The sequence below is a fragment of the Lemur catta genome, chromosome 12, assembly GCF_020740605.2.
Source record: "Lemur catta isolate mLemCat1 chromosome 12, mLemCat1.pri, whole genome shotgun sequence".
Lineage (NCBI taxonomy): Eukaryota > Metazoa > Chordata > Mammalia > Primates > Lemuridae > Lemur > Lemur catta.
Genome location: NC_059139.1, coordinates 8,787,565 through 9,075,922, shown reverse-complemented (window position 1 = coordinate 9,075,922; position 288,358 = coordinate 8,787,565). Strand labels below are relative to the sequence as shown.

General features: G+C 39.8%; 1 protein-coding gene and 1 non-coding gene across 2 annotated transcripts; one reads left to right on the top strand and one right to left on the bottom strand.

The window, feature by feature from the left end:
• Positions 1 to 24,188: 24,188 nt before the first annotated feature.
• Positions 24,189 to 24,376, bottom strand: LOC123648771. Its single transcript, XR_006738778.1, has one exon. It is a non-coding gene; the product is annotated as a U2 spliceosomal RNA (small nuclear RNA).
• A 47,216-nt stretch (positions 24,377 to 71,592) lies between these two features.
• DNAH5 (dynein axonemal heavy chain 5) lies at positions 71,593 to 265,383 on the top strand. The gene is made up of 79 exons (XM_045565937.1): positions 71,593 to 71,700; positions 81,133 to 81,267; positions 84,230 to 84,314; positions 87,634 to 87,794; positions 88,428 to 88,649; positions 89,923 to 90,060; positions 91,119 to 91,295; positions 92,943 to 93,056; positions 93,783 to 93,890; positions 96,001 to 96,123; positions 96,676 to 96,891; positions 99,980 to 100,087; positions 101,124 to 101,209; positions 101,675 to 101,996; positions 102,842 to 103,048; positions 107,926 to 108,097; positions 111,360 to 111,505; positions 116,246 to 116,411; positions 117,152 to 117,388; positions 118,943 to 119,133; positions 119,222 to 119,309; positions 123,375 to 123,508; positions 127,817 to 128,018; positions 128,581 to 128,816; positions 130,919 to 131,137; positions 132,230 to 132,292; positions 132,596 to 132,834; positions 133,565 to 133,805; positions 135,464 to 135,663; positions 138,069 to 138,222; positions 139,717 to 139,880; positions 141,758 to 141,914; positions 144,848 to 145,060; positions 145,740 to 145,964; positions 147,353 to 147,525; positions 153,992 to 154,170; positions 154,561 to 154,748; positions 155,082 to 155,276; positions 158,453 to 158,587; positions 159,428 to 159,535; positions 161,311 to 161,464; positions 165,670 to 165,816; positions 168,821 to 169,062; positions 171,529 to 171,705; positions 172,131 to 172,329; positions 173,202 to 173,344; positions 174,066 to 174,200; positions 181,679 to 181,801; positions 181,988 to 182,201; positions 183,461 to 183,684; positions 185,508 to 185,706; positions 187,852 to 188,024; positions 191,118 to 191,248; positions 194,481 to 194,634; positions 195,091 to 195,358; positions 200,877 to 201,108; positions 202,261 to 202,375; positions 202,630 to 202,806; positions 204,663 to 204,866; positions 207,989 to 208,168; positions 214,094 to 214,231; positions 217,536 to 217,671; positions 218,246 to 218,562; positions 219,513 to 219,668; positions 220,552 to 220,734; positions 227,130 to 227,373; positions 228,150 to 228,264; positions 228,762 to 228,952; positions 234,975 to 235,096; positions 237,292 to 237,441; positions 242,926 to 243,171; positions 245,554 to 245,773; positions 247,185 to 247,390; positions 248,014 to 248,217; positions 250,075 to 250,290; positions 252,236 to 252,448; positions 256,282 to 256,434; positions 256,851 to 257,082; positions 264,985 to 265,383. The coding sequence occupies exons 1-79, from the start codon at positions 71,644 to 71,646 to the stop codon at positions 265,134 to 265,136; spliced, it is 13,869 nt and encodes a 4,622-aa protein (XP_045421893.1). The 5' UTR covers positions 71,593 to 71,643; the 3' UTR covers positions 265,137 to 265,383.
• Positions 265,384 to 288,358: the final 22,975 nt, after the last annotated feature.

Here is a 288,358-nt window from a genome sequence, read left to right as displayed (position 1 = left end):
TCCTCCTTCATAAGAAGTCTCTGAGAAATCCACCTCCTCCTGGAGAAAGTCCTGGGACAGGAAGAAGCTTCTGGAACATTGAGGCTCAGGTGGCTCGTTCTCTGAGCTGGCCTGGGAGGAGATGTGCGTCTTCCTGCTTGGTCTTTGGGCGAGACCCCATCTTACTTTCTCTGCACGCTGCTTGCTCCAGCTCTGGGCTGTCATCCCTGGCCTAAACGTCCCCTCACTCCGGGCTAGGTGACCCCCGGCAGGCACCCTGATGGAATTCTCAGTCATCACCTGGCCTCCAGGGCTACGGGCTTGCCCCTGGATCTCCACGGTGCCAGGTGGGGCGTGGGTGGCTCTCTCTTGCCCTTCTCTCTCCAGATCTGCAGTTCGTCCCCTCCCACCCCACGTCCTGAGGCCGCCTCCTGCCTGGGGTCCAGGAGGGAAGTGTGGCATAGGCCACATGCCTGCAGCCACAATCTTACAGTTGCAAATCTGGGGAGAAATGGCAGTAGGTGTTTTGGTATTTATCTATTCTCTTTCTTTATATCTTTATTCTGTAAGTATTTTTCTATTTTAAAAATTTTTAATTATTTTTTTACTTTTTAAACTTTTTTGTTACAAATGAAGACACAAACACGCACATTAGCCTAGGCCTATGCAGGGTCAGGATCACCGCTGTCTTCCACCTCCACACCTCGTCCCACTGGAGGGTCGTCAGAGGCAGTAACATGCATGGCTAGTTGGGAAGTGTTTACAATTGACTTTATGACCCCCTGCAACGTCCCACTGCGACACTCCCGCAAGCCCTCGGTGATCACAGTCCACGGAACTTCCCCCAGTGAGTTACCTCCTCCCCCTCAAGCCCTCGATTTCCTCCTCATCCAGCTGAAGTGGCCCCCTCAGCCGGTTGTACACACCTCTGTCCCTTCTCCTCTCCCACTTCATTGCACTTGGTTGAGGTATCATCTCCCCAGGACAATGGGCAGATTTTCTTTTTCCTTAGGCTACCCAGAGGCCTCAGTTCTAATTCTCCACCTGGAACGGATCCAAGGCCTTCTCTCCTGTCCATGTGTGGCCACCAACACAAATCTCTGGTTACCAAAACTGGCCACCTCTCCAGCTCACACAGAGCGACTCCGGCATCAGTTCACATTTGCCATGCTAACTTTCTGTTCTGTTTTTGTTTTGGGCCCTGGGGCTATCCCTTGCTTGCTTAGGAGCTTGGCTATGAATTAAAAAGGCATTTGTCATATTTTATTCCACACTTCTTAGTGCTTGGTAGTGAGAGAGTAGTTTGGTTATTTTGTTTGCCACGTTTCCAGAAGCAGAGACCTGTCCCTGTGTCTGCACCCAGGGTCTGACGTTTGGCCTAAGGCCCTTCTTGCTCTGGTGATGCATCTGGCCCATTCTCCAACCAGAATTTTTGTCCCTATCTCAGGCACAGATCTGTACTCACCTTTTATCTCTCCTACAATGAACAGAAAGAAGTATTTTGCCATTTTACTTTCAGCCCTTTGGAACTCAATTTTGCACATGAGCCTCTAGCCTGCCAATTAGGGTGCGGTAGGCTGAATAAATGCCTGCTTCCCCCAGGATGCCCATGGGACCTGCACATCCCTGGAACCTGTGACTATGTTCCCCCACACAGCAAAGGGAATTTATAGATGTGATTAAATCAAGAGTCTTGAGACGAGGAGATTATCCTGGATTTTCTGCAGCCTTGGCATAATCACAAGGGTCCTTGCAAGAGAGACGAATGCAGGAGTTGTCAGAGTGGGAGAGAGAGGCCATGTGACAATGGAAACAGGTTGGAGTGATGTGCTTTAAAGGTGGCTGCAAGCCAGGGAATACAAGTGGCCTCTAGAAGCTGGAAGTGGCAAGTAAACTGATTCTCGTCTAGGGTCTCCAGAAAGAACTGAGAACTGCCAACACCCTGATTTTAGTCTGGTGAAACTGGTTTTGGACTTCTCACTGTCTGAACTGTAAGATAATATATTTATGTTGTTTTAAGCCACTAAATTTGTAGTAATTGGAAATAAAGATTTAAAGTTGAGGTCAGAGATGTAATGCAGCATAAAATTCATTAAGGAAAGTTAAGCAGAATTTAAGTTATGGTATTTAAATAAGATGGGTGGGAGATCATGAGAAAATATATTTGTTTTGGATTTATTTGTCTACTTATTTTTGAGACAGTCTCACTCTGTCAGTGGGGCTGAAGTGCAGTGGCACGATCGTAGCTCACTGCTGCCTCAAACTCCTTGGCCCAAGCAATCCTCCCACCTCCCACATCGAGTAGCTGGAACTACAGGTGCACACCACCACACCTGGCTAATTTTTCTTATTTTTTATGAGACAGGGTCTTGCTATGTTGCCCAGGCTGGTCTTGAACCCCTGGCCTCAAGTGATCCTCCTGCCTCGGCTTCCTAAAGAGTTGGGATTACGGGCATGAGCCACAGTGCTCAGCCTTGTTTTGGATTTAATCACATAATTAGGGTGGTTTTACCATTTTAGAGTCATTATTCTGTGTGAAGCTTTGTGCTGCATTTGTGTTTAAGTATATTTAATCTTCATAAAACTCTGCATAGGCTATGTAATTTGTGGGGCTCAGTGAAAAAGGAAAATGCGAGACCGCTTGTTCTTAATTATTAAGACTTTCAAGATGGCAACAGAAGAGCATTAAGCCAAGCGCAAGGCCCTTCCGAGTGTGGGCTCTGCACGATGGCAGAGGCTGGGCACCAGGAAGCCGGATGTTACTGTTGGCGTTTTTCACAGGAGGACACTGAGACACAGAGGAGCAGTGTCTTAGTCCAAGTCAGACAGCTCGGATGCTGAAGGCCAGAAGACAAGGCCAGTCCTATGGGTCATCACATCTTGGGTTCTGCTCAGGGTAGATGCGCAGTGAGTACTGTGGGACGGCCAGTCAAGGCAATTCAGCAAGTGTTAAAAAGTGCCTAGAAATTTTGTAGGTATTGCCGGGAGCACAATAGAAAGCATGCTAAAATATGACAACACGCACAGATAGTTCCAGTAAATCCCTACAAATATGTAGAAGGCCCTCCTGGCTCCCCCCACCAGGCTTTGTGGGGTCTTTTTGTTAATTCCTCTGGGAGGGTATCGTGAGCTGTCTAGCTTGCGAAGGTTGCTCATTAAACAACTATTTTGCCTAATTGAGGTAAATCAAACTAAATGCTAATTAGTATCTTCCAAAGAGTAAAAATAGATCTCTAATCACTCATATTCTTACAGAGCAGAGAGCACTGGGGAGCTGGGTTTTCGGAACTCATGTCTTATTCCACAGTTTACATATTTCATGCAAAACCTCACATGTCAGTTGCATGACAGCAGCTGACACGCCACCAAGATGCCTGAATGTGGCTGATTCACACAGGCTGTTGTTATGAGAAACTCTGTCGTTAGTGGCTATAATTGTGCTTGTGCAACTATCACAAAGAATTCCGCCCCCCCCAATTCTGTGGCTAGAATTATGCTAGTGAAATTCAGGTGACAGCTGAAGACAACAAGTTGGAATGAGAATGGCCAGAGATGTGACAAATCGTTACACTCCTCACATAATGTGACTTGGGTTTGGCTTTGGCAGATGGTGGCACATTCAGACTTCTGTATTCACCCCCTGCAGGATTCCAGTGAGAGGGCATGACCACAACAGCTGACACTTGCAGCTGACCTTTTATCTGAGACTCCTGACATTGCTGGTCTGAAATGAGAATGCTTTTTCTGCCTCCTACTGGCATGGAGGTTGTGGAACACCACTGGGAACACTTAGGGTGCTCTGATCAAAGTGTCCCCCTGATGGCAGGGAGGTCTGTCATCTCCCTCCAACAAGCATGGAGGAAGGAGTGGGTGTGGATTCAGCATCTCAGGGATGTCACTAAGGGGCGTGAACCCTTCTCATGCTTCCACTCCACCATCCTCAGCGCATTGCATTTCATCCTCAGCTGTGTCCTTGCAAAGTCACAAGGCATTATTTTCTCATAAAACTGTGTCCAAGTACAGGAAGAGCATCTTATTTTGTGTTCCCCCAAAAGCAGAGCCTGATATATTACTTGGGAGGTGACCCAGAAGCAGGGGTGAGAACTGGGGAGCATGGAACAGGGAAGGAGGAAAAGCCAATACAAGGGAGTGTCGTTGAGGCTACTGCTGGGGGAGCCAGGGGCTGGATCTTGCCAGGATCTATCACGAAGGTGCTTGTGACCACAGAAGGTGGCCAGCAGTGTCCACCCGGAAGGTGAGGCTCCTGGAGCCTTCATCCTCTGCCCCTGTTCCCCAGTGGCTTGGAGGGCTGGGAATGCAGGTGTGTGAGGTGGCAGTGGGGCAGTGCAGGAGAAAACTTGAAGGCAAAAGTGGAAAATGCTCAGGGCGTGGGTTGGAGGTGGTATGTGGTCAAGAAGATGCTCACCATTGTGGTATAAGTCCTGAAATTAAAATTCAGTGTTATGTGCTGCCTTGACATCTGAAACTCTGCTCCCACAGATAAGATCCCCTGGCCAAACAGCCCTTATCACCGGGACCAGGCACAATTCCTCCTTCTTCTTACCCTGAGAATAGGCTTCAGGTGCTGCCAGACCAGGGAATTATTTAAAAACCCAATCGCATCCTCCCATAGGATCCAGGGGGCACCGCCTGCTTGATTACAAAAAGTGCCTCCTGCAGCCTCTGCGTGTTCACTCTGGCCCCGAGGAGCAGCCCCAAGTGCCTTGCTTAGCGTGCGGCCTCCTCTTCCCCGGGCTGTGAGTATGTGACTAACAAACTGCAGTGGATCTCACCTGGCCAGTGCTGAGTGTCCAGTGTTCAGCTATCCCCTAGCCCTAGCTCAGGAGTCCCTCCCTCCCCAAAGGGGCGAAGAGGAAATGATCAAAACAACTGTAACGAAGGACGTGCATCACAGCTGCAGCTGCAATTCCGGCAGGCTACGGGCTGTGACGCAGGGACCCAGAGGCAGACACTGCAGTGGGGAAGGTGGGGACATTTTCCTTTCTTGTCTTTTTTATCAGGGAGGAGGACCTTTCTCAGAAGCCGCCAGCAGGTGCCCCTCATGCCCCATTGGACAAAACTGGGTCACCTGCCCACATCGGAACCAATCGCTGGCAAATGACAATGGCATTATGGAGACTGACTTGGGACCGATCACAGTTGGTTGTCTGTGGCAGGGGCAGGGCCTCCCTTCCAGAAGCACAGTTTTCCTCAACGCCTGAACGAAATCAAGTTTCTATTAGTACAAAATAAAGGAGGAACAGCTGTTGAGTAGGCAACCAACAACGTCTGTTCTCTAGATAATGAAGAAACCATTCAAGGGTTTAGATGACAGAAATAGTGCCATCCCTGTTTTAAATCTGGTGACAGTAGGAAAAACAGAATAGAAAGGCAAGGAATTGGGGCAGGCCAACCAATTAGCTGCCTGTGCTGAGGACATGACCATAGCAAATAGCAAATAGCGTGGGACGTTTGCCACAATCGAGGAGGGGAAGAATGCTACAGTCACTATTGTAACAGACTGCATTTCATCGGTCTCCACGTTAGTGTTCTCAGCAATCAATGCCACGGCTTCTGGTTTGGAAGCTCTGGGCTGAGGCTCAAGAGTGTGCATCTCTAAATCCCATTCCCCAGGTGATTCTGAAGCAGGGGATTGGCTCATACCTTGCGTCTCGCTCTCCCAGTGAGGTAAGAACCTGGGCTGAGACTGTGGCAAACACAGCGGCAGCCCCAGGAGGGATAGAAGGAAGGTGTAACCCTTCCTGAAGTGTCTTCGTCCAGCCCCACTCAGTGCAGAAGCCAACACGACTGCAGACCAGCTTCCACGGCCCTGAGCAGTCACCGCAGGCATCTCCATCAGCTCAGACTCTGCAGTGTCAATGACAAACTTCTTGCTCAGGCTGGACCTATTCCTCATTTTACCCCAGTGTCTCCTTGTGTGGTCGTGGACCTTTAGCCCTGGGGCCACCTGATAGTCATCCCTGCCTTGCACGTACTGGATTTGCTGTTGTTGCGCTTCCTACAGAACCTGTTATCAGCTGAGCCAAACATCATCCACACACGTGCTTCCTCATGCCTTCGTTCCGTGTTTATCGAGTCCCCTCGTGCCAGGCATCCTCCTAGGCTGGGGGATCCCACATGAAAACAAATGGGCAAAGTCTGGACTCCCATGACACATGACATGAGCCACACAGTAAACAAACAGATACATAGTATTATATAATGGGTTGAACTGTGTCCCATCCCCCCACCAATATGTCTAAGTCCTAACTCGTGGTACCCGTGACTGTGTTCTTATTTGGAAATAGGGTCTTTCTGTGCAGATGTAACTAAATTAAGTATCTCAAGATGAAATCATCCTGGATTGGGGCAGGGGGCCTAAGTGCGATGACGGGTGTCCTTATGAGAGAAAGGAGAGGGAGGTTTGAGACAGAGAGACAGGCGGAAGAAGACAGAGGCAGAGACTGGGGTGTCAAGGAACACCTGGACCCACCAAAAGCTGGAAGAGGCCAGGAAGGACTCTCCCCCGGGGCCTTTGGAGGGAGCAGGATGCCACTGGCACTTTAATCTTGAACTTCCAGTCTCCAGAGTGGTGAGACAGGAAATTTATGCTGTGTAAGCCACCCAGTTTGTGGCGATTTGGTACCCAAGCCCTAGGAAACTAATACACATAGTAAGTCCGTAGTAAGGGCTGGGAAGGAAAATAAGGCAGGGAGAGAGGAAGGAGAGGGCTGGAGGGGGAGGTGCTCCCCTGGCAGCAGGTTAGGAACACGACGGTCCTCATCCTGTGTCTCTGCCTCCCCTGTCACAGCCTCCTGGCCTCTTCGCCCCGGCTGTGTTTTCAGACCTTGACCTACGTCCTCGCCTCCCAGTCATCTGAAGAGGGCAGCTCGGTGGGGACTCTGTTTACTCTGGAGAAAGTGAGTGGCTCCCTGGTGGGCAGGAGCAGGGGTCACACCTCAGAGGAGGCCGTGGTGAAAGGCACCTGCATGAGCGGATGCCCCTTCCTCCGACACGCAGCCGTGGCTCCGCACCCACCAGCGGCTGCTGCCACATCGCGGGGTCGGGTTAGCACGGCTAGAGCTTCAAGAGAAGCCAGAAATCTGGTAGGAGGGGTCTTCAGATCTTTTTTTTTTTATTGCTTGTACTTAAGAAAAATTGAGATGAAATTAACATAATATAAAACATAATATAAAATTCACTGGCATCTAGTACGTTCACAAAGCTGTGCACCTGTCACCACTCTCCAGTTCCGAAACATTTCTGTCACCCCAAAGGGAAACCCCACACCCATTATGTAGTCACATCCCGTTCTCTCTAAACCCCAGCCATGGTAACCACCAATCTGCCTCTGTTTCTATGGATTTGTCTATTCTGGATATTTCACATAAATGGAATCATACAATTAAATGTTAACAACTAACAACAACAGCAAAAACAAAAGACACCATGTGGACCAAATAAACGGGCCCTCGGACTTTCAGTTTCTACCTCTCGCTTGGCCTCTCATATCCAAGTGGTGGTGGGGTCCCTGGGCAGCTGCCTCTGGCCTGGTAGGATGCTGAGATTGCCGGGCTGGGGACAGGCTGGGGACAGGCTGGGAAAATCTGCCCGGGTTAGGGGTTCTGGCGGTTGTGCTGTGAATCTAATCTTCTCCCCAGGAGGAAATGGGGCTGTCCCCACGAGCACTGAAAAGGCAGCCTCTTCCCTGAGCGTGAGACGGCTCCGAGGGGTTAGGAAGGATGCCCCTCTTCAGGATGGTCAGTCTGACATGCCACTCGGTGGGGGAGAATGCTTCCGAAAGGCATCCGTGCAGGAGGCAAGTTCAAGGGTGACAGCACCAGCCCAGGATTCAGATCTCGCAGCCACAAAAGCCCGTGTGTTCAAGAAGGTCCCTTTCCTACCTGGAATTCTGCTCTGGAGAGCAACGTGTCTACTGCTCTGCTCTTTCCCCCAGGGGAGCTGAGGTCACACTCTTCCAGTCTGAAGCGAGGATGACATTAGGTGTTACTGTTCCAGGGCTGTGTTCATCCTCCCCAGGAGTTATTCATTCTTTTTGTGAATGGTTATTGAGCACCTGCCAGGTACCAGTGGGATAAAGGTACATTAACTGCCAGCCCACAAGTTTATTAGTAGAGGGTGACAGATTTGAAAAAAAAAATCAGTATTACCAAGTGTTAGCAATAAGGAACAAGGTCAAATGTAGGGAAGAAAATATTTTACTAGGAAGAGGAGGAGAGGGAGTCATAAAAAATTCCATTTCCTTCTTCTCAGCCCCCTGCATATGGTCCTGGAATTCGTTCTCTGCACAACAGTGGGGGTGGGGTGGCAGGGGCAGGTCGTGCGGCAGGGCAGGAGGAGGCCTGGGGACCCAGCCCATCGGCTCCCTCACCAGGCCCCCCGCACTGGCTCTGGGCAGCTGCTGCCCCAAGGGGTGCTTTTTCCTAATACCTTCTCTTTGAGGGGCCACCTTTTTCTAATTTGCACGAAAACACTGGCATTGTATGAGCTAGACTCTAGGCTTCGCATATTTTTGCTCTTTAGTTTGTACTTTGGGTTCAATTTTGCAATGCCTTTGTTGTTGTTTTTGGAATATAGGTATATATAGGCATGTGATTTATTATTGTTGTAAGTGATCCTCCTCCAACCTGCTTATTAAAAATATGATTACCTCTCCTCTGGCTGGAGCGATCTAGGTGTGGTGCTGCCTCAAGGCAGAGCAAAGGATACAGTGACTCACTTAGGTTCTTTTCCAACATCTAATTCAATGAATTAGGTTTTCTTTAGAGCCCATGAGTCATTCTCCCTGCTCAGTGACTTGCATGACAGAGCGGTGAGATAACTAGGAACTCGGGAGCCAACTGGTAGGTTTAGTGAAAAATTGTAAAGGAATGCAGACCTTCAAAGACCTGGGGAAAACCCAGAACCGTGGACAAGTCATTTACGAATGCAGTCCCCAAACAAGGAAAAACATCTTCCAACAGTCATCTATTTTTCACCTTCTCACATTTCACTTTTGTTTAAGAAAAGAGTCTGACATCACCAGCATGATTTGCCATGTCAGAAATACTGCGGGTGCCTTTGCAAACAGCTGCAGCGTTTGTGCTCTGCTAATTGTGCAGTTTGGGTAACTGTTTTGTCCACTGAGGTTAGAGTAATCGACTCCCTGCTTAGCTACTTTGCATTCCTGGCCTACCCTGTGAGACAGATCTATAGAAAATGCCGTTTCCATTTTAGAGTCATCAGAAGGTGAACTTGAATAATGGGAACCACGTGAGCAAAGCCCTTGTCTACATGGGTGCTATTCAATGTGAGGAAGGACAGTGGGGAAAACAGATGTTATCTCGATTCCTTTCCAAATTCGAGTTAATAGTGAAAAAGCTGTTGTGTGTCAAAAATGGAAATGGTAAAATGATCAAAAGAATGTCTCTCCCATTTGTTCGGGCTGTGCTTTCACAGACATTTCCTTTTTATCAGCGTTTATAACTGGCAAAGGAAAAATTGTTGTATGGGTGACATTTCACATCAGTCCATTGATAGGCTATTTGTTTCAAATACAAAACTGCTATAGTTGTGTGCAGGAATTGCCGTACGCAAGAGAGGAGAGCTTGCTTTAATTATGATCAGTGGTTAGCCCGGCCCTTGGCTATTGATTTGTTTGGCAGAGAAGGAAACTGTAAGATGAACTTGTGGCATATTCTGGTTGTCTATTGCTGTGTACCAAACCACCCCAAAACTTATTGGCTTAAAAACAACTGTTTTTGTTGTGTCTTGTGATTTTGTGGGTGAGGGATTTCGGCAGAGCTCAGCTGCTCAATCACTCTGCTCTGATCTTGACTGAGGTCGATTGGCGGGATTCAGCTGGCAGCTTCACTCGTCAGTCTAGCACCACGGTGGGGATGGTTGGAAGGCCAGGCTCAGCTGGGACTGCTGACACTTGAGTGCCAACACACCAACACTTGGCCCTCCAGCACGGCAGCTCAAGGAGAGAGCTCCAGGACACTGGGTGCAAACGTTAGGCTTCCATAACTAACCCTTAGAGGACCTCAAAAGCAACTGTTTGAAATCCTTCCTACTTCCTTCCCTCGAGCTTTCAGCCCTTGTTCCTCCTGATTAGATGTCTTCATTTCCACTTTCCTGATACAACACGGGCCACTAGGCAAAAACTAAGTGACATGGAAAAACACATGGGTTCCTGAGCCAAAAGACCCATGTCCAAAAGTCATCATCTAACCATTCTTGAGATCTTGAGCAAATTCCTCAACCCCTCTGACCCTCAGTTGCCTTGTCTGCAAAAAGCGGATAACACCACCAAAACCACTAGAGTGTGATCGAATGGGATGTGTGTGAAGAACACTTTCTGCAAACATTAGTAAGTGTAATTTCAAATGTAGTTGACTTTGAGCCCCATTCCACCAAAACACATCTTACCGTGTGGAGTTCAGTGGCATGTGGGCCATCCAAGAGGAAGTGCCTTGCGGGCCATTGGTACGTGGATCTGAATCTGTGCTGTCCAATATGGGAGCCACTGGTTATGTTGTCATTTATTAGAACAAATCACCAGAACTACGAGAATTGTAATTACTTACAGACCTAAGAGATGATTAAATAAGTTAATGCCAGTGAAATCCTCCGTGGCTGTCAAGTGCATTATAATGATAAACAACAAATCCACAGTATCAGAACCACAGCTGGCTCGTAACTGCTTTGTACACGGTGAGAAGTGTTCATCCATGTCTTTGCCTGTCGCTTGTCTTCACGGTGTTCTTGATGTTGGAGATGTCATGGAATGAGAAGGAGACGTCTAAGAGACGTGCCCTTCATAGAATTATGAGGATGGTACCCAGGTAACAGGGGTAAGAATAGATCCTGGGGCAGGGACAAGAGGCTGGACCACAGGCCTCTAAAGGAGTTTGGTGAGCAAGAGCAGGTGAGGAGGAAGGCACTGATTTTGGGGCAGGTGTGCAGCAGAACACTGCTCTGGGCAAGTGTTAGTAGGTGCTCTGGGTAACAGGATTTTTGCAGCAGCTATATGACATTCTCTTTTTGAAGATTTGCAAACCATAATGAACTATTATTGATATTAATACATATTAGTAATGACTACACATTAACATACATAATATGATGCACATCACTATCAGTACTCCACTACAACAATAATACTGAACACTTCCATAGGTTTTATATTGTGCCAGGCACTGTGATAAAGTTTTTACCCAGATAAATGAATGAAATTGTTACGACTGCCCTACTAGGTAGGCACTCTCCCATTACCCCCATTTCATCAGTGATGAAACTCAGAAGTTCCTGCTGGCCCAAGGCTGCTGAGCTGGTGGTGGTGGTGCCAGGATCCGAGTCTCCATCTTTGCATTAACCTCTTTACGCTCTAAGGGGTGGAGGGCTGATCCTTAGTGACGTTCAGGACCTCTCCCTAAGAGAGACCAGAAGGAGAAAGGGGACCCAAGTCAGAGTGGAAGGAAGGGGCTCTGAGCTGAAGGGAAGGGTGGGATGGTGACGGACGCTGCAGTCAGAGAGTCTCCTTCCCAGGAAGGTGAACCCCCCCCCCCCCCCCCCCCGCGAGCAGAGAGCAGGGGGGGTGGGGGCGGGGGGGCGGAGAGAAGCGGGGAAGGTTGGTGACAGCTGCGGAGAGGAGTGGAAAGGAAATCACGAAGTGATTAGGAAAATGATTGTCAAGAAGCATTCAGAACCCAGCTGTGAGATGGAAAACTTGAATTTGTAGTGGAACCACTCAGCTCAGTTAAAATTTTTTGCCATCAGCACTTAGGGACTTACGAAGCAGAGTATGCCGTCCTGGCCCCGCTTTCTGCTCCCTCTGTGCTCTGGGGGGTGCTACGTATATCATTGCCCTGCTGGGGCCTGGGGCTCGCTCTCCCTCCCCTTCCTTCGGACTAATAAGACTGTGTCCAGCTCTCTGTTTGGGAGACACGAGGCAAAAGAGAAACCTGCGCTGTCAGGATGTGAATTCCCTACTTAGGGCTCCTCTCCTGGGAGCCCAGGCGAACGTGGTGGCTCTGGAGGACCCAGAGCCCGGTGTGGCCTCAGGGAGAAACACGGGTGGGTGAAGGAGGAAAGGGGGCTCCTACAGCACCCAATTGTCCCCTCTATGCCGGGTACCAGAGGGCTCCTCATGCTATTACCCCCCAGGGTCAACCTCCGTGCTAGTGTTTTTTGCAGGGCTAAGGGGACGCTCCAGTCACTGACTGGGAGGCAATTTGAGCTGAATCATTCTTCCTGCCCTGAATAGAGAAGTACTACAGGGTTCCGCATGGGGCAAGAATGCAGGACCTAAGGGGACAGAAGGGAAGCCTGTGGCCAGCCGAGGTCCCAGTAGGAGGCAGTAAGCCATGTTAGGGGCAGTAAGAAATTAATAGTAGATCTTTTGGGGGTCCCTATTGTTTTAGACATGCTGCTGACCAAATCCTAAGGGATAAATAAGGTTAAAGCCGAGGAAGAGAAATTTCAGCAAATAATAAGGGCTCTGCAACGAGAAAGGGACATCGAGGGCCGAGCAGACTGAGGCGAGAGCCCTGTTGGGCTGCACAGGAAGGCCCGGGAGAACCAGGGGGAATCAGGGCGGGAGAAACCCGGCTGGACCAGGACAGAAACCATCCTCGGACCTCACGGTGCTCCTCGTGGGGAAGGCAGAAATTACTAACGCTAAGTTCGTTTCCTCCTACTCTGTATCATTATCGTTTGGGGTGTATAATTATGTTTAAGTCAACCACATTGTAAACTGCATTTAGTTTTCATTCTGTGGTGTGAATGCAGTCATTCTTACCAGATCCATAAGTATTGTTATGGATAATTTTCTGAACTGGGTGACTCCCTCCCATCTATCAATTCAAAATTTTAATTCCCAGAGGGGGTGAAACAAGGAAATTTGCCGCCTTTAGAAAATGCAGCTCTTATCAGTTTTATTTCTGTTGGGGAGTGTTATTCATGACATTAGCATTTACATTTAAGATTGTGTCTAATTTAACCTTAAGTCATATGAAACATTTCCTTCTTTCTCTCTTTTACAGCTTCATTGATATTTATATTTCACGTACCATAAAGTGCACAGTTCCAGGATTTTGAATCTATTCACAGAGTTGTGCAGCCATCACAAAAATCTGATTTTACAATATTTTGAACACCCCAAAAAGGAACCTGTTCTCATTTAAGAGTCGCTCTCTAGTTCCAATCCCCAGCCCTAGGCAACCATCAATCTACTTTCTGTCTCTATGGATTTGTCTCTCCCGGGCATTTCACATAAGTTGAATCCTATAATATGTGGTCTCTTGAGACTGGCGTCTTTCACTCAGTATTATAGTTTCAAGATCCATCCACATTGTAGCAGGTATCGGTACTTCATTCCTTTTTACTGCTGAATGATATTCTATCGTGTGGATCGACCATATTTTGTTTATCCATTCATCAGTTGGGTTGATAATGCGGTATTTCCATATGATGGGATATTATTCAGCAATTTCAGTTATTTTCACATTTGGCCATTATGAATAATGCTGCTATGAACATTTGTGTATAAGTTTTTGCTTAAACATATATTTTAATTTCTCTTGAGTCTATACTTAAGAGTAGAATAGCTGTGTCATGTGATAATGCTATGTTAGCATTTTGAGGAACTATTGATAACAGACTGTTTGCCAAATGGGCTGCCCCAATTTTACATTTTCACCAGCAATGAACGAGAGTCCTAATTTCTCCACATCTTTACCCCACACTTGTTGTCTGTCTTTTTTATTTTAGCCAGCCTGGTGGGTGTAAAGTGTTGTTTCCGCATGGGCATTTTTCATGCATCCTCTCCTCTCTCTTCACCTTCCCTCCCCCTACACATGTTTCTGGAGAGACTTCAGTGTACAAAGCATGGGGACAAAAGAGCATGTCCTGCATGATTTACAATCTTGTTAATGAGACAAAGAATGGCCAAATGAGAGTGCCAGGCAGTAAGGGCGTTATAAGTTCAGAAAGAGTGGCAAGCACAGGAAGTGAAGGGTGATGGGAGGATGTCTGCTCCATGGGCCCAAAGAAATGGGGAGGACCAGAAGAGACAGAGAATGAAACTATTGCCCTGATTTTGCTTCAAAAGTAGTATTTTTCTTTCTTTCTTTTTTCAAAAGTAGTACTATAGGTGACACTGGAATCCAAATCCACATGCTTTGGTCATGGGAAAAGAACTCAGAGTGGGATGTTACCCAGCAAGTGACCTTAAAATGGAGGAGAGCTGCCCATGGTCTTACAAAATAGAAAGCTTGATTCCCTTGTTTATATATTTATTCATTCATTCCATAATTATTTGATGCCATATGATTTTTGGTTTTTTTCTTGAGGCAAGGTCTCCCTCTGTCACCTGGGCTAAGGTGCAGTGGTGTCAACATAGCTCACTGCAACCTCCAGCTCCTGGGCTCAAGTGATCCTCCTGCCTCAGCCTCCCGAGTAGCTGGGACTACAGGCATTTGCCTCCACACCCAGCTAATTTTTGTATTTTTTGTAGAGATGGGGTCTTGCTCTTGCTCAGGCTGGGCTTGAACTCCTAACCTCAAGAGATCTTCCCACTTCTGCCTCCCAGAGTGCTAGGATTACAGGCATGAGCCACCGTGCCTGGCCTTATGCCATATGATTAAGGTCACTTTAGGAAGAAGTTGGGTTAGAGACCATCAGACCCACTGATTCAGTTGTACACACGGTGTACTCCCACCTGTCTAAACTAATACAACCCCCACCCACTGATACACATGTCCAAACGTCTTTACCTGCAGTTACATAGATGAGAAGTTTACATCTGTTACCATTTGCAAATGTTCTTCTCTTTTCACTTTCTTTGATCCCTGTAACTTGTACATCTGTACTTCTGTTATTTCAGAGTTGCACTGTATTATTAACATATTTATTGGTAAACTGTTGGGTATTTGAAGATCAGAGGCCATATTTGTCTTACCTGCCTTGTAGCCATTGCCTACTGAAACGTTTCAAAGTTGAAAATGCCAAACTATGTCAGAGAGTAGCCAGGAATGCAAGATGTTCTTCTGTTCAGAAGTTAAGGTAGAATAAATGTCTTCTTTGGAAAGATATCTCTTAGGAACCAGGAAACAGAAGAAAAAATTTTGACGGAAAAATTTTGACACACACACAAGCCCATGTGTCACTCCAAGGTTCTTCTGTGTAGACATTTAAGGGTCCAGGTGCTGAAATACCTGAGGTGAGGGAGCCAGAGGGCATCCTACCAGGGCAAGGCACACCCTGGAGCAGAGAAAAATCCCAGTACCTAGAGCAAGACAGCCAAGGCCAAGCAGGGCCAAGACTAAGAGCTTTTGGTCTGGGACTCTTGTGATTTGCCTTCTAGTGAATTCAAGGCCTGGAAAGAGGCAGAACCTGCAGGTGGGCTGTATCCACAGGAAGGGAGTGTAACAGGCTAGACATAGAAAGGAGGCAGGACTCCAGAAAGGAGAGATGGTAACTAGGGAAACTAAAACTGCAAGGGGCTGGCCATGGCTTTTATAGTTGACTAATTATCATATTGCCAGACTTAAATGTGGAAGGATCTTGAAAAGATCCCCTAGAATGAGCGGGGAGATGCTACTGAACTTCTCATACTCTATACTCTTAAACACTGCCCAAAGGAGGAAAGAAAGTAGAATGAGTCTCTCACAAAACTGATTGCTGTCTTGTTGAACTGTAATGTCATTTGTCATTAACTTCTTGCTGCAGAATGACCAAAGCAACAACATAGTGAATGCTAACCCAAGTGGTATTTGGCATTGGTAATTAGGCTCAGCACTCATATATGATCTTCCCTCCCTCACAGTTCTCACACTTGATCAACTCTGTGTGATTCTCAGAGTTTTAAATTACATCTTGTCAAAATATGCACACCCAAAGTAGCTTGAACATTACCCCTCTTCCTTACATCCTCTATTGTGGCACAGCTCTAAGCAAACTGAAATAACATTGCAGCAAATTGAGAACCCAGGACCTTCTCGTACATTCTAGTTCCTTGTGCCCATGGAATGTGGAAAGTACATAGTGCTACATTCGAGAGGAAAAGTGTCATTGGTATTAAAGAAATTGTTACTGGTGGACATAGAGTCATGTTTCTTAGAACTAAAAACTCCTTAAAAATCCATTTAATGAAAACTCGTTTTGAAAGAGTAAAATAATCACCGTGTTTCCATAATGAATCTAAGAATGGAGATGCCCTTGTTTAACTTGAACCAGGTCTGTAACCTTCCGAGGAGTTTGACTTTCGCTATTGATTATTCACGTTGTAAAATATGCACATCCACCTTTGCAATGATTTAGAGGAAAAATCAATGAATGTTTTGGGAAAGTGAAGACTAAAAAGAGCATGGCATGCTTGACTGCAGGCAATGAGTTTTCCTAACCACTGGCTTCACTCAATAAATGGTAGTTTTGAAAATTTTAAAGGGGGCTATCTTCACTTATGACACCGAGGAATAAAAATTAAATAAATAATAAAAAGTAAAACAAAAAGACGTGGTTAGGGTGAAACGGATCAAGTTGAATGTATTACTTAGGGTTTGCACAACCTGCTCCCCCTTTCCAAGCAGCTTAGACTGAGAGGGCAATCTGCGTGACTGCACCTCCTGGAGGAACAAACAAGGTCTTGCCTGCTTGAGTTGAACTTTCTCAAAACTGTCCCCAAGCTAAGCTAGGGGTCACCTGGACTGGTCAGCCGTGGGGGGCACCCCACCCTCACTCCCATCAAATTGCAGGGGAGAGGGGAGGGCAATTCACATAGGGAAAACTGAGAGGGATTTTCAAATATTTACACACACATACGTATATATCTGCATTTCTCAGTAATTCAGACAAATAAATGAAATTCAGCATGTTAAAAAAAAAAAAGTACAGTGTTCATTACTTTTAAATATCCACAGCAATTAGATCCAGGATAGCAAAGCATTGCTTAGCAGGAGTCCTTGAGGAATCAGATTTGATGAATACATAAGAATGCTTTCCAATTAACTTATCAATGATTTATGAATACATAGTTCTCTGGAGTGCCTACAAATATTTGAAAAAGGTAATTACTTACAGGAGGATTCAAAAGGCTAAATTTTTTCCCTTCAAATAAATTTTGTATATACCATTCATTTACTTAGCAAATTCCTTCCTTATAAACAGCAAAAAGACACACTGAGCCCAGTTTTTGTTTGTGTTATCACAAATGGGCAGTTTTGTGGAGTCTAAATTATGGGACTTTGTACATCTAGAGTCTTGAGGTGGGCTGTCCCAGTGTTCACCTGAAAACAGGGGATTTGTAGGATCACCCCAGAAAGAAAGGGTTTCCCTAAAGCCTTGTCACACCATTCTTGCCTGGTGAGCAAAACCCAAGAGAATGAACAGCAGTTGTTCAATAGCAATAATGACAAGCGGCACAAGTTGAGATTCATTTAAGTTTTAAAAATTATATTAAAGTAATGTATTAATTTTATTTAAGTCTTTATATACTGCTTAAGTCTCTGTCCCAAAAATCTAACTTTGTAATTAAATTACTTAAAAAAAAATTTCTATCCAGACTGACCTTGATTATCTTAATGTGAGAATAGTGTGGATAAGGAAGGTGATGGCAGTTTGATTGTCTATCAGTCCCGAGTTGACAGACCCATTAAGGAACTGGTTTGGCAGAAAATGGAAGATTTAGTATGTTTGGCCATTAAGGAGACCAAATATATTCCTTGAACAGAAAATTTCTTTACTCGTTCAAGGAATTTAGTAGACTTTACAAATGTTCTTTGTTGACAGTAAAAGGCTTTAAGGAGTATAGATTTCAAGCAGAAATCACCTCTGTTTTAACAACCCTGGAAAGAGAGGTTTCATAATTTACCTGAAATCTCATGATAACAAGAAAGTATCAAGGAGGCTAAACAGGTGTAAAGCGAGAGGTAGGTCTCACTCAGGGCTAGGACCCACGCAAAGGCTGCCTGGGTCAGGTCTTCCTTGAGTCCCTGGCACATTCAGTGTCCTCGTTCTCTACGCATTCAGACAACTTTGCACATACCTCCTCTAAATGCATATAGTGGTGCACCGTTTCTTTGGTATTTATAGATCTCACCATCTCTCTAGCCAAGGAGATTCATAAGGGCAGGGAGTGTTCCATTCAGCTTTTTCCCCTAGCATAGTGTCTGGCACTGTTCAACTGATGAATGAATGAAGAAACGAAAGAAAAATTATGGCATGAAGTGGAGGTTGAAAGAGTGGGAAGAAAATTTCTGCATCCTCGAAGTGATTCCTTTTAGCTTGAAGGAGACACCTGCTACGGACCGAATTATGTGCCCCCAGATTCATCTGTTGAAGCCCTAACCCCCAATGTGACTGTGTTCAGAGATAGGGCTTTTAGGAGGTAATTAAGCTTAAATGAGGTTATAAGGGTAGGGCCCTAATTTCATGGGAATGGTGACCTCGTAAGAAGAGGATGGCAGGGAGTGAGAGAGAGAGAGAGAGAGAGAGAGAGAGATTCCTTTACATGCACTTGCACCGAGCAAGGCCATGTGAAGACACAGTGAGAAGGTGGCCTTCTGGAAGCCAGGAAGAGAGCCCTCAACAGGAACTGACCATGTTGGCACCCTGATCTTGGACTTCCAGCCTACAATTAAGCCACCCAGTCTATGGTCTTTTGTTGTAGCAGATTGAGAGGACCAAGGTCTCGCCTTATTGGGTGTCTGCCTATTTCATGCCCTTCCTTCTCTGATAGTTTCCTCCCTCCTGCACTGGTGGGTCCCTCTGTGCTGTGGGCTTCACTGGTCAGAGCTGACTGGACCAAGGTGAATGCTGGATCCAAGATGCTCCCTCCAGGAACTGGAGTTAAGACACACTTGCCTGTCCATCTCTTCTGGGTGCTGAATGAAGGATTTGTGAACTTGGATGTCACTGGGCAGCAACCTTCTGCTGTGCGCATGGGGAAGCTGAGGCTCGCAGAGAGAGTTACGCAGAGAGAGGCAGGTGTAGGAGCAGGTCATGTGGGGATGTGGGGGGAGGGACCGAGAAGTGCTAGCTGGAAGCTTCTGTCCCACCTTCAGGCCATTCCTCTTTCCCTTCCTTGCTATACTCCTGCATCTTCCCTGTACCTTGTCCTCTTTCCTCCAGCCAGTTTGAATGGGTTTCTGTTACTTTTCATCAAAGTAGCTTCACAAAGATGAGGCGTTTTGAAATTCACTTTCCCTTTCTGGCTTGCATTTTCAGAAAGGAGAATATAGACCACAAAGCATGTAGAGGCATGTGACAAAGTTTCCTCTTTATTGGCAGGAGACATTTTTTTAAGTGCCCAATTTTAGGAATTCTCTGGCATATTTTCTTCCTGATGTACCTCCCCCAGTATAATCCTGTGAGAGAGCGTAATTCCATGGTTATTTCTGTCAATTGATGGTAGACGGTGCACATAATGTTTTCCAAATTCAAAATGGCAACTGAGAAAGAAAACTGTCCCAAACAAGATCTGGTACAGCAATTTTTTGCAGTTATAATTTATAACTCTTTTTTGGAAGTAATTAGCATTTCTGAGCAGTTTTCTGATACACTTGAAGGAGTTTAAGAAATCCTTCTGGAAAACTTACCTACCCGCTCAACTGATCATGTACCTTTTGAGCAATCTGATGTACCAGGCATATTTTATACTGTCTAATGTCAAAGTATATTTTAAAAATTTGAAATCATGATTGCTATATAACTATAAAACAGCCCGTGTCAAAGACTTTTTAACTCATTAATTAGAGATCCATCTGGTTTAAGACTTACAGGAAATTTTGCATAATTTGTCATCAATGAAAGAATGCAAAGTTAGACATCAAACTAGCTACTGCCCTTCATGACATTAAAATGGTAACTTCCGTGTTTATCTTTTCTCTCATACACAAATAATTTTCATTTTTACTGAACAGAAATCTATGAATTAACCTGTAACTTCCCAGAGTTTGCACCCTAATCAACAACACTCAAAGAGAGCTGCATTCTCCTAAAGAGTTTAATACTCCTTGGGTGAGCTAGTTATTGATGCTCCACTCTAAGACTAAAAAGTCACACAAGCTTCTTTCTTTCTTATTTCCAAGTTTGGAAAATTTTTCTCAACAGCAGCTTGTTTTTTTCTATAAATACCTCTAACAGAAGGGACGTCTTTGAATTGGCTGCTGCTTCTCTTGTGGAGGATTTGGAACAAAACTTTGACACATGCTCTTTTCAATTTGGCTGAGAACTTGCTTTAACATTTCAATATTAAAAATTATTAGTAAGGTCATTCAAGTGCCAGAAAGCAACTGTTTCTTGGACAGATTGTTTCATTTGTTTTTGATAATCTGAAGCCATACCTCAAAGACTCAAACTAAAATATACAATGTAAAGGCAATTTATAGTACAAGGAACTCTTCCTACATGTATACCATTTTTATTTTTCATTATTAGTTGTTTCCAACCATTTAAATAATGAATTGACTATATTCAAATATAGGTGGAAAATATTGTTTTGATAAAATAGTAAATCCATTTTAGGAAGCTTTATTATTTTTACTAGAACATTGCACCTTGGCAAAAAATAAATGTAATTTTACTATGTATATTTCATGCTAGCATTTAACACTGTAATTGTACACCCAAAATTGCTGGTTAAATTTTACTATTAGATATTGAGGTTTGGACACCTCAGTAAGTTTTGTTGGCAATACTGTCTCTATTTTAGATAGAAATATTCTGGTAAATCATGATTCTACAAATATAAAGTACAGTAGAAAAGCCTTTTGGGTTTTCACTTTGGTAGGTTCCTTTTTTGTTTAATCCTTCTGTGGCACTTTTATATTTTCTCAGATAAAAAAGGATTCATCCTGTGTGCTTAGCTTTCTAGGTCGTAAGATTTTATTTTTGGTGGAGGCTAAGTTTTCATTTTAGAAGTATTTTTACCACTAAAATTTTGCAAATAATGGCACTTCAAAATATATCTGTCTTATATTCATTTTGTATCCAATTGTTGCGAGCAGTTAGTGATTATTGAAAGGCCTTAAGAACAAGGCTGAGGTTTCCCTGAGGAAGAAGAAATTTTGCCCGTGGGCTGCAGCTTCAGCTTCTGCCCAAGTTTCCAGCCTGCTTTACAGATTTCGAACTTGCCAACCTCCACAATCATGTAAGCCAATTCCTTGAAATAGATCTTTATATACATAACATATACAGTTTGCATATGTATGTGTATGTGTGTATGCATGCCCACATATATGTATACATACATACATCCTACAGTTTCTATTTCTCTGGTAGAACCCTGAGTAATAATGTACATTCGCAACTGAAAAACAAGGCTAGGAATTAGCAAACCATCCTCCTCCTCCCTACCAACAAAGTCCCTTTGAAGAGTTTATACTTTCAAAAATTTGCTCCCCAAATCTGAGAAGGTTATGTTTACTATGTTACTTTACATTTCTCCTTCTCTACTTCCATAATTCCTTCCATTAATTAATATTCCCAAACCTTTATGATGTACATTATATACACACCAGCCTCGTGTTAGTGTTGTTAAGCAAACTTAAAGGATGGAGTAGTATCAAATGTGAGGCTGCATTAATCAGGATTCATAATTGCAAGCAATGGAGATTGAGCACTGCTGGCTGAAGCACAAACAACAAAATAAAGAATGTATTAAAAGGATATTGTGGAGCTCAGAATAGCTGAGAAAATTGAACAGTGAGGCTGGGAAAATGGTGGCCAGGAGGATATTTCAGATGCAACCAGGAGCCCAGTCAAACATCCTGCCACGAAACCAGTCTGGTGAGGACATTATTACACCCAAGTGGCTCCTGGATACCATTTTGGAGGCTACCGTTGCCATGACTGCTCTTGGAAACTCAATGCCATTGTTGCTACTGCCATCCTCTGCCAGAATGTACTCTATACTGTCCCACGTTTTTGGACTGCTAGCTCCTGATTCAAGTCCAAGGTGCGTGCATTTGATTGGTCATGCCTGGGTCACACAACGATGCCCTAGGTGTAAGGGTACCTGGGAAAACATCTGGTACTTTTACTTTCCATAGGGGTTAGAGGACTCTGCTTGGTGGGAAATTCTCCAAATATAGGAAGGCGATTTGGATGGTGGTCAGCCAAAGAGGACAAATGTATACTACCATGCTTTTTGGTACTACTTGTCCACATAAGCCAGCATGGCAGTGGCAGCGTAGATGCCATGGAGCACCGTCACGGAGCATCTGGTTGTTAGCAGCCAAGTGCCAGGAAGGACCTCAGGATGGGGCCCAGGGGCCCCATGGACCACAATGACCAGCAGGAAAAAGGGCGCCTGCAAGGAGTGAGTTCTGTCCACAGTCAACCCCACAGATCCTTCGGGGAGCATCCGTGAACGAGAGGAGCTGTGCCTGCCGCCTCTCTCAGCGCCATCAGGCAAAAGCATCCCAGGAAGACCTACTGCTGGGCATTTGCTCATCTCCCACAGCACTGACACCTGCCTATGCCTGGAGCCTTTGCCCAGCTCATCTTACTGATACAGGGTAGACATCCTGCTTCAACATCCAGGGCCACCTGTAATCCCTCTTATCCCTTACCTCCAAAACAGACAGTGGGATTCCGGACACCCAGGGAGCTGGGGGCAGCCATGGAGGGGAAGAGATGCCACCCATTCAGCATCTGTACTTGGGTGGACCTGAGCAAAACCCATTTGAGATTTTATTCACTGATTGTTTAACATGCACCAACCCTCCTCCCCTGAGGTTGGGACTGTGGTGAAACTTAATGCTAGTTATACAACTTATAACTCTTACATTTGTAAAATAAAATCGATCCACAGAAATATCTAAGAATGATTGTCAGTTGCTGTATCACTTAGGAATGCTTTCAGTTTTGAGTAACAGGAAACATAATTGACAATGCTTTAAACAAGCAGAGGTTTAATTTCTCCATATAACAAGGAGAGGCACTTGGCTATTGTTGGTTCAGAGACACAAAGATATTAAAGTTATCATTTCAGTAATTTAAATGGCTTTGCCCTCATGGTTATAATGTGGCTGACTGCAACAGTTCCACACACCGTGGCCACATTCCAGCTGGAAAAAGGGACAGCTGGGTCTGTCTCTTTCATCAGAAAAGCAAAAGTATTCCCAGGGGCCCTAGCAGACTGCCATTTATGGTTCATTAGCCAGAACTAAGGCACAAGGCCACTCATAGCTGCAAGGGAGGCTGGGAAATATTTAGAATTTCCTGTCTCTGTGGCAGAGGCAGAGGAGAATGAGATTGAAATGCAGGTATGTTAGCTAACCAACAGTGAATTCTACCATTGTCACGTTTTATAATATGAATTTTGATTCGTGAGCCAATAATTCCTTCATTTTATGTTGGTGCTTGCTAGCTCACAGTTTATGACAGGCAATAAAAATTTCCCCTCCGAATTATGGAAGTTAAACAGTTAATAAAATTCTATCCAGTAATCCTTCTCTCTCTCTCCATTTTCTGGGAAAATGGGAAGAAGTTACTATTATTTGATGGTGGTGAGGGTCAAAAATGATGAATCATGGAATACCACGGAGGTGACAGAGCACTGTAAAGCTTTGTGATCCTGAAAATCAGACCTAGGGAAGAACAGTATGCACAGCACAAAAAGGCACCTTGGTTTCCAGTCCTGCTTCAGTCAATAAATAGCTATGTTGCCCCCAGTGAGTCTGTCTTTGTTTTCCCTTCCATAAATTAATCATTGTTTCTATGAAATGAAATCATAACCTAAATTAGTTATTCTCAGATCTGAAATTTTACAACTGTCTGTCATTTGTCTTGATGCCTTATGATACTATGTGGATGGACAAGAATAAATCACCATGTGTTCATTCACTTAGTCTTAGATTCAAGAGCTGGTTCTTGAGCACCTACTGTGTGCTGGGCAATGGAGGGACCAAGGGTAAATCTCTTGTTAATAGACCAGTTTGGCTGGGGGTTTTAGACTGAGGTTTACTTTAAAATTTTTAGGAAAAGAAAGAAATTGAATTATTTCCGGAAGCAGGTTAGTCAATTCCATCAATGGTGACATCACTTCTGGCCATGGTCAGAGCAGACAAGATCTAAGGAAATTACAAGCTCCTCCAGGTCAAGTGTCTTCCCCACCAGCCCGTCATCTCACTCAAGGGTCCTATCACAGAGCTCACTGCATCCTCAGAAGGTTAAGTTTAGGAGTATGGCCGTGTGAAGGATGTGAGAGCTGGCTGAGCCAGCTATCTTGTTCTGCCCAACAATTTCTCACTGCAGAAATTAATCCATAATATTAATAGGGAAGCCAAAAAGAGGTCTTTTGTGAGTAGTCCCAGGGCACGGGTGATGTTAGGTATTAAACTAACAAGAACAGATACTACACTTGATCTTAGCCAAAAGGCAAAGAAGCCATGAGACATTAAGTATTGATGGTAGACCAGGGTGGCTGGGAAGCTCTGACCCAGGCCAGACCCAAGGAAGTCTGCTTTAGCTTTGGGAGCCTGAACAACATACACCCCTCTGGGAACAAAGGATTTTTAGCAGGAAGGGAACATCAAAGAAAAAATGTCTAGGTCACAATTTTGCCTAAGATGGCACAGATCCGGGAACTACAAAAGACTATATTAGCCCAGGCGTAGCCCTGGTCTCTGAAATCAGCCAGATCTGTGTCGTTTGCCATCATCCCTGAAAGTGCCTCTCCCTAGAACCACCTCCTCCTCTCAGAACCTTCTATCATCTCAACAGAGCCTAGAGGCCAGGCACCAGGTGCAGCCACATTGCCAGGGCTCACAAGCTCGTTCTACTCTTCTGCTTACGTAGTCTTGGGTAAGCCATTTCATCTCTCTCTGTGTCTCCTCCTCTGCAGTAGGAACAATAATGATAATGGCCAAGTTTAGAGGGTGTTTTAAGACAAAATCACCTAGAAAAGTGTAGGCTTTCATCTCCCTTTCTCAGACCCACCCTGTATGGCAATCTTTCCTTCGGGAGCTGCTTTCCGTGACCAAGCTGAATTTTTGCCTCTCTCTACTAAAACAATAACTTTTTTTTTGAGGGCCTGGTTCTAAAATCTTCTAAGGTGATTATTAGGGTATACCAGTAACTCTGATGATATTCTAAAGAGGGAGGCAGGATGATGACACTGCTCGGTCCCCGACACAGCAGGGATGTATGGAACCCAGCTACCTTGAGTCCCAGGACAGGATTCTCTTTGGGTTGACATGGGAGGTATCATGTGGCAAAAATACCCTTTGTAGGCAAAGTTACACAAATTACCTACAAAGGCTGACAGTTAAAATAACATTTCTAATTTTCTTAGTTTCTGAAGAGTGTTTTTGCTACTTAAGGATTTTTAACTCCCTCTGGTAAGAATTGGAATAATTGTTCGTGAGTTATAGCAGGCCTTAAGGGCAGATGAAACCTCTCCTCCTTATGGAGATTTGGGGCTGGTCTCCCAGGGTGTATAGTCTAGTAGACCTGCTCTATCCCATAGGGTAGCCAACAGTCACATTGCCTACTGAGCTCTTGAAAGGTGGCTAGTCCAAATTGAGATGTGCTGTAAGTGTAAAATACACATCCAGATTTCCAGGACTGAGTATGATCAAAGAATGTAAAATATCTGCTGAATAATTTTTTATATTGGTAGCATATTGAAATAATACTTTGGATGAAACTTGTTAATGAATTTATTCATTAACAAATTCATAAGTCGAAACATTATTAAAATTACTGTTTCTTTTACTTTTTAAAACATGTCTCCTAGAAAATATAAACTTTCACATGTGCGGCACGTTCTAGTTCTACTGGACAGTGCTGGCCCAGATGAGAGGAGATCTTGCAGATCTGAAATATTTCTATTCAAACTTCTTTGGAAAGTCCTGTAAGGCACAGTTCCTTGGAATTCACACATGCTAATGCAGGTATTATTCTGATGGGCATACAATATTTAGGAAATTACCTCTATCACCTTTAGGTTAAAACTCAAGGCTAAAAATTTCCATTGAGGTTTAAGAAACAGCTGTGAAGGTAACTGACATGGAAGCAGTGATAAGAATCTAAGATTTATAATCTGAGACTAATAATTCAAGACTGTGGGGAAGATGTGCGAATTGAAGTTGAAACCTTCTCAATTTCATTTTGAATTATTTTTTTTCTCCTAAAGCTCGAAACCGTCAAAATTCCGCATTCAAGCAAATTCCAAATAGGTGGACTTGGCTACAGGGGATGCTGCAAATAACTAACATTCAGCTGAGACCTAACAGAAACTTGATGACAAACAGTCAGGAAATGGCGCCTGGGGCTCGGAGGCGGGCTGAGAGCTCAGGACGTCCCCCGTCCCGGGGCCTGCCGGAGCGCGCTGCCCGCAGGTGGCCGGAGCGCGGAGCCCGGAGCGCCCCGCAGCGCGAGGGGCGGGAGCCGGGTCCGGGCGGAGCGTCGCCCGTCGTCATGGCAACCACAGGAGCCGCAAACAACCCGACCGGCCGGACAGCTGGCGCGGCCGGATCCGACTCCCGGGAGCAGCCGCGGTCAGGGGGCGGCACAGGCGTCGGCAGTGAGGTCCCTGCACCGGCCCCGCCGCGGCCACCGTGCGGCGAGTCCCCGCGGAACGCCATGGACAAGCTGGTACCGTGTGCTCCGCCCGCGCGGCCCCCGGCCCAGCCCGGCCCTCCGCGGCGCATGCGCGGCCGAGCCCCCGGGGCACTGGGTTCCTGGGTTCCGCGGGGTGTGGGCCGCGGCCAGGGAGGCGCTGACTTGTGTTCTGGGGTACAGCTTCAGAGCTGGGGCCTGAAAGCGCTTTCTTGACCTTTTGGGGCTAGGATTGCTGTTTCTTGGGCTTTGCTGGTTTTTTCTCAGGTGGTCCATCACGCCCACGAGGGCACCTATAAAAATGCAAAAAGCAGTAAGTCCGGGGACTGCTGCTCCCCGTCTTCCTCTTGCTGCCAAAGGACCATTGGTCGTCGGCAACGTGGACCCAAGCAACCCGCGGTCCCACATGGGGCCCAAAGATGTGCAGGAGTGGCAACAATTTTTGTTTCAACTTTGTCGGCTGTTGTTAGCTCTCCTTGGCGCTTGGGTTCGGACAAAAGCAAATGTTTAGTTCCCTTGGAGAGAGGGAGAAGGACGGTGTGCAGAGAAGGCCCCACTGGGTGGTTTCTGTCTGTCTTTTACATTTCCCTCGGCCTGCAGCGGGTGAGATGCAGCCGGACACGGACTTGGTGCATTTAAGTCAGCTTTCATTTTATTCAGTCTTGCTTTTTTTTAAATGAATATTGTGGAATGAAAAATAGTCCAAGTACAGTACTTGTTTTTGCACTTTATCTTCCAGGGAGATTGTATTTATATACATTTCCATTTAGCTACACTATAGCCATGTAACTATTAGGCTTTATTATGCTAATCGACAAAGTATGCACTTTGTCATGCTTTAATAAACATAAATTCATACTTACTGAATTAAGAGCAATGTATATGTCTATAGATTATGCAAATAATACTTCAACATTTTCCTCCTCTCTATAAATATTTATGCTCAAAATTGGCTTTTATTCTTGTGAGCATTCTTTTATAGTAGACACATTAATATTCTTATTTTCATATGATTTATGTCATAAATACTTGGAATTTCCAATATATCTTTTTTCTTCACTGAAGAAAAATGCTCATTAATTCTTTTTAGTCTTTTAAGTAACTTTTTTTCTCATATTCTGTCAAAGAAAATAGTGACCCTGAAATGACAGATGGCAGTGCTACTTCTGATACCAGTAAACCAACAGCTTTTTTGTATGTCCTAATTTAACATCCATATATTATATAATCTTACATGGAGTTTATCAGTTTTTATCCTGTAAGGATATAGAGCATGGCTGTTTGCTTTATGCCATGTTTTTAGGTTTTATTAATTATGTTTGCTTTAAGATTTCAGGGCTATAGTCTTTGCCTCTAATTTTTTCTTGGTCTGTTCAAGTTGAAATTAAAGAATTTGAAAATTACCAAAATCTCTTATTTAACTTAAGTAGTAATCTAGGAAATTAAATTGATATACCTCTTTGTATCTATTAAATTTGCAAAGATTCCCCCAGAATGTTTAATAACATGGGAAAATGTTTACAATGAATGAGTGAAAAAAGCATGTTACTAAAGCAATAGGTTCCAATTTTATGAAAATAAAAAGGTATGTAAATATGTATAGAAAACAGAATAAAAGGATATACACCAAAATATTGATACTGACTATCTTTGGCTAGTGGTAATTAAAGAGGATTTTAATTTTATTTGTTTTTTTCTTCATTTTAAAATTTTCTACAATGAATATACATATTATATATATATTCGTTGTTAGAAAAAATTATAAAGAATAATGACCCCAAAAATGTTTGCACAACTTTTTCTCCCAAGATGAATTTAGCATCCTTTGATAAATATTTTCTGTTTTCTGTGCACATGGGTTACATCTTTATGAACACTATTTTGTAACTGGTGCTCTCCCCAGTGAAGTCAACAGCCCCTATTTTGCATAAATTGGAAGTACTGTAGAAGGTGGTCAGTGAGCACGCATAGCTTGATGTGAAGAACAGCAACAATGAAACAAAGGGATGGCTAAGTTCTCCTGTTTCCTAAACGGCATCATTTTCTTAACCCTCATCAATGGCAGGTTATTGCCCCTTATCCGAGATTGATTTGGAAAGGATTTTGGCAGCCCTAATAATTTATTATCCACGCTGCAAAAATGGATTTCTGTGGTTATCTTATTTAGAAAAAATAGAAACAAATAGACACTCAAGCAAAGTATAAGGTGTACAAATTGTTGCATCCCTGAAATATGCCCTCCATAGAAGTTTAAATTCCCCTGGGAAGGTGTGGGGGGGTGTCTCCTGTGTTTCCCGCAGGTGCAGGTAATGGTATAGCTGAGGCTATCATCAGTGTTTGAAAAAGGATGCTGTGAGTATGGATATTTCGAGGAATTGATTCCCACTGCATAAGAAATGCTAGGAGGAAGTTTACCTGTTACATTTTCTCCTTTAGTCACGCTAAGCTCTTTCCTGGCACTCAGCACAGTGGCTGTTTATTTTTACCTAGTACTGTTTGCATTCGGCTTTGCTTCTTGTGGCCTTACTTTTAACAAACAGACAAAAAAAGAATTGAACAACTGCTAGCTCATTACTTTGTTTATGAATAAAAAGCAGTAGCTTCAACTCAAGAGTAAATCGCCTACCAGCGATATTTGTATTTCCCAGACTGTTAAGTTACAATCCTTCGAGGAAACCAGCTTCAAGACAGTGCGTGGATCAGTCTGTCCTGTCATCTCAGGGCACACCTGGCCCACTGCCAGGCCCCATGTGTGGTGTGAAAGGCGTGGAATTGGTGGAACGAATGCTTTCTCTTTGTATTTACCTCTCTAGAGGAAATGCTTAGAAAGTGAGGCTGGAGTAGGAAAAATGGTATTAAAGATACTTGAGCAGTTCGGTTTAATTCAATAAATACTTATTAAGTACCTCCTATGTTTCAAGTACTGTGCAAAAATCCGGAGAGTTTTTCCTTTCTTCTTCTCTTCCTATATTTTTCCTTCCTTCCCCCGTCTCTCTTTCTTCCTTCATTCATCTCTTTTCTTTCCCTCCCTTCCTTCCTCTTCCTTCCTCTTCCTTCTTCTCTTCTTTCATCCCCACTTCCTTTCTCATTTCTTCTTCTTTCCCTCTTCCTCCCTCATCCCTCTTTCCTTCTTTTCTTCCTTCCTGCTAAAATATGTATTGCATGGTTTCTGCCAGACCCTTTTCTCAAATTCCCCTTTACAGCTCTGAAGCTCCCCTAACGCTCATTATACAATTCATAATGTTTTTCACCTTTTCTTGTGGGGACCAAACAAGATGAACAAATTGTGACTACAGCCCACTGTTTCTTGAGTAACTTACATTAAGATCCATGGAAGGCAGAGGATGCAGTCTAAATATTGAGAAAGGAAAGTGCACGTGTGATAATTTTCAAATTCTTGTGAGACTCATTCTCTGCCTTTCCCATGCTAGAAAATTCTCTGTGAGCTTCAATTCACAGGTCTTGCCTTTTAAGACACAGATCTGATTCTGGATGTGAATTTAAAATGCAAACTCCAGAATACAGGGAAGAAAAGGAAAATATAGGATTTTCAGTCTCCTAAAAGGTCTTTTACCAAAACCAATTGGTTGTGCAGTGATGATTCAAAAGGAACACAGTCATATACTACATTTTGAAGATTTTTCTCACCAGTTGGTGCAAGCTTAGAGGATCCAAAGCCCAGTAAACCCAAAAGAGCTCAAGTGGTGTGAATTTATGATCAGAGGTACAGTGATATTCATGTTTGTCATTTGGTCATCATTCTGTGTCCAACAAACATCTAATGAGCTCCTGTGATATTGGGGATAATGAGATGAAAAATGGACAAGTCTTTGCTCTTGGGGAGTTTAAAATTGAGCTGGAAGAAAGAGAGAGGCCATTTCAATGAGTATGGTAAGTTCTAGGTTAGGGATATTCACTAGACTGTTTTTGGCATGGAAAGCTGGAGAACAAACTCCTGCCTAGGAGAGTCAAAAAGGGCTTTCCAGAAAGATGATACTTGAGTTGAGGCAGCAGTATGGTGAAAGAGAAGGCTGGCCAAGACATGGAGGGCTTGCCACTGGGGGACAATGAGTGATTTGGTGCAGCTGGGGTTGAGGATCATAGAGGGATGTTGAGGCTGAGGCTGCAGAGGGAGTCCCAAGTCACGAAAAGGCTCATGAGCCGAGTTTTGGATTTATCTTTGAAAACAGGGGTGGGAGAGGGCAGGAATGCACAGCTGCATTGCCTAGTGCAAAGGTGGCCCTGGAAGCATGTGCAGGATGGTTTGGGACAGGATGGGATCAGAGAGGGAGAGGCAAGTTAGGAGGTGATTGAAGAAATCTAGGAAGAAAATGATGAAGGAGATTGAGTGACCATTTAGAACAGTCCACTATTTCACAGATTAAACCAAAGCTCAGCAAGGTTAAGTCAGTTTCCTAAAGTCACACAGCTAACGAGCAGCAGAACCAATATTAGAAAAGAAAGTTGGAAAGACAGTCATTATTTCTGAAGGCCTGCTCTGTGCTAGCCATGCTATACACATATGCAATCTACTTTCATCCACACAGCTCTACCAAATGGAACAAATGTGGTCGTTCCATTTCATCAATGAAAATGCAGACTTGAAGTTATGTGACTTACCCAAGGTCAAACAGATTGCAGGTGCAGTGATGGAACCCAGACCTCTCCACTTTAACATGCTGCTGCCAATGGGCATTGATAACTTTTGCAATAAAAGCTATCTTTTAAAGAGGAAAATGGGAGTAAAAACAACTTGTTGATAGACTCAGCTGGAGGTCAAATGTTGCTATTCAGGGTTAAAGAACCCCTGGGCCATGTTGACTCCACGTTGCTTGGATTTCAGAACAACTTAGTGGTTTGGTACTCATGCCTTTAACCTTCTCCCCTGCCCTCTCTGGCTTAGGTGACAAAGGCCTTTAATTAAGGAGCCCACAGCTCATTGGAGAAAGGTAGCTGTGACTAATTTCTCCTTTGCTCTCCATGTGGCCTGGCATTTCACAGGATTCTCCTTCCTCCCTTTTTTCTTTCGGATAAGGAACAGCTGGGCCAGGGGACTCTTGACCTAGATTTGATGTCCCTATTTCACAATAAAAGATATTTAAACAGACACGAAGCAGCAATATTAGAAGCATTAAAAGAGGATTCTTCAGAAAGTTGGAGATTGTTCTGGTTGTCACTGCTGCACATCAGATTGCCTCCAAACTTAGTGGCTTGAAACAGCAACAATCATTGTATTATCTCTTCCTATTTTTGTGAGTCAGAAACCAGGGAAGGGTTGAGTTGGGTGGGCCTGTCTTAGGGGTCTTTCACACTGCTCTTGGGAGCTGGAATAGCTAGGGCTGGCCCAGCATCTCTCTCTCTTCTGTCTTCTCAGACAGCTCCAGGTGGTGTCTTCACCTGGGTTACTTTGGGCTCCCTCCCAGCAAGGCAGCCGCAGGGCAGGAGGCTGCTTTCCTGGTGGCTGAAAGCTTCAAAGAAAGAGTATTTCAGAGAGCAAGGCGGTGGCTCCATCACTTTTATGATCTAACATTGAAAGTCACTTCTGCTATAATCTCTTGGTCAAAGCAGTGACAGCCTCCCCTTCCCCCATTTTAAGGGAGGAGACCCCACTGCTCAATGGGAAGACTGTCAAGCTCACACTGAATGAAGAACACGTGGGATGGCATACTTTTGTGGCCATCTTTGGAAACTACTACCTGCCCCCAAAGTCATGAATGAAGTTTTAGAGACAGATGAGAAGGGTGGAAGGACTAGTATATTTTCTTTGTGACCAGGGCTAACGGTGATCTCTTAAGTGGCTTTTTACTTGCTAGTGAGTCTTACCAACCAAAGAAATCAAAGTATTGCTCACGGTATAGGTGAATCTCTATCATTCAAATCAATATAGGATGAAAAGCATAAATGCATTTTGCTCCAGAATCAAACAAGAAATGAAATTCTCCCAGACCTTACCTTTTTTGGTGAGGGAATATTTATGATCAAGTGAAAACATTTTTTTAGAATGTTCTATGTAACTCTGATATTTTCTTCTCCAGATTTATAATTAATAATAAAAATGCAACTTATATAAATATAAAGATCAGTCAGATTAATTTATTGCTATTAAGACAAAATAAAAAATAACAATGATAATAATACATTCCTATTATTAGATTACTATTAGAAATGTAAAAATGCTAGTCATTAAAAACAAAAAAAAATTTTTCATTTGAAAGCACTCAGATATTCTACTAACTGCAACTTTAATTTTTAAATTCTGTTATTTATCAAAAAAGACATCTATTGCTCAGTTTTCAATTACTATGATGGCTGTGTTTTGTTCTTTAATTTTATTCTTATAAGCAAAACTTACGGCTGTTCTTTGAAGAGAAAGTGGCCTGTTGTCAACAAATACAAAAATATATTTTTTCATTTCTAAAATATAAGTACATTTTGAAAGATTACATTAAGAAAGAGATCCTAAAATTAATTAAGCAAATAAGGAAAAGCTTGTTTTAAAAAAGTAAATTCTAATCTCCTATTAGATGTTGTAATTTCTAGCTATAGTGACACATTTTGATCTGCTAAACAAAAATATCTGCAGTTTTTTAAGCTACCCTTTGTGTATGTGTATATATTTGTTAAATGTAGATATATATTTATAATGATAATATCTTGACAATAAAACATTATTCACAAAATACTAGTTAAGCACATAAGCGTTTTGTCAGCTAAACCAAATAAATAAACTTGATTTTTTCCTCTTTGAGGTAACTAAATTTAGTCAAGTTGATCTAGTTTTAAAATTGCATAAAACCAGCCTCAAAATTTTTCCAACTTTTTATATTGTCAACCTTAAAACTACACTCATATATTTTATTTTTAACTTTAGAAAAACATACAAAAAATCACGTGGCCAAAAAAATCCCCCCAATCCATAGTGATCTTTTAAAATGTGTACCTGTGAAAAGATACATGTATGCACTCTATTAGAAATACGCATCTGAATTTTCTTTCTAAAGTAATTATTTTTCTAATTGATTTTTTTAGTACTACACTAATGGACAAAGAAATTAAAATTGACACCAGTAAAGGGTTGGTAAGCAGCTGGGCTCATGGCTTGCTGTTGGCGTTGCGGGTGCGTGAACTCTCGAACGGGCCAAGTGGTAGGCAGCCTCGGCTTCACACAGCACACTCGGTGGTCTGTGTAGGGTGCGATCGGGGCCCCAACTTCTCTTTTGCGTCAAATTTTACTATGCTGTAAGTCATCCCTTTGAGTTATAAAGTTCCGTTAAAAATTAAATATCTCAAGGGAAGGTAATTGTATTGGTTTTCTAGGACTGCAATAATAAAGTGGCACAGACTGGGTGGCTTAGAAGAATAGAATCTTACTCTCACAGTTCTGGAGTCCAGAAGTACAAGATCAAGGTGTCGGCAAGGGCCATGCGTGCTCTGAAGGCTTATTCCAGGCCTTTCTCGTGGCTTCTGGTAGCCCCAGCTGTTCCTTGGCTTGTAGCTGCATCTCCAGTCACAGGGCTGTTTTCTCCCTGTGTATCTTCGCATTGTCTTCCCTCTGTGCCTGTCACTTTTTTATAAGGACATCAGTCAGATTAGAATCTTCCCTAATGACCCCATCTTAACTTGGCTAAATCTGCAAAGACTCCATTTCCAAATAAGGTCACATCCTGAAGTACTGGGGTTGGGGGTTAGGGCTTCAACATATTTTTATGAGAGAACACAATTCCACCCGTAATAGCAATATAATTCATGAAGCTATTGTCAATACTTTCCCTTTAGTATGAATTCTTTTTATTTTCTTTAAAATATGTTATAAATTGTTTTTTAATTTTAAAATCAAAACCACAATGAGATATCGCCTCACCCTTGTCAGGATGGCTATAATTAAAAAAAAAATAAACAACAACAAAGGACAATAGATGTTGGCAGGGATGTAGAAAAATTGGAACCTTGGCACACCGTTAGTGGAAATGCAAAATGGTGTAGCTGCAGTGGGAAGAAGTATGGAGGTTACTTCAAAAATCAAAAACAGAGCTGCCACATGATGCATTTCTGGGGATTTATCCAAAAGAATTGAAATTCGGGATCCTAAAGGGATATTGGCCTTCCTGTAATTATTGCAGCACTATTCACCGTACCTAAGATGTGGAAAAACCTAAATGTCCATCAACAGATGAATGGATAAAGAAAACGTGTTATATACATACAACAGACTACTATTCAGTCTGAAAAAGAAAGAAACCCTGCAGAATGCCACAACATGGATGAATCTTGAGGACATTGGGTTAAGAGAAATAAGCCAGTCACAGAAAGATAAATGCTGCACGATTCCACTTATATGGGGTATCTAAAATAGTCAAATTCATAGATTCAAAGTGTGGACCAGTGGTGGCCAGGAGCTTGGGGGGATGGAGTGTCGGGAGTTGCTAATGAATGGATGTGAAGTTTCAGCGAGGAAAGATGAGTAAGCCACAGAGATCTGCTGTGCGAGGTTGTACCTACCTACAGTCAGCAATAACGTGCTACACACTTGAAAATTTATTGAGAGGGTAGATCTCATGTTATGTGTTCTTACCACAGTAAATTAAAATTATTTTATTTTATTCTTAATTTTTTTAATTTCAGCATATTACAGGGGTACAAATGTTGGAAAAAAGAAAAGAAACTCTAAAGTAATATGGAAGTGTGTGCAATTCAAAGCACACCTTTACCCCAGCCCTGTCCACTAGCTCCCTCAACTAGAAATAAGCATTTCAACAGTTTTTGGACTATTCTCTCAGAAACTTGCTAGGAACCCACATTTTTTGTTTATGAAATGGAACTGCTACCTTCCTCATAAGATAATGTTTAGAGTGAAATGAGTTAGTGAATGTCAGAGATAAGGTGCTTAATAAATGTTACTTGCTTTCCCAACTCAGAATAGGTAGCCTAGAGTTGACTTTACCATCAAGCTACTGAGGCTTGGGTGTCAGGGCCCCTCACTTGTACGCGAAGGGCCAACCAGTGTGTTCAATGGGCATATGTGTTTGTAAAATTTGCAGACATTTCTATGGATTGAATGTGTCCCTCCAAAATTCATGCTGAAACTTAATCCCCAATGCAATAGTATTAAGAGGTGGGGCCTTTAGGAGGTGATTAGATGATGAGGGTTCAGTGCTTATAAATGGGATTAGTGTCCTTATAAAAGGACTTGAGGGAGTCTGTTAGTTCCTTCTGCCCTTCCACCGTGTGAGGACACAGCAACAGGGTGGCACGTGGAGAGCAGAGGGTGAGCCTCACTAGACACCGAATTTGCCAGCGCCTTGATCTTTGACTTCCCGGCCTCTAGACCTGTGAGAAATACTTTCTATTATTTATAAATTACCCAGTCTAAGGTATTTTGTTGCAGCAGCTCAAATGTCCTAAGACATAAGCTCTCTTCACTGCAACTGGTTCAGACCACTGTCTCTTTCCACCCTGGCTTCTCCTTCACCCAGTGTCCCTTCTTGTTAGGTGGAGATATAGTGGCAACAGGCATTTTTTATTCGGCTGCAGGTTCTGTGGGCCGTGTTTGGGTGGTTTTGCTGTATATGTTTCTGCCAGCACTCCCTGCTGCTGTGCCCCCTTGCCCTGAGCCATGACCTGAAGGTCCAGGGCCAAGGTCATGATCATGAAAATGTGTCTTGTGGTGCCCAGTATGGTTGTATGTGTTCCATGGTGGAGACATTAGTTTTGAAATGAATGAGCCTGAAGCCAGTCTATGGAAACACTCTGAATCATTAGATGTGCCCAGAGTAGAGGACTGGGTTGTTATCTCTCAAGAATGGAAATTTTTTCTGTCAAGACTGTTTTTGATAATGCAGTGATATAGTTGTAAACACACCATACATTTCCTCCTTTATGATAGGAATTGTGTAACAGATTTTATCAGAATCCCTGTGCTGGTAGGGAACAAACCGGTAAACGGTACTAGAAGAGACAGTATCTCTCTGTTTGTGAAGTTGTGTTTTGTGCATTCCATCTCTCCATTATAAAAGACAAATTTCAATCAACTCTGCTGGAGGAAAGACTAAATTATCTTTGTATTCACTCTGGAAGATATCACCAAGTTGTTGAATGAGGAGGGAAATCAAAAAGTTTGCAGCTTAAAATGTATCTACATATATTTCTAATATAGAAGTTTTTCAGAAAGTTAATAAGAAATACTGTTACTTTTTTAGCCTGGATTTTGTGTTGTCAGTTTTTAAAAATTTTTGTAATTTGTTATGTTTTATTTTTTCTTTCTAAATAAATATTCACTTTAATACCTAGCTTTGTGTGTATCATTTTGTGTTCTCTTTCTTAATGTGGGCCCCTCGTTTGCATAAGCTTCAGGCCCCACTAAATCTAAATGTACCCTGCATAGCCTTAGTAAACTGCTACAGGGGTGATGTGGGAGCTCTTGGCAGTGGAAGGATGGGAGGGGAGAAGGGGAAAGGGAATCGGAGGGTGGAAGAAAGGAGCCAAGGATTAATTTTGCCTTTGTCACAATTTTCCCCAGGGCTGGCTTTGGTGGTTGGAGTATCAGGCATCATTTGTAAATGCCCATTGCTGTATGTGTGCTGCATTGTGCGAGGCAACATGGGAGACGGAAAAAGAAACCGGAGATAGGGGTCTTAGCTCTCAGAAAGGTTTAACCATCGCATTGGGAAGATAAGCTAGCCAAGCACTGCTCAAAATCCTAAGCAAGTTCAACCGAAAACCGACTCAGCACAAAATGTTTGTGATTATCGTAGCTTGAAAAACAAAAGAGAGGTCAGTGTGGGGTGAAGCCTCAAATTGGCGTCTGTCAGCAGCCCCGGGTCCTGCCTGATAACAAGCTTGCCGCCCCTGGGCTCCTCCTGTCGTCTGTCCTGCCGGCCTGGCTCCCGTTCGCTGCAGCTCCCGTGTGATGGACGGATGCTGCTAAAGATGGAGCGAGGCGATGAACTCCAGCAGCTGTTCCCAGTGAACCTGAGCAAGCGAACAGCTAGCCACACAGGCAGAAGAAATTTTATAGGCAAATGCGGTAATGGCAGCAGACAAATTAGGACAGCAGCAATCTGGGCACAGACCTAGAGCCTGAGGAAGAGGCGGGCCAAGAGCTCTCACACTGAGGTCATTTCATCTCCAACCAGGTTGCGGGGTCCTCTTCCATTTAAGCTCATAGGCAGGAACGATTATCCAACCTACGGTGTTTCTCCTTTGTAGTGTTAGTGCTGAAGAATAGGGTATCCTTATTTTCCGTGTCACATGAGGCTGCGATTATACATAGTTGCTGTGTCAGGGTTTAAGTATCTTTTCATGTCTGAAATGTGTAATGAGTTATTTTACAATAGAATTGTATTATTTTATCTTTGTTCTTCATGGCACCACTATTTCACTGAAGTTCCTTGTAATAATTTTAAAGGTCTATATTCCTTGAGTGAGTCCTGCTTTTTGGCCATGGCAAAATGATGATAGTACTCTTCTAGGTCAGTGTAAATTATTAATGATCTCAATGACAAAATTCCTTTTGGGGGAGGAAATTGTCTTTGTTGTGGGAGGGAATCTCTGGTCAGGTCACCGGAGACAGGAGATGAGACCTGGGCGCAAGGTCAGAGCAGACAGGGAAAAGGACTTAGAGCAATGTCACCGTCTCGGGGCCGGGTGGTGGGCGCGGAGAGGTGGAGGAGAGGACACATGGGCGGAGGGGCAGGTGGAGGCTGCAGAGGGAGGCTGGGGTGTGTGCAGGGCCAGAGTATGGGAGGACCCCCCAGGTCAGAGGTGAGCAGAGGACATCCTGAGAGTGGGCACACCTGAGGGTCATTTGGAAAGTGTCTTTCCCCTTCCGACCTCTGAAGAGACCTGCTGTCTTCACTCTGCACTTTGTCATTCCCTGGAATATGAGCAATGGGCTTGCACACCTGGAGCCCCAGAGGACGAAGGTCACAGCTAGAGGTGATCTTGGACTCTTTATCCCCCTGGGGATTTACTGAAGTCTTGGGGAGGGCATGAAACGGGTGTTCTGGCCAGATTCATCCGGATCTAAAGAGGCCAGCATGTCACAGCTGACTTCTGGGTTTGTCACTGGTAGGGAACGACTGCGAGTTAGACAACCTGATTCCGGAACCAGCCATGAAGCAAATCTCTCTTTATAGCTGTGCTCATGCTTTTAAAACTTTTTTGGAAGATGAGTTATAGGACACACTTTATTTATGCCCTTGTGCTATTTGGGGAAACACCTGTGTTTCTGTCTAGCCCAGTCCTGTGCGTATTGGGCAATTAGAAGTGCTTGTTAACTGAGTGATATTTTCATGCCTCTAAATTCTATGTAATCTATATTGTCTTGTATTTATAGTTGGTAGTATAGTAGGCAGAATATTTTATTTTTTTTAGCTGAGAAAATTAATCTCAGAACGTTTGGATAGTCAGTCCACTTTCCCAGGCTTGTGTGGATCTAAAAAAACTTTAAAAATGGGAAACCCCTTCCCAGTCACTTCATTTGTCTTTAAAATATGTTCTACCTGCTTACAGAGAAGATTTAGAGAGAGTAATAAAAACAGAGTATTTAACTTCTTTCTTAATGTGTTGAGCATCTGCCTCATGATTACATTTGTTCATTAACTTCATAATGACTTTGGAAGCTAATTTAATCTTTGTTAGAATTCTGCATTCTCCATTTGAAAGCTAAGCATGCGGAGATGGGCATCACTAAGGCAAAAAGTGGGTGCCCATTGCCTCTTCATTGAGGATGTGAATCAGGCCCTGTGTTTGTGACTTCTTGTTGCTCTCTCATTGGCTTCTATCTAATAGCTGCAGCATATGCTTTAAGGGTGTTAATGAATAACAGAAATAGGTTTCCACTTCTCAAAAAAGAGCTTTGGTGTTTCTGGGACTAATTAAGGCATCTGAAGAAGTAACTGGGTCACTGCCTAGCAGTCTCGGTGGTGATGATTGGTTTAAGAGGGGAGAGGCTGATTAAGCTTCACCTTGGGACTTTTAATTATGTCTTGGTAACTGGATGCAAATGTATGTCCAGTGAACTAATATTTTAAATCTTACTGTAAAGATTTAAAAGTGGCTAATAATGTATTTTTACCTTCTTGATCTCCTTTTAGTATTGGGAAATAATAACATCAGATGAGGGTGGAATACCAATAACTTGGCAGTTGTTCATTAAATATGCTACGTAGGCACAGCTCCATTATAAGGGAATCCCCTGGGTACAAAAATGACTTTTAAAGTCAAGTTTTTAGGCCACTGGCACCAAAATGAAATAAAACAGGGCCCATTACATCACTAGTAAATAGTGCAAAGAAATCAGGTTAAAATTTTTATCCATTTTGGTCAAAGCAACAATTAGGTGCAAATGACCTTTTTAAAAAAGTGATACAAAAATTCTGAAAAGAGAGATCATGGGCTTTTTCTTCATTCTCATTTTAATCTTTATCCTTTTCTGAATTTCTTAAATGTGATACGTGCAATTTTGTGAGTAATCTGGGACTAAGGTGGGATTTTTTGTTGGGGTCTGGGGGCCATGGCCGGATTAGCTGCTCACGGTGGAGGTGATGAGGATAATCAGCCCATTTAGGCAGAACAGTGGGGTTTTAAAGAACAAGACTTGGCTTTGCAGTGATATGAATGTATTATTTTAAAACAATCTAATCCTTGCCTATTAAAAAATACCTGTTTAATGGAAACTGTGAAGTAGGGTAAGCTAAACGGGCAAAATGACATTCTCCGTGAATCTATGAAGCTACTTTGCAGCTCTCCGGGCTACGTCTTCATCTCCTGCAAGGCACCGGCTTTATTTATACGAAGATTACATTTTATAAAGTCTGTTCATTCCTGCTTTGCATACTGGAGGGTACTGCAGTGATGTTAGAGGGTTTTGCTTAATGCTTGTGACAGATGATGCTCAAACGTCTTTACAAAATTTAATCCTGACACTGTTTTTAAGAGGTCAAGACACATTTACCTCTTCTGCAGATGGAGATTTTTGCCTAAAGTCTGTGCTGAGGGACAGAGAAAAAGAAAGAAATAGTCCTTTTGTTTTTCATGAGTTTTCAAGGTGTATCTGCATCCCCTTCCTCAACACGTAAACCCAAGTCTTAGGAACATGAAGCGTCCCCATCACACCCTGCTCTCTTCTCTCATTGCTCTTCCTTCCTCTGGCCTTCTTCCTCCGTCTCCCCTTCCTCCTCCTCCTCTCCTTCTCCCTCCTTCCCTCTCTTCCAACCCCCTCCCCTGGCCCTTGGCCTGGGCCTCCCTGGCAAGCGTGCCTCCATCAGAAGGGAATAATTCCTCCCTCCCTCCCTCCCTCTGTAGTGCTAAGCAGAGCAGCCGTCAGCCTGAGCTGGCTGGTTTCTTTTTTGCTGAGACATAGACATAGTTTATTCACTTTGAGCCCTCTGGTCTTGAAGGAGAGAAAGTTTTAAATAATGCAGAGTAATATTTAAGGTTTGCTATGCTCTCAGCGTGGGCATTTCCCCCTTTCCCTTTTTCTCAATGCGATTTTCTTTTACTTAGTCTAAAAAGAAAACCCACAGAACAATTAGGGCTTTCCTGCCAGTCAGGCTGAGGCATGCTCTGGGAGGCAGAGTCAGGACTTGTAACAACGTGTGGAGATGGAAATCCAGCCCCTCCACACCTATTGTGCTCTGGGAGGGGAAGCAGGTGGTTTGAGGTATTTGGGGAAAGAAAAGTAACTGCATCCTATTTAAGAGATTTTATTTGCATGGTTTCTGCCCCTTTGCGGTTAGTTTATTTGGGGTTAAATATTTCAATGTTTGTTATCTATTTTTCAGTTTCCATTTTCCCCTTTCCCTTTTAAAAAACCAGATTCCCTTTAATAATAAAATTGTAGAGGCATTAAATGATCTTTTTTTTTTTTTTGAGACAAGGTCTCACTCTGTTGCCCAGGCTGGAGTGCAGTGGGATCTTCATAGCTCACTGCAGCCTCCAAATCCTGGGCTCACGTGATCCTCCTGCCTCAGCCTCCTGAGTAGCTGGGACTACAGGCATGCTCCACAATACTCAGCTAATTTTTCTTATTTTTTGTAGAGATAGGGTCTTGCTAAATTGCCCAGGCTGGTGGTCTATGAACTCCTGGCCTCAAATGATCCTCCTGCCTTGGCCTCCCAAAGTGCTAGCATTACAGGTGTGAGCCACCGTGCCCTGGCTTAAATAATTTTTAAAAAAGTTTTTAAAGCAAATGTGTATTATTTTCTTGTGGTACACAGTATCTTCCCTCCTCCCTGCCTTACTTTCTTCCTTTTTCTTTATGCTTTTTATTTACTTTTCCTCTTGTTTTACTAGTTAAGAGCATATCTGGAGCCAGACTTCCTGGGTCTGAATCCTGGCTCTACCACTCATTAGCTCTGTGACTTTGAGTAGGTAACTTAACCTCTCTGTGCTTCAATATTTTCATCTATAAAAATGCAAATAATATTAATAATAGTACCTACTCCATAGGCATGTTGTGAGAATTAAGTGAGGCAATATTTATGAAGTACTTAGAACAAGGCTTGATATAGAGTAATGCTGGTATATAGCTAAGCAAAAAGAACATTACAAAAACCTGTAAACCTACCTCTCAATCTCAGGGATCATCACTATTAGTAGCCCTTCTTCATATATATGCACATGCAATTTCTTAAAAAATTTCTTTTTTACAAAAATGGAATCATACCCTTTTGGGGCTGGATTTTTTTTTTTTTTTCATTTTACAACATACCATAAACATGCTTCAATTTCATTCAAATGCTTCTTCAACACAATATTTACTGGCTACATAGAATTTTCATTGGATAGCTCTACAATTATTTTATGAATTTCTTATTGTGAAGCTGCAGAGGTTTTCTTGTAAAGTATTTCCTCCCATGAACCATTACAAAGAATTCGTTTTTTCCCCTCCTGTTGTCCCAGTGTCCCTACACCTCTATTTCCGTCCTGCAAGCAACACACCCCCGTTCCCCCCCATCTTCTACTTCCCCTGGGCCTCCAATGACCTGATACACACCCTCCTTTTCTACCCTGGCTTCACGTGAACAATGCTGCTCTAAAAGATTTTTTGATCGTCCTCAAAACACCTTGTTTAAACAGCGAACACACACACCCCTTCAAGTGAAAGCACAACGGGACCACAGTCCCCCCGAAACACCCCGTGGTGCCCAGGCCTCCCTCTCAGGACGGGGGACCGAAGGAAGCGTGGTGACAAAAGTCACGTGGAGCGGACAAGTAAAACATGCTCTACAATTTAAATTTATCTTACTTTTATTTTATTTAAGACAAATCATTTTTCAACTTCTTGACTTTCGAGATTTCTTAAATTCTCAGACTCTAGCATAGTACGTTTCAGTTTGTCAAAAATAGCAAATTGTCACCAACCGCCCTGAGAGCAGAGGCCACCCGGGAGCGGAGCCGTAGACCGGCCAGGAGTCCGACGGATGGAGAAAGCGCGCCCCCTAGCGGCTTCCCACGGGGTGGCTTCTTTGCATTTGGCCATTTTTTTTGCTTTGGGTTTCCATGTGACAGGTTTGTATAGTTTATGACTCTATGTTCATTTTTTGTCTCCAGGCAAAAGTAAGCATTATTTGGGGGTCCTATTGAACCATCTTAAATTAAATTCTCTTGTATTTGGAGATGGTGAGGTCTTAAACTTAGTTTATTTGCTAACATCCTATTTTCATTCTCTGCTATACTTGGAGGGGTATCAGTTGTTCTGTGGCTTGTTCAGCTACTTTAGGATTTATTGCATTTTCAGTTACCACAGAGAAAACTAGCAAGGATGTTTTCATCTCTATCATATTCGGCTTTTGAGTTTGCCACAGACCTCATTTTAATCAAGAACACCTTGGAGTGAGTTTCCTAAAAAGCAGAGCCTGAGGCGAGGATTTGTGCTATTAGTTTATTAGGAGTCCAGCCCTAGGGAAGCAAGAGCGGGAAGGGTGGGGAGAGGCAGGGAAGGAGGGAGAGTGGACACCATGCCCTGCACTTCTGTTTGGGCATCATGTGTGACAAGTAGATCCCAAGTGTCTTGGGGAACAGGGGAGCCCTGGGCAGGAGGAAGAGGCAGAAGCCTCAGTGAAAGCCCTGGAGGTCAGCCCTTGGTCGGGAGCACATGCCATTGTGGACGGGGCCAGTGAGGTGGCTGGGGCCGGGGCCTCCCATGGGCATCCTGTTGTTGGCAGGGCAGTGGTGTGAGTTCCTTGTTGGTCTATTTGTTTACGCCAAGTTCTGCCCAAAGGAAGGAGTTCCTTCCTTCAGGGCTCTTCTGGACAGCTCCCTGTTGGGACAGGGTTCAGGTGCTGTACAGTTTTTCCAGGAGTATTAATTTTCTTTGGCTGCTATAACAAATTACCAAAGATTGGTGGCTTGAAACAGCACAAGTTTATCTAATGCAAAATCATCTAACAGTTTTGTAGGTTAGAAATCAGGCATGGGTGCCACCTGGCTAAAATCAAGGCACTGGCCGGGCCGCGTTCCCTCTAGAGGCTCCAGGGACAACTCGTCCCTGTGCTTTGGCTTCTAGAGGCCACTGCATCCCCTGGCCGAGACCCCTTCGAAGTCCGCGACATCGCACCTCCCGGATCACGCTTCTTGTCCCATGTCTTTCTCTGGCCCCTCTCCTGCCTCTCGCTCCACTTGAAGGCTGCAGTGATTACATAGAGCCTTCCTGGATAATCCAGGGTAATCTCTCCATTTTAAGATCAGCTGATTAGCAGATTTAATTCCACCTGCAACCTTAATTTCCCTTTGTCATGTGACCTAACATCTCACAGGTTCTGGGGATTAAGGCGTGGACCTCCTTGGGGGCTGTTACTCTGCCTGCTACAACAGGTGTTTTCTGTTGGTGCCAGCACTGGAGTCTGGAAACTGTCCGAGGGCTTGAGCAAGAGGCAGGCTTGGAGTGGTTCTGTGTTACGGCTTCTGCAGAACCTTAGCTGACTGCCTTGTACATGCCGTATTTGAGGACTCTCTTTGCTTTCAGTTAAACAGGAAAGGATGTCAGTCAGAGTTTGGTCATCAGTTTCCTGCAGGAAGCCTGGGGACTTTGCTCATTTCTGTAGCTCAGAGGTTCTCCAAGTCCAGTCCAGGACCCCGGGGGGCCTTAAGGCCTTCCAGGGGGTCTTTGAGGTCAAAACTATGTTCACACTTATTCTACTTTGCCTGTGGAGATGTTTGTCTAGTCTTGTGTTTTAAAGATTTCTTAGTTTTAATTTCTGTACGGTAAAGAGGAATAGATATGACCCACATACACAAAGGTTTGGAATCCTTGATAATTTTTAAGAATGTAAGGGGTTCCTGAGACCTAAAGTTTGAGAACCACTGCCCCAGTCATTTACCGACTCCAGCCTCCAGATTTGGGTGGGAGCCAGCAGGTGGGGGTGTCGCACGGAGGGTCTCACCTGCCCACAAGCTCAAGTGAAGCGGAATAAAGTCCATCTTGGAAGGCACCCGCAGCCCTCACCTTTGTCCAGAAAGGCACTGGTGCTGGGGTTTGTGCCAGCAGCAGCTAGAAGTCAGAAAAAATCCAGATTCCTGGGCCTTTTGTACATTGATTCTGATTCAACGGGTTTGCAGTAGGCTTGAGAATCAGTATTTTTACCAAGCATCCCAGGTGGTTCGAATGCCTGCCAGGTTGAAGAATGGCTGCCTACTGTACTAGGTATACCCTTTTTGGAAAATCAGGAGATGAAGGTGGTGGAGGGATTCTGAGTTCACTGAGAAATGTAAGAGGCTCCAAAGGCGAGAGACCTGTTAATTTATCTCTACCCCTTGCAAGAAGACATATACAATTATTACTCCTCTCACTCGTGCAAAAGTGTTCACGTCTTGGTTTACACAGATACAGAAAGTCTGAGAAGGATGGGCTGGGAGAGGTGGGTAGAGAAAGAAGATACAGGCAACTAATTTGGCCATGATGGGCTAACAGATAATTTCCCCTGGAGACTGCAAACCAGGTGATAAGAAGCTCAGCGTGCAGCAGGTGAGAGCACAACGAAGAAAGTATTTTGACCTTTCCTTGTGATTGGCTGTTATACATGGACATTACTTCTAGGGCAAGTAGAACTGTTTAAGCTGATTTGTCTATAGCTGATCGGTTTAATTTCACCAAATCACGCTGACAAGGATGTAAAAGTTACGTCTTGTGTTTCATTTATGATTAGAGCTAGCATTTCTAGCTCTTGAGAGACTTAAGTTTTGGCTCCATGGCTGTGGGCGGTTGGCCTTGGGGTATATTTAAACCATGACCTCCAGTTTTGCTTTTTTTTTTTTTAAACATCCCTTTTCCCTCCTTGCCTCAGAAGGATTGAGAGATCAAGATGGTGTCAGACTGACAGAAATCAAAATATTTATCTATTATCACTGATAAAGCTGATTAGAATCCTGCAGCCATTCAGACTTCCCCACTGGCTGGGTGAGGGGAACCTGCCTCTCAGGGCCTGTCCCCGAGAGCAGGGACAAGAGCAGACAGACAGCGACCGCTCAGAAGGTGGGGCAGAGCCAGCATGTTCCACTTCTCTCCTCCAAACCAGAAAACCCACCTAATTCACCCCTCCCCCAGACAAGCATGAGCGAGGGCTGTGGGGGAGGCCAGGAGTGCGAATCTACCTGAGTTTCCTCCACAAGGAAGTGTGAGGCACGTGGAATAAACCACATTCAGCCCCGCCTGCTCATTAATCTCATTAATAACCATCGACTCTGAGCCAGGCACGGCGCTGGTGCCAGGGCACAAGTGTGAACAAGACAAAACTCTGGTCCTAAAAAGCTCACAGTCACGTGCAGTTATTCTTCAGAAATGTGTCTGCTAAACTGCTGACATCCAAATCATCTGGATTTTTAACTCAAAACATATTTATTAAGCATGCTGTGACCCAGGTGCTGTTCTAAGTACTGGAAATGCAGCGGTGAACACAACAGACCACGGCCCTCCTTAGCTTCTGTTCTGGCGGGGACAGGGTGTGGCAGGTCCGTGCTGGTGAGTGAAGCAAGGAGAACATTGCAGGGCGTGTGTGGGTGGTGCGGCTTGCTATTTTATCCAGGGGGGGCACTGGTGAGGGGGCATTTCAGCAGGGACCTGAAGGACTTGAGAGACTTGTGTGGCTGTCTGGCAAACAGGGGTCCAGGGTGCGAGAATATCACGCGCAAAGGTCCTGTGGCCTGAGTGTTTGTGGCATGTCAATGGAACAGCTGAGGGAGGTCGTGTGCCCAGAGCGGAGTGAGCAAAGAGCAAGAGTGGTAGGGGATGGAGTAAGAGAGGTGTGGGGAAGATCATGGTGGGCCTAGCCAGGGGAATTGATTTGACCTCCATTTTGCAAGGGCAGTTCTGGTCTCTTTGTGGGAAAGTGGAGGGGGAGAGGTGGAAGCACTTGGGTGCTATTAGTTTGGGTGAGCTGAGAAGCGGTCAGGTTCCAGGTGTGTTAATACTTTGCAGCTGGGCTGATAGGGTCTGATGATGGGTCAGAGGTAAAAGGGAGACAGCTGAGTCAAGGATGACGCCAAGGTTTCTGCCTTCGTGCTGGGAGGACAGGGAAGATCGTGAGAGGAGCAGGTTTGGGATGGAAATGGGACGTGATCAGGGAAATGCTGAGTTGGACACCGGAGTTTGAGACATTTACATGGAGAACCGGGAGTTGGACGTCCACGTCTGGAGTTCAGAGGTATGGTCAGGTTGGAGGTGGGAATTTGGGGGCTCAGTGAGGTCATCTGGGGGTGACAGTGAATGGGGAAGGGGGCTGAAGCCTGGGCTCTGAGCCAGTGTGACCTTAGGGGTCTGGGGGTGAGAGACTGAGGAGAGGCCAGTGGGTCAGAGCAGGGTCAGGAGAGGGAATGCCTTGGTCAAGTGAGGAAGGTGTTTCAAGAAGAAGGAGCAGGCCGGGCGCGGTGGCTCACACCTGTAATCCTAGCACTCTGGGAGGCCGAGGCGGGTGGATCGTTTGAGCTCAGGAGTTTGAGACCAGCCTGAGCAAGAGCGAGACCCTGTCTCTACTAAAAATAGAAAGAAATTATCTGGGCAACTAAAATATATATAGAAAAAATTAGCCGGGCATGGTGGCTCATGCCTGTAGTCCCAGCTACTCGGGAGGCTGAGGCAGTAGCATTGCTTAAGCCCAGGAGTCTGAGGTTGCTGTGAGCTGTGCTGACGCCACGGCACTCACTCTAGCCCGGGCAACAAAGCAAGACTCTGTCTTAAAAAAAAAAAAAAAAAAGAAGAAGGAGCAGCTGAGAGGTGAGACGGAGACAGATCTTCCCACAGGACGTAGCCACATGCAGTTTCTGGTGCCCTAATGGGCTACGTCAGTGCAGCCAAGGGGACCAAGGCCAGACTGGGGTGAGTTCAAGAGAGAGTGAGGAATGCAATGGGAGACAGTGGGTAGAATAACCATTCTTTAGTATTGTTTTGATGAGAGGGGACTATCTGGGGGCATTGGTGGTGTGGGACCAAGACGGGGCTCATTCACGCCACACGTATTTGTTGAGCACCTACTGTGTCTCAGGCACCGCATTAGGAGTTTGGAGGTTACAGCCGTGAATGAAACCAGAAATCTCTATCCTGGTGAAGCTTACGTTCCAGGTGTGGGAGATGATAAACCATAACGTTAAACAAACACATTTTATTTGCATGTTGGAAGATGATTCATGCTGTAGAATAAAAGGAGGAAGAAGGGTAAGGGTCTTCAGGTGTGTGTGGTGAGGGGATTGAAAGCTTGAATGTGGTGGTGGAGTGGGCCTGGTGATGCAGGTGGAAGGTGACGTTTGAGGAGGGACCTGTGGGAGGTGTAGGTGTCGGGTGTGGCAGACATCGGGGAGGACCATTGCAGCAAAGGGAACAGTGGGTGCAAATGCCCCAAGTGGGGTGTGGCTGGAGGGAGGGATTCCAGGGGAGAGACCGGGAGATGCATCCAGGAGGTAACGGGGGCTGGGGGGGGGGGGCTGTGTCAATGGGATGGGGTCCTGGAAACCTCGGTGGACATGTTGGCTTTTCCTCGGAGTGGAGCCGGAGCCAGTGGAGGGCAGAGCAGTCTGGCTGGGAGAGAGTATGGTGCTGGGACCAGGTGGCAGTAATTGTACTAGCCAGCGTGCTCCAGAGAAACAGAGCCGATAGAGTGTGTATATGGAAGTGTGTGTGTGTGTGTGTGTGTAGTCGACACCTGAACAACACGGGGGTTAGGAGCATTGGGCCCCACGCAGTCAAAAATCCACATATAACTTTTGACTCCCCCTAAATCCATAATTTAACTACCAATAATAGCCCACTGTTGACTGGAAGCCTCACCAATAACATAAACAGCTGAATAACATAGTAATATTTTGTATGTTACATGTATCATATACTACTGTCATTTTATAGTAAAGTAAGCTAGAGAAAAGAAAATGTTACTAAGAAAATCATGAGAGAAATATATTTACTATTCATTGAGTGGAGGTGGATCGTCATAAAGGTCTTCATCCTCGTCTTCATGTTGAGCGGGCTGAGGAGGAGGAGACAGAGCAGGGTCGGTCTTGCTGTCTCAGGGGTGGCAGGGGCAGCAGAAAATCTGCAGATAAGTGGACCTGTCCTGTGTTGTTCGAGGATCAACTGAACACAGTCATGTGTCACTCTGTGACAGGGACACGTTCTGAGAAATGCATCACTGGGCAATTTCGTCACAGTGTGAACGTCTCAGGGAGCACTTACACAAGTTCACGGTGAACTTACAGTATTCTACTGAATACACTCGGCAATTGTAACGCAAGGGTACTTGTGTATCTAAACACATCTAAAAGTAGAAAAGGTACAGTAAAAATATGATATTATAGTCTTATGAGACCACTGTTGGATGTGTAGTTCATCATTGACTGAAATGGTGCTGTGGGACAGGTGACTGTATGTACGTACACATACGTGCACACACATATATGCATATATACACACACCTGCACACACATAGAGCCTGGAGACCCAGGGAAGAGTGGATGTTGTAGCTCAAGTCCAAAGACAGTCTCAGGGCAGAATTTTCTCGTCTGTGTGGGCCTCAGTCTTTGTACTATCAAGGCCTTCAACTGATTGGGTGAGGCCCACCCACATGCTGGAGGGTCATGTGCTGTACTCAGAGTCTACTGGTTTAAATGTAAATCTCATCTAAAACATGCCTTCCCAGCAACATCTAGACTAGTGTTGGGCCAAGTATCTGGGTGCCATGTCTAGCCTAGTCGACACCTGACGTGAACCAGCACAGCGGTGGTGAAGGGCGCTGGGCTCTGGCGTGAGGCCTCTCTCTCTCCTGGTTCTTAAGACCCTGCTGCAGGACCGGAGTGAGGTGCTGTTGGCAGCTGGAAGCCACAGCGTGCCTGTGCACGAATGTGCTCGGTATCCCCCTCTCAGTGGGGATGACGCTTGGCCCGGGAGCATCAAAGCTGCCCCAGCTGTTCCCCTCAGTCCTCGCAGAGTCCCCGGGAGACCTGATGTGTGCGGCCCCTTCCCGCAGGAGCCGGGCCAGAGCCACGGTTTAGCCTGAGATGTTTTCTGGGGGAGTCACTTCTCCACCTTCCCTCCCCTGGGCTCGTGTGTGAGACTCTTCTCCAGTGGCCAAAACAAGATCAAGGGAAGAAACCCCCTCGGAATCCCTACGTAGCACAGCTCTTAGGACCCACTCTCCGCTGTGGGCTCCCGGCTCATCTCACAGAGCAGATGTGTCCAGACGGGTCAATCCCATCTGGCCTGGCCGGGGCCCCGGGTACCGATGTGAGAGATCTGGAACAATCCCCCCACCCTCAAAAGGGAATTCGGAGCTGCCAATCTGGCAATGAGCTAGAGGGGCAGGAGAGGGGGCGGATTCGGCCAGAGCCAGGAAAGAGGAAGGAGGAGGAGAGTATCGAGGGAGAGAGGAAAGTTGGGAAGGTCTGTTTGTGAGAAAGCCGGAAACTCCTTGGGGCCTGAGAGTGAGGGACCTGGGATTTTGGACTTCTCAGGCTCCAGAACTGAGAGAAATAAATTTCTGTTGTTTATAAGCCACCCCGGCTGTGGAAGTGTGTTACAGTGGGCTGAACGGACTGAGGGGCTAAAGGTGCCCATCCCTGGAAACAGATGGGAAAGTGACATGTGTCCATGTCCCTCCCACTGGCTTTTCCAGTTTACCGTGAATTGGGAGCTGTCGGAGGCAAGCAGAGGCTGAGAAGCTACCGTTCCCACAATGGTGCTAGAGCTGTTGATCTTTTCCCCTTACCTAGCGGTTCCTAGAGTGTCAGTTAAGGAGCTATCCTCTCGAGGCTGCTACATGCGTGACACTGTATAAGGAAACATTTCCAAGGTACCTGTGTATCCCGCCTTAGCTACAGAATTGCTGGGAGAATAGCCCCACCTTGTGGAGAAGTCCAAAAATATTTTCGTGACATACTCTTGAAGGTTAAGGAATCGAGGCAAAATAAATTGGGATGTTGATATTTTTACTCTTTGGAAAATACCTCGACGTTTTATATAATCAGACCAGAACATTTCATGTGAAATTTATAAATGTTATTTTTCCTAGGTGATGAAGTCACTTCATCAGGTGACCCGGACCGTGTGATTGCACTAGTACAGTAGCCCCCCTTGTCCTCAGGAAACACGTTCCAGCATCCCTGGTGGGTGCCTGAAACTGCAGCACTAGGACCAAACCCTACATGTACTGTTTTTTTCTATACATACGTACCTATAATAAGGCTTAATTTATAAATGAGGCACAGTAAGACATTAACAATAACTAATAATACAATGAAACAATTATAATAATACACTTTAATGAAAGTTATGTGAATGTGGTCTCTGTCTCTCTCTCAAGCTATCTTATTGTCCTGTACTCACACTTCTTATGATGACGATGTGAGATGCTAACCCAGAGGGCTACTGAATGACTAACGGGCAGGTGGTGTAGACAGCGTGGATATGCAGGACAAAGGGATAATTCATCTCCCAGGTGCGACAGAGTAGGACTGCACGAGATTTCATCACACTACTCAGAATGGCATGCAACTTAAAACTTATTAATTGTTCATTTCTAGAATTTCCCATTTAATATTTTTGGATCATGGTTGACTGCAGGTAACTGAGGCCATGAAAAACAAAACTTTAGATAAGGGGGACCTACTGTACCTTAAAAGAAAAAGCCCATATATCTTAGCCTTAATATCTTGCACAAAGAATTATTTTCATAATTCCCATGTACTCCCTTATAATAGTTTTAAGCAAATCTAGATCAGAGTGTGCTTGTGATTATCTTGGATTTCAATAAGGATTCCTGTAAGCGTGAAGAGGCTAATAAACCATCCAGGGATAGAGCATGCAACAGACCCGACTGAGGAGAGGGTTTTGTGTGGCATAATCAAAGTTTCTTCTCTTTTTCTAGCAGTTTAACAATGTTGCGAAATGCAACAGATGGATAAATTTTCTTTCTCCAGGTATGACAAATGTTAAGGAAGGGGCTAAAGTGGTATGTAGCATCACTTCCCAGAGGATCTTAAGCCATCTCTCTGCCTCCAAATATGCAAAAAGACCCTGAACAAGAGGCCCTGAGTTCTTGTCCTGCCTCCAACATTTGGGGGAAGTGATCAAACCTCTTACCAGTTTCCTAATCTGTCCTGAGAGGAAGTTGGAAAAAACGATCCTGTAAGAATCCGCTTTTCAGGTTCTAAGAGTGCAAGCAAGCTAGAGGCACTGCATGATGTAGGAGGAGAGGCGAGGGTGTTCTCTGCCCCCAGGATGCCACAGGTGTGTGTTGAGAGAGGTGGTGATGCATTGCGTGTAGGTGCTTCCTGCTCATGGACCTTAGCTGGGCCTTGCAGGACCTGATGGATGGTGTCTTGTTAATGAAGTAAACCTTAGTGGGCAGGTGCTGGGCACCTTAGTGGGCAAATGCCTGAAGCCTATCTGGGCCTGGGGAGCTGTGCTTGTCCACTATGGTGGACACTGTGGTTTCCTTAGGTTTCCTATAAGAAAGCCAGGAAAAGAGGGTTAGTAGCAGTGGGGCCACCTGGGTACCAATTCAGAGTTTCAGTCTCCCTGGGCACAAAGAGTGCTTTTGAGGCAGGAGGGAGGTCATAGAGGAGGATGGACAGACTTGCCAGGTGGTTTTGGGCCAGGGAAATCTCCCTGTCACCATCCCTGTTGAAGTTTACCTCCATTTAATGGAACAGGGACCTTAAAACCCATCAAATGCTATTCTATAATAGGTATTAATGAATACATGTTGTCAGCTTAACTAACAGACAGAGAAGGAGACTTTCTAAAAGGAATAGGTATTGCAATGGGAATACATGTGCCTTAGCAAACTATGTGTGTATTCAGGGAGGTAAAGGAAGACAAAGGTTTTTAAAGGAAAAGTGAAGAGGATTACGTAATTGTTTGGACATAATTATTCTTGGCTACAAAAATCAATAACAACAGTGGCGTCAGTTCAAAGTTGGACAGGTAGTTTCTGGGCAAATGTCTTTGCAGAAGTATTTTTTTGTATAACATTGAAATGGCTTTTGTGCAAAGATGTTTGATTTTGCAGTCTTTTTTTGACAGTTCTTGTTATCAGGCATTTGTGCATGAGATCCCTCCCTTCATGGTCTTCCCTGGCTTTATGCGTCAGGGTTTTTAAGACACATGACTCCCTTTTGATTCTGACAGCTTTCACATTTATCCCCTTTGCTTAAGATTTTCCTCTTCAAAGCATCACTGATCAATCATTCTGTAGTTAGGTTTTGATTGTCCGTTGGTGCCAGAATGAACTGGTTTTCTTATATTGTATATGGATCTTAACTTTTCCAGAGGAATTTATGCAGGTATGACATGTAGTATTGTAACAGTGAAAGGCAAGCTTCACATAACTAGTTCCATTTTGCTTCTGAACCCCTGCGGGTTCAAGTGACAATGACCTTCATCCTTCAAAGTTAAGTGACCGGGAACAAAGAAGTTTTACAACCTCCTTGGACCCTCCCTGATGCACAGATGTCTGCAGTCCTTGGTATCTCTTGCACCCCCACCTCTGTCTTCCCCCTTCCTGTGACATAAAAAGGAGCCTAAAGTTCATGCTAACTTAAGGTGGTTCTTTAGTCATCGTCTTTAGTCATCGTCTCTGTTTGCTGGCTTTCTAATTAAGAGTCACTTTCCTTACCCCAACACTTTGTCTCTAGACTTACTGTCTGTCCTTCTTGGATTTAGTTATAGCATATACCACAGACATATATAGAGCAATACAGCAGACATTTCCTTATTTTAACAATTGATCATATAGAGCAATTTTGTCACCTAGTATCTCATGACTGGGTGGAATTAAGGCAGAGAATGACCAAGTTATAACAGAGATGTTGCCAAAGTCACCCGCTAGGTGGACTAAAGGATCTCTTAGGCCAGGTTCTGTCAAGTTACCAGCAGAAGGTACTGATTGTGAGATTTCAATCACACCGTTATCCTGCCTACTGAAAAAGGTAGCATTAAGGGGGGTCAAAGTCTCATCATGGTATGGAGTCTTATTCTGACATCTCGAGAAAAGCTGTCCGCAGCATGAAGTCATCAGCTTGTCCTGGTTTGCAGTCTGAATGTCTCTGGTTACAGCATTGGGCGGTTCGGTAAACTCTGGATGTGGCCCATATATCAGGCATGAAACTTGTTCCTTAAGATTCATTTAGTTTCAGCTTATAGGGCTTCAGGAACAGAACAGGTCCCATTTTTAATAATTCCATGGAAGAAAGTTGGATTGAAGGAATCTAGAAGAATTCAGGATCTAGTCCAGTCTATAGGTAGATAACAAAGGCTCAAAAACAATACACAGGGCTGCAGTCTAATAACAGGTGTATTATAGCTTTTCTTTGAAAGATAACTTTTTCTCAACATTCCTATGTTGATCACATAGGAATCTCAGATTCTAAAATCTCTTGAGTAGGAAGCAAAACCAAAGTGGACTTTAGATTTTACCTACAGTTGTAAGACTCCTGTGCCTGCCAGGAAGTGACAGCTTTTACTCACTTACTGTAAGTCTGGGAACCCCTGACGTCAGGCATTGTACGTACATCTCATATATAATATTACAGTTAAAACCTTGGTAATATAACCAATGTTTCCAATTGTATCCTGTTATTAGGAGAGAGCAAATTTCTTTTGAACTTATGCAAATAACCATGTTGCCGTATGAATACTGACGGATTCTGAATTTTGGAGAGAACAAATAGGGAGAAAAAGCAAATGCTTCCACCTTTGTTCACAAAAGTATACTTTACCAAACTGCTGTAAGCTACAGATAGTTTAAGAGAGAAAACTTTCTTAAATCTGGAAAACAAAACATTTGCATAGAGAACCAACATTGTTTCAAATCATAAAATGTTACCTTCATCAGTTGCTTAATCTCATGTAATTAATTTCTGTTCTGCTTGATCTTGTTTACCAGTTTCATGAATTTATCAGTTTCTTCATTAGAGTTCTAAAAAGTTTTATTTAGTCCATTGATCTTAAAGTTACTAAAAACCTGTATTTAAGAGTACATGTTAGAGTCTTTCCATGAATCTGCTTGCAAATGCTTTTAGAGGAGAATCAAAACTATGGATAAAAGAGACTTAGAATAGTTATGGTTTGCTGGGCACGGTGGCTCTAATCCTGGCACTTTGGAAGGCTGAGGCAGGAGGATCACTTGAGGCCAAGAGTTTGAAAATAGCCATGGTTAAAAATGTGATGGAAATTTGTTATAATCAGCAGTTAATGGAAAGTTGGTTATTTCTGTGGCATACAACATCTTAACATAACTGAAATTATGACTGATAATATATTAGATTTCTATGAATTTATATAATTTTGGGGCATTTATATGAATAACATGCCCATAAATGTAAGAAGATCTAGCATCACTTGTATTTGACAATGTTCCCCATAAAATTTACCATATAAACCTAATCATTTAAAATGAGACACACATCCTTTGAGGCTCTCCAGGGACCTGACTGGAAAATTCCAAAGTTAATTCTAGGTCAAAAAGACTTAATTTAGAATTTTGATAGTGAGGAAGCTCATCAAGATGCGAAAAGGTTTAAAATACCTCATCAAAACAGGATCACCGGTCACTGTGAAATAATAGTCATTCATTTAACCAGGGTGATAATCAAAGACTTCAAAAGCAATGTTGAAAGTTACATAGATGTAAAAAGAAATCATTACCAAACCTAATAAAGACAACATAGGAAATTATCTTGATAAAATGGAAAATTTTTATTTCTTAGGCTAGTTACCAAAAAGGTAAGGGAAAACCTCCTTCAGTGTGATTGCTGCTTCTTATGGAAGCCTGTTTACAAAAACGAAGACAAAAGTTTCTAAAGGAAAGCAAGGAAGATTACATAATTGTTTTGAGATAATTATCCTGGGCTACAAAAATCAATAACAAAGGTGGCACCAGTCAGAAGGTGGACAGGCAGTTGCTGGGCAGATGTTCTTGCAGAAATATTTTTTTTGTGTGTGTAAGTTTGCAATGGCCTTTGTGTAAGGTTGTGTTTTTTTGCAGTCTTTTGTGATAGTTCTTATCAGGCATTCATGCATGAGAACCTTGGTTTATGGCATTCCTTGGCTCTGTTTGGCAGGGTTTTTAACATAAGTGACTCCATTTTCATTCTAACAACTTTTATAATGTATATCTATATATATCCGTATCTCACTGCTCTGTGCCAAGCATGCTCTAAAAGAAGATTAACTCTTTTGGGTATTATAATTAGCATCTTCCTCCTCTCCATTTTACAAATGAGGAAAGTGAAGCACAGAGAAGGTCCTTTGAGCCAAAGCAGGAGTGGAGGCAGCTCAGCCCCAGAGCCGTCGCTCTGAACCATACCATCTCCCGTGGGACCTGAATGTCTGGGTTTGACTTTATTAAATACGATATGGCAACCAACACCCTTGAAGAGTTGGTTGTTATATTAGTTTCCTATTGCTACTGTAACAGATTCCCAAATTTTGCTGACCTAGAACAACCCAAATCTATTCTCATGCAGTTTTGGAAGTCAGAAGTCCAAAATCAGTTTCACTGGGCTGAAATCAGGTGTTGGCAGGCATTCCTTCTGGAGCCTCCAGGGGAGAATGCATTTCCATTCCTTCTTCAGCTTCTAGAGTACATCTGAATTCCGTGGCTCCTGGCCTCTCCCTGGAATTGCTCCAACACTCCTGCTTTTATCACATTGACTTCCTCTGACTTGACTCTCCTGTTTCCCACTTACAGGGACCCTTGTGGTTACATTGGGCCCACCTGGGTGGTCCAGGATCATCTCCCCTCCCCGAATCTTTGACCTATACGTATTTGCTAAGTCCCTTTTGCCATGTAAGGGAATATATTCACAGTCTTCCAAGATTAGAACATGGACATTTTTGGGGGCTGAATAATAATTTTCAGGCCACCACAGTTGTTAGTGGAGATTTTGAATACATAAAATCTCAGTATTAGGAGGACTAGGAATTTTGGGGGTATATTTGTTTTTTATTCAGTAGGAACTGGGTGAACATCCAGCCCCATAAACAATGGGGCGGAGGACATACACAAATGAAAAAATATATTATGCTCATAGATCAGCAGAATCAACATTGTTAAAATGTCCATACTACCCAAAGTGATTTACAGATTCAATGCAATCCCCATTAAAATACCAGCATCATTTTTTTTGCAGATCTAGAAAAAATAATTCTACACTTCATATGGAACCAGAAAAGAGCTTGAGCTAAGGCATTTCTCATAGATTGGAAGAATATATGTTAATAGTGCTCAGATTATGGTGATATTTATTTTTCTAATGTTTCCCACAGTAAATGTGTGCTATTTTTAATAATAAAAACCATCAAAAACTGTTTTTAAAAATACTAGTATTAGCATTGTTTAAAAGAGGTTAAGGATCTTAAAGAAGAGAATGATATTATATTTTAAGTAAAAGAAAATGATCAAAACCAACTTGAAGTGAATGTACCTTGTAACTATCAATATTGGGATTACTATATGGGGGCATATTTGCATGTTCTTCTTTAGAGATTGATATCAAAATGTTTACCTCTTCAATGTGCCATCTTACGTGAAGTAAGATGTATTTTATTATTTATAACTTTTATTTATTTAGCTTGGTTCATATGATATAGATAGACAGTCTCTGAATTGGAAATTTTGAAAGGGAAACCATTGGAACATAAAGACAAGTTTCTTATGACTTAGAATTGTAAAAGAGAAAACTTTGCCTTCTCTTTCATTAAAGCACGCACTCATTCCCCCACTATTCTGTGTTCTTTGTAAATACGAGACAGTTAATATAAATTACTAATAGCCTTTGATGTACTCATGAGGCGCAGGTCTGTTTTCTATTTCCTTTGCCCTTCGGGCAATGGTTATGGGTGAGTTACACTTTCCGCCACTGGATGGCAGCTGACCTCCACTAGCAGTCAGCGGTTTCCAGACTCCCTAGAACAGACTGTGCGTCATTTCACTTACGGTGCTTGAACGGAGAAAAAGAAAAGAACTCAACATGTAGTATCTCTGGATTAATCTCGTTTTATTAACCTGCAAACATAAGATTTTATAGGGCATGAGATTGAAATGCTGTAAGTATCGTAAATGGAATTCTGAAGATTTCCTCTTAAAAAGAAAAGGAAAAAGCCGGATAAACCTAAGTCTGTTGATGGCAGTGCGGTGCTCTTTTCGTGTGTCTGTAGCTCTTTTATTAATGGTAGAACTCTAACAATTTGACATTCCCACACTACAAATAATAGTGAGACAACAATTCCCTGTAAGGAAAATATTTGCAAACCTTAGCTGATGGCTTCGAGCCATGGTAAGTTGATGCTCAAATATAGTGAAATTCACGCTTATGAATAATTCAGCTCACAAAATTCCAGTTTGCAATTCTATCTCATTTGATAATCACTCAATAAAATGATAATAAAAAAGAGCACCTGCTTGTATATTTCAATGCAAGAAAAAAATGTGGGAGTTGATCATGCTGTAAACCTCAGGCTTCAGTCCAGGCTGATAGCGGAAACTCGAAATGCAGAATAAGCCTTTTACATGCTTTATTTAACGAGGAGCACAAACAGGAAAAGTGACATTCATAGGAGGGGCTGCAATTTACCTTTACACTTATCAATGATTTCTTCTACCACACGCCCCCAAACAGCAGTCACTATCTATAGCAACAAATTAAAAAGGAAAAATGACAATAAAAAGAATGAAACAACAATGACATGAAAAAGGATACCCTCGGGGATAAAAAAATAGAGGTATTACTTAACGAAAAGAAATAGTTTTGGCTTATTACTAGACACACTGCAGGTGATTTAGTAAAATTACTATTCAATATATTTTTAACGAGCACCTATTATATGTCAGATGCTGTGCTAATCACAGTATTCAAAACCTGGTTTTAAAAAATATCCTAGCATAAATTATATTTCTAAAATGGAATTATTCAGTTTGAAAACTATTCGAATCAAGGAATGAACAATAGAATTTCATAGAAGAGAGCCTGAGATTCAGGAAGAACTCCACAGAGGAAGGGACATGGGAACAGATTCTTGACACATGAAAGGGACAGTGACCTGCACAGAAGGAGGGAAGTTTGTCTTAGACATTATGAAAGTGCATTTAGGAAGCAGCGTGTACCCACCACTGGCCAGAGTGGGTGACCGTGCGGTAGATCAGGATGAGGTTTGCAGGAAAGCGCAGGAGATTCTTAAAGTTTTTTCTTTCTTCATTTTTGCACACTCTTGGCAAGGATCAGGTCTTGCTTCTCTCTATATATTAGAATAAAATTTTAGTATTAAAAAAAGTTTTGAACTGATTTTAGAGTTGAATAGAACTAATTAGAGAAAAACTCTAAGTAGATTGCTTACCATTTTGAAAACTTTCTACAGGGTAAACTTCTGTGATTTAAAAGTGTTTTCCATTTCATTAATTTTTTTTTTTTAAAGAGAAATGTAATTCTCAAATGGGGATAGCAGTCTGGAGAAAAATTGCCTTCAGTGTAGTTCTTTTAGTCATAATTGCCTCACGTTTTCTCCTAGGAGACTGCTGTGTTCAGCTGTGTGTATTTTCTGGATTAGAAAAGCAATAGATTTTCTCCTATTGCTCTACATCACTCAATGAATTAACTCCTTCAATTTTTGTCTTTGCTTTGCTTTGTTTTTGTTATGTAATTACTCAGGCACATTCTGTTTTCTTCCTTTCGTTGTTTGGCAATGAAACCCACTCACAAAGCCGTGTTTTCTTGGTCTGCCTTCACCTTCATGTTGATTGTGTAAGCTCAATTTGTTTCAAAATGGTACTCAGAATGGCAAGAAAATTGGTGATAAGAGAGATAAGATTAGGTTGAGAGATGATGTCTTTTAGGCTTTAAGGTCAGAAAGGAGAGAGCCAGAAAGCAGATGGGGAGGCTAAGAGAGAATGAGGCAGAAAAGACCCACATATAGAAGGTGGAAGGGGGTACCAAGGAGACACTGTCTTCCTTCTAGAATTTTCTTTTGGAACAGATTGAAATGTTAACTCTCTATTTAGGGAAAGGTGGAGAAAGAAAGTGCAAAACCAGAGAGGAACTTCTTTCTCCTGGCCTAGGGGTGGGGAAACTTTTCATGTTGGAAGACCACATTAATTTAGCTGTAATCAAATAAGGCCACATTCAAGAAACTTTAATTAGATATATTTAAAAATGTACATTATTTTGTAAAAATCTAACTATTGTGTACTTAATAATTTCAAAAAACGAAAACTATTAATTTTAAAGTTAACTAACCTTTTAATTACTTTGTTGTGTCTGCATTTTGTTGGAAAGCATTTGAATATTTGGTTGCAGCATGGAGGTCTGCATTTGCAGTTGATCCTCTAGATGGGTGTCAGTCATTTCTGACCTTAAGGGTGTCTTGATTTGGGCTAGAGAGGAGAATGTAGATTAGCAGCGGTAAGTGGCTAAAAAGCAAGAAAACATTTTTTGGGCATGTAGCCGAAGGTGTGGATATTCTACTGCATTTTTCCATATTTTAACTGGATCTTTCTTAGCATCAAATAATGACTTTAAAATGTCATCTCCTCGGCCGGGCGCGGTGGCTCACGCCTGTAATCCTAGCACTCTGGGAGGCTGAGGCGGGTGGATCGCTTGAGGTCAGGAGTTCGAGACCAGCCTGAGCAAGAGTGAGACCCCGTCTCTACTAAAAATAGAAATAAATTATCTGGCCAACTAAAAATATATATAGAAAAAATTAGCCGGGTGGGAGGCTGAGGCAGTAGGATCGCTTAAGCCCAGGATGAGGTTGCTGTGAGCTAGGCTGATGCCACGGCACTCACTCTAGCCCGGGCAACAGAGCGAGACTCTGTCTCAAAAAAAAAAAAAAAAAAAAGTCATCTCCTGACAGCTCAATCAATTCCATCTGTAGTTCTTTAGGTGCCTTGGTAATATCAACTAGGTGAGGCTGAAATGCTAATTTGAGTGTGATGTCATGATTCCAAAGTCAGTGAACCTTTCATTGTATTCTCCGATTAATAGGTCTATAGCAGCTGTGTATTCTTCAAATGATTTGCATGTATCATCCTGCTCATCAATGACCTTTGCTAATTGGGGAAAATGTGCATCCAAAATTTCCTTTTGAGGAAGAAGTGTTTTGAAAAAAGGTAGCTTTTTTTTTTGAAATGCTTGGGTTATTTTTTTTTTTTGCTACATATCATATATAGACTTAGTTTTACCTTACAAAGAAATATTCAAGTGGTTTTGATTTGACATGATATCACACAGAAATGCTGCATTCCTATAGAAATCCTCTTTGAATAATTCACCTTGCTGATTCTGTTCTTCATAAAATTTAACTATCTGTTCTCACAGAGCTAAAATTTTGGCTAACACCTGTCCCTGCGATAGCCAACACACTTTAGAATGATATGGCAAATCCACACTGAATACCTCATTGTTCAACTTTAGCATGTTACGAAACTGACAATTCTGCCTTGCATGTGGACAAATATAGCTAACAACACTTAAAACTTGTTACAAAGTGTCACTTAAAATAGTAGCTTTAGTATAGAGATTTTGCTGATGCAAGATACAATGAAAAGAAATGAGAGCATCTGCATCTGTTAATACATTTTTTTGTCTGTAAAATAAACCCTTCATGTTTTCCTGTCATGGAAGGTGCGCTGTCTGTACATACACTCACTAAATTTACCAAATTCAGTCCAACTTCATGACATTTACCCTGAAAGTTGTTGAAGATATCGATTCCCTGTGGTCTGTTCTCAAGGGAGCCCGAAGTGAGCAACTCTTCATAGCAAAGAAAATCTTCTGTTATGACCCAAATGAAGTATGAAACCTTCACCAAGTCAGTAGTGTCAGTTGATTTATCCAAAGCAATTGAATAATATGTACTTTCCTTTTGGAGTATTGCATGAAATTGTTCTGTTAAGTTGAATGTTATTTCATGCTGCTGATCAGTTATGGTTCTCCTTGAAAAAGGCAGTTGTTTGTACTTTGAAATGTTTTCAGGGTCTACGCATCCCACAACTTTGACAATGCGTTCTTCCACAATTTCTACGTCACTGAATGGCTTCCTTTTTTTCCCTCAAGTATATAAGTTACTTTATAAGTTGCTTCAGTGGCATTATTTCCAGGTCTTATTGCTGCTTGAAAGAATTGTCTTTGCTTTTGCTTTTCATCTTTTAATTTCTGCAACGCAACCTTTCACACTCCTCCCTTTAAGTTAAAATATTTGTGATCTTTATGAGTGCAATAATGCTGATGAGCATCGAATTTCCTTAACGTTGATATTGCACTATCCAAAACAAGCAAACCATCTTATCTTTAGCAGAAACAAGATAATATTGCAATTCCCAGTCCTCCTTAAAAAAATCTGTTTTCTTCCTTCAGCGTTCTCTTGGTCTTCTTTGACATGATGGGCTGTTAAGCAGACAAGAATTAAAAAATACTGTCGAGCTGTGTAACAATTCAGAAATTCCACTTCAAACAGAAACACAGTGTATCATTGTCAAAAGCTGATAACAGACTGGCATAGCTGACCCCCATAAACTCTCGACAACCAGCCTCGTGCCATAGTGGTGACAGTCAGGTGGGGCCAGTTAGAACTAAATCATGAGCATAGCAGCCACCAATTTAGCCCTATGGCTTACTAATGTTCTAATTGTGCCAGTCAATCTGGGAGAATTATTTCATTGAAATTTATTTTATTCTATGGTATTTTAAATATGTTCATTTAAAAAATAAAAATATAAAAGGTGAACAAAAATATATTAATAAAAATAACAGTATTTGTTCTGTAAAATTTGGATTCAGTCAAAAGGCTGCACTTAAGGACTTAGAACGCCATGTGTGTCCTTAAGGTTGCAGGTTCCCTGCCCCTGTCCTAGCTCACTTTCAAAACACCTCAGAAACATATTTTCCTTTATTTTCTTCTGTTATGAAAGGAAGATCTTGCAGACTTTATTTAACTTTTAAATTTTTCCTTTTAATATTTAGATATGCTATTGGTCCTCCTTTATTTAAGTGATTTAGACTAATTTAAAAACTGAGGTTTATGAAAAGTTCTTTTCTTATCCTTTAAACCTTATTGTATATTAAGGTTATAGTTACATGTATCAACTCATGCGCTTAATACAGCAGCTTGGATTCCCACATCCCTTGATAGGTCTTACAATTCAGTACTTTATTATTTCACTTACTTAGTTTTATCTCCTTTGCTAGATTATAAGCTCTTTCAGGGAAGGAACTGTCTTGTACTTGAATAACATTGTGCTGGATGTGTCAGAGAAGTTCAGTGAATGTATGTTGATTACCTTTGGTAAGATTAATGGGCTACAATAAAGTGTTTTCTTAAAATATGTAACATTTCTTCTTAAACTACACCTAAAATATGGAATTAATTTTCTTACCATCTAGAAAACGAATTATACCACCAGGTTTGATCATTAGGGTCTTTCTTTGCTTTTTTGTTGATATAATATTTGAAAGTTAAAACAATCCAAAAGAAGGTAACTGTTCAGGTTTATTTCACGTCAAATACTGAATCATCAGGGTAAGGGCTACATTTTCAAAATTTTTGCCTTATTTTGGTCTTCATGTGTTTATACCTAGGTACATTTATGTCCCCAACATGGAATTTACTTCAATCAATGAAAATTGATTTATGAAGTTAATTGTGCCATTTGGTTTGAATGTTTGAACCTCCCTGTGGGCTATATTTTAATATACGACCCACTGTTAACTGTTTCCAGTGGAAAAATTAATAATAGATGGATAATCAGGAAGCTGGAAATTCTTTGAGAGGCAGGAACTAGATATTGCCTTATAAAGCAATTGCTAAATGTACTTATGATAGGAAATATATGTACGTATTCACTTTAATTGGGTGTCCTTTCACCTCTGCTTGGCCAGGAATTGTGATGCTGGTCTCAGTAAGAAACATTGAAACTCATCCTCAAAGAAGCTCTGAAGGAAGATTTGGTCTGTACAGAGTTTCTATAATTTAGTTTCATTAGCAATAAAGTGACTTTATTCTTTCTGTATGTGGAAAATGGAGTTTATGTTTGGTCTCCGAAATAATATTTTAGCATTTTTGCTGTTGAAAGAAACAGCAGTGTCTGAAGTTTGTCTTGTGACATCTGTAGGTAGTAATGACATTTATTACAAGTTATGTTACGGTGTTTAAGAAATGTGAAATCTAGAAAACACCGTGGGTAAATAAATTGGGTTATTTTTGTCTTCCTTGGCAATATACATTTTGTTTTCTTGACAGTGGAGTAACTCTAATGTAATTTGTAACTGTAAGTAGTTTGGGTTTTAAAGACCTAATTAGCTCCTGGGTGAGGTTATAAATGGGCTGCTCTACATTTTTTTAATGAGCAGTTTGAAGACCTACAAATACAGCTGTGACTAAGGCACATCGATCCCCTTCCTCTGAATTTGCAGTGATGCTGATGGAGCTTGGGGTTGTCAAAAGCACAGCCTCTGAGCCTCTCCCCTTGAACTCTGATCTGCCCCCACCTGCTCTATTCCTGAGGTGATCAAATCACTCTTCTTCTGGCTGGAAGCATTTCCTTTGATGTCTCCCTGAGCCTATTCTTAAGCTGTTCAAAGAAAGACAAAATCTTCTTTGCAGAAATTGCTGCTTGATTTCAGAAACATGGATTTGCATCTCTGATCACATTCTTGTAATCAAAAGTTTTTCTTCTTCTCAAATCAACACATCCCATTTTAGTTCCAAACCCCTTGGCGTGGCTGTGAGTGCTAACCGTTGGTGTTTATGAATATGTCTTGCTTATTTTCAGTGGTTTTTATTCGTGACAAAAACCTTAGTAAAAGGGGGTTTGCAAAGCCAGGCTATCACAGTTTGGGAAGTTGTTTTATGGTGGCAGGGAATTAATGTGCTTCTTGTAGGACGATGTTAGGGGCCTGGGGTTATTCTTTGTTGCTTTTAGATGTCTTTTGAGTGAATCAACTAATAATTTGTAATATCAGAATTTCATTTTACACTGAATGACATTTTATTCACTTTTCTCATTAAATCTTTCTATAGAAAAGGAACATGCTTTTGAGGTTACCATTTCCTGATATCTTAGCACAAGAGTAAAGCACAGGACCTCAGTGCAGGGTTAAATGAGAGTTTTTATGGTTGCTGGTGAACCTACTTCTCTACTTGTTTTCTTTTTCTGTTTAACAAAAACTAACACAACTGTGATAACAGCAAAGATAGTCCCTGAACTGATCCCTCAGTGAAACTGGAGTCCTTGGCCTTTGTGTCCACAGCTGTCATCGTGGGTTCCTGCAGGGTCGCATGTGTCTGTGGGTGGGACCCAGGGGAGCAGGTGCGTGCAGGCTGAGGAGCTTCTCGGCTTCCTTGGCTGCTCCTTGACGTCTTCAGAACCAGAGACCAGATCTTCGTAGGGGCAGTGACTTGTGTAATGAAGTACATTTTCCACCTAAGTAAATATCTGAAAAACTAAATCACAAGCAACAAAGAGAGACCATGAGTTGGAGTTTTTGATACTTTATATTTGGGAAAAGAATTTCATGTTGGTGCCTTAGAATATGCGTATGTGAATTGGGGCAATATCAACTAAAAAGTAGGGTAAAGGTGAAGACCATTAGCTCCTAGTGCTTCATAAAGCAAGACTTCTCATGTTAATAAGGGCTCTCTTCCTAGCTCTCGAATTAATTGTTATCATACATTGATTTGGACTTTGAATTTCTTAAAGCATAAGCAATGAAGGCATGGGGTCGTTTCCAAGTGTTGATTGTCCTTTAGATTAGAACTACAAACAAAGTTCTAATTAGAGAAGTGTTATTTTTCTGAGTTATATATGATATAATTCTGAAACTGGTTCTAAACAAGAAACAACTGGAATAACTAAGCAAGGCAGTGTGATCTGTCCTTTCAACATGAAACATTATAACCATGCTAAGCAGCAGAACTGAAAGCAGGATGCCAGAAAGACTTATTGTAACAAACTCTATGAGTTTATTTATTTTGCCCATGAATTAATTTCTATGTCTTCATTCAGAGTCCCTGAGCTTTGTATGGTTAGGTTTGGGAGAAGAATTTTATAAAGTGCTACAGCTTTATATACAAACAACATGGTGCACAAAAAGTACTACAGTCCAGGGAGCATCACTTGTTCAAGATAGAGGAATATGGAATGGAAAAAAAATTCCTATGGGGAAGACAATATTATCATAGGTATCAGTACTGTAGTGTTAAAGTGATCAACTTCATTTCAGATGATTCAAGTGATGCCGTTTTTTTCCAATGTTTTGTATGCCATGTTATAAGACTGTACATATAGAATTCATATTAAATAATGCAATGACGGTACGCGTGCAGTATGCTTGCGATCTAAGATCACTCACTTAGGTCATGCATTTTTTCTTGGATTTGGAATGTGCCTGCAAGGTCATGGAGCCTACCTCATGATCCTCATGGGGAAAATGGGACCAATGTGCTAGTGGTTAATCAGAGGCCGTACAACCACCCAGTATGTGCCAGAGTCAGGAACAGAGTGTAGCGTCCCAAAGCCAGGACAACATTATTTCTACACAGATATGTGGAAGTATCACCAGGGAAGACAGGAAAATGCTCCTGAGGTAGCCTTTCCATTAGCATATCCCTCTCTCAGTGCCAAATGTTCCTAATTCTTACACTTTCTCCGTGAAAGGCATTATACAAAGTAACATCTGGAATATGTATTTCCCACTGAGCATCTCTCTTCCTCCAAGCTATACCTTCAGAACTTCGGTGCTCTGTTTAGTGTTTGCTTCACTCTGAATGCATCAGTTTTGCACGTCCTCCTCTGGAATTTCTGCTCCCTTACCCCCTTTCTTTCTTTTGAAGTTTGACAGAGGAGGCTTCCAGAAAATGTATGCATCTTTTTTTAGCTTTTGCTGCACCATTTCAATTTAGGAAAACGGTAGCAAAACCAACAAACCATACCACCTAATTTGAAGCTTTTAGAATCATTATTTTTGGGGGGGACTGCAGCTCAAACGATTATGGCATCATTATAGTATTAATGGTTCCTTTATTTCCTTTTTATTATGAGTTTTTTCTTCTTTATTATGAGTTTTTTATTATAATAAAGGAAAAGACACTGGATGTTCTCGATCTTGCATATAATTCTGCTGGCCTTCCTGTTTTCAAGATGGAAAGACCAAAAGGAAAAGCAAAGAATCAGAGCTTTATTTACATTTCTTTAGTCACTGAGTCTCAAAAATGTACTCTTTCTCTAGATTCCTCCATTTCTGCTTGAATTATTATGATTCTCTACTTTACCCAAGCTGGGCAAAATGGAATCATCTTTGACAACTGTGTCTCCTTTCCTCTACTACCAGATGTCAAGTTCCATCAATTTGTTTGTGTGTTTTTTTCTTTCTTCCTTTTTCTTTTCTTTTTTTGGTGAGGTTTGTTCTATCTGTTCCTTCTCATTCAACCAGAGTTTCTATATAAGAGTAGCTTAATGGTTGCAAAATGTTGGATGGGGACAATGAGACCTGCCTTTTTTTATTTCACATGTTTGTTTATTTTTGTGTGGCTTGGATGACCACGACTTCTACCTTCTGTTGAATCCTTTATTTCTTCATGCCCAGTAGCCTGCCTTCAGTCTTTCTCTGCTTCAGTCCTTCCTGCATACAACCACCAGTGTAATCTTCCTGAACAAGACTTTGAATTGATTCTTCAGTGACTCCCTAATGCCTACAAGGGCCGCTACCTTAGGTTGACACCCACTGTTTAATGTCAACATACCTTTCAGAGATTACCCAATCATTTTTCCTCACCACTGCAGCACAGGGTAGGCTCTCTGGAATTCCAGTCTCCAAGATATTTTCCACATATGTTACACCCTACCTTTTCCTATCTACTTATTTAAATCTTACCCTTCTTCAAGGCTTGCCTTAAATTCTACCTTCTCCAAGAAGTTTTCATTGATTGGTAGAGCTCACAAAACTGTATTTCATCCGACCCAAGACATTATCACCACTGTGTCATTCATCACTAAGAAAGAAAGGGAAAAAAAAAACTATCCATTAAATTAGGATGCATAGCTTTCTTAGGATTTTAATTTTATTTTAATTTAAAAAGTTCTTTTAGATGTAAACACAGATTTAAAAAAATCATATATCACCCCTGTGCATCCGTACAAAGACAAATGCAATGAATTAGTTAAGAAACTTCTAAAACGTCTTCACATTTAGGGTCTGACCTTTTCTGGATTTTCTTCCAATCTACTAATACTCATTATGTAAGTTGCAATGCTGGTGTTTTCTTGATCTTCCCAGAAGGTGTCAGTGAAGATTTTTAGAAAACTACCAGGACACATATTCCTTTCTTAAAAGGACTGTCCATGGTTTGTGACTGTAACATCAAGGTACTGCAGTGGCCCTCTTGTGCCACGTGGGGTGACAGCTGGGTCTGCACAAGCATTGGCAAGGTCACTCATGTCATGATTGTTGTCTGACCAAGAGCAATTGTAGAAGGACATTGGATATAAGATGCACCCAATGCCAATATGGTTAAAAGTGAAAAGAAATGTACAACTCAGAATGGATGAAATATGGTTTATAAGGACATAAAACTGGTGAATGTGTTTGATTCTGTTGGGCCTCAGTAAGACATTCTTAGAGAAGGGAGAACCCATGAAAAAATGTATAGATGGCAATTGATAAAACTTGGATCCACTCTTTTCTTGGGACATACTCAGAAATCTAGAGCAAAATTTCCCAATAGCTCTAGTCTAACATTAGTGGCTTAGGTTAAGATCATTTCTTGGGAATTTGTCCTCTACATTAATATTGCCGCTAATTGTAGTCATTGCTCTTTTGTAAATAAAAAATGTGGTTATGTCTTTCATTTATTAGGTATCTATGAGAAGCCAGGAGTTTTAAATATATTTAAATCATTACCGGTCTCTTAGGTAGGTGGTTTTATTTCTAACATACAACATAGGAAACAAAAGCTCTGATGTCACTCAGCTAGAAGGGAACAGAGCTGGGATTTAAGTCCAGGTCTGTCTGGCCCCAGAGTCGCACTTTTCTATTATGCCACGTGGCATGGGTTGTACATACAGGGCTGCAAGGCACAAAGTAGGTGACATCATAATTTAGAGATGAGTTTAGGAAATTTTACACTTTGGGATGTAAGCATAAAGTGGTAATAATTCAGAACAATGTTCAAATAGAGCTTACACCTTATTTCTTTTTAAATGATACTTTCCATAATTTGCAATATTTTATTTATAATTATATATTTATGTTATTGGTTTAATATTTTCCCCCAGTGAAGATGGAAATGACTATTTTTCATTGATTATGAGATGTATGTTTTTCATATTTTAACTCTGTGAACTCAGAATTCACCTTAAAATTGATGATGTATTTAAGTTTAATCGGCAACATTTTATTTTTTCGAGTATTACATAGAATAATTATGCATCTTACAGTTAATACTTTGTAATGTTTGAGTAAATGTCTGTTTTTATTATCTGTCCTATTTGTAGTATATAGCACAGTGCCTGGCCCCATGAAAGGTGCTCACAAACTTTTGTTGAATGAATGAATGAATGAAAGTGGAAGTTCAAACTATTCCTGAAGGTAGCTGGATGAAGTCTCCTGCCTATATGAGGCCCATTGTCCACTTTTGTTTTCTTACTATGCCTGCAGGATTTTGTATGGCCAATATTGTTATCCTGGAAGGGTGCACTGTCCGTACAGTAGGGCTGGAGAACTCCCGGCACGAGTTCCTGTAGGTGGAGTCCCACCAGGCAACAGCTTTGTAGGAAAACCTTCCTGACCTTCCTACTGAGCAATGTCTGATAACTCTCCTCTAACTACCAGAAAATCGACTGACATTCTGGCAGGGACTGGGGGTAGGTGGTCAGCTGTGGATTAAGGCTGGCATTTTGCTATGTTTGTGCTACTTAATGACAACTCTCAGCGAACCTCCTTCAGGGGCCTAGGACTCTCAAGAAGATCTCTTAGGACATCTCTGCTGTCTCTACCTTGCCCACAGGGTGTTGAAACTCAGCCACAGAAGCTTGAAGTCTTTGCTGTGAAGCCTCCAGAGAGTCATAGTTATGCCTGCCAAACACGAAAGGCATCAGCCATCTGTGGAAATCTTCCCAGAAAGGAACTCTCCCCAAGAGACATGTTGTCAATGGGCTGCTGCTGAAATGAGGATGGTGCCTAAAATTCCATTAGGGAAGCACCGATTTGAGTGTAACTAATGAAAAATAATCGGCGATGTAATGAATTGTAACATGTCTGTCCTGAGGTCATGTGTTGACAGAGGATTCTTGGGACCAATAGGACATGCCAAGCGAGGAGGATCGGGTCATGCTGCCATTCTCTGGTGCCGTTTCAGCACCACACAGAGGAGAGGGACGCTGAGTCTAGACACTCGTCTTCACCACTCTTAATTAGAACAGATGACAGCAACTTACCAACACCCAGAGATGTAAAAAAATCCTATAAACAAACTTGAACTTCCTGTGCTCTAGTTATTTGCTTACCAAATAATATTCAGGTCCAAATGCTGTTTCTTTATTAGCCCCACATTGGAGGCCACACACTAGCATTGGCTGTTCACCAGTTGAATCTCCCATACTCTGATATAAAATTACCTGGCTTTTAAGTCAGTCTCCAATAGGTTGAATAGCAGGATATTACCAGGATGAGTTCCCAATTTCCTGATTATCCTTAGATGACCTAATAGGATTTGTGTTGCTTGACCTTGAATTCCAAGGACTAAATCATGGATTCAATAAGCCCAACCTTAAATGTCCTGCCCTGCTCATTTTGATGAGAGAAACCTACGTAAGAGATCTCTTAAAGTGCTTGGCAGTGTTTCCTGTCATATCTTCACAGTAAGGATGATCAAGATGTTCAGCCACGTAGAATGAACTACCCTGGCTTATGTGTATGTGCAACTGTGTGAGCACAAGTAATTTATGAACATCATTTGCTATTTGCATATGAAATAGGCTTCTAGTTCTTTATGGGGGAGAAAATGGCTCCTTTGGGTCACAATTAGCCAATCTGGCAATTAGTCACAATTAGTCACAATGCTGGCAGTGAATTGTGCTCGAAAAGTTGTTTAGACAAAGCACGACTGAATTTCTCGACTTGAGCAATATATTCAGAGCCGTGGCTCCTCTACTTTTGATTTTGATATGGTTTAAAGTTTCTCATTGTTCAAAGAAACTACTTAAAAATCTCTATGAACTCAAGCTTATTGTTGGCAGTATATAGAATTAAAAGAACATCAGAAGTTGTGTTGCAACTGAGCAGTTAAAATGCTTTGTTGGGTTGATAAACATGATTAGGAGGCATAGTTAAACTGTATTGTGTACAAACAGTATTACCCTAACAACACAAGCCTTTGGAAAAGAGGAGAGGCATAGGGCAGAGACTCTAGAAGGAAAACTTGAGTAGTATAGGTGGACTTTTAATTTTTATTCTGTGAACATAAAAAATAGTATGTGCAAATTAGAGATGGAGAAGTGAAATTCCAGTCCTTCAGGGACTTTCCATTTGAAAGCCTGCTGGGTGATGAGTATGTCTCCCAGGAGTTAGAAGACCATTCTGGAAAAGCTGACTCTGGCAGGTCCATATGCTGTACAGACTGCTGTGATGTTTAGGATCGGTAGGAGACAGCTCTGGAAGCAGAGTATCACCCGAGTTTTAACGGTAAGGAGCTGTTTGTTGACTGTTAAGTTTGCACGTGTTGTGGATTATCATCTCTCACACCTGGGTGGAAAAATACCTAACAAAAGCTCAAAGTTATACACTGATGAGTTTGTGAGAAAGATGTTTGTTTACTAATTTTTGCAGGGTGCATACTGCTACACATTGATATTTCAAATAAAAAAAAACATCTGCATCCGTAGGCTTTTCTGCACATTGCTAACTAAACTATAGCTGTGTGTAGAAATTGATGCTGCATCTTTTGGGAAGATTCTTGCCTGGGGCAAGAAACACATTCAGGGTGGTCTGGGAACTTTGTATTTGTTGGTGATTCGAGACAGTTCAGGCAGATTCTAGGCTGCAAGTCTTCTAGGCTCTTTGAAATCACTGTCCTGTTCTTTGAGCCTGGAAATGAGGTCACAGACAGTGAGATGCAAAGATGTGCCTTTGGAAGTCACATTGACGAATGTTTCCCTAGCACAAGGCTCCACTCAGTAGCTCTTTATTATGCAAATGCACAGAGAGGGATTTGGAACTCCTTCTACTGCCAATTAATGTTGGAAGAAACTGGAGGTTTCTCTAGGATTCTGTTTTCAACACTAACCCGTGCTTCCTACCAGGCTTGATCACTGTATCTTTTTCTGTATCCCTGGCAGCCTACATGATTCCAGCTAGCCTGTTGTTTTACCACAAGAGCAGGAACGCTGTCTCTGCATTTGCTACGTCCTCCACCACCTGCCACCCCTCACTTGCCCAAGCCCCATGATTCGGATGCTTCCTTCCCAAGGTTCTTCCAGCCAAGCACCTAAACTTGCTTGCTGGCAAACACTTATCTTTAAGACCAGTGCAGGTGTTGCCTCCTCTGGAAAGCCTCTCCTGACACTTTGAGGAGGAGGTGAGAGCTTCCTTCCATGTACCCCCTCAGCACTTCACTCCTATGTCTTAGAAAGTCCTTGTCACATCACCGTAGTGAAACGACATTTGTCTACATGTGTATTTCCCTTGCTAGACTGTGGGTCCTAGAGGGCAGGGTGGCATCCTCTTCATTTTTAAACAACCATCCCTTAACACAGAGCTTGGTGTATAATATACCTTCATAGATGCTTGTGGAATAAATGGAATGAATTAAACATTTCACAAGTCTGAACATTTTTCCTGTACTTCAGTATCAAGTCTGAAACATTACAATTGATTATAAAATCTCAGGTATAACTAATGAATTAGATTCTTCTTTGACATGAACTGTATTTTGAGAGGAAGTTAAGTATTTTGGAGGTTTCATTTATGTAGTTAGGATGCTGGTTTGGTTCATTCCACTGAAGTAGGATATTAACAGAATTATCTTAATAGATATTTGTTAAAACATGGTAAGACTTTATTTGGGACCATCAAGATAGGTATAAGGACTTATAAAGGAGGGGAGAGAGATTAGGCTTAACTCTGAATACAGCCTGTGCAATTGGGAATTTGCAGCCATGGAGCAGGGTGGGAGTCAGTGGATGGAAAATTGCCAAGAGGAAAGATCAGGAGTGAGGGGGGATTTTGGCCAACCTGACTTAACAGGATTCTTGCCAAAGACAGCCCAGGGTGATCAGACACCCCCTGGGGCCTGGTGGAGGATGAGAAACTCCATCAGATATTGGGGGACAGGTTTCTTGCCAAACTGACTCAGTAGGGTTTTTTGCTAAAACTGGATTTTTACAAACAAGTGCACAGATAGGCCTAAGAGAAGGTTCAGGAGCCTGACTAAAGTTGGCCAAGTAAAGAATCTTTGTCAACTGATATGACAGTTTATTAAATTATAACTTTGTGACCTGAAATGAAAAATGGGAAAGATTCCAAAGTTACATAAAAGCTATCAAGTCTGTATTTGTTTAACCTTGGGTTGAAACTATTATTGTAATGATGCTATATTATAATTAGTTTACCGTAATATGATAATTGACTTTATCCATAAATATCCATGCCACTAACAACTAAATATACCATAAGCTCCATGGGTTTAGAAAAGTCAAGCCATATCTTTTCTTTGTATAATAAACACACTTATTTTCAATGAAAAAACTTGGAGTAATTCTGTATATGTTAACTCACTTATTTGCAAAAATATGGTCCAGATCTGATGTCTGTCTTTTTTCTGCTTTTCTCACAGATAAAGAATGCTTAGTACTAAGTTACGTGTGTACAACAGACATGAATTCCAGACTTGTGGTTTCTGCTTTTCTTTACTTCCCTAAAATGAAACTGAAATATGTCATTCTGTTGGTTAACTTTGTTAACTTTTAGAAAAAAGAACAACTTGCAAGATATGATAGTCCTCTTGGCTGTTAAATTCACCTAATTGCAAAGCTGGTTTAAAAATGGAGAAAAGTTTTTTTCCCCACTGCAGGAATACATAGTGTTTGTGTTTTATACTGTATATATTTATGCTAGGGAATACTGTTGCTCATGGACTTTCAGATTGCTAGGATTTTCTATAAACAGTGCTTCCCTTGTGAGTAGAAGCTGCGGGGGAAGGGAGGGAGGGACGCCTTCCCCTGCTGGAAAACTCTGCAGGAGGGCAGCCATCGTTCCTGGGGGTGCACAGTAGAAGCCAAGACAAAAAGAATCTTTGCTCTCAGATATCCTTTGAAATCTGAAAGACTGTCAGTTTTGTTATTTTCTTACAAAATAGACAAACAATTTTCAGCTTCATCTGTTAATAGTCCCAGACCTGCTTGGTCTGGTCAACAAATTTCACATATATCAGGTCAAACCAATTTCCTTGGAGCACTGGCAGGTGAATGGCTCTAGGATTTAGCTGGGAAGTGGGGAGGGAAAAGGGGCTGCGTGTTAAGGCGCAGTGAGCATGCTGTAGCCTTAACAGGGTGAGGCCCGAAGCCGCCCACATCGTAATTAAGCCACAGCTAGACCCTGGGAGAATGTGACTCTATGTGATGTGCAAAATCCCTCCATTCCACAAATATCTCTTGAATCCCTACATTGTACCAAGTGCTGTGCTCTGTGGTGTGGCAGGCAAGAGCCCTTCTAGATTCCGTGGAGTTTAGAGCTGAATTTCTTCTTCCTATTATTCAATTTTTGCACAATTCCATTAAGGAGAAAAAAGAGGTCTAGAGTTAGAAGGACCCACAATTTATGCCCTTGGACTTTCTCTGAGTTCCTACCTCAAGTGAAAACCTAGTCATACTAATCAATCGTGATCAAGCCATAAAAGGACTCCCTTTAGAGCTGTGAGCTCAGGCTGGGCTGCACATTGGCATCACCAGGGGAGCTTTTCAGAAACACTGATGACTGGGTCCCCCTCCTGACCAGGTATATCAGAGCTTCTTACAGGTGGGGGCCCAGGCATCAGTATTTTAGAGCTCCCAGGTGATTCTAACAAGGAGCCAGTTTTAAGCACAATGGTCTGTTGTATGAGCAAGGGAAGTTTGGGAATTTCACTCCTGTGCCATATATTCTGTGAATGATGACATATAATTTTGAGCGTGTGGGTGAAAGCCAGCCTGTACTGCCAGAGGGAACTCCTGGACTTCTACAGCAAGGGTATTTCTGATTTTAAAGTGAAACCACCGTGGGGCTAGGGGAAGACAGAATATATGGCCATGTGAAGGTCCACAGAGCATAATTTCAGGTCCAGAAATGTGGTGTGCAGGAAAAAACTCCAAGTTAGAATTTGGATGCTGGGATGACAGGAGCTTGTGGTGATGGGGATATTTGTATAGTAGATTTTGGGTTGGCCTGGGTGGAAAATTCACACACAGTAAATGACAAAGAGAGAATCTTCCATTTGCCTGGAAAGAATGAGAAGTAAGAGAGTTAGTCCACGGGGAGGTTTAGGGACCCTGAAAATTTCAGTGAAAATAGACAAGATTCCAGAGCTTATTCCTGGACACAAGAAAATTGATGGGTACCGTACTTTTAAGTGCCGGCTCTTTGCAGTAGAAGGGGAGCGTGGCTCTTGTTAAATAAACGAGGGCTTCACTAAAGCACCTGCTGTGAGTGGGATTAGCTAGCGTGGAGTCTCCTTCCCTTCCGGAAACCACTTTGCTGAAGGGTTCTTAATTCGGGAAGGAGGTGCGGTGCTTCCTCTGCAGCTGTGGCCCTTCACCTGGAAAAATGAAATGAAAGGGGAGTAAGAAAAGAAAGGCAAGATGTGAAAGTACAGTCAGGAGTCGAGAGTTTCTAAATTGTGGTTCTCCCAGCCAATTAAAGAGCAGGTTAGGATGGGCTGGGAAGCATCACAGAACAGCCTCTCCTCTCTTGGAAAGGCTGGGAGAGGAAATAGGGCCCTGTGGGCTGACACAGAAAAGCTGGAAGACAGAGAGGGAGGCTTTTCTCTGCTGGAAGGCATGGGAATGGGGTTAACTTTGCAGAGAGGGCTCTGAATGGCATAGCTAGCAATGCAACCAGGGCAAACGATGCAAAATGCACCCTTCAGGAGGGTTTGGGTAAAGGGTATCGCTGCTCAGACAAAAAGGGGCTCTGAGGCCCAGTAGCCCCATCCTCCATCCATTTCTCCTGGCTGCCAACCAGCTCAGTGGAGTGTGTTTGGTCAGAGACAAACCTGCCAACAAGGCGGCACTTTCTAAGGGTGGAGGGAGCCTAAGCATTTGTATAATTAAAAAAATCATTATTAAAATGTTTTGTTTCACCTAAATTTTGATGTCCACGGTCAAATTCTCAGTCATGCCATTTTAATTCAAGTGCTATCAATAGTTGATTTAGTATCATCTCAGACCACATGCAGTTTCATCCTCACAAACATCTTTCAAGTTGGGACTTTTATCTCCATTTTACTTTTATCTTCATTTCTTTAAGGGCTCCCATGTAGTTGAGGATTATCAACCCAGAGCCAAAATGAAACACTGACCATGTGTGTAGTTTATACACAGTATGTGTATATAAACATGTAGGCTTTGGTTCTGCAGAGTTAAAGGCAAAGGTTAGTATTTAAAACAAAATTGGATGAATGGATTAGTTTTGAGAGAAAATCGCCGAGCTTTCTGAAAGCACATAGCATTGGGGTCTTCATTAGGATTTGTATTTTAAACTCTCAGGTCTGCAGTTTGTATTAATTTTTAAACCAATGAGGAGTAGCCCACATGTTAGAGAAAAAATGGACCTTGGTTGTCACCTAGTCCAACGCTTTGATTTTGGAGTTGAGGGGATTGCAGCCTGGAGAGGTTTAGTGATAGATGTGAGGTCTTGCAATGAGTGGCAGAGCTGGAACTAGAACCTACTAGCGCACTCTGACACCAGTGCTCCTTTATCTATGGAGATGGCCCTGCCTGGGAGGCAGTGCTCCTTTCTTGTCAGGTAGTACATTAGCCACTCTCCTCTCTCCCATTCGCAGGTGGTAATGACACACCTTGTCACAAATTGCAGGCAACGTTTTAATCTTAATCCCATTATGCCTTCACTCTCCAAGTATCCTACCCGTTTCCAAGGCCAGCGGGACAAGCCAGCTCCAGACAGCTAGTCACCTGACTGCTTGTTGCTGCAGTTCCATAGCAACCAGAAAGCTGCAGGGCTAAGTTTATGGATTGATAATGCACTAATCTGATCACCAAATATTTGTTTGACATTATTGACTTTATTATGGTGGTGAAAAATAAATCTCATATTATCAGGGTACTTTGGTGTAATGCAATGAAAGCTGAGACTGATAAACACTGTGGTCTTTCATCTACATGGCACTGGGGTTGACTTCATGTTACTTGTCTTTAGGTGACAGAACAATGAGCTTAAGTAAGGACATATTCAAGTCTTAACATGCTCATTAATACAGCTTCTGAAAACATTTACTTTAAAAACATGTTGATAATTTGCTTTGTATATATAAAACTGCTTTGCAAGTTTCTTTCTTCTGGGACTTTAAGTAAAAATAGAATAATTTGGTTCTGTTTTAGGGACTGATGTCTGTTTTCCTTCATTAGAATATTTTTTCCCCTCCGGAATCTTATACAATTGGGCCATAGAGTAATGTGTTACCATGGCAGAATCTTATTTAAATCTCTGTATTATTTGGAAGCCTTCGGTTGCTTTGCTTCTTGAATCTTCTGGATCTCTACTACTTTTCTTTTCCTTTTTCTTTTGTGTTTTTGGCTACTGAGCGTTTGCTATTTCTTTGTTTTGTTGCTGGCTTCCTGGTTCCCTGGTTGACCTCCGTGTTCTCAAGCTGTTAAAGACATTTAGTACAAATTCAGAGAGATCACTTACAGAAAAGTCTTTTATTTCTCCCTGCCAGGAAGGTAGAAAACAGTTCAAAACAGCAGGACATCTTCCTGGTTTTAGTGACATTTGAAAAGAGGTTTAAATTGACTTCTATTTGACATTTGTGGAATGCATACTTTATGTTAGGACTTGTGTTATAATAGTTCCTTTTTAGAAAAATGGCAATAAAATAGTTAGACTGCTTATTTTTTTTAAACTTTAATTCTTCCTCCCATCGCCCAGACAAAATCGTGTCACAGGTAGTCCTCCAAGTTCAGAGAAATGAATGTAAATTGCATAGGTCTAGCAATGACTCTTTAATTGCTTTAGAGTCAACTTTCTGGAAAGAGTAGCTTATATTCAGTATCTGTGTATTTTTTTTTCTTAATCATCTTTTTCTCAAGTCTACATCCATTTGCTTTCTGTTCAACCAATGAAATTATTCTAACTAGATTATTATATATTGTTGCTTAACAATCACACGGAAACTCAGGGGCCTAAAGCAGCAGCAATCATCTCTCAATCCTGTGAGTGAGTGGGCTCAGCCGAGCAGTTCTTCTGCTGCAGGTGGCATTGGCTGAGTTGCAGTCCTCTCTAGGGCCAACCAGGTTGGAACATCCAAGCTAGCTTCCAAGTGCATTCCAAGGGAGCATTCCAAGTGCAAAGGCAAAAGCTGAAGATCTCTTAAGGATAGCCTAGGAAGTTCCCTTGTCTCACTTCCCCCCAGATTCTTTTGATCAAAACTGGTCATAGGGCTTGCAAATTCAAGGGGAGAGGCAATACAGTCTATTTCTTGACAGGTTAGTGGCATAATCACATCACAAAAGAGCTGTGGGATGCTGCAGTCATCTTGTAAACACAATCCCTAAAGCTATCCTAACGAACACAGCCCATCCTCTCTAGCCTTAATACTATTGCCACTCTCTGTGGTTTACTGATGCTGCTGCTTCCCGGTTCTCTTTCTATCTCTCTGCACATTCATCCGTAGCCTTCTCCATTTGCACTTCTTTCTCTCCTTGCTCCCGGCATATTGGCATTTCCCAGTTTTCTTCACCTCATTGTCTTTTCATCTCCATATCTTGGTTAGAAAATCGTATCTGCATTCATGGTTTAAACTTTGATTTATTTAATCATTTGACCAATATTTATTGAATAATTAGCATGCATGTATCATCTGCTGGCTGAAAGGGCTGCTGACATAGTTTTGCAGTTTCTGTACTGCACAACTTCAGAAGATACCATTCACATCGTAGCTTTTATATTGACAGTCTTATTTATCCATGTCTCCTATGTCTATGTCTATGTCATATCAGTGGTTCTCAACAGAGGGGTGATTTTGTCCCAGAGGGGACATTTGGCCATGTCTGGAGATATTTTTCATCCTCACAACTTGGTGGAGGGGATCTTCTGCCATCTAGAAGTTAGACACCAAGGATGCTGCTAACAGTCCCACAGCACACACAGACTGCCCCTCACACCGAGAATAATCTGGCCCATAGACTCGTTGTGCTGGATTGGGAACCTGCATGCACATCTGTATCTGCAATGCAATTTCCCCTGGACTCCAGATCCACATTTGTCATGGTCTGTCCGCCACATCTCCCTGTGTATCTACTCACCTCTAAATGCAACACGTCCAAAAGCTCCTCTCATGGTTGTGTTGCTTCAGCCTGGGCTGAATCTCAGTCTCTGGGAATGCCACCGCGCAACCCACCTGACTGCCTCCAGGTTCGCGTTGCTCCAATCCATCTTCCACACTGCTGTCAGAATGATGGATTTTTCGATGCTGCACAGACAGCTAAACATCTCTCTCTCCTGATTTAAAACTCACCAGTGATTCTCCATGGACTTCAGATAACATTTAAACTTTCTAACGTGGTTTGCAAAATATTTTATGATCTGACTTTTTTTCACATTTCCTATTATGTTTTCTAGTCCTTTTCTGTTCAGGCAGCCTGGCTGCCTTGTGGTTTCCAGAATGTACTATGTTTTTTTATGCCTCTCAGTCTTTGCATGTGCAGAAAGGCCTCTGTCCTAGAAGGATGGCCAACCTTGCTTTAGCCCTAGGCTTGAGCCACCTCCTCCTGAAAGCTCTCCTGCCATCCCTACCTCTACCCCTCCTCAACCCCAGGCTAGAGCGGGAGATCCTCTTTTTCGTGCCTTCTCTGAAGACCCATAAATACTTCCGCATTTGGAGACCCATAAATTTGACGCCCTTGAAGCAACTGTCATATTGTCATATTTACATTTTCATCTCACATCTTGCCAGCCAGGCCACGAGCTTTTTTGAGGTTACTGGGTAGTGTTAGCCTCTACAGTGCTGGTGCATATTTGGGGTTTAATAAATGTTGTTGATTAAAAGGGACCCAGAGGGGCTACCTTTCCTCTTCCTAGTGGGAGCTACTGATTGGCATTAAAGATAATGTATTTATTCTAGGAAATGGATTGGAAGATGACTGTCCACCAATGACAAAATAGTTGAATAAATTATGTTATATCCATATTGAATATTTTGCAGCTATTACACAGGTTGGAATAATCTGTATTAAATTAGAAAGAAGTCTGTGATGTACTGTTAAGGGAGAAATGCATAAAAAATTTTATGGTAGGATATAAATATAAATATAGATGTGTGTATATGTTTGCATATGTTTATATGGACATAGAACATAAAAAAATATGCTTCAAACTGCCAACATCAGTTTCGTTAAGCACGCTTTATTATTATAATTAACAATTAATAGTCAAAAAGTAAGTACTGGTGTTCAGAAATTAATTTCAAGACCACACATGAATGTATGGACAGACAATAAAGGTAGGAGCTAGTGTAGAAAAATATTACTTTAACGGCTTAGGAAAATGTTTACAAAAATGGGAATCTCTTTTTTTGTTTATCTGTTGAATGCTTATATATGCATAGAAGTCTGTAAAGATTTAGAACAAAATGTTAACAGTAATAATTTCTGGATGGCAGATGATTTTTATCTCTTCTTTTGCTTCTCTGTATTATGTAATTTCAATACAATGAGCATACCTTATTTTCATAAGAGAAATAACATTATTTCTAAAAATAGAAGATAGTACATAAAAACTGGTACCATTAAGCTGTCTGTTATCTGAATACCTAAGACTCGAAAAAACAACAATAGCATGAAATTATTACCAAATGAATCCATTTGAGAACAGCAGTTACCATGTAACATTTTTATTCTTTTCTTTTAGCAAAGACTGAAGGAAGAGAAAGAGGCCAAGCGGGCTCTTTTGGATGCCAGGCATGACTACTTATTCGCGATCCTGGCCTCCTGTTTGGACCTGAACAAAGCTGAAGTGGAGGATGCCATCCTCGAGGGGAATCAGGTGTGATGCGTTTGGGTTCTCACTGACGTGATTGTGGCGGGCACAGACTGCCAGTGACACTGTCCTTTCGCAGGACCCTGTGCTGCGCCTCAGAGGGTGTCTCTTTCAACATGGACAGGGCTATATTCTGCCTCCGTACTGGTAGTGACACGATGAGCTTAGGACTCTTCCGCTCTCCACGTTGAATAGGGGAACTCATAATTGTCATTTGAGTTCTACGATTCTGGTGGCAATGTCTGCATCTCTCTGCATGCAGTGAAGCTGGGCTCTTGTGCCATTTTGGGATCTGAGGTTGGGGAACACAGTCTCTTCTCAAGCTCCTGATTAATCTTGTTTTGCATTTATCCTGTCTTAGGATTGGAAACTAAAGTGTGCCATGATTTTCTGACTTTGACTTTGGTTTGGCAGTTGAATCTGGTTTCCTTTGTTCCTAGCCTAGACTTCCATTTTCTGTTATGATTTCTCTCCAAAACCCATGGTGTGAACTAATTTTGGCTGGGGAAGGCCGAAATATGGGAAGATATAATTTCCTGGGTTGTGAGAAAGGCATATCAGGAGCCCTATGATATGATGTTTTTTTTTTTTAAACTAATTTGGCATGAGAAAAGCAAGCAAGCCCTTTTTGTTGCCAGGGTGGCACACTGTATTGATAATCCTTTTTGGTGGTAGGCTTGTAAATGTTTAACAACTGGCTTTGGGCAGGGTTGTCGGGGAGGAGGCCTAGTTTTTGAGCATTTGCTGATTTCTGTGGTGTAAATACTCCTGCTCCGGCTGTTTTAAGCCCAGCGTCATGATGTTACTGAGTGCTGAGTTGGAAAGAGTTGTGATCGATTGGATCTCCCCGGCCAGTACAAGCGGCTCCAGCTCACCACTGGCTCCGTTCCTTCTTGCTGGGCTCCTCTGGGGGATTAATAGGTGTCCGGGGACAATAAAGGGTGGATAACACTAAAATGTGTAAACTCCGGGGTGAATCAAGCAGGAGCTGAGGAAATGTCCTTCTCTTCCTCTTTCTCCTTCTCCTCATAGCTAACATTTCAACGTTGACCATGTGTCAGGCCCTGTTGTTGGTGATTTTCATCTATGATCTCATTTTAATCACCAGGAGGGCGGTAACGTTATTCCCCAAACATGGAGGCATAGGAGGAGACAGGGCCATTTGGGGAGATTGCGCCAGAGAAGAAATGCTTGACTCCTCCCTGCTTCCCAATCTAGATAATTGGATTTGGGGTAATGCAGATGGAATACGTGGGCAAAAGTTCGGATCTGTATGAATCCCAGGTCAGACTGCTATGTCAAGTTCAGGATACAGGAACGTCAGAACCTGGAGGTTTAAGAAAGCATCCGGCTGAGGCTCCCGAGCAGGGCTGGAGAGAGGGGAGTGTCACCACTGGCTGTGATGGAGGCATCTCCATCACGACATTCTTGGACTGGAAGATAATCTCAGTGAGTCCTTCCTACTCATCCCTGTGGCATCCTCAATCAAGGAAACGTAACAAAGAAAACAGTTTAACATGTTATCTATAGCATGGTGGACATGGAAGGGGGCTTATTTTCACACTTAAATTTTCGGTCTAGATTTTATCCTTTAAAAAATTATTTTATGTTGTGGTAAAGTACACACAACATAAAATTTACTATCTTAACCATTTTAAATGTGCAGTTTGATAGTGGTAAATACATTCACATTGCTGTGCAACGAATCTTCAGAATCTCCACTTTTTTTTTTAACCTTCCAAACAGAAACTCTGTACCTGTTTAACAACAACTCCCCAATCCCCCTTCTGTCCAGCCCCTGTCAACCACCACTGGCTGTCTGTCTCCAGGAACTTGGGTACTCTAGGTATCTCATGGAAGTGGAGTCATACAGTATTTGTCTTTTTGTGATTGGTTTATTTCACCTAGCATGATAGTTTCAAGGTTCCTCCCTGTTGTAGCATATGTCAGAATTTTCCTGCTTGTTAAGGCTGAATGATATTTCTTTGTATATGTAATACATATACCTCATTTTGTTATCCATTCATCCGTGGCTTCCAGCTTTTGTGGAAGCTATTGTGAGTAATGCTGCCATGAACACAGGTGTACCAATATCTCTTTGAGACCCTGCTTTCAATTCTTTGGGATATATACACAGAAGTGGAATTGCTGGATCTTATGGAAATTCCATTTTTTATGTTTTGAGGAACCTCCCATACTGTTTTCCATAGCACTGCACCAGTTTTCATTTTCACCAACGGTGCACAAAAGTTCCAGTTTCTCCACATCGTCACCAACACTTGCTATTTTCTGTTTTTTTTTTTTGTTTGTTTTTGATGGCATCCATCCTAATGAGTGTGTAGATTTTACTCTTTTTCTTCGTATATGAATTCCAAACTATGCTACTGACTGTTTAAAACAAGCACTTCTGTTGGTAGCAGGCCAGAGGTCAGACCTCTGGACTTACAGGGAAGCTTGTGGGTGACACTAAGTGCTCAGTCGCCACTGGAAGGAGTGTTTGTAGTCAGATGGGTTCTCATGGCAGTTTTCGGTGATTATTGCAATTTCATATTAATTATCTCTAGTGTGTTAGACTGAGTTTTGAAAGGTTTATTCTCTTTTTCTGATCTGCTGTTGACTGAAAATGAAACACTAATCTATATTTATATCTGCCTTCAACAGCTCAACACTTTAGGAAATTAGCAAAAACGGAGGGACAGTCTCTTTTCAAATGTGCACATGCAGCAAATATTTCTATAATTAATTAAATTACTTTTTTGAATGAATGTTTGTTGTGGTGAGACATTTATTCTGTCATGGTTTTCATGTTGAAAAACAATGTTCCCTTCCATATAGGATGCATTAGATATAGTTATGTTTGAATAAGAAAGATGATAGTAATTTTACTTTTTAATACTAACAATGCTGACTTAAGTGCAATTTCTAATTTAGAACAAAAGTCGTTACTTTGCCTTTTTTTCCCCCCCAGATTGAAAGAATCGGTCAACTTTTTGCAGTTGGAGGTCTCCGTCACCTCATGTTTTACTATCAGGATGTGGAGGTAGCAGAAACAGGTATCCGCATTTGATGTGACATAACCCAGAAGTGTGTTGTTAGATTTATGTGAGGGTGGCTTGCAGAAGAAAGCCTCGGTGAGAACTGACCTCTTACACCTGGGGCCGGGGGTGATGTGGGGAACTATATGTGTGGCGGGGGTGGCCCCGTGGAAGAGGTTCTATCTTCACCTCAAGGATAGAGGACAGGTAATGGTGGGTATTTAGCCTGGTTCTTCTGACTTTATGGGGAATGTTTTGTTTTCCTTCTCAGGCTGTGCTGGCCATAAGGGAATAATAAAGTAGATTATGTTTGGTGACTTCCTTTTCTTATATTCTAGCTCATTCTATGTATTTATGTTCTAGAACTTCTAATGAGTGTCTATTTCTCATCTATACAGGCATTATTTCTTTTTAACATAGGAATTATTGCCAGTAAGTGTAACATGAATTTTTCAGTTAGATATCACGTTATGTTTATTTTCTACTGCCTGTTTGAAATGAGCAATATCAAGTGACAGTTTTCATCATTTTCACTGAAAAAAATTTACTGATCTTTCTATGTATTCAACTGGCATATCCCATTCTACTTTTAAGTGGATTAATATAACTTTTAAGGCCAAACTAGGAACATAGTGAATATGTTATTAAATATATTATTTTGTATATTAAAGTATCATATACATTCTTTTATACCCCATTTGAAAAAAAAGGAAAATAGGTTATTGCTCTTGGCATAGAGTATGAATATACTTTTTTGTGTAAGAACTGAAGAAATTATACATGCAAATTCTAACTGACTGGCATTTTCTCAAAGTTATCAATTTGATATTTTGTGTTCAGAAAGTTTATCATGTTTTGAGTGTAAAAAAAGAAAGTTGCTTTGATTTCTACCCCAGATTGCAAAATGTAAGCTCAAATGAAATATCAAGTTCTTCTATGAACTGTGCACTGGGTGAAGCTGGCCTTCCTGTGTAAATTTTACATGAAACAATAAGGGTTCATGGGATGTAAACATAAATGCAAGTTTATTTTTGCTTGTCACTCTCCCTTTAAACCTTTTCAGTGGCAGTAGTTCTTCTGACTTTGGATTAAAATCCTATGACATTCCTGGATATTGTTAGATTAAAAAAAATGCTATGGCCATTTCAAATTACAAATGCAATCTCAGTTCAGAAGTAAAAAAATGTCCAGTTGATCAAAAGTGAAATTCTCCCATCCTCACCTTCGAGGCTCCATTCCTTGCAGCCAGGGTCTCTGAAGGTTGAAGTTTGCAGTTGGGAGAGGAGTGGTCCTCCTCTGCTTCCGCAACTTCTTCCATGCCTTGCCCATGTTGGGAGGCAGGGCAGAGACCAGAGGTAAGGAGGGCAGGAAAGTCTTTTCATGACTGGCACAGTTGTGAGCTGGCTGACCTTGCACTCTCTGCCCCTGCTCTTGCAGGCCCTGTGGTGGGTTCTCCCAGGGTCACCACTGGGAGCACAGGCTGTGTGTCCCATCTTGATGGGCTGTCCTCATGAAGGCCACTGCCCCCTGCCCCTGTAATTTGGTAGTGCACGCTAGCTCGATTGCTCTGTCTGATTATCCCTCAGGTGCTGTTTTTGAGCAAGATTTAAGGTGGCTCTTTTCAGTGGAGCCCCCACCTGGCTCCTTGGAAACACTACACCTGTCGCCCCTGCCTTCTGTAGACTGTTGTCAGCTCCCAGCCCAGCCCAGCTTCTCTCTGTCTTACCACACATTGTGTTTAGATTTCCTGGGCCTGTGTCATAACCCCTTCCATTTTCTTCTTAAACTCCAGGAGACGTAAATCAGGCTCTTTAGGTGGTTGGGTTGAAGACCCTGTTTCTTGACTAGGGTGACCAACTGTCCTGGTTTTAGCACGGAATGTTCCACATCCCAGGAAACCCCTCAGTCGTGGGCAAACTGGGACAGTTGGCATCTCGTTCTTGACCTGAGGTAACAGTGGGAACACTTCACACCCCTACCCTTTACATAGCATAAGTGTCCTTGCAAAATCCTTCCTCAGTCTACACTTTCTTGAGTTTTTTGTATTCTAATGGGGGAAGGGGAATGTTTACTCAGTTCTACTTTGAAATTTCTGCAGGACATTTTTTTTAGCCTTAAAACTCTCTTTGTTGTCTGATATCTTTCATATGCTGGTACCTTCGTTGAAACTTCTTGTCTAACATTTTATTACTCATGAGACCCAGATAGTATTAGTCAGAAGTGGGACACAATTTTGAATGAGAAAGAGAGAGAGAAGGAGATCTTCTAGTAATTTTTACTGGGGGTTCACTAAGTCCCAGTCATATCTTTCTGTATCCCAGCACCATCAGGAAGAAGAGCCAGAGGGAGGATTACTCCAAGAATAATCCCAGGGCTTTAGGATTCAGTGTCCAGTCCACTGCCCTCCCCAGAGTCCTCATTGACACCATCCTCCCATCCCAATAATCTTGATTGAGCTACCAGTTCATTGGAAGATCTAAACATTTCTTGGGCAGATGAGAACACAATGGAATATGTCAGAGCATATTCTGTGCTTAAAGGATCTACTCAATGAGCTATATGCTTGGATAAGCAAAGATGAATTTTCCAATACTAGTAATGATCATAATTACCAAACTGGTATTTTTATATGCTTTTCTAAGGGCTTTACATATATTAACTCATTTAATCTTCACAACAATTCAAGATATTCAGTTCTAGTATTATTATTCTCATTTTTAAGATGAAAAAACTGAGGCATTGAAAGATGAAGCAACTTGCCCCAGATCATGTGGCTGGGAAGTGTAGCCTGAGATTGAAGTCCCAGGGGTCTGACTCTAGAGCACACATTAGTAATCAGGGTGTGGTCCCGTCTCTTCTTCATTCTGACTGCAGCGGTGACCAACCGTCTACGCTGACTGTGACAGAGCAGGGACAGCTGGGAGAGTAGGGGTTCTGCATGTTGTAGTCTCAGCTGGATTTTTGACTTTGGCTCTGCCACCTATTGGCTGTTTGACCTGGAACAGGCCATTGCTGCCTCAGAGCTGTGGGTGTTAGTAATGCACACAGGGTGCCCGGCAGAGGGCCAGGAACACAGCATGTGCCATAGATAGTTTCTCCTCCTTCATCCTTTCTTACTGCCCCTGGAGCAGCAATTTTGACACGAACCCATGATCTGGAATCAAACCTATTCCTTTAGATCTCTTTAGGGCTCACGCTAGAAGATTGTTCGAGGGGTGGTCCCATCTGGGGCACAGGGACAAGTCATCAACAGCAATATTTTAACAAGGACACTTCGTGCCAAGAGGATATACATGTAAATAGCATTTGTGAAACTAAAATTCTTTTGCATTTGTAGGACAACTTGGCTCTCCTGGAGGGGCAAATGTTGTTTCTGGAAAGATTAAAAACCCTAAGGTGTTCGTGACCGAGGGGAAAGATGTGGCTCTTACGGGAGTGTGTGTGTTCTTCATCAGGACGGACCCTTCCAAAGCCATCACCCCTGAGAACATCCACCAGGTAAGGGCAGGAGTCATCGTTTACCCTGAATTACCGAAATCTCATAAATTGCACAAAAATGTCCCTGCTGTGGAGACAACCATTGTGCTCACGACAATATCTAAAACTACTTTCAAAGAGGTATGTTTTTAAGCATTTAAAGCAAGCAATTAAGAGGACATTTTCTTTAAGTCTTTGGAGTAAGAGGACTTAGTGTTTGGTTTATTAACAAAAATTGGTAGAACATTATGCGTGTGTCTAACAGTGAGCTCTTTCTTTTTAAAAGGCATTCTCCATACATAATTTACTTAATGGCAAATTTCATACATTTAACATAAGATTTTAAAAGTAGATGCATAACTTTATTTTTTTGTGCAAAGTAAAGTGCATTGGTGTACGTTTTCTCTGCTCCCCAGTGAGTGCATTAGCTTCTTGGAGCAAATAAACTGGTAAACGTCTGCTGTTACTACTTATTTCATGCTTTTATTTTGGTGATTACAATTGAGAATGGTCTAAAGCTTATTTCTTAACCAGGTTGTTGAACTAATAATTTACTGGGTATGTGGTTCATTAGCAACCTTTAGAAATGACCTAGTAGCTCTGTTGTAGTTGCATATCGTTTTCACAATAACGGGTCTCCTAATTGTTTTCCAGGAGGTGAGCTTTAACATGTTGGATACTGCAGATGGAGGCCTGTTAAATAGCATGAGGCGTTTGCTGTCGGACATCTTCATTCCTGCGCTCAGGGCCACGAGCCATGGCTGGGGTGAGCTCGAGGGCCTTCAGGAAGCATCCAGCATTCGGCAGGAGTTCTTGAGCTCCTTAGAAGGCTTTGTGAGCGTCCTGTCGGGCGCACAGGAGAGTCTGAAGGAGAAGGTAAGAATGAGTAAGTTGCTCCTTTAAAAATGATCACAGGGTCAAAAAACACAATGCATAAGTGTGGGATACTTCTCTTAGATGGTCTTAATTCCGTATGTCACAAATCTTGAAAAAATTTTGTGGGCAATTTCATTGACCCTTCAAGACAGGATAGCGACTAGATTTAAACTGCTACAGTCTGCAATGATTAATGCATTCGGGGGTTCCATAAAAATGCTGGCAGTGATGTAGGGTTTTAGTCAGATGCGTGACTGCAGAGGCAAGAGTATGAAATGACTGTGCATCCTACAATGAAAGGAATTTGGGACTGGAGTGATGTGTGTGTGCCTGTGTGTGTGTGTGTGTGATCAGGTGGGAAGTAGAGGTGGGAAGAAATTCCGAAGAAGCTGGAGAAGGAAAGAGAGGGGTCAGGTCCCAGTTCTGCCAATGACTAAAAGGGCCTTTAAGAATAAGTTTGGCAAATGTGGGATTTAGCTTATGCATGATCTGTGCTATCTATGATGTCTGTGTTTGTGATTACTTGGGGTGGAGGGCAATGGATGCACACTCGTATGTGTCTGTGCATGTGTGTGTGTGTGTGAGAGAGAGAGAGAGGGAGAAAGAGAGGAAGAGAGAGAAGAGGAGATAAAGGAATGAATGGAAGATGACAGAGCCCAGACCAGGCATGGATGGGAGGCAGCACAATGGATCCTATGGTGACGATGACAATGTAACCCTCTCCCCTCTTCTTCAGGGAATACTGCTCCTACTGAGATACTGGGACATTGGGAGGGTCATTACACTTTCCAAAGTATGTGGAATGGGAGAATTGAGCACATTTTATCCAGATGGACACAGGATGACTTCAGCTAACATCTATCTGAGTTACATTTGTGATTAATTATGATACAGGCAAGACAAAAATGCAGGTTGGATCAAAGGAAATTGTTAGCATTCTCTCTAAAAAAAAAAAAGCAGTGTTTTTTCTTATGGTTCCACTTCATATTGTAATAGAGATATTTAAAAAGTGGGATGGATCTGCACACGGGAGGGGACATTCTCTCTGAGTGGGGGAGGTTGTTGGGCTCTTAGGATCGGGGAGGAGCGCTAGAAGGTCCGTCCAGGCTGGGGCGGTGTGAGCACAGGCACGCAGGAGTGCGGCGGAGGTAGGTGCTGCCCCAATGGCGTTCCAGAGCTCTGTCAGAAGGGAAAGATACAGAGCCCAGTGTGTGTGTGTATGTGTGTGTTTTTAAAATGCATCATCTTATTATTTAATTTTCATTTTAACTAGGTGAACCTTCAAAAGTGTGACATATTTGATCTGAAAACCCTAAAGGAACCTATGGATTACTTGACTCTAGCTAGTAACCCTGAGATACTGGAAAAAGTAGAGGGTTGTATGAAAGTATGGATCAAACAGACGGAACAGGTAATTTTCAGAAACCAAATATCAGTTTCAGGTGCCACGATACTGAACTAGCCAACAGAAGGACATGGTATTCCATTTGCCTAAGTATTTTACTGTAAGTCCTTGAAAAGGTGAGAGGTTCAGCGTGGCTTTCATAGACAGTCATTAGTTAAGAAGAGATAGCAAGAATTCTAAGAGCTGAAAGTAAATGACTTTATATATTTATATCACTAGAAGGCTGCACTGCACAATTTTTTTCTTAAGGTCTAATTTACTTTGGAGAGAACCGCTGTAGGAGTGTAAGTCTTCTAATTCAGTGTGTCCTCCAAAAGGGAGATGGAGACTTAACCTTTAAAAAAACATTTTTGGAAAAGCCCTAAATGAAGGAATGAAGGCGGACATTACGTGGAAAAGTAAATACAATTAAAAGCAATTAGCCTAAGGCATGGCATTTTCCAGGGTTGTATTGCTCCAGGATTATACAGTTGGCTAAATGGCTAGAAAACTTCCTGAGGTCAAGGCCTCCAAAAGCTCACTAAAGCTCATTAAATAAGCAGTTTTCAATAGTAGACTAGGGTGATTATAGTTAGCAACAATATTTTATATGTTAATATTTCAAAGTAGCTAGAAAAGAGAACTTGAAATGTTCCCAACACATAGAAGTGATAAATACTCAAGGTGACGGATACCCCAAATGTTCTGACTTGATCATTACACACTCTATGATGTATGTAACAAACACATGTACCCCATAAATATGTAAAATAAATACAATAAAATCAACTATCAATAAAATAAAAAAATCTGAAAAAATACTCCAAAGTATAAACTATTCTCAAATGGGAAAAAACAAAAAAAAAAAGTTTTCAGTTAGAACAAGTCAAATACATTTTTACTAAAGTTTTAAAAATGGATACATGCTAACTTAGTAAAAAGCTATCATTCAAAGCATGTAATTAGATACAAATATAGCATGATTCAGACAGCATGATTTATTTATTTGCTTATTTTTTGCTTGTGTATAACTTCCAAATCTCCAGCCCCTCTCAGTGGCTCATGTTTTCCCTGTGCATTTTCAGGTTCTTGCTGAAAACAATCAGCTGCGGAAGGAAGCAGATGACGTCGGGCCACGAGCAGAGCTGGAGCACTGGAAGAGAAGACTCTCCAAATTTAACTACCTTTTGGATCAGTTGAAAAGCCCGGACGTGAAGGCTGTGTGGGCCGTGCTTGCTGCGGCCAAGTCGAAACTGCTGAAGGTCGTCGGCCAGTTCTTCCTGCCTTATGAGATGAGAACGAGAGTTCTCTATGTGTATGCTCGTGTCACAGAGTAATTAGGAACAGAAAAATGTTACTGTATCTTTAGGAAAAACTTTTAAGATTGGATACTGTGCCCTCATATGATTTTAGATACTGTGGAAATAGCTTTTGGATTAAAGACATTTGTTGGCTGGTGTACATGTATGTATATGTTTTATTAGAGGGTATTGCCTGTAATTAACACATAGCAGGATAATATGATTTTATATATTTATATATGATGAATTCAGACCAGCTAGAAGCAGTAATAATGCAAACATACCTTATTCATGTTTATTTTTTAGTTCTGGTATATTAGTTTTATATTGCAAAGCAAAGTACCCCAAAACTTAGCAGCTTAAAACAACACAAATTTTTATCTCTCAGTCTGTGCATCAGGAATCTGGGGTGCAGTTCAGTGGGTGCTTCTGACTTGAGGTCTCTCAGGAGGTCTTAGCTGTGATGTGGGCCCCTCTGAAGCTCAACTGGGGGAACAGCTGCTTCCGGGTTCGCTCATGTGGTTGTTGCAGGAGTCAGTTCCTTGCTGGCTGCTGGCTGGAGGCTTCCTTCAGTTCCTTGCCACATGGGCCTGCCCACCGGGCAGCTTCTGACATGGTAGCTGGCTTCCCTTAAAGGGAGCAAGAGAGAGAGAGCAAGAGAACACCCTGTGCAGAAGCCACAGTCTTTATGTAAACTAATTCTGGAAGTGACATCCCATCACTTTTGTCATATTCTATTTACTGGAAGCAAGTCACTAGATTCAGCCAAGGATCAAGGAGAAGGGATGACACAAGAGCATGAACACGAGGAGCCAGTGATCATTGGGGACCATCATGAGGCCACTTAACTCTTCTGACATTGTGCCGTAAAGACTCTTTATGAGCTATTTGCATGGATGTTATTAGTTATTTTCATATTTTGGTCCATGCAAATAATTTAAATAATCAATAATAATTTCTTTCAATAAATGTGCTCTGGATTCACCTTACATCATTGCTCAAAAATACAGGAGAGGTGAGTCTTGCAATACAGTTCAGCAATATTATCAGTAGAACTTCCATGAAGTCAATTGAATGTATTGACTTGTGCTAAATAATCTCCTTTTGCTTCTTCTGCTTTAGATTATCTTTTTATTTTAAAGTTCCTAGCTCACAGCACAGTCCCAGCATGTGGTTGGCAGATAATAAATAATTACTACATTTAATGGATAAACAAAAGTATAGGGATATAGAAAAGGAAGTTCAGGTTACAACAGAGGAAATATAGAAAATATGGGAGTGAAGTGCAAGATGGGTCCAGTAGCCAGTGAGGGGCGGGGGGAAGGTATGGGCTTAAAGGGAGGCGCTGCCCTCTCGGTGCTCTGTGCTGGCCATGGGATGGATCTCTAAAGGGAAGGCCTGGAAAAGATGCTTTGAAAATTTAGTCAAAACTTTTAAACTCCTTTTCAGCCTAGCAATATCCCTCACCCCTCTGGATTCAGTTTTACACAAAATGTACAGAAAGACTGAAACTGGCTCAGTGGACTTGTGGTGAGTCCTGCCAGCTGTTATGTTGAAAGTTCCTCTCTTGGTAACTGCATTAAAGTTGTTTTTCTATATTGTGCTTAGGCTTGGCGGGAGACAGATACTCGAATCACTGACGCAGCTAATGAAGCCAAGGACAATGTTAAATATCTGTACACACTTGAAAAATGTTGTGACCCTTTGTACAGCAGTGATCCTGTGAGTTAAGCATTTCTACTCTTTTACTCTACTGATGATCCTTTTTTGCACTAACTTAATTATTAAATTTTGGTTCATAGATATTGCAGTTCATTGGAAAGGTCTTAGAAACTTTTTATTCTCAAGAAAATCATATCTATATATATACTCACACATACAATAGATCTCTATATCTCTATATCTATCTCTAATTTATCTACTGTCTATTGAAGATATATATGAGATGTTATACACAATAGATCTCTATATATCTCTAATTTATCTACTGTCTATTGAAGATGTATATGAGATGTATATTTTAAAAACATTTATTGCATATTATGTTTTCCATTAAATATTGCAATTGACATTCTGGACTATATACCCCAAAGAACTGTGGGAAAAGACATTGGTCTTTTTTTTTTTTTTTAATCTTTTAGCTTTAAGAAGTACCTGCTTTAATTTATTACAAAATTAACTGTTATTAACAATTGATCATTAATAACAGTTAATAGTTAACTTGTTATTGCTTGTCCTCAACAGCAGGTTAATATTTCTTGCATTGAAATAAAATTTTATTAACCATATATGACTAAAATACTAAATTATCATTAACTATATTTATATAAAGCATTTAATAAACCCTCAAAATTTATTATAATGCAAATGGAATGTTTAGACTATTAAAATTGGAATTTTGCTGAATTTGATATTTTTTTTCTGAAAACTTTTTGTGGTATCTTCCAGATATCCATGATTGACGCTATTCCTACACTTATAAATGCAATTAAAATGATCTATAATATCTCTCGTTACTATAACACCTCTGAGAAGATCACATCTCTGTTTGTAAAGGTAAGTGAATAGTGTAGAGTCCACGGTCACTTATCTTTCTTTGTCAATGGTCAATTTTTTGATAATTAAAAATTACCATATTGGCACAGTTCAATGTGTATATATCTTACAATTTTAAAAAGGCTTAGGCTATCAATAGAGATGGAATTAAATTTATGTGAGAGTCTGATTCTAGCAAATCATAAAGCATTATCTCCCAAAGTAATTTTATTGTAATAAATATCTTGTTATTTATATAATAAAAATTAAAAATGATTCTTTTTTGAGATTTCTTTTCCTATGTTATTTAGCATATCGTTTCTTTCTGCTGGGTAAATTTTAATTAAGAAAAACTATATTTAACTGGCTATCTCCTTTTTCATATTTTATATGCCACTGTTCCAAATTTATCTGATGCCACAGTTGTTTACTTGGTGTTATTAGAACAGTAATCATGGTAATAAAAGCCACTTGCAACATTCCAGTAATCTAGAAAGCAATTATAATGATTCTGCCAAAAAACATAATGACGCTTAAACCTTATGTCTCAACTCGTATGTGTTTATGGTAAGCACTGTTGCTAGTTCCATTGTGAAGAGTCTCTAAGAAGTAAATGATTTTTCATTATCAAGGCAAAAATCTTAAATGTCGTATTAAAATAGATGCATTTTTGACTCATCAAGACTTGTGTTCTGAATACCAATGTAGTAGGAGGCATAAATCTTCCTGGGAATAGAGACATCCAGTCTTAAGAGCTCCATGGGAAACTTTTTTCCTTCCTTCTGTCCTATAGGTAGTTCAAGTAGAAAGGAAGGATGTACGCAAGATTCTTTCCCAACTTCTTCATACTTTTAAACTATATAGTAGGGTTAGGGAGGATATTTCCTGAGTAAATGAGACTCAAAAGTCAATTTGTGCTATTAATCTAGATTTTATGCATGTTATTTGCAAGACTTGATTTAGAATAAAGAGGTGTATGAGTCCATTTTGCCCTGCTATAAAGGAATACTTGAGGCTGGGTAATTTATAAAGAAAAGGGGTTTATTTGGCTCACAGTTCTGCAGGCTGTACAAGAAGCATGGTACCAGATCTCCTTCTGGTTGAGGGCTTCAGGGAGCTTCCAGCCAAGGTGGAAGGTGAAGGGGGAGCAGACATGTCACACAGTGAGAGAAGGAGCAGGAGGGAGGGGGTGGTGCCAGCCTCCTTTAAACAACCAGCCCTCCTGTGAGCCAACACAGTAGAATTCACTCATTATCCCTAGATGAGGGATCTGCCCCCATGACCCAGACATCTCCCACCAGGCCCCACCTCCGACCTTGTGGATCGAATTTCAGCATGAGAGTTGGAAGGGCTAAACATCCAAACCACAACAAAAGGTGAAATAACCATTCATCTAGTTACCAAAACTCTTTCATTATGGAAATTATGAAGTAGGTACAAAGGAGAGACAATCGTATCCTGATCCCCCACGTATATACCACCCAGATTCAGCAACTTTCAACACATGGGCAATCTTGTTTCTCCTGTGCCCCCATCCCTTGGACTGCAAATCCCGGGCATTTATCATTCCATGAACACAGTACAGCCATTTAATTTTCCTTTTACTTTATTTAAAAAAAAAATCCAGAAATCTCTGAAGGATTTTTATAAAGTTTGGAGGGATGAATAAAATATTAGTGGTTTTGAACATTAGCTTTACTCTTTGTGGACTTCGCCTTTTGACATTTCCACTGCAGATCATTGTGACATGGAAAGATCATGGTGGACAGTACTTTACACGGGACTGCTAAACTGTGAGTTAGATGTTAGAACAGGCTGTGCAAGGAGATTGGGGAAACTCATTAGGTATGGAGGTGAATGCTTCCTTGGTTGGTTAAGACATTCATCCTGCACAAAAAAGGTGGCCTGAATTGTTGATTTTCCATGGTGCTACCAACACTGTGGTTCCACACGATTTTGACAATATCAAAGAGTCAGTGCTTGCTCATCATTGTGATGGAAAAAAATAAACCCCAAGCTCAAGTTTGCAGATTGTGAACTCTGAGAGGTAGAGGAGTTAAGGACCCTCTAGTCCAATTTATAGTCTAAGACTGTCTTATGTACTTAACATCATTTTATTGGAAAATCCCAGGTGACAAATCAGATGATATCTGCATGTAAAGCCTATATTACCAACAATGGAACCGCTTCCATCTGGAACCAGCCACAGGATGTTGTTGTGGAAAAAATATTATCTGCAATTAAACTGAAGCAGGTAATGGTGAGCTTACTAATATATTTAGACGTTCTATTATTTTTAAGTTATTTTTTGCTGAGACCATCTTAAGTTATTTAGCAATTATCATATTATTGGTTGCTAAAAAGAACAGTAATTCTTTACTGTTAAGAAAATTGAGTGTTAATAAACCTTCCCAGAAAATTTATTCACTTTTTCTACCCTATTGGGAACCTACTATGTCCTGATACCACACTAAGTTCTGGACATACAAAGATGACTAAGATGAGGTAGTTTTCCTTGAGCATCTCCTCATATGAATGAGGAGACAGACATAGAATGATGCTATTCCCAAAATATGGAACCAACGTAGGAAAGCCACACCTTTGGGTTATATCATGAATAACTGAGAGTTTGCTAGATTGGAGGATGGGAAAAGGTGATATTCTGATGGGTCAGTATATGCAAAGGCATGAAACTTTGAAAAGTCTGGCAATTCTATCCTAATTTTGCTGTAGCCTTCATGTAAGAAAATAAAGTCAATACCTTTACCCTGTTCCCTTTTTTATATGTATATTTTTTGATCTTAAGGAATACCAGAACTGCTTTCACAAGACAAAACAAAAACTTAAACAAGATCCAAATGCAAAACAATTTGAATTTAGTGAGATGTACATTTTTGGAAAATTCGAAACTTTTCATCGACGGCTTGCCAAGATAATAGACATCTTTACAACCTTCAAGACGTATTCAGTCCTGCAAGATTCTACAATTGAAGGGCTGGGAGACATGGTCACTAAATACCAGGTATTATACTTTAAAATGGTATTTGCTATCATTATCCACAATTAAACTTTAATATTTTATGCAAATAACTATATTTAGAGTGATTCAACTCATCAGTCTACAGTGTAAAATAATCTCATCACTCTTTAACAATGAGGAAATTAGGTTTATTTGAGAATTGTGAAATGGTGCTAATATGTTCTTTTCAGGTGTGTGCTTATAAGAATGACTACCCAATAGTCTAACATTAATCACCATTAGGAAAAAGCATTTTCATTAGCAGCACAAGAAAAATGTTTAATTATAACTTATTATTTCATTTACTTATGCAAGAAAAATTTAATGAAGAATATACTGTGTCAGGTACTACTTGACACCAAGTTCTGAGTGGCATCTGATTATCTCAGCATTTAGGCAATTTTATTTGGACACATGTTAAAAAAATATAAAGAATCAGATTTTATTCTGTCTCTAACATTCATAATTATTTTGATTTTTAACTACTTTATATTGTGAGGATATCTGTATGACTAATCTTAGTTTTGAAAATGGGCACAATGATTTAATAACATCTGGAAGATTAAAAAAACAATTTACAAACAAAATGTGTTTTAAATTCTTAATGTGGATATGGTCAATTTTTTCTTGTTTGGGGGCAGTGACACAAAAACTTAAATTATTTTTTGTACTTGAATTTGAAAAGGATCATATCATTAAATGCCACACATTAATTTTTGTACTCTAACACGTTAACCCCATATAAGGAATCTTTCTCATTTCTTTCTTTCTTTTTTTTTTTTTTTTTGAGACAGAGTCTCGCTTTGTTGCCCGGGCTAGAGTGAGTGCCGTGGCATCAGCCTAGCTCACAGCAACCTCAAACTCCTGGGCTTAAGCAATCCTCCTGCCTCAGCCTCCCGAGTAGCTGGGACTACAGGCATGCGCCACCATGCCCGGCTAATTTTTTCTATATAGTTTTTTAACTGTCCAAATCATTTCTTTCTATTTTTGGTAGAGACGGGGGTCTCACTCTTGCTCAGGCTGGTCTCGAACTCCTGACCTTGAGCGATCCACCTGCCTCGGCCTCCCAAGAGTGCTAGGATTACAGGCGTGAGCCACCGCGCCCGGACTCATTTCTTGAGTATACCAAGTTTTGGGAGAGAAGAAGAAAGACCTTCCTATAGCAGGAAACATTTAAGGTGTGTCGTGTGTCATCTGCAAAGTGGTTAATCTGTACTTTGAAAGTGGCAGTTTTTCAAGACAAAGAGGGAATACGTTCATTTATTTTTCGGTTTGGAATCTTATAAATCATTTTCTATTTTTAATGAAAAAATAACTTTGGAACATACATCAAAGTTTATTTTCAAATATGAAGTTGAACTGTACATCAACATGCAGGTAAGAAGTCTGTTCTAATTTGATAAAAATACTGGGAAATTGCTTAGAAAATATAAAGTGAAATATTGGTTAACATGGACACACTAGAGGGCAGTGAGATCAAATGCGGGTGTGCATGAAAGCATAAAATAAGGATTTCGTGTATTAGTGCCACTGTTAGGAGCTCAAAATTGCATCTGCAGAAACAAATATTGCATTTTTTGCATGGTTGTTGAGGCCCTACCCCCCCCCCCCCCCCAGCTTCCTCCTCTACTCATTTCTCATCTGATAATCTTCGGACACAGGGGAGTAGTTCAGTCCACTTAGGGCTTGCAGAGCCTTTTTTTTCTGGAAAGTTCTGCCTCTGGACCATCACATGATTACTTATTCTTTGGTCTCCAGATCTTGATTTAAATGACCCTCTCAATTCAGTTTTCTTCAACCTCTGTTTCAACTCAATCACTCTGTCACATTACTCGTTTTATCAACTGTCTGAAATGATCACCATTTATTTGTGACTAACATATATTCTCACCCCTGTTCTCCACCAAATATATAAATTACCTGAGTGCAGTAACATTTGTCTGTTATGTTCATTCTGTATCTTTAGAGCTTACTAGCACATAATAGATGTGCAATAAATATCTGTTAAGTCAATGATTAATTAGATAGTGCTTGATTAATTGGTTTAAAGGTCTCGGTTAATTATTTTACTTATTGAACGTAATACTCTTTAGTGACCATTAAATCCAATCATAGAGTAGGATTTCCTCAGGTCCCCAAATCTCTTAAATTGCTACATTGAAATGTAGTAATGTAGCTTTTCCATAATTCTCTAAATAGAACTAATTTTGTAGTTATACAACATGAAAGAGTAGATTGTTTCAACTAGTAAACTTGATTCAAGAAGTTGTGCAGTTTATACACTTTTGTCTATGGAGAGATTTGAATTGATGTTTAAATGGAAATGACTTTGAAGAGGAGACTGTAGAAGGAGGCCCAATATTCTTCATAAAAATTATATGCGTCTGTCAACAATGTGGGCACCTGAGTTTGAGAATGGCTTAGTACCTGGTTAAGAATGATCACAGAGCGTTATAGCTCATTATTTGGAGCAAACAAAGCTTCTGATAATAGTATTTTCAAGGAGATGAACTGCCTAATTTGTACTTTCATAGTCACAGACTGCAGCTTTGCAGGGCACTAGGAAGCAATTTATTCTAGAAAGGTTTTAAGTGGTAGATTGTGGTTTGACACTTTAAGGCATTTGAGGCTTGGACGGTAGCAATTCGTCTGTAGATATTATAGTGTAATTATTTTCTTCCTGTGTTGTTTGTGTTCTGTTTATTTTCTGAGAAGATTTAAACTTCTCAACAAAAATATTTTAGTAAACTCTATGCTGGCCCTCTCTTTTATTATTTCAGATATGATTAACAAGACATTTTTAGAGAGAATGCCTCTCTTAATTTTCAGATGTGGTTTTTATTTTATTTTTTCAAAAATACATAAAACCTCATGCAAATGCTTTCCAAATGATTTCTCTGAATGCAGTATGGCAACATTATACTGCCTATAAAATAGTAAGCACTAAGCAAATGTGAGTGATTAAAGAAATAAAGTTTCTGTTAAACTGATTTTTTTGGGAGTTAGGGTACAGGTTTTCCAGGTAAGGGTCACATTTAGTTAAGTAAAAAGAATATTGAAATATTATCTTATTTCTTTCATCATATTTCAGGGCATTGTTGCAACTATAAAGAAAAAGGAATATAATTTCTTAGACCAGCGGAAAATGGATTTTGACCAAGATTATGAAGAGTTTTGCAAGCAGACTAATGACCTTCACGTAGGTTGAATAATAAAATTCCTGTTGACAGTCGTGTGTGTGTTTTCCCTTTCTGTATAATGCTGCTAATCATTACTCATTCAGAAGGCACAGGTGTCTTCATCATAGAGGTGACCTGCAGAAACCTCAGCCTGTGTGTTGTGATTTCAGATTAATAATTGAGGGCTCTTTTCCATGGATTAAAGGGTCATAAATATAGCTTTGGATAATGATCCGTAATCAGACTTCTGCATGTCTTCCATTTAAGTTCTTTGAAAGTTAACTTTCATTTTTCCATTGAAACATTATAGCATTATTATAATATAGATATTTATTTCTGTTTGTCACTGAATAGCAATGATTGTGACCAGAAGTAACTCAAACAAATGGTCAGTAATGTCTGACATATCCAAAGGCAGGTCTGCAGCTGGCCTTAGAAACAGGGGGATTAGGATTGACTCAGCCTCTGGACCCACTTGGCCTGTTTGTGCATCCTCTGTGGCTGCTCTGGCACTACAGCACTATAGGTGAGCAGTTGTGAAAGAGACCCATGTCTCATAAAGCACATGGAGAAAGTACGGGAACCTTGCTGTAGGGTGACAGTTTTTTCCCCCTATTCATGGCTCAGGGCAGATGTCAAACAACTTTGCAGCTTTCCTAACTGGTAAACAGTCATTTAGTTCCCTTTGCATACATCAGGCAGCAGTTCAAAGACCCTGGCTTTGTGCAGGCTCTGTCCAGGGTGTGAGGACCCCACAGCTCCTCTCTCCATTGTGACAAAGCCCCGCTGCCTTCCCTGCCAAGGCCGCGTGTCTGGCCCAGGACCCGTGCAGCTCGCGGTGGTGCCAACTCCCACGACTGCTCTGGCTCTCGAGTCCCTCTTTGTTTCTGGCTTCTGGGCATTTATCTTTCTGTTAAGCTCATTAAATTTTCTGTTATATTTTGTTCTGTATTATATGTGTTTGAAGAGAATGGGGAGCTCTTTTATCTTGTTGCAAAATAGGAAATTCCCAATTCTAATCCATTGCTCATAAGCAGATTCTTTTTTCTGTTTTAGAATGAATTGCAGAAGTTCATGGATGTTACATTTGAAAAGATTCAAAACACAAATCAAGCTCTAAGTATGTTAAAGAAATTTGAAAGGTAAAAATCTGAAATAAAGTTCCAGTTCTAAAATTGGGGCAATGTGAACATAGTTCAGCTTTTATTATCATTACTATTATTATTATTTCATATTCTAATGGGAGAAAAACCTCTCTTGACAACATGGGTCACAAGGCCACAGGTTTTTAAATTCTTTGGAGGATTAAGAGGATTAATCCTTTTGAGGATTAAAGATTTATTTCTGCAAATAGAGAATACTCTTAGCTTTGAAGTACCTTGTAACTGTCTATAGCAAGTATTTCTTAATGTTTAAGTAATTTGAAAAAATTTATTCTTAAATTAACAGTGTTGTCTACATTTTAAGGATGGGTATTATTTTGCTGCTTTTAATATGCCACACCAATATCTCATTCTTTTCCATTAGCATGTGTTTTAAAATAAATATTAATGAGATTATTATACATCTTTCCATTAATTTAAGATTTTTGTCTTTCAAAAAATCAGGATGAATATACCTAATCTTGGTATTGATGACAAATACCGACTTATCCTTGAGAACTATGGGGCTGACATTGATATGATTTCAAAGATGTACACAAAGCAGAAATACGACCCTCCTTTGGCCCGAGACCAGCCCCCCATCGCGGGGAAAATCCTGTGGGCCCGCCAGCTCTTCCACAGGATTCAGCAGCCCATGCAGCTTTTCCAGCAGCACCCGACTGTTCTGGGCACGGCTGAAGCCAAGCCTGTAATTCGCAGCTACAACAGGATGGCCAGGGTCCTGCTGGAGTTTGAGGTCCTCTACCACAGGGCGTGGCTTCGGCAAGTGAGTCTTTACACCGAGACTCCTCTAGAGGTCTCCATTGTTGCAACTGGGGACCGCTTCTCTAGCTTTTGGTGGGCTTATGCCTGCAGAAAGCTGGAGCTGCAGGTATTTTATAACAGCTTGGTTGAATCTAAGTAGTCAGTCAAAGAGTGTAGAATGTCCATGAAAAAAAAATTATTGATTTTGAGAAAAAATCATAAGCCAGGTTACAAAAACCTATTTTTAATTTACAGACTTCTAAGTGGGGTCAACTTGTTTATTGATTCCTCTGTCTGATTGGTTAGGGTATCTTCCTTTTCAAAATGCAGTTGGATCCTGAATGTGTCAGTGAACACAAGTATGTCTGTTAAACAAAGTCTCAAAGTTTCTTCGGCTGTACTGGTGGTTAATCATATTATCCCTGCCAATACTTGCATTTCTCTGTCGATTGGCAGGATGTGATGTCTCTGTAGCTGTCATTGCTTTTCTAGATGAATAAAAACTGAATTTAGTAGATTTTATGAAACTTTTCTTAGGAAAAATAGTTGAGTAGACATACAGGTGGCAGGGACCTAAATGGCTCTTGTGAAGTCACCACCATTGCAGTGTCCAATTATCGGTCAGTGTGAGAATCACGACTGAAATGTTTTATTGAGTTGATTGTGCAACATCGCCACCAAGAACTGGAAGGCTATTTTCTGAGAGTGAATTTAAGGGAAGAATGAGCAATCTTATTGCCTTTAATTTAGGAAGCTCAGATCCATGGAAGAATACTTAGTGATCCTCATCCCTAGAGATGGCTGAGCTCGATACTCTATGTATGCATTCAAATTTCGAATGGTAATAATATTGATTTCCTCCCACAGATTGAAGAAATTCACATAGGTCTTCAGGCTTCTTTATTGGTGAAGGCTCCAGGCACAGGGGAATTGTTTGTAAACTTTGATCCTCAGATATTAACCTTATTTAGAGAAACAGAGTGCATGTCACAGATGGGTCTGGAGGTCTCACCCTTTGCAGCTGCCCTCTTCCGGAAACGAGATACATACAAAAAGAACTTCAGTAACATGAAGGTATGCATTTTTCCCTCTTCTTGTCTAGCTCTAGACTGTGGTATTTAAAAATATTTTGTGGTGTAGCTGAGTGCAGTGGTTCATGCCTGTAATCCTAGCATTCTGGGAGGCTGAGGAGGGAGGATTGCTTGAGCCCAGGAGTTTGAGGTTGCAGTGAGCTAGGCTGATGCCACTGCACTCTAGCCAGGGTGACAGAGCAAGACTCTGTCTCAAAAAAAAAAAAAAGAAAAAATTGATGGCTTGTCACTTTTGAGAAGCAGAAATGGAGTGGAGGGTGTGAGGGGCCAGGGACATTGACTAAGGCTGCAGGGTTGGCTGCGGCCAGGCCATTATGTATCTTCAGGTTGAGATTAGAAGTTTGGGTTTTATTTTGAACGTACCAGAAACCAATGGAGGATTTGTGCTGGAGAAAAAGGCATGATCTCTTCTATAATAAAAATCACTCTTGCAGCTGGTGGAAATTGTATGTTAAGAGGGATAAGCATGTCAGTGGGAAGTCAGTTTGCAGGCTGTTGCACTGGCCCAGGGTGGAGATAAGGGTGGTGTAAAACAGAATGGCAGCAGAGTCAATCAGAGAATTTACAGAATTATGTCAACAGGCAGTTACGAAGGAACTCAAGGATAATTCCTGTGTTTTTGGTGTCAACAACTCAATGAATTGAAGTAGGGCTACCATATAGTGCTGTGCAGGTTACATTCTGCATAACTTGCACAATAATATGCAGGGGTCCATTTATGGAGATGGCAGAGACTGCAACTAGTTTATTTCGAGGAGCAGGAGGGAATCAATAGTTCTAATCATTAAGTACAAGATAGTTTTTAGACATCCAAGTGGAGATGTTATCCATGCAGGTAGATATATAACTCTGGAGTTCAGTGGAAAAGTCAAACTTGGCAGCATACTTTTGAGTGTTATCAGAATATAGTGCTGTTTAATGTCATTGTCCTGAACGAGATCTCAGGGAGAGAATATAAACGGAGAAGAGTGGAGGGCCATTAGACTGAGCACTGGTCTAAGAGAAGATGGATGGACAAATAAAACTAAGGATTGGCCTTGAGGTGGGAGGAAACCAACTGTCAAGGACACCAAGGGTAAGAAAAGGCTGATGAAGAAAGCACTGGTCACCAGTGACAAATGCTGCTGCCCAGGAGACAAGAAAGATGGGATCAGAGAGGTGGCCATGATATTTGACAACATGGAAACTATTGCTAAAATTTTTTACTGGTTAACATCATACTATAATACTAAGTTCATGTGTTTGCAGTGCTTTTACATTTTAAGCCATTTTTCATAGTCATTATTTCACTTGATCTTTTCTACCACCATGTTAGGTAAGTAGAACAGAATACTATTATTTTATTTTATAAATGACAAAACTATGGCTCTGAGGATTTAAATGACTTAGCCAAGGTCTCATAGCCAGTAAGTGGCAGAATTAAGACCAGAGCCCAGACTTGGAGTCTCCTGTTTTCCCACCGCTCCATGTTATATTAAAAAGTTAATGTTGGCAGTGGACAGACGTTCCTCAAATGTAGACTCGTGAAATACTAGCCAGCATGTTGAGATTCCCTTTTAGACTCTTTCTGCACATTAGGAAATCATTTAGTCAATCTATATATTTACAAATGAAATAGTTTTTACCAGGAAACCATCATTATAACACTATAGAATTACTGATGATAGTTTTATCCATAGAGTTGTTTCAGTTACATATTGCAGGTAAAAAACATCCTTAAAATTTACTGGTTTACAACAACTGTATTATTATATGTCATGACTTTGCGGGCAAATAATTTGAACAGGGCTTGGCTAGGTGATTCTTCTGTTCTCGTGTCATTGGTGAAGGTTGTTTAGTGGTGTTTGGCTGGTGGATGTTCGAGTTGGAAGGTCCAGGATGGCCTCATGTTGTGTCTGGTTCTTTGGTGGGGATGACTGGAAGGTACACTCACCTGGGACTGCGGACAGCAGCATCTATGTGTGGCCTTCCAGTATGGAGGCCTCAGGCTAGCAGAGTTTCTCAGGGCTCCAAGAGCAACTGTTACAGTGAACTAGGAGGAAACTGTGTGGCCTTTATAGCAGCCTCAGGTGTCTCACAGTGTCACCTTTTTGTTCTCTGTTGGGCTCCATAAGCCCATCCAGATTTAAAAGGAGGGGACATAGTCACCACCCCATGAGGGTAGGAGGGTCAGAGGATGTTTTAAAACCACCAGAGTTGTAAATGACAATTCAAGGTAGTAACTATTATCAGCTTGACGTTTATTACCTTGGAGATTGAAAGAGTTAAAGTTTCTACTGAACGTGAGTAGCTGGTGAAAGCAGATCTATTGGCAGGTTTGGGGGACCTATCTAAAGTGTTGCAGAGTTATTGTGCTGAATATGTAACAGAGTTTTCAGGCTTCTCAAAGTAGCCAAGGGTTTGTTTTCTTCATCTATTCCTTGGAAGATAGTTGAAACTAGAAAGAGATGAGCTAGCACAGGCTAATAGTTAACGAGTATAGCTTCTGAAGCCAATTTGATCAGGATTCAAACCGTTTATCTTTGGGTAAATTGCCTTCTAAGCCTGGGTTTCTCTTTTGTAAAATAGATGAATAATACCTCCTGGGGTTAAGGGATTAAAGGTGGGAAGCAGAAAGCCCGCTGGAGGCAGATTCTGAGAACTGCTTCTAGGTAGAATAACTGACGGTGGTTGAAAAAAGAATGAGCAGTGGATACCAGCTTCAGGAAATACACAAGTAGCTGCTAATAGAACCATCAAATTTAGACTTTTTCTAAAGTGGCTTTTATGGGAATTGAAAGAATATTATAGAAATCGTAGAAAAGTATTATATGAAGAAAGAATGATGAGATCCATTTGGGAAATACTAGGTTTAATAAAATTCTCAAAGCCCCTCAGGGCTTCTTACTTCCTTAAGGCAGGTTTATCAGAATTGTTAATAATAATTGTGGCTGTCCAAGATGGGAGATATTTTATGGTACATTTTTCAAATTTATCTGTCAAAGGGCCATTTTCCTTACAGAATCTCTTAGACCTAGTATTCCAGGGAAAACACTTGCAGAAATATTGATCTAATATCGAGATAATACCAACATGCACATATGCAAGCTTAATAACAATTGTATTTAAGAGGTATATTAAAGTTAGTTTCTTATAATTAATGATTATTAATATTGACATCACCCTGAAAAGCAGGCTAGAAGTAACTTAGGCCTATTTAAAAATGATAACAAATGAACAAAATACCGACACAGTTCAACATACAACAGGTAGGTTTTCGATGGAGGATAATAATCTACAAGTTTCTGATCCCAAATGCTCCTTTTGATTCTAATTAAGTAATAAGAGAAATACTGGTTGATTATCTCCCATATGCCAGGCACTGCTTTAGGCATATTGAACAAAGCAGACAAAATTCCTGCTCTTGTAGAACATATATTCTGGTTGGATAAGAAGAAAATAAGCAAGGCACATTGTAACTAGGTAAATTGTGTAGTTTATTGGAATAAAGTGATAGTTGCTATGGACAAAAATAGGAGGATGAAGTGTGTGAGTGGTTTTGGTGGTGGTTTACAATCTTAAATAGGTAGTCGAGATAGGCCTAATTGAGAAGGTGGCATTTGAGTAATTATCTGAAGGAGATACGAAGGCCCTGAAGCTAAGGACTAGTAATGAAGACAGTAAGAGAGAGAAAGAGTGGTTGAAGATGAGATCAGAGAAGTAATGGAACAAAATTGGGTAGGTCTTTTTAGACTAAGGACTTACTGAAGTCCTTTGTACAAAGACTGTAGCCATGAATTAGATGGGAAGCCATGTGTAACCATGTAAGCAGAGGAATGAGATGATCTGACTTAACATTTTGAAAGGATCACGCTTGCTGCTAACTTGAGCCTAGACTTATCTAGGGGGATGGGTGGAGGCAGGGAGACAATGGCAGACCATCCTGATAATTTAGGTGAGAGTCAGTGATGGTGGTAACAGTGGATGTGGTAAGCAAGTTAGATATAGAACCTCTTTTGAGTATAGAGCACAGAGGGTATCCTGAAGGGTGGCATGTGTGTGCGAGAGAGAGAAAGGAGTCAAGGACGAGTCTGAGGTTTGGCCTATAGACTGGAAGGATGGAGTCACCACTGTGGGCAGAAAAAGTTTTGGGGGAAGAACAGACTTTCAGTTTCTGACATGTTAAGTTCGAAACATCTGTCAGAAATCCAAGTAGAGATGTTGAGTAGGCTGTTGCCATGTATGATTCTAGACTTAAGGAGTGAGATCTGGGCTGGAGATGTAAATTTATTTGTCTTTGGTATACGGATGATACTCAAAGCCATGACACTTGTTGAAATCAACAGTGGTTCCTGACTCTCTCCCTGTGTGCTTTGGGTCTTGCATCAGGACTTGGTCGAGAGTCGCAGCAAAGGCCTGAGGGAGACCTCTGGTGACCCAGATGCTTTGGGTGATGAGTGTGGTCCATGGGTGGTGCCATAGGAGCAGGATGCGCACTGTACCAGTGTGCACAGTTGGATGGATGAGCTGAGTGGGTAGGCACTGTTACCACGACTTCACATGGTTTAGAAAAGTTACTTGACTTCAGCTTTCCTCCCTTTTTAGGCTGTGCAGCAGAAGGTGACAAAAACTCTTAGTCTTAAAATGCATCTTCAATTGCATTTTATTGGATTAGAAATTTGTAATTATGGAGAAAGGCCTTGTCTTCTGTTCTGTTCTTTTCTTTGTTTTTTGTTTTTGGCTACTCTGCCTGCTAGGTTATTAGAGCCCTACAGTTTGACCTAAAAAAAAAAGGTAATCACTTTGTATAAAAGTGAGATATTATTAATAGATACTAAAAGTGAGATGTTAGTTGCTTATTTAACCGCCATTTCATTGCAGATGGTGCTAGCTGAATATCAGAGAGTGAAGTCAAAAATGCCTCCCGCCATTGAGCAGCTGATGGTCCCTCATTTGGCCAAAGTGGACGAAGCTCTCCAACCCGGCTTGGCTGTGCTGACCTGGACGTCACTGAATATTGAGACCTATTTAGAAAACACATTTGCAAAGATCAGTAAGTTTGTCTAAATAGTTACTGTTTCTCAATTTTAAAGGCTGAGTTTTTAGCATCTGTTGTATAATATCCTACCAATATGTTGATATAAATAATGAAATGAAGGGTGTTAAGCTGTTTCGTAAGGAATTGTCCCAAGTATATGACATCAGTAATTTCCTGGAAACTATAAATATTCACTATTTAATTTTATCCCTAGAGATTAACCACATATTTTTAATTATTTTTATTTTTAGACATTAGGACTTAAAAGATCTTTAGAGTTATTCAGCTTTTTACACAAATAAATTAGTGTATTTTGAGACCCTGATTTCAAAAGATGTGGAGATTTGGATAGAGTGCTGAACAACAGGATAAAGGAAAAAAAAGTTTAAATAAACACTATTTTTTGTTAATGAAGGACTCTTTAAAATATATTTAAGGTAGTATATTCCATAAAATACGACTTTCCAGAGTGTGTACAGGTGTGCTGCAAAGAAGGGACGCAGATACATCTGGGAGATTCAGGTTAAGCAGTCAGACAGGTTTCTTTTCTAGAGGACTTTTTGGAGCGTTTAATGTGCCAGTGTCCAGTGAGTCTCCAAACGTGGGCTCTTGCATGTGGCATTTCCCAGAATTCCGTGGCTGCTTTCCAGGAGAACATATTACAGATCTTCTGTGGTAGGCAGCAGAACTGTTTGGAGCATGGCAATGCAGGGCTTTTTCACCAAGACAGACATTGCCATTCTCCTCTCCTACCCAATGCCCTCCACCTTCTCTGCATGGCCCAGTCCTCCCCACTTTTTATAGCCCGGAGTGAGCCCTGCACCCAAGAAGCCTACACTGACTCCTCTACCTTATGTGGCCACTTCCTTCTGTGACTTGCTGTTGTGTTCACAGTTGGGACCAGAGACTCTATATTTTGGTTGTCTTCTAATGGTTTAGTACAGTTTCATCTTTCTCCCCAAACTGACTGCAAAGGACTTGAAAATCAGGCTGTTTGTTTCTTGTACTTCTTTTGTATTACTCTCAGTTGGATGTGGAGCAGACACCCATACACTTACAGATTCATAACTGCAATATTTTTAATGTAGTTAGTTTCTTTCCATTTCTTTATAATCCTAATCCCATTCCTCCCCCTTGATCCCATCACCTCATTTCTGCATTACCCTTTCCTGGCCCTCCCTTCTAGATACCTACCATGATGCCTCCTTTTATCCACTCTTTCTTCAGCAGGTTTTCCTCTTGCTCTGGTATTTATGGCTGTTCAAGTAGTACCTGGTCTATTTATAATCTACATTGTCAAGAGCTGGTCTTATCAGTAGATTTTCACTGTACCCTCCAAATATTAATAACTTAGGACTTAGAAGGGTCCAGCTATTTAATAACTAAGTGCTTTACATTCCAGAATACTTGAGAAGTACTAGTTTGAGGAGTACAGTGAGATATTATGGTTGAATCTCTTACCCTCACCCTCTTTGTCTTGCTTTATAGATTGGGAGCTGTATTCAAAGACAAATTATAAAGGAGCTTTTGAATGTGAATGGATATCAAGCCAGAGATGCTAAATGGCTTCTAATGTTACATAGATGTAAGCAATAAAGATAAGTTTAGAACCCAGTTTCCTAGCTCCAAATTAATATTCTTTCCAAAACACATCTCCGCAGGAAATAAAACAAGAGGAAATTGGCTAAAATTCTCTAAAGAGTCATTATAAAATGTATAAAAACTTCATAATAAGAATTATCACAACCAAATTAGAATCGGCTACCCAGGTAGAATTTAGTAATACTCTCCCTAGAGAATATTAGGGTTAGAGTGTTAACACTTTGGATGTTTTATTGGAGTGTTAGCTGGAGACAAGGAGATAGTTTCTTCTTAGTTCTTGTATTCTATTATGTTTCTCTTTTTGTAATTTGGATTAAGGAACTAAAGTAGAGCAAAGATTAAGGTTCTTTGGGAAACAAACTATGTTAAATCTCAAGAACAGTTGGATTCTTTATTGGATTAGTGAGCTGGCTCTTCTACTTATGGGTGGTCATTTGCATCATGCATTGAAGAGAGTATTGGTTACTCTTCAAAATAACAAACAGGACTTCTACAGACATGATTTTGTACATTCTATGCATAAATGTTGTATTAGTTTCTTATTGCTGCTCTAACAATTTGGCACAAACATAGTGGCTTAAAATAACACAGTGATGGAGGTCAGAAGTCCAAAATGAGTTTTATGGGGCTAAAATCAAGGTGTCCTCAGGGATGGTTGCTTCTGGAGGCTCCAGGGGAGAATCCTTTCTTTAGCCCTTTCCAGCTTCCAGAGCCTGCCTACGTTGGTTGCCTCATGGTTGCTCCATCTTTGAAGCCACCAGCATAGCATCTTCCTGTCTTTCTTTCTGCTCCTCTGCTTCTGTGGTCACAGTTCTTCTTTCTGACTCTGTCCCTTCTGCCTCCTTAGTATAAGGACTCTCATGACTACAGTGGCCCCACCTGGATGATCCAGGACAACCTTCACATCACAAGATCCTTGATCACATGTGCAAAATCTCTTTTGCCGTATAAGGTAACATTCACAGGTGATTAGGATATGGACATCCTGGGGACTATTTTTTCGGTTTACCACAGATGTCCTTGAAGGTACTTTGAAGAATCAGTCAGTTAGAAAGAATAAAGAATTTTACTGAGCACACAGGCTTAAAGAAATGTGTTGGCTCTCTTTTAGTCCTGAACGAGTTTGCCAGGCAGAACTATTTGTTATTTTGAGTAGCCTCTTTAATAATTAGCTTAGAAATGATTGAAAACTTTTAGGCTTGTATTCTTTAGGAAGTAAAGGTATGTATTTAAGGAAGTGTTTATGTCTCTGATACATCATGAGAGTATAGCATTGACTTTTCTGTATTCAGTTTCAACTTTATTTCCTAGGAGAAAGTAGTATTAGAAATAGAGAGATTTTACTATTAATATGTGGTATCTGTTGAAAAATGCATTACCCATTAGATGGCTCTCCATTAGCCATCACTCCTACTTTTGATGCAAAATTGTTTCTAGTGTCCTTCAGGGTTGGCCTTCTCATCCATGGAATTCAGTGTTCAATATTACTTCAGCACAACTGAAAAAAGGTACCCTGTGATATTAACAGTAAAAGAAAAGTAGGGGAATTTCACACCAGTAATATTTGTTGAATACCTCCTGTGGAATAGGCACAGGGCTAAATGTTGAAGATGTAAGGATGAAAAAGATGAATTCCGGAAGAAGATCTCTTTTATTCACTTTTATTTTTCCATAGAGGACCTGGAGTTGCTGCTTGACAGGGTCAATGACTTGATTGAGTTCCGCATCGATGCCGTGCTGGAAGAAATGAGCAGCACGCCTCTTTGTCAGCTTCCGCGGGAGGAGCCACTCACCTGTGAAGAGTTTCTTCAAATGACAAAGGTTATTACAATATGGGTATTTTAATTTTAATTTTTTTGCCATTCATTTTTCTATAAGCAGCATTTGTTTTGAAACATAAATTAGGATTTTTTTTCTCTACTTGTGATGCCCTGTGATAGATGTGATTCAAACATAGAATCCCCTAACAATAATTTGAAAACGAAGAGAAATGTATCTAAGCAGTCACTTAGATATGAGGAATAAATTGTTTCTTTTCAGGTCAGTGGGAGAGAAATTGTGGAACACATTTCTAATTTTTCCATATTTTATGAAGAAGAGAGCTATTTTGCAGAAGAGCTTGTAGTAAGCTAGGGTTAATTAATGAAAACATTGTTTTGAATAGCTTCGGTACAGGGTTTCTTTTTTAAATATTTCCCTGGAGCAGTGTTTCCCAAACTGGTGTTCCATGGCAGACAATTCTGGAGCCATCGCTAGGAATTCTGGAAAAGTCGGGGGATGTACACAAACTGCTTAGGATAAAGACTGTACTTACAGATTCATTACACATTAACACCTTCATTGACATATTAAATACCCTCAGAAGATCTCCATTTAACTCACTGTAACCCATTATTTCTCAAACTTATTTGCAAATGGGACATTTTCTCCCCTGCCAGGAGTGTTCCATGAAGTCCCCTTCAGTCATGTCACTTTGGTATCATTTACGATATTCCTGATGGGCATCCTGTTGATAAGGACTCTTCAGTCAAGATTTTAATATGAGGGGTCCCTAAGACCACTGCCACTAGGAGAGCTCACTAGGGACTCAGCATGGAGTTGTTCTTGAGGCTGAGACTTACTGCCGGGACATAGTAAGGAGACACAGGTGGATCATAAGGAAAAAGGACAGGCAGTCTGGGGAATCCCTGTGCAGGATCCCTCCCGTGAGGGTCACATGGCAGGCTCACTTTCCACCCCCAGCGATGAAATACAGCAACTCTTGTGAAATATTTCTGCCCAGGGAAGCCCCTTAGAGACTCAGTGCCCCAGGTTTGTCTTGGGTCTGGGCACACAGGCATACTCTGCCTAGCATGGACCAAAGTTCCAGACTCCCAGGAGAGCAGGTGTTCAGCACAAACCACATTGTTTACACACAGTCTGGGCATAGTCAACCATCTTTATCAACAGTGGGAACCCACCCAGAATCCAAGCTCCCCGATGCCAACCTCACAAGCAGTGCTTTCTAAAGAGGGCAGTTTCAGGCCTGCTGTGTTTACCCTTTTCTGCACATATGGTAATCCTCAGTTTATATTACATCACTATTATATAATTGAAATTTACTGTCTACATTTTAGAAATTTCCAGTTCCTCATCTTCATACTCACTAACTGTGGGGAGATCTAATCCCCTCCCCACCCCTCCTGGTCATTTTAAAATTATCTCTCCCTCTGAGAAATCACTTGGCTCCGTGGTTTTACTATTACCCATATTCTGAGCATTGTTGTATAAAAGTGCATTTATTTTACATTTTAAAAATGTAGAATATTTTAAAAATGGAAAAAATAGAATTTTTATCAATTATACTACCATTGTTGTATTGTATTTTATATCTTTTAATAAAGTTGTGATTCCTATATACACACAGCTGGTTTGGAATCAAGTTTTTTTTTTCCTTCCAGTTAACATTTCTTCACAAAATCTTTTTCTTGTTGCTGTACGGCTTTCATAGGCACCATCTGAGTGATGCCTTCAGAATATTCTGTTGAGTTTATGTGCCGTAACTTACTCACCAGTTTCTTATTTCTGAACATTTAGATGGCTTCCAAAATTTTGCTATTTTGCCAAGAGCTGCAATGAATATATGTATGTATCATGGTTTGTTTTCCCTTTAAGATTGTCTCCTCCCCCAAAATAGGATTATTGTGACAAAGAGTATGGCCTTATTTGATGGCTCTTGATATTTGTAGTCAAATTGCTTTGAAAGCAACGGTGTTATCACCTCACAGTGCCACCAGCAATGCAATAGTAACAATTTCACTGCCTTCCAACAAACACGGTTTTCTCATACTTTACTAATTTTAGTTTAAACAGCAAAATCATGGAACATAATTTTAATTTGCATTTTTGATTACCAATATAAATGAATGATTTCTCTTGAATTTGTTTACTTTTCATAATTCATTTATTCCGTTAACAACTTTTGTGGAGCTCCTATGCAAACCACTGCTGTGGATACAGAAATAAACAAAACGGATGAAATCCCAGCCATCATGGAGCCCACTTTCAAGTGGAGAACACAGAAAAACAAACAAATAGAAAAGTCAGTAAGCAAACAACATATCTGGTGATGATAAGTTCAATGGAGAAAATTGAATAAGATAATAGCGCAAAGGAGTATTTGACAGAAAGTTGTGATTTTATGTTCCTGGTCAGGGATGACTTCTGTGGTTATATGTGAACGAAGGAAGTGAGGGAGCAAGCCCTATGTATATCTCTGAGCATTCCAGGTAGAGGGAACAGCAAGTGCAAAGGCCCTGAGTTAGAGAAGCATGTTGTTGTAGCTGGAGAAAGGTGCTGAGTTGCAGTACATCAAGTATGTTCATATGCTGAGGTAGAAAATCAAGTAGAGAGGAAGAAAGGGGGTGGTTGGTAAGCACAGTCTCTGAGGAAGTGGGAGCAGCTGCTATTCAGAACTCAGGATGTGGGATTATTCTTCAATGAAAGGAGAGCTATTGCATTCATGGAAACAGGAGGAACCAGGGGTCCGTGATGGAGGCTGATTTGTTTTCTGGGTGAGGGCATGGGGCTGAGGCATCGGATGAGTCCTTGCTTCGTGGCTTCTGTGTGCCTTGCGCTGTAGAAGTCAAGGTCGCCAGCTGAGTGAGACAAGGAAGGATGATGGTGTGAAGGTTTGAGCACACGGCTATTTTGGGGTCTAGAAGGTGATTGTAGTCATGTAGAATGATTCCTGGGTAGCGTTAGGGGTCCAGGTAGAGTTCAGAGACCATGAATTCCTGGTGCCAAGTGTCTGCATTGCCCTGGCCTGTGTGTGCCAGTGGAGAGGGTAGATCACCTGGTTCGTTAGGGTTAGACTTCTAGGTAGCGCAGTGGAAGGCTGAGGAGTAAAGGATATTGGCAAGATAATGGTTGAAGTGAGAAATCATCTTGTTGGGAGCAGGCCTGAACCAGGGAGTCAGGGCGAATAGACCTGGAGAAAATGTAGGGTCTAGAAGGTTCCTGAGGCATCCAGGCAATGAGGAAATATTGGAGCTCCACACTGGTTGGTCAAGGAGGAGACAACTCAGGATTGGAAGACAGACCCTTTTGGTGGTTTTCAATGTCTGGTGCCATCATGGGCTAGAGTTGATGGAATGACACAGGACGAGTGGAGGCAGTGTCTTTGATTTATTTTGTTTAACATAGGGGATATTTAAATGACCTATTTATTACTACTTTACTACTTTGTCCTCATTCTGTTACTATTCTGCTTTATTTCTATGCTGCTTACATTTTTATGACTGTTTTTTCTTAGAAAGAATTAAGAGATTTAAACAATCCTGTTAGAACTATTAGGTTATTAGTCATGGAATGTCCGATTTCCTTAAGTACTAAGTTTGACAGTTGATATTTCTGACATTTCACTTTGACACTTCTTGCTTTATATTTATTGTGAAGGCACATCCTCAGGCTTTCAAATGCACATTTGGCTTGTGATTATCTTTCAACTTTTTTTAGAGCAATTTTTGTGAAACCATGGATAAGCCAAAAATTTGAGTTATTTTCAAATATAAGTTCCATCGTGGAACCAGTGCAGCACAGACAGCTTGAAATACCGATGAAGTGTTTGGGAAGGATGTGGCTAATGAATGCACAGTATGTCGATGGTTTGAGAAGTTCCTTCTGGTGATTTTAATCTTGAAAATGAGCCATGTGGGTGACCTGAGACCAAGGTGGCTAATGATGAGCTGAAAGCTGTAGTGGAAGCAAATCCATCTCAACCTATGTGTGAATTAGCAGCAAGGTTTGACATTACTATTCCAACAATACCGGACCATTTGAAACAAATCAGCAAGGTAAAGAAGCTGGATAGATGGGTTCCCCATGAATTAAATGAGTGTCAGAAGAGAAATCGTCTCGAAGCTTGCCTTTCTTTGCTGTCACAACATAAAGGTGAACCATTGCTACACCGTATTGTTACATGTGATGAAAAATGGATCCTTTTTGACAATCACAGTGTTTGGCACAATGGTTAGATAAAGATGAAGTGCTGAAACACAGTTCAAAATGGAATATTCCTCAAAAAAAGCTAATGATGTCTGTTTGGTGATCCAGCGCTGGTATTATCCACTACAGCTTCATGAAACCTGGTCAGTCGATTACAGCATATGTCTACTGCAACCAATTGGACAAAATGATGAGGAAGTTTGCAATTAAGCAGCTGAAGTTGGTCAATAGAGACAGGCTAATCCTCTTGCAAGACAACGCTGGACTGCATGTTGCACCAGCAACGGTGTTCAAACTACAGAGGCTGGACTTGGAAACTCTGTAACTTCATGGGAAGAGAGGCTGCTGATGGCGTTTGTCCATCCACAGTGCTCCACTTGATTTCCTTGTCCTTAATATATCCTTTACAGGACACTTGGCCTGGGCTGGTGTGGAGGGTGTGGCCAGTCATCACTGGGGCTGAAATCTCTCCTGGAGGCTGAACTATGGCATTGCTACCATTGCTGATGTGTTCTCAACAGCTCCGTAAACAAATCTGACACTCTGCTAATCTCTTTTTTGTTTTGTTTTGTTTAGGACCTTTGTGTAAGTGGTGCTCAGACTCTACATTTTAAAAGCTCATTAGTGGAGGAAGCAGTCAATGAGCTGATAAATATGTTGCTGGATGTGGAAGTTCCATCTAAAGAAGAAAGTGAAAAAGTATCCAATGAGAATAGTGTTGATTCAAAAAACAAAAGTTCAGGTAAGAGATGGGGTAATGAAAGGGTCTTGTTTTTCTAGGACATTTACTAAAAACTAAAATTTAGTTTTCTGTATAGCAATTAATTTCATACTTCTATAAACACCATCCCAATATTATAATGATAATTTATAAATCTGAAATTATGACTCTGAGCATATTGTAATGACTCTCTGTTGTTAATTCCATTACTTTTGGCTTAACTCTAAAAACATTGACTTTGCATTAGACCTTGTTAGCTCTCTTTGCATTTGTATATGAGTGGGTGTTTTATTTCACCTTATCAATAGAGTGGGATGGCTTATGGATTGGAATTCCCCTTGGAGAACATTTATATTAGAGCAAACATTTTGTGGGACAGAGAAGGACACTAATATGTGGAGAAGGGAAGTTATTACCCCATGGTTTTAGGGGTGCTGTGGGGGGAGAACGCCAGGACTCAGGACCCTGGGGGCCAGCGTAGCTTTCTCAGCCACAGCTCCTGCCTCTCTTGTTGGCTGTTTTCTCACATTGGGAGGAGAGGCCTCCATCAGTCCATTTGGTGTCCCGATTTCCTCCTCCTACTCTTTGATGGCCTCACTTTCTAAGAAGTGTGATGTTAGTGATACTAAACTTGCATGTAATGTATCTTAATTGTCTTTAATTGCAGTAGATGGTTCTATTGTTCTATCATCTCTCTCTCTCTTTTTCTCTCTCTCTGTTTATTCATCTAATCTCTCTCTATCTCTTTCATCTTATAACAGGAAAAAGAGAAGAAGGAAATTCTGACACCTTGACATCATCCCTTAATGCCAGGGCTGAGCCCTGGCTTTGGACAATCACGAGAAAAAAGAAAGAGACCGAGATGTTAGAGCAAGAAGCCTGCGAGTTGCTTTCTCACTTCAACCATCAAAACGTGGATGCTCTTCTCAAAGTTACAAGGAATACACTAGAGGCCATTCGCAAACGCATTCATTCCTGCCACATGGTTAACTTCCTGGGTAATAATCCCACATGGTTTGCCTACTGTCTGATCAGGCATAGTTGCTGGTGTGGCTATGCGTATGTGTGTGTTCATGTTCCTGTTAAATGTAAATGAGTCAAAAAATCCTCCATTTATTGAGTGCCTCCTTGTACTTTTATACATTATGAACTTTGATCATCAAAACAATTCTATGAAATGGGTTAAGTTCATTACTCTCATGTTAAAACAGAAGACTGGAGCACAGCACAGAGAGGTTAAGTAATTTGCTTAAGGTTGCTTAGCTTTTGTTAATAACATGAAAATTGGTACAACTTTTAATGATTTTGTGATAAGATGAAAACAGAAATGAATTATTTTAATTAAGGAAAGAAAAAATACATGGTTTTGAAAGAAGACATACGGAAATGATTATTTCATTATTAAATTATTTAGGTTTTTAATCAGCCTTTTAAAGTGGAAAAGATCTTACTATTTCACACTGTTCAAAGTAGATTTTTCTTTTTACTGTTTTTCATGTGAATTTAGTACCTTCCAGCTGATTTCCTAATTCTACATACCATCTTCTCTTTCTCAGCACAGTTCAGAAATAGGTGTTGCATTTCCTAGATGGGCCACAAAAATCCATGAAATTTGGATATTGTGAAATCAAATTTTAAATGAAAAATAGTAAAAAAATACTAATTTATTAAAGCAAAAATAACAGGATAATAAAATCTTTGTTTTTAATATTGGTAGTTAAGCAAAATATTTTTAATATTTAATTAAGAGTAGATAAATAAAAGTGGAAACTTTGGAAGTTTTTTTTGTCTGGCGGCATGGTTTATTATGTTCCATTTCACTTAAAATGGAGGATAATTCTTTTCTTTGACACAGGGTTAGGTTATTATTACACCTTATCAAATTGTTGGTTGATGTGTTAAATATTAAATCAGTTAGTTTCCAACTTTTATAGGTATTTCCTTTCCAACTATATGAAGTTATGTATGGTTAACATAACCATATACATACATATTTATATTTATCTACTTGTACCTATATCCAACATTAAAAGTGCCTTTGATATGAGTACAATTTATACATTTTATTCTCCATTTTTTAACTGCTGTGAATTTGGATTATACACACTGTGGTAGGAAAGGCATATATTTTACTTGAAATTCTAAACTGGTTGTTTGTTCTAACTGTAGCTTGTTCTGATAGTTATTCTTGTTCTTCCTTCCTTGCTTACTTATTAAACATTTAACCAATTTCATGGCATCCTGTTATTTGGACAGAATCTTCTTTAATATTTTATATAAGAGTTTACAATTAAACCTGCTCTCATACAGTGGGTTTCCTTTATGGAGGGTGTACCAACAAATTATAATTAGCAAAAAGTATCTTGGGTTCCACTGAACTGCTCTGTTATATTGAGCAAAACTAGATCCTCCATTAGTTTTCATTCATTCATTTGATGAGTATTTGTCTGATTATATACCTATTATATATTGTTTAATTTTTCGGGTTAAAAATGAAGTAAATCTCATTTTAAATTAAAATATTAATTCTTCCCTGTTTTGGGTTAACTCAGACAGTAACAGTGGTTCTAAGATGAAGCAGAACAGTCTGCCCATTTTCCGGGCAAACATCACTCTGGCCATTCCCAACATCGCCATGGCCCCTGCCCTGGAAGACATACAGCAGACCCTGAACAAAGCTGTGGAGTGCATCATCAGTGTCCCCAAGGGGGTTAGGCAGTGGAGCAGTGAACTCCTGTCCAAGGTGGGTGTGGGATGTAGAAATTGTTTCATCTGGAAGCTGCTTCTCTTACAGATGGGACAGAGCTGAAAAATATTCTTTTACATTGTAGAAAAAGATACATGAAAGAAAAATGGCTGCTTTGCAGAATAATGAAGACAGTGATTCTGATGTTGACATGGGAGAAAACGAACTGCAAGGTAAATGTTCTTTCAGTTTTCTTTTTAAAATAGTCATTGAAAATCAACATTTGTTGAGCTTCAATATATCCCTACCTTCATGCAATTCTCAAATCATTTTAGATCAGTATATTAATATATGAGCCAATTTTAAGTTTATGAAATATTAAGATCCACATATTTTAATATCACCATTATAAATAGTCTACTTCTAGTAGGCCTGTCATAGTTTTTGGTGTGTCATTGATTTCTGGTGCAATGTGATGATGAAAACTAGAGGTAACTACTGGGTATTTACCCAAAGGAAAAAACGACATTCTATAAAAAAGATGCCTGCACTCAAATGTTAAATAGTCCAAAAACAATAGATGCTGGCATGGATGCAGAGAGAAAGCAATGCTTATGCACTGTTGGTGGGACTGCAAATTAGGACAACCTCTGAGGAAAACAGTATGGCAATTCCTCAAAGACCTAAAAGTAAACCTACCATTCAATCCAGCAATCCCACTATGGGGTATTTGCACAAAGGAAAAAAAGACATTCTATAAAAAGACATCTGCACTCGAACGTTTATAGCAGCACAATTCACAATTGCAAAGATGTGGAAACAACCCAAGTGCTCATCAATACATGAGTGAATTCATAAAATGTGATATATGGAGTTCTACTCAGCCACAAAAAACAATGGTGGTTTAGCACCTCTTGTATTATCCTGGATGGAGCTGGAGACCATCTTTCTAAGTGAAGTGTCACAAGAATGGAAAAACAAATACCACGTCTACTCACCATTAAATTGGAACTAATCAATCAACACCCTATGTGCATATAGGGAAATAACATTCATTGGAAATCAAGCAGATGGGAGCAGGGAGGAGGGAATGGGTAAAATCATACCTAATGGGTACAGTGCATGCTATCTAGGGGATAGACACAGTACAAAAGCAATTTATGTAACCAAATCATTTGTACCGCCTCCCCCAATAGTCTGAAAAAAAAAAAAAAAGAAGCATTTTAGTTTCACAGTGTAAAGAGAAAGTCAACATCATCGCAGTCACATCCTGTATCTCAAGTGTTAGAGATTATTTTTTTAATTAAAAAATTATTTATTTATTTATTTAGAGACTGGGTCTCACTCTTTTGCCCAGGCTGGAGTGCAGTGGTGCCATCACAGCTTGCTGTAACCTTCAACTCCTAGGTTCAAGCAATCCTCCCACCTCAGCCTCCCAAGTAGTTGGCTAGTTTGAAAAACTTTTTTTTATAGAGATGGTGTGTGTGTGGAGTTCTCGCTATATTGTCCAGGCTGGTTTCAAACTTCTGGCCTTAAGTGATCCTCCTGCCTTGGCCTCTCAAAGTGCAAGGATTATAGGTGTGAGCCACTGTGCCTGCCCTAGAGATACTTTTGACCCATTATATGTTCTGTTTTGCTCACTTGCTGTGATTTTTGCTGTATGTCTCATGGTTTTCATTTGTATTCTGTAAAATTAGGGAACATAAGACATCCAAATTGCTAATGGTATTAAATGTTGTTGAATTCCTCAGACTCCTTCCTTGTACTTCTGATTTACAAGGAGTATACAATTATACAATTATACAAAATTGTATAACTTTCTTAGTGCCCATATCCCCTAAGATGTTAAATCAATGAACCATGAGAAAGAAACTGAGGCAAGTTCCTCTTTAAAACAAAGTTACCATGGAGGATAAAGACAGCTCAAAACAACTTGAACCCAGTGTAAAATATTATTTATTTAAGGTAAAAAAGCATTATCATATTAATCTCAATTTTATATCATTTGGAAACATTGCATTGCCTCCTAGAACAGTTTAAAATTCAGAATTTTCCAAACTTAAAATAAGTTCAGTCATGAATTATATCTTAAGTTGAAAAGAAAAAATATTCAATGAAAAATTGTATATATATATTTTTGTGAGGAGCACCTACATTTTGAATTCCCTGTGGGGCAAGTCACATATTTCTACTTCACTCAGGATTGTTTCTGGAGATTTATCTTGTTCTTTTATTTCAAATATATTCCTATGTTTCTTCATTTTCTTTGACTCTCTGTGTTGGTTTCTGCACACTAGATAAGACAACTACCTCTCCCAGTCTTGTCAAACTGGCCTTGTGTAGAAGGATCTCACCAATATGTCTGGCCAGAGATTTAAAAATGCCTCTGAAACGTTTGTGTTTGTTCTGACTGCTGTCTCTGTTTTTGATGGCCCCCTGGAGCTTATGATGTGCCCTGTTCTGTTAGTACCTTCAGTCTGGTAAGGTAGAAATTGAGATGTAACTGGAAAATTCAGGGTGTTGCATGTGTGTTTCAGTTCTTTCTATACTCATAGTGAAGCTGAGCACAGGCATTTATCACCAACTCTCTCTGCATTAAGCCAGAAACAGGATCTATGGCAAATGCCTGCACTTATGTTCAGATTATACCCTCTGATCCTGGGGAGATAGATGCTCAAAGTGGGCTCATTGTATGTCCACATTTTTCTTTTCTGTGGTCTAGGGCCATTCAGGAAGTCAAAGCCCCATGGAATCCCAGAGCTAGGTCCTTAAAGAGACAGTTCCTTGGGTGGAAGCTACAAAAGTTACGGCACTTGGTATATGGCCAAACTCCTTCCAGGAAGAATGGGTAGGCCTGGATTTATCATGGTGGTGAGCCAGAGGGAAGGCTCATGAAGTGCTAAGCTCTGGATCCAGCTGCTGGACGACCCTTGTTTGTTTGTCCTGTTAGCTCCCCAGTGCAAGTTTGTTAGAAGCCAGGCCATTGAGTAGCCACTGGAAGTGTATGCTGTAAACCACTTCTGGAAAGAAATGAGAGTTGCACGTTCCTGACCCTATTGTGCAGTGCTCCAAGAGGGTATAGCACTTGGAAGTGTTTGCCTGTTTATTTAAAACCACCTCTTTGTTTTGTCATCTACTGAGACTCACATATGCCTGGTCCCTTCTGTTCACCTAGCTAAGAGATTTAGGATGGAGTCCACTGGAAGGTAGCTATAAAAGTTGGGGCACTCAATGCATGGTATAAACCCCTTCTAAGGAGAAGCAGACGGCTGTGTTTTTAAAGCTCCTTCTCTGCACTGCTCTTGGGGATAAAGCCCTTGGAAGTGCTCATATACCCATATTAAGCTGCCACTTTTTCCTATGGTCTAGAGAGACCTAGCAGTGCATGTGAGGTCCGAACTCTCCTCTCCACAGGGAGAACCTGGGTGTTGGGGATTCCTTTCCCAATTTTATCATTCAGCATCCAGGGCAGGATCTGTGCCTGAGTGTGTCTCCACTTTTCTTACCTATTTGATGTGGATATTTTTTGGTTGCAACATAAGTGGGAGTCTCTCAACTGGTCTCTGACTTTCTTTCAGAGGGGATTGATCTGTGAATAGATGTTTATTTGGTGCATCTGTGGGTGGAGGGAGAATCAGGAGCTTCTTATCCCACCATGTTGCTGATGTCACTCTTCTCGTTCCTTGGATCTTTAATTTTTTTGGCTAATCTCTCATTTGTCCCAACTAATATCATTGCCTCAGGCAGCTGTGAAGTTAAGCAATAGCAGCTGATAATCTTTTGACAAATGCCTTGGGAATAGGGGCTTTTTATTCAGTGAGTTCTGAGTCAGGTCAAATAAAGATAAACTCTGAATGGGGCTTTTTCAGAGAGCTTCCAGACTGGTCAAATAGTGATAATTCCATGGAGCTCCCTAAGGAGCTCCAAGCCGAGTCTGACCCTTCCAGAGACTGCCAGGCGACTGGTTTCCAAAGCCACAAGGGTTGCAAGGCTGCTGTTTTCAAGGCTACCACGTGGCCAGAGAGGAGTGATGGGAAAAAAGTTAAAACACCACAAAACTTGCTGTTATTACTGATATTCAGCCTTTTCTCTTGCATAAACACTTTTTAGATAATTGCAAGCTTTGACCAATTTCCAGAGTACTGAAAAATCAATATTGACAATTCCTGCCATTATTTTCATTGCTTTTCTAAAGGAAATTTTCAGAGTTTCTTACGTTATTATTACAGAAATCTCATCTTTTTAAAGTAGATTCCCTGTGCTGTCAATATAAACCTTGCTCTCTTTTTTTCTTTTAGATACCATTGAGATAGCATCTGTAAACTTACCAATTCCTGTGCAAACCAAGAACTATTATAAGAATGTTTCTGAAAACAAGGAGATTGTAAAATTAGTCTCTGTGCTTAGTACATTTATTAACTCCACCAAAAAGGTAAGTCAAGAGACTCTGGAGCCAGGGCCCTGTGCTTTGCAACTTGTGCCTGTGTGAAGGTGAACACCGCAAGCTTGTCCGACATGTAGCCTGGGTCTCAGCCACTGTGCCTTTAGTGAGCGGCTAATGGCATCTTGCATGCTCTCCGCAAATGTTTGTTTAACTGAAGATTTTTCGTTGTAGATTGCAAGGTGAAAGAAAACTATTGCTCCTATTCTCATATTGTGTTCTGTTTAATACCTTTAACCTCTCCTTTTAATACAAATGAATCTTAGTTTAAAAAAAAATCTAATATATTCCAAACCACAAGTCAGCCTGGTGTTACAATTCACCTTTAAAGATTCAGTGATAGTAGTATATTTGAAATAGAGTAAGATTCGCAGTCAATTTTTTGTATTTATGTAGTCAGGTAAATCTTTTAAAATATCAAATGAAAATTGATGTATATTGTCACGTGGAAATTAGATAAAATTGGGAATAATGAAAATATTAATGCTATCAATACAAACTTGTACCAGACATGGATATAATTTCAGAGTTTTCTTCTAACTTGATCTCTCAACTTTCCCTTTTTTGTTTAGGCAAATCTATTCTTGTAGTCAAAAACACTCAAAACCCTGAAATCATCTTTTATTTGAAAAAATATTCTAATTCATATTGCTCTAAGACCTGTTGACTTTTTAGGAATGTTTCTCAATGTTGAGGGAATAGTTGTTGCTCAGTAAATATGTCTTTCCTATTACTGAGTTTTGATAGAATATGTTATATTTGTTTGAAAGCACATTGAAAAGCTACCATTGCTGTAACAATGTGAGGAAATAGTAAGTTTAGTGTTAGCATGTTCCCAAGGGACCTGGAAGTCTTTGCAGTCATACACTTTTAATTTTCCTTTCTTAATATAGTGAAGGTCCTTTATTTAATTTTTCTCTATGGACAGCATTCACGTAATTCAACAAGTATTCATCTAGTGCTTAGTTTATTAGGCTCTATACTAAATGATGAAAGTAAGGAGAGTATTATATGACAACAATAAATATTCAGAAATATTTTCAAATGTCTCAGTAATCATAGAAAATACACTAAAATAAATCAGCAATAGAGTCCATTACTTTCTCTGAATATAATCAGCACCTATGATGAAAATTTAAGGGTAAGACATAGTGGTTGAAATTAACATATACAGTGATGGCAACAAATACTTATGTGTGTGTCATGTGTTATTTTTATTGCATTTGCTTTTATATTATATGAAGGAGGTGCATGGATCTTAGTCTTTTATAAAATAGGAGAAAGGTTGGTGGGTACAGTATGTGTTGTTCCAGTGAAAGTTTCAGTTTCAGCACAGTGTGCTATGTCAATATAGCAAAATTGCACTTGTGCCCCATAAATGTAAAGAAAATAAAGAAATGAACATTAGCTAAATCTATTTAAAAAATAGTAGCAAGGTTTGGTATTTAGAATGACTGGAAGAACTTATTCCAGATTTATAAGATGGCCAAATTGTTTCTGGGAGAATTTATGTACATCTAGTCTTAGTACTAGACATAGCCACCTCTCCACAGCCATAGACCCTTCTGAATGATTCTGCCTCAACCACAGACAATCCTACGATCCTTGCCCCTTTCTTGTTGCCATAACTGATTGGATCAGACTGTAAATCTAACCTACATTTAGCTCAGCATAGGTTGGCCATCAACTTGTAACAATGCCTGGCTTGAACTGGACCAAACAATCAAAATGACCTCGATAATAACCTAAATGATTGAAGTAACCTTGGTAAATTAAGCAGAATAGCTCCACATCTGTAGTTTATCTGATTTTCCCATTAAGGTCTAGGTTACCTCCATGCTAAAAAGTTCCCATTTAATAAAGATTGATGCTTTCAGATAAAATAGGAGTCTAAAACTTATTTAGTTAGGGCAAATTATTATTATTATAATATTGTAAGCTCCTGGATGTTGAAAGAGCTCAGGATTCTGGAATTTCTACTCATTTCCAGGAGTCTTCAATAATCTGTAATTCATTCTGTACACCACCATACATTTGTGCGTATGTGTGGCATGTCTTTGCAGTGCATTCTTGGTATGCATGTGGACACTTCAGCCCATGTGAGGGGATCAGCTATGGCTGGATCAGGCAGTGGTGGGCTTAGCTTTCTGCATTTTAATGGATGGGAAGTCTTCATACTCATTAAACCCGAGGTTCTGAGATGAGGGATGTTTTAGCTGTATGTGGGAGCTGGAGTGGAACTACTTCCTGGTTTGGTGCAGGTTGGTGGAATTTACTTAAAATAATCAGACCATTTAGAACGCTGTTGATAATGCTCAATTATTTCAGATAATTGCATTTGCTATTCTGCCTCAGCTATTTTTTTCATGCAGATGTAACTTTGATGTTATAATGTAAGCCAATGGAAAAATTTGATTCCCAAGGGAATGAGAAATGAAGAGAAAATTTTACTTGTTTATGGATATGATTTACTACCAAGTCAATCCAAAAGGCTAATCTGAAAAAATATTATGGCCCCAAAACAGTTAAGTTAGTGGTCAGTTGAAAGATAATTATGAGCATTTCTGATAGAATGCAATAAACATGTTCCTGAAAATCCTCCCGTTTTGTGAAGTTGCACATTTAATATTAAATAATAGGGGATTATAAGAAAAACAGTATTGGGGCAGACACACAATAAAACCCAAACGCAGGCACTTTTATAATCAGAGCAGTAACAAAAACAATAGCAATCACAGTAAAGTAGCAATCATAGTAAAATATTACACATTTAATAATGCCATAGTAATTATAGAACTTTACTATACAAAGGTGAGAAAAGGTTGGTGAAAGGTGGTATAAGGAACAGTTGGGGCTGCTGATGTATGGAAATAAGGTTAAAATCTATGAAGATCAGGCCAAACTGTGCAAAGAACATTCTTTTTTTGTTTTGTTCTTTCTGCTTTGATTTTTATAAATTTTTTTATTTGTACAAATTTATGGGGTTCAGGTGCAATTTTGTTACACATATGGATTGTGTAGTGGTCAAGTCAGAAATAATATATGTTGTACCCATTGGCCAATTTCTAATCATCTTTCCCTCTCCCATCCCACCACCCCTTCGAGTGTCTGCATTATCCTCCAGTCTGCATTCCACTCTTCACATCCATGTGAACACATTTTTTTGTACCTACTTATGAATGAGAACAATGTGCAAAGAACATTAAGACAAGTGTTGACAAAATCAGTTCGAAAGGAAGAAGTGGTGGAGGGGACATGGCACACAGGAACATGCTCCTCCGTGGCTTGCTGCTTTAGCTCGTACAAAACAGTAGCATTTGTTTTGCTGGAAAAAATAGCATTTGATAACATGACCTCCCATTATATTGATACCATCCCCTATTTACCATTTGCAAACAAGCCATTTCATCTCACACAAGCATGCTTGGTAGCAAACTTGACTGCTCATTAAAAAATTCGATTTTTTAAACTTGCATGCCATTCATAGCCAGTTATAAAAATAGTGGAAGATCTTGTTTACATTGATGACATTATTGAAAAATACCTGGGGACATACATAATAAGAAGTGGGTGGGGTCTCTGTGAAGATTACTCTAAAACTTAACAAGGAATTTTTGAAAAAGACTGGAAGATATGGAAACATATATGTACTATGTTCCCGGTTGGGAAGATGTAATATTGTATAGATGTCAATTCCCAGTACACGAATTTATACATATTATGCAATTCCAGGCAATCTCCCAGTGGGTTTGATGCTGGCTATGTTGTTTGCCGTTGCCCCAAGCCCACTCCAGGATCTAATGTCCACTCTTCTCCACCAGACTATCTGACCCTAAACACTTCAGTAGATTCCCATTGAGGCTTTTGGTGGGTTCAATGAGTGAGGAATTGTGGAGCTCTGAAGGAGAGGAGGAGGAAGAGAATGACCTTAGAGTATTTTTTCCCCATAGCGCCATCCCTGCGGCATGACCTTGAGCTATAGTTTTTGACCTAAGGTTCAGCTCCAATCAAGAGGGCTCTGCCTCCAAGGGCCTTTGGGGGCTCTCTTCTAGTTTCTACAAACCACTCCTCTCCCTTTTGGCTAGGGATGGTAATAGTGAAACTGTCAACTGGGTTAGTGTCCACACCATTGTATACAGTCCCGGTTCTGTGGCATTTCCAACTAATCACCCAGTTTACTAATTAAACATTTTAATGAATCCATGGGAACCGCCAGCAATTAACGCATGTTTGCTTATATCATGATGCCATTTCAGATTCTTCCTTCTTGAGACAAATCCTTTGTTATTTGTATTCTAGGAAGTTATGACATCCATGGATCGCTTCAAAAGCTACAATCACGTTTGGCAAAAGGAGAAAGAAGAAACCGTTATGACATTTATTACACAAAACCCCTTGCTTTCTGAATTTGAATCCCAGATCCTCTATTTCCAAAAAATAGAGCAGGAAATTAGTGCTGAGCCTGAATATATCTGTGTGGGCTCCATTGCGATGTACACAGGTTGGTTCATTTTCTTTCAGTTGATTAAGTTCAACAGTATCGTTTTCTCTCTCTACCTAAATTAGTATTCCAGAGGGCTCTACTTACCTTAAAGGTTGACTTTCCTTTTATGGGCCTCAAGCTTTAAGACCAATTTGTAGATTCGTTTGTAATACCCTTATGTATAATTATTTATTCTGGACTATTTTGAATGCTTCGCGCTAAACTTTGAAAGTAAAGTCTAAGTCAGAGAAAGGGATGAGTATGTTGTATTTGGAATTAAAATTTACCCTTTCTTTAATAAATAACAACAATAAACATTTGAGGCTTATCTCAGAGGGTTTTGATATGTGCTTTTTTTTAAGCATTTTGAAATGTGTTTCGAATTATTGTAAAAACAAACTTTATAAAATGAATGCATATGTAATGATTAGGAAAAAGTGTGGTTTTTTTCCAGTTTGAGTTTTCATGGATTAGAGAGCTATAAGCTGCAAAATATTTACTCTTAGTGAACAGTGGCACTGTGCCTTTTCACACTGGTTCAAGTTTTTCAAACAGAACTGTGGACATTTGTGTCTTACAGCCGATTTGAAGTTCGCCCTGACCACGGAGACAAGGGCCTGGATGGTCGTTATCGGACGCCACTGTAACAAAAAATACAGGAGTGAGATGGAAAACATTTTTACACTTATTGAAGAATTCAATAAGAAATTGAACCGTCAAATTAAAGACCTAGATGATATTCGGATTGCGATGGCAGCGCTGAAAGACATCAGAGAACAGCAAATCTCTATAGACTTTCAAGTAGGACCTATTGAGGTAACTGATAAGCATTTGTTCATTCTAGAAATATTCCCACATGTTGGATGCTGTTAGCTGAAATATGGACCAGGTCTGGACTGGAGGTTAATACCACCAAATGGGTGCGAAACCTAAAAACAGTGATTTCAGCAATCATGACACCTAACCCCTATGGGGTGCCTTCCGTGGACCGGTTCTCACCTTTATATGTCATCTAAGGCCCTAAAGAGCAGAATTGGGATGAAGATTTCTGTGCAAGTGATTTATTGGCACGTTCTCAGCAGAGAGGGGAGTGAGGGCAACAGGAAAGGATGCGGAGAAAAGCTAAGCAAGAATATGATTTCAGCTGTAGACTAACGTCACTCTGCTCCCACGGGGAGCTCAACAGCATGAATTGTTCCACACAACTGGCCCCACTTTGATGCAAGGGGCACTGCCCTTTGTACCCCAAGTCAGTGGGTTGTTGACCATAATCTCCCCATAAGGAGGCTCACATTTGGCTGAGGATAATTTTCTAGGGGAGGAGACAGCGGCCTTCCAGCCAGCACTCTCAATAGTTGGAGATGGAAATACCAGCTGGTAAACAGGACCTGGGTGGGCGCTAACAATGTCCACATGTGCACTAACTCAGCCTCACTTCTGCCCCCACTCTCCACATAAGGAAACTGGGGGGCAAAGAAGTTACGCAATTTGATCAGCGTTGCACACCACTTTGTTTTAATATAATACCATACTATATTTTTCCAGATGAAAATGTCTTATCAGAAATGAGTTAGTGTATTTATTCTATAATTGTAGCAAATTAAAAAAATTATAGGTGTAAGAGCACCATCTTTTCATCACATCATACTTTGAATGCCAGGACTTATACTCTGCTGGTCAAGATCAGACTCTAATCTCACATTTTCTGTGCCCCTTTTTGAATTTTGAAATATTTCACATTAGCATGAAAATGGTACAGACTGTTACATGTTTGTACTTCTGCTGTGCTATCCTGGGGGTGAGGGGCGGTCACAAGGCCCACCATGCTCTTCTTGGGTTGAAACCTTAAGGCAAAAAGCCCCTTCTTTGCATAGGACTGGGGAGAGCCTGGTGTTAGAAGAGGAGGTGCAGTAACTGATGATCCTGTTTTCTCCATTTGAGACTCAAAAGTAGAGTCAGGTAGTCAAGGTCAAAATATAACCTTTATTACTGATAGAACTTATTTGGAAGACATGATTTAGTATACTACTTCGTTATTTTCCTCTGTCTCCTTCCCCCAAACACCCCCCCCAACACACAGTATGGGCTTGTGAATACTAAATTCCAGAATTACTATACTTCCTCATGCATCAGAGGCAGCATTGGAAAGCTGCAGGTTTCTCTATTACCCTGACTCAGTTTATGGCATGGAGGTGCAGCCCATAGGCATCTCTCCAAGAAGGAAGAGGGAAGAGGGAGAAAAGCACTGGGTTATGCTTGCTCAAATCAATAATTTTTTTCCCCCCAAATCAACAATCAGGTACTCATTTCACATCTATGGGGAGGAATAATGGTGGGAGAATGGGGTTGGGATATTTAGGGAAAACCCTTTCTTCACCTCATTTTATTTTTTTAGCCAAGAAAGTAGTCCTGGAGTTTGCATGCTGAGGGGAATGACTTGGCTCAGGCTCTGATTCAAGAATGTTCCCTTGTGTCTTACTACTGGAACCTCTTATCAACAAAATGAAATGGGACAGAATTAAAATCCTGATTTTTTATTTTCATATTAAAAGTTGTTTTATGTTTTTCATTTACTTCCTGTAATTTTGTAGTCTTCAAATACAATTTGGGAGCTTAAGTAAAAATATCTTTTATTCGTATAACATTTTACAGCTTTCAGAACGCATTTAATATGATATTTTTTGATACTCACAAAGATCCTGTGAAGCAGCTGGAGAATTTTCCCCTTTACAGATGAGGAAACTGACACTGGATGTCTCAGTTGCTCATTTAAGCTCTTGCAGATTGCAAGTGGAATGACTAGAACTTCAGGGTGGTTTCACTACTGTGCTGATTTCTCCATTCTAATGCTTCAATAAATGACTGTGTAGATTTATGCATCTGACTGGCGTAAGTTAAGTTTGTCTTCTTTTGTGCAGGAATCTTATGCTCTGCTTAACAAATATGGACTTCTGATAGCAAAGGAAGAGATGGACAAAGTCGACACACTGCACTATGCATGGGAGAAGCTTCTGGCACGTGCCGGGGAAGTTCAGAATGAATTAGTCGCACTGCAGCCCAGTTTCAGGAGAGAGCTTATTAGTGCTGTGGAGATCTTCCTCCAAGACTGTCACCAGTTTTATTTGGACTATGATTTGGTATGTCTCTGGCTTTCTTTGTGTGCATTTTTGGGGGATGAGTAAATAGAGCGTGCAAAATATAGTTGTTTAAAAATTTTGTGTCAAATTCCATGAAATTTCCAAAGAATGGGAATTTTATTTTCATGAGAGCAAAAATATTTCCCTGTTGCAATCACTTCTCCTTAGAGTTTATCCAGAATAATTTCAGTAGAAAATTATGAATTTAAAAGTGCTATTTCTGTGGTACCCAGTTACTGAAGTTGTTTGATAGAATTCTAAATTTGTGCATAACAATATTATTCACATGCAGTTATCATATAGTCAATAGTCCTTTTCATAGCATTCCATAGTTCCTCAATGAATACGTGTTGGGCCCTGTCCTTAGTGCTGATGAGATTAGTCGTGGGCAAGACAGGTGGAGCCCTGCCCCCATGGAATCGATATTTTAATTTTGCATATAAATTTTAGTGCAGAATTATCTAGTGTGAATATGTTGTGTAATGAGACCCATTTCTAGCCAATTCTAATGTGCTACAGAAGGGAAATATGTAGAGTATAGGGCAAAATTTGTACCTATTAACTAATAGCACGATAAACCACTAAGCTAGTAAAGTTAGAAGATTGGATTCATGTGCTAACTCACAGATGAAAAAGCACAGAAATCCATATATTTAAGTTGTTCTAATGTGGAAAAGCTGATTGTAATGTTAAGATTATGGGTCACTTTGCAAATAGGTATCAGAATGGTGAAATCTGTGAGTTTATATGGCATTAGCATTTAGCTCAAACCAGACATTCTATGTGCATCCTATAGAATAGCCATTGACCCCTCTTTGCCTGTGTCACCTAAGAAATAAATAATAAATATTTTTATTTTAAAAAGTTTCCTGACTTAAGAAAGTTGTGGCATTAAATTGGCTTTTTTATACTTGAAAAGTATTTCCAAATGAGTCACTTTCTGAGATCTTTTTTTAACAAATAAAAAACCAAGTTTCCTATCATGCACATGATATGCGTGAAAACTAACTTTAGTACTCAAATACTTTGAGTTCATGAAATTTGCATGCAATCACTTCATTCTACTTATGTTTATTTTAACTTTTTGTTCAGAATGGTCCAATGGCTAGTGGCTTGAAACCCCAGGAAGCCAGTGATAGGCTTATCGTGTTTCAGGTAATCTTTTTCATTTCTAAACAACAAAACTTTGTATTTTAAACACACATATTTTTCTTTTTTTTAAGACAAAGAGGCCTATTGTGGAATATAGTACATACTGAGACTTTGAAAAATATGATTTTGTGTGGTTACAATTAGAGATGGTTTCTATGAATTAATTATACACATTTGGTTCTCCTATTTACATGTGCCCAGAGATCATACATCTCTGGCTGGCTTGTTCGCCAATCTTTCATTTTCACTTGCATGTTTGTTCATGTGTAAATCATTTTGATGAGTTTTCATTTGTGTTTTTATTAGAATCAATTTGATAATATCTATCGGAAATATATCACCTATACTGGAGGAGAGGAGCTTTTTGGCCTGCCAGTTACGCAGTATCCTCAGCTTCTCGAAATAAAGAAACAACTAAATCTTCTACAGAAAATTTACACTCTGTACAACAGTGTCATAGAAACTGTAAATAGTTATTATGATATCCTTTGGTCAGAAGTGAATGTCGAAAAAATAACTAGTGAACTCTTAGAATTCCAGAACAGGTGAGAAATTAAATGCTTAGCATGCCCAGAGCTACTGAACTTCAAATGCTATCTTCTTTGGTAGGCTGCCAAGTTCTCTTTTCACCCCAGATGTTTCAAATGCACATCTTGCTGCATTGTTGTTGCCCATCGACTTCACCCTTGTCAAATGCTATTTATTAATTATCCCTGTGTGTACACAATGAGACACGCACATCCTCTAAACCTGGATACATCTTTTTAGGGGCTTCTCTGTAGCTGGGAGGGACCTGATCTTTACTTATTTTACACTTGTCAAACATTTGAAGTTTATGTTAGATGATTTCCTGGAATAAAAGCAAGAACCCCGTGATTTTTCTATATCATTTTAAGTGTTGAATCCAAAGAGAATGGAGGGTCATTTACTGTATATTTTGGTTGACAGCCCGGTACACTACACTATGCTTTGTGATTGCTAATAGTAAGTTCTCAATACATGTTTATAGAATTAAACTGAACTAAAAGGTATCTATACCCTCTAAAATAATGCCGTTAACTAGGTAGTTGTGATGAGGGATTGGAAAAATATTTTCTGATGGGGAAGAGCAGTTTTATGTAATAAAAGTTGGTATATTACATTAAGAGATAGGCTATGAATTGTGTTTAAAAATGGGATAGGTATTCAAAGAAACTGTTTCAGATAGAAATGCTAGCAGACAACCTTGGACTGAATTGTCTGAACTTTTGTTTCTATGGCCTTTCATTTTCACAGGTGTCGGAAGCTGCCCCGGGCCTTGAAAGACTGGCAGGCTTTTCTGGACCTGAAGAAGACCATTGACGATTTCAGCGAGTGTTGCCCGCTGCTGGAATACATGTCCAGTAAAGCCATGCTGAAGAGACACTGGGAAAAGATCACTGCTCTCACTGGGCACAGTCTGGATGTGGGGAACGAGACCTTTAAGTTAAGAAATATCATGGAGGCACCTCTTCTGAAATACAAAGAGGAAATAGAGGTACAGTTGATAGAGAGCATGCTGTGGTGGAAAACTGTAAAGTCTCATGGAATTCATCTGACAACATTTCTATATTATGGAATGTTGGATCTGTAAAGTATGCTCAGGCAATTGAAACTCTTTTCCTGGCATTTGGCCATTAACTCTTTCGACAAATGTTTACCGAGTGCCTACTGTGGGGCAGGTTCTGTGCTGGGGACATAATGATGCAGTCCTGCATTCATAGATTATTAAGTAATTAGTATAATCAAATAATTACATAAATAAAGAGGTAGTTACAAGCTATGGTAAATACCATTGAAGGAAAAGTATGCTGCTCTATGAGAGCCTGTGATAAAGGAGTTCGGTTTATCTTGGGGTGATAAAAGTAGGGAAGCCCTGGGGTGCATGCTCAGGACTGGCTGGGTGAAGGGAGTGTGGTTGTGTGGTGGGGTGAGGGGCTCGGAAAGTGCAAAGACTGTTCCAGGCAGATGAAGCATTGCACGTGGGGGTCATGAAGTGCATTTGAGAAGCCAGAAGAGGGCCAGTGTGGCCAGGGTATGGAGGTGGGCGAGAGAGGAGATAGCTGAGCCCAGGGCAGTGGAGTGGGTCTAGACGATGTTATCGATTTTGGTCTGTAGAGCAATGGGGGCTATCTGGGAGAAGTGTTTTCAGCAGGGGTTGACATGGTTAGGTTGGCATTTTGTAAAGGTCGTTCTGGTAACCATATGGAAAAAGAACCTGGAGGAGGATGAGGGGGCAATGATGGGAAAATCAACTGAGAGTTTCTAAGAGTAGCACAGGCAAGAGATAATGGTTTGTTGGATAACAGGGGAGGTAGTAAAGCTGGAGAGGAGAGAAAAGGGGGAAGGGATCTGTAGGAAGTAAAACTGGGCAGAATTTGGTGATGGAGGAAACATGGTAGGAGAAAGAGGATGAACCCTAGATTTCTTGCTGAGAGATCTAGATGGATGATGGTGCTTGCCACTGAGATGGGAATATGGCAAGGGGTTCAATTTGGGTGGCAAGGTCCAAAGGTCATGAACTCGATTTTTGGGCATGAGTTTGATATTTCACAGATTGTGTTTGGGTTCCCTTGAAACATCCAAGCAGAGAAGTCCAGTAGGCAAATGATTGTTGGTCTTTCCTGGAGATAGAAAAGTTTACTGATTGCACAGGCATAGATGAGCTCGCCCAGAGAGAGAACGTAGCATGGGAAGAAATGAGGGTAAAGGCAGACCTTGACTACTGGTCCAGGAAAAGGGAAGGCTGCAGAGGAGACTGGGAAAGTGACCAGAGAAATGAGGTATCTGATAATTTCTTCCTCTCACACTGCATTTGTTTGATGTTAGAGGGGAATCAGAAACACATTGAATTTTGAGTCTGTGATTAAAAGGTTCTGCATATCTTTTCTGTCATCTTTCTTTTTGGCACAGATTGGTGGAAAATTTTATAAATTAAGGTTCTATTTAGTCATATCTTTATTTCCATGTCTCTCCCTATATCAGTATCTACATATTCATACATGATTTATTATGTTGCATTTTGGATCTGAAAATATAAATGTTTTTAGATGTATATGAAGCAAATAGTGAAGACAGGATCTCTGCTGAACCTAGACTGTTAAGGAAGGATGTGTGACTTTCATGTAATAAAATGAGAGCTTGCTGTTTCGATAGGACATTTGTATCAGTGCAGTGAAAGAGAGAGACATTGAGCAAAAGCTGAAGCAAGTGATCAATGAATGGAACAACAAAACATTCACATTTGGCAGCTTTAAAACTCGTGGAGAGCTCCTCTTGCGAGGAGACAGTACTTCAGAAATCATCGCCAACATGGAAGACAGCTTGATGTTGCTGGGTTCTCTACTGAGCAACAGGTAGGAAAACCACCTATCTTTTCCCTTAGATTTGAGAACCATAATAAACATTTCAAGAAAAATTAACAAAAAATGTATTATAATAACACCCTCATACAATTTATTCAATGTTGAAAATACTTGTTTTACTTTTAACTTTGGCGCAGCATGTGTATGACGGGTTTTATTTCGTTAGCCTGTATTTGTGGGATGTGTGTGAGACCATCAACTGGACAAAATAAAGCAGCATGTAATTAGCCACTTGGATCTTGGGAACGTTTCAACTTTGCTGCTGACAAGCTTCACTGCACAGCTGACAGCTCAATGGGCTCCAGAGCCCAGGGGAACATTATTCTAAATTCTAGAATAATCATTTTATTGGAAAACATTTTTTGCCAGCCACTATGGACTAGGAACTCTTAGTTGTGTTCATACTTTAATGAGAAGACAAATCAAGGTAGAGAACCAATTTGATTCTTAAAGAGGAGTAAAATAACACAGACCAATGCCAGTCTAAAACTTCTAATTGACAGTAACAGCAAAACCATCTCATCTTGGACATGCAAGCCATAGACACGTGAACTCACACTTCTTTGGTTCGTTGCTTCCATTTGAACTTATCGAAATAATTTTTTTGTTCACCAGGATCTTCTCAAACATATGGTAATTGTGTAGAACATGGATTCCATTGAGACGTGAGATATTATTGTGCTATTATAGCTTTAAAATACCACTCTATTCCCTGTGTGTACGTGTATCAATACTTTTAATGTAGGAGGTACCGTCTTCTTACAGTCTTGATAAAAATTTCTCTTCTTTCCATTTACTTGGTACGTCTGAGTAATATTGGGATATAAAATTAGGTATTAGAAAATTAGACCATTGGTAATCTTGAGTTTTTGAATTTCTCGGGATTTGATGAGGTTTAATGAACTTGGTTATTATTCATACCCAACCAGAATGAAGGACAGATGGATGATGACACACCCTCCTGAGGTAGAAAAGGCACATGTGCAAATTAAGTTAAAATTATCTGTGTTAGTGGTGGGAACACTTTTCTTACTAATGGCATGAAATCTACAGGTAGAATCATGGGAGGAACATTTATTCAACATACATTTAGTGAACATCTGCTATGTTCTTTGTGCTCCTCTAGGTCCTGTGGATAGAATGATGAATAAGGCAAAGACCTCTGTTTCTATGAAACTACATTCTAGGAAAGAACATTAAAACTCAGGAAGATTTGTGGAATGTTAAAACAATTTGGTTAATAATTACAAATATGGAAATTAAAATTTTATTCAAGAATAGGACTCCAAGTCCATATTATGTAGGGCTAGAAGGATCGATAAAGGGAAAAGAGAAGAGGAAGAATAATGATAGGCTGTACAATCATCTATGATTGAATTTGTCTGCAAATAACAGAAGCAGCACATACAAAATCGCTATGCAAGACTGAAGTTTCTATCTCTCTCATGTAAAAGAAGTCCCAGGGCAGATGATTCATGTTGGAATGGGGGCTTCAACACATCATCAGGGACTCAGGCTTTGTCTGGTGTAACCTTATTCTCCACGCTGCCTGCTACGTCCAATGCTATTACTCACATTTCATGTAGAAGAGTAGTTCTCAGTCTTTGCTGTATACCAGATAAACCTAGTGAACTTTACAAAACTTCTAAATAATCCCAATGTCTGGGCACTTCCCAGACCTATTGAATCAGCGCCTCTGTGGCTGGGACCCAGGCAGGCAGCTATGGTTTTTAATGCTTGTCAGATGATTCCATTGTGCAGCTAAGGCTGAGAACTATTGATATGAAACTTAATTCCGTGACCACACATTGCTGCAAAGGAGGTTGAGAAATCCAGTATTTTAGCTGGGTGGCCAGAAGCCCCCATAGAAATGGGACTCTCTATATAAAGAAGAATGAGAAAAGGACATTGGGAGGCCACTGGTACTCTGTCTCAAGGGGAAAAAAGGAGAAGATAGATTACCTATGGGAGAGGCATCAACCTTGCACACATGTACACCAAACATGAGTTGATTGGACGGGAAATTACAAAGAGGCCCAGTATAGCCACAGCAGTTCAGTAGAGAGAATATTACTCTCCTGGACAAAGTAGCAATGACCAGTATTATACTACTTTGGCAGCATGGTGGAATCAAGTCTGATTTCTGATATGCTCCTTAGATTATAATTCTCTCACTCCTCTCCATGATCTGGATCAAAAGGAAAAAAAATTAGATTAAGAATGCCCAATAAATGGTGATGGATTAATCACTGGGTTGCATCATTTTGAAAACCAACCACATAATCAACATTGTAAAGAAATAAGTTAAAAATGAAGATGTTAAGAAGCCTTTTTAGTTTGAAAACAGTAACACAACAAAAACAAAAACAAAATCCTAAACATGCTTTTTATTCTAGGTACAATATGCCATTCAAAGCCCAGATTCAAAAATGGGTGCAGTACCTTTCCAACTCGACTGACATCATCGAGAGCTGGATGACGGTGCAAAACTTGTGGATTTATCTAGAAGCTGTCTTTGTGGGAGGAGACATTGCCAAACAGTTGCCCAAGGTTTTGGATTTTTCTTTATAATTTCATCAGGGTTTTCAAATTAGAGAAATATCTAAGAACAAATACATCCTTAAAGAATGCCATAGTATTTTAACCTCTATTGAACCCCACCCCCCAAATCCTTTTGTTGTCCTTGTTAATACTATTATTCTTCAAAGGGAGTGAGGAATTGTGATAAGGATTGAGTGACAATCAGAGAGGAAGAATCATACAAAACTGTGAGGTTTGACAGGAGAGGGTTAAAAAAACAAAGAATGAGTGCCTGCATAATTGATGTACTTCTTCAGATAATTTAAAGGAATTTGGAATGGTGTAGAATTATGGCATAGTTATCTTGACAATGGTAGGATAATTTGTTCTTATACCACTGACATTTTGAAATAATACACACTATACAATATAACCAATTATATCTGTACTGTAAAATTGAGGGGTAGAAATGTGCAGGGAAAAAGCTCCAAAACAAAAAGACCTTTTACTCAAGATGTTGTTGAGCATGGTTTTCTTAACAAATTGTAATTATCTTACTAGGTATCTATGGAGTATATTTTGAGATTTTTTTAATAGACATTTTAACCAATTTTCAAGGATTCTTATTCAATTACCTTAAGTTATTTGCAAGATTATAACATTTTAACAATATATTTGAGTTTTAGAAGCATGGTTATGTTAAATGTTTTCTTCACTTAGTTTTCCTAACTTTCTTTTTGGTTAGTTTTTAGGTTATTTATAGAAGACAGCTCTGTTAACTGATTATAAGACAGACTATTTTTTGGCCAATAGTAAAATGTATTTACACATTAAAATTTTACTTATTTATTTATTTTTGCTTCTATATTTGTGCATGTTTTTCTTCTTGATGGATAGAGAAGAATCTAAAATTGGACTTAATGGAAACTTTCACATAGAATACTTAAGAAACTAAATGGAATTTCTTACTGTCATATTTGGTAATATATGCTTATTGGTAATATACAGAAAGCTTTAAGGGAGAAAATAAAAATGATCACTACCCTCTCAAGATAATCTGTGCATTTTCCATTTTTTCTCAAAAACAACTATTTAAAAATATTTTGCCATATTATGGTTATACTAGAATTAATCTTGTATCCTCATTTTAAAATGATTTTTCTAGATAGACAATCTAATGCTTAATGTAGCAAACATAAAAATAGAAAATTTACCCCATTTAGAGATAACCCCCCCAAAATAAGAGTGTCCCTGTCTCTCAAATTATCTGTATAGTGTTATTATATTTGCAGTGGTTTCTTGATTTCACTTAACATAATGGGAATAACAAAATTGGGCTAAAGATACTTACTTAATAAAAAGGATGATACGGTGCAAAAGGCCCCAAAACAATTTAAATAGTACTTGCGTGATATTAGGTACATATAGCTTGGGTATCTGAACTGGTCAGAACTCTAGCTTCTGCTGGAAGGACGTGAGATACTCTGTCCGACCTCCAGTGTGTTTGTCACCTTGTTCTCATAGGAAGCCAAGCGCTTTTCCAATATAGATAAATCTTGGGTGAAGATCATGACGCGGGCACACGAAATGCCCAATGTAGTCCAGTGCTGCGTTGGAGATGAGACCCTGGGGCAGCTGTTACCACATTTGCTGGACCAGTTGGAAATATGCCAGAAATCCCTTAGTGGGTAAGTGCCCTGGCTCTTTGAAATCTCTCAGTATACTAGAGACGAAAGGGGACAGGGGGACTGGGTAGCATTAGTCAAATTTGTTTTCTTTTGCCAAGACTTAATTCATGTATAAAGTTGTTGCACAGATAAAACTAATATTTACAGCCTTACATTCTTTCCAAATACTTATAGATTTGTCCTGATGTTGGACTCAGAACTTAAGGCTACTTCCAGCACTGGGATAAGATCTTAACATTCATTCATTCCTTCCTTTTAAAATTAATATACCTATTTTTTCTGATATTATTCTTGGCTAACCATTGTAGAACCAAAATATTCTGTTATACTTATTACATGAAACAATGTGTGGTATCCACAAGTAGTCAGTATTATGCAAAAATCAGGGTCTAACATAATATGAATCTGTGTACACACATACACAAACACTTATGTAGGCGTGGTGAATTCCAAGAGTCATAAATCTTTTTCCCTTGGTTAATCAAAATAAAATAATGTAAGTAGAAATATGTTAAACAGTAATATTCTTTCTTTTTTTTTTGAGACAGAGTCTCACTCTGTTGCCCAAGCTCGAGTGCCGTGGTGTTGGCCTAGCTCACAGCAACCTCAAACTCCTGGGCTTAAGCAATCCTACTGCCTCAGCCTCCCAAGTAGCTGGGACTACAGGCATGCGCCACCATGCCCGGCTAATTTTTTCTATAGATATTTTTAGTTGACCAGATAATCTCTTTCTATTTTTAGTAGAGATGGGGTCTTGCTCTTGCTCAGGCTGGTCTCAAACTCCTGAGCTCAAACAATCCACCCGCTTTGGCCTCCCAGAGTACTAGGATTACAGGCCTGAGCTACCGCGTCCGGCCTAAACAGTAATATCCTAAGTGTACATTGAGACTTAAGGCAGACCCACTCATTCTGAGCCTTTAAGTTAAATGATGTTTGTGGACCGTCTCGTCCTCCTCACGCGCCCTCGGAGGGTGCCGCTGGCTCTAGTTTCTGATCCACATCATCCCCTAGCAAAAACTCGATTTTCCTAGAAAGAGAATTCTTCTGCTATGAAATAAGAATGTTTCCTCCTAATTTTACACAGGAAACAAATAAATAGTACAAATGACGGGGGAAGAGTAGAAATTAAAAAACTAAAAACGAACTCAAAAGTTTAAAAAGTTGGTAAAATTTCCCCAAAAAGTGTGATTAAGACACCATAATTATAACCAGATATGCTAGAAAATGAAGTTGGAGAGCTACAGAAAGTAACAGAATTCATATATCCGTAACATAAGGAGTCCCCATAGCATGAAGCAAATATAGAAGCAAAAGCAGTTGAAAGCAAGTCGATAGTAGGTGTGGTCGCTGGATTTCGGGAACTCCGGGAGGCTGAGAACAGGGCCAAGACCCCTCCATGGAGCTCATTCACAGCTGGATTTTGCTTCTGCTCTGACACTGGATTCATTGGATTCCCTTTAAGATACAATTTCAAGAATTATATAGAGCCTTTAGGTGACACAGCGTGCTGTGCTTACAATCAAAATCAAACCACACCACACCAAACCAAAGCAAAAATTCCCTGTGTGTATTTTATCCTGCTTTCTACAAAGGGTGCACGAGATTTTCCAGACTAAGTAAAATGTATACATTTCACTTGTAAAAAATGAAGAAATTCTACCACCAATTTTGGAAAAAAAATAATTTCTCCATCAGAATATGAAATAACTATTTGAGGAATCTTTTCATAAATGAAAAAGCCAAAAAGTATTGAAAAATCATGTGGGAAAATCAGACTATCACACAGTCTTTCCTTTTTCCCCATCCAGGTTAATGTATTCCTAGAATGGTCAATTTTTGTGTGTTTATAAAAGTTTGTATTTTTCCTCCCTTCTTAGATACTTGGAGAAGAAACGACTTTGCTTCCCTCGGTTCTTCTTTGTCTCGGATCCAGCCCTTCTGGAGATTCTGGGACAGGCATCGGACTCCCACACCATACAAGCCCACTTGCTCAATGTGTTTGACAACATTAAAACTGTCAAGTTCCATGAAAAGGTGCACTTTATTCTCATTGCTGGCCGACAATCACTGCATCTTAGAATCTCAGTGGTCTTTATTAAGTAGTTCTCTGACCCTGTGTTTACAAAGGGTTACTTTCCTGTCCATTAATTCTTGGTCAGTAACTGAGAACAAACTTTGGGGTCCAAATTACCTTCAGAACTGGGTAATTTTTTACTATCTGAACTATAGATTTGAATAAACATTGATAAGTTAAATGTGATTAAGAATGCATTGCATGTAGCATTCATGGTTTTGCAGGCCAAATTAACTACTTAGAAATCCAACAAGGTAAAGAAACCAATTGCTCATAAACTCATGCCTTGAATAAACAGAATTGCCCCAGTGATTTGATTTTTTTAAAATCAGATTTCAGAAGTTTTTAGCATGCTTTATTGAAATTTCTTTTACACTTCCATGTTTATGGAGTTGGGGATCTGAAAAAGGTCATTCAGCTTGAGGGTGTCTACACTTGCACAGCTGCCGAAAGATACTATCTAATCCTTCCCTCTATTAAAAATTCCATAGGCAAGTGATCCTTCCCATTTGAGATTGTGTTCAGTTTCCCTCTGGTGCTTCATACACATCCCATAGTAACATTCATTTATTCATCCTAGGACGTGGTTTACTTTATTGAGGAGCTACCATGTGCCAGATGTCATGCCTAACATTGGGATTAGCTTCCAGGGACTCGACTCTGGTGCAGGAGACAGAGGAGTAAACAAATAGAGTCTACAGCGTGCAGTTAGTGCAGTGTTCGAGCTATTCCATTATAAGCAATTGAAAACCAGTTGTTAAGGTCAAGCCTCTTGCTTTGTGCCAGACATGATGCTGGCCCCGGGGTTCCCAGGAAGAATACATCATGATTAACACTAAGTCATTTTTATGCAGTACCATACTCAAGAGAAATTTGCCCATTAAATGTTGATAATTTTGGACTTGAATTGTTATTATTGTGCTTGTATGAAGCACAAGGTTCAAGGGAATTCCTGTCAGGGAGCCCTAATCTGGGTGCATAGGGGAGTTAGGGAACGCTTTCTACAGGAGAATATGAACTTGAACTGACTTTTTGAAGGTGAGTGGAACATAACCAGGCAGGTGAAGATCACGTGCAAGGGACCTGGAGGTGTGGGCAGCCCAGGATGTCAGAAATGTGGGTATGTGAGTGAGTGCATTTGTTTTCTAGGGCTGCTGTGGCTTAAAACAACAGAAATGTATTTTCTCACTGTTCTAGAGGCTAGAAGGTGACCTCCTCTTAACTTGATTGCATCTGCAAAGACTGTATTTCCAAATAATGCCACATTCACAGATACCACATAGGTGCCAGGGCCTAGGACGTATCTTTTTTGGGGTTCACAATTCAACTCACAACAAGGAATGATGAGCAAAGAGAGAAGCAGGGACAGGCCAGATTCCAAAGACTGAGCACATGACATTGCAGAATTCCACTTCATCCTGAATGTGACACCAGGCCATGGGAGGCTTTTACGCAGGGCAGTGACCTGATTTGTGTTTCAGAAAGCTTCTCTGGTGCAGGGCAGGAGGTGGAATGAAAGGAACCAAGGAAAACTGTGTTGAAAGCCATTGCAAAGTCAGGATGGAAAAGGCTGAACTGCTATAATAAAAGCCTTGTCAGAAGGGACAGAGAGGAAGGAAAGATAGGATGGATTTTAATGGTTTAAAACCATTGTTTCTTGTTGATCCATTGGACGTGTGCGTTGAAGGAAGGGACTTAAATTAACCAGGAAGTTCTTCCTGATGTTTCACTTAAATCCTTTTGCTAAAGCACTATAATCTCATGGTTCAGGAGCAAAGCTTCTCACAGTCTCGAGTTGTACATTGAAGATAATTTAAACTTCCTCTTTTGTTGATGAAATGCCCACAGATTTTTAGCCTCTTTTCATAGCAATTACTTCTTAAGATAGCATTGCTTTTGTTTTTTATTTTCCCTGCCATAAGGTTTCTGAAACAGGGGGCAGATCCTGGTTGTGTGAGTCCTAAATCTTATAAAATTATAAGTACAAATTTACACTCAGGGCCTTGTAAAGGGTCCGTGTAAGTGAAGGACCCTGAAACTGAACACTCATTAGCTTCCTGGTGGACTGCTTCTGCCTATAGCTGAGGAGGACTGTCAGTGCAGCACTAAATCTGAGCCCAGGGAACAATATTCTGTTTTTACCATAGAACAGAAACAACAACAAACACTTGCATTTACTTTATAGTTCGTGTTATTTTGTTTAATTGGCATGAACAGTGTGTGAGGTGGGTAGGGAAACAGGGCAAGCATGATTTTTAATGGCTAATTATAGGCAAGAAATTTAGTCTCAGAGATGTTTTCCTCCAATAGTGCGTGGTCATGGAATGTATCTTAGAACTCCAAGTATTATGCTATTCTCATTTTGTCATACTCCATGGGAATGGAAGTGAAAGACCAGAACAGGAGCTGGGTTTGAATTAGAAAACATTATGTGCAACCAAGATCTCCTGTAAAAAGCACCAGGTTTGGTACAGAATTGGAATTACCTTGTAAAGTGTTTGCATTGATCATATTGACTAGGTTATTGCTAACGTCAACTTGATAATCTCGTGGTGTGGAATGACAAGCTTTGAGAGAGTCTCATTTCACAAGAGAAAGCTTAGGGATTTTTTTCATCATCACATTTGTATTCAATATTTCCTTTAGAAAATGTTTTCCCCCTTACGGTATAGATTATTTGGAATTAATTGAGTATTCCCTTTTAGACTTCATGGGTAACTTTTTTATTGTTTTGAAATCAATTTTGTATTATGTCTTGTCTTGTGCAGTATTTTATAATCTGTAGCTTAATGTTCTATGAGAAAGACAACATTTATAAGAGGAGAATGGAGGAAAGTTAAACATTTAAAAATTTCTTATATGACTATAGCTATTTTGTTGGCTTCTAACATAGATCTACGATCGAATTCTGTCGGTTTCCTCCCGAGAGGGCGAGACGATTGAATTGGATAAACCTGTGATGGCAGAGGGCAATGTGGAAGTTTGGCTTAATTCTCTCTTAGAGGAATCCCAGTCCTCATTACATCACGTGATTCGCCAAGCAGCTGCAAATATTCAAGAAACAGGTTTCCAGTTAATTGAATTTCTTTCATTCTTCCCTGCTCAGGTCAGTGTACTGAAATTAGAAAGTATTTTTTATAAAGTCAGTCATCTTAAATCTCAAACATTGTCTATTGTAAGCTTCACAAATGGCTATAATTTAACTCTAGACCAATATTAAAATTTTCACTAAATAGAGATAACCGTATTGATTTCAACTACAGATTATATGGTCATATATAGAGAGAATTAAATGTGTATTTGGGTTGTAGAGATATTTGCTATATTTTCTTTAACTTAAAACAGTTTTTTCCCCAATGAATATCTTTATGTAACAATGTATATAAATCATAAAAATGTGCCTAGTGCATAGTTTACTAGAAAAATGAAAATATATTTTAGCATAAAATACAGGAAACAATATTTTTTTAGTCATTGTGAGCAGTAAAGATTTTGTGAGCATCTACTCTGGGTAAACACAGTGCTAGTTTGGGTAAAGCAAGTTTAAGACATATTCTTTACCTGTGAGAAACTTAAAGTCTATCTAGGAAGAAATGTGACTTAAACACAAATGACTTAAAACTACAAGAAGTAGAGTTCTCATAGGTTGTGAAAGAAGGTCTCGCATTGATGTAATCAAGGCTTTATACTTTCATAATAATCACAACTATTCATTATGTTCTACTTTCTATTTAAATGTATAAATGTGCAACACAAACACATAAACCCTTTTTTATTTCCATAAGGTTGGATTACTAGGAATTCAAATGATATGGACACGGGATTCAGAAGAAGCCCTGAGAAATGCCAAGTTTGATAAAAAAATCATGCAGAAAACAAATCAGTCTTTCCTGGAGCTACTAAACACACTGATAGATGTCACCACGAAGGAGCTGAGTTCCGCAGAACGGGTGAAATACGAGACTTTGATTACTATTCATGTGCACCAACGGGATATCTTTGATGAGCTGGTAAATTCTTTATAAATGCTGTGGCATATCCAGAAAAGCAAATCCTAGATGCTATCTGTGTTTACCCACTAGAATTAGTTTGACTGAATTCAGGGAAAAGGTTAAATTCAGGCAAAGAATCATCTTCATAATCAGAGCTCGTTGTCAGATTTTCTTTTCAGTCCTTAACTGAAATGTCAGTCATATTCCGATGATCTATGCTAAGATGTTACTGAGGCAATTAGACTTTATTTTACAATTCTTTATGTGATTATTTTTAATGTTAAAATGTCATATAGCATCCTGAAAAGCTTCCATTTTTCTTTTTCTCCTTTTAGCTATTAGTTGAAGATCACCAGTTTCTTGCTACAGAAATTATTAGTAATATTGCTAGTGGAGCTGTTTAGGATCTTTTGAAAAGTCACATCCTTGACAAGTTTTGCTACATTTTATGTCATTGATTGCAAATGGTCTTTCCTAATATAGCTTGTGACATTCAGGTGTCATGCAGGTTTTTGCCTTTAAGGAGAGAATAGAGTGGAAAAAGAGTTTAGCAGCTGTAGGAAATGGGAAATGTGAAAAGAAATGAAATGAAATTTGTCCTTTACTGTAAAATATAACATCAGATAAGAGAGGCAAGAAGCTCTTATTTTCATAATAATTTTTTGGATTGTGTCTCACCCCATTATGTAAAAAAGATTATGAAAGATTGGTACTGATGTGATGGAAATAAAGGCAGCGCATTCAAGCTATTGTGTGCTAATCTCCTCTCAATAGTTAAGCACACTATTTGCCACTCTGAGAAATAAAGGGCTCAGGGTAATTTTAGTTCTTATTTGTCAAAGAAAAATGATTAAAGTGGCTTAAAATTTGCTGAAAAATTCAGACAAAAGCATTGCTAGGCAATAACCTGTCATTTAGATGTTAGAAATTTTGGCCCCGTGTAATTACTAGGAAAAGTAATTAATGGATTAAATAAAGAACTCAACAGTATACTTTGTCATAATCTTAAGAGACGCCTTTTTCCTAATGAGATTGTTTAGTTCTGTCTTGGTATGCCAAAACATGTTTTTCATAGATTATATTTCATGACTAGGACTATGGTATTGGGCATTTAAGGGTGAAATTCAAGAAATGAATATCTTATTATTAAGATATGTAATGCCATTTAAACGGGAGGGGAATAACTAGGGGTGGCTCTTGAATTTTCCTTTCCCCATATCTTCTACAGTTTACTTTTTATTGATCAGTAAATGAATGGGTTGGCTGGTGATATGGTTGACATCTCTGAACTAGTTGGGTTGTCTTTGAGTTCTATTTATTTCACTTTATGATCTACATGAATGCTAATGTGTCTGTTTAATAAGTGATTCTCATCAGAGTTCTAACATATACCTTTTGAATTTCAGTGTCACATGCATATCAAGAGTCCTACGGACTTTGAGTGGCTGAAACAGTGCAGATTTTATTTTAATGAAGATTCTGACAAGATGATGATTCATATCACAGATGTGGCTTTCATATACCAGAATGAATTTTTAGGCTGCACTGACAGGCTTGTCATAACGCCACTCACAGACAGGTGACGGGAGGATTCTGATGCCTCAGCCTCTCTGCTCCCCTCCTCCCCTGGCGCTTTCATTCTCTTGGTTGTTCAGGGGATTTTTGCTTAGGGTTTACTGGCTCTTTGATATTAAAACCTTTGAAATCTAATATTTTTAGCTTTACACCTGTGTCTTCATCTGGGAATTAGGTTTGTGACTGAAACAGACCTTTCTTCTGTTGCCTTCAGTCTTATAAAGGCGAAGTTTAAATGTATCTGTGGATGTTGAATGAATAATAACAGGAATTAATTGCTGTATGTCACTAGGTACAAATCACCGTGGGCCTTGAGGGCTGCTTTAGTGCCTTTTCATTGCTGAGAAACAATTTAGATGGTTTTTTTTAGCAGGAAAGAAATTGAGTATCAATGCAGGTGAAAAGCAGGGACAGGCACCTGGCCAGGCATTTGGAGGCGTTAGTGAGAGCATCACTGCAGCCCCCTAGACTCAGTCTCCTCATCTGCAAGATAAACTAGGCTGTCTCCAAGGGTCCTTCCAGGAATGATACTCTGTAATTCTCTTAGTCTGATTTGAACTTTGTGGCATCAGCCACATTGTATATTCTCTGTTCTAGGATGCGCTGAATCTTTATTATTGCATCACGTTGTGTGCATGTAACATAACATCACACCATAGCCCATAAATGTGTGTCATGAAGGCTTGTCAATTAAAAATACTATTCATTTAAAAAGCGTGAAGAGTTACCAAATAGGAATTTCCCTTGAAACACGTACGCGGTGATGTCACACCTCCTCTCCTTCAAACCTCCCGTACTTCCTTCCCTTCTTCTCTCTCCACTGAAGGCCTTGTTTCCTGTTTTATTGAGGAGACAGACGAGGTCATAGGAAGAGACTGTGCCCTCATCCTCCACTGCCACGTCCATTAACCTGGACACCTCTCCCCACGAAGTCTCTTTCTCTCCTGGTTGTCCAGACAGGTCATCCAAAAGCCAACACCTCCACTGAACCCACGATTTCCTCTCTGGGTGCAGCATCAATTTTCACTTTCTACTGGATCATTTTCATCAACATACAAACATGTTGCAGTGTTTCCACACAGAAAACCCTACGGTGACGGCTCCAGTTTCCTTCCAATTCCTACGCTCCCATCAAAATCCCTCGAAAGCACAATTTCTCTCCACCTGGTTTGTTTTGAACTTGCTCCAAGCACTTGGTGTTAGTTTTTATTTTTTGCTGCCCTAACGAATTGCCACAAATTTAGAAGCTGAAACAATACAAGTTTACTATTTTTACAGTTCTGTACATCAGAAATCTCACACGGGTCTCACTGACTAAATCAGGTGTCAGCAGGGCTGTGTTCCTTCCTGGAGACTCCAGCGGGGAATCTGTTCCCTGGGTGGTTGGCAGAATTCCTTTCCTTGTGGTTATAAAAGGATCCCATTTTCTTATCGTCAGCCGAGGGCTGTTCCAGCTTCAGAAGGCTGCCACAGTCCTTGACTCTCAACCCCTTCCTCCATCTCCAAAGCCAGCAGCGGGGGCTTGAGTCTCTTTCATGCTTTAAATCTCTCCTCCTTCTGTCTCATGTCTCTGGCCCACCCTTCTGCTTCTCGCCTCCCCTTTTAAGGACTCATGAGATTAGATTGGGTCTACTGGATAATCCAGGATAATCCCTCCATCTCAATGTCTTTACCATTAATGACATCTGCAAAGTCCCTTTAGCCATGGAAAGTAACATGCTCACAGGTTCCAGGGACTGGAACGTGGACATGTTTGGGGAACCCATATTCTGACAACCACACTTTCCCCATCACTCTCATAAAACAGCTCTTGTGAAAGTCACCCTGACCTTCGGGTTGCTAAATCCAGTGGTTCTTCCTGGATCGCGTCTTCCTTGAACAATCAGCAGCATTGGGACAGTCCATCATTCTCTCCTTTTCGATATACTTTCTTCAAATGGCTTCTAGAACACCATGCTGACCTGGTTCCTCACTCTGGTGTGGTTGTCCCTTCATATCTGTTCCTACTGGTGGTTCCTCTTCAGCTTTCTGACCTCTTCGATATAGAACATGCCAGGGCTCTTTCCTTCTCTGTCTCCTTAAGTGATCCCATGTGGCTTTGAATACCACTAGATGTTGACCTCAAATCTCTGCATCCATCCAGGGCTTCTCCTCTGAATTCCAGACATGTATATCCACCTGCCTACACTACATGTCCACTTGGATGCTTATAGGATATTTTACCTTAGCAGGTTTGATTGTCTGCCACAGAAGTACCCTCCTGTCATCTCTGCATTTCAGTAAATGGGCAGTCCATGTTATCAGAGTGGTGGGGGCAGTGTGATAGTCAGAATAATGGTCTTCCCTAAGATGCTCATGTCCTAATCCCTGAAACCTGCGGATGTTACCTTCCAGTGGTTCAGTCCAACAATCCTTGGAGCATCTTTGAGGCCGTTCTTTCTCCCTCACCTCATTATCCAATGTACCATCAACTTGGTCAGTGCTACTTTCAGAATTCATATAGAAAGTGACTGCTTTTCACCCCTTTGCTGTTACTACTCTTATCCAAACCGTTGTAATCCCTAACCTGGATTATTGCAATGGTCTTTTAATTGGCCTCCCTGCCTCTGCTGTTGTCCCTGTACAGTCTGTTCTCAGTTCAAATACCAGAATATAAGTCAGATCCTGTCACTCCTTTGCCCCAAACTCTCCACTGTGGTTCCATTTCACAAAAAGTAAAAGTAATGTCCTCACTTCAGCCAAAGAGGCCCGCCACGATCTGGCCCCTGCCACCATCTGGCCCCTGCCACTTCTCTGCCTCTCCTTCCTCATTCAGCTCCCGTTACCTGCTCCTTGGCTGTTTCTTGAACAGTGCCAGCACAGTCCTGCCCCAGGACCCTTGTACCTGCTGCACTCTTGACCTGGAACCCTCTTCCTTCAGTAGTGGCTTAGCTTGCTTCCTCACTTCCTCAGGCCTCTGCTCAGATGTCACCTCAGAGGGGTCTTTGAGCCTCCACATTTGCAGCAGCAATCCTCACACTCCATAACCCTCTGACCCAGCTTTATTTTCCCTGTTTCTTATTTTTAAAATAATCTGTTTCCTCCCTTTATGGTATAAGCTTCTTGAGGCATGGGCTTCATGTGATTTATTCACTAGAATAGTTCTGTCACATAACAGGTGCTAAATACATATTTGTTGAATACATGAAAGAAATGATTATTTCCAAAGTTGCATCTTAATGGTGAAAATTTTAAATGGTACAGAAGAACACGAAGTAGAAAATGTGGGAGGGAAACTTTCCTATTTTTCAAAATGATTAACAGTTTATTTTCTGTGCCTCTGAAAACTTTGCATGGCTATATGTCAAAATCCCTTTTAAATTTTCACATGTAGATATCATAGTTTACAACCTTTTCTGCAACTTGATTCTTTCACTATATTCACTATCATGCATTTTTTATATCAAAAAACTTGAGAACTTTAAAAGCTGAAGAAGTTTTTATAAGTGTACAGGTAGAGGTGCTTCCGAAGTGTTGCAGCCTGATTCACCCAAAATGTTCACTTGTTCATTTTTCTCTAAATAATTTGATTATGTGAGAAGTGATTCATCACGTTTTGCTAGTTATTGGGAATCCATTGCAAGATTTGCTCTCTTTTACAAAAGAAAGCTTCTCACTAAAATTAATAATTTAAAACAGTAGAATGCTAGAGGCACTGATAGGTTTATTGTTAGTGTTTCGCTGGCTGACTTGTGAAAATTCAGCAACTGCGGCAGCTCTCCAGGCTCTGGGAAGCTCAACCCCATGTAGACAGAGTTGCAGACATTTCAGATGATAAAATAGTCATTATAATACGATAACATATAGCACCTTTGGCCAAAAACACATGGTGTTTTTAATGACCCGTCCTTCCTCCCACTTCTGAGCACACGCAGAGAAGTATAGAATTGTTTGGACCACAGCTGTCACTTAAGGCAGAGGGCAGAGGAAGTCGAGGGCTGATAGAAGCATCTTTCTTATCCGATTGGTAAGAAATGTAGACAGGCCTAATAATATGTATCTTTCCCTGACATATTTTTACAGCTTCTGTGAGTCATGCCTGACTGTTGACCACTCAACTCTGCCTGTACAGCTGTGTAGTCTTAGGCAAGACGCCCAATGTCTCTGATTCCTTTCTTTTAGAATCATTGTGTGGACTAGAGGTAATACAAATACACAGAGCAAATGGTAGTCATTAATATTACTTCTGCTATGATTGTTGTTTTTCTGACTCACTGATAAACACATTCCTTAGCAATGTTTCCTTTTGTTTTTCCTTAAGCACGTCCTATAATCAAAGAGTCTGTAACTAAACCAAGTTCTCAACAAAGAAAAGTAACTTGCTGACACATGTACCTTTGTTGTCTTAGGAAACTTTTCAGCATCTTAGAATCAATAGGAGCTGAAACCACTTCTGGTTTACATGTGGTGAAATGCATCTACCGTGATATGAATACTTAATACTGATGGTGGTGAGGGATTCGGTCAAATTGAGTGCTAACGAGCATTGGGTCATGGGGTTGGTTGCTGTTCATTTGGCATCATGGTCACATTTTATATCTCTAATTCCAATAGCTGTCGAGACAGGAGAAACCAGATAGGAGTGTATGGCTGGACCAGCACAACCCATTTATTCACAAATATTCATAGCGTACAAGGTGCCAGGGGTTAGGCAAGTAGTTCAAGGTGTGAATCTGAACTAGACCCAGATCGCGACAGCAGAGAGTTTACAGCAGTCTAATTGGAGGGTGGAAAACTGAAACAGAGCTGTCAACAGGCCATTAAAACACACAAAGTTCAAACCCTGTTCACGAATGGAGACATTTTTGAAAATAGCTTGAAAGAGATTAGAAAGGAAAGCAGAGGAGGGCAGGAGGGAGGGAGGCACACACACGTCTAGGATACTCTGGGAAGAGTCTCATTAACAGGTATGTGGCGATGCTCCAACAGATCATTCTTGTCACTGGAAGGCTGTTTGGGTACCAGTGTAGCAGTTGCTCTGAAGCCTCACCAAGCAGAGAAAGTAAGAGATAAGTCACCTGACATGCCCACTCACTTTGCAGGTAAATAGGATGATTTCTTTGAAGCAACTTGCTACTTTTTCAGTTTAAATATAAACCACTTATAATGAGGGTTTGGGAGGCAGAGCAGCTGAGTGGACAGAGTTGATGGAGACATATTTCTTACCCTGGTAGGGTGGACTGGACAGGGACAGGGACAGGGCTTGGCTTACACCCAGACAGCCTGGCCCACGTCTTAGCTCTCCCACCACAATCCTGAGAAATGTTGCTCGATCTCTGTGAGCCTCTTTCTTCATCTGTAAAACAAGGGAAAAGAACAGTAGCTTTCATCCAGAGTTCTCTGGAGAATTAAGTGAGATAATGCATGTGGAGCACATCGTGTTGGCTGTTGTAATGACAGATTCTGCCCTGAAAGGGATGGCGAAAGTGCAAGGGGGGGAGAATGAAGACCCTGGGTTAAAAGGCACAATGAGAGTGACAGCAGGCATCCTCCTGAGTTCACACCCAGGTCTTGTCTTCCGTATCCAGGCTCTGTATACGTTCAGGGCTGAGTCGCTGACTTGCCTTTTCAGCACCTGTTTCCAATAAAATAGAGACCCTGGAACACCTCCAGTTGGTGTGCTAACTGTTCGTTTTCACCCTTCATGCTACGTAATCACTTCATTTTCTTTGAAATATTTTTCAAGTCCAGATGAATGTTTTATAGTTTGGCCATAAGAAAACTGTAAATCGCATCACTTTACAACTTGTCTCCTTTGACAACACCAGGTGGTGCTGGGAATCAAGTCATTCATCAGCAAGTTATCAGGTTAAAACCTTTCCTTCCTGGGCGTTCTCGTATGCTCTCTCCAATCTTTTAGTTGTTAATCTCATATAGCAAGACACAGTGGAAGGTGTGTGCAGGTCTTATAGCTGCTCACAGAAATAGATTCAAGATGTGATTACTTAGCAATGTGTGATTCAAATCCCAGGTACGTCAAATTATCGACTCTTAGATTCAAAAGGGGATTAATCTATTTAAATGGTTCCAAATCTGTTTCACAGAATATCATTTTTTTTTAGATGGGGACAGATTTCTGTGAAAAAGATTCCAGGTGAATTTTGGAAATGCTATGTATAATTTTTCATACTTGGAAATTCTCAATACACATTATCATAAGAAAGCCTGAAAAATTCAGCAGTAGCCTGTTTAACCTTTTCAATTGTTTTCAAACTAATTTACTAATAGATTACCCCCTCCTTTTTACAGAACACATGTTAACATTGATAAGGATAAATGTCTTTTAGGGGATAGTTTTGGAAATGTTATGTACAGGCAAGGGCTTAGATCTCCTGTTCTCTATTCTCATGTGGGTTTCATTTCACTGTGATGTCTTGGAAGTACCTTCCCGATGCTGGTGGGATAGTTCTAGTGATGGTTCTTCCCCCCAGGTGTTATATCACGTTGGCTCAAGCTCTAGGAATGAGCATGGGGGGAGCCCCTGCTGGACCTGCAGGAACAGGCAAAACAGAAACTACCAAAGATATGGGACGATGTCTCGGAAAATATGTCGTGGTTTTCAATTGTTCGGACCAGATGGATTTCCGAGGACTTGGACGGATTTTTAAAGGTTTGGGTTATATTTTTAATTTTATGGGAAATTTCAGCTAAGGTAGAACATCTTTTTGAAATTTATTTTTCATCCATTGGCTACCTTTTAGGGTCATTTTTCAACTTTGTAAAACATTTTGGAAAATCTTTAGTCTTGCCAGTATTGTGTGGACGGAATGTTAGTGTCACTTGCCTTTTGGGATGTTCCTTTGTCACTGAATATTGGGTGTTTACAGATAAAGTGCCAAACTGTGAGCTGTTTTGGGTTGCTCGATGCATGATGTATTTGTTCAACTTTATTTTTGAACAAACCTGTATCTGGCTTGTTTTGGCAGCTTCATTATGTCCTTTTCCTTGGCTTTCCAAAATTGTATACTAATTGGATTTTCTATTTAATTTCCTTCCTCAGGACTGGCACAGTCTGGATCCTGGGGTTGTTTTGATGAATTTAACCGTATTGATCTACCAGTTCTGTCAGTTGCAGCCCAGCAAATTTCCATTATTCTGACATGTAAAAAGGAGCATAAAAAATCTTTTATTTTTACTGATGGAGATACTGTGACTATGAACCCTGAATTTGGGCTTTTTCTAACTATGGTAAGGAGACGCCTGAAAAGCTACTTAATTTCAGCTTTATCACAGTCTTCATGCATCTCCCTGGTCTTATGTCATTTATGTTCCATGAATGGAAACTGGGATTGTAATTTTCCCTCCTGTGTGAAAGCCTGTAGTGTTAAACAAAGATCATATTTATAACTCACAGCTTGTTCTGTCCAGGTGAGAGGAGAGTGTGATGTCTGAGTGAGATCTCTGGTTGCCATTCCAGATTTGTTGCGTGTGTATACATCATGAATCCTCTGATATCATGCTAACATGTGCTTGTTGGACCATGATCATATTGTTCATTCTTGGGTTGTATTTTCTGTTTAGAATCCTGGCTATGCCGGGCGGCAGGAACTCCCTGAAAACTTGAAGATTAACTTCCGCACGGTGGCCATGATGGTCCCTGACCGTCAGATAATCATAAGGGTGAAGTTGGCGAGTTGTGGCTTCATTGACAATGTTGTTCTGGCCAGGAAGTTTTTCACACTCTACAAATTGTGTGAGGAGCAGCTTTCTAAGCAGGTGTGTCATTCTGGAGGTCTCTGTACTTAGGCATATTTCATTTTGCTATTCAGTTAAACGTTCTCATTTTGAAAAATTGTAGACTGGACTTGTTGACAAAGTTCTTTATTGATACAAAGTAGGAAAGTGTATCATTATAAAATAATTTTACATGCATAGTTTAATTGAGAAGTACATTTAAAGAAATTAATATTGACAGTGTAGAAATGAAGTAAATACTACCCAAACTGATTTAAAAAACAAAGAATTATGGATATTAATATTTGCTGTTTATTCCACCTATACATTCATTATAATATGATCATCCTGGTTTTCAGAAATCTCTCAATCTTTTACTTTTCTCATTTCTTTTTTTTTGTCAATAGATTTAGGGGGTACAATTGTTTTTTATTACATGGATAAATTGTACAAAGGTGAAGTCAGGGCTTTTAGTGTACCCATCACCAATATCAGGTACATTTTTCCAGATAAGTAGTTTCTGATCCTCACCCGCCTCCCACACTCCCCTATTCTTAGTTTTCAACATTCCTTATCCCTCTTCATGGTCATAGGTACCCATTGTTTAGCTCCCACTGATAAATGAGAACATGTGGTATTTGCTTTCCCATTCCTGAGATACTCCACTTAGGGTAGTGGTCCTTAGTTCCATCCAAGTTGCTGCAAAAGACACTATTTCATTCTTTTTTATGGCTGAGTAGTATTCCATTATATATATATATATATACACACACATACTGCATTTTCTTTACTCCTTAGTTGATGGGCACTTAGGTTGATTCCATAGCTTTGCAAATTTATTATCATATGCCACATTTATTATTACACAGTGTCTGTGGATCAGGAGTCAGCTTAACTGGGTCCTGTCGTTAGTGTCTAACAAGGCTGTAATCAAAGTCTTGGCTGGGGTTGCAGTTTCATCTGATGCTTGCCCAGGAATGATCTACTTCCAAGCTCACTGTGGTTGTTGGCAGAATCCTGTTCATTGAAGTTTTAAGACTGAGGGCTTTAGTATCTTGCTGGCTGTTGTTTGGAGGCACCTGCCTTCAGTTCCTGCAGGCGATGTGAGTTCTTTGCAACATGGGATTCCCTGATGTGGCCACTTGCTTTCTCAAAGTTAGCAAGAGAAGAGGTTACAGCAAGAAGAGTGCTACAATCTTATGTAATATGACCATGTGATCATATGCAACCCGTTGTCTCTATTGTATTCTATTAGAAGCAAATCACAGGTTTTTTTAAGGTGATAAGATCCTCCAAGTGCATGAACACCAGGAAATGGGTATCATGCCACAATTTTCTAGCACATTCAAATAAAATTAGTAAAAGCCTATGCTAAATGATGACACATTGCAATAAACGTAAGAATATAACATGAATATCCTGCAACCCATGTTCACAAAGTCATTGTGAATAAAATGAGTTGATGTGTACAAAACAATTGGCCCCATACTGATCTCGTGATGAACATTCTGTGACTCTCCCTTCATGCCCACAGAATCCAATTCTGATAGGAAGTTTTCCTATGATTAATTTTATCCACCAACACTGGTTACTTATATGCAAATTTATTCACATTTTTACTTAATTGTCTTTATTAGAATTTAAATTTCCTGATGGCAAGACCTCAATGTGAATATTTTTGTGTGCTTCATCTTCCAAATGACTAGTATTAAGTGAGGCATACTGCTCCTAATTACCTTATCAGATAGCTGTTTTGTTTTTGTTTTTGTTTCTCTATAGGTAATTTTTCAATGTGGTAAAAATATATAACATTAAATTTACCAGTGTAACCATTTTTAAGTGTACAGTTCAGTAGTGTTAAGTATATTTACAATGTTGTGAAACAGATTTTCATAACTTTTTCATTTTGAAAAACTGAAACTGTATACCCATTAAACCAGTGGTCCCCAACCTTTTTGGCACTAGGTACCAGTTTCATGGAAGACAGTTTTTCACAGAAGGGGAAGGGGGAGAAGAGAAGGGAGCTTAGGCAGGGAGGCAGGTGGTGGGGAGCGGCTGTGAATACAGATGAAGCTTCACTCGCTTGCCTGCTGCTCACCTTCTGCTGTGTGGGGCCCCTGGTTCCTAAGTTGGGGACCGCAGCACTAAACAACTTCTCTTTTCCTCCTCCCCCAGGCCCTGGTAACCACCATTGTAATTTCTGTTTCTAAGAATTTGACTACTTTAGATACCTTATATGAGTGAAATCATACAGTGTTTGTCTTTTTGTGCCTATTTTACTTAGCATAATGTCCTCAGGTTTCATTCATGTTGTAATATGTGACAGGATTTCCTTCCTTTTTATGGTTAAATAGTATTCCATTACACATATATGCCACATTTTGTTTATCCATTTGTCAATAGATGTTTGGGTTGCTTCCACCTCTTGGCTATTGTGAATGGTGCTGCTATGAACGTGGGTATGCAACTATTTCCTTGAGATGCTGCTTTCAATGCTTTTGGCTATATTCCCAGAAGTAGGATTACTGGATCTTATGGTAGTTCTATTTTACTACCATTTAATTTTTTGAGGAACAGCTGTACTGTTTTCCACAGTGATTGGATGATTGGATTTTAATTATTCACTTTATATTAATATATGCTGAAATTTGGCATGATTGAGCTTTTATAAATATATACCAAGGCAAGGATGAAGCTGGGGGCTCAGCTTCCTGATTTATCCTTATTCTTCCTCCACCAGGTAATCCTGATGTGCAGCTGCTTTTCTTCCTCCTCAAAAGGCATATATGTATCTATCTGTATGTAGATATATATGAGACAGTCATGAGTGAGGTCCCAGCTTAATTCTGGTTCTGAATTTGAATTTTAGCTTTAGAGATATGAGCAAATTTCCTTATGTATGATTGATTAAGAAGAAGCTCAAAGGGACATTTGTATTCCAATAGGAAATTTATTCCTTTTCCCCTGTCAAGCTATGTCAGTTAGTTCTGATCTAAGGGCTTAAGCTAATGATGGTGGATGGGAGGAAGCTTTTGGATATTCTGTATTTGCTCAAAAAGTATATCTATGAAGAAATTTATTGCTCCATTGGATGTATGAGTTTTCTAAAGGAAAACTAGCATTTATTCATTATTGTGAATAGGACTTCCGTTAAATTCGTATAGCTTCCATGAATAGGTTAATATTGAAAATAAGCCCAGTATATTCAAATTCTTCAGGTACATTATGACTTTGGCCTGCGTAACATTCTGTCAGTACTGCGGACCTTGGGAGCAGCAAAAAGAGCCAACCCCACGGATACGGAATCCACGATTGTCATGCGGGTACTGCGAGACATGAATCTTTCTAAACTGGTAAGATTCACAAATGGAAACGTTCCACCCACTTAAATATCAGTTCAACTAACTAAGCACAAATGAGACTTAGAAATATTTATTTAAAATGCTCATTTAAAATGCCTAATTATCAGACAAAGTGCCGAAAAGCATAACTTTAAATTATACTTTTTCAGAAGTTCTTTTTGTAATGACTCCTATCTACTCTAAAATGTGCCTATTTCAATGGAATTGGAGTGGATTAAAAAAAATCCTCATGTTAAGGTTCTAAATACCTTGAATCATTTTTGCATTTTAGAACTAAAATCTTGCCTTTAAAGTCTGGAGGGCCTGGTAGGAAATTGGATGTAAATTTTATAACTATGTAATAATTTCACAGTCTTGTTTCATAGTAGAGACTGATAATCAATATCCAGTATCAGTGGATCTATTTACAGGACAGCAAAATAATGTATTTTTATTTCAAAATAAAAGTATGAACCAAGTTCCAGTTCATAAATTTGTTAACTATTTCTCACTTAAAAATTCTTTTTAATTTAAATTGGAAATTGTGGACTATAATGTATCCCCCTAAACTGGCTATTTTATGGAAGGATTATCATGCATGCAGTATTTTCTTCCCTTCCATTTTCTTGCTTTCTTCTTCCTTTTCCTCCCCTTCTTTAAAATTTTTTTTTAAATTAATAACTTACGGGAAAGATGAGGAAAATATTACTCAACTTCAATGAAGCTGATATTTTATTTATTAATGGTCACATCAAAATACCTGCACTGTGTTGGGCATTTTCAACTTATCTGTACCTTGCTATGTTTGTGCCAGAATAATTGGTCGGATTTCCCATTCTTTTCTTTTTTTAGATTGATGAGGATGAACCCTTATTTTTGAGTTTGATTGAAGATCTTTTCCCAAATATTCTTCTGGACAAGGCTGGTTACCCTGAGCTGGAAGCAGCAATTAGCAGACAGGTAATACATTTCACAGGGCAGCATCCTCTGGATCGAATGGGAAGCAGGTGGCGCTGCTGCGGTCCAAACCTGTGGGCTGCACAAACAACACCGAGGCTGCAACTGCTGTCTTAGGAGAGGCCAACACACACCACTGATAGATCTCCCCCTGCCCTGGGGTCTCCTCCTGTCACACAACCACATGTCCAGTTAGTTATGTGCAAGTGGCCCCGGTATTGAGAGAAACCATCACATGCCAGATGCAGAAATGAAATGCTACTGCCAGCAGCTGGCTGCCTCGCCCGAGCTTGGCGTGGCTCTGCCTTCGCCCTGGCGTTTGCCACGTTGACTTATCCCCAGACTCCTGACTCTGAGTGTTATTGGTAGTGATCTCATGTGGCCTCTCGGTTATTATTCTTTCTCCCCTGGGCACTTGTGGTTTCTTCCTTAGACTCTGGAGATGGAGGGGTGGTGGTGGTGGGATCCTCCCTGTGTATTTACCATTAGGTGTCTGGACTTCCCATAATACTTGGTGCAGCTTTAACTTTTTATAGTCTTCCTAAGAATGAAAATGAATCATGTGAAACTTGTGCCTCATTTGCCTTTTCTATGAAGAAGAATTTGGAAGAAAATGTTGTTTTATAGAAGTGGTGATTAACTCATATTTATAAACTACATTTAAATTCCTCGAAAATATTTGTAATAAAAATCAAATGTAGTACTTAATGTATGTTTTGCTTAAAAAATCAATATATAAAAGTCTGAATTTCCTGATCAGGTAAAAGTGATATTTTTTTCTGTAAATGGTTTCTTTATCTTTTGGCTAAACTAATAGTATCACTACCTAAAAAGCTAAGTATTAAATAATTTATAGAATGGCTTACATTAGTAACTTGTAGCATATAAAAAATCTGATGAGCAAATACATAACATAAAGTGATATGTGGATTATTATCCAAAATTATTTAAGTAAAATTAAAATCATCATGTTCAGTGAGTTCAAGCATAGCACAGTGGTTAAGCACATATACCATGGAGTTGAATTTCTCAAATCCCCATTCCATAACTTTACAAGTTGATCAACCTGGGCAAACTGCTTAGTCACTCTGTGCCTCAACTGCCTTATCTGTAAAACTAAGGTATTGATCATACCATTTTCATCATATTATTAGGAAGATTAATCTTAGAATAGTGTTTGCCACAGGGTAACTTCCATACACATATTAATAGATGAAAACTATGCAGTAGACTTACAAAGATAGATTGAAATTTGTACGGAATTCCAATCAACCTGGTGTGTTATCAATTTTTCCAGTTATAAGTATCATCTTATAAATTAAAAATGTAAAATACATTTTGCCATTTGGATCTTTATTTTTCAGTTGATCCTCAGATGCGCATTCAATAAAATGTTAGTGTAAATGTATTCAATTCCCAAAGACAAATGCAGCTGTTTCTTATTATTTTGGGATAACATTATGTTCAGCCTGATTTTGTCTATGTATATATGTATTTTTCATGCGGTATTTTTTATTATGGTAAAATGTATAACTAAAACTTACTATTTTAATCATTTTTAAGTGTACAGTTCAGTGGCATTAAGTGCATTCAGATTTTTGAGCAACCGTCATCACCATCCATCTTCAGAACTTATTTCATCTTCCCAAATTGAAACTCTGTATCCATTAAACAATAACCCCCCCTCCCTATAGTCCTGCGTATTTTTTTTTTAGCACAGTGTTAAATCCAGATCATTGTTGATGTGTTCCAATGTGGGGGTTTTGTTATGTTTTCAGGTTGAAGAAGCTGGTTTAATCAATCACCCTCCTTGGAAACTGAAAGTCATCCAGCTGTTCGAAACACAGAGGGTGAGGCATGGAATGATGGCCCTGGGGCCCAGTGGGGCTGGGAAGACCACCTGCATCCACACCTTGATGAAAGCCATGACAGGTATGGGGCAGCCAATCTCATTGCGTTGGGGGACACATTTAAATAGTTGTGATGCATGTGACTTCTCAAGAGGGACACACAGGCAGATACATTAATGTATTTTTATAGGTGGGAATGCCGCTTGACTTACTATTGGGGACATTTTAGAGATAACCTATTATCTTGATGGATCAGAGGGGGAAAAAACATTTTTCAAGTGAGTTTTTGCTTTGTGCTATATGTTTTACATAAGTTATGTCATTTAATTTTTACGATGATCTTGAGAGGTGGCTATAATTATCCCTATTTTGTACAAAAATCAAGGCTCAACATCAGAAATGCCCAAGATCACAAATATGGTACGTGACGGGACTCAGAGTTAAGGTCAGGGCCCACTAACAAAAAAACCCAGAGTTTTCCCAATATACTAAGCCACTTCCTGGTAAACATAAAAAATAACATGTTATCTCCCAATAAACATAAAATAATTTCAATCCCAACTCTTAAATTCTAGGTGCTGAAATCATCCTAATAATAAATCATCTTCCCACCTGGAATCAGATATTTTTCTGGTGAAGTTAAATAGACACATTTCCTTTCCAGAGCTCCTCAAGCCTTGCATATAAGGTCATCCAAGGATAATGGTCATTTCCACTCTCATAGTTATTCTTGTATTCTCTGGTTCTGATCACACATTGGACACTCTCTTCTTAAAATATCAGCAGCCCTTAGCTGTGGCAGAGTTGAGTTTCAGAATGTCAGAACTTTGGCTGTTGGAGTATAACATATATAGCGCCACAGGGAAATAGTGCCTGGTTGGGTTTTCTGTCGGCTCATGGAACCCTGGTGCACTGCTGCTGGCGCAATACCGGTATATGTTAGTGGTTGCTGGAGATTGCCCTGCACTTATTGGATTTAGTCTCCGTTTTCTCAGGCACTGGATGAAGTGAATTCTGCCTATCAGATCTCTACCAGGGGTTCCTCAGACTGAGTTCCTCAGACTATGCTCTCAGGCAGCACCTACCTCCACCAAAACTGACAACTCACACTTGCAGGACTTATCACGTTTTTTTTTTTTTTTCATGTATGGTAATAAGATTGTGTTATGGGATTTTTATGTTTTTAAATAATTGTTTTCCCTCTCAAATTATGCTTAATATATCTTTGCTGCAGTTATGAAACTTTTGTTGACAATAAACTACAAATGCACCTGGTACAATGACTTGAACAAAATGAGTGCTAAATATTAAACAATACAGATACATTATGTATAACATGTCTAAATTATGCAATCCATATGGCATCACTGATTTTGGAGAAGTTCCTTGCAAAGATGAATTAATCATTAGACTATTTGCTGCTTATTAACTTGTTCCTGGCTTTAGTACATAGGACAAACATTTCTCTTAAGTAACACATTGTTTCTTGCTGAAAACTTTAATAATCCAAAAGATTGACATGATAATTGGGTTTAACTTCTATTATAAATAAGTACAAAATTCATGTATGATATTTGTTCCCTGATTCATCATATATATGATTATCAAATGTCTTTTTACTTGGTACCTTGAGGTTCTGTCAGGTTCTGTACTAGAAGCAGGAAAACAGGTGTGAAAAGCATGGCTGTGTCTTCAAGGATAGTGAGGTGCAGCAGAGTGACATAATTATAATTCAGCGTGGAATTGCTGTAAGGAAGGCTTGGACAATTGTGCTGGGAGTAGAGGTGAAGGAGATCAGAAAATTCTGTAAGGAATTATAGAATGGCGTGTGGATCAGGCATTACTTCATCTGAAGGTTGAAGTTTGAGTAGCAGACTGATAAAAAGCATTCTTAGTGGGAAGAACAGCCTGTGTAGGAAGAAGGGATTGGAGGGAGCCTGATATACCCAAGGAAGTACTTTGGCATGGATGAAATGCGATTGGTGTCTGGGGTGTGGTGGGGCAATAAGGCCGCATGTGGAGGTGTAGCAGATACTACTGCCACCCAGTGCCACGCCCCTTTGGCTCTCCCCCGCTGTAGATGTGGCTGTGTTGGGCAGTCCCCTCTGCTCCAAGCTCCAGCAATATCTCCCAGCTTTCTGGCCTTAGGATTTTGCTTGAAGCCAGGGGACTGGCTCAGCCTGGAAGTAGGGCTTAGGTGGGGATTAATGTCCCTGAAGCAGCCATAACCTCACTCAATGGGGGAGAAGAGTTGATGGCAAAATTCCTGCCTTCTATGTTTCAGAAAGACACTACACCTGTGCCCAGCTCAGCAATGCACTCTTTTTTGGCTTTCTCTTCGTTCCTGTCTCACTCTCTCTGTCCCCTCACTCCAAACTTCCAGCACCCATGTCTTTGTCTCAGGCTCTGCTTTCAAGAAAATCTAAATTAGGACAGTAGGTGTGGCATCAGGAGCTTTGTAGGTCACGTTGAATACCCAGGATTTATTCTGTAGGTGACAGGAAGCCCAGTGGCTGGGGATTGGCATGATCACCTTGGTGTGTAGAAAACCATCCTATGGCCACACAGAGAACAGACTTGGGGGGGCAAGAGAGGTCATCTCAAGTCTGTAAGGAGGTGACAGCAAGAAAAGGGTGCCCACTGTAAGGCAGAGTCCATAAAGGTGTGGTGAGCAGGACTGAGTCATGAAATGCCCAGGAGGAGAATCAAGGGGAATTAGTTTAACCAACATTATGAAAGTCAAACATTTTTTGTTTCTTTGAGTATGCTTGTAAAAATGCTATGGTATTTTAAATGAAAATGATGAGATTCTACCTACTACCACAATGAAATAATTTTTGATAGTTTCTCTGGTATGGGCAAGCAGATAAAGTCCAATTTTCACCTATTTGTGAACTGTCATATACAGTGTCATATGACAGTGGACTGTCATATGCTTTAAGACTTTGCTGGCATTTTGTAAAGTGTGATTAGATTAAAAAATAGTGTTGCCAGAGTCTTACAGATATCATCTGTTGCAAAAGCTGAATAGTGGTTAAGTGAACTTTCATAACTATGAATTTTTGCAAATAATTACACTGATTGTTTCTGTGATTTTTAAAAAGGTGAAATGTGGTCTTATTTTCTAAATGGGTGTTTTAGGATTCTCTAGAGAAACAGAACCAGAAACACACATACGTGTGTGTATATGTGTACATATATTACACATATGAGTAATTGGCTCATGTGACTGTGGAGGCCAAAAAGTCCCACGATCTTCCATCTTCAGGCTGGAGACCCAGGAAAGCCGATGGTGTAATTCAGTCTGAGTCCCCGGCCCGAGAACCAGGAGAGCCAATGGTGTAGATCCCAGGGCTGTAGAAGGGCTGTAGAAGATGTGACGAAATGTCCCAGCTCAAATAGACAGGGAAAAAAGGGGCAAATTCTTCCTTCCTTTGCCTTTTGTTCTACTGGGGCCTCAACGCACTGGATGATACCCACCTACCTTGGGGAGGGCACTTTACTAAGTCCACAGATTCAAATGCTAGTCTTATCTGGAAACACCCTCACAGTCACACCTGGAAATAATGTTTACTCTGAGCGCGCTGTGGCCAGCCAAGTTAACCATTGCAATGGGGTTTAATGTAACATCTTTTCTCATGTGTATATGTGTGCGTTTATTTATCACACAGTAAGTACTATTTTAGCATTTATTTTTATAATTTTATAATGTAATCTTTATTCTTCACTCTTCTGCTCATTAGCCATGGTTATATGCAGAATCTCAGTCCATTTAAGAGTAGGTAACATTTAAAAGGTTTAAATACATTTCTTGAATTTGGCCACAAAAGAATTGGTCCTTGATTCATATAAAATTCATTTATTCAGCTTATATTTTTCAAGGTGAGCAAGAAAACATATCAACAAGTCGAACCTGATGATGGAGAGAATGAGGCCTCTTCTAGGTGATACTTCAGCCACAAGATTTAATCTAATATTCTGTAAACCAAAGATTTTTTGAGCTGTGATATTTAGAGAATTTCTATGTTCTATTAGTACCTTCTAGCATGGTATCCTTTTTCTCCCCTAAGTAATATGCAATTTTTTATTACAGAAGATATAAAAGTGCTTCAGTCAATAAAGTATAATGAGGCTAATTATGATAACTTGGAATTCAGTAAGACATATTTTCAATGTAATTTTGCATTTTTTATACTTTGAGCACCTGCTGACAGAACACCACAAATTAGTGCAGTATTGCTTACTGATGGTTCACTCCACATCTGAATTTGGATTTACTTGGTACAGATTGTGGAAAACCACACCGGGAAATGAGGATGAATCCCAAAGCAGTTACTGCCCCACAGATGTTTGGTCGGCTCGACGTGGCTACAAATGACTGGACCGATGGGATATTTTCTACCCTTTGGAGGAAAACACTGAGAGCAAAGAAAGGTATAAGATAAACCAGAAGTATTATTTTTGACATGTACTTCTAAATAAAATTCTTGGTGGCTGTATCGAATTAGTAAACAACTGTATTCTCCATATAAAATCTTAACCAAGATTAAGAAGTCATAAATCAGAATATTTGTGAATGTTGAAATAGTGAAATTATTGATTAATATATTTTAAATCCCCCCTTTTTGGAACAATTTTTTGAAACAATATTTCTGCACCCCGGTGATATCTTAGAATAAAATAGATGGAAAAAGTTGTTAAGGAAAATTGATAGTATTGAATAAGGTGATTTTACCATAACCATTTTCACTGACTATTTTACAAATGTTACACTTGTTAAAGTACAGGCTATTTTTAACAAACTGATTCCCCTATAAAATCCTAGGAGAAAATGGGTTTGGAATTCTCTAGGGAGAAAATTGTGTATATCGAAAATGAAGTGTACATTGATCTAACATTTTGCGTAGATGGACACTGGTTGTTTAAACAAACCATTAAAAGGTAGCGGTTCAATCTGAATAACCTGTCACTTATAAACGCTGTCAATGGAACACAATGTTCCCAGAATATAAACTCAGAGGGAAGAAGTGATAACAGCTCTACTCTCATTCTGTTTTTTCACTCCTGAGTGAGGAGGAGAAAGGCACAGTGAATACAATTGCAGGGAGAAAGAACAACACAGGACAGGGAGGAGATATTTGGTTTTGCTTCCTGGGTCTACCATTTGGGCAACCATGTTATACTGAAAATTGTTTAAGGTAGCTCCATTGAAGTTCTTACTTAAAGAATGTAGCTGGTCAATCTAACATTAATTGTCAGAAGACAAATGAAAATGCTTAATTTCTAAAGTGTGCTCATATTAGAAATTGTTCTACTGGAAAAGAAATCAAATTTTGCTTGTGATTTGTTCTAGTTAATTTAATGTAATCACAGACCCAATTACCAAATGTTACCTCAAAGAATAGGAGCTCAGAGAAGTTTTTTTTTCCTTTCCCCATAAAAAAGGCAACATATGCTTTTTCTTTCAAAGTGACTGGTGATTAGATCACCATTTTACTTGAATTGCTAGTTGAATGAGCTTGATTAGGATTTTCAAAGCATTTTGTTTGAAATAGACTCTTCCACAGTTGTTGCAAAGAAAAATTCAATCTGCAAACTTGGTCATGGTGTTGGTGAGTAACAGAAGCTAGTAGTTAAGAAATTAAGAGGACCATTACTATTAAATCAAATACCTAAATTTATAATAGCATTCTTGTGGGAGCATTGTGCTGATGTTTGTCACGTTCTCTACCTCCAAATAATCTCCTTAAATGACTCCTGTCAGGTTTTGTCCACAGTGTCCCTCTCTGGGCTGCTCCATCAAGGACACTTATGATCTCCAGCTTGTCAAATAGAAATTTCCGATTCTCACTCCAGTGCTGCTCTCAGTAGAAATGGCACAATTGGTCATACTCCTTCTTGAAACACTTCTGTCACTGGCTTCACGGATTCCTCTTCCTGTTAGCTCTTTTCCCAGCTCTGCTTCCTCCAGAGGTCTGGAAGAAGGAGTCAGTAAAGGGGGCCATGTTGGGAGTCTAAAGCTTACGATGCCTCTGTCTTCAGACCTCCTATCTCTTTTTCTACACTTATTACCTAGAAGAAACTTGCCCAGTCCCATGGCTTTAAATTTCATCTCTGTGCTGATGGCTTTCACATTTTGCTATTTTATTTTATTTTTTTATTTCAGTATATTACTAGGGTGCAAATGTTTAGGTTACATATATAGCCTTTGCCCCGCCTGAGTCAGAGCTACAAGTCAATACATGCATGGATTAATAAAATGTGGTATATGTATACCATGGAGTTCTACTCAGCCACAAAAACCAATGGTGATCTAGCACCTCTTGCATTATCCTGGATGGAGCTGGAGCCCATTCTAATAAGTGTCACAAGAATGGAAAAACAGGCTTTCACATTTTCATCTCCAGCTCTGACCTCTGCCCTGAATTCCCAGCTCAACAATTCTATTGGGGTTTCTACTGGACATCTCAAACCTAATATGAGCAAACCAGAGCAGATGCCATAGCTCTGTCTTTCCTACTGCGCTCACATACCTCTCCCCTTCTCTTGTCAGCTTTCTTACTGTTCCTGGAACATGGTCACTTAGTCAGGCTGGCTGCTGTCACAAAGTGCCATAGCGTCCATGGCTTATCAACTATAGACATTTGTTTCTCACAGTTTTGGAGGCTGAAAGTCTGACATCAGGGTGCCAGCATGGTTGAGTTCTGGTGAGGACCTTCTTCTAGGTTCCAGGTGACTTCTCACTGTGTCCTCACATAGCGGAAGTTCAAGGGAGCTCACTGATGTCTCCGTATAAAGGCATTCATCCCATTCCAGAGGGCTCCATCCTCATGACTAATCACTTCTCACATGCACACCTCCTAATACCCAAATAAACACCTTGGAGATTAAGGTTTCCATATATGAATTTTGAAGAAACATAAACATTCAGCCCATTTTATTACCCTAAGCTTGTGCCTGCATCAGGGTCTTCGCATTTTCTATTCCCACTGTCTGGAAAATTCTACCTGTGGATCTTTACATCATTTCATCCTCCTTCTGGAATAATTCGTTGACCACCTTACCCCATGCTGTTATCCTGCTTAATTTTTCCAATCTTATACATTTTTCATTTGTTTGTTCATCATCTCCACCACTTAGAATGTAAGCTCTGTGAAGACAGAGCATCGTCTTATTTGCCAAAATATCCCTAGCCCCTAGAACAGAGCTCACATAGAAGGTGCTCAAAGAATATTTGTCCAATGAATGAATGACTTTTTGATTTGATTATGGGCCTTAAACAACTGCTATATAAAGAACTTAAAAAGTCCTATGTGATGAAATAAGGTAATCATTTAGATCAAAGCTTAATTTAAAAATTAATGAAAATTATGTCAAATTACAATATATGCATATATGTGTATGTATGTTTTCTTACGCCTTTGGTGGGATATTCTAGGGGAACATATCTGGATAGTTCTTGATGGTCCAGTAGATGCCATCTGGATTGAAAACCTGAATTCTGTTTTGGATGATAACAAAACTCTAACCCTTGCCAATGGTGATCGCATCCCCATGTCTCCAAACTGCAAGATTGTTTTCGAGCCTCATAACATTGACAATGCTTCTCCTGCTACGGTCTCAAGAAATGGAATGGTTTTCATGAGCTCTTCTATCCTTGATTGGAGTCCTATTCTTGAGGTATAATTGAATCCTTCTTTTGTATAATTAAAAAGGAAAACAGATCCTTCAGCATTCTTGTAATGTGAATGCCAATTTTTTTTGCAGATGGCAGTGTAATTGCTTTTTATGCTAATGTTTATGGAAGATCCTTGCATGCACTGGGATATTCAAACCCTGATTGTCCCTAACAGGTTTCTTCAGTACTCTTCTAATCACTTTAAAACTGGGCTTTCCAACCCGTGGGTTGTAGAGTAATTGCCAGACCTGTATGATTCAATAATTTCACCAAACTATGTCTGAGGGCTGAATAAATAAAATTTAATTTGATCACTTTGGGGATTCATGACATTTTTAAACGGTACTCATTCAGATAAAGTTCGGGAACAACCATCTTAGAATATTAACTTGAAGATAGTTTATTAAAATTGCATATGAAGAATTTTTATGAGATTCAGTAATCATAATATTAGCTTTAAGTTTGTATGTGGAAATAATATTTCAGATAATATGTCTTCAAGCCATGATCAGGTATATTATTTTATTACCACCAATATATCCTAGAATATATTGATTAGAATTATAATTAAATACCTTGAATACTTACATATTTTACCAAATAAATGTGATAATGTAAGACAGAAAGCTTATTAGATAAGACACGTGGAAAATCTTTTGTGACATAGTTTGTCAAATTTATTGTTTTCATTTACATAAGGTTTTTGAAGATTATTTTGATTGAAAACTTATGAATTTATAATTTAAATAAAGCAGACGTTTATTTTATATTGCCATTACATTTTTGTACTTTTATTTCTCTATGGAGCTATCCTAACTTTTTATTAGTGTATTTCCAGAATTTAAACAACTTTGGATTACAAAAGGGTTTTAATTTGATATGAAAATGTGAGGAAAGAGATTATACAGCAAAATGATACTGACATATAGTTGAATAAGTCACTAAAAATACTTAGAAAGGTTTCAGATTTCACAATGAAATGATCCATTCATTAAGGAGAATAAAAGCAGAGGGTTTCAACCCTGAGTTTGCAAAAGTAATCACCAATGGCAGTTCTTTACAATACAGAAGATTGGGTCACACTCCACTTCTACTCAATTGGGATCACTAGGGAGGGGACCCAGGACATGTTTTTTAAAAGCACCACAACATTTTTTCCCACACAGACAGGCTTAGTAACCACAGTACAGCAAGCTCCAAGTGAAAATGTATTTATGTGATTTTTTTCCAAAATACTTCAATTTTACAAAGGTTTTTGAAAAATACTTTTACATGACAAGCTAATGAATATTTAGTTTGCTATTTACAAAATAATCTTATACTATAGTCTGTCCATATTGAGGCTGAATAACACCTTTACATTAATGTTACACCTTCCTAAAATATTTTCATTTGCTTTTAAATAGTGCAGTTTCTTCCTTGGTTAGGAAGAAACAAGACTCAACGAAGAATCACATAGGAAATGTTTAGAGCGGTGCAAGGCAGCTCCAGGAGAGTTATTAGAGGGCAGAGCAATTGGCAAGTTGTATTAATGGGAATCTGTCAGCTGCAGGAAGCCAAGCTGGTTACCTGCCCTAGTGAATGTTGTTTTTCGGTTCCATCATCACAAAAGTGCTGTGTTATGTTTTTGTCAAGGTGGAATCATGGTAAATTCATGAACTAATGAATAATTCAGAATCAACATTTTATTGCTTCATGTTCAGAGTCTCTAATTGTTTCCTGGAATATAGAGGTGAAGAACGACCTGATCTATTGACCCGAAGAGAACTTGCCTCACCTTAAGAAAATGTTGTGTATTATGTGGTATTTTGTTATGAATGACATGCACTTTCTTAATATTGGATTCCCAAAATGACTAAATTCTCCACTTTCATGAATACTCCTTGATACATTTCTACATTATTTATTAACTTAGAAGAAATACAAGGAAACAACTAATTGTAGTAAATCTTGTTTTCCATTTTAAAAAATGAGTATGGATTTCCTTGTTCACCTTTTATTTTTTACTTTTTCCCCCCTAAAACTTATTTCCTTATATATGTATGCTTCCTCACATTCTCCTAGCATATTTTAATCAAGAGTTGAAGACTATTTCTCTATCTTGGCTTCAAGTCCTGAGCATATGTACAGTGTAGTAGCCGAACATGCAGATATTGGCTTCACTCTCTGGGTTTGAGTTCTGGCCCTGCCACCTGCCAGCTGCGGGATCCTGAACAGGTCACCTAAACCCCCTGGGCCTCAGTTTCCTCATGTGTAAAGGGGGATAATAACAGTTCCTGCCTCATGGAGTTGTTTTGAGGATTAAATGAATTAATATGTGAAAGAATTTCTAGCAAGGCCTGGAACATAGTATAAGTGCAGTGTAATCATTAGGTATTATCATTGTTAATTGATATTTTAAGAACTTTTATCCCCAAATGGCCAGTTTTCCTGGTGTGCTATTAATGCACTAATCTGTGAACTAACAGGGTTTTCTTAAGAAACGCTCACCCCAAGAAGCCGAAATTCTTCGTCAGCTCTACACGGAGTCTTTCCCGGACTTGTATCGCTTCAGTGTCCAGAACTTAGACTACAAGATGGAGTTGCTGGAGGCCTTTGTAATCACGCAGAGCATTAACATGCTTCAGGGCCTGATTCCCCCCAAGGTAAATTGCTCGACTCTATAGAGAATTTCTCTTTTCTTAATTGAGCCATACGGGGCAAAAAGTGCAGTAGTTGAAATCAGATTTGGTTAGAGCTATTGGGAATGTTTCAAACGTGGACCCCACATATTTTAGCATTTTTTTCACATCTTTTTTTTTTTTTTTAAACAAAGCAATCCATGGATTTGGAATTTAGTTGAATGCTAACAAAGTCATGTAATAAGCATCCTTAACTTGTTTCTCAAGCCAGCATGAAATTCCTAGAGATCAATTCCCCTCATTTGTTCCTTATTTTTACTCATCCTTTCCCTTGTTCTTGGGGCAAACCACTGCCGCTTTTCTATGTTTACTGTTTACTTTGAAAGCCCAAAGCACAGTTTTGGTTGGAGAGTCAGGTAATTAAACAAAACCCTGTTTTTCCCCCTCAGGAGCAAGGCGGGGAGCTGGGCGCAGAGCAGCTGGGCCGGCTGTTCGTGTTCGCGCTGCTGTGGAGCGTGGGGGCGGCGCTGGAGCCCGACGGCCGGCGCCGGCTGGAGCAGCGGCTGCGCGCTCGGCCGGGGGCGCTGGAGCTGCCGCCGCGGGAGGGCCCGGGCGACACCGTGTTTGACTACTACGTGTCACCTGACGGTGAGGACGCGCCCGACCGTTCAGACCTTGCAGATGGCGACAGTTTTTTCCCCTAACACAGACCCACAAAATATTTATTTTTTCTAAATGGGGATTAGAACTCTTGGCTGTAAAATTAAAATGAAAATTTTTGCTAGTAAAGAGAGCTAACAAGTGTTTCTTTTTGAAAAAATTAATTAGATTGTCTTCCAAATGCATATTTTCCTTTTGTTAAATATATTGTGCACTGAAGTTTTAGTGAATTAAGAAAAAATTTAAAAAATCCCCTAGTCAGATCCATTTTGGCTATTTGATATAATCGATAATTTATATCAAAATTGCAAAATTTAAACTATATGTTTGCCAAATATGTGTGCATCTTTGTCTATATTTACATATCTTTTCCTCTATCTCTATATCTATATATACACTTTAAGGTTATTAATATTTGTATGTGCACACATATATAAAGTACATATATATCATTATATATTATTTTTATATATATGTATGTATATATATGATATCCTAGGATCTCTTGCCTAATGAAAAGCTTGTGAGATTAGACATTTTAAAATGATTAATGATTTCAGGTACATGCTACTATTATTCTGTATTTTCATATACACTTTCTATTATTGAATATCTATATATTTAAAAACAATTCTAAAATACTTCCTAATATTTCCTAATAGTACTACTTTGAAATTGTTCCTTGGGAAATTTTGACTGAGCTAACACATTCTTGTATACTTAGATCTCTAATTTTAATGATCTTTATTTTATGGGGAGTATTTGGAAGGTGACCTTCTAAGATTTCAAGGATGTCTGCTCATTACAATTAGGCGTTAAATTATTAATTTGAATATGTAAATGTTCTCTGTTCACCTCAGGTAAATGGATGCACTGGAACACGTGTACCCAGGAATATGTGTATCCAGCTGACACCACCCCAGAATATGGCTCCATTCTGGTGCCAAATGTTGACAATGTGAGGACTGACTTTCTAATTAACACCATTGCTAAACAGGGCAAGGTATGGCTTTTTAACTTTTATTAAAAGTAGCATATTTTAAAATACCACTTGAAAACATGAAGTATCCTGCATATATTTTAGGTTTTATGTTGCTGTTTAGAATAAATGAAGATATTTCATAAAGTAATATACTTCTTTTATTATTCCTAGTAAGATTTTAGAGTTGAATATTTCTAATTCATGATGAAGTCATTATTTCTCCTGTATTAGCTGAGAGAAAGCAAATTTTCACTTATTTTTCCAAAGATAGTTCCTTGCTTTTTGATCACCGACCTAGTTTGCTAGAGCTGCCATAACAAAGCACTACAGCCTGAGTGGCTTAAACAGCAGCAATTCTTTTCTCACAGTTCTCGAGGCTGAAAGTCCAGGATCAAGGTGTTGGCAGGTTTGGGCTCTGCAGAGGCGTCTCTCCTTGGCTTGCAGATGGCTCCTTCTCGCTGTGTCCTCCCATGGTGTTTCTCTGTGTCCCTGCATCCCTGATGTTTCTTTGTGTATCCAAATTTCCTCTTCATGTAAGAATACCAGTTAGATTGGATTAGGGCCCACTCTAAAGGCTTCGTTTTACTTTGTTCACCTCTTTAAAGACCTTATCTCCAATTACAGTCACACTCTGAGGTACTGGGGTTTCAGGCTTCAACATGTGAATTTTGCAAGGACACAATTCAGCCCATCACAATCATTTTATTTCATTTCTTGGATTTCTTTCTCTTCTCTATTTTAGGCTGTGCTGTTAATTGGCGAACAAGGAACAGCCAAAACAGTCATAATCAAAGGATTTATGTCAAAATACGATCCTGAAAGTCACATGATCAAGAGTCTGAACTTTTCTTCTGCCACCACCCCGCTGATGTTTCAGGTACTGGCTCTTTGGTATTGCTCATTGAGCCCACGTTGGTGATCAGTTTTGGAGGCTCAAATCTCTTTACTATTCTGCATCATCTGAACTTTCATAGCCATAGTATGTTTTCTATTCTCTCTATTATTCAACTGCAATAGGATGTCTCTCTAGCAAGATTATAATGTATAATGTTAAATTATGGAGAAATAAAAAGCTTATAAAGGTGCTGTAGGCCTCAATGCTATGAGTTTAAAATAGCTATGCAGAAAACACTGTGAACATGCAAAATCCAAAACTGAAAGAAATATCATTTATTCCTACATCTACTTCCTCTTCCCAGGGTCTGCTTTTCTGAGGGTGTTCCTATTACTTTAGCCTTTAGACTAAACACTTTGGAGTCATCTTTGATGGGTCTGTCTTGCTTGGGCCTCAAAGGCCTGTTAAGGCTTTTCATATCTCCTCCTTTTTCTTCATGTTCCCTGTCCACCTCTATGTAACCCACTTTTTTACGATTCCGCACCAGCACATTAGCATGGAAGAATCCCCAGCTATTCTCAGTTCAAGTCTAATTCTCTTCCAGTCTAGCTTTTATACCTCTTCCAATCTCTGTTTCTGAAATTACCACTTGCATCTTGTTCCTTGACTTAACATTCTGCCATGGCTTCCTTGCTCAGTTGTAACAAAGTATAAAATCCTAGAATCTTAGCATATGAAATATTCTACTCTATCCAGTAAGAGAGGAGTGAAAAAAAACCCTCAAATTTGCATTGCTTTTTTTTTTTTTTTTCAGTGAATCTCCCAGGGGTGACCTGGGTTTGCAGTGGCTGATCTGTTCTTTTTCTCTTGGTTCTAAATTGTGTAAGACCTTATTGAAACTAGGGAGGAAATCCTAAACATCAGTCCATCCTTCAGTCATTTGCAAATCATCCATCATATATTTATTAGAACATTAATACATTACCAAAAGATACATTTCATAAATTGCAAATGGAAGGGAAATTTTTAGGAAAATCCAAATCCAAAGAACTTTGCTTTTGATGAACTTTGTTCTTTATTTGTTGGAATGAAAATATGAGGACAATGAAAATTGTTGAGGGCACAGCTAAATTATGACTTTTTATCACTTAATTTAATTGGTGACAGATGAGTGCCAATACACTAAGACCATTGATTGAATTTCTAAATAAGACTTTCAACTTTATTATACTCCTCTGGTAGAGATGGAATTTCCAATACTGGCCAGCCTTCTATCAAATGAATACCATTTATTCAGTGTCTTGGTGGGAAGGTCTGGATGGAAGCTGAACCCCAAATGCAGTGACTCAGCAGTGGCAGTTTTGTGTTTGGGAACAGTACATTTAATTACCCTAGGCTGGCAAGATGCTAACATTATGCATATTCCATTGATGATTTTACATTTAGAGATTTTGTTAGTTTTAGTTTAGTAGAACATTCTCTTTAAAGGTTATAATTATAGCATTATTTGAGGGTACAGGTTTTTAAAAATTAGATCAAAAATGTGACTTTTTTTTTAATTATATGAGGGTAATTAACTAACTAGTCACACACTTCTTGAGACTGTATTGAATCATTAGGCCTGAAATTTAATTCTGACAGTAACTATATAGAGCTAGTGCAGACTTCATAGGTTAAGGGCACAGTCCCCCAAAAGACTACCTTCACTTCAGACACCGGCCACAAGCTCAGGGATTCCCAGGCCTCCCACACTTCTACCCAAGTGGCTACAAATTAGGCAGTTCCCACAACCTCTTGGTTTTGATAATTCACTAGAATGGTTTACAGAACTCAGGGAAGTGCTATGCTTACTATTACAATTTTCTTATAAAGGATACAAGTATCAGCCCAAAGAAAAGATGTATAGGGCAAGGTTTGGGAGGGTAGCAAATGTGAACTTTCTCTGTGCCCAGGATGTGTTACCTTCCAGACATCATGTATATCACCAACTAGGAAGCTCCCCTGAGCCTCAGGGTCCTGAGTTTTTATTGGAGTTTCTTCACATAGGCATGCTTGACTGGATCATTGACCATGTGATTGAACTTAGTCTCCAAGCTCCTTCCTCTCCCAGAAGGTCAGCTGATACCATGTGACTTAAAACCCCAACCCACTAATCATATGGTTGGTCTTGCTGGCATGAGTGGTCTGAGGGGCCCCTCTGAGTAACAAAGACATTCCTACTACTCAGGAAATTTCCAGGGTTTAAAGGCTCTCTCCCAGGAACCACAGACAAAGACCAGCCAAATTCTTTATTATAGGACAAGGCCTTGCCACTGTATTTTTGTTACCAACTCTGTGACATTTACCTCTGTAAGGTAATAAAGATCTATGGTGTATGTATCTTTAACATGAGATATTTATTAATTTCCTGGAAAAAGCAATGTGTTATCTAGAAAACTTATTTATTGTTTGATATACAAATTCATAAGCCATATAATAAAGTTTTAGAAGTGGTACCATATTGAAGTGTTAATGTAACAACTAGAAGAATAATGAAGCAGGCTTTGAAAACATAAAAATCTATATTCTTTAGGGTCCCATCGTCTGATTCACAAGTCTTCAACCCGATTCCCTCCTACCCTTCAATGTTAAGGTGGAGTCAACGCATCACTATTTCTTTTTCTGTTCAGAAGCATCACTGGATCATCTCCTCTGTTTAGTGCCTGAGCCTGTTTTGACGGCTGAGCATTAGGGCTTTCTATTAAGCAAGACTCATTAGTTTTAGAAAGCTTTCAATTAGCCAAACTGCTGTAATTAACTTTCTCACTATAATTTTCAGTCATTCATACTAAACAGGGCTGATGGAGCAGAGCATTTGCCTCTGTGTCTCCCACTTATCTGGATCTCAACCAAATTGAAATTGCAGATGAGAAAATGGATAGATACTACCCACCCCTGGGCTGTTGCCATGATGGCACATGGTCCAGTGAAGGACACATGTCTGCTACTCGACAGGCTGTTTTCATGGTGGTGTCACTTTCACATATTTTATCAGTAGGAAGACTATATGCCCCTCTTTGCCTGGGACTGTCTCGTTTACTTCCATTGTCTCAGACTAATAATTAATAGCATCCCCTGCTACTATCAAAAGTGTCTGGTTTAGACAAAAATTGTATAGTCACCCCATTTTTTTGGTTAAGGGAATTCAGTTAGTTTTTAAAGAGGGATGCCTCATTTTCTTCCAAATCTAATATGGTTTTATTGTTTTTTAAATATTTGAAAGTGATCCATGCATAGCTTTAGAAATTTAAATATAGAAAGGTGAGAAGAAGATAGTGAAGATTACCTGAGAGAATTTTTGAAAAGATTTATTTCTTCTAAAAATAATCTTCATGTGTTTTGAATACAATAACCATCTTGCAAATGGTTGCATAGCAATAGGTTTTATTTTTTTTTTTAAATGAGAATAATAGAGCCTGGAAGGAAATTCCACAATTTTTTCTGGACTCAGTACCCCTTTTCCAAATGACATCTTATGCAGGAGTTAATCTATAAAACAGGTAACTCTTTATTTGCCTTGGTGGAATTGGAGCTGGGCCCCTGGGGCCCCTTCCAACCTCATCTTTGCTTCCTGCAGGGGTCCCTCTTGTTGCAGAAAATCCTTTTGGCTCCTCAGAGCACAGTGTGTGAAGGCTAGTTTTCAAGAGGAGAATCCTGAGAGATAAAATGTAAAAGTATTTTTTCATTGTAAAGCTCTCTTAAAATATCAGGTTTTACTGTTAATATTCACGTACTCCTGTGCAAGGAGATTTGAGTACCGTCTGAATTCAGTTAGTTGGTGGCAGAACCTACGCTAGAAACCAGGTGTCCCTATGCCCTGCTGTGCCAGGCACCCCATGCCTCCTCCCAGTGGCTTTTCTTTATCCCCATTCATACTCAAAGGGCTGATTTATCATTTAGTGCACTTGTTTTATTTTTAGTTTCTAGTTCTATATTATTGTATTCTCATGTTATTTTTGATATGTCTTACTTTTTGTAATATACTATTGAACATTTTAACCATTACTAGTGTAAGACTATTTTCATTTGGTTTTAATGGTTTACAGTAAAATGGGAAGATACTATTTAGGCAGTAGATTTCTTAATAAAGAGTGTAACTCTCCATTTTTACCTTTTAGTTAATAGTCCATATATGGACACCTAAAATTAAATATATTTTATATTTCCACTTAATTGTATGTAATATGCATGAAAAACAATTTAGGTGCTAGCATATAGAGATACACATAGACATGATAAAATATCTTTACGTTTTTAGGGAGGGGGGCTGACTAGGTATACCGCTTGGCAGACTGTCCCGGAGGGAAAGTCTGGTTTCAGCTAAGGGAGAGGGGAGAGGAGACACAGCTAAGGTGTGGGGCACAGAGAGACGTGCCGGGGCCGCCGGACACCTCGTGGAGGGAAATTGTGAAGCAGAGAAGGAAGAAGATAAAGGAAAAGAGATCAGCGAGGATCAAATTCAGAGATGCTCGGAGCCCAGTGAAGGGGTGAGGGAGGGGGAAGCATTTCCAGCCCCACGAGCCCAAGCCCTGCGGCCAGCACAGCATAGTGGGGAGAACTTGCATGATCCCAGACTCGGGCATTCTGTGTGGGGTTCCCCCCCAAGGAGAGTGAGCAGAGAGGCCGGAGAGGCAGCTTCCTTCCATTCAGACTCTCATCAGAACCTTAATCCTCCCTGCCTCTCCCTCACCCACTGCAACCGGGAGAGCAGTGACTTTGAGCCAAGAATTTGGCGAACGGCCACCGCATCCTGCAGCGTGAAGTTTCCACAGAGGACCTGCAGGGGTCCCGGGGCACCTAATCTGGAAGCTCCCTGCCCACTGGTGTTTTGTGGAGATACACGCCAGCAGGTCAGACACACAGGCCGGGTGCTGTGCCCCCTGGACTCAGCAGGTTACTGGGGGGACACAGGAGGGAGCTTTGGGGGCTGGACTCAGGTGGCAGGGGAGACCACGTGGACAGAACTGGTGGGAGAATACTGTGGGGGTCGGAGACACAGCGATCTGGGAGAGCGCCCATCCACCCTGCAGGAAAGCTGTGCTGTTGTGTTAGGGTGGGTCCCCCTGCGGGGAGGCCAGCCCAGGGAACCATAGCAGCCAAGCATGGCACGTTCAGGCGATCTGTCGGGGAACCGCGGCCCCTCTCCCACCCACTCCAACCGGGAGAGTAGTCAGAGCCGAGAATTTGGCAAGGAGCCACCTCTCCCCAGCTGGTGCGTACTCTAGGCTGAGCTTTCCACAGAGTGGGGCCCACACCCACCTGCAGTGGACTTGGGGTGCCTGTTCTGGGAGCTCCCTGCCTGCCTGCATTTCCTGGAGGCCAGAGGGTCAGACAAGCAGGCTGGATCTGGTGCCTCCCGGATTGGACGGGTGCGGTTCTTGAGGGACACAGGGGGAGGTTTGGGAGCTGGACTTGGGTGGCAAGGGAACCCTTGTGGACAGAACTGCTGGGAAAATGCTGTGGGGTCTGAGACGTGGTAATTTGGGAGAGCGCCCATCCCCCAGCAGGAAAGCCATACTGCGGGATTAGGGCGGGTTCTCAGGTGGGGAAGATCCCAGCCTGGGATGCCATAGCAACCAAGCGTACAGGTGCCTCCCCCACGAGCCGCCCTCCCAGTCTGGAGAGCCTGCCTTGCCTTTCCTCCCAGTGGCTCCCCCCAGCGGCTGAGAAAACAACCTCTGAGCCCTGCTGAGGCTTTGCAACCTGTGTTGTGTTTCAGGGCTGTAGGAGGTCTCACCAAACTCCAAAATTCGTTAAGTAACTATTGAATGGGCAGCAATTCTAAAAACAGAAGTCTCAACTTCCAGATTCACAAGTTACTTAGTGTTTTTCACTATTTTGTTTTTGCTTTTGTAAATTTAGCTCTTTTATGCCATATATAGCTTCCTAGTGATTTCCTATCATTTCAAAGAAATTCAGGTCATAGTGAAGGGGAAGAAAGTGCAGGTGTGTGTGTGTATTACTCTGTATTAGTCCAACGCTCTCACCTAAGGCTTTTTAGCTCTTCGAAAGCTCCACCAAGACATAAAATCTTCACGTGCCAGAGAGTTCTCATTAATAGACATGGGAATGTCTAGAATGCTCTAGTTGCCCATAAGGAGGTGGCAGGAGATTATTATTTATTAAATTGGCTTATGCATTTAAATACATTGAAAAGTAGAGCTAAATTTAGACTAGTACATTAAACAGTTTGCTTTTATGTCAGGGGCATATCAAATCCTTTTTTGCCATTTTACTGTTTTATAGATTTGTAATTGAATGAGTTGAAATATATTTGTATCTCCTTCTATTTAAAAATAGTGAAAAATTTTCACATTACTTGCTATTATTCATTAAAATGATGATGTAAACTTACAATTTACAGTTACTGTGAAGATTTCCAAAGATAGATGTATAGATTTTTGCATATATCTTGGTCTCATTTTGTCATTATATCTTGGGTATAAAAGTCATTTTTAACAAGTTTGCTCTTTATCATGAAATGAGAAAAGTTTTCTTGGATAGGAAAAGAATTCATCTTGTTTTAATATGCCTCCATTTTCTCCTGTATTTATACATCATCTGTAACATGATTTAAAATCATGCATCAGTAGATTCCTACAGTGGTAGGAATGAAATGAGGTCTTAGGATTTCAAGCTTCTAGAGTCTGCGCCCTTGCTGTTTTCTTTGTAGTGCTAGACTGAATGCATACATTTTGAATGACTGCTTGATTTCCAAACCACACTGCACTGCCATAGAAATGGCAATACCACAGTTAAGAGTCTGTGGTCCTTTTCCCACATCCTCCTTCCTTCCCTTTATAATGCCCCTTCCATCATTTTTAACAATCTTTTTCATATTGCCAGGAAAGTTTTATAGAGCACAGTATGATTTCCTCTTGTCCCACCTATGCTCAGAATGTAGAAATGAGAGAGGACACAAATGGGCTTTGTCCTTCACTTTGTGTTGTGGGATGAGAAGTGATTTAATGTGGGTACATCTGCCCCATAGCAGTGGGTCTGGATTGTGTCAGGCTACAGCAGCCAGTTGCAGCCTCCAAACCATGACAGGTTATGCAGCCCAGAGCACAGACCTAGGAAACTTCTTGGAAAGTGGCCCTATTTAACTTTGTCTCTGATTATAGGGACTTTTAGCAGGGCTGGAACCTTTGAATAATGGGGATTATAGTGTCATCAGCAGAGATGCAATAAGGCAAAAATAAACCTTTAGAAGTGGACAGAAGAGTCTCATCCCATTCAAAATTTACATTGATCAGAATTTCATTTCCTCCTAAATTAAATCAGATTTTCAAAGGTTGTGAACATTATACAAGATAATTTAGGTACCTTAGGGTTTGTTTGCCAGAATTAGGGGTAATTTTTTTTCCTAAATAATCCCTGTCAAGTCAAAGGTTCTCAGTTTTTTTTTTTTTTTTAAAGTAACTGACCATGTCTTAGGGGATATTTTCACAGATGTTCCTGTTGGCTTTCTTGTTTAACAGAGGACAATAGAGAGCTATGTGGATAAACGCATGGGTACAACATATGGTCCTCCTGCAGGAAAGAAGATGACTGTTTTTATTGATGATGTGAATATGCCAATAATCAATGAGTGGGGAGATCAGGTATACTGATTCTATTACGTATTTTATTTCAGCATTGGTTTATTCTTTGATGAGTATATATTTTTCTACTTTTTCAAGATGCATTTCCTGAATTCCAGTGAAGTCCATTCTTTAAAAACACTCAAGGGGTTAGGTTCTGGGGCTATGAAGGAATGATGTTTTCATTGTGAAAGTTGTCTTTCTTAGGTTACTAATGAGGTAGTACGACAGCTGATGGAACAAAACGGATTCTACAACCTGGAGAAGCCCGGAGAGTTTACCAGCATTGTGGACATCCAGTTTTTGGCAGCCATGATCCATCCTGGGGGTGGGCGCAATGACATACCCCAAAGACTCAAGAGACAATTCTCCATATTTAACTGCACGTTGCCCTCTGATGCTTCCATGGACAAGATCTTTGGTAAAATGAGTGTCAGTGGGGCATGGGGAGGGAAGAGCACTGCTTGTGTTCCTATGGGAAATCTCCCCCATGAGGTCAACACAGAAAAAGCACCGGGTAGCTCCTTAGTCTACAGCCCCCATCACTTTCAGGTCATATATTGCATTTCATATAGGGATTTCTTATAGATATGTATGAATTGGATGACTAGGTAGATCTTTTCTACCTATGTTTTTCTTTAACTGTTGCCAGCTTATTAAACAGGAAGCTTAAACATTAAATGAACATGGAGATGAGATTCCTCATAGATGAGATTGTTTCCTTATGGGTACATATATTTGCAGTCTGAATTGCTATGTATCAGTTTATGTAGCTGATACTTTAATCAACCCATATAATGATTTTTGCCAAAGAAATAACGGTGCAAAGGGTGGAGATTAGCCACAGTCTGCTCTTCAGAGTAATTTACAGGATTAAAATAAGTTATTGTTTGATTAAATATGTAGCATTTCAGAGATAATTTCACTGAAGAACCACTAGCCCAATAAATAACCGTATTTAACTGAGTAATGAAAATTCACTTATGACTGATTTTGGAATTACTCTTTGCAGAAAAGAGTGTAACGTTTGGAGCACATTTGTGTTCAGTATTGGTTTACAATCTCTGAAACTGCTACTGAGAAAAAACTCATTAGGATTACACTAATTAATTTCTGGCAGACTAAAATGTCATCGAGTGCCCCAGACTAGTGGAGTATGGCAGTCATCTCCCTTCTGTCACAGCAGTGGTAAGGTTTGGAAACCAACTGACACGGGAACTATCTAAACACGGGAGAAGTAAAGTGGGCCAGAAAGAATGACTGCTATCAATTTTAATTATTCTTCATTGCCTGGAAATTTTTATATATAATGTAAATTACAGTATTTTATAATGCATAAAAAGGCAACAACAGAATGGAGAAATCTTTTTTTAAAAGGCAATTTTGGGTATTTATCATTGTTACCCATTTCATAATATTGAATTAGTGCAGCCAGAGTTTTCAGTAGTATTTCTTAACCAAATTTTCAGTATTTTGAATGCTGACTTACTTAAACCTATAACTACTTTTTGGGTACTGCATTTGAAACAGCAAGAGAACATTAGTGAAATTTTCTTTTATATGTGGCTACCTATTAAAATGTGTAATGACATTTGTGCAAACTCCACATTATAATGCTTTTCATTTTAATTTAGGTTATTTAAATGGCTGGTCAAAATGTTATGATTTTCCCCTTTTCAGGTGTGATTGGGGTAGGCTACTACTGTACCCAAAGAGGTTTTTCTGAGGAAGTCAGGGATTTCGTGATGAAATTGGTACCCCTGACACGCCGGCTATGGCAGATGACCAAGATTAAAATGCTCCCTACCCCTGCAAAATTCCATTATGTATTTAACCTTCGAGATCTTTCTAGAATCTGGCAGGGAATGCTGAATGCTACTTCAGAGGTCATCAAGGAACCAGATGTAAGTGATACCTAAGAGAGAAAAATAAATAACATTGCTATTGATCATACATCCTAAATATTTTTATCAATTTATTTTTTACTTGACCTAGGAAAATATGTGGGGATGTTTCAGAATGGATATTCTTTTCTTTACTGCTTTTCAACTAACATAAATAAGGAAAAAAGTAAATATGTCAGAAAATTTCAATTAAAAATTCCAATTAAATTAAGTATATGTTTAAGGGAATAGTTGCACAATAATTTTCTAATGACTAGAATAAAAGAAACAATTGATTTTATTTTTCTACCATAAGAAGATATTTTTCTTATACTAAATGATGGAAAAAATCACTATCGATTTTATTATATAATAGTTTTCATATTTTAAGCTTGACATTTTAACTTTAAAAAGTAATTATCTTTATAAATAAACACCCAAAATTAAAAAAAAAATTGTTGTTCATCATCCATGATCTTTCTTTTTCATGTAGCTAGATGCACTAAAAGAATTATGTATGTTGGTAAAATTAAAGAGAAGCAGCAGAGTAGAAATGTCATTTAATAGAAAAATGAGCATTTATACATACCCTTGAATGTGACAGTTCCTAGTGTTACAAGAATGTTATGTAAAAATCCAGTGTTTCTTTTTTTCCCAAAGGATAGATATCCTATATACTCAGAACAAGGCAGGGTTGGCCTCTTTTTCAGCCTTTCTGGAGCTGAGGAGGTAATTACGCAAATGAGTTTTAGGGGACTTCTCCATATAAACACACAGAAACAGTTGAAATATCAACAAAACTGTCATTAAGCACATCAAGTGTTGACTGTCCAAAAAAACCCCAACTCTTCCAGATGCTTGCAGTATAGGTAACCATACTTGCTGACTCTTGAAGACTAGATATTTTGGAAAAACTCACTCCCCTTATTACAGACAGAATTGAGTCAGTTTAGCAGCAGTGGACATTTTAACTTGATTTTTTTCTCCTCAAAGTTATTTACAAGTTAATGTAATTCAGATCTCAAAAGATTACTCTTTGATTAGTCATTTCTGGTGCTTATTTTCAATTAGCACAAACAATTCTCATAATTGGCTTTATCATGAACTTTTGTCTTAACTGAATCATTGAATATATTTTACTTAACTCCTTTTATATTCTGGCAACCAAATAGCATTTTATCATTAGCAATACTATGGCTTAAAGACCTTCTAACCTGCAAAATGTTACCAAACTACGAAAATTTCACCAGTCTTTCATACCAAATAACGAGCTTAGACAAACATTTATTATTCTTGCTATAGGGACAGGAGTATTGAGTAATTAATTTCCTCAACTTTCAGTTAACTTTGGGCTCTGAATCATCTGGACTAGGTGCTTGATTTTTTCGGAAAATCCAGATTTTTGTCACAAATTTTCTTCACTTTGTGTTAAGTAAATATACCTTTGTAATATCTCAATTGTATACATGAAAGTTGTTCATATATATGTTATATTATGCTCTAGCCCCAAGAGTGTAGGTATATTATCCAAAAAGACTCATTTGTCACAAATTTAAGAATTTTACGTAGAATAATGATTTGTTGGTTGATTAGAGATATTTTAATATTTTTGTCTGAGAATGTTTTCTTTTTAATTTAGAGATTGCAAATGAATAGACTCCGTTTTCTATTTAATATACTTTAATGAGACCAACTTGAAGTAAAGTTGAGTATATTTTAATCCTAACTTTTTAAAGTGTTGCACCTTGTATCAGGAAAGATAACACTTTACAGTATTGTCAACTTGAATTCCTAATTATAGCATAATAGGAATTAATAACTCATTTTAATTATACTTTCAACAGGATCTGCTGAGGCTATGGAAGCATGAATGTAAGCGTGTCATAGCTGATCGCTTTGCAGTGTCTGATGATGTGACCTGGTTTGATAAGGCTTTAGTAAGTTTGGTAGAGGAGGAGTTCGGTGAAGAGAAAAAACTCTTGGTGGACTGTGGAATTGACACGTATTTTGTGGATTTCTTGAGAGATGCACCTGAAGTTACAGGTAAACCACTGAAGCAGAGCGTGGAATTCCCCAAAAGGAGTCCCCAGTAGGGAAATCTGAAGAAAGAAGATCAGGGACTTTGAGTTTCTGTCTAGTAAACTTTATTGAAACAAGCCTGGGATGTAAGAGGTGCTCAGTAACTATAGCATGAGTGGATAAGTGCGTGCTCATGGAGTGCAAAGATGATCTATTTTTATGCATGTCATGCTTCAATATTAAGGTCGAGTTGGGAGGCAGTCTGGGGTAGGAGAGAGCGCACAGGATTTGCAGTCTGGCAGATAGAGGTAGGTTTGAGGATGGAATTTACCACGCATAAACTGGGCATCTTGGAACTTTCTTGAACCTCATTCTCCTCATTTATAAAAATGGAAATATTAACATGTGCATCATGCACACTGTGGGGAATAAATGAAATGCTATGTCAAATGGCTTGGGTAGGCTGTGGCCATAGTCAATGCCAAATGAAAGGTAGCAAAAATAACCATAATAATTATTATTCAGGTCATCCTGCATGTTGAAAAGAAAAAGAAAAACTTCCAATTATATGAGAGAGCTATTGAATACGATTGGTGGGTGATGTGGAGGCAAGTTTTGTGGTTATGGTTCCAGGAAAAATTGAGATATACTACCTTTCTTATGAAAAGAAGCAGTGCTCCAATTTTTTTTCCCTCAGAATTAACTGGGTTTAAGTAAAGTATTTTTCTTTCATGTAATAACTTATTCTAATATTGAAGATAGATTTTAAGTTAATTTACATATTTAAAAATGTATCATTTATATCTTTTAAACGACTAGATATGACCAGAAAGCCCCTCAGTAGATGTGATAACAATACATGTGATCTATCAAAAGTTTCTGAGTGACAATTGCAAAAGGATGTTTATTGCTGGCTATGCAGTTGGAATGATCCTTTTCCAGAAAGAAGCTCATACATTTTATTTTAAGTCAGGTCAAACATATACCTAAATCCTGTAAGGGCAAGGGTATTTTACAAAGTAATTAGAATTTTTGTATTTTATTCCTTCTAATTCAGAAGGCAAAATGATTAGATTATAACTTTCAAGGAACAAAGCACAATGGCTGCATTTTTTTGGGGTAGGAAAGGGTCTAGAGGCAAACACTTAACCTTTTGTGTTTTCAAAGCATTTTATTTCTCAAAGCTTGAGTGGAGCATTTATGAAAGAGTTTTGACTATTGAAATTTGATTAGTGAGAGCTTTGCGGATAGGTCAATCTTGATGATTATTATGCTAAACCAATATCCTTATCTTGTCATAAAAAGGTTAATATACCATTATATTGGGACAAAGCTAATTGAAAATAATTATGTATCTTATAAGATTTGGAAGATCCACTTGCTCTCCTAGTGCCCAGTGAATATCTAAGTTGTTACTGGTATATTCAACTAAGGTGTCACTCACTTTTTTTCCTGTTACTAATGTTAACTGTTAGTGAATTTATATAGACCCAATTTCACTTTTTCTTTATGTGGTTTATAGTCAACACTGGGAAAGTGCTCAGCTGATATAGTATGTTTCTAATTTTAAAAACTGTATATTGATTTTTAATACATTTTTCTCAGTGAAATAATTTAATATGTTTATTTAGAACATTGTTTTTCTATTTTCTCTCAACCATCCACCTCCATTTCCTAATTCACTCTGTCCTTACCACTAACCTGAAATTCCTGATTCATAAAAATTTCCTGAGTAAACACAATGACCTTTTTCTTTTTATTTTCTTTTAAACAATCATGTGATTCTTGACCTGCTTTGCTGATTTTGACATTAAATCCCCATTTTTTTGACTTGCATTTTGACCATTAAGCTACTATCTCTGGGAGGATCTTTGAAATGCCAATGTTCGATTGTGGGTTCAAATTCAATTCGGTGAATACAACGTTATTTGAAATTGGCTCTTTTTAGACAGGAAAGAACTGAGACTGCATGTGATCACAAAAATCCTAATGCTTCTACTGTTGTTTTCTTTCTTCTTTTTTCTGAAAATGCATACTATGGCATTTTGATGAAAATAAATATTATCCGGAGTTAAATTGTAGAACTATGAGTGTATTAATTTAGTTTGAAGGAAGCAGTAAAGTTCAGGGATTTGGAGAAACTTAATGGATTCTTTTTTCCCACCAAAGGTGAAACATCTGAGGAGGGTGATGCTGAAATGCCCAAAATTTATGAGCCAATTGAATCTTTCAATCACCTAAAAGAGCGTCTGAATATGTTCCTGCAGCTGTATAATGAGAGCGTCCGAGGCGCGGGCATGGACATGGTGTTCTTTGCAGACGCGATGGTTCACTTAGTCAAGGTACAGTAGCTGCGGGAGTGGAGCCTTGACAAAGTGATAGACACTTGGCTTCACGCCAGAATCCTCTCCCCTTTCTATTTTCATCCCCTAGGAGAAGATCCAGTTTAAAAATAAAGTCGATGCTATCTTCCAATTTAATTTCTAAACTGAATGCAACATGTCACACCTTGTAGGATTGAAATAAGAGCACGTGTATTTCAAATGTGTGATGCGATAATTTTATTCAGTGTTGCTACACAGCTTCCAGCTCAATGTTTTCACCCCCTGGGATGAATATGGTTGACATAGGAGTTCAATGCATAGGCAAAGCCTGCTTATTTTTGTTTCATGCAAAGAATATCCTATTTAAAAAGTGCATAAACCTCGAGGACATTATGCTAAGTGAAATAAGCCAGGCACACAAAAGGGCAAATACTGTACGATTCCACTCATAGGAGGTACCTGGGCTGGAGTAGTCAAAACCATGGAGACAGAAAGTAGAATGGAGATCGCCAGGGGCTGGGTGGAGAGGGGATTGAGGCCGACGAAAAGTTTTGGAGATGGATGTTAGTGATGATTGCATGACCTCATGAATGTACTTCACGCTATTGAACCACACACTTAAAAATGGTTATACTGGTAAATTTTATGTTATGTGCATTTTACCACAATTAAAAATTATTTAACAAATAGCGTACAAACAGTTGACTGAGCAGATGAAAATTCTGTTAGATTGCAATCCACCAGGAAAGTATAGTTTCCATTCTACTTTGTCGCTTTAGTCATTACAGTACACGTTTTTTAGGACAGTTGGTCCTCAAAGGTTGGAAGTAAAATATATTATTTTACTTGAAAACTTGTGCTCTAATTTATGTATGGTGCAAGATAATGCCATTTAAAATTCGCTGTTGATATTTGCACTTTGTTGACATCAATTGCTTTTTCAGACTACATCTTTTCAGTTAGAAAGCAAGCAATTGGAGGTTGTCTTCCATGACTTATGTTTATCCATGAGGAACGATTGCATGATTACAAATTGTCATTTCTAATAATTACTGAGTCTTACAAATAAGGGTTTTAGAGGTTATCTAGCCAACCCTCCCTCTGCAAATGGGGATTGCCTCCCTGCAAGAAGGAGAGGGAAGCATTTCTGCAAGGCTGGGGTAAGAGGGAGGAAGACAGAGTCTGTGCTGGGGCTGCGTTCTGTAGCCTCAGGGCGCTTAGCTTGGCAACTCTGACTTTTCAGAATCTGAGACATCTGCACTGAGCCCAAATGTCCTTCCAAAGCCAAATACAGATAGCATTTTGAAATTAGCTCCTAATTTATAGTTGATTAAAAATTGTTTCCAGAAGAATGAATGTTCTGTTATATTCAATAATTGAAGAAAAAAAAAGAAAAACATATTTTCCAAATGAGAAGTACCAGAGGCAACTTCATGGCAAATTGTCTATTGGAGATGGAATCTGATTGGCCTGGGATTTCAAAACAACTCACATTGAAGATGAGGTTATTTATGTTCGTCTTGTGCTCGAGCAAGTTCGCTAGAACTGTCTTTTCCCCTGTGTTTTGCAGCCCAGACAAGGTGCGATGAGGCTTTCTTCGCTCTGTCTGGGTGTGACGCTGGAGGCGTGGGTGCCTCAGCTCAGGTCCCTGCCAGTGTTTTTCTTCACTCTCAGCCTCTTGCCTGTCTGCTCTGGAATTGGCCACAGAATGCGTGACTCAAGTTTTTGAGCTAAAATGCTACGTTCCTCTCCATCTTCCAGACTGACCCTCTCTTCTACTCTCTTGTCTTCTTTGCATGGTGCATTTACATTTTGTGTCGTGCAGACCTGCGCCTTGAAATCTGTGGCCTAGTTACAGGCATGGTAGCAGCCAAGAGACAGAAGTGGAGACAAAAACTGCAGCCAAACAGGATGTGATAGGAGGCCAAGTGTATTTCTTAGTTCTTTTCTTAATTAAAGTATTGATTTTCTTTCAACACAGAGTGTATCTCTGTAATATTCCTTTTGCCCCTTTGGAGGAAGTTCAAACTATAGAGTATATGGCCTTTCATGATCTGGCCCCTGCCTACCCACCAGTCTTGTGTAATCTGGAAAAATGAACTGCTTTTGGTCAAACACATCGCAGTCCTATACCCCACTAGAAGAGGGAATTCTGAGAAAGGATGTTTAAGAAAACCTTGGCAAAATGCAGAGCCCCAGTCACTTCCAGAAGTTTCATCAGACATGGAGAAGTGACTCCTTGCAGCCCCCCAACCATCATTTGTCTAAGAAACGTGGATATCGCAGCTATACCTCAGGCTCAAACTGCAGTTAGGACAGAAAGAGAAATTGTTATTGCATAAGGTATTAAAAAAAAGAGCGTTAAAGAGAATTCCATGCCAAATCTCTTCTAGGTGGGGCAGGAAGCCTGGTGGTGTAAGTAGTTCATTCAACACCAATAAAGCCAAATAAACATGGGCTTCTACCACGAGGGGGATTTGAAATGGTTTGGGGCTACTGACCAGTGTGGAGTGGCCTTCTGACCCACCTATAATCACTTCTTGGTAGATATGTTAGGTATCATTGTCTTTGCCAAATAATGGGAGAGTGTTTATGCTACTTTTCTTTTTTAAAAAATTTCAACATCTATACCATACTTGGAATTCCTTCCCTTCAATTTAAAATCTCTATTACTTTTCAAATGTGGAGGGTATTCTAACCAGCTGCATGTTCTGTATTCCAGGAGTAGACATTATTCTGCCATTTCTGTTCTCTTTCCTATCATACTGCGTTAAGTTGGGCAAACCAAAAAGCAACCTAAACGTCCCCTTTATCTGCCTCCTTCAAACCCCAAAGCCAGCACGGTCTCGGCTTTGTGCGTACTTTCTGAGCTGCTGCCTTCCCAGTTCCTAAGGCACAGTCCCCTGGCCCCACCCCTTCCAGGGCACTCTAAACGCTATTCTATTTCAGAAATGCTTTTGTTCCTCCAACCAGTGAATCTGTCCAGTCTGATCTTGAGACACCTGTGTTCTCCAAAATAATTGTTTGGCCTTATTCTTATATTGAATAAATAGGGAACAATAGAATGTTTACATATTGAAAGATATATGCCTTTTCTATTCCACGTTACAGATCTCTCGAGTCATTCGCACTCCTCGGGGAAATGCCCTCCTGGTTGGGGTGGGCGGATCGGGAAAGCAGAGCCTGACAAGGTTGGCTTCATTCATTGCCGGCTATACTTTCTTCCAGATCACGCTGACGAGGTAACACGCTTTTACTTTGATCTAAAATGGATTTTGATAAAAGGTTCTCACAGCCCACCTGAAGTCAGGGATACATTTTTCTTATATATAATCACAGTAATTTTCCTTCTTGAATGTTGACTTATTGTCTTTCTCTTTCAACCTCTGTCATGGCCCATGAAAATTTCACATTAATAATTTGCTTTTCAAATATTTCATTTTCTCATTTAGTGAATGGCTGCCTCCCTGGTTTTTATGTTATATGGGATATGAGTATTATGTTACTCCTCTTCATGCATTTCAGAAGAAATTTATCCCAACTAAGTGTTAATTCAGATTTCAAGAATGCTAATACAATGAAAAAATAAACAAAAATTATATTTATTTACCCCATTCAAACATTTAAAATATTTATCGAATACTGTCTATGTATCAGGCGCTAGTTAGGTGAACAAAGTAAGTGAAGTCTGTGACATCACGGAGCTTGTAGGAACTGAAGGGGAAAAGACAGTTGAGCAACTCGTCTAATAAGGTGTGATTTGTAGGTACTAACTATGACAAATGCAGACCAAATCCTGTTGAAGCTCCTAACCTAGTTCAGAGGATGATCAGAAAAGAATTCCTGAACAAAGAGATTAAGCTGAAACTTCAAGATGAGCAAGACTTATCTCAGCGAAGAAGAGCAGTAAAGAATGTTCCAGGCAGAAGGATTAGCACATGTGAAATCAGCTCTGGAAGAAGTTAAACATGGCTGGGTACAAGAGCGTAAGGTGGTAAGGGGGAAGGGAAGAGAGATGGAGGCCTTTAAAAGGGTGAGAATGAATTGGGACTTCATCCTAAAGCGGTAGGAAGCCATCGATGAGTTGCCGCTGGAGAGGATGTGTCCAATCTGCATTTACAGAAAATGGGTGGAAGGAACTAAATTTGAATAGTTACAAGGCTGCCTCAGGGGTCTGGGTCAGCTATGGTGGTGTCATGAGTGGTAGCAGTGAGAGTGGAGAAATGCAGAGTGGAAATGCAAGAGATCATTAGGAAGCTGGAGCTTTTGGACTTGGTTTCTGGCTTGGGAAGCTAGCTAGCTAGTAGCTAGATGGTGCTGCTGCTCACCAAGACAGGGAACCCCGGAAGAGCAGTCCTCCGCTGAGTATGTGCAGTGCAGGGAGAAAACAGAATTAGAAAGTGAAGAGTAAACACAAAGAGCTACGTAGGGGTGATTCAGAGAGGTTGAAATAGAATTTCAAGATTAACCAAGATAAGGTTAGAAGCAGGAAGCTAGTTTGGGAAGTTTTGTTGGGCTGAAAATTGAGGTTAATTTCTAGGTGTGGAAGCAGGAAGTCTTGACTGTTGGGCATTGGTGAGGAAAACATGCTGCTGACCCATCTTTCTGAGGGAGGCCCATAGACACCTGCTAGGACATAGGCTGAAAGTTATTAAACGTTGGGTTTGGAGATCCAGATATTCAAGCTGTTGTTATTACACTATGCACTGAACTATAGGGTTCTTCTTGGAGAATAAATCCAAAGATTGCTGTTTTATTCAAGTAGTAGGACAGACAGAAATAATTCTAGTTACTTTGTGTATAATTCTTCTAGTTTGTGGATAGAAGCTGAGCTAGATAAAAGATCACCTACATGAAAGAATTTGTACCTCCCCAATACTCTGAAATAAAAATAAGTAATTAAATAAATAAATAAATAAATAAAAAAGATCACCTACACAGAAAGGGATTGGACTCTGAGATTTTTGTTCTTAACATTTGTATGAAACCTTGTAGTTTTCAAAGCACTTTTATATGCATGAGTTATTTGATCTTCAAAAGAACTTTGTGAGATAGTAGAATAGCTGAAGCTCAGAGAGGCTGTGCATCGCCTGACATCCAAGGTCTAGCTGGCAATTGATTGTAGGATTTCTGGTTTCTAGTCTGGTGTGACTTGTACTACATCACAATGCCTCAGCAAACATACCTCCCCCACCCCAACTCTCAGAGGGATAAACTATTCCCTCTGCGTGTCATACTGGGAATGATCCATTACTGACAAATTGGAGGGCCAAGCTCTTCCTTTCCTTTTCACAGCCTTCAAGATACTATCTTACTCCTTAAGCCTTTGCACAGCCATGTGGCCAAGGCTGGGTTGCAAGAGCCTCACATTTGGGAAGCACAACCATTTGTTAGATGTCTCAGGTCATAGTATTTGAGGAAGTGGGCCCTTGAGATCCGGGAAACTGGGTTGAAAAATTTCCCCACATCACAAGAAGTTGGGCAAGATGTTTTCCTTTTTTGTGTGTTTTTTTTTAAGGGGGCTATGTCTTTGAAACATTTTCTTTTTGGATCTCTTGGATATCACTTCCCTAAATGTCTTTCTTATAGAAATATTGATGCATGGCTGTGGTATTTCCAATTTTAGGGTTTAGCTTATAGATGTTAAAAGCAAATAGAGATAAATATTTAGTAACTTTTTAAAAATCACAAGGCCATTTGCTCTTACACTCTGAATTCTGAGTTTATTTAGTGACTCAAAATACAAATAATAATTTAGTAAGTCTTCAGGATTGGAATATTTTGTTTTATGCTTTTGGCAGTAATGGACTACTCTGTATTGGAACCTCTCTAACATTTCTTGATTGTAGGCTGACTTTCACCTAAAGATTGGTTTTGATAGTGAAAGAAGATTTAGAGTAGGTTATTTCATAACATTTCCAGCTATTATACTACAGTGTACTGATTGCTCAGAAAATGAACTCTTTTATGTAGAATACAAAGATGCAATGATAATAAGGGTGTTGGGGATGAGGAATGGCAACTCCCTCACCCCATGTAATCAAAGCTTGAATTGGTTTAGTTTAGTTTAATTTATGAAATGTCTTCTAAAATACCAATTGCATATGGGTGCTTAATAAATATTCTAATTTGACTTTTCTATTATCATTGCCAAAAATACCATTTTCAAAATGATATACATACACACTCAAATGACATTTGGTTATAGTAAAAATTTTATTTTTGTTTCAGGTTGACTTTTCAACTCTACTTTTTTTTATGTAAAAATATAATTAAGTGTAACTATAATGTTTTATGAAATGTGGAGCTTTAAGAATCAATCAACTACTAACATTCATATATAATACATACTTATATCATGGAACAAAATCAGCATTTTTTAGTTAGCTCAATAGCATAAAACACTGTTATAAGGTTTTTTCCTTACCATGAAAATATTTTTTAGCTAATGACCCAATGACAATGTTTCTTTAGATCCTACAACACATCAAATCTGATGGAAGATCTAAAGGTTTTGTATAGAACGGCTGGTCAACAAGGCAAAGGAATCACATTTATTTTCACAGACAATGAGATTAAAGATGAGTCATTTTTGGAATATATGAACAATGTTTTATCATCGGGTGAGGTAGGAGCTCATTTGTTCTTCACGTGTTTTATCTCTTTAGATTTCCTCCAACTTAGAGTTCTCTGTACTTCTTTCCATTAGAGTTTTGAGTAAATGTTGTTGGAGATTAGGTGATCAGTATGTTTTCTACGGGTTTTTTAAAGACTAAAGCTCCCCATCAAAATGTAGAGGTAAGCATTTAAAACGTCAGTGAATGCCCCAAGTGACAAATGAACAAACAGAGTAGAGAGGCCAGAAGGAAAGCTGATTCGATTTTTAGTTTACCCCCTGCCAGGGCTACAACTTTGCAGGTAAAAACAGAATTATTTGTGTATTTTAAAATGTGGTGAACTTCGTCTTGAAAACTTTCAGTTAATTTTCTAAAGGAGTTTAAGAACACAAATACATACTGAGCTCTGTATTTTGATTTTTTTTCATGTGTGTGTACTGAATTTGGAAACCTGTACTTCTTTTAAGGTCTCCAACCTATTTGCTCGAGATGAAATAGATGAAATTAATGGCGATCTGACATCAGTCATGAAAAAAGAGTACCCCAGGCGCCCTCCCACCAATGAGAACCTGTATGACTACTTCATGAGTCGGGTCCAACAGAATCTTCATATTGTGCTCTGTTTTTCACCAGTCGGGGAGAAATTTCGAAACCAAGCTTTGAAGTTCCCGGCTCTTATTTCAGGATGCACCATTGACTGGTTCAGTCGATGGCCTAAGGATGCCTTAGTTGCTGGTGAGTGTGGTGGAAACATTTTTTGCAAGGTCTACAGTGTTTATTTATTTACTTACTTACACTTTCTGCTGCTTCGCTGTCTCTGTACTGGGTTGAGCAAACTCACTTTGTCCAACATTCAAGCATTTTTGCTACAAGATAGTGCTCTTTCTTAGTTGGGAGCTCATTTTTCCCAGAGTGTGGGTGTCAGAGAATGAAGTCTTCCATCTGTATCCTCTTGGGTTATTGTTCAATGATTTTAGTTTTTTTTCAGTGCTGCTTGCAGGCTTTGCCTCCGTTGGATCCCCAGGCAGGTTCTGGGATGTCACAGGAAGGCAGTCGAGGTTTTCATCTCATGGACAGTGTTTGACTTCTTTTTAAGTGGGTTTGTCAACCCAAGAGAAGCTAAAGCCAAGTGTCTCTTGGATGTTTCCTTCTCCTGGCTGCAGTGCTGGGAATCAAAGAGGAAAACATTACCCAGCAATCCAGTGCTGGTTTTGTCCTTGACATAAAACGTTAACCAGAGTGACCTCTAGCCAGAGTTCTTTCTGCTTCTACTTCTTTCTAATCTTCCATGCCTTGGAACATTAATGCTTCCTTACTCTGTAAATGAAATGGGAATGTAAAAGAAGTACAGGAGATGTTAGACATCGTACATTTAGTTTACGTCTCCCCTGCCCCCAGCTTTTGGTGAGAAAATAATCTGTGGATATTTTAAAAGACGGAGATACTTGAGTCTCATCCCTGACCCATTACATCAGAACTTCAGGAGAAGACTGATTCAGGGCAGCAGTTTTCAAACCTTTCATCTCATTTTTGTGCTTTAAGCAGAACAGCCTTATTTCCCAGTAATGCCTTATAGGTAGCCCTAGTAGATAAAACGGTGAAAAGTAGAAGGGAAGAGGAAGTATTCTGTAGCCTCCTCCCCTAATACTCCCCCCCACCCCACTACTGCCTCTCCAGCTGTGTGGTACTCCATCTGAGAAGGACCAGTTAGCCTGTCTCCTGCCCTTTATGGTAGGAGAAACTGGGGAGAGTGAAATTGGGGGATTGTCAGAGGTAGAAGAAGCCAGTAGGATCAGCATGGGGACTAGAACCCAGAGGTTTCTTTCCTACCTATCTATCATTTGTAAATTATCTATTTATCTATCATCTTTCTATCATTTATCTATCAATCGTCTATCTATTTTTTTAAACAAACTCTTACCCACTGGCTTAGTTTTGCTCTTAGCGCACCACTGTTGACAATGATAGTTTTCCAATCCAATGGGGCTTTTAAACACAGAATATTTTAACGTGTTTGATATAATGTTCAGTACAGTTCTCTCTGTGTCTTATAAAGCGTGAGAAAGACCAGTGATTTAAAATTTTAAGTGCCACAAAAATGTAAATACAACTAGAGGTAAGATTTTAAAACACCATGAAGTAGGAGTTACATGCGGAGCACAAATCAAGAGTATTTCAGAGCTGTATTAAAGTTTACTGTGAAATCTGATTATTAGTATGCTAGTACTTCATAAAATGCCATGGCAGCTTTTGTAAATAATAATAAAAATAGCAATTTCAGGTGACAAATACTGTAAAATGCCATAATTAAGATGATTTAATTTAAATATGGAGCTCTTCCTGCTAAGTCCGTGTTTTAGTCATCCCTTCTTTTATAATGCAAAGTTCTTATTTCCTATTGATCCTTCCTTTGTTAATTTCTCACAAATCTGCCGCATTCTTTTAAATCTCATCACATCAACCTGAGCCGAGGTTACATGGAAGGCGGAGAAACTTTCATTTCTGTGTCCCTACCTCCTAGCAAGTGTCCTGACCTTTATGCATGAATCTATTTGTTCTTTCATTCCAAACATATTCATTGAGCTTCATGGCATTTATTTAACCAGGCACATTAGAAGGCAAGGTGGACTCATTTCTTTACTCCAGGTTCTCTGCCCAGGAAAGCCCATCTGTAGCCTCCTGTATGATATGCCCCATCAATTTTTATCTTCAGTCTAGCCTGTCTCCTGGCTTGAAATCTGTTACTCAACTGCCTGCTTCATCCATTCTTAGGGATGTTTCATAACTGCTAAAACTCAAAATGTCTGAAACTGAACTGGTTTTCCTCTGCTCTCCCTCTCCTAAGAAGTGCCATCATCGTTCATCAAACTAGGCAATCAGAGACCTCTTTGTCTTTAACACCTTCCCTTCCTTCAACTCTCAGGTCTTATCCATCACCAAGTCATGTCAACTTTATCTCCTAAGTTTTGGTGAAATCTGTCAACTCTCCCTTCCACTGACAGTTTAGGCCAAGCCGTCATTGTCGTTCACCTGGAAAACCCAAATAGCTTTCTAATGGTCTCTCCTCCTCTTCCACCTGTCTCCCATCCATCTCACACTGCAGACAGAATCATAATGGTAAAAGCACAAACCCAATCTCATTGCTTTCTGCTTAAAACCTTCCATGACTTCTCTTTGCTCTTAGGAAAAAGAGCAGTATCGTTAGCACGGCCTTCATGGCCAGGAAGAGCTGGCCCTACTTACCTCTCCAGTCTCTTCTGAGGTCACTTTGTCTTCCTGCTGTCTTTCCCTAGATCCCTAAGGGTGCTATTTTTCTTTGCATGCAAAGCTCTCCTCCCATTCTTCCTTGCACACTCCTCCTTTGTCTCGACGCTGGCTCAGCTAAATGTCACTTCTTCTCAGAAACCTTCCTTTGTTTCTCCCTGTTCTCTCACTCAGCCAGGTCCCCTGTTAGCCATTCCATAGCACTCTGTGTTTTTCCTTCTTGGGACTAACCACAGTTGGTAATTTATTTATCTAGTTGTGTGATTTATTTGATTAATGCTTGTCTATCCTACTTGAGTAAAACTCCATGAGGTCAAGAACTACATACCTTTTGTTCATAATGTCACCCGCTACAGGGATCTGACACTCGGGGTGTTGAATGAATGAATCAGACTGTGTAAACATTCATTATCTTTCTGTACTATGGCCCTAACTCACTTGCAGTCTTTCTGTCACATCATACAAACTTTCTCTTTTATTCCTCCAGGTGTATCTCTTTGTCCTCTGAACATACTTCCATTGTCCTTGTCTTTCCACACATGTCCCCATAGCAAGAATGTTCTTCTACATAGTCTGTGTTTCTGCGAGTTCCAAAGCTTCATCAAGATTCATCACATCCTTCCGTCCTCCTCTGTTCCCTTGGGGATATTTAAAAATTTTCCCTTTTCTTGGACTTCCTATATCTATAACATTTACATTTTATATAATGCACCTGCACGTTTAAATGTTTTTAAACCTTTTAGTAACCAGTAAGGTTTTGTGGTTATATCTCCAATATAGGTTTGTAAATATTTACAGCATGCATATTTTATGGATGCTTATTTAGTTCTGTGCTAGTCATAGTAGTGGATAAAATAAGTAAAAGGCATGAGATGTTCCTTTCTTCAATAAATAAAAAATCTTGTTGGGAAAACCAGTGTTTACACACCTAATACTAACCTGCCTTACGTTACTGTGAAAGAATACCATCTGTGGGTATTGGAAGTGTTTAATACACTTAGGGATTTCAGTTTTTAGAAAATTAGCATTAGGATTTCTAGAGAAACTATTATTTAAATTGCTTTAAGGATGCTGATATTGAATTAAATTATCTCCCACTGCATCAGTAGGGAAATATATGATTTTATTTATGTTAGCATTTCGTTTATAAGAAATATCTCTAATAAAAGTATAAATTATTATGTATTTTTCTAATTTAAAGCTCCAAAACTTAATACTAGGTTCTGTAGTATTTTGGGAAAAAGTGAGTTGTTTATATGTATGAATTTAAATTGACTGAATCTCTTGATGAAACATTTAAAGAAAAATATGCTTTGCTTTCTGTTGTAAAATCCCCAATGGTGGGTCCCAACGCTGGCATTGCCACCTTGGTGAATGGCTGTTGAAATCTCAGAAGGGCTTTCCATGGCCTCTTGACTGAATTGCAGCAGATTTGGGTCTAAGAAGAAGTGTTCTGATTCTTTATGTAACCTTTCTTGCACCAGAGATTGTGAGTCTGTGGGAAAATCTACTTAGAATCCATCTCATTTTTATTCTCTCTGACTTTTTGGAGAGACAAAAAGATAACTTCCTACATAAAGAAAAAGGCCATCAATATTGCTGCTCTCTATTCACGTAAGAAGGAAAAAAAATCATTACATGATAAATACAAGGAAGTTTTCAGAAAGTGAGTCCTTCCCCAGGGTATAACATAATGTCAAGTAAAGCACTTATTAATAGCATCGTGCCTGGCACAGAGTAAATATTGCAGCCATTGTGGTTAATACAAAAAACTTTTCATACGTAAGAATTGTTCTTACTAATGTGTTTCCAGTCCCCAGACTTAAACTTCCTAGAATTTAAACTTTTCTTTGTTCTGGTTGCTTAACTTATGTGAGAAAATAGGACTTCTGGTTACCTTAATTTATTGCCTTTCAGTGTATGGTAAACTGTATGTGTAACCAAGCTGATGAGCAGCCACTATTATTTATATAAATGTCAATTCTGCCCCACAATCACAGCATTAAGAACTTAATTTAGTGATCAACTAATAATGATGCATAGATACCATTTTGATGGATTTGCTCACTGTCACCTGTTAGGCTTGCTTACTGGGTTCCTTTCATTTCCCTCTCATTTTTATTGGTCATATTTCTGTTTACAACTTATGCACATAGGCTATTTCTTCTAATACACAAAAATGGTTGTGATAATTTTTAACTGCGTGATGCATAACCTTGTAAATTCCTTGGGATTGAGACCAAGTTTCACATTCTTCTTTCATTCCGTGGCATCCATCACAGTGGCTGCTGTGTAGCAGGCATTCAATATACGTGTGGTGATTGATTAGCTGATGTTATGGCCTATTCTTACAGCAGGAAATGCTGACTTGGAATTGCTCCCCTGTGTGGCACTGTGGGGAAGGTGAAGGCCTCCAAAAAGAGATTTTTACCCAGATGTTTCTAAGGAATACTGTAAATTAGAACTGACCACAAATGGCCAGCTGCCACATTTAAGAACAAGATGACCCAGGCACAGAACAATTTAGTGATGAACATTTCCACATGCCAAATGCAGTCAGAGCCTGGGGGAATTTAGGGGATGACAGGTTCTGAGAAAAAAAAAGAAATGTGATTGTTAAATATGAGTACCAGGTGGGCACTGATTTCTGAGTTATTTGTACCATTTTGTCCTTATGTAAACCATAAAACAGGTGGGCTGCTGCCCAGAACCTGCAGCTGTGTAGAAGAAACTTCTTTGCACAAGTACCAGAAAACAAAGAATAATGATAGCTTTAAAGTATTTTATAGTTTTGTACATAAAACAGAAAATAAAATTGTTGAAGTTATAGGCCTGGGGCCAAAAATGCTGCCATAGACCTACCTAGCTGGGGCTACAAAAATGGTATGCAGTCTTAAGAAATGTCTAGGTCTTAAATAAATAACCAGTTAATTTTAAAAATGGGAATTCACATTCATATTTCAGACACTGTCATCTTTATTATTTCTAGTGTCAGAGCACTTCCTGTCCTCCTATGATATTGACTGCAGTTTGGAGACTAAGAAGGCGGTAGTCCAATGCATGGGCTCCTTCCAGGATGGGGTGGCCGAGAAGTGTGCTGATTATTTTCAGAGATTCCGACGTTCTACCCATGTGACACCCAAATCATACCTCTCCTTTATTCAGGGCTATAAGTTCACATATAGAGATAAACATGTGGAAGTGCAGACCCTGGCCAACAGGTAAGTGTGAAGGGCAAATATAAAGTTATGATAAAGCAGTGGCTCTACCTAGGGGCAGATTTGCCCCTAGTGGACATTTTGCAGCTCCTGGAGACTTTTTTGTTTGTCACAACTGGGCAGGACAGGGGTACTATAGGCATGTAGTGGGTAGAGGCGAGGGATGCTGCCAAACATCCTACAATGCACAGTGCAGCTCCCATGACAAAGAATTATCAGCCCGAAAGGTCAACGTGCTGAGGCTGAGAAGCCCTGCTCTAGAGCCTATCCAGATGATTATCCCATGGTCCCTAGGAGCTTTATTGCTGCCCAGTAGGATAAACTGTTGCCTGGTTTTTATGTGGCCTACCATCCTACCATTTTGTTATAGAACTGATAGCCCTGGAGGGGAGTTGAGAATGCAGACACACCCTCCTCCCTCCTCTCGACCCTCTCCTCCCAGCTCTTCTAAGTGACTAAGAAGAGCAGGGCTGACGCATATGTTCACTGCCTGGGAATGCCCTGCTTCCCTGAAGTTTGTTCCAGATTTCACTGCTCTATCCTGTACTTTTCTGAACAATCAGATCTCCCAGAATGCGGCCACGATGAGCCAGGGTTGCTGTGTAAGGGACCCCTGCGTGGGTGATTGCACTAAATGACTCTGAGGGCTCCCAGCTTTAAGATCGCATTATATCAGGTTCAGATGGGCAGCTAGTTCCTTCCGAAGCCTGTTCTGATGGCTTTAAATTTGTTTCTTTTCTTAAGCCCCAATTTTTCTTCCTTTAACTTCATTGGTCTCTTTTGAAAAACAAAAGTTATTTATTTTCCTTCCTCCTTGACAAGGCTTCAGACATTTGAAGTCTATTGTCATTTAGCCTAATGTCATTAAACAGGTTTCCCGCACAATGCAGATTTTAGATTCACTGTTGTTCCTTTTTCATAAAGCATGTTCCAGTGGATTCACTCTTCCCACGTGGGGTCTATGAAGAACGTACATATTATCAGTCTGGAGTTAAGCCTGGATTTATGTCCTTTTTGCTAAGCCTCTGGAGTTTGCTATTTGTATATACCCATTCTCCAAATGTGACTATTACTACTCATTCGTGGACCAGTGCTTGGAAAATGTGGCCAAGTACCACAGATTTTAACATTGCTTGCTTGGATTTTCAATTCTAGAATGAATACTGGCTTGGAAAAGCTAAAAGAAGCTTCAGAGTCTGTTGCAGCCCTGAGCAAGGAACTAGAAGTAAAAGAAAAGGAGCTACAAGTGGCCAACGAGAAAGCTGACACGGTGGGTGGACATTCACACATGTGCCACGTCCCCTTTGAAATCCCAGTTCACAGATGTTAATAGTATCACATATTCACAAAATTAGAACCATGGACATATAAATGATTCATTTCCTTTGGAATAAAATGTTCTTAATTATATGTATGAAAAATTGGGTAGGTGGGCAAGATCCACAAATCAAGGCAATGATGTGCATTTTCAGCTGGGTCTTTGGTGTTTTTTGACGAGATACTTTTTGCTTTATATTGAATTAGGTCTTGAAAGAGGTGACAATGAAAGCACAGGCTGCTGAAAAGGTCAAGGCGGAGGTACAGAAGGTGAAGGACAAAGCCCAGGCCATTGTAGACAGCATCTCTAAAGATAAAGCTATCGCTGAAGAAAAATTGGAAGCTGCAAAACCAGCATTAGAAGAAGCAGAAGCTGCATTGCAGGTAGATCTATGTATTATAACAGATGCCAGCTTTAAGGTGCACGAGGCCAATGAAGGCAAAACATTAGTAACAAAAAGGAAATGCTCTGTGTGACACTGGGAAAGTCACATCAACTTTCTGAAACATTTCCTCGCTCATTCATTGAAGACATTGGAGTAGGTGATCTGTAAAACACAACATTTTCTGTAAATTATCCAAATAAAGAACTACTGATCTGATAGAGCTCATCTGATGTAGCTCATTAATGACAGAGTTTGGGCAGGCTTCCAACACAATTAAACAATGCAGTTGGGTGGCAATAATAGAAATGGTGAAATTTCAAGGGACACTGGATTCCAAGAAAATATAATGAGTCTAGTGAACTAGGTCACACTTTAAAAGGCTGGTCTAGTTTTGAAGACTCAATTTATACTCAGGAAGTTCCAGGCACATCCAAACCTGATCCATTTTGGCATCAGGTTGCATAGGTTTCTTTCTATCTCAATATTAATCTGACTTTAACCAGTTCAAAGCAAAAATAAAAATACCTCCAGATTTTAAATAACTGTTATATTGCCACGGTGTAGAGAAGATTATGTAAGTCACATTGCTTTGCCTGCACAGAAAAGAGGGATTTAATACTTAGCTGAAACAGGTTGATTTTCAGATGTGCCCCTCCCTTCAACTCCTTTCCCTGGGTCCGTAACATAGCTGAGCATAATTCTGTTTGAAAATTCTTTTTCAAAGTTAAAGCAAAATAAGCATGCACAGCCCTTATGTTTTATGTAACTTTAATTTGACCCTGCTTTCTCCACTGGCTGCTTGTCTATTCCTCTTTCTTCTTTTATAGCCACACATCTCAAATAAAGGTCTGTCTGCCATTTCCAGCTCTTTACCACAAATTCTCCTTAACTGCCAGCTGTCTAGCTTTCACAAATGCTAGGACATTAAAACAAACGTTTTCAAGGAATGTAGTTACATTGCTAATTTAACAAGTTCAGTGTTTTTTCTTTTTCCCCAATCCTCAGAGAAAAGATCATTAGCCTCGATGAGAAAGTCATTGGTTACCGTCGCTGGTTATGTTTTGACAGGAGTGATGCAATGCAAATGAGATGGAAAGTTTTCAAGACCTGGACGGAGTGCACCTATGCTATTTGTCCTGGAAATAGGACTGTATCCAATTCTTATATTTAATATCTAATACATATTCCATAAAGAGTTTAAGAGACAGAGCAGTTATTATCAACCACAGGTCTATGTGACTATTAAATAATTTACTCTGTAAGAGTACTAGAAATGGAATGGAACTTTTTTGAGAGGGAGCTTAGTGAAATTCATATTGCTCAAGTTCCTTCATTTAAAGGTCAGTTCCCAGCTAAGAAACCTGTAATTATTCAATCTGTCAGCCCTGCGGCTACCCTCTGGTGTCAGTACACGGTGACAAGTCTGAGTTGCCTAAGAGAGAGGCAGATTCTTGACCTACATAGCTAATGAGCAAAAAGGCACTGAAAATACTGTGTTTTTCCTGGTTTTGAACCCTGATATCTAATTATGTGCAGAGTATTCTTTTTCTTTTGGATTACGCCTTTCTATTTTCTGGCACAATGTGGACTGTGCAGTTTTAGAGAAGTCACAGCTCCTTATCTGCTCGCCAACATTTCTCTCCTCTCACTGTCAGTTTAAATAGTAAAAATGTGAACTTTTTGGGACATGGTGTTTCTTTGGGATTAAATATGTGTCTAGACCCTATGGCTCTCCATCTAATGTAGAAATGTTTTCTGTCGTCTGTTGAGATGGTAGCATTCAGGCATGAGGAGTCTTTGGTCTGCACTGTCTTATCTGAGATGGGATGATGACCCCTGCCTTTCATCCCCCAGACCATCAAGCCTTCCGACATCGCCACTGTCCGCACGCTGGGCCGACCCCCTCACCTCATCATGCGGATCATGGATTGTGTGCTGCTGCTGTTTCAAAGGAAAGTCAATGCGGTGAAAATTGACCTGGAAAAAGGCTGTACCATTCCTTCCTGGCAGGAATCTTTGAAACTGATGACTGCAGGGAACTTTTTGCAGAACTTACAGGTTGGTAGTTCAACAGTGATGGGCTAAGAGGGAACTCAGTATTCACTAGGGTGTCTGACTCCTTTAATAGAATACGTTTCTAAAAAGAATTCATTCTATGTACAGATTTCTTTCCAGCGTAGAATTTTCTCTTCCAAATATAAAACATTATAAGCATTAGAGGTTTTCCTGGCAGATTTTAGTTAATTAAAGCATCATCAATATATGTATACTTCAATAAAAGCTTTAAAAATTTTGAGAAGACTATATATGTGTATATATTAATATTTTATGCATATAAATACAAATGTATACACATATTTATATTTTGCAATTCTCAGTAGTTTTTTCCATCTTAATTTACAACTTTGAAATTTTATTATGAGATAGTATTATACTTACACGTAACAAAATGTACAAATTTTATATGTACAGCTTGATGAATATTTACATATGTATATAACTATTAGTGAACACTAAAAGAAAAATATATATTTCCAGACCCCAGAAAGCTCTCCTGTGTCCCAACCAAGTCAATAACTTCCCTTACCTAAAATAATTATCACTCTGACCTTTATCCAGATAATTAGTTTTGCCTGTTTTGAATTTTGCATATATGAAATTCTATCCTATGAGCTCTTGTTTTGGCCTCTTTCATTCAACATGTCTATGAGATTCATTCTTATTGTTGCAAAGGATAGTATTTCTTTCTTTTCTCATTGTCATGTGGCTTTCCAGTATATAAATATGCAGTAGTGTGTGTGGTAAATGTTAAACAACTGATCCTTCAAGGGGGAGAAAAGGAAAAAACAAAAAAAGCTCTGATTTGAAGTGTTTGCCATGTTGTCACTGCTCCCACGATGGCTGTTTTTAAGCTACCAAAATGATGTCACTGAATGTAGAATTGGAAAGAGGTTCACAGTAGCACACAGTTATATAGTATATCTGCCATGTAGAGTCAATAGACCTACATGACCTCAAAAACACAGATGATAGTAAAGTGTAGTTAAATGATTGGAAAGGGGTGAGTTTTGATAATATATTATCTTTGTTTTAAATATAACTTATTTAATTGTAAGTTTATATAATTAATTTTTAACAATGGCTGTGTTTAACAAGTTTATAAAATTCCTGAAAATTTAACAGTTATTTCTTATGAACCTGTATGAACCAGCACCAGTGGGAAACACTATATTATGCTTCAATTTGTCCATAGTACTGTTGCTGAATTTTTGGGTTGTTATTAAATTTTGGCTATTATAAATAAAGCTACTATGAATATTGGCCTATTTGGTGGCTGTATGCATGCATTTCTATTGGTTGTATACTCAGGAATGGAATTTCTGGATCTTATGTTACATAAGTTTAATCAGCTTTGGTAAATAGTGCTGAAGAGTTTTCAAAAATATTTGTATCAATTTACACACCCACTAGCGTTGTATAAGTTGCTCCACACCATCACCACACCATCACCATTTTCTACTTTTAGCTATTCTGATGAGTTTGTAGTGTCTTATTATTGTTGGTTTAATTTGCATTTCCCTAATGAGTAACAATGCTGAAAATCTTTTCATAGGTTTATGAGCCTCTTGAGAAATTTTTTGTTAAGTGCCTGTTGAGGTCCCTTGTCCACTTAAATTTTTTTTTATCACTTTGTAGAATTTTTTAATATATAAAACATGAATAATTTGTCATTTGTTTGCAAATATCTTCTGGGGCTTTCTGGGTTAGTTGTTCACTCTGTTAATGGTATCTTTTGAGAAGCAGAAATTCTGAGGTTTAATGTAGTCCAATTTATCAATATTTTCCCTAATAGTGTTTTCTGTGTTCTGTTTAGGAGGTTTTTGCCCACATCTAAGGCAGAATAAATTCTGTTTTCTTCTGGAAGCTTAATTGTTTTGTCTTTCATATTTAAATCTTGAGACCACTAGTTGGGAATATGCAGTCCACATCTATTTCCCAGGTTATAACTTTAGCACTCTCATTCAGTCTTCAGTTCAACATTGCTCGAGTAACTGCTATTTCCCTCACAGCAGCTGTAATAAGAAGTAGCTTATGAAACTGGTGGGCCATACAGACTTGTCCAAGATAATTATGATATGAGGCTCTACGCCAATGAATTTGGGCTTTGAATGGAATCCTAGCAGGTGACGCCAGGTTCCTGCCTTATTTACCTGTGGCAGGGCCCCTGCTCTTGGAAGCTGCCTTGCTGTTTGTCTTTCTGTCACCACCCTTCTATGGCTCCGAGACATTCTTCTGGCTTTTCTCTGGCTTCACTATTTTTCAAGTCTCATAAAAGGAACTTGCGTTAAATGAGGTCTGAATGAGAGTGTGTTCTACTCTGCATTGGATGCTGTGATCTGTGAAGGCTTCTGTCACTAAATTATTTAGCTGCTAAATTTCTTTCTACTTGGAAAACATTTAATCATCTTCTTTCAAATGATCAAACACCACTTTTAAAAGATCCAATTTCATTGTTTGGTCAGTCTTCCCTTTCTGATGTGGGAAGGCATCCTTAATTCATTTCTGCTACTATTTTAAAATTTTATCCCTCCAGAAGATAATAATTCTCTCATATTCTTGATAGTTCTATGATTAAAAATTAATTCATCACCCTCAAGGCCTAATGTCCAAGTTATTATCTTCACATTTCAGGTGAGTTTAATGAAACCTCTGACTGACTATATTAAGCACTTAGTTGCTGATAAGTGATAAATATATATGTCCTCAGGCTGAATACACCTGTGTGTGTGTGTGTTTGTTTTTCATTGTAGATTTTATGGGTTTGTAATTCATCTATTTAGGATTAATGACAAGAAATTTTTATTGCTTTGGAAATTCTAATAACTACATTAGTGTTCATCACCTAAATAATTTACTCTTTCCCTGGATCCCAGTCTATTTATTTAGGGTTGGTATCTCATTCCTACAGAAGACAAAGTGTACTTTAACAGACTTCTTTGCTATCATTTCCTACTGTGCTTTCACTTTTGGGACTTTTGCCTAATATGCTGAAATATTGACAAAATATTAATATGACACCATTGGTTGTGCAATAGTTTCCATGGCATTGAGAGCACAATGTGAGCATGACTTCTTGGAAAGAAGTGTTTTCATTTTTATTTTACTCCTTTCTTCCATAGCAATTCCCAAAAGACAGCATCAATGAAGAGGTGATAGAGTTCTTGAATCCTTACTTTGAAATGGCAGACTATAACATCGAAACTGCTAAACGCGTATGTGGAAATGTAGCTGGTCTTTGTTCGTGGACGAAAGCCATGGCCTCCTTCTTTTCTATAAACAAAGAGGTGCTGCCCCTGAAGGTATGTCTCCAAGGTAGAACTGTGTAAAACATACCTAGGAGGATTATCTAGGTTAGCTGGTCCTGTTTTTTCAAAGTAGCACAGGTACCTTTGGTCTCTGGTATGATTATTCTCAGGTCTACAGGGAGAGCAAGTATTAGAAAGACTGAGCATAGGGTGGTTTTTCTTCTCTGTAATCCCACAATGTTATGAGCCTTTAAGTGTGGACTGACTCTCTACAAGGATACGAAGTCCATAGTGTTTTTTTTTATTTTGAAGTTTTAAAATATTTTTAATTATTATGGGTACATAATAGTTGTGTATATTTGTGGGGTACATTTGATGGTTTGATACGGGCATACAATGTGTATCAGTCAAATCAGTGTAACTGGGCCATCCATCACCTCAAGCATTTATCATTTCTTTGTGTTAGGAACATTCCAATTCCACTCTTAGTTATTGTAAAGTATACCATAACTTATTGTCGACTATAGTCATTTTCTTTTGCTGTCAACTATTGTTCATTTTATCTTTTTTTGCACCCATTAACCATCCCCACTTTATCCCTCCCTCCCTGCTACCCTTCCCAGCCTCTGGTAACCATTATTCTACTCTCTGTCTCCATGAGATCAATTGTTTTAATTTTTAGCCTCCACATATGAGTGAGGACACAGGAAATTTGTCTTTCTGTGCTTGGCTTATTTCACTTAACTTAATGTTCTCCAGTTCCATCTAGGTTGTTGCAAATGATTTCTTTCCTTGGATATATACCTAGCAGTGGGATTGCTCGGTCATATGGCAGTTCTCCTTTTTAGTTTTTTGTGGAATCCTTATACTGTTCTCCATAGTGGTTGCACTAATTTACATTCCTATCAACAGTGTCCGAGGGTTCTATTTCTCCGTATCCTTATCAGCATTTGTTATTGCCTGGTTTTTGGATAAAAGCCATTTTAACTGGGGTGAGATGATATCTCATTAGAGTTTTGATTTGCATTTCTCTGATGACTAATGATGTTGAGCATTTTTTCATATGTCTGTTGGCCAAATTGGGGTGGGGAATCTGCAGCCTTGGGGCCACATGTGGCCTTCTGCATCCTTGAGTGTGGCCTTTCAACTGAATCCAAACTTCATAGAGCAAAAGGGTCTTATAGGCATGCTTCATTCTTTTTAATTCTTTTTTCTGTTCTGACTGTATATTTTCATATAGACCATCTTCAAGCTCACTAAGTCTTTCTTCTCTTTGATCAGTTCTGCTGTTGAGAGACTCTGATGCATTTTTCAGTTTGTCAATTGAATTTTTCAGCTCCAGAATTTCTGCTTGATTTTTTTATTTCAATCCTTTTGTTAAATTTACCTGATAGGATCCAGAATTCCTTCTCTGCATTGTCATTGAAGTTCACTGAGCTTAAGAACAGCTATTTTGAATTATCTGTCTGAAAGATCACATATCTCCATTACTCTAGGACTGGTCACAGATACCTTATTTAGTTAATTTGGTGGGGTCATGTGTTCCTGGATGTTCTTGATGCTTGTGGATGTTTGTCAGTTTCTGGGCTTTGAAGAGTTAGGTACTTATTCTAATCTTAGCACTCTGGATTTGTATGTACCTGTCCTTCTTGAGCAGGCCTTCCAGGGAATTCCTTCAAAGGGAATTGAGTAATGTGATCTAAGTCTTTGGTCACTGCAGCGGTATCAGTACTGGGGGTGCCCTGAGACTCCTGGTGGTACTGCTTTGGTGGGCTTGGGTAAGATGCAGGAGAAGTCCCTAAAGTACCAGCCAAAGTCTCTTAATCTTTTCCCTCACTTTCCCCAAAACAGCAGCCTCATTCTCTGTGCTGGGCTGCCTGGAGTTGGGGCAAGGGTGATGTGAGCACTCCCCTGTGGCCATCACAGCTGGGACTGTACAGGGTCACACCTGAAGCCAGCACAGACTTGACCAAGGCCCATGGTGACTGTTGCTTGGCTACCACTGATGTTTTTTCAAGGCCCAAGGTCTCCTTAATCAGCAAGTGGTGAATCCTGCCAGGACTGTGTTCTTCCCTTCAGGGTAGTGTGTTTCGTTCTGGTCCAGGGTGGGCTTAGAAATACCCTCTTGGAGCTGAGGCCTGCAATCAGGGGCTTCAGGAATCTGCTGGGTACTTTATTTTACTGTGGCTGAGCTGGTACCCAAGTTGCATGACAAAGTCTTCTGTACTCTTCCCTTTCCTTTCCCAAGTGGAAGGAGTCTCCCTCTGAGCTGCACTGCCTGGAGTTGAAGGAGGGGTAAGGCAGACACTCCTTTGGCTGCCACAGCTGTTGTCTCACTGGGTCATGTGTGCCCCAAGTCTACTGACTCCGAGCCCAGTGCAGCATCAGGACTCACCCAAAGTGCAGTCTTTGTGGTCTGACTGCCTTTCAAATTTATTCGAGGCCCCAGGCAGCTTTTGTTAGCCAGTGTTGAAGTTAGCTGAACTCAGTTTCCTACTGCTGGGGCAGAAGATTCCTCTCTGGCTGGGGCTGGTCTAAATGGCTCCTCTCTGGGCACTGGCAGAATTCTGCCCTGTGTTATGCTCCTGTGTGCCAGGGGGTCCTGAGTTCCAATACAAAGTTCCACAATCACTTTACTGTCCCTCCCCCAAGCCCACAGATTCTCTCTCCACCTGGAGCTGGTGCATTGCTGCCAGACGATGGGGGATGGGAGGCATAGGCAATGCAAAACTGTCTTTCCTACCCTCTTCCGTATCTCCTTTCTTGATTTTATGTTAAAACCAGGTACTGTGATTGCTTACTTGAATTTTGGTTCTTATAAAGGTGCTTTCTTGCTTGGATAGTTGTTCAGTTTGGTGTTCCTGTGGAGGGTTGATTGCTGGAGGGTTCTATTTTGCCATCTTGCTCCACTTCCCCGCCAGTGTTAACTTGGGGAAAAACCCATAGAAAATGATTGCACAGAATCTCCTGATAATGTTCAAAATCTCCAGCCAGGGAATCCTATGAGGTACGTGGGGTCAAGACACAGAAAATGCCTAAAGCTATTCTTGGTTGTAAGACATGACATGGTCCTTCTTCGTTCCTCAAGAAAGAAACTAAATATCATTTATTTGCTGCTTAATGTGACTTGGAGACACACCTATGTTTCCTTTGAGTAACTGAATTTTTAAGCTTCATTTGTATGTATTCTTCTACCATTAAATGGCAATCTTCAGCAAATGGGGAGGCAATTATGGTTTTTGAAAATGAAATACTGATGTCTCAAAAATCATATTTTATGGCTTGGTTGATTATTTTGCTTTTGTCTGATATCTCTCAAACATCAACTAAAATCCATTTATACTTGTAAACTACCCAAGAAATTTAATGATCATGATAAAAATAATTAAGAGTAATAGGAAAATAGGGATCGAGTTGCAAGTCCCATTTTATTTTCCAGTTGTTACTATGCCAAGACCATTTATTTAGTAATTGAGGCCCTTGGGGTCCTAGGAGAACTTAAAGGAATGAAGACTCACTTGATTCAGAGAATTTTAGAGCAAATAATTGAGGTCATGTTGTTTGACATCATGGGTATTGGGACCATTGAAGACTCCAGCACAGGTCAAAAATGGACAGTCTGGTATTGACTGAATTATAACCACCACATCAGATGAAAAGTACAGGTCATTCTTTTACATTTTTCTGGTGAGTGAGCATACATAACATCTTAAAGGGAATTAGAATTGAATTCATGATGCGTAGTTTTTTCTGTTACTGTAGTTCTTTTGAATATAGTGAGCTAAAACCATTAAACATGGTCCTTCTGAACAAGGCTTACATAAGGACAACGAAATCCGTTCCTCTATGTTCAATAATTTCCATATTGCAGCTTCCAGCTAGTCTCAGGACAATCTAGATTATTCAGCAGGGAATGGAGGAAACACTATCAGAAGGGAAAAGCTTTTATTTGCTCCTGCAAGTGGGAGTGCCCGTGTACATTCTTACAAGCATCTAGCATCTTGGACCACTCAGCTTGTCAGGTCCCTCCTATGTCAGCTAGAAAAATACATGCGGTTACATAGATCCTGCATGTTCACGTGTGTAAGGAGGAGTGGAAGAGGGAGTACAGGTTATCATCACCTGATTCCGTTGAATATATTAAGAAATACAGACTGAGGCCTCTAACTTCACTTAATCCTGGAGGGGCTGCACTTACAAACTCCTGCTTCCTAAGTGAGGAGAGGTCATGGTCACTCCCTAAACTCCAGGTGGAATCTCTTTGATGCTAATTAGTAACAGAAACACCGAGGGGCTGTGCTTTTTCATCTTGCAATCCCTATAGATGGGCCAAATGACTTCTAGTAGTGAATATATTCAAACAAATGTTAATTACAACAATAGCAATTTAGGTTCTATTCAAGTTCATTATAATGAGACTTCTCTTTGAAAAATTTATGAAAACCAGTAAATATCAGTCCATGCTTTAAAAAGTAGAATCTTAAATATTGAACATAGATAATAACATTAACATTATTGTTAATAATTGTTGTTCAATAAATATTATTTATTGAACTCTTGTTATGTGCCAGGTGCTAGACTTGGGTTTTTACATATGTTGTCTCATTTAATCCTTACCAAAAAACCCTGGCTGATAGTTTTTTAATATTTTAACAGAGAAACTGAGGCTCACATAATTTAAGTAACCAGCACAGAACTCTAGAACTCCTAAGCTGAGCGATTGGGTTTGAAGGATTTTGGTTAGAAACTATTGAGAGCTTCATTTAATAAAAGTTTTATTTATTTTTTTGTGAGTAAAGTAATAGAAAATGTTCAAAATCTTTGGGGCTTTGATAGTATGTCATTAGTAGGTTACTTTAAATTGTAAGTTGGTTGACATAGTGGCCTTACTTTTCTTCCATGTTTGAGCCATAAGAACAGTTGCAGCTTAGAGCATAGCTGTGAAAAAAATGTTACACCAGTCAGATTCTTTTTAAATGATAACTTTTAAGCCTTTAAACTTTTTTGCCTATCACTGGATCTAGTCAATTATGGAACTCTGACTTTTTCCTTAAAGACTTGTACTGCCAAAATTTGAAAGCCTGGGGTTTTGAGATAGGAAAATAATTTATCTCAAAAATTTTTTGAAAATAATAATGTCTTCTTTAACATCTCAGAAAGAATATGGTTTCTAATAGTGGATCTTGCCATTAAAGTCATTTTTAACATTTGTAGATTTAAAAGAAAGAAATTTGATTTCAAAAAAATTCTTTTAAAGGTTCTAAATCCCTGCAAGCATGGACTGTTTTTCAAATTTCATCTTTTGCTAATAATATTGCTTTTGATTATGTATTTTGTTCTATTTTAGTAGCTTTTAAAAACCAAATATTTTTAATTGGTCATAGCTCAAGGTATCAAATTTGCTTTTCTGGAAGGCAACAAAAGTATGAAAACTACAGGAACAGCATCAAAACCTAGATCTTTACCTTCAGTGAATAATTGTGCTCCATCCTTTACTACTCATCAACAGTGATGAATCCTGCTAGGCAGATAGCTCTAAATACTCGGTCTTTTTCTTTGTCTACAACTCTTGATATTATAATGTTTAATAATTTGTCTACATATATTTAATATTACAGTGTTCTGATCTAGAGATAGGCAAACTATGGCCCATGGGTCAAATGTATGGCTCGTGAAATAAAAATAGTTTTTACATTTTTAAATAAGTACCTTAACAATAGCTTTGATTTTGCCTCTTGGCTCCCAAAGGCCTGAAATGTTTATTATCTGGCACTTGACAGAAAAAATTTGCCGACCTCTGTACTAATAAACTATGATTTTCACACTAAAATTTGGTCTTAACAATGCAATTTGAAAAGATTCTAGGGTGGAGCAAAGAAAAGGTGTAAGCATGCGACATTGCTGAGTTCTCAGGTTCTGAAACGTGGGCTGTTTGGAGGTTTGCTGCCCTTCCTTTCGCTCCGTGTGTGTCCCGTGCAGGCCAACTTGGTGGTGCAGGAGAACCGCCACGTCCTGGCTATGCAGGACCTGCAGAAGGCTCAGGCCGAGCTGGACGACAAGCAGGCGGAGCTCGACGTGGTGCAGGCTGAGTATGAACAGGCCATGACTGAGAAGCAGGTACCTGTCCTTTGTCATGGGAGGGACTGTCACACACTTACACAGCTATCATAAGTCTTCATTCCCTCTCTGCTTTCTCTCTCCAAGGGTTTGGTTTCTAGTGGGGGGTCAGTGAATTTATACATAATACACATAGCGTATCATCCCTCACTGAGCCCTGGGCTTGGTTTCTCATGTCTATGGGTCTTTGGTGGGATGTCAGGGTGGTCAGCCGAGATATTAACAGCAGTCAGTTCTGGAGCATGACCATTCTGAATTTCCTTATTAAGTGTGATCATAATGATAATGGTGTCTTGTGTAGCATTTTTTGTTATATTTTTAAAATGCTCTCCTCCCATGTTATCTCATTTGATCTTTAAAACAACACTGCAAGATGGGCAGGGTGGATGTTTTTATTCTCATTTTAGAGAAAGGAGCTGAGGTGTAGAGAGGACGAGAGACTGGATCCTGGTCATAGGGTGGTCAGAGGCGCTGTCTGGACTAGACCTCGGTCTTCTGATATTTATCTCAGGCCTCTGCTGGATCAATGGGACCGACCATATGGCTGTATCCCAGTGACAATGACCATCTACAGCCTTCTAACCTATACATATTTTTCAGCTTTAGCACTTTTTTGGAATCTAGGTTTATACATTTCATATCAGCCCTTTGTTTTTATTTATTCTAATTGCAGCTCCAGTGGGACCTCCTTCCTTCTGGCAATTGAGGCAGATTTAACATAAATCTAATGTAGCTTGAGCTTCAGGGTCCCTCACTTGCACAGGTCCCAGTGGGTGCTGGGGTTCTGGCATTACTGGGATTTGTAGAGTGTTCCGTGGGAAGGGGAGGCCATGTTATGATCCGCAAACATTTGTATGCTAGTGTTCGGGTATTAACATAATGCCTAAACAGAGCTCAAAGGAAAGGCACCTTGAGTTTCTTAGTCACTAGGACTTTGTCATGATTTTCTCCCCTACGTTGAAGACATACTCACTTTTGTATATTATATTTGTAAAAATTCTCTAATGATTTTTCCTTAAGTGGTCTCCCCAGATTATGTAAGCTTCTAGCCTCACAAAATCTGCATCTGCCTCTGATATTCTATATTTGGATAAGAGCTAGATTCGCCCTACTCTTTCCTTGATGATTTTATGAAATTCACTGCTGCCTCTTCTCAGCCTTCACTTGGCCAGACTGAAATTCTTGACCTGTCGGTCTTATAGGAGTCCCAATAAAAGAGTTTAGATAAACATTTTAGTTTCACTGTATGTAGAATGTATGACATTTTCTGTTAAAGATAAGTATTCTGAAATCAAAATAAGAGCTTTTTAGAAGTTTTACAGAAGTAGCACTTATATGGGTTTATATTTTTATGCCCCGTAAAATTCACTTATATAAGGAGAAAATTAACATTGCAGTTTGAAAAGAGTCCACTTTAGAAATGATGAGGAAGGAGTGTCAATTTCTACCATTTTGGATGCTCACTTATATCAGGAAGCTGCACTGAACAGAGTAAAAATATTTTACTTTCTCATTATATATGTTTAAATTTTAACATTTTTATATTAATTTATTCAATAAGCTTTATTGTTTTTGAGCGTCTTCTATTTGTTAAGTAAATAACTGTGGGACCACACAGGAACTGTTACTATAAAAATATGGCTCTGACTTTGAAACTTGAATTTCAATAATTGTCAAATTTCTTTAATTAAAAAAAAATGTGGCCATGAGTCCGCCTACCCAACTTGTGAATTTGATCTTCAGTCATTTTTGTTGCTCTTCCTTCCAAAGGACTCCAGGAAAGCCCTGGGGGCTTGTGGATCTCCCAGAAGGCAAGAGAAGCTCTGGCTCCTCATGGCCTAGGCACGCATGGTCCCTTGAAGGGGGTGTGGCTTCCAGAAAACCAAAGCCAGGAAAGGAGAGGCCTGGCCATTTTGTCATTTGGCTAGATGGAAGTGGGGATGGGGAACTTGGGAAAACAAATCAATATTAAAAGTATATTATAAATGAAATGTTTTTTTTTTTTTTTTGCTCATAAATGATGTAGAATCATACTTCCCAGCTGGCATCATTCCTCTTGGAGGGGAAACAAATCAACAAGTGTGAGTGCCGGAGATGTGGGGATGTCCCTCTCAGATGGGCTTTTAGTTTTTTTGCATTAACTGTAGGAGAAAGAAAAACAGAAAGTTGATTAGGGCAAACTGGATAAAAAAATATCATGTTTTTGAAAAACACTGTACTGTGTTATTATTATAATACAAAAACAATTCAAGTTCATTATAGAAACTATATACAGGTAACCCTAGAGATGAACAATAATATTTTGTCCTTCAGTATTCATACCTTAACATATGCCTTTCCATTACATGTATTTTTAAGTCAACATAACAGATAATTTGGTAATACTGTCTTATAAATCAAAATTTTAACTTAATGATATATTGTGATTATCTTTCTTGGTTATAAAAATTTTCTAAAGATAATTTTTGATGGCTTCAGAGTACTCTTATTCATGGATACTCCGTGATCGATTTAAATTATCTTATATTGTTAGACATTTATCATATGTCTATTTGTTGTTATCAATGAACATCCAGTGACTGGTCATGTAGCTAAGTCTTTGTCCATACCTATTTTATTTCATAAGTATGAATTTTTACAAGTAGAATTAGCAGTTGTAACCTAAACATAGAGAAGTAGAGCCATTTGTTTTTAAGAAGTGAGCACTGAGAGGCAACAGCATGTGGAAGTCTGTGTTAAAGGCCTTTTACTGTCTGCAGGCACAGCAGGAAGGGATCTGCTAAGTCAGTTGTGGCTGAAATTTGTGCAGGAGCCTCAGAGCACCATGATCTGCAGATAATCTAAGGTTTTGCCTAAAGTAAAAGGAAATGTGCACATAGATAAAAGCAATAATGATACCAGAACTTTAACAGGAGAGATATTCCTAATTTTTAACTAAGGATACATATTTATGTTCATTTTGGTGCAGTATGATATTAGCATGGATGCTTATAGTCTATTTCCATTTTTATTTATAAGGAAATCATAAATGATGCAAATTTCCAGTACTTTTCAGTTACTAACATCTGGGGAGAGTCTGACCACTTGGCTCAAGGCACTGCCTGGAGGAATCTACCAAATCCATGGTCAGGGCATGAGAGAGGAAAGGGCCGACAGACACGTGGAAATGCAGTCTTGTGCTTCCTGTGAAATAAATGGCTCCTGTATCTCAGAAAGGCAGATGATGCCATATGTTAAAGTTCTATTTTTGAGCCAGAGGCTGTATTTTTCCTAATAAAAGTTTTTTTCTGCTTATGGCCTTTAGACCTTGCTTGAAGACGCAGAACGGTGCAGACATAAGATGCAGACGGCTTCCACGCTGATCAGTGGCTTGGCAGGCGAGAAAGAGAGATGGACGGAGCAAAGCAAAGAGTTTGCTGCACAGACTAAAAGGCTCGTCGGTGTGTAAATGCTTTTATTCATGAGATTATGTGTTGACTGTAGTAGGGAGTTAGCAAGCTTATGTTTTAATCAAAATTAAAATGGCACTAGATTATTTCAATTCCCTGGGTGTGTTTGTGTGTCTCCAGCCATTTCGGAAGAATGGATATTGGTCTGGCTGGCATGTGTGCTAGCCTTATTAAGTGTGTTAACGGCATTTACACCTCTTATTATCAAGTCACTTTAGAATTCTATAAGTTCACGGGCATATTGATCAAGGTCACTTTTAATGAAGGCTCTGTCTTCTGAGATTTTGAATCTCTTAGACTCAGAGGTCATCCTTGCACTTCCAACAAAAGTGAAAATAATGTAATGCTTGACTCCGAGCAGCTAGTACTTGGTAGGCCACTTAGACCCTGTCTAACAATAAACCAAACTGCTGCTTCACCAAGGCACAGCAACAAGGGGTTACAATTTGATTTGTGGAATTTAAAAGAATGATTGTCTTATTTATTTATTTTTTTATTTTTAGTATGGTGCACAATTACAAGGATGAACGTAAAGTATTTCGGTGGTGTTCATTTTCCATTTTAGGGGATGTATTGCTGGCTACGGCTTTTCTATCTTATTCTGGTCCATTTAACCAAGAGTTTCGAGATCTGTTGTTACATGACTGGCAGAAAGAAATGAAAGCTCGGAGAATTCCATTTGGAAACAATCTAAATCTCAATGAGATGTTGATTGATGCTCCTACTATTAGTGAATGGAACCTCCAAGGTCTGCCAAATGATGACCTGTCCATTCAGAATGGAATTATTGTCACCAAGGCATCTCGCTATCCTTTGTTAATCGATCCACAGACTCAAGGCAAGATCTGGATTAAAAATAAAGAAAACCAAAATGAACTCCAGGTAATTTGTGTTTGAGTATGTTTGTTACTGGTCAAGTTTTACTGTCCTGGATCAACAAGAATCCAAGAGTAAAGACATTTGAAAACATTAGAGAATTTTTGTAATCCTAGGTAGAGCAGTAGCAGATGCAGGCTTAAATTTAATATTTAAAATATTTTCTAAGAATTTCTTTATTTGCACTTGTGTTGATCTCTACTAATGCCACTTTTCGATGCTTTTAGACTCAATTTTATTAGGGTCTAGGGCTCTCTTTGATAAACAGAGAAGGGCAGAGCTGTATCATACTAAATGTGTAGCACTTTACAGGAATGTCCTAATTACTCCATTATTGTTTGTCACAAAGGTGGCAGTGGTGAGGGAAAAGCAGTATTGCCACACAGAGTCTTTACACCCTTCTCAATGAAAGAAAATGATGATCGTTTAAAAAAAATGGAAAGAGTTTAAACTTTCTATACCATTTCACCAAGGATGGGTTCCAAAGCCAGGGATCTCTAAAATCTATATACAGGTTGAGTACCCCTTATCCAAAATGCCTGGGACCAGAAGAGTTTCAGATTTTAATTTTTTTCAGATTTTGGAGTATTTCTATATACATAATGAGATAACTTGGGGATGAGACTGAAGTGTAAACACAGAATTCATTTATGTTTCATGTATACCTTATACACATAGCCTGAAAGTAATTTTATATAATATTTTAAATAATTTTTTGCATGAAACACAGTTTGTGTACATTGAACCATCAAAAAGCAGAGGTGTCAGATGTGGAATTTTCCACTTGTGGCATCATGTTGGTGCCCCCAAAATTTTGGATTTTGGAGCATTTCAGATATTCAATTTGTATTTCTCTCTTGTGGTAGAATGCTTTAGGCACCATTTGATACCACTTATCCCTGTGCTTTGCATCTTGATACTGTCTGTCAATAGCAACCTTGTGATCCTGTTTCTAGATCACATCTCTAAATCACAAGTACTTTAGAAACCACCTGGAGGACAGCCTTTCTCTTGGAAGGCCCTTGCTTATTGAAGACATTGGGGAGGAACTAGATCCAGCCCTGGATAATGTTTTGGAAAGAAACTTCATTAAAACTGGGTCTACCTTTAAGGTAGGTTAAACCTATTGATAACAACGTGTAGAGAAATTACCCTGAGGCCAGGTCAATATAACTAGAGGGAATTACCTCAGTAGGCAGCAGGGCAAATTTGAGTTAGTGGTGAGAGGCTGTTGCATATTTCCTGAGGCTCTTCTGTACTTCCTGAGTTGGGATTAAAGCATTCAAGAGCAATCCTTTTGGGAATCTCTGCTTCACTTTTGTAATGAAGAGTCTGACTCCATTTCAATGTTGGACTGTTGATAGCTTTCAAGCCTCTCCATGCCCCTCTCCCCTTCTGCCCCACAACTGGGTGAGCTGATAAGAAAACCTGGGTGCTCCTTCCTTCAGCACTGGTTGGAAATTCAAACCATGAAAGCCCCTGTCCAGCCCTGTGTATGGAAACCCTCTTCCCAGCCATACCGCCTAACCACCATAAAACCCTAGATTGGCTACCCCTCCCTGCTCCTTCAAGCCAGTTTTGGGACCTGCTTGGGAGCCTGCTCTGATGTCCCTAGAAAAATCTCATTATGTGAGGAATAAGCGTTTTTACACCCTTTTGGTGCATGTACAACATCGTCAGTCTTGACCTCTGAACAAAATTTACGGTAAGAAAGGGTTTCATCTTGCGTCTGCAGTATGATCACAGCAATTTTAGTGCTAAGTTCTGTGTCTATTGCATGGTATCTATTGACGTTCCTTCCTTCCATCCTTCTTTTATTCTTTCGTTTCATTCCAGTTGTCTGAAGCCCTGTGAATACCTAATGACCATCTCTTTTTTAGTATACAAATGATCTCCAGTTACATAATTGTTTAAAGCAATACTTGATCCAATACAAAAATGACGCAGGAAGGTAACCTCTGTTTTATTACTTTTAACTTTCTTTTTATGAAAAAGGTGAAAGTGGGTGACAAGGAAGTAGATGTTATGGATGGTTTCAAACTCTACATTACTACCAAACTGCCCAATCCTGCCTACACCCCTGAAATAAGTGCCCGTACCTCCATCATTGACTTCACTGTCACCATGAAAGGTCTAGAAGACCAATTACTGGGGAGAGTCATTCTCACAGAGAAGCAGGTGAGTGAAGTGTGGCTACATCCTTTTCTGCATTGATTTGAGATTCTTTCATTGATGAAAATATGATAAAAGTTGTAGTGGGACTGAGTTTTCCCTCTTTTATTCTTTTTGTGTTTTCCATAAATTCCCAAGTGTCTTCTTTTTGCCTAAAGGATATTATCAACCAATTACCTACCCATATGTTTCACATATGTTTCATAAATTACATATATCATTGATTGCAGAGTGATGATGTAACTATGAGGATGTCGGTCTCATTTTCAGGATCATTATTCTGGTCTCAAATTGTTTTATTTTTCTGAAAAGTTTGTTCTCTTATGAATTCTACTAACTCGACTTTTAGGTTTCTAGTACACGTGTACGTCTTTCTTTCATTTAGTTAATTATTATGCTTTTAGAATACAAAACTAAAACTTTGCACTCAGATGATAAACAACATTACCAATTCTTATTTGTGATGTGGGAGAGCTCTGTGTATGTTGTGATAGGATCTGAACTGAGAAGTTAGAAGTTTGTGACACCTGAGTTTCCCTGTGCACCTTCTGGAGGCTACTGACTTAAACTCTAGGAGCATAACTTCGTGTCTGTGTTCTCTACTTCCATTTTACGGGATAACAATGCTCCATGAAAAAGTGGCCAAGAATTTATAACTTTCCTACTTCTGAGTCAGTGTTTTCTCCAGGGAACATTTGAGGCTTAAGCAAAGAAATGTAGAGGATTTTAATGGCAAAATTGCATGAACTCTTCAAGTTGCTATGGATTTTCTTCTGGGTTCAATAGAAATGAGGAGTTTGATTTACTCCTTGGCCCCTTCTACACTGACCTGAGATTTATTTAGGTTAAGACCATCGGCACAGTCTTTGGATTCTGTCTCTCCCATTAGTCTCCTCTGTGTGTTGTTCTGAGCTTGCTCTTCTGAGCCCTACCATGTGTCTGTCTCCTTCTCTTTCCCTCCCTCTCTCTCTCCTTCCGTTTTTTTTTTTTTTAGTCTTCTCTCTTTATTTTTGATTTACAACACCTGAGTCATACAGTGGGCAGTTGCATTAGGACCATTTAACCCAGCCTCATAAATTCACACGGTTGATTGACCTCCGTAGGGTAGGTACCGATGGTGTAGTTCCTGCCACAGACTAGTTGTGAGGTAATGACAGCCTTCAAAATATGTACCTGCTTAGTGTTTGAGTCTTGAGATAAATCTCAATAGAGGTGGGTGAAGGAATTTAGCATTGCCATGTAATTACTTCAGGGAAGACTGGCATTCTTATCAGCAGCATGTAATGTTGGACAAGTGGGAATCGCTGAGAGTCCTAGGCCATTCTCCATCACAGGTATCCTTTGCTCTGCTTTCACCTGTTCAGGGTGATAAGGCCTCAGGGAGATAAGGTTCCCTGATGGCAGTTTGGATAATATCCTTGTCCTTGTTTTTTTTTAATCATTTTTTTTTAAAATTTAAAAATATTAAGGGGGTACAAATGTTTTTGGTTACATGGATCACTTTTGTAATGCTTGAGTCATGGCTGTAAGCATGCTCATGACCCAAATAGTGTTGATTGTACATGTTAGGTAGGTTTTCACCCATTCCCTCCCCCCCCTCCTCCCTGCTTGATTTCCACTGAATTTTACTTACCTCTGTGCACAGGTGTGCTCATCGGTTAGTTCCAATTTAATAGCAAGTACATGTGGTGTTTGTGTTTCCATTCTTGAGATACTTCACTTAGGATAATGGTCTCCTGCTCCATCCAAATTGTTGCAAAAGGCATTAATTCATCCTTTTTTAAGGCTGAGTAATACTCCATGGTATAAATATACCACATTTTGTTAATCCACTCATGAATTGTCCTTGGTTTTCTTATATTCAGCTGCAATGAATACAATCTCCTTGAAACAAATAATTTGGCCTGACAAATAATTTGGTTGCAACAAAACCAAGCAACAATGACAACAACAACAAAAACAATAACAAATCCAGCACTGAGGCTTAATTGTTGTAGCAAAAGTTTAAGATTAAGCAAGGAGCACTTTAAGCTTGTTTGAAAAGAACTTGAGCAGCCTTGAAAAGCCAATATGGATCCAGGACTAGGCTTTTCCTTACTTCTTGGGAAAATTGAGTGTCTTGAGCAAATTACCCCTTTACTATCATGTCATTATCAGAATCTATTCCAGGCTCACAATGAACACTTGTTAAAAAATGAATGGCCAAAGTAATATGACACTCACTTTTAAAAATTAATAACAAACGGTCATCCTACCCTGGACCACATTATAATACAACACTTTACTTTTATTTATTTTTCCTCAAAGTGGAGTCTTATGATGCAAAAAGTAAGCTGCTGAACTTAATATTGATGGATTTTAAGTAATATACTTTCTCTAAGTGACTTTTTCTTTTGTAGCATCTATTCTTTCCACCATATTCCTAAATCTGTTCACATTGCTGAATCTGCTTAGCCTGGGTGGTAGTAAGTGGGTCTCAGTGGATTTCTGGTGCTTTTGGGTCATTTTCTGTAATATAGTCACTCAATTGAATAAAGTCTTATGTTTGTACCTTAGGACACAGATATATAACATTTTTAAGTCCAAATTGTTCCTTTAACTTCAGTGACAATGCAGTCTCTCTGAATAATTACTTCTTGGGTGATTATAAATATGAAATAGGAATATAAAATTGCTGTTGGAAGCTAGGAAGATTGCACAGATAGGAGGTTGATGTTGGAAAGCATCCGAGAAATGGGGGCTGAAGAAAAGGGGGAGTCTCTTCAGTCAGGACGAATTGTGCCTTCACCAGTCTGTTGATTCTCCTTGTGAGGAGGTGCTGAGTAGTCATGGATCATGTGAGGGAACGGCGAATCTTCTTTGATTCCATAAATTCACCAGCTGTCCAGTGTCCTGGGAATACAGAGGCAGTGAGGGGCCTTCTTATCACACAGAATCTGGTCTCATGCATGCTTAGTTGTACACCTGTTAGACTCTCAGGTTTGCTTCAGAAACAAATGCAAGACAAAGCACCTGAATGCAAGGAAGTAGTATTTTTTTCCAAATGGAGTTTACACTTTTCTGTGTGCGTTGGGGCAGTCATTTAAATATGTGTGCTATTCAAGTTCACATCAAGGCCATATTTGGTTGTTTACCTTATGCACCTGTGAGTAGATGTAGACATTCTGCTGTTGTTACCAGAAGTTGATATATCCAGACTGTTTTGGACAGACAGCAAACCCGTGGGTCTCCAACAACTTCCCTTACAGAAACCAAATCTCTTAGGCTCACTCCCACTTTGATATTAGAGAATAATACAGAAACCCAAAGAAAACTATGTCCTGTTAGGAGAAAAATTGCCAGTATTGATCAACAGTTTCTACTGGTCACGCAATGCAAGGCTGAGGGATCATCCTTGCTTGGAGTTCTGGATGAGCAAATGGGTGTGCACTTTCCTTTTGAGGTAGAAGGATCTGGACTCGGTGAAAGTGTCATGGGAGTAATTTAATAAAGACACTAAACAGACATTATTATCAGTAGCTCACCGGTGGTGAAGGAAAAATAAATCTGTTTCTGAGTTCTCTGGATTAATCTTTCTATTTTCATTACTCGTGTAAGGTACAAAACAGAAATAATCTTTGGTAATGAAGCCCAAGTGACATCTCTGAAAATGAGAACTCTGAGAGGCTGCCATTTATTTCCTTTTATAGATTTCAAAAACTTGGTTGCAGATGCATTTTATGCACACAAATAATTTTAGTTTTCATTTGCTTCTTTGTTAAGACACTTGCATTTTGATAACTAAATTAATAAATGGCATGTTCATGAAATTTTACCAAAACACTCTTGTACTTTCTTTATTCACTTTGGGATTTTTAAAAAAATTGAGCATTATCACAATTTATATAACATTTTTACATTGTAGCCTTAGTATGTAGAATACTTAGCACAAATGTTTACCCATCCATATGTGTGGGTGACTGTCTCTCTAGCTATCCTATCTATCTGCTGAGAGATAATCCCTTTGCTGGGCAACAAGGCTTATAGAGAAAATTATTTTGATTCATTTGTCCCATCATATTAATTTGAAGAAATACTATCTTCTCCATGTGAATTGGTAGAACTAAAGATTGTATTTTGATAGAAATATGTTTAAATCAGCCATTTAAATGAAAGTTGTCTAAAACCATTTCCAAAATAGGGTTCAGTTTTGTAATCCTAAATGAAAAGCAAACAGCAATTATTCTTTTTCTTTCTCAGAAAACCTATTCTAGTATCTGGCTACTTGTCTTCTATTTAGTACATGGATTGCTTTTGTAATTCCAAATAGTACTTTAAATTATACTGTTTACTTGAGGGCATTTTATTTTCATCAGTTTTGAACTTCGAGGAAATGTACTTCTTAGCTTTATTTTAATCCTTGAGAATTATAGGCAGTTACTTTAATTGACAAATTTGTTAACAATGATATTAAATTGCCCACAACCATCTCAATAATATTCAGTCTTTTTACTTATTTTTTTCACAAGCAAGAGAATAATTTGCCCTTTATTATATACATTACTACTGTGTTTATTAATGATTGTTTTCTTAAGCAACATGGAAGCATGATTTTAACTTCAATCCCATAGTTTTCCCAAGTAGCGATGATATTGGAAATGCAGATTATGACAGGTTTGGCAAACTATGTTGAGAATTTTGGACCTTTCAGAATAGGTTAAGGGGGAATCTCTGAGTGACTATGAGCAGAAAAGAGGGTGATGGCAGAGGAACGGTCAGCAGGAAGACCAGTTATGGTTAGAGCAGCCCACACAGGAGAAGTCAAGCCTCAATTTGGGCAGGAGTTGTGTAACTGGAAAAAATTGGCAGAAAATAAAGGTCCTGGCACAGGTTGAAGTGACTTGGTGCTGCCTTTCGATTTGTGGAGTAGTTATGGGGATAAGTTTCTCATATGCATTAAAAAAATTGTATTAAGCATTAAAGTAAAAAACTTGCATAATGGTTAACAATGACAGTTTTGGCGAGGTCTGGCTTCTCCTTTCCTTTGATACTTGTGTGCATACTGAATCATAACAAAGGTAAATCACATAATTAATCACGTAATCAATGAGTAATAGCGTTATGTGTGATATGATTTCATGTGATTCATCACTGCATAACTAGATTTCTGGTCCTCTCGGTAGGCAGTAGAATCTAAAAAACCCACTGAACCACATCCGGAATACTCCGTTGAGTATGTATTTACCTTCGTGAAACCGCTCTAGAAATTTGAGCTTGGTACCATATGTCCAGGTGATGGCACTGAATCACAATCAGAACTGCCAAAAATCCTTTTTTTTTTTTGGTGGTTTTCCTGTTTAATTTGCCTGCATTTAACCCTAGTTTTCCCATATTGTATTTATAATAAGGAATTATACATTATTAATGCAGCTCAACTTAGGTAAATTGTCAGTGGACTCTGTATTTAGAAAGCTTTTCAAGTAAACTCTGTAATGAATATCTTTCTTTTTAAATTTTTAAGCACTATTTACTCAATAACCTTTCCCTTTTTTAATCTTTAGCTCCCCAGAGTCTCTTACACAACGACTTGACCTCTGTGCAGAGTATGACTTAGAACCGGAAGTGTATTCTCTCTGCCTCCCAGGCCTCTGGGCTTCCTGTCTCCTGTGGCTTGCTCAGTGTCATGCACAATTTTCCTTCTCCCACCCTTGCCAGCCCTATCTTTTCTTTCCTTCTTTTCCTCTGTCTCCCCTCTCCACGCTGCCAAGAGGAAGAAATAGCCAAAAGGACAATAGCCTTCCAAAGCCTCCCTCTCTCAGGTATTTGTAAAGGTCCTTCAGAAAGATACACAACTTCCCTTCTCTTGGAGAGAATGGCATTTTTCCAGGCCAAGAAGATTTTCAATTTAAATTTACCTGCAGCAGCAGATGAGGTTGCTTGTCTAAGTTTTTGGAAAGTGGCTATTCACAGAATTGGATAGTATGTCAACTAGCAACTTCTATATAACCCGCATTCAAACAACAGTAGAGCTCTTTTAAACAAGAAACTAAAGAGAAGTATAAACATATTTAATCAGAGACATGTATATTTGTCTTCAAATATATTTCACCTACAAACGCAGTTTGTGTTTATAATGTTAAATATAATCACACAAATCACTTGAGACTGATTTGACTTTAGGAAATCAATAGCTGATAAAAAGGATTTGGGTAATATTTTTTAGCAGATTTCATGTTGTTTGGCACCTATTTTTCCTTCCTTGGCTGATTTTCCTTCTACTTTTTTGATGTCCATATTTCCTGCCATCAAGTATGATAAATACAGTACAGGAGCTTGAGAACAGCATGTAGGTTAACTTTTTAAGAAACACTCCAACAATAATTGTTATTTAAGGAAGAAAATATATTTATGCAAATTAACAGGAGTTGGAGAAAGAAAGAACTCATCTGATGGAAGATGTAACTGCAAACAAGAGAAGGATGAAGGAACTGGAAGATAATTTGCTTTACCGCCTGACAAGTACGCAAGGGTCCCTGGTGGAAGACGAGAGCCTCATTGTTGTCCTGAGTAATACAAAAAGGACAGCTGAGGAGGTGACACAGAAACTGGAAATTTCTGCTGATACAGAAATTCAAATTAACTCAGCCCGAGAGGAATACAGACCTGGTGAGTTTGGTAATGAAAGACAAATGTCACAGGGAAATGAAGCAGGAAAGAAATGAGAATTAGAGAAATGGAATGAAGGGAGGAAGTCATACAAATGACTATGCAAAGTGGGGTGGCCATTTATGTTTTGTGGGGAAACATTCAGTAAAATGGAGATGAAAAAATTTTATAATGGTATACATTTTCTAGGTGCTTATAATTTGTTATTTGGCAAACCTTTAAGGCTCTAATAGACTTATTTTTAAGTTAGAAAGAGGGAGAATGTTTTAAAAAGTCTGACTACAAATTGGTGAAATCTGAGAAATTAGTGTGGCATTTGCATACTGTTCACCAGTTGTTTATCATTTGGTAATAATATGCTAGCATTTTGTTTATAGTCTTTGTATTAAGAAGGTGGTTCTCTGGTCTCATGGGAGATCTTTATCCTGAGCCACCAACTTGCAAATTGGTGTTGTACAAGAAAAACCTGCTGAAGAATTCAACTGGCTATCTTTCGGTATTTTATCATTCCTCCTGAAAAAATAATGGAGATAATATCATGAATTGGTGGAGAGGCAGGAGCATCATCTCTGCAATGGCTTGCTTTACAAATTTTATAAATAAGAATTAAATATATTAAAACACGAGCATTGCTCTGGATCCCATTGCTAGAAGGCAGCCACTGACAAGTCATAGAAATAAAAGTTGTTTTCGTTTAGACTCTAGGCTGATCTGTTTGCCTGGATCATTTATTTTCCACTCTTGTAGCACACACAGCCTTGCTCTTTGTCTTCCAGTCGCTACACGGGGCAGCATCCTCTACTTCCTCATTACCGAGATGCGCTTGGTTAATGACATGTATCAGACTTCGCTCCGCCAGTTTCTGGGCTTGTTTGACCTTTCCTTAGCCAGGTACGTCTGGACCCAGGGAAGCTAACCTGAATTCTCCATCTGTGGACTAGAATGATGATGTCACATGTACAGCCTCTGTTTTCTTTGTTAGTTAGAGTCTTTTCCTGCTTTTATTCCAAGATAAGTGTAATTACCAATGTTTTAACAAATCATTCTGACTTGTCATTTTATGTCCAGAGAAAACTCTATCAACTATTCATCCATTTATTTGATTCCTTTGGTTTCATGTGTTTCTGTTAAACAAGAAAATTCCCAAGGTATTGTTGTGAATGATAAATGCCCTGCAGGTAAAATTGACTTAGACAACATTGAGGATTGTGTTATGTTATTTCATGTTGAGAAAATGCTTGTTATTTTAGATTTAGGAGGCTTACCCTTGATGTGTAAAAATGAGAATTGGTCCTCCGAAGTTACTTATTTTCTGTTACAGATGCTGTTTTCACAGGCAATTGAAAAGGGCAGGGGGATAAGCCTGATTTAACTGTTCTCGTCTCCAGGTCTGTCAAGAGCCCAGTTACAAGCAAGCGGATTGCTAATATCATCGAGCACATGACCTACGAGGTTTATAAGTATGCAGCCCGAGGGTTGTACGAGGAGCACAAATTCCTGTTCACCTTGCTGCTTACCCTAAAAATCGACATCCAGAGGAACCGAGTCAAGCACGAAGAGTTTCTCACTCTTATTAAAGGTCAGTGTAACAGTATAAAGTATTGTACACAGCTGTAGGAATTATTGTGAAGGCCCTTTGCAGTACTTCTTTCCGTATAACAATTTTGATGCATTTCATTTAAGATTGTGTTTGTGTGAGATATTTCATTGGTTCATTTATTGAATGAATACTGAATGCTTATTGAGAACCCACTGTGTACCAGGATATTGAATAGGTATTTGGGACATGTCAGTGAACAAAATCTCTTGTAAAGCACATATATACACACACACACAGACACACACACACATGCATATGTACACATATATATAAATATATATGGGGAAGGTACAGAAAAATTAATAAAGTAATAAGTGAATTATGTAGTATGTGGGAAGATAGTAAGTACTATGAAAAAAAGAGACCAGGATGAGGGTATGTGGGGTAGGGAAGGCTTAAAACTTTAAATGGGGTATTAATGGGATATCTAATAGGGTAGGTCTTCCTAAGAGATTGGCAGGTGACCAGAGACCTGACGGAACAGGGGAGCTACCCATGGGGACATTTAGGGGAAGAGTGTTGAAGGCAGAGAAGCTGGCATCAAGGCCTCCGGTGGAAGTGAGTTTGGTATAACATAGCTAAAGCAAAGTGACCAGGTGACAGGAGTGGAGTGGGTAAGGCCACTGTGCAGCTCATCCATGGATTATTTACTCTGCATCTACTGAGGCAGTGCTCACAACCAGGTCGCCTAGGCCACTGGATCCAAACAGCCCAGTGGAAGGGTGGGAAGCATAAATTTGCTATCTCATTCTTGAAAGTCTGGAAAAAAATATTTAAAGTAGCTATGTGTCTTAGTTGATGCTGCTATAACAAATTTCCATAGACTAGGTGGCTTATAAACAGCAGAAATTTATTTTTGACAGCTTTGGAGGCTGGAAGTCCCATATCAGGGTGCAGCAAGTTCAAGGTCAAGTTCTGGGGAGGGCCCTCTTTTGGGTTGCAAACTGCCCACTTCTCATTGCATCCTCACGTGGCAGGGGGCAGAGTGGAGAAAGCAAGCTCTTTCATGACTATCATTCTAAGGGCACTAATCCCATATTGATGGCTCCACCCTCATGGCTTCATCTAATTCTAATTATGTCCCAAAGGCCATATCTCCCAATACCATCACAATTGGGGGGCAGGGTTTCAACATGTGAGTTTTGTGGAGACACAATGTTCATCCTATAACACTGTCAAAATGATGCTGGGGTCTAAATGGTTTATCTAGTATACCTTTCTAAACAAAGCCTTTAAAGATAAGATACAGTTTTATCTAGTAGGGGATTTTCATGACTTTACTTGGGGAGTAGATTTACAGAGGAACTTGAAGAATACCCCAGTGGGGGCAGTAGGGAAGGATTGTAGATATGCACAGGCTGTGCCCAGGGGGTAGAGGTCCATAGTCAAACTTACACACACAAATACAAATGCATTTCATATTCACATACATATGCATATAGTAGCAACAAGGACTCACTTGTTTAGAGTTGAACTTAGAAATGTTTAATTTATGGGTGGTCTTTTTCTCTTTCTTTTGAAGTCTTTTTCTCTAACCCTTGAATACTCCTTACCTACATTTGAACTTTAATTTCCAACTTTCCTAAATGAGTATACATGGCAGTTGAGTATCTGCAGGGACACGACTCGATATATAAAGTTGTATGGAGATATGTAGGTGTAGAAGCTGCCTTCTCTAATGAACCCTTAATATGTTAGCTGATGGAGCTCTCCTAATGGATAATTATTCCCGACATTGTCAGTCTGGGCATACTATGCATTTCCCTGTGGAAATAATATTGAGCATAGTGTCCAGGTCTGGTTGAAGTATTGCAAAGCATATCACAGTTTAGTGTGATGATAACAAACATGGAACTTAGAGTCAGGAAGACAAGAGTTAGCATACATCTTGGTTAGGGAGAGGGCAAGACGGCCAACTAGAGACATTGCTTGCTAGAGTGTCCTGGAGGGAAGAAAGGGTTTCAGATTAAGGTGAAGGGGGAATGGGCACAGCTCAACTGTAGTTCAGAGGAAGAAGTGCCAGAGCCTGCCGGGGACCTCACAGAGAAAAACTGGGAGGCAGAACAGGAAAAGGATAAAGAAGAAAAGATATCAGTGAAGATCTGACCCAGAGAGGCTTGGAGCACAGTGAAGGGGTAAGGAGGGAATCCCATTTCTCCTTCCCACATACCTTGGTAATCAGCGGGCTACTGAGTTGTTGGAAGTTTTTCCACCCTTATATACCCAAGTGCTGCTGCAACCACCGAATTGGGTGGAGAACTAGTGAGATCCTAGAGCTTGCACATTCCATTTGGTTTCCTCCCGGGGGAGGGACTGGAGAAGCCAGGTCCTGGCTGTCTTCCATTCAGACTTTTCCCCCAAACTCCTCGCCTGCCCATTACAGCCAGGAGGGCAGACTGAGGTGTTTGGGAGTGGCCACCTCTCATCGGCTACAGCAGCCTCCAGTCTGAGGCTTCTGCAGGGAGTGGGGCCCACACCTTCCCCCTTGAGGACATGCAGGAGATCCAGGGGTGCCCAGTCTGGGAGTTCCCTTCCTGCTAGCACATTCCAGAGAGACACACCAGTGGGTCAAACATGCAGGCCGGATCCTGTGCCCTGAGGATTCGAGCAGGTTATTAGGGGACACAGGGTGGAGATTTGGGAGCTGGACTTGGGAGGTGAGGGAGCCCACATAGGTGGAACTGACAGAAGAGTACAGTTGGGATCTGAGCCACAGTGATCTGGTGGAATGCCCATCCCCCCACCAGAAAGTTGCACTGTTGGAGTAGGGCAAGTCCTCCAAGTCCTGCAGTGAGAAATTTCCAGCCTGTGGTGCCATTTCAGCTCAGTGTGGTATGTTCAGGGGCTCATTTGCAAACAAACACTGGAGGGAGACTCTCAGACAAGGGTAGTGAGAGGGGGCAGAGCTCACTCTGAGAGCCAGTTGGTGAATTATAGATTGACCCCTTCCCCACGAGCAGTCTTTCCAGTTTGGAGAGGCTACTTGGGCCCCTCTCCCAGCAGCTTTTCCCACAGGCCTGGGATGTGACCTTTGAGCCCTGCCAAGACTTTGCAGAGCCTTCCATGCTTGCCCAACCCATCCCTGCCCAGCCTTGATCTTCCACCCACCTCTGGTGCAGTGGAGCATGAGCAATTCCCTGGGAGATACAGCGCCCTTCCCACTGCCTGGGGCATTCAAGTGCTTCTCCCAAGGGGCTAAAGCCTATTAAGGCACAAAAGAACATCTCTATGGTTAGCTCTTTCCTGCAAGCATCAACCACTGACAGCAAGAACTACTGTATAGCTCATTACAGCATCTACTGACTCAATTAAACAGGGCATGGCTGATTCTTATAAGCACCACTCACCAACTCGGAGATTAAGGTGGGGGTCCCAATACAATTCACATGGCTGGGAAGAGGGGAAGACAGCAGAATAGAAGCAACCCAAGGGAGCACTGCTTTTTAGGAGAGGAATAAAAGTTACAGTCAGCTCAAGCTGTGAGGGGTCTCCCTTATCTACTATAGACCTCTGGGCTGACTAGGAAGCTGCTCAGAGTCTGTGCAGAGATGTTGTACCAGAGAGCAGGTGCAGCAGAGATCTGGTGGCTGCCAATCCTGAGTTTCTGTCAAGGTTCTCCCCCAACACCTGGGACCTGCTAAAAAGCAGTCACCCAAGGCTTCTCAGGTGGTACCTGTGGTATCTGAGGCTCCTCTGCTCAGATCCTGCGCAGGGAAGAGGCGTGCTTAGTCCCCAGTCACAGGGCACAACACAGGGTATCTTCTGTTCTGTCTCTTCCCTCTCTAGCCTGGCAGGGTGATGCAAAGGTTACTCCTGGAAGGCTGAGTCCCAAGCAGAGCTGGCTGCATACAACAGAGTGATCAGGATGGTGTCAGCTGCAGAAACCCAGGATTGGCAGCCCGCAGATCTCTGCTGCACCTGCTCTCTGGTACTACTAGGCCTACAAAGAGGAAGAGCTGGTACCCATACTACAGAAACTATTCCATAATATTGAGAAGGAGGGAATTCTCCCCAGTTCATTCTGTGAAGCCAGTATCACCTTGATACTGGCCAGGAAAGGATACACCAAAACACAGTAAACTACAGACCAATATCCTCTATGAATACAGATGCAAACATCCCCAATAAAATACTAGCAAATCAAATTCAGCAGCATATCAATAAAATAATCCACCATGCCCAAATCAAAACCACATTGAGCCAGGAAGTGGGCCCTCACCAGAACTGAATCTGTCAGTGCTTGGATCTTGGACTTCTTAGCCTGCAAAGTTGTGATAAATAACTTTCTTTTGTTCATAAACAGAGTACCACCCAGAATATGGTTTTTGCTCATGTCTGAGATGGGAGAGGGTCTGCCTCGATGACTTTCTAAGTCTGCCTTAGCTATGACACTTTATGATTATGTGGTATAACTTTACAAAACTTTCATTATAAGCATGTATCATTTTGACAAAGTATTATGGTAAAGACCCAAACTTACTTTTTTCCCAAAGCAAGAGTTTGAGGAAAAAAAGGAATGGCATAATTCTCAATTATCATTGCCTGAGAATTTATTTTGAATTATTCCTTTCTCGGCTGTTTATTCATTAGGAGTCTAATTAGTCTGATACCATATTATTCAGAAATATGTCACCTCCCCCAAATTACAATCCTCCTTTTTGCCCCACTGCACACTTCTGGAGCAGGCAAGATGTTCATGACGTAGTTACTCTCTACTAAGCAATAAATAATGCGTAGTCTGCAAGGAATATCCTTTCCTTTCTATGGATAGCCTTTCCCTAACCCTATGGTGAGTACCTCATGCTTTTCAGTTTGTTGGAAAATGAATAGTTGCTATGGAAATTGGTGCAACATTTATTCAACACGATGCCATTGTCTTTAGGTCTTTAACTACTCCCTGGCGTTAAAACCATCTGTTTTCATTTTATGAGCTAATATTTCCATTGAATTGGCTTCAAGGCCACACTTACCTTGTTGTTGTAAATATACCAAGATGGATTTGGCAAAAGATAATGGTTTAGTGCTATATATGTTGCTTGGGTAAAATAGAGATTGAGTCAATAAATATCTCAAGTGTTATTCTTTGTTTATAACCTACTCTGTTCAAAAAGAGATTTTAAAGGTAGACAAATGGATTTATTATATCCTTTTAAGAATAATGCATAGAGCATATTTTCCTTGAAATTCTTTAATGGATGTTATTTATTAAACAGTATATTTTATCTTACAGAAGATTTCCTAACTCTTAAAATATGATTGTTCACACATTCAATTTTCCTGAAGTGGGCAACAATAACACTTTTAAAGTCTCATTTATCTTATGGCATTGTGTGACTTATATAAGTTACACAGGCTTAGGTAAATCATAAGAAAAAAAGGAGTCAGTTTTAAATGGAAGTGCTTATTGTGGTCAGATTGACCAAACACAAGTGATATAGCACAGAGCCCTGGGGTATGCTCAAGATAGATGTACATAACATACTGATTTGTGGAGAGAATCCTTCAAACACATCTAGTGCTACTAACATTTCTAGATAAATTCTCTATTTAAAATTAGCCTGTGCCAACATTAAGTAATCCTTAATATTAACAATAGGTGCTCATTGAGTAACACTCTGCCATGTCCTCAATCCTGTTTTGTGTGTTTTACACATATACATCACAACACTAGTCTTTATTATTGTCATTTTACATATTTGTAAAATGAGGCTCAGACAGATGAAATGGCTTGTTCCAGACCTTGGACAGGTGGAACTAGGACAGAGTCCAGCATCTGCCTAATTCCAGAGTTATATTACTGATTATTAAATGTGTTTTTCTAAAATTAGCCATTCATTTATTAAGTTTTAAAGCATGTTCTTCACTATGATTTATATTTCTGTGCTTAATAAATGTCAAGGTTGTAAAATAATTGAAATTAAAATGGTTTAATAAAAAATTTTACTAAACAGATTTGTTTAAAGGAAAAAAATCTTATAACTGTATATGTTTAATTTTAAAGGTGGTGCCTCCTTGGACCTTAAAGCCTGTCCTTCTAAACCATTTAAATGGATCCTGGACATGACTTGGCTGAATTTGGTGGAACTAAGCAAACTTAGGCAGTTTTCAGATGTCCTTGATCAGGTAATTTGTGCTTTGAATAAACTTAAGCACATGTCATGTTGAGCAGCTTTCTGATTTATCACTAGCTACAATATTTGTGGAAGAGAGAAATTTCTTAATGTTGTCACACTTAAAATGGTAGTACATGTGCTTGGCCTTCCTTGAAGTTCTCCTGCAGTCTGATAAGGTACCCTCCACTCATTATAGATTGGTCTAGCAGGAAGAAATTTGCCCAGAAATTTTAACTAGTTCTGTCCTGGGCCATATGTCAGTATTATCAATTGAATGTCCACAAATAGAAAAATGGATAGATTCAATTAGATTAAATAATTAGATGTACTTAAAAGGCTTTGCCTTCGTTCTAGAAATTAAATGAAAAGAAATATGAATAGCTCACCTCTCAATGCTAAATTTCTTTTCTTGCTTCTTGTTTCTTTCCCTCTTTTTCGTCCTCTTCTGCTCCTCCCCCTCTACAGCCTTAGTTAGGCATCCAGGTATGAATCTCATGCACACACTTGGCCTCTGACCTTTAGAAGTTACCATCCTCCCAACACCAGGCAGCCCCTGATGAATAGTGCATGTGTTGGAATCACGGAAGTTGGGTATAGAGAGTTGAATAGGGATAAGCCAGGAGACAGGTTCCTGAAAATCAGGTGACCATAGAGAAATGAAATTGGCAACAGGGTAGTTTTATTCAGCTACAGATGGAAGACTTTTTTTTTTTTTGACTAGGAAATGTCTTCAGGTTGGCTCTTGACTTTCCCAGGTTAAGTTGACCACAGGCTTAAGTTCTGCTTTATTTTTATGTTTTGACTTACAACTGGGGATGTTTGTTATTACTACCATGTACTTGGGGTACAAACCATTCTTTTGAGTTAAACAACTTTGTTTTTAAAGATATTAATGCACACTAGTTCATTCCCCCAGTGACCTTGCCTGGACCATTGTCTGTTGTTGAAGTTTGGACCTTCTGGAGATTATATCTGAAGGCTGAATTCCCTCCACATTAAGTAGGCTTTATGATTGAAATAGGTTATTATTTTATATTCCTATATGATACTCTCTAAATGTGAACCTGAAATGATTTCCCTTTGATTAGATCCCAAGAAATACACTTGAGGCTTCAACCAAAGGGAATATACCAGAGAACATAAGATTATATTTATCTGTAGATGTTATTTGTTTGTTCAATATTTTTGATATGCCTGTCCATGTAATGTCTGTCTCCCTCTGGCTTTTTAAGCTCCAGAGGACAATGTACTGTGTCCTTTTCCTCTTTACCAACTGCCTGAAGGTGGTAGGTGTCCGATCATTCATTTGATGATATTAAATGGTGTATTTCAAATTACTCTAGATAAATAGAGTATTGACCAAAAGTCTTTTTCTTCAATAATAAACATGTATTAAGTACCTTCTTTCGTGTCAGGAATGGTCCTGGGAAATGAGGAAACATAAGTGAATGAGACTTGATTCCTGACGTGAGAAGTTTTGTGGAGCAATTTATACTTCCTTGAAATAATGAAAATGAGTTTCCATTGATTTCTTTATTCTTTACCAATTTGTTACCACAAAGGTACAGAAGAAATTAAATATCCCAGGATTCTCCCTACTTTGAAAGCTAGCTATAGGCTGATGTTACTGTAGACTGACTTTAAAGCAAATCACATTTGATTTTAGACTATCAAACTTTTTTTTTTTTTATTTTTTTTTTTTTTATTTTTTTTTTTTTGAGACAGAGTCTCACTTTGTTACCCGGGCTAGAGTGAGTGCCGTGGCATCAGCCTAGCTCACAGCAACCTCAAACTCCTGGGCTTAAGCGATCCTACTGCCTCAGCCTCCCGAGTAACTGGGACTACAGGCATGAGCCACCATGCCCGGCTAATTTTTTTGTATATATATTTTTAGTTGGCCAGATAATTTCTTTCTATTTTTAGTAGAGACGAGGTCTCACTCTTGCTCAGGCTGGTCTCGAGCTCCTGACCTCGAGCGATCCACTCGCCTCGGCCTCCCAGAGCTAGGATTACAGGCGTGAGCCACCGCGCCCGGCCTAGACTATCAAACTTTTTGGTACTGGAATATAAAATAAAAAAAATAGTCAAAGAATGTAATTCACACATGCCCGGAATGGTCAGAGGGTTTGATGAAAAATACCTGTGAACTATTACTGAAAGGTTTTTGTGTGGTGTGACACATTTCTTATCCTGTGGTATTTTCAGATATCAAGAAATGAGAAAATGTGGAAAATCTGGTTTGATAAGGAAAACCCTGAGGAGGAGCCTCTTCCAAATTCCTATGATAAATCTCTTGACTGCTTCAGACGTCTTCTCCTTATTAGGTCCTGGTGCCCTGACAGAACCATTGCCCAGGTAGAGTACATATTAAAGAGAAAAATAGGAGAATATATATATGTTTTTTTGAGATAAGGTCTTGTCCTGTTGCCTGGGCTAGAGTGCCATGTTGCCATTATAGCTCACTGCAACCTCAGACTTCTGGGCTCAACTAATCCTTCTGCCTCAGCCTCCCAAGTAGCTGGGACTACAGGAGTGCCCTACCACTCCTGGCTGATTTTTTCATTTTTTGTAGAGACAGGATCTCACTATGTTGCTTAGGCTGGTCTCAAACTCCTGGCCTCAGGCAATCCTCCCGCCTTGGCTTCCTCAAGTGTTAGGATTACAGGTGTGAGCCATTGTGCCAAGCCAGGAGAATATTTTTAAGGAGAATTTCCTTTTAAATAAAAAAAAAAAAACCCAAATGTTAATTTCAATGAGAATTTTCTTGTAGGCTTCTATGTGATTTTCTAGCAAGACAAATGTGAAAAATAGAAAAGTAAACAACAAATAAATGCCTGAGATGCATTATTCATCTTCTTTGGTCCAAGTGGTACAGCAAGAGTAAATAAGAAACCATGATTCTCAGGTTGGCATACAGGTATAACATAAAGGTAATGCATTATTTTTATATATCATTTTATATTAATTCAAAAATTATAGGGATGACCCATTTTACTAGTAGTGAAACGTTTCTTTAAGCAGACAGAATGTAAAGGCTTAGGGTGCAGAGTAGACTGGAGGGAAGGACAGCATGCCCAAACCATAGTCATTTCCCCAGAAAATGTCACAACTCTAGATGTAAGTAGGTTTTAGATGTAAGTAAGTTGTCCTAAAACTGAATTTAACATATGATTTAAATGTGAATCCCACCTTCAGAAGATTCATCTTTTCAAAGACCTTTAATCTGCTGGCCTAGCCTCATGGAAGTTTACTCACTAAAAAGACTTGTGTGGTTCCTCCACAATTAAAAGTTTAACTCTAATATTTAGCACAGGTTGACTCCTTAAGGGCTTTTCCAAATAAGCCATGTACTAATAATTGGCCGGGTTTTATAATAGAATGCAGGATGTTTTCCCCTTCACTGTCCAGAGGGAGTGTTAAAAACTTATGGAGTACCACCTCCAAATCCTCGCAGGTGCTGCGGAATCATGAAAGCAGCTATATTCGACGATTTATTGAGAAAAGAGAAATGAGTTTTGCAATTCAGGGCACTGAAATTACCTTTCCTTTCAGTTTTTCTTCTCAACTTCGTTACTTTTATCCTGCCCAAATGAATTGTCCAGCAGTTGCCTTACTTAAGGGCAGTATGGAAAGAAAGGTTCGAGTAGTTTCTTTCCTTTTTTTTTTTCCATAGAAAACTTTGGTTCAATGCTGAAATTTAAGTCTCCAATGCTGCTTTGTAACTTTGTTGTCCTCAACCCGGCTTATGCCATCCCTAGGCTTACCGTGGCCATGGCCTCCTAACTGGGCTCCTTTTATTCCTTCTTGACGATTGCAGTCCATCCTGTACACGCTGGGAGAAATGGGAAGAACAAGCCATTCCTCGGCTTTTCGAATCCTGCAATGGCTTGACATGGTCCATATGATAACAAGGTTTAGAAGGTTCTTTTGGAAAAATGTTCTCTCCTCTCTCCTTTTAGATTCCTTTTGTGATTTTTCAACCAGACATTTTGGGAAACACTTGAGAAGGTCTATGATGTAGAAACCTAAGTCCCTCTTCCCCACAAGCAGTATCAGGTGTTCTCCGTATCGCGCTGAGCGTAACTGTGCACAGCTGGGGATACCTGGTTGAAAAAAATGCCACAGTCTCAGAGGGTGTCTCAAAAATACTCAACAAAGGGAAGTCAGCACAGGCAAGGAGGTTTATTTGCTTATTTTTTTCTCCTACTCAAAGGTTGAGTCTGCTTCATTGGCACCAGATATTGGAAGAGAAAAGTTCTCCAGAGTTGTGTGAAGAACAGTCTGTGAATATGCGACACTCCATTCCCAGTCATGCCAATGAGGTGTTGGCTTTCTTTAAGGGTTGGCAGGCAGTGCAGAAGCCTGGCTGGCACACACCTGAGTCAGCTCTTACCTGAGTTATTCTGGATGTCCTTGTGCCCCCAGCTGGTGACTTGTTCTTTTCTGCTTCACGTTCTCTGCATATGTGCCTCCTGCACAGAGTGCTCCGACCCACCTCACTGTCCTCCTTGTCTTGATAAATCCCACTCAGCATCCAGGCAGCAGCTTGAATGCTCCGTTCACGAGGGAGCCTTCTCTGATACATTCCTGCAAGATTAATCCGTTTTGTACTTTCATATCACCCTGAGAGTCATGATTCCTTTAAACTAGTTCATTTGCTATGACTTGCTCGATGTATGTCTCATCCTTGGGTGTAGGGGCAAGCTTCCTAAAATAGTAGGGTTATTTGTTCACTTTCCTGTCCCCAAAACCTGCTGTACTGCCTTGGACAGAGAGGAGGTCTTGGACCAAAGGTTCATACCTGCTTTATGTGGAGAATTATCTGGGATGGGGAGACCCAGTAAGGCTTGAAATCATTGCCCTGCTGGCCCAGTGAGACAATGCAGGGTGTTGGATTGAAGTTGAAGTACCAAGGATGAAGAAATACACTCTTTCTATTAATAGCACATGTATGTGTGGTTTCAAATCCATACCTGCTATGTGGGGGGCTTCTCTGGAGTTGCTACATATCCTCACATAATACATATTTGCACCATAGACTTAATACAGCCTTTAGACTTGGGGTCACGTTGAACCAGCTGTGACTCTATTTGAGAATATCCCTTTTTCAGAAATATTCCCTTTCTAGGGGTGAAATTCAGTCACCATTTCCATTATAAGTAAAGTGGCTTCCCCTTCGTTTATTTCAGGGGTTGGCAAACTGGTACTTGACAACAAAATTCGGCCCACTGCCTGTTTAGGTTCAGCTGGTGAGCTAAGAGTGGTTTTTATATTTTTAAATGCTTGAAAATAAGCACTAGAAGAATAATATTTTGTGACATGTGAAAATTATATAACATTCAAATTTTGGTGTCTGTAAAGTTTCTTTGGAACAAAGTCATGCTCATTTGTTTATGTATTGTCTATGGCTGCTTTTGTGCTACAGTGGCAGAGTTGAGTACTTGCAACAGAGATCATTTAGCCGGCAAAGCCTAAAAGAGTTACCCTCTGGCCCCTTAGAATTCCGGCATGTTAGCTCCTGGCTTGGACGGTGATGCCTGTGTTGGGTCCTTGCTGAGTTGTATGGCAATATTCGACATGTTGAGCTCCTCGCTACCCTGGAGTAAAAGCAGTTGAATCTTGATGAGGTGCACTGTAGAGATGCTGCAACGATGGCAGGTCCTGGTGGCGGAGAAACAGCCACAGCTGTGGAATGCCTGTGTTCAGCCTCTGCAGCCCTTCCTGATCGCAAAGCTCACTGCTCCAGTGACTGCGACTGCATGTGTACATAGAACAGACTTTTGGAAGTCAAAGAATGTGTAAGGCAAACTCTTTAAATATCTGCCAGAAGTCTGCAGAAAAATGTATGGGCATTTATACCCAGGCTAGAGACTTTGCTACTAGATCTGGCCAACCTAGAAAAAATATTGAGAGGTATTAATACAAAATTAAATGATATATTGTGTCCCAAATTCAACTGAACTGAACTGAACTCTACCTCCTCAGAACTTCTCCTGACCACTGGAACTAGTAAAGGAGAGGAAGGTTGAAATGGGCAGTCATCTTCAGCAGTGAGGGTCCCAGGCACTGTTTGGTCATTTCATTGCCAGTGGTCTAGCCCTGCCAGTGAGGGCCCTGACTGCCACTTCTTGGGCTTTGGGAAGTCAGGTGGTGTGCTTATCCCAAAGTCATCTGGAAAGAGTTGCCAAGGCAGGAAAACCTGTGTACTCTACCAAGCTGGCATGCCTCTTAATCTGCCATTGATATGGGGCACTGGATGTCATGAGGAGGAATTATGGATTTAGAAGAAGGATGAGATCCATAGTAAAATGGCCCAGCTCTTTCTGAATTAGCTGCTATGAGTTTAGGGAACGGGAACACTCATCTTTTTGTTTTTTGCATTGTCATGAGGAAGATGGATATTTCATGAGAGACTGCTTTTAAAAGAGAACCTTTACTGGGTCATGTGAATAACAAACTTGTGTGGGGAGTTTCCACAAACCAGGTAATCAGGAGGCAGGAGCACTCTGGTCATTCAACAGTCCAGCTCATCAGCACCAATTTCCCCTCTTTTACCAAGACGCAGCGGTGATGGTGAGCCAGGAGATTCCCTCGCTGTGCCCACTACTCTCCCACTCTAACCTGCAAAGAGGGCAGACATGATGGGGACACCATACCACTTTGTCAGCACAGAGACTTGGGGTACAATAATCATTTTGAGGATGAATAGGGGATAGCAAGATACTCAAGATGAAGGAAGAGCCTGTATTTCTGGCTGAAATAAAACTCTGATGCTTCTAAGTCAAAGACAATGGCTTAACCAGCTCCATCTCCCTTTAGGTCCAAGCCTATTGGAAACCCCATCTGATTCAAGGGAAGCTCCATCTGAAGCTGTTTTGTTTTTCCCTAGGAATCTGAGTGGGGAGGCTCACCTGCTTGGCCCTTCGTTGGGTTCCAGGTCATGCTGCACCTGCAGCATGGCCATGTTTGTTATGTGAGGATGATTATTCTGGGGAATCCCACTGGAGAGAAAAACTTGGCTTTTACCCACTTGAGGTGGGAGAAGACATCAGAATAGGAGGGAAATTTTCTTTGAGGGAATCTAATCATTTATGAGAGGGAGAATATAGAGTAAGGGTCATATTCACAATACTATTTGTTGAAAAATAAGTTGTGTTTGTTTTACTTTGTTTAAAATAGGACTGTGTTGTTACTAGAAATTTTTTATGGTTGATAATAAAGTTGACAAAGTCGGTGATATTGTGAGCAGGGATTTCATTCAAAACAAAATTAACAGTGAAGGGGATGAGCCAAAGATGGGAAGAGATGGTGACAATGATGGAGAGAAAGATTATGGATTAATTCTCTAAAAAATTCATTCATTCATTCAATGAGTATCTAATAAATTTCATTCAATAAGTAGTCATTTGATAATTATCTATTTGATAAGTCTCCATTAAATTCTAGGCATTGTGTTGCTTACTTGATTATTTAAATGCATATATATTTGCCTTAAAGTGTACTAAACAATAGCATTTTCTAATATTTTTATTTTTCATGTATAACAAGAAGCATCCAGTATATTGAGGTGGGTTCCAGACCAGAAGTCATACAACTTTGGTTCTGGTCTTTTAAGTGTATGATTTTGTGTTGAGCAAGCAACACAGCCTCCTTGACTATAGAATGGGAATATGAACAAACAAGCAAACACACACACACAAAAGTCTCTGTCCTTTTCCTCGGCAGAGTTACTGTAGACATCATTGAATTCATTCAATGATGAATTTTGGAAACCACGCTGCCTTATATTCATGAAGGGATTGGAGCTATTTTTGTTGACTTGTGTACTGTTTGTGGCAGGCCCGCAAGTACATCATGGACTCTATGGGGGAAAGATATGCAGAAGGATTTATTCTGGACTTGGAAAAGACGTGGGAGGAATCTGATCCACGGACACCACTTATCTGTCTCCTGTCTATGGGCTCAGACCCCACGGATTCCATCATCGCCTTGGGGAAGAGATTGAAAATAGAAACACGTTATGTGTCCATGGGCCAGGGCCAGGAGGTCCATGCTCGGAAGCTCTTGCAGCAGACCATGGCAAATGTAAGACTGGATGTCTGTGCTATGCTGTTGCTATTACAGGTGATGGGATAGCAACGCAGAAAAGAAATCATGAATCACTAGGAGTTTAAATTTATGTGCTGCATGCTGTTTACTAAACAGGGAAAGGTATGAAATCTTTTAGAAAATTTTCATGGAGAAACAGATACAAACTTAAAACTTTTATGCTGAGCCTTGACCTATATGGAAAACTTATCCAACAAGAACATCTGAGTTTTCAATTTGGATAATATAGATATTACTGTACTCAGAATAAAAACCACTTTCATTAACAAAACATTTGTTTAATTTGAATTTAAAATAAATAATTATGTAATTGTAGTTTCAGGCAGGTAAATTTTTAGCAATTTAAATGGATCACTTCTAACCTTCATTTTGTTCATGTTTTCTGTTTAATAGTTTAACTTCAAGTAAAATAAAAAAGTATTTATTTTTATGAGTGTGCTCATAACTTTTAAAACAATAGTGTTTAAAAAGTTCTGTAAAAAAGCTTGTATTAAAAATTTTGAGGCAATATGGGAGAATAAACCAAGTACCTAGTAAAATGGTCTAGTCAGATGAAAATAAAATCAGTTAGATGAAAATAAAATGTATAATACAGAGTATGACAGTCTCAAAGAAAACAACATAGCTAAAGGATTCCATGGGCGATGATGATGCATCAGAGTTTTCAGGTAAGAAATTTAGATCAGGATTTACCTCATGCTAGATGAAAGAGAGCCACCCAAGCTTTTTGTTGTTATTATGTTTTTTTTAAATCTCTCCTTCAGAGATCTGAAATAGTTTGTAATATATCTTTGTGTATTTAGGCATTTTTTTCCCTTGAAAGAAGGCTCATTGCTTTTTATCACATTTTATTTATTTTTATTTCAGCATATTATGGGGGTACAAATGTTTGGGTTATGTATATTGCCTTTGCACCACCTGAGTCAGAGCTTCAAGCGTGTCCATCCCCCAGACAGTGGGCACCAGACCCATTAGGTGTGAACATACCCATCTTCTTTTCCCCCTCCCACCTGCCCAACACCCTATGAATGTTACTACTATATGTGCACTTAAGTGTTGATGTTTTATATTTTAATATTTTTTGTTTTGAATTATAGACAATGTCAATTGAATTCTTCAAAGGGCAAAATCTAGATAGTTTATTAAGCAGTGAATGCTATATAATTTCTGAAGAAAATATAAGGGACTAGGTGAATTCCTTAAATTACCTGTTTTTATGTGTAACTCTACTAAGATTTTAGATCCGGTGTTTGATTTGCTTTTTGGAGAAAGAAATAACTCACATTGCTCTAGTTAATGATCCAAAGCAAGTTACAGGAAATCATCTCAAGATTATGATCTGGACATTGTAGATAATTTTAGCAAAAGTATCCTATAGATTAGATATTGAGGAAATTTTTATTGCTTGATCCCAAATTTTGCCTGAGTTGCTTTACACAAAGAATCTTCCTATAGAATAATATATGCAAAATATATGGCTTATTATTTTCTAAGGCTCTTGCTCTTAGAGGTGGTCAGATTTTCAGGGACAGTTCTTCCACATTCTACAGGATGTAGTCTGGCTGCCAGGATTCTGGGGACTAGTGGGAGAAGGGAGGTAGCAGGTCTCCAAATTCAGCAGGTACCTGTTTCACCCATTTCCAGTGTGGTACCTATTCTTGTATTGTGCGGACAGCCTCCCTTCCAGACCACCCTGTCTGTTTTGCCTTCTAAAGAAAATCAATTTCCTTTTTGATTAGGGGAGGCGAGAACATGTTGGGAGCTAGACTTTCAATCTTCCTCTTTTAGCCAACTTCCCCCCCGCCCCACTTCCAGAGGTACCTTGTGCCACCTTTTCTTGAGAATTTTGGGAGTTATGCGGTATAAATCAGCTTTCCCTAAATGCCAGTTTGGAATTCAGCTTTCTTGAGTCAGTTTTAAATGCTATGGATATTGTCTTCATCCTCACTGTCTTCATCTGTAAGAGTTCATGCCTTAAAAAAGAAAACCCTTCATTGAAGTTTTAATGGAATTTAAGGAGGGAGCTGAGCTGAGTATGTTTTCAACCAACCATCTTTACTTGGAAGTACTATTATCTCTTTTTTACGTTTTGCTTTGGTTATTTTCATGACTGCTGCCATGTAGTACGACTATAACTGGTGAGCTCGTATACTGTGGGACAAATGCTTGGACCAGGAAAAAAATATAACTCATGTCAATTAACATTATTGTATCCTAAAGTTTGACCTAGATTACTTTAAAGTAGTCAGTGTACTTTTTTATTAAATTCTAATTATTTTGTTTCCAAAGAACCTAGTGATTTAAATCTGTGTGTAAAACACAAGATCGCCTAATTTCCATTTACTGTTGTTGACTTAGGGAGGGTGGGCACTTCTGCAGAACTGCCATCTGGGACTTGATTTCATGGATGAGCTGATGGACATAATTACAGAAACTGAGATCGTACATGACGCGTTCCGCCTTTGGGTGACCACCGAGGTCCATAAGCAGTTCCCGATTACACTCCTTCAGATGTCCATTAAATTTGCCAATGAGCCTCCACAGGGCCTCCGGGCAGGACTGAAAAGAACATATGGTGGTGAGTCTGTGGGAGTTTTTTGTACTTACATTGTTTTCTTAAAGAAATTATAAAAAGCAGAATTAGCTAGGATACGGTTATGCCAAGTAGTGCTATTATTTAACCTGATGGGAAGGTGGTGGTCCCCTGTTGTCATCTTCGCTGTGGAATATGTCCCAGCAGTGTTGGGGAGTCAGAGCTGGGATTTCCTACCTTCAATTTTCCTATTTTCCCAGTATTGCTCTGCTTAAGCCTATGCTGTTCTCCAGCCAGACGCATGCCTTTTCTGTTGACATCAAGCATTGACAGTGTTGTCGTTTATGGTCTTTATGCTCCATACCTCAAGCAGTACAGTGGCCTCTTCCAAGAGCAGGGTCTACATTAAAGCGGTGGCATGCCTTCATTTCCTTAGGGCCATGGATCAGAACATGAGAGAAGTTAAAACTCAAATAGGAACAAAAACAGACAAAAGTGACCCTCCAGTCATGACTGGCACCGAGATTGTTCTCTCTGCTTTTCCTTCCTCTGCTTCATAGCTTTGTATCTGGGACTTGCGGTCATGAAACGAGTGTAGGACTTGGAGTCAGGAGTCCCGATTCTGGCCCTTCCTGGTGACAAACACTTGATTCTCTTGGGTGCTCGTCACTCACATAACCTGAGTTTCAATGTTCTCGTTTGTAAAGTAGGGACAATAAAATCTATCCAGGAGGATTGAAATAAATTGTAACTAAAATACTGTGTTTAATAATAATAATAAGAAATATACTCATTGTACTTCAATCTGAAAAAATCTGTGAAGAGATTTTTTTGGGAGTTGCTAACAGGACTCAAATTCTTGCCAATCTGTAAGATAATGTGGGGATAAAATAGAGGTGAAAGGATAATGGCAGTAAAAAATAAATCAAACAATATATAATTATGTATTCAATATAATATATAAATATATAATAATCATTATTTGGGGCATGTTTTCTGGTTGCAACGAGCTTCTATATGCACTATTTTAATTAACATTGAATTAAAGTTAACATTAATTAATTAGTTAACATGAATTAATGCCCCAAATATATGCCCAAAATGATAATGTAATAATAATTGTTATTAGTAGTAGTTACAGTATTTATTTTAACTGCCATTACCCTTCCATCTCTATTTCATCTCTGCATTATCTTGGTAGATTGGCAAGAACTTGAACCATGTTAGAAGGCTCCTTCCCTCCACCCCCAAATCTCTTTGAAAATTTTTCAGAGAGAAATGGCCTCTGGATACCCAGAAGTTAAATTACAATTGTCATATGAGTATAGTAAAACCAATTCAAAATAAGCAAAGTTTAATATCAGGAATTTACAATAGTAATTAGTTACTTACAAAAGTAATAAAAAATAAAGGCATTTGAGAGATGATACATTTTTCACCCAACTGACCACAACAGGTGTGAGCCAAGACCTGCTGGACGTGAGCTCTGGGGCCCAGTGGAAGCCCATGCTGTACGCGGTCGCTTTCCTGCACTCCACTGTCCAGGAGAGGCGCAAGTTTGGCCCCCTGGGTTGGAATATCCCCTATGAATTTAATCAAGCAGACTTTAATGCCACTGTGCAGTTCATCCAAAACCACCTGGATGACATGGATATCAAAAAGGTACTGCTGTGCACGCCTGCTGCTGCTGGTGCTTGCGGGCCTGGGTTGCTGAGCTCCACATAAACGCTGAGCTTTAGGGCAAACCAGCTGAGAGTGAGGATTTGCAGTGCTTGCAAAGGCATCTTTAAGTCCTAGCAATTTGGGTCACACTGGCCTCTTGATTTCAGGAAAAGAAATGGAAAAACTTTGATTATCATTTTATTTCTCAAAGGCAACTTGACATTCCAGATATGACAACCTAGGAGAAGCTATTGTTGGCGGGATGGATGGAGAAACTTGTTTTTTAAAATCCTAAAAAATGAAAATGAAAGCCTCGATTATGTTTGAAGTGTGTGCTTTTTAAAGAACTGTCTGAATATTATCAAAAAGTGGACTTTTTTTCTGTTAAAGTATGAAAACATATGAATGCATTAAGAGAGTCTATCTCAAATCATGGACATGAACTTTGAGTACTCCTTCATGTTTGCCTATTTAATTTTCTCTACACTTTGTCTTTGCATGACTGATGAAGAAGGGCTGCCTGAATGACATGGGTGGAAGTGAATGCATGCATGTTTCTTGGCAGGGAAAATGACGCAGAGACAGTCACCAGTTCTGCATAATGATTCTCTAATTTTTCCCAGAGCATCTCCTGGACCACCGTCCACTACATGATAGGAGAGATTCAGTATGGAGGTAGGGTCACTGATGACTACGATAAGAGACTGTTGAACACATTTGCTGAGGTTTGGTTCAGTGAAAACATGTTTGGACCAGATTTCAGTTTTTACCAAGGATATAATATTCCAAAATGCAGCACAGTGGATAACTATCTTCAATATATCCAGGTTTGTCAACTTCAGAATTTTATGCATATTGCAAATATCCATAGACATTTGACCTTTTTGATATTTATTTACACTGCATATACTGCTTTTAAATTGTTCATGGTGATATATGCTACAGCATTTGCTATAGATGCTTTCTTCATATTTTTATATTCATCTGATGATTGAAATATTTCTATTTGTTCTGAGTGTGTGTTGTGTGTGAATTCTTTCTCCATCCTCCTTCTGTTTTAATGCTTCAGGGAAGAGTTTTCTTTGGGGGGATGATAGATTGGGCAGATTTAGAACTAGGAGACCGACATAGATCACCTGGAGCTCTCTGGCCATGAGATGTCAGCTACCACAGCAGGAGGGCAAAGGCAGCTTGTAGACTCAATCTTTTCGATTTTTCAATCCTCTTGACTAATCCTGTGACATCTCTTCTTTAATCCTTGCCTAGTGAACAGTGTAGGGATGGGTCCAGGAACCTGCTTTGTATGAGAGCTTCCTCTAAGACACGGGTTCTCAACTTGGGCACAGTTGACCTTCGGGGCTGGCTAGTTCTCTGTCGCAGGGCTGGCCTGTTCTCTGTCGCAGGGCTGGCCTGTGCATCGCAGGGTGTCTACAGCATCCCTGGGCTCTATCTGCTAGAGGCCAGTAGCAGCCCCCTACACACGTGTGAGAGCCAAAACTGTCTCCTGACATTGCCAAATATCCGCTGAGGGGCCAAATTGTCCCCAGTTGAGAAACATCACTCTGAGAAGGGAATAAGGTAGGTTTTGACCGGAAATTTGGGAATATGTAGAGAAAAGAAATCTGATTTTCAAGGTGACTACATTTTCTGCCTCTATACTTTAAATTTATTGGAACGTTATTTAGCAGTGTCTTTGGTCTCTGTCTACGATTTATCTCGGAGTAAACAAACTAAAACACCACAGCCCCAAAAGGCTAAATGTATCTGTATATTTACAGGTTTTTTGATATATAAATGTAATGAGCTTATTATATATTATCACCTCTACATTTTTATTAATTCAAATCAAATATATTTGTCTTAATGTACTGCATGTGTTTTTAAATCATCAGAACTGAATAGGAAATGTGCCTATGAAGGTATAAATTTAGGGGTGCCTGAACATGTATACATTCTTTATATACTCCCCTTTCACAGTGCGTTTGAGGGAACTCATAAGAAGACGTGTGAAAAAACATAAAATAAGGGAGGAGGAAGGAGGGAAAAAAATGAATATGACAATAATTAAGGATAAGATTCATACATGTATGTCAAGTTGTAGATAAATTTGCCTTTTTTTTTAAGTGATTGAGGAAGGTTTTTGCCCATTTGTTCTTCTTCTGGCTGTTTCTCATGCTCCATCTCTCTGTTTTTCTCTCTGACTCTATTGCTCCCGCAATATTTCTCTCTTTTCCTAGTCTCTTTTTTCCCTGGGAGAGTACAACTCCCACCTGAGGCCTTATTCGGGCCGTGATTACTAAAACTGTCATTTCCCGGTATCTTATAAACATAATGACCATTAGTTATACAACATTTATTTAAACAACTGGTTAGAATTAGATTAGACCATCAGAAAACAAAGTACCAATCCACAGCTCCCTTCCTGCTTCACATATCATAAAACAATTGATTAAATTTTGCTTGAGGTGTAGACTTTAAAAGAATCATGAGCCTTTTTTTTTATGTTTCTCAATGTTAATTCTCTTTTCAAGGCAACTTTTGATTGTTTTCTGGAGGAATTATTGAGGTTTGTAGCCTGACACAAATAAGACATATCATGTAAATGCTTACCCTGATAAAAGCACTTTTACTCCCTGAGGCAGTATAATTTAACACGTGCTCATCCTGGGGTGTTTGTCGTTCAGAGCTTGCCCGCCTACGACAGCCCTGAGGTGTTTGGGCTGCACCCCAATGCCGACATCACCTACCAGAGCAAGCTGGCCAAAGACGTGCTGGACGCTATCCTTGGCATCCAACCCAAGGACAGCTCTGGTGCTGGGGATGAGACCCGGGAGGCTGTGGTGGCCCGGCTGGCTGATGACATGCTGGAGAAGCTGCCCCCTGACTATGGCCCCTTTGAAGTGAGTTGATGAAATCCTGACCCAGTGTCAGCTGGGGATATGTCTGTTTGGGGGAGTGAGGCAGAAGAAAGGAGGGAAAAAATTAATTTTTCTGAAATTAAAAAAAATTTATTTTAAAAACAGGCATCTGAAAGAGCCAGAAAAAAGAAGGTTTTGAATCCGTCAGTGTGTTTCAAAATATAAACAATAAGGAAACCTGTTGAGAATGTTAATTTTTATTGTTAATTTACAAGCATGTACTGACGGGTTAGGATTGCTTTTCCAGAACCTTCCCCAAGGTACTTTATGTTGTCATTTGTTCAAAGGAAAGCCATGTATTTTCAGAGTAATGCACCTGATTATTAAAAAAATACATATTGTGTAATTTAATGGACACCTTAAAATTCAGGCCTTGTTAATTTTAGGGAGTCTGTATTTATATCATTCCTCTCTGCACATTCCTCCTCTTACTAGTTTTGAAAATTGATGTGTTTTAGTGTATAAGTAGCTTTTAAGCAAATTTATAATTATAAAAGTTAATTTTTAGATATTTTAATGAATACTGTAAAAAGATTTACCCTGATAGTATTTTTTAAAGTCTTTGATAAAACCAAAAGTAAGTGGCTTGCTTTCCCTGCAGTCTTAAGAGATGGCCTGGACAATCGCATGGCACTTTTGGCACAGAGCCAGCGTGTTTCTTTGTACATTGTCCCTTTGCCACTTGGTTTTCAAATGGAATCCTGTAGCGTTTTGTGTCTTTTGCATCCTACCCTTTTCTACTAAGTGGGTGATTTTGGCTGCTGGCACTACGGTCAAACTCCAGGACCTGTCATCAAGGGGATAATTTTTCTGAAAGAATCTCTGATAACTTGCTTGGAGAAAATCAATACTGTTATCAGCTTTCATAAGCACTCTTCGTTATAGGATCAGGAAAGAGGTCATTCACAGCTAACAGGGGTTTAAATATTTACGAAGCAATAAAAATATCTAAAAATAGAATAAAAAGTACATAAATAAGCATAGTAAGTAGCAGCATTTAGAAAAGTCTCCCTCCAGCTGGGCGCGGTGGCTCACGCCTGTAGTCCTAGCACTCTGGGAGGCTGAGGCAGGTGGATCGCTCGAGGTCAGGAGTTCGAGACCAGCTTGAGCAAGAGTGAGACCCCGTCTCTACTAAAAATAGAAATAAATTATCTGGCCAACTAAAAATATATATACAAAAAATTAACTGGGCATGGTGGCGCATGCCTGTAGTCCCAGCTACTTGGGAGGCTGAGGCAGTAGGATGCTTAAGCCCAGGAGTCTGAGGTTGCTGTGAGCTAGGCTGATGCCACAGCACTCACTCTAGCCCGGGCAACAGAGCAAGACTCTGTCTCAAAAAAAAAAAAAGAAAAGTCTCCTTCCTTTTGCTGAATTTGTCAGTGCTACCTTAGGACAAAGCAAATCAGCCTAGCACAATATCTGACATATAGAAGACTCTCAACAAATACTTGTAGGATGATAATGAGTGGATGGATGGGTGGATGGACAGGTGGATGTGTGGATGGATGGATGCTTTCATGGAAAAAAAGAAAGCTTTTAAAATGGAAGTCTAGTTTTTTGAGACAGTCAGCATAATGGTTGTGTGTGTACATGTCTGCTTGTGTATGTATGTCTGTGTGTGACAGTAAGTGAATATTTCCCAATCAATGCATTTGGTTTTTGGAAGACTGCATGAGTGTGGTCATGCATTTAATGTTCTTCTGTGAATTTATGGCTGCCTGTTCTTTCCCACATGGTATGAAAATTTGGACTGGTCATCTAACAGGTGTTTTCTTTCTTCTTTTTTTCTGCCATTAAAAAAATAAAGGCTTATTATTTATGGAATTATAAGAATTTGGGCCTCTTCAGAAGCCCCAGGGCACCAGCTCCATAAAATCCTTAGTAGCTCTCTAATTTTTAATGCATGCTTTGAACGTCTCCATGGCAGGTAAAAGAGAGGCTGCAGAAGATGGGGCTCTTCCAGCCGATGAACATTTTCCTCAGGCAGGAAATAGACAGAATGCAAAGGGTACTCAGCCTTGTCCGAAGCACCCTGACTGAGCTAAAACTTGCTATTGATGGTACCATTATCATGAGCGAAAATCTACAAGATGCATTGGATTGCATGTTTGATGCCAGAATCCCTGCTTGGTGGAAAAAAGTATGTATAAACCTGCTTTTATCCTACCTAATCACTTATTGTTGTGAATAGTTGTAATTGGCAAGTGGAAAGCATCTTAGGATAATTTACTCAAAATGGTTCTTTTGCTTAGGGACTAAGCTCCTTATAGCCCTTTATTTTTAGGTTGTAAGTAGGGAAGAAATTATATAGCTATTTCCACATATCAGGTGTTTGGTGGTCAATTTACATGCATTATTTCATATGAATTTTGCATTTTATTGCCCTGATTTTACAGATTACAAACTTGAAGTTGGGAGAGGTTAAGTCTTTTCCCAGATCACATGTCTAAGAAGTCCAAAAATCAGAATTTAAATCCAAGCCCTTGGACTCCAAAGCCCATGATCTTAATTTCATAGATGGAAATGTGTCAAGATACACATATACATCAAAAGTCACACCAAAAAGAAAAAAAAAGTCCCTGCTGTTTCTGTAAATATGGTGTATAGTACGTAAATCTCAAAATAATAAGATAATAATTTAATAGCATGCTTACTGATTACCTGTTGGTAGTTGTGCTAAAGACAGATATAGTTTTAAGGAATAATTTTCCACTTGGAAAAGTGAAATGAGTTCCTGAGTGTCTTTATAAGTAGAAAAATAAGTGTGTTTTAGGAGAGGACATTTGAATGGATGGAGCCTAAATGACATTCTTTTCTTTGTGCTGTATTTAAGAGTATGTGTGTGTGTTGTATATGCACACCCATTTTATGGGGAAATGTAAATGAGATCGTGAAGATTGATTATGGTGGAGAAAATACATGGGAAAAGAGCGAGCATTGTTGTCTTCTAGAACGTATTTCCTGGGAAAATTTGGATCTGCCACCTGGCTTGTTTTCCCTCTGACCTCTGCCATCATCCAGGGTGACCCCACCCACCGTGTGAACGCATTAAAGGTTGGCCTGACAGCTCATTCTCACAGTGTCTCTGCTCCCAAGACTCTCCCTTCTCCACTTCACGATGCATATGCCCTGCCATACCTGGAAGTTAGAAGGAGGAGGAAACTAGGATATAAATGCAGGTATAGGGATGCGACAGGATTCACTCCTTTATAATCTGAAGTTATGAATGTAAATGAAACCATGGAAGGAATATAGGAATGAAAAAAAAAACATGCTCCTCCAAACAGAACAGTGTTTGAAGATGACAAGATTTAAAGTGAGAGTGTGGGAGTAGGGGAGTGAAGTGGGATGGACATTAGGGTCATAACAGAGCAGAAGGTCATGAGATGAGAAAGTAGGATATTAAATGGGTCATTCACATGGATGGTGAAGTCACCCTAAAATGATTAAGAAAAGTAAATGAAGGCAGCATATGGGTTGCATGAACTTACTCTGGGCCAGAATACCTGGGTTCAAATCATTTCTCTTTTGAGCGTGCAACCTGGGGTAAGCTAGTTGGCTTGCGGTGCCTCAATTTCCTTATCTGTACAATGGTAAAATGGAAATGATAGTGTTATGTTAATTACTAGCATTTTGTGAGGATTAAATGAATTGATACACACACACACACACACACACACACACACACACATATATATATACACATGCATATATATAAAGTGCTTTGAACAGTGCCTGGGATATTGCCAGTGCTATGTAAGTGCTGTGTTTATTATTAGCAAAACCACACTACCACCACCACAACGACCACCACCATCACTACCTCTGTCATCACTACTGCCACCACCTGCACCTCCACCACCTCCACCACCACCATCATCACTGCCTCTACCAACCACACCAATATGACGATCACCACCACCTCCTCCTCCACCTCCTCCTCCACCTCCTCCTCCACCATCACCACCACCACCACCAACACCATCATCATCATCATCCTGCTTATTTAAGTGGAAGAGTAAACCAGAAGCCAAATTCCTTGATGAATAAAAGGCAGTGACCAGTAGGGGACAGAAACCTGAAGGGGTAAGGACGGTATGTCCACATGACATGAGACTCAAAGGAAGAGAATGATGTGACATGATGACCTGACAATCACAGTCAGAAATGACAAGGGCATCTACTCCTCCCCTGGTTCTGAGGGCTGTGGGGTATGAGGAAAGCAGAAGTCTACATTTTGAGAAGGCTGCAAAGGAATCAGTCTGTCCTGGGTGGGGGTGGGGAACAGACTTGAGTCAAGAGAGGGGTGGAGGAATGCTCAGAAAAGAGGCTGAAGATCTAGAGGAGTTTTCTGGCCATGGCACTGAAGATGCTGAAGGGCCATTGGGAAGGCTTGGGAGGCAGGAGGGCTGGGGTTGGGTCAGATTGAGGGAGGGTCAGGGAGGGTCACATGTAGAGGTAAAATTGGGGCACGGGGGAGGCTTGGCTCTCTGCTGGCTACCTGGCTAAATGGGAAGGTCATAAGACTTGTTTAGTGTTGATGCTTGGATATCTCACCCAGGGCGTTGGCAGATTCCAAGGCAGTGAGTGCTGCAGGCAGCATAGAGTAAGTAGGGCGGCTTCTTGTCATCTTCTCCATCTTATTTTCTTATTTTATCACACCACCATCCATCCCTCCAGCCACATGGCTTACAAACTCAGAATCAGGTTTGACTAGACTCCTTTATTTCCTTCTCACATTCAACAAATTCATTGCCAAGGGTGGGGAGATTTCTGTCTGGATTGCCTCTTCTCATTGCCAAGCTCAGAGGGAGAGCCTTTCGGGTCACTGGCCTTTCCTGGTTCCTTCCCTGTGAAACCAGCTCCCCCAGCCCAGCCAGCACCTGGTAGGTTCTGGAACAGGAATCTTTGCCAGGAGGCAATCTCATTAACAGCTCCCTCTGCCCTCAGACCAAATGTCTATAAACACATCTCTTTAACACCCCTGTAAAGATAGGATAGAATGAGTTATTTAATTCTTAAATTATGTTCTTTTTATTCAGGTTTTTATTTTACTCAACTTCATTATCAGTCTTTGGAATCTCAGTAGCTCTTGAAAAATAGGCAAATTAATTCTTAAGCTATTTGAAATTCAAGTGGTATACCTACATAGGTTGATTGCTACATTTATTTGTACCTAAAATATTACAATTACAGCAAAATGTTATCAATCAATGATTTAACCTACCAGTGCCGCTGCTGATAACATTAGTGACATATCCATGCCAATTGTCATAATAGAAATTCCACAAATGAATTCAAGAGGAAAGTTAGAGGCAATAAATGTAAATAATTTGTGGATGGTAAAAGGACCTGGGTTTTCTTTTTTTGCTCCTTAATGAGAGGAAATAAAAGTGTATTTTGAAGGGACAAACACTCCAGAAAATAGCTGTTTTTTACTTCATTAAAAACAAGTAGAGCAAGTCTCCTACTATTTATTATCCACAGACTATATTTTAAAGTGCTGATGATTTATCTTGATGAGGCCATGAACATATTTATGTACATAGAAATCCTATTTTATGTTGTACTGATTGAAATTGTGACCTAAGGAAAAAATGTTAGGAGCCTGTTAAATTTAATTCAATAAATTGTTTTGATTCCTTTATAGCCAAATCAGGGATGAATATATTGGTAAGTGGGAAAGGATTCATTTGACATCAGGCATCTTGAACAGCTCTGTGAATTGATCTGTTACCCATGTGACAATTATCTGGTTCTATTATATCTTAGTGTCATTAATATCATTAAGGAGAAAGAATAATTTGCAAAGCTTATATATCAGAATCCAAGGGAAATTAATTCATGGCTTAGGGGCTTTTTCATTTTAAAAGTCAAATTGATATTTTATCATTATTTTTCAGTGAACATAGCCAGTTTACACTGCAGAATTAAACTTAACACTGATTAATCGTCTTAATGTATGCATTTCAGGCTTCTTGGGTTTCAAGTACGCTGGGCTTCTGGTTCACTGAACTTATAGAAAGAAACAGCCAATTTACCTCTTGGGTTTTCAATGGCCGACCCCACTGCTTTTGGATGACAGGCTTTTTTAACCCCCAGGGATTTTTAACTGCAATGCGACAGGTAATAGCTCTGATTTGCACCTGTTGGTTGTGTTATTATAATTTTCCTCTACAGGGTTTTCTTCTTTCATTATAGTTTTAAAGACTGTAATAAGACAGAGAATGACTGTCTCTTTTTGGTACTAGCAGTTATATTGTCATGAACATAAATCCAGCCACTTGTTCTCAGGCTGCTAGCTTGAATTTTAAAATGTTTTTTATTTTTGTGTTTGATTTGATTTTATATTTCTTTTTAAAGTCTAAGTGGCTAAATTAGGACATAGGTATTTTTTCATGAGAGAATCTTTTTAATTCTTTAAATATTTTTCTACTTCCTTTGAATTAGGGTAATTGGAAGTTAAACTTTCATTATTATTATGCTCTTTCTATTAAGACAAACCTCTAATTGCTGCTTTCATCCTTTGCTGCCCTGAATAGGAGATAACTCGGGCCAACAAAGGCTGGGCTCTGGACAACATGGTGCTTTGCAACGAAGTCACCAAATGGATGAAGGACGACATTTCTGCCCCTCCCACAGAGGGTGTCTATGTCTATGGCTTGTATCTTGAAGGTGCTGGCTGGGACAAGAGGAACATGAAACTCATTGAGTCAAAACCCAAAGTGCTCTTTGAGCTGATGCCTGTCATAAGGATTTATGCAGAAAACAACAGTAAGTTGTCTTGTACATTCAGTGAAGGTTGTTATTGTTGAGTTGGATGACATTATAAGCACAGGAATTTATTATTTTTGTTATCATGTAATACAGATTTTACTGTCTTATGAACGAGCTCTGTATTCACATCCACGTTTAGTGAGGAGTTATTGGTCTCTGGACACTTTCTTGAGCATCATTGGGGAGGCAATAGTTCTAGATAGTTCTTGCTTATCTAATAAAGCAGATAAAATATACATGGGTACTCACGAAACATTCACTGATGAGATGAGAAAGAAATTGTATAGTTGGCATAGTTAATACATGGTGGGAAGGGGAGGGTAAGATAACAGTGAGACCAAGTGGTCAGGGGCTGGGTTGTAGAAGCTTTGGGCCTCACTGGGCCTCTAAGAGTGGATATGTGAAGTGGGGTGACTGGTGATAAGAAGATGTTCTAGGGGGGACTGCACAGGGCTCACCTGGAGGCTGTGGCTCTACCAGCTTGGAGGTCTGAGCCAGGTTATGAAATCCAGATTGAATTCAGGGCCGTTGAGCTCAATCCTATAGCTAATGGTAACATGTTGGATTCTTATTTCATCCTTTGAATGTAATAACACATCTGTGAAGCACATGTTATTAGACTTTGACAAAATCATCAATACCTAAACTATTTTCCATTGTTGGCTTGACGTTTTCTGGAGGCTTTTGTTGTTGCATTTAACTCAGCTAGTATCTCTTCAGCAATAACCACCTTTTAGCATACAAGGGAATTCTCTGTTCATTTTAGAAGCACAAGCCATAAACTCTAGAGGTAGCCCTGATAGGGGATCCCAAGGGAGTACTGAGTTCATGATAGAAGCACAGAAGATTATAACAAGTAAAAGGATAAAATAATCTCTCTTTAAAAGACAACTGGTAATATGCCTAATCCTTAGATAAGTAACACATTTGAAAACATGGGTCAGGAAAAAGAGTGTCATCATCAGATTTTCCTTATGGAAGGTGCATGCCCAGAGGAGTGAGGGTGGAGAATAAAAGAGGAGGGTCTGAGACAGAGGGAGCCAAGAGAGAGGCCACTGGAGCAAGTGATAATGAGTAGAGGCAGCAGCAAAAGGGTGGAGAGGACAGGAGGGAGGTAGGTATGAACAATAGCTGGGACCTGGAGAAGACCTGAGCATCCTTTGGATGAGTGGAGGGAGGGAGAGAATTGAGAATGGCTTTAAGATTTTGGATTTCTCATCGGCATCAGTGTATGTGGGTTGTGATTGGCTGGAAGAGACCCTTACACAGAAAATACAAGGATCTTAAAAACAGAGGGATGGTGTCCCAGAGTAAGAGCAGTTGAAGCCTATCTTAGTGTGGTTTCTCCAGGCATCTGTGTTCCCAGTGGGGCATGTGACTGCCAAGATTTCTCTCCAATAAGCTTAAGTAGGCTGCTGCCAGAGTTGAAATAGAAGCTCAATTCCTGCCATGCCACTATCCCTTTATATTTAAGTTTATATCACCATTCTAGAAGGGCATAACTTGTTCATTATATGTCTCTGTTTGCAGAGGGATGAGATGGGTATAAGAAGTTATTTACGATTTATGGTGGGCTTTCCAATTCTTGAACCAAACTCTATGCCACATTCTCCTGCAGAGACAGGGATGGAAGAGCAGCACCCATGTATTCTTGAATTACATCACTGCCCCAGCCTTCTTGGGTCCTAGAAAGCCCGTCTCCCCACAGTTCACCCCGGACTCTGGTTTCATACCTACTCACCTGGGAAGTTTTGAGTTAGTCTTAGAATCATGACTTCAAATTCATTCTCTTTGACTAGTGAACAATAGAGGAGGAGAATGAGTGTCTTTCAAAAAGGTACCAAGTCTGCACTTGGTTTTGGATAAGATGATGTAGAGGCGCCGCCCCTGATACATTCAGGAGAGTTGTTTGGTAGACTCTCAACAATATCAATAAGGATAACAACAAAATTAAAGGAAAAAACCTTACTGATTTCTTTTTAATTCATATTATGTGCCAAGCCTTCCCTGAAACATTCCTTTTTTTTTCCTTATAATGACCCCGAAAGGCTATTATTCTAATACATATTTTATCTTTACTTTAGCAAGAAGATGCTAAGTCTCAGGGATGTTAAGTGGTTTGCATACAGTTCAACAGCTGCTAAGCAGTACAGCTGGGATTAAGCCTAGGTTTACCTGACTCCAAATCTGGGCTGGCTCCTCCCAAAAGTTTAGATCTGGGATTTAGAAGATAGGCTCAGTCTAGGATAATTGGATGTCAGCAGTGTTTAGGTAGATAACAAAGTTTCCACATGAAGGTGGTTCTTCAGGTAGAAGGCGGAGATGGGGTAGGGGTTGGAAGAGTTCTCTCTGACATTTATGGAGAGTGTTTTACAGGTGGCTTTCACACCATGTCTCATTTAATCTTCACGACAGTTTGCTAAGAAACTTTATGTTTGCTTTGAGGACAAGCTCAGAACGGTTATGTAATGTGTTGAAGGGGCTAAGGATTACTCTAGGTGAGGACCAGTGTTTAAAGGATGAAGGAAGACGAGGCTGTGAAGGGAAGAGTTGAGCATCAGATAAGGATCATGAAGGATCTCAGCACACTGCTTGGCGCATGGTGTTGCTCAGAGTTTCTTAGTTGAATCAGAAAGGATAAATGTATCTGCCTGGGCTTAGGCAAGCATCCGACCTGACACTTTGAATTTACTGGTTCTTAGGGTGCTATGAAGTCCTGCAGCAGTGACTATTTTACAGAAATAATAATAAAATGTTCTTTTAGCAAAAAATGGTATTTTATAAATTTTGCTTTATCATATCATTGCCTGTAATCAACATGCTGTAGAAATATTTCCCTTATAAAGTGAAAGGAAAATCTTTCTCAATTTGAGTTAGGTGTTACTTTTTCTTTTTCTTCATGACTGTACTATAAAAATCCATGGCAATTTGACATTGAACATCTCAGCATGCTAGTAATAAAGAAATAATTGTATAACACTGGCAATTCTTTATTATTTAAGAGCAGATTTTTATGGCAGAACTGTACTCACCCTGCTGGGCTTTAGTTGGTGGTGATGCTCAATAGCAGCAGGTAAAGGAAAAAATAAAATAAGTGAAGGAAAAAGGACTTAATTTCAACATATTTTAAAAAAGAAAACTTTAGTTCTTTCTTTCTTTATTTTTTTGGTGGAAACTTGTTTTGCCACATAGCTTTGTTGTTGAAGATGTGTTTCTTTAATGATGGAAAACTAACATTCCTATTACTCTTTTCATGCTATACATTTAATTTTTATTTATTTTTGGTAATTGACTAGGGCTCTAATTGACATAAAGGGGTATAGCATCATAAATGATCCCAAAACACTTCAAGTGCAGCATTTTAAAATTAGAATGCTTATAGTTAATAGTTTTACATTAATATAAAGGACCATTTCTCAGTTTAAATAATGCATCATTGAAATTGAGACACAGCACTCCAGCCCAGGCAACAGAGTGAGACTCTGTCTAAAGAAAAGAAAAAAAAGAAAAAGAAATTTAGACACAGGATTGGTTTATTTGTTTCCAAAAAGAAGGAGTCTAGATATTTATTTTAACTAAAAATTGAATGGTACACGCCCAAATGTTTTTTTAAATTCATGTTTCTTGCTAGGGTATCATGAAAAAGTCACCAAGATAGTACTAAATCACCAGGAGGGTAAAGCCACACACACACAAATTCTAGATCTTCTATTATTAAAGCAGGCTGGAAAGGGGCAGATATAGGAACGATATGTCTCTTTACAGATTTATTATATGGGCAGAGTGATGCTTCTAAATGAACTTTAGTATTGTAGCTGATGTGATGGGAAAACTCTGATGGATATTTGGGGACAATGAGGCAAGACTTATACCTCTGATCACTAAATTGGGCGTGAGAGAGGTCTCAGGGTCCCTGAAGCTACCTGGCTATTTCCTGCTAAAGAAAAAGTGTACCTAAGAATGCCCTGTGACTCACTCTGACCTGACACTGTGCAGGTGTGGGCCTGGGGTGGGGAGAGCCACAGTGGTGACCAGGGCTGGAGAACTCAGCCCCTCAGCCCTGCGGCCTTTGATCCATTTTCAACTTGTAAACCTGGAACTCTGGCAAAGTCGTGGGGAACGTGAGTTTGGGGAATTTGCTTCAGTGAAAAGGTAGGTATGTAAGTATATGCACATGTATGTGCACGTGGGCATAGCTATGTGGAGAGAGAGAGAGAAAACATATCAAGCAACACATTATAGGTGTCTACTACATCCGAGGCATTATACTATACCAGATATTCACATATATTAACTTATTTAATCTTTACAGCAACTCTTTGAAATATATCAGCCTCATTTTTCAGATGGGGAAATTAAGGTTTAGAGACACTAGTAATTTGCCCATGATTCCTGGCTACCAAGTGGCAAAGCTGGTATCTGAATCACATTGGTCTGTCTTGGGGTGTATGCAAACCTTTGGGAATCCCTGTGATTAGTGCTCTGCTTAACACTGCATTTAGAGTCCTCTTGGTACCTGGCATGAAACTTGCAAATAAAGGCTAAACTCAAAACGGGGACAGCTCCCTGGCATACTGAAGCCCTGAGTTAATTTTTCTCAGGTACTTGGTAAAGTCCCTGTGAGTAGTGGGAGGGCAGTGAGAACCTCTGCCCCTGCACATGGGCTCTCACTCCCGCGGCTCCTCCATGCTGCAGGATGAAGGTGCTCACTCCCACGTTCTCCAGGAAAGGACTGTGAGCCGGGGGCCGGGATATTTGGGTTGTTCTCCTGGCTTCATCACCTCAGTAATTAGTCATGTGGCTTTGGAGGAGTCTCAAATGTGCCACAGATTGAACATGGGTATCTAATTCTCTCTACTTCATTTTCACATCTTCCTGCAAAGACATGGAGGTACACAGGCATAGTACATCCCAAATATTGCAGAGATTAAACGCACAGGCTATAAATCCATTCTTACCAGGTTTGATTCATAGTTGTCACTATAGCTTTATAAACTTGGACAAGTAACTCATTTCTTTATGTTCCAGTGTTCTAATCTGTCAAATGATCCAATAATAGTACCCATTGCATAAGGTTGTTGACAGAATTAAGCTGACAATGTCAAGCACATAGTAAGCACATAATATATACTTTTTAAATTACTGCTATTATTAAAATGTTTAAGTCTCATGACTTTTAAATGATTTAAAGAAATACTGGATATAACAGTGACCTGTCAAGTAACTTAAATGTTGTTAGCAAAAGGCAGGTTAAATGAAGGAATGATTTAAAGGTTATATGAAGACTCTCCATGTAACTTGGTTATTTTGAATATTGTATGGAATATATGTAATGTATTTTAACATTTGGTTGAAAAATGTAGGATATATATGAAAGTTACATGGTTAGAAAGTGAAATTTCCCAAGGTGTTTTATTAAAACATTTAGGATCCTAAAGTGTAGAGCTCACCAATTTACACAACTTCTTTTCTCTGTTCCTCTCTGTGGAACCCTAAGGCTTTAAACATACTTGGCTGATTTGTTCTACCTACCTAGCATGCTTATTTTTGTCTTCAAAGTTATTTGTATAAGCAGGGGAATGGTTTAGAATCATCTGTTTATGTAGTTGTTTAGCATCTGTCAGCATTTTTACTGTAAAATTACATTTTCAGTGGCTTCTAATCTTGCTGCAGAAGTTTGCTGCATGCTGTGATTTGGCATGGGCACCTTCAGTTCTGAAGCAATTAAAAATAAATAAAATTGGATAAATAGTTCAGAGAATTATTTTTATTTTTCACTTGCTTATTGAATAGAATGCTATTTTTCCCCTCCATTTTTCTTTTGGGTTTGAAATCCATGTAGTCAAATAAGTCCCAGGGTGTAATTATGGTTTTCATTAAGTTCAGATGTAAGACATCAAAGACTTATTTCAAGGATTATAAAATGGTTGTTAATCAAATTTGCATCAAGAAGAACAATTAGTTATATATTTGTTACATGTTTACAGATCCCAGGATTAAAGGGTTTAAATGTATCTGTTAGTATAGTTAGTATTAACTGCATTCCATGATTTATTGTCATTCACTTACTTGTTCAGAATTTTTATATATATTTGCTTAATTATTATTACCAGTGATATCTTCATAGAAATTGAAAAAAATTGCACCTAGTCTTAAAAATTGGGCATTATATTGTTTTAGGTTGTTTCTAATGGTTAATTTCATGGGATTAGGCAGTTGTAAAATACTGTAAAGTATCTATGAGTGTTGTTTTAGAACAGAGTTTCTCAGACTTGGCACTATTGACAGTTTTGGTCTGGAAAACTGTTGTGGGAGGAGGTCCTGTACATTATAGGATGTTAGCAGCATCCCTGGCCTCTAACTAGTAAGATTCTAGTAAGAAGCCCACAGTTGTGATAATCAAAAATGTCACCAGATATTGACAAATGTCCCCTGTAGGTAGAATCACTCCTTGTTGAGGATCACTGCATTAGAATATTTATTTGATATTGAAACTTACATATAATATTATCATATTCAAATATTTAACTTCTTCCAATAAAACCAATTAAATCTACAGTGAGTATATAAAAACACATGGCACAGTAGGTTGAAGGTTCTGTGGGTCAAATAATGAGACTTCAATTTCTGTTGTGCTTTGATTTTACAATTTGCTACAAAGAGCCAAATTACTGAGCAAGTTAGTTTGGGGAAATAAATTCAGTGAATCTGATATATTAATATTGCATTAAAAAATTACTGTTTCCATGTTTCTGTGCCCCTGTTTGTAACACTAATTCATGAAAGCAAAGTTGTTCTCATAGTATGTGATTTCACCTCAATAGTTACATAAGAGTCATTTATAACATTGCATTGGCCTTCCGGAAAAGTACAAGGATAGGTACGGACACAACTCTCTCCTTAAAAAATGTATAACCTGGAAGAGAATATAAAATAATATACTACCTCCTGAGATGGATGTTATGAGATGTGCAGATAAACTACTGTGGGCAGTGTGGATTTCACAAGAAACTGATGAAACTTAAACTCTCAGGCTGCTCACAAACAGAGGCTCCTTCCAAAGCCTAATTTCATATTTGTAAATTTTTACTCTTTTTCTTAAAGAAGGCTCCCATGAGCTGTGTATGTAAGGCCTCCCAGACCTGGATCAGTCCCTGAGCATGTGGTGTCCAAGGCTGGAGAGAGAGCGTGAGCTCACAGTTAGAGATGGATGTATTAGAGAGGCTCTCTGGAGGATGGGCATGCACAGGTTGTCTCATTGCGTATGTGGTTGTGGAAACTGCATCTATTCTTCTACTCCAAAAAGGTAGAATTGACTCTCAGGGAGCTGAACCTCTGCTTCCCAGCCATTTTTATTTCTCTACATATGTGGAGCATTCACAACACCTAGTTTGGCAGGGTGTGGGGTTGGGGACCCTCCATCCTGTGATTTAAAGTGTGTTTGGACAATGGCTCGGATGGAGGGTTGAAGATTTTGAAATAATAATAGTGAAGTAATGCCTGATGTCTGATTAAAAGTGACACAGCACTTGTGCCAAAGGCAAGCCATAAGGAAAAAGAGAGGCTGTGCATGCCCAAGGTTTGGTGCAAGGAGAATGAGAGCAGGGGGTGTGGAGTTGACAGGTAGAAAGCAGAGGAGGAAGCACGTGGGCAGAGATTATGTCAAGGGCACTGGGCAAGGGACCAGTGGGGGACCCTGGAAGCTGTCTGGGTATCTTGCCATAGCCAATGGCACCATATGTGAGTGTCTGCTTCATATCTAGGAAGAATTCCCATATTCTGCCAAGCCCGTCTCTCTTTGGAATGAGCTTCAGAATGCACAGGCTTGGCTCTGGATTCTCTTTGGGCTCTTAAGTTAGAAATTCACCAAGTTCCTTTCTTTTATGATTCTTTTTGTAGCCTTAAGAGATCTTCGGTTTTACTCCTGCCCCATCTATAAGAAACCAGTTCGAACGGACTTGAACTACATTGCTGCTGTGGACCTCAGGACGGCTCAGGCCCCTGAACACTGGGTGCTCCGTGGGGTCGCCCTTCTCTGTGATGTCAAGTAACGTGGGGGGAGTGCCCCACCCAATACTTTGGAAAATGCAAGATCTGAATTTATGGTAACCTTTATTCCTCTGTGAGTGCTGGACAGTTGTATAAATCAGTTTGCTCATGCACTTACTGAGCTGCGTAGGTTTTCCCCGCTCCTTAATTGCATGCTTAATTGCATTTTACCTGCTTCATCATTAGTGACCAATGTCTGTGTTGAAAAAGTTATTTAGTGATCTAAAAGTAAAATTTACAACTTCCTAATGAAGTATGGCCCTCAAATCCATAGTAATGCATTTTCTTACTTCACTCTCAAGACTGATGAGAGTAAACAGACAATATTTCTCTCAAAGGGATTATTCTGTTAATGTGGCCTGGTAACAGCCAAGTTCTCTCAGGTAACAGGGCAGGTTTGTGCTGATTTTGCTTCTGTTGCCTTTTGCATTTAGGTCAGGTTAAGAGATTTATTTTCAGGACTTCAAGCAACCAATTAAAAACACCTTTTAAAAATAGAAGGAAACAGAAGAATGTGTTAAGAATGTTAATAGACAATTTATGTAAATCTATCTAATAAACATATAGAATAATGTTGAATCCTACTTACAATTAATAATGAGATACTGATATCTCTTATAGTAAAAAATTAAAACTAAAAGTGAATCATAGTGTGTTCTCTGTAAAACTGATACACTCACAAGTTGTTAGAGCAATGTAAATCGACCCAACCTTTTGGTAAAATAATTACATTAAACACAGAAAGAGCCATGAAAATGTTCACATGTTTTGATAATCATTTTCTCTATTCCAAGGAAACAATTAAAAGAGTGAAAAAAATTCTATATAAAATTGTATGTAATAACAGAAAAAAAATGGAAATGCTTGTGTTCAATAGTAAGGCTATGCTTAAGGAAATTAGGAGGTATTAGGCAGACAGGAAAAAATAATCTTAAAGATTTCACAATATGAAAATGGTAAACACCTATAATTAAGTGAAATGATATAATTTTTAAAATATTGAGTACACTGTGATTATAACTATGAAGCATATTTGCATGTGGACAAAAAGTAAAAATGTGGAAAAATAAAAATACATGTGATAGTATGGCAATAGTTATAGTTGGCTTGAAACAAATGTAATGATTAGAAGAAAAGAACAGAAAAAGAATAAAAATCTTGGTGTGTTAGTGATTTCACATGAGCTTTTATTAATTAGGAAGTATATTATCTAAGGAACTTTTCACATATTTTTATTTTAAATTCTGGTTATATATTATAAACTGCTTCATCTTTAACCTATTGACTAGAAAACTTGGTCAGTATTAAATTAGAATTGTGGTCTACAAACCCTTGGCTAGTTTTGGATCCACATAACTGCAGTTTTTTGTGTGATTTTTTGGGTGGTGGCTACCAGGAGACAGGCGGGGGTCCCTTTCCCCAGGCTCTGCTGTGCACAACCGGTATCAGTATTTTATGCTGATGACGATGAGAGTTGGTCTGGAGCGGTTCCTGTGACTCCTACTGTCTTAGATGATCCTGTTTTCATTTGAGCAGTTTCTTTTGGTGTGGATTAATATATCAGTTGATTGGTGTGGACTGTGGTAAAACAATCATTTTATTTGGAAGAACAAGTAATGGCAATGTGAACATGATGTGAATTAATAAAATGGCATTAGTAAATGACTGAATTGTAATTGTTATTTATTAGAAAGGGGGTAATTGACACTAAGTATCCAGAAGTAAGCTCTCTAAACTGGATTTTTAATCAAATAATTTGAAAATGTATCATTCACATAATTTTGTGATATATACCTGTTATTACGTATGTGCAAATCTTGGAGACCCAAGGTAGGAAAGGACACAATGGAAACAACTAGGCAATTTTAGGAACTAATTCGTTCGTCCTGGTGTGTCTCTGCAACAGTGCTGAGCCAGTGAGGCCCTTTCTGCTTAGTTGCTCCTCCCTCGCCCCAGCTCCTCCCACAAAGGTGGTAGCTGCTCCACGGAGTCAGGTGGGCAAGAAAGGACCCATTGGTTGAATCTGCCACGTGACGGAGAGAGTCCCCCACGGCCTTGGACATGGAGAAAACCACAGCCGGGGCTTGGTAGCATTGCAGAGCCATAGAGCAGTCTTCTCATCTGTCTCGATAATGATTTATTTTAAAAAAGTATTTATTTCGTACCTGCTATGTGTCAGGCACTCTACGGCACTGGTGGTACAATGGTGAAAAAGAGATGTCACAGTGCTCGGTCCCACAGAATTCACCTCAGAGGAATAGATGCAGAAAATAAGCAATCATTCAGGTACGTATCAACTTATGCCTGATCTCAATTTATGATCATATAACATGACATTCGTGGGGTATATAGACAGCAGCATAAAGGTTGGGGCTTAAGTGCTATGAAGGAAAATACAGGAACTATGAGCAAAGAATAACAGGGGAGACCTCAGCACACCAGCTGTGTCACTGATTAGCAGGCAGACGCCATGCTACAGTGTCGCCATTTATTTTCATTTATTTTAATTTTTTATTGATATTATCTTCAATTGATGAATCAATTGTATTACATTGATGGAGTACAATTTGCTATTTGATATTTGTATACTATGTGGAATGATTAAATCAAGCTAATTTACATATTCATTACCTTACTTGATATTTATTTTGTATTTTTTTAAATATAAAATTTACTTTTTTAATTGACACATAGTAATTGTACACATTTATGAGGCACAATGTGATGTTTCAATACTTATCTATGTAGCATGATGATTCAATCTTAGTAGTGTATCCATCAACTCATGCATTTATCATCTTTGTGGTGAGAACATTCAAAAGCCTCTCCTATTTTTTTGCCATTTGCTTTTAACTAAAGACACAGAATCTAACAGCAGCGAGGTGTTCCCCTGAAGCAGAGCAGCCGCTTTACATCCTTGCCTGTCTTTCCTCCAGTCCTCTGGTGTCCTTGTGTAGCCCACGGTTGCTGGTGACCCTCTCTGTGCAGGTAGGTCCTTCCAAAATTGAGACAAAACAGAAAATCTTGTCTCATAAAGGTCTGTCCTTTTACGCTTGGGGCATACATCACCATTCCGTAGAAACTTACCTTGGCCCTCTCTGAGCTTCCCTTTAAGGGACAGTTGGCAAATATTGAACCAACTCTGCGCTTGGGAGGCCACGTCCCCATCAGGGAACAACACAGAATCGTGGTCCAAGTGTTCTTGGGCAACATCTCTACCCTGGACGCTCTTTGCCTGCAGAGACTGAAGTTGACTGGGCCATAAGGAAAGGCAGCTCTGAGGAGGTGACATCTAAATTTAGATTTGAAGGAGGAAGGGAAAACATCTCAGACTCACAAGGACTGAGGACTGGCTTCTTGCTCCCTGAAGGGAGAAGGTGGGCACAGTATCTGAGGGAAGATTGGCTTGGAGACTTGGCTTGGAGTTGAAGGCTTCTTGCTTTCTCCTTCCTCCCTCCCTCCCTCATTTCCTCCCTCCCTCCCTCATTTCCTCCCTCCCTCCATTTCATAGATTTAGAGGATACAAATGCTTTTTGTTACATGGATGAATTATATAGTGGTAAGGTCTGGGCTTTTAATGAACCTGTCACCCGAATAATGTACATTGTACCCAATAGGTAATTTTTCTTCCCTCATCCTCCTGCTACCCTCCCCTTTCAGAATCTCCAGTTCCATTATGACACCCTGTATGACTGTGCACGCCCACAGCTGAGCTCCCACTTGCAAGTGAGAACATGCAGTATTTGGTTTTCTGTTCCTGAGTTATTGCACTTGGAATAATGGCCTCCAGTTCCATCCAAGTTGTTGCAAAAGACATTATTTCATTCGTTTTTATGGCTGAGTAGTATTTTACACTTTGTTATGATGGCTGCCAATACAGAGTAGTAGCTGATTGAAATCGTGTGCTTCTAAGTCATTGAAATGAGGAAGTACTTCTTTGTGTTAAATGCTATTTGCAATGGAAAAAAATCTCATTGCAAAGAATTTAATATTAAAAGACATGATGAGACAACCACAAATTTTATAGTTAAGTAGCTTGTAGTATGCTACAATTCAGACTAAATACACACCATCAACAATGTCATGATAAATTTTTGTTCAGAGATGCAGCATTACATAAAACTATATCTGAGTGCATACTGATAATGTATTGATAATTTCTGATTTTCTTCAACATGAAAACCTTTAGTAATGATAAAAAATAATAAAATATATGTATGAATAATTTTCTCTTAAAGAAAATTCCCCCCCCCAAAAATCTGCCATACGTGTTTTTGCTAAAATGGCCCTGATGAGGTAGGTGCATTATTGCTTTTACATTTTTAGTAATTTTCTCTTGTGAGTATTAGGAGTTATTTAAAAAAATAATATTGTTCAACTGATTACTATTGATTAGTAGCCCCTGTAGACGCATGAAAATAATGCCTCTTAAGGGTAAACAAATGGTACTCTTATAATTACAATATGGTCTTCCAGATTGGGTGAATGCTTTGGAAAACCAATAAAAAATCAATAGATTTTGAAAACATGAAGAAATCTAGTAGCATTCTTGAGCTTTATGTGTTCTAGGCAATTGACTGGCATCTGCTCTGTTCAACATATGCCTATCAAGTGTCTATAAATATCTCCAATGAAGAAAGAGAGGAAAGAATTCAGAGTCAGCTTTGGAATCAGGTATGAGATTTGGCTAAGAAACTGTGAATTCACAATCACGTTCTTGGTTATCTCAAATGGTGAGACTTACTTTGTGTTGCACTTTAAACAAAATGAACCTCATCTATGTGAGAGTAGATTGTGGTGTTTGTCTAATCTTCACCCTGAGAGGCTTCTCTGGTTCTTGTCTTTAGCTTGGAAAAAGCATAAATCTGAGCAGCTAGGTAGACAGTAAGTGTAGACAGAATTCTCCCCTTTCCTTTCATTTGCATGAAAGAAAATGAAAATATAGAGACCAGAGGGGAAGGAAGGATCCTAAAGGGCGAAATGAAGTATACTGAGTGGGGTGCAATGGTGGATAAGAAGTAGCTTCAGGTTTCTTTTCCTCAGACACTGTTACAATTTGTTTATTAGCAATAGCCCTGGCAGTTGAAGACAATGAATTAACTTCAAAATTCCTCAAATAAGCCTTTTAAAATGGCTTATTTATCCCCTGTATTTCAAAATTTTCATTACAAAATGCCAGCAGTATTATGAGCTAATATTATAATGTCAATGCCTTAAAAATGATTTCATCTGAGGTCTTATAAAAGTCCTATCAGCTCCCCCCTCTTAGAAACACCCATAAAACCATGGAGTGGATTTAGCTAATGAGTATTCTTTCTATGCCTTCTTTGTGCCTTCTCTGATTTAGAACTCCATTTAGTTTTCCAAGGCTCTGGATTTATAGGCATGTTTAATTGTTTCCAAGTTTGAGTTTATGTTGGGTGGGTGCAGAGCCATGATTGGGAGCTTTGTCCTCTCTTTAATTTGCATGCCAAAGGGTATTTTTCATCGAGCAATACATTATTGCTCCTTGCTGTGCATCTTGTGGCTAAAGCCATCACACATTGTGCAGCATGATGCTTTGCGCCTGTTCCAGTAATGTTTTATGATCATCGTAATACCTTTCTTCATTTATTTCTTCGCTTAGGCTAATATGCACAGCATTCATATCAGACGTAATCACAAACAAGCTAGCCCGGAAAGCCAATTAAGTTTCTTCCAATACTTTGTGCAAGAGTCAGTTTTAATAAGGCCACATAGAGTGTTCATTCTGCGTAGTTGAGAAAGGAGAAAGATCAAATGTGATGAAGGACACCAAAGAGACTACCTGGAAAGTCATGGAATGGAGAGAGCTGGGAAGGATCATGAATCAAAACCTGTGCTGCAGCTGCTATTGAACACTCCTCGCTACTGCTGAGCATGGTTTAAAATTCACTCGAGTTTCACCTCCCTTAATGCAGTCAGCTGAGATGTATCCACTTATAATTTATTTATGCAAATACTTAAGGCAAATCCCAAGAGACCTGTAGAAAAGAGCTTATACAAAACATTTTAGTGTTTTATCGTTTGAAAAGTGATCATTTGCATGTACCAATGACACTTTTTGTTACTCTAGCAAATAGGGAAAATGTTTTTAGTGTTTTGGGAACATAATAAATTGCTATTGTTCACATTTTACATCCCCTGATACAATGTACCCCTGATACCAAATATTCAGAAGTGGTACAAATGAGGGGCTTTTGAAAAAAGTGATTGCTATAAGTTGAATCACATTCTTGGAAAATAAATTTTTTTTCCTAGATATTTTGGTTGTATTAGAAATCAGAAAATTGAGCACTGACTGGAGAATATAGCTAATGGATATGTCTATATTTGCTTGAGCCTACTTTGGTTTATTTTGTTTATTTATTTATTTATTTTTTGTTTTCCTTGTCTATTTTCCCATGCTAAAAGTTTACCCATACTCTTTAGTGAGAAAGATCAGAACACATTATTTGACTCACTTTGACATCATATAAAGAATGAAGAATTCACTTTTAAATTAGGGCTGAGTGTGAAATAGTGAGAGAACGTTTCTAAGTTGATGTTAGATATATGGAATCATTACAAATTTAATTATTTTGATCCCTGCTAATGCTAACTTGTTTGCATTTAAATATCAGTATATTATTGTTAATATAAAATATATTCTAAAAGCAATGACTTGTATGTAAACAAAATCAACTAGTTTTGTTGGGGGGAAATTTAAATCTCTCTTTTATAAAATATGAGTGGGTCTTTAGGGGAGTTATAAAAGAGAATGGGGAATCATCTGGGAATTAAATAGACCTTAGCATCAGCCTCTTCATCACTGATAACAATATATCTCATAGAAGAAATATTACACTAGAGCCTTGTACTGCTGCTGCCTTGTACATGCGTCTGCATCTTGCTGCAATGATGTCCTTGTGGTTCTACTGGGAAGGAGTCCATGGAGGACAGTCCCTGCCATGGGAGAGTGATACATGGTGAGCCTCTGAATTAGAGAGTCTGCAGCCTCTTATAAAATCCCACGGTGGTTTGCAGGATTATATAGACTTTAGACAAGCCTTTGCCAAGTTGTAAAACCCTCAGATTGTGGCTTTGCACAAAGATCCTTTCCTCTACCTTGTTGCCACCTTCAGCCATATCCTTGGCTCTCATGAGATTAAACTGCTAATTGTTTAAGATGAGAGTCCTTTGGAGGAATACTTGTGTTTAGACAGAGAGCTGGACTCAAAGAGATCTTTGCTTGCTGTGTTTTGCTGGCCTAGATTATTCCTGTGCTCTTCAGGAAACACAGCCAGAATTTTCACTGAAGCTTATCCTTGCAGTGTAGGGGATGGATAACCCAGAGGGCATAACAGGTTGTCTTTCAAATCCAACCACAAGTTAAAAGGACAACTCTGCATCACATACATGAGATTATGACAGAAGCTGCAGGTTCAAATTCATCCTGGCATAATAGTACTATTATTAATAATTTTTTTGCTATGAATAAAAAATTTAGGAATGTCAAAACCAAGTGGCACCCCAGGACAATATTTGTAGACCTGGAATCTCCTGGCCTAGTCAGTCACCCTATTTGGTCACATTATTTAGGTCCCAGCTGGCTCACTAAAGGCTCTGTTAACCATGAGCACCTTTACACATAATCATGATGCCAATCATGGCACACAGGCTTTAGTAACCAAAGTCCATGGGAAAAAGTCATTCAAAGTTGTAGATTAGGATGCTAATATCCACTCCCCCATTCATACCCACATCTCAAGCTCTTACTTCCAGCCTTGCTCTATTAGGGATTCTAGTTTTCCCACATCTATCTACTTGCCAGGTCATCTGGTGATAGCTTTTATCATTTGGAGCACATAGGAATAGGAGTGTGAGTATCCCTAGGCTCTGGAGTATCCTACCTGGATAAGTCCCTCTTCTTGGAGACACTTATCAACTGGTTTCCTGGTCAGGCCCTTTCTTGAATACTTTGATGCCTGGGAAGTAGCAGGATGACCAGGGAAAGAGGAGCATTTGGAGCCTTACAGACTGGTTCAAACCCTGGATGTACCATTTACTAGCTGGGTTAATTTGGGAAGGCTTGATAACTTTTCGGAGGCATTGTTTCCTTATGTGCAAAATGGGTACACAATATCTTCCTTTTGGGGTTGTTGTGATAGAGACAAACAAATCAAAAGTGCCCAGGACAAGGAAGTTCTCAACCAAGGTGAGTTCCTTTTGCCTTACCTGTTATAGGTCAATTCATGTATGGAGGAGCAAACTGCCACCACCTATTATGATAATGTGTCTCAGGAGGAACACCTCAGGACCAGTAGTGCTATGGTCAGGAAGTTTGGGCCCACCCTAAATCCATATGTTGAAACCTAATCCCTAATAAGATAGTAATTGGAGGTGGTGCCTTTGAGAGGTGATTAGGTCATGGCGGTGGGGCTCTCATAAAGGGGATTAGTGCCCTTACAAAAAGGCACAAGAGAGACCCTTTTCCCTTCCTTTCTTCCATGTGAGAACACAGGGAGAAGGTGCCATCTATGAACCAGGACATGAGCTCTCACCAGACGCCAAATCTGCCTGTGCCTTGATGTTGGACTTCCAGCCTCCAGAACTGTGAGAAATAAATGTATATTGTTTAAGCTACGCTGTCTACGGTACTTTGTTAGAGCAGCCTGAATGGACTATGCCAAGTAGGTACAGTCCTTCTACTCCTCCTCATAAGGGCATTAAGCCCAGCTTTATCTCCCTCAATGCCATTCCTTCTTTGTTTTTAATTTAGAAGAGAACTGGTTCCTGCAGTTTCTTTCATCTTTGTTGTTTTGATAGGAGCACATTTACAAGTCATTTTTAAAGTACAGCTCTAGAACCTCTCCAATTGTTCTCTTTGTGATGTGCATAAATATATTAAGTATGTATAATAATATGCCATTTAATGCTGATGTCTGGTGCTGATATTCACACCATATGTTATCAAATCATACTGCTTTTCCTTTGTGCTCGTTCAGACTAGCAAAGCCTATTATTTATTTCATTCTCAAACTAGCAACCATCCATGGGAGATGACAAAAGGGAGATGCAAAATAAACAACAGATATTAGGTTGCAATCAAAGTTACTATTTTTGTTTATTATGAAAACCTTTAATTTGTTAAAATAATGGTTCTTAACCCTGGCTTTCCATTATAATCATTTGAAGAGCTTTTAAAATATATTCATAAGAAGGCCTGATCACAGTCTAATTAAATCAAAATATCTAGTGGGAGGGGCCTGGACATCCTGTTATTGCAGCCAGGGATGAGAATCACCTTGAAGTACAGTGCTCCTCCCTTACCTGCAGTTTGCTTTCTAAGGTTTCAATTACCTGTGGTCAAGCACAGTCTGAAAACAGGTGAGTACAGTATAAGACATTTTGAGAGAGAGAGAGAGAGAGAGAGAGAGAGAGAGAGAGAGACTATATTCACTTAACTTTTATTATAGTATATATTTATAATTGTTCTATTTTATTATTAGTTATTATTGTTACTCTCTTACTGTGCCTAATTTATAAATTAAACTTTACCAAAGATATGTGTGTATAGGAAGAAAACATAGTCTGTATAGGGTTTGGGACTATCCGTGGCTTTAGCCATCCACTGGGAGTCTTGAAATGTATCCCCATGGATAAGAGGGGACTAATGTGTGAACTAATGTATGTACTGTTAAAAACACCCACAGATAATAAAATTGGAAAACATACATTTATGATTAAAAATTCTTAGAACAATTTATAACTAAAGAGAGTTGAAGTGGTAAAAATTACTTTTTAGAGAGTGATGTTGCAATGCTTCTCATATAAACAGTCTCTTTTATGTATTCCTCAATTTTCAAATCTTTATTATATAGTAATGTTTGCTGAATGCTGTTACTCTGTGAAACCATGAAACTGACAGATTCTTTTAAACTGCTGTGCAAACACACCACCTGAGTGCTTGTTCTTTATTAGAAATGTGGCATAATGTACTGTATCAGTATTCTTAGATTTTAATATGCACTTGAATCATGTGGGGATCTTGTTATAAATGCAGGTTCTTAATTAATCTGGCCTTAATCTTAAGGTCAGGAGTGGGGCCCAAGGCTGCATTTCTAGCAAGTTCCCAGGTGGTATTAGTGCTGCTGAGAAGACACTACATACCTCCTCATGGATTTCGAGGCGTATGCACACGTTAAGGACTGTTATGCCTTCATGGTGAATTGACCCCTTTATTATCATGTAATATTTCTCTTTATCATTGGTAATAGTCCTTCTTCTGATGTTTCTTGGTTTGATATTAATATGGCTACTCCAGATTTCTTTTGATTATATTTATCCATCCTTTTACTTTCTATCTTTGTAATTTATCTATGCTTTTATTTTTAAAGTGGGTTTCTTATATAGTTAGTTTGCTTTTGCTTTTTAATCATACAAACTCTGTCCTTTAATGGGTGCATACAGGACATTTATATTTCATGTAATTATTGGTACGATTTTATTTAAATCTACCATCTAACTAGCTGTTTCCTCATTTGTCCCATCTCTTCTCTTTCCTTTTCTCTGCCTGCTTTTAGATTGAGTAGTGTTTATGGTTCCATTTTATTTCAAATATTGACTTAGTAATTACAACTTATTTATTTTTACTTCTTTTTGATGGATGTCCTAGGTGACCAAGATAGCCCTAATGTTCCCCTCAAATTGACTAAGCTTTAGATTGTAGACTCCTGACTCCCTGTTCTTAGAGCATTTACTTTAGAAAAGTTGCAACTGTAAATTTTTTCTCTGCCTCTCTGAGATGTAAATCTTCCTCAAGGACCTGGAAGGCATACCTTTGAAATGTAATCATCAAGAAAGATGGAGCTCCCTCTACCAGTTTCTGTGTGGCAGTAGGAGCCTAACTTTGATATAAGTGACAAACAGCAGACAAAGATGGCCTCATCACATTGACTCACCTCCCCACTATTGTCCTCCCTTAGCTCACCCCAGAATTTAAACATGCTCTTGCCTTTTATTTCAGTAGAGTTAAGCTCAATCTTCCTTCCCTATCACAATAGTCTTGGATAAAGTCCTCCTTGCCACTTGAAGCAAGTGTCCAGTGCAATTTTTCTTTACAAGGGCTTACAATATACATCTTTCCTTATCACAGTCTACCTTCAAATTGTATCTCTTCATGTATAAGAACCTTACACCAGTTCCTCTCTCTTAACTTTTCTGCATTATTGTCATGCATTTCACTCTTACATGTATTATGAACCCCACAAAACATTGGAACTATTTTGTGATAGTCAATTATATTTTAGAGCAATTAAAAATAAGAGATAGGTCTTGTATATTTACCTTACGTTTTCCAATTTCTTTTCTCTTCATTTCTTTGTGTTGATCTAAGTTTGCACCTGCTATCATTCCTGCTTTTGCTTTAAGAACTTCTTTGAATTTTTCTTGAAGAAAATTTCTGCTGGCATTTTTCAGCATTTGTTGTCTGGAAAAGTCTTCATTCCACCTTAATTTTTGAAAGATATATTTGATGGGTATAGAATTCTGGGTTTTTCTCTTTAAAACTGCTTTTAACACATGGTTAAATTTGAAAGACAAATTGTAATAACTCAATAACTCATTTTTTTCCCAATTTTTTTTTTTAGGGACAGCAGGCAGGGTGCTTGCTGATGAAACTAAGTGCCGTCAGATGTGAGAGGTGGAAGACAGCTGAATCCTGAGGGCCTAGAGGGCAGAGAGCATTAGGTACCCTTTGGGTCAATGCCCCCCATCCCCCATTGCAAAGATGCTCTGATGAAAATGCTGGGGGTGTTTCCTAAAGAGTGAGAGAATAGCGTAGGCCAGTGAAGCATGGAAAAGATTTCTTCAATTTCAGGTCTCTAAGTAATATGTTTTGATTTATAATTGATGTAATTTTTCCCACTATTAGAATAGGGACAACTCTCTACATTTTATGTGGAAGCATAATACAGTCATCCCTCCATATCTGTGGGTTTAGCATTTATGGATTAAACCAACCATGAATCAAGAATATTCAAAAAATTCCATAAAGTTTCAAAAAGTAAAACTTGAATTTGTTGTGCACCAAGTACTATGTTAAATCCACGTGAATGAAGTAATGTGTAGGCATGGCATTAGGTATTATAAATAATCTAGAGATGATTTAAAGTATACAGGAAGATGTGCATGGGTTAGGTTATGTGTGAATGCTACACCATTTTATATGAGTGACTTAAACATCTGCAGATTTGGGTATCCAAGGGGGGAGAGTCTTGGACCCAATCCTCCATGGATACTGAGGGATGACTGTATATGATTTTTCTAGTTTTCTAAAATAAAATTTCATTATTAACATATCAACAGTCTCATTTTGTTTTTCATGAAGGCCAGACTCTTTAAGCAAAGAGAAAATAATTTACTCTGTAAAGTGCATAACATTTGAGACATTAGCAACTTAGCTTCTGTACATAGAAGCATTTTAATTAAACCTTTGTACTCTTTTCGTATGAGTGCTATAACAAATTTCCACAAACTTGGTGGCTTAAAACAATAGAAACATATTCTTTCACAGTGTGGAGGGCACAAGTCCAAAGTCAAGGTGTCTCGGGGCTGTGCTCCCTCTGGACGTCTAGGGGAAGACCCTTCCTTGCTTCTCACTTCTGGCCATTTCTGGCTGGTGGTCGCCTAACTCCAGTTTCTGCTTCTTTCTTCTCAACACCTTCTCTTCTGTGTATGTGTCTAATCTCCTTCTGTCTTTTTCTTATAAAGGCACTTGTGATGAAATTCAGAGTCCAACTGGAGAATCCAGGATAACCTCATCTCAAAATTCTAAGCTCAACCACATCTGCAAAGATCCATTTTCCTTATAAAGCATAACAACATTCGCTGGTTCCAGAGAATGATTTCTTCTCTCCAGGGAATATGATATTTTCGCGTGGTCATTATCCAGCCTACTATATCAATGTTATTGTATTTTTACTGTATGTAAACTTTTCTTGAAAACGTTGTTCCTCTGGTTTATTAGAAGGTTATGGAGGCATTCTATATGTAAAAGGAAGGCTGGCAGAGTTCTTTGAATCTAGGCCTTTAATGATAATAAAGCTAATTATTTATTGAATATTTACTATGTTCTGGGATTGAGGTAACTTCCTGAAGGCTTTGCTATTGAAAAGACGGTCTGAGGACCAGCAACATTGGAGTTGCTCAGGTGTCTGTTGGGAATGCATAACCTTGGGCTCCATTCCACGCCTATTCGGTCAGAGTGCATTGTACTAAGGTTCCTACTGATTTACATAAACAAAGTTTGAGAAAGCTTTTTGCAGGATTAACTTATTTAGCCCATGCAAACATTCTATAATGTAGGTATTATTGTCAGTACCCGTTTTATAGATGAGAACCATAAGGCTCAGAGCATCTGGGTAACTTGCTTAAAGCCACTTAATTAGCAGGGGTGGGACACCCTAACCCAGTTCAGCTCTGCCTTTACCCAGAATGTGCAATTAACTATCTATCATATCCCGCCTCTTCTTGCGGCAAGAAATGGATGTTGATTCATTAGGAAATATGATCAAGAAAAGGGAAATATACTCTCCAGCAGCTCTTGTAAGTCCCAGGAGTTCCTAGTCAACTCTGTGTTTCCCCAAGCTATTCAATTATTCAATATCAGCCCTATGGGGCTCCTCTGAAACAGCATTTCTAAATAATATCTGCCCTAGATAAATTCTGTCAACTTGCTAAAAGGATCAGTTAGCCAATTGCTTGAGTGTGGGTTAATGAAATGACTTTTAGTTTTTGGAAAATAAAAAAGTGCGAGTTAGAATCGAGTATAATCCCTGCCATCTGCCTCCTGTTCATCTGCGTAGATGAAGAAACTGACAACACAGTACTGTAGTACAAGAGGGTGGAGGAATACCCACTGTCTCTGGAAGGCGTTGCAAGGGCTCTGTGGCATTTCTTGTCTCTTAATGACTTTATGTTTGCTGATTTAAATTAATGGTTTCTCAGGAAGTGATATTAGGTGTGACGGTTTTATGTTAAATGAGGATTCTCATCACTTTCCTTTATCTGAGCATCGAAAATTGTTTTCTGCTCAAACCTCCTTCCACTCTAAATTATGGTCATGAATTCTCCACACTGTGTTTATTAAAAACAAAAAAAAACTTTCTAAAAAGTATTCATAACAAATTATAGATTAGACCTATTTTATAAGCTGGGGATGACAGTGGGAAAAAGGGCCACAGTGCCTCATTTACACCTCAGAACAAGCCTGCGAGGTAAGAATTACCTTCATTTTACATAGGAGAAAACCAAGGCTCAGAAAAGGTGTCTCAGCCAGGGGCCAAGGTTACAGAGCAAGTAAATGGTGTGGCGTGCCTGGCTATAGTGTTTATGTTCATTCCTTTAAATAACCGAGATTCAGTTCAGTATCCCTGCATTAATCTTAACTAGTCTTTATCGGCTCACCTTGAAACGCAGCTTGGAGACAAACACCTTCTCTATCGGTTAACTTCCTCCTTGACCTTCCGGCTGACTCAGGGTCAGGGAGCCTCTGCTGCTCATTTCTCAAGCGAGCTTTGGCTGTGCTGAGTCTCAGGTACAGCGTGCTCGTTAGCTCTGTGAAAAATAATTTTCTATTCCAAGGAAAAGCATGATAGTATAGTGTTTCTCATTTCAGGAAAAAGGCTGTTCTTAACAGTGTGACAGAACGAGAGGACAGCTGCAGTGGTGCATGCCATGAAGAATATAACCACCCCTCCCATGATGACATTCTCGTCAACCAAAGGAAGACGGACTTCTCTTGGTTTGCCTCACTCTTCTCTCGATTGACATATATTTACTTGCTATTCATGGATTACCTTAGATCTAAGAATTACAGAATCTTTATTAAAGAGTTTTTATATTTTACACAAAAAGGTTCATCTTGAGCAAAATACATACATCATTTTTGAGGAGATTTAAAATGCTGAGAATGAAAGATCCCTTTTAGAAAGCTTGCTGCTTGGATATATCTGAGGTTTTGATGTACTGCGGAGTGAGCCTGCAGCCAAGCAGTTTGGAATTCTTTCTCGCCGGTGAGAAGATTCACATTGAAAGATGGGGAAATGATCTCATCGCAGAAATCACAGTTGTAAGTTTGACTTACTCCTATTCCCCGAGGTATGCAAAAATGTGATATGAATTAAATAACCCTTAAAAGAAAAAGAACTCACACGTTTATCTGAAGCAAGAAAGAAGCAAAATGAATTCATATGCTGTGCAACTCATTGTTTAAACATAGTTTGAAACCATGTGGTATTTTAGAAAAAAGGAACTAGGACAAAGTGTTGTTTTTTTTTTTTTTTCCATAAAGCCTTCAGTACCATTTGGACAATAATTGTTATCTCCATTTTTGAACTTATAATAATGATAATAAAAATTGCAATCTGGCTATTTTTTTTCTTGTCCCTGAAGATTCAATTAAAAGTGGTTCAAAGCTGTATCTTAAGTGGACGGAATGTGAAGCCCAACATTTCTTAGTTTGTCAGAGGATTCCTGGCTGCTGCTGGCTCAGTCAACTCTGGCTTTGTTTTCTCAGTCTTTCTTCATTTTAATACTATGCCCGTTGTTTTCTCTTCTATCTCAGCTCCTTTCCTTGATTTTCCCCGACAATAATGACACATGACTGTTTGTGTGCCGTGGACTTTTGCTGAAGAGTTGGCTAATGTGGTGACAGAATAACAAAGCACAGCATCTAATAGAACTTAAAACAGAAGATATTACTATTATGAAACATTCTTTCTACCCCATCTATTTTCTCACTGCCTACCTCAAGATGTGTGAAGTAGTGAGGTCCAAGCCATTAAAAATTGTTCAGTGAGAACAGAGGGGATGAGTGTAGGGGTGTGGTGATGAGAGACTAGAAAGGTGGACAGAGACCTGAAAAATGTGTTAACTAGATGTTCCAGATTCTACCTCCCTATTTAGATGTGGTTTAACCAGGGCTGACTCATATTGGTTGAGGCCTCCTGTTAATTCAATGTGTTAGACTCCACTGGACATAGTGAAGGCTTTCCATAAATAACTGCTTAACTATTGCCTGGAATGTTGGCTCTATTCCTAAGTTGGCAATTAGCATCTCACATCATAAAGAGTAGCCAGACACCCCCACCCCAGGACTTGCTAAGAGGTAGCTAAGCTGGTCCTTTGAAGGTCCTGCTATTTTTTATCCAGTTTATATAATCAAAAGACTAGATCCTTAAAGGAAGTTCGTGGGAGGACTCCCTGATAGGTGGGATGGCAGCCTAGAGATGCTATGAGGATCTGCTTTGGATCCTGGACAAGGGAGGGGCGGGCACCAAGAGAACCAACTGGAAAGACTGGGAGTACTTCCTGGAAGGGGATCCTGGTGTCTTAATCCTCGCCTGACACTTATACAACGCTTACTATGTGCCAGACACTGTGGTCAACACATTATTATGTATATTAAATCCTTTAATCCTCACAGAAACCATGCAACAATGGTAGTTGGGCTCTCCCATTTTACATTTGGGGCACTGAGACTTTTTCAAGGTAAATGAAAGACTTGGGGTTCGAGTCTGTGAACCTGGCCGATGTACTGCCTCTCACAGTGGGTGGCTGGGCTCAAGCCATCTTGAAAGAACGCACCCAAGAGAGCTGTTTGCTGGGATGAACCCTGGCCTGTGAGGAAGCAAAGCTGAGTAGGACCATCACAAGATGTCAGGAAAGGAGGGAATCGCCTACTGAATAGGGAAGAGAAGAAGAGTGGAAGAGAGAAAGAATGGACCGCACTGGAAACACGTGGACAATGGGTCTTGCCTGCACCAAGGAAGAGGAGAAATTTTGATATGTAGTAATAGACCATAACTCCAATGACTAAAACTGCACCCTAATTGTCTGTCACTGGGATTCCGGACACTCACATTTAACATCCCTGTCCCTTGCAATCATCTGCCTGAATCAACTGATACATTCAGGAGTTGGCTAGAGGAAGATTTGAAATACAGCACTGTTTCAACTTTACAGATATGTTGTACCACACATGGCTTTGCTAAAACCTTATCCAGAATACACTTGCCCTAGCCCATCGTGGGCAGAGCTGGACAACTTGTTCAAGGAGTAGGGAGGGAGGCAGAGGAGAGGCAAGGCCTTCCTCCAAAGGACATTTTTCCCACTTGATCTGGGAGGAGTAGATAGTAACAGACAGAAAAGTGATGGCATCTGAAATTCACCAGAATCTGAAAGTGATCAGAAAACAACAGAATCCTCCACAAATACTGGCAAAAAGTAGGGATATGAATGTGGAGAGAGCATGTTTGAAGGCAGGGGTTGGTTGGTGTACAATAAAGTGATTCCCTGAAACCGAGGCGTTCAGCTGATTTCGCATTCGGTGACATTTGCATGGAGATCATTTGTACTCATTGTCTGCATGGGGAGAGGACGCACAGCCCTTACTTGTTCCTAACTGTGAACAATCGTTTCTCTTCACTTATTTATTTCACTTCATTATTTATTGATGGTATTTATGCTCTCCCCCTTCCCAGTTCTCCCATTGATTGCAATGTTATTCAAGTTAATTTTCATAAATAAATTATTCCAACAATGGATTAAGTATAAATTAGTTGACATAATTGTGCATCCATTCTGGTAAATACAGAATGTGACGTTAAGTATTTTATGCTAACACAAGCTCTTGGTTTCTCTGATCATTAAACTTTTCTGAATAATAATAAATCACATCCTCCTCATTATCCTTTGGGTTCTTTTAAACTCCATGAATTTCAATGGAGGATTATAAAGGAAAATAAAAAGAATTCTGAGCTAGAATCCTGTATGGGAGGCAACAAAGTAGAAAACACACGCACTCACAGCTTCCTTTCTTAATGAAAGCATTTTTCATTCCCATCAGTAGATCATTTTTCTGCCTTAATTTTGAGGCACTTCCCAAAACAGCAAGATTGAATATAATCATTTAGAGCAACTCAACCCTCAAAAATTGGTAACTCCCTTCCATTCCATAATTCAAAGTAAATTTTGGGCTCAAAGACTATCCCAAGGCTGAACGATTTATTGCAAATATACGTTGCATAGGGAGGATTCTTGATCATTGTCTTCCTATCGTTTTCCCCTCATCTTTCATTTACTCCCTTAGGTTTCCACCTGTCCCCCTTCCCCTCTCCAACTTTCCCTCCTCTTCCTGCTTCATGTCGTCAGCAGACCCAGACTTGCAAGATCCTTAGTTCCCAAGACTTTGAAGAAAGAGTGTCCTTTTCTTGGGAATTCCAGCTAGGCCCTTGGAAGGCTTTGCCTGGCCTGGCTCAGGTCATGTTCGCATGTTTGTGATGTGGCCTGAAGGATGTGACTCTGCTGGGCCAGGACATGGTTAAGATGTAAACCTGGGGAGTTGAGAGGGTGAGTCACAAGGACTGAGCAGCAGGAAGGGGTGGTTCCTGAAAGCATCAGAAGTATTCTCTTGCCAAATAAAGCTGGCAAAAAAGGATAATAGAATACCTCTACAGTTGTTGTTGTTGTGTGTATGTGTGTGTGTGTGTGTGAGATCTAGGTGCTATGTCATAAAAGCCCTTCCCCAACACAAGTGTATAATATTTTTATGTTTTTGAAATTATGTTTAATGAGATAGCATTGTTTTGGGAGTGAAGTAGTGGTATCTTTTGAATCTTTTTTTTAAATAGGCAATTTATGAAATTGTTTCTTGATTAATTCATCCTTTCTCAACTGATTCTGACATCCTTTTTTGAAATTAAACGGCCCTATATTCATGCACACAGGGCAAACAGAGGACCCATCCCTCCGCCATTTGCTACAATGTCCTGCATGTCAGGAAAGCACCACAGCTGCTTTCTCTACACCCCCACCCCATTCTCCTTGTTTTGTTTTTGGTTTTGATTGTGCTTTTGGCTGATGTTGCTTTTCTGTTGAATAAATAGGAGCCGGACATGCGCACCACGTAATGGGTGTGTCCGAAAAGCAACGAAATGAAAGGAACAAGGTTAGAGCCACTTAGCCCTTCAAAAAATGCCCAGAGAAGCCGTCTGCATCTCTCTTGGTGCCAGCACACTGCAGAGACTTCCACCAGGGCAGGGGTCACCAATCCAAGGGGTAGGAGCAGACCGCGATCAGTGGGGTAACTGTCTCTACAACGGATGGGGGCCTGCGAGTAAGGTGGCCGGTGTGACCATGTGTGTCGCACAGTCCTGTAGGCATCCTGGCAGCTGGATTTCCACGTTGAGATTGTGGCCCTCCAGGTAACAGTGTGGATCTGGGAAAAGTAGAGGCTTCCCTTTCCTGATGCGGTTGGTCATGGAAAGGACAACTGGCCAAACGGGGCTGCGAATTGGTACATGTGGTTTGGCTGATTTGCACATGGAAGAAATTTCACCCAGACGCGACCTGCTTGCGGACACGCACCATCTGACCCGCGCAGCTGTCCTTCCTATCCTTGCTTCCCTTCTTGTTCCCTCTGAAGGCAAAGTCCTCTTTGGCATCCACCGCCAGCAGGTGGCATGTTAGGTCTTGCACGGGCGCGGAGCTCAGGACCACCGCCTGGGCCAGGACCAGGGCGGCCGGCAGGACCCTGGGGCACGTAGCGCCCAGTCCGGGTCTGCGCGGAGCAGAGCGCCCAGCGCGCAGCTGCAGCGGGCTGTGGAGGTGTGTGTGGGGGCCCAGCAGCATCTTAAGGGGACTGTCTAGTTTGGTCTCACAGCCCCCAAGATATCTGGGGATCCCAACGGCCGTGAGCCCAACTTGAGATCTCGCTCTGCAGACTGTTCGGCTAACCAAGGAAGTTTTATTATTTATCCATTTCTTTATCCACTTCAAATCAACTTAAGATAGACATATGTATAGGTCCCCCCCCCAACTCTAGCAAATAATATAAATTGAGAGTAAAGATTTTCCTTTAGGTATTTTAATAAATAAGAAATTAATTTAAAATAAGAACAGTAGATAAATATTCCATGATGGAAATAACAGTAGATATGAAGTCAGAACACTCCTATTCTGACTCCAAAGTCTGCTTGACTTTGGGCTCATTGCCCAAAGCATCAGTTTCCTCATCTATCAAGTAAGGGTAATACTATGACTTGCAAGGTTATTCTGAAGATTAAATGAGGCTTTTTGAGTGCCCATTATCAATCTGGCAATATGCTAACATTGATGAGTCAATGCTCAAATCAGTTGTAACTCATCTTTAAAGCCACAAAATTACCCTCGCATATCACCATAGTCAAACTCTCTAAATATAGGAAATGATATAGTAAACAATTTAACATTTCTTATTCATGTTAATAAAACATTCCCTACATCTGTTCTAGCACTATTTATGGTACTACGCAAATCCATGTCCATGAATTTCAAAAATTAATGGAGGACAAATAAGTTGATAAGATTGTAACTGCCTGGCTCATCGTGGATGTTTCTCAAATGGATGTTATTTTAAAATGTAATCAAGACAATTAAAATAAGTATTAAAAATGTGGTATACTATCAGCAATAAATATTTTGGCTGTACTGCCTATGGAAGAATTAATTTTAAAATTTTAAATTGTTTTGTGTCTGTAAGCTTCATGCAAACGGGTTTATTTCATTCATTTTGCCTATTTTGTAGCTGTCTTGAAACTAGCTTTCCTCTGGCCCATCTATCTTTTCTCCCTGACCGGCATGCATAACCCTTCTGAGTGGCAGAAAGCTGTGAACACACCGAAAGAAGTGTGGATTCCTGCAGGTTTTGGTAGTGACTGGTCAGAGGTTGCCTCCCTCTCGGGGCCCTTCACTGGAGCTGTTGCATTTGTGGAAGGGCACCAGCAGCACTTAGGTGCTGTCATATTAAATTAAATGTACACAACTTTGCATTTTCAAGGCAAAATTATATATGTGGGCGCTTTTATATTTTTTAAAAATGCAACTTGGATATGAATGTGAATTTGATATTTTTTGGATCTCTTTTGTGCAGGACAGACTCTAGGGCAGCCCCCAGGGTCCCAGCCTCCTGTGTTCAGTCTCTCCTGCGATCTCCTTCCCTTGAGTGTGGGTGTGGTTTGTAAGTTGCTTGTAGCCGATAGAATGTGGCAAATGTGAGGGGGATCTATGTGATTGTATGCATGTGGTTCTGTGGTTATATTACATAAAACTGTAGCACTGTTTAGCTGGAGTCTCCTTCTTCCTTGCTGGCTTTGGACATGCAAGCTGCCGTGAAGTGAGCGGCCATGCTAGGGAAGCCCACGTGGGAAGGAACTCCAGGGCAGTCTACAGACCGCAAGAATATGAAGCCTCATTCCCACAGCTACACGGAAAGGAATTGTGCCAATACCCCGAGAGAGCTTGGAAGCAGATCCTTCCCCAGGTGAGCCTCCCATGAGACTATAGTCCCAGGCAGCACCTTGATTTTATCCTTCTGAGACCCTGAAGCAGAGGCCCCACCTAAGCCATGCTTGGGTTCCTGACCCACAGGAACTATAGATACTGTCTATAGAAACTGTAGGTAATAAATGGTATTTAAGCTGCCAAGTTTGTAATCATTGGCTATGTTTCAATAGATAATTTGAGATAATTTTCTCCAAATCTGTTACCAGATCATATGTCCCATTGTTATCATCTGATAAACTGAGTTGAAATAAGGAATTGTCTTAATCCTTAGTATAATGCACATAGTTGCTATCAGGGGATAAATAATAAGTCCACATTTATGGGCCAATGATACAAATCCCTTCCCTGGGATTCAGGTTTGGCCTTTATACATTTCCTGCCCAACCTAGGAGGTTCTAGGCCCAACTCTGACATCTTATGTCATCCTCATTCTTGGATGATCTTCTTTTGAACAATTTAAAAATGATAAATTTGAACTAGATATATTTTAAGTTCCATTGTAGCTGTAAATTCTATTATAGGCTTTAAAATTATAGCTCTAAGAGTTTAACTTTATTACCTTTAGTTAACTGTTCCATAAACCTCTTATTTATTTTGGAATTACTGATACTCATAAGTGTCTGGTTGGGATTAAAAGGGCCTTGCTTAACAACTGAAGAGAGCACATTAACTTCTCAGTGGAAACCAGCTGATTAATTTACACAATATTTTTTTTTAAATCTCATCTGTTTTGTTAAGCTATTAAGGAAGATCTATCAGCAAGGATATGACACATTAGATACAACCTGTTAAGTATAAATAGATTTTCTCAACTCATTACCATATTAAAGAAAAGTGATACTTTTTCTTTCCAAGTTGAAAAATCTGAAATGATTAGCCTTTGTACATTTTCTGCCCAAAAAATTAAAAAAGAAAGAACGAATGAAAGGGAGAAAAGGAGAAAAAAAGAAAATTAATTTATTTGGACCACATGAAAAAATTGAAAATAAATCTAATTACTTAAACCTGTTCGTTTTATTCTTTAAAAAATATTTCATGCATCACACTTAGAATAGGCAATCTTGTTGCCTTACTTGTGTTACACGTTTGTGTAAAAGACCCTATCCAGCAGGTGTCAGCAAAGTAATCTTAAAAATAATCACAAGGGGCTTTTATTAGCTTTATAATCCCTTCTAGGTAAATAATAATAACTTTTCTTTCTACAGAGAAAGCTGTTACTTCAGTATATCTATGATGAAAGAAAGAAAAAAAAATAAGAAAGGAAGGTGAAAGAAAAGAAGGAACTCTCTGTAAAACAAAGCAATGCCAAAGAGCAAACCTCCTTCACCCTCCCACTGGGGGCTGGGGAGGTGCTCTAATGGGAGCAGAGGGAGGGTGCAGGGTCATGGGCGGTTTTCTCTTTGGTGTTTGCTGTTTTGTGTTTCAGAGGGGAGAAGCTTGGAAGGTATTCACAGCCATGTTCCCTCCATCCAGCTGCTCAGTCTGCTGCTGCTGCCGGGTGACTGAAACAATGGCCGTGGTGCTGCCTCTAAAGGATGCTCCTCCTTTAACCGTTCTCATTTCTTAGCATCCCATGGCATGGCTGCACATGCCTTTATTCTTCTCGCTAGTTTTCCTTCTCCAGTTCTTCCCCATGACTTCTCCTTGGGTGTTCTCTGTCTTCGGCTCATCTCTCTGGATACTGACCTAGAAACTCTTCCCTCTGGATACATCTTCCACAGGCATCATCTCACTCCATTTCGACACCACCCGAATCTCTCTCTCCAGCACTGATGACTCGCCACTGAGACTCAGATCCGAATGTCCAGCTGTGCCTTGGACATCTCCACGCAGATGTCTG

Bases quoted from the DNA above. Each gene is read 5' to 3' on its own strand.
- DNAH5 (XM_045565937.1), top strand. From the start codon at position 71,644: ATGTTTAGGATCGGTAGGAGACAGCTCTGGAAGCAGAGTATCACCCGA. The intron at 81,268-84,229 runs GTGTGATGCGTT...TTTCCCCCCCAG, and splicing joins CCATCCTCGAGGGGAATCAG to ATTGAAAGAATCGGTCAACT. The intron at 132,835-133,564 runs GTGAGAAATTAA...TCATTTTCACAG, and splicing joins CTCTTAGAATTCCAGAACAG to GTGTCGGAAGCTGCCCCGGG.